This window comes from Micropterus salmoides, unplaced genomic scaffold (assembly GCF_014851395.1).
Source record: "Micropterus salmoides isolate LMB-PRFRI ecotype aquatic unplaced genomic scaffold, ASM1485139v1 Ms_hic_scaffold_13, whole genome shotgun sequence".
Taxonomy (NCBI): domain Eukaryota; kingdom Metazoa; phylum Chordata; class Actinopteri; order Centrarchiformes; family Centrarchidae; genus Micropterus; species Micropterus salmoides.
This window is the reverse complement of record NW_024040374.1, coordinates 29575233-29863590: the sequence shown is the minus strand read 5'-3', so window position 1 is coordinate 29863590 and position 288358 is coordinate 29575233. Positions and strand designations below refer to the sequence as shown.

Sequence of the window (288358 nt, the reverse complement as noted above, 5' to 3'; positions counted from 1 at the left end):
ATGGTCAACAACATACTACGAGCACCGGACTCTCTCGCACCTCATCTGTACTGAACTGCTTACTGTAACCTTAATGTAATTTTTTAATGCCAAAGTACACAAGATTCACCAGCATCTTCCTACTAATACCTCTCACAGTTTGTCTTTTTTAGGTCTCCCGAAACCTCTTTCTCATTCATTTTTGAGTTTTCACTTCCCTCTTTTGCTGAAATATTGGACATTATTAGAAATTTGAAACCAACTACTTGTCAGCTTGACCCTCTTCCTACCATCTTGGTAAAAGCCTGCTCACCCTTCTCTCTCTTCCCAAATAACTATTGTAATCCTCTTCTCTTTGGTCTTCCTCTTAAATTCATACATAAACTTCAACTAGTTCAGAACTCTGCTGCCCGTATCATCACCAGGACCCCTTCTATTAATCATATTACTCCTGTCCTTCAGCAGCTTCATTGGCTCCAAGTTAAATACCACACTGAGTCTGCTCCTGACCTTAAAGGCCATTCACAACCTCGCTCCTCTGTAACTCCTTCATATTAACACACCCACTCGTACTCTTGGGTCTCCTTCTTCCATTCACCTCACTGTACCGGGGTTCAGAGCCTTCAGCCACTCTGTCCCTCGTCTCAGGAACTCTCTTCCACTGGACATCCGCAACATTGAATCCCTTTCCATTTTTAAATCCTGCCTGAAAACACATTTTTTGAAACTGGCATATCCCACGTGATTACTATTTATCAGGTCACAGCAAACTTTGTTTCCAATTGTTATGTACCCTGATTTTATGCACTGTAATTATAGTGGTTAATTGTATTGATTTATTGCTTTACTGTTTTAATATTTTGTGAGGTGACCTGAAAGGCGCCTATAAAGAAAATGTATTATTATTACATTATTATTATTATTGTTTGCTGCTGTTTGTTTGGCTTTAAACCTTCATAAAACAAGACCCAAACAAAGAAGCGCTGAACACAAAAAAGGTTAATAACCTGAGGTTAGTGAAAACATGTTTAGCTCAGCATTGGCCATTTAACATTAACTTGCTTCTTGCTTTAGCAGCGACCTACGAGAGGTTAACTCCGACTGTCATTCATTATAAGTATAGTTATAACGTTGCACTGGGTTTGAGAGTCTTGGGGGGTTGACTTACAGTAGCTAATAGACTGTAATTAATTGCATTGCACATTACAAGGTTGTGCTCAGTAAGTGAAAAACAGGATACAGTTACAGAATCCCTTATAGCTAGGCAGTGTTATAAACACCCTGGATGGAACACAATAGTTGATACAACATTCATTATAATCACGAGTGACTTGAGACTTGACTTGACTCAACCTCAAAGACTTGTGAGCATCTCTGATATAAAGTAGTTCAATCGATTCGATGCTTCGATCTCAATCTCACAGCTGAAGCTTCGCAGCGAAACAAGGATCGTGCCATTTTGGCGATATGGGGGTGCTCAACATCTGATTTTACATAGAACCAGTTTTCTCCCAATAAGTTAATATACAGCCTATTACAATATACGTAAATATAAATAAACATTTCAAAAGCTTCAAAAAGCTTGTGTGTGAATAAATCCTAAATTGTAACCCTAACCCTTAAGGAGGGGGGCGACAGTGCGCATGTGTGTGTAATGGCAGAAGAGGAACACTTGTATCTTGCTGAGAGAGAGAGCCCCAGCTTCACCAGTGTTGTGCCAACTTGTCCGCCCCCGGTGGGACGTTCAGATCATTTATCACCATTGATGAACAACACAAAGAATATTATATCGTTTTTAAATAGTACTTGAAATAGACCCGCAAGGAACTGCGACGTGCAACATTTTAAGTTACACTGACTAAAAAGGCAAGACTTGACAATTCTGATTCTACTATGTAAATCCTTAGTTGGGGACAGGCCTAGTAACTACACAACACTGTCATACATGCTTCTGAGGTATAGGCTCTGCCATGCTGCTGTTGCAAAGATTGCTCCCCCTTCAGCTCTGGCAAACTAATCATTGCTGGTTCTCACAAAAACACATCACTACTGGTCAATTTTTTCGCTTAAAAATGGTTGTCTGTCAAACAAACCACATGAAACCTATATGCCATAAAATGTCCCCCACTTAAAAATCTTAGAAAATTCAAAATTTGCATAAGGTATTTTTCCCCTCGTGTCATCATATGGGTTTGAGAACAATTCAGATCAAACAGACCTTGGTTATGCCTATGGTAAAACACGTAATATTAGGACAAAGTTAAAATATAGAACAAAAACTAACAGTTATAACAGAAAACTGGGATCATAAAAGGCAAAATCACAATGGGATGAATGAACAGAAAACAGATGTTGCACTGATCTGGTTTGCAAAAAAGGGCCCAAAATGCACTGTCCATTCACTCAATCAAAAAAGGGGGCCGAGACATATTTGATTCCAATGGAAAAAAATATTTGCGGCCTGAAGTAAGAGAGTTTTTAATAGAAGTTCCAGATAAAAGTGCTATAGATATTTTTATTTAATAATCAATAATCTGTTGTTGTTATTGTCTGTATCCTTAGTCAATTGCTGATTATAAAAAACAATTACGACGAATTTTGCCAAACTGACAGGTTTACAGGTGTGAATCACTCTTTTGGGGAGGCTGTGGTTTAAAGGTAGCGTGGGTCATGAACTAATCAGAAGATCAGAAATCAGTTCGATCCCCAGGTCCTCCCAGTCTGCATGTCGAACTGTCCTTTGGTGAGATACTAAACCCCAAATTGCTCCTGAAGGCTGTGCCATTGGTGTACATGGCACATGTAGTGTAAAGCGCTTTGAGTGGTCAAGTACTAGCCAATTACAGTTTAAGAGGTTCTGCATACCTGGTTTCACAAAAAGAGAAAAATTAGCTAAACAAATGCTATATAATGGTCATTGCTGTTCTTTTAAATAATTTTAATTATTTGAGAATGATTTATTTGAAAATTAAGCGTTTTATAGCTGTGGAAAATTATTCTCTTAGTTCATTTTCTTTTGCCACTATATAGCATCAGTGTTTCCCATTGTTTTCTTCTCTTTCTCCCTATGTTTCTCACTCTCTCTCTCTCCCTCTCTCACACACGCACACACACACACACACCCTTGCTCTCTATGGAATGGTGTATGTGCATTGTTAGTGTTGTAGCTCAGGGACTGTGCCTATGCTCTGCGTCCCTGTGCTCATTTGTCAAGTGCGGTTTTGGATACAGCTCGGTTGGGAGGGTTCAGGGTGGCAGGTGGCAGGTGGCAACAGCAGGCATCTCTCTCTCTCTCTCTCTCTCTTTCTCTTTTTCTCACTCCCCTCTTGTCTCCCTAGCTCCCTTGGCTTCTCTAACTGTCTCTTAGTGGGCAGTGTTCTCTGTGTAGCTAATTTTTTAAGCATGACTTGTGTATGAGTTGGCTTTCCCAGACTTGGCAAGGCAAGGTTGGCATTGATCAAGCCAGCAGACAATGGATGTTGCTGGCATGCTCCTTATATCAGTCCCTGCTACACACTGCTGGGTATAACGTGATGCTTGGGAAGGATTTGAGTGTGTATATATTTAAATATATGTGTGGAACATGGGCATCATGCCTGAGGATAAAGTACCTTGCAAATGAAGATGATGACACGCCCCCAGCTCCCCATATGTTTGTCACGTTAAAAGATAATTTTGAAAATTAAGAAAGTTGCAGTTTGCCGTAAAGTAAGTATAAGTCTGTAAATATATGTTATTAGAAAGACTACACACCCAGAACTTGCATAAGTGTTGATGCTACAATGTCTGTGTGTTTTGTACCAGGATATAGTCACATGAACAATGGGTCTTGGTTAATGGATAAAACACATCAGGTAGGATAACGTTACAAGGGATGACCATGTTGGTGTTGGTGACATATATTATGCGAGACAAGAGATGTAGTTAACTGAGCAGTTTCACACAAAACTTAATTGGTCTATGTCAAACCTACAACAATGTGAGATTCAGGGCACAATTCAAACAGGATCAAAATTTATATTTCTCTTTCTTCCAAAATAAGGTCCCGCGGCGGACAGCAGAAGAGGAGGGATGTCGCCCCTATATGACCTGCTTTGTCATTTAGGTTGGACTAATTTGTTTCTGGCATGCAATGCATACACAAAAGAATTAGATTTTTGAGTTCAACATGCTGCAGGACTTTTCATTCCCTCACAAACTCATAAAGATGTAGACACACAGCACAGGGTACAGGATTAAATATCAATAACCAAACTTTAAAGAATTGAACAAACAAATATAGCCTGGGGCAAAACTCCTGCTGTCATTGAGAGACCCGTTAAATTGCACAAATGGGAATAACACCATACACTTGCGGGCAGGCTCTCCTCAAAGGCATTTATGATGTTGCACTCGACTGCGCACATAAAGAGCGACAGAAATAGTTGTGTGAAGAATGAAAAAAGAAAGCTTGAGAGGGATGTTTCTCACCTCTGCACACCTGGCCAATCGCTGCATGAAATGGACATGCTTTGTGGATTGTTGGTTCAGAAATGAACAGGGATCAGATATATTTTCGACTTGAATGGTGTGTAGGGAGGGTTTCAGGTGCTGTTTGATGATGTGACAATTTGAACAATAATGAGACCTTGACCATAATGGTGGCTACAGTTTTCCCTCTTTTGGCCATTACCTGAGTGATCAACTACATGCTAAGCCATGGTCAGTCAGATCCTTAATGATGGTCGATACTTTCAAAACAAACATTTTGCCACCAGAACATGTGAGCAGACCATCAGTGCTGAGGAACAGAACAAAAAACCTAACTTAAAGACTTCCACAGGACATTGATTTTTAACAGGTATTTCCTCATCCCTAGATATTCGGACTATGTTTAAGTGTCAAGTATCATTGAAACTGATTTCATTTCCTTTGAGGGTAAACACAAAGAGAAATGTAGAGGGAGATTAAAGGTAAGAAAACAGACAGGGAGAGAGGAAGGGTACATGGTAACAGAGCAAACGCACTCAGAAATGGACACAAGAACAGAGGGAGACTGACAAAGTAGCATATAATCCTGTATAGATGAAGGTGATGGTGATAAAGACTAAATGCCCCAGATCCCTCCCAGAGAGAAATTGATCGGTGTAAACAGTGGAAGAGAGTAATGGAGGAATGGATGATTTAACCAAGGGAAAGGCAAATAAATAAGTATTAAGAGACAGATATAGGAAGAAAAAACTGTAGAGGCTGTAAAGAATAAACTGAGCAGAAAGTGACAAAGAAACAAAGATAACAGGAAGAAGACAATAGTGAGAGAAGCATATGCTGAGGAGGGTATTTAGCACATTTTATCTTCAGGTTTTTGTCTTCTTTATTGTGTAGCAGACCTAAAAATTTTAGTTATGCATTTTAATAAATTTATGAGAATTGATACCCAATTATGAATTAATATTCATAAAATCAAAATTTCCTCGTTAAGGGCACCACCGGAGTTGTTATAATCCTAGAGTCTCCGGACCTCTAGGTAGTTTGAATAATTATACAACTATTACTAGTGATCAGTTAGTTAATAATCGCTCAATTATCTTAAATCAGTCAGTCAGTCTCATATCTAAAGGGTCAATTCTCTTGGCAGGAACTATAAATAGGCAACACACACAGCTCTTGATTATATTACAGTGAATTTATTCTCTAACTAAGGTGATAAAAAGATGGTTGGATACAGGGAACATAAACATTTGCTGAACAATGAGCCTGGAGGTTCGATTGTGGGAAGCATTTGACTCATACGGCATAGAAGAGCTAATGAAAGTAAACTAACGCTATATTTAGGAGTTAAAATGGACATCTGATCACAGACGTGTGTTAAGTCTTACTGCTTGTCGACAGCCTGCTTTTGGCCTGTTGCACGGGTCCCACTCTAGCTGCCGATCCTGGCTTTTTGCTAGGGATTCTCCAGGGTTCTCCGTGTCTGATTGAAACGCCTCCTCCGTCTGGCATTTCGGCTGTTTTCAGGTTTCCTTCGTTGTAGCTGGCGAGACCACGTGGCTTGGTCTGACTTCGGTGAAGTTGGCTCGACGAAAAAGGCTTAAAATGGAACTTGGTCGTTCCTGAATTAGTCCAGTGTAACTTAACGGACTGATAACTTTAACAAACAAAAGAAAGAAAGAAATTAAAACAAACTGAAGGCAGATCGATGTCGCGGCACTTCAGGTGTGTAGCTTCAAGCGAACAAAAGGGCCTGTTTGTTTCGCTGGCCGAGTCTGGGTGTTGCCTGGCGAGGCACGCTACGCGTGCCGAAGCGTCCAGAGGGCGAGCAGAGCGGAAGAGCCAACAGCGAAGAGAAGAGAGAGCGAAGCGAGGTCGCGTGTCGCTCTTTTGTTGTCTGGGGCGTGTTTCCCCAGGGGGCGTCTCAGGTTTCCCAAGGGACTGCCTTTCTAAACTTAATGTCTAAAAGAAATCTATTTGCACGTATTATAATCAAATATTTTCCACAATCGAACCTCAATGGTCAACGGTTGTACTGTTCTAAGGCATTTGGTAACAGGAAACAATTGTCACATTATTGGTCAGGATATTTATACATTTAACGGCATATCCGATGAGGGCATGTAATACTTATTTCGTCCACTTGGGGGAGCTCAGGTTACATGAGGACAGCTTGGATTAAATCAAAGATCGTCTCTCCTTAGGAACCGGGGAATTTGTTGATTCATCCTTAAATTCAAGCTGGCGATTAAGAGTATAGTAAAACATTTCTTTGTCATCATTTCTAAAGAAATTTTGTAGGAAAGTATTATGAACAAGCATTGATTACATTAGATGAAGGAGTGTCTTGCTGAAAATAAAAACATTGCACAAGTAACTTCTTTTCAGCACTAATAACAACAGATAGCAACAACAGTTAACATAACTACTCAAATAGAGGCAAACGTATTCAGGCAACTAAAGATTTAATTAACTCAATTAAATGCTTTGAGTCTTTGGAGACTGCAGTCCTTTGTCATCCAAAGTTCAGTGTCTGGACCATGTCACACTTGGGTGAGACAGGGGTTTTCCTTTTTGATGTGGTAATAAAACAAAGAATAAGGTCAGTTCCCACGGAAACATGTGTGGGGGGGCCAGTTTTGATAGGCTGTTCAGGGAGATGCCAATGGCTGGTTCGTGTCCCTTTGTCAGTTTAACAGTCAGGCCCCACGTTATCAGCTTCGGAATCAAAAAGGTGCCAGTTTTATGGTCGGGATAGCACTTAGAGAAAGCAACTTTGACCCCTCCCCTTCTTCTCTGGGGAGGAGAAAGGAATTTAGGGTAGCTCCAAATTTATTCAATCTAAAATGCACAAATCCACACCGTTGTTCACTACAATTGAGTTCTGTGAATCCTTCAGTTAACCTCCCTTTCTCATTCCCATCAGTCGGCCTACTACTGTCTGTCAATTATGCAACATTGAAACAATGATGCTTTTAATGCTAATCTTACTATTGTAATACCTTTAGTCCTTTGTACTTTTGTAGGCATGACCCAGAACATAGTCACTCCTTTAACAAAAAATATCTGTAATCTGACTACTGTGCTCCACAAAGAAAGATGGGTTTTATTTTGTGAGGCCGATTTGTGTAATGCAATTGCTTCCCAGGCTTGCCCACTGCCTTCTCAATAAATACTCAAGAAGAGAGGATCATAAAAGCAGCCATAAAATGGAGATTATAGCAGAGCGAAAAGAAGGAGGGAAAACAGAGGCTTTTCCATCCACTAAGATCAAAGCCTGGACTCGTGTTTTGATAGATTGGACTTACATCTGTGCTTGTAAGGCCTAAGGAGCTTTTTGGAAATAATATTTGCCCTCCTTAGACACCCCTCAGACTTCTTCAAGGGGTCAACAGTGAACAAACATTTTAGAGGGTCAACATCTATAAATGTATTTCAAGCAGAAAACCCATGGCTCCTACAGAGTCAGTCTTAGTTGTCACTGTGTCAGCTGCTTGACCAGCCAGTTATTGGGATTTAACAATGACCATTCAGTATATTCTGTATAAGATAACAGTGGAGTTATACCGTTCATAAAGCACCATTCTTGAATCTGTCACATCTTTAATTTTTTGCACACTGTACTGTGCTATTATCACTGCTCCAACAACACATTACATCTTTGGGTGAAACAAGTATAATCCATAAGTCCCCTGCTTTATAAAACCATTTAACTTTATTGTATGTCCATTAATCCTCTCATTTGCATTCTGAGCAGCATAAATTATAATTGGCAGGCTAGGGTAAACAGCAGTTTCACACACAAACTACGAGGTCGGGGGGAAAAAAACATGTTAATGTGTGTGTCTGTGTCATAAGAAATTTCAGTGTTTTGGGACCGTATAACTTTCACAATCACACAGACCACCTTCATCAGTCAGAAGGAGCGATTGCCAACCGTCTCCAACCAAAAGACGTTCTCTACAGAACACTCAGTCACTGAGTGTCATAGTCACCTATAGCACAGGTTTTGATATATGTATAGTATGTATAGATGGATACAATGTATGCGTTCCGGCTTAGATTATATCCAGTACCTGATGGCTTACTTTATTTCACTTTATGACATGGGTGACAGTGGGAAGTTTCGCCTTGTATCTGAATAAGAAGCTGTTCCTCTCTAATTGTCATGTTCGTGCTGTTTTAGTAACTATGAGAGAGAACACCAATTTTGAATAAATAGAGTAAAGCTTTAATGTCCCCGAGGGGCAATTTGGCTTACTAGGTGGTAGACAAAGGCCACGAAAAGAAAATAATGATCCCCAATGAGGAAGGATTTTTAAAGTTGTGAAGATAATTTTATTCTTAATCAGATTCTGTTTGCTGCCACTCAAAGGAATTTTGAGTATTATCCAAAATCATAGTCTAAAATTTGTTAAATTTGCAGGAATATTTTGTATACTGATATCATCCCACAACAGAGACTGACTGAAGCACTAAAGCCTTATACTTGTTGTACTTTTAAGATATGACAGTAAGCCTACTTACCGCTTTGAAATATGTTTATATATTTATTTAGTCCGTTTCATACAGCCTGTCGCAGCTGTTAAAATAAATGGTTTTATTTTTATGTTCGGCTAAATATTTTGAGCATATAATTTGTTTTTCAAATTAAGTTTTATATGACCTTGTTCATTATAAGTTTCATTTGTTTCTCAAATACATTGTGGAACGGAAGCCGTGGTTGAGATACAGTTTTTCTATCACTATTTAAGCACTTTTTGTCATGAATGGGTTTTTCATTTTGGTGCTTTATGAAGTTAATTTAAAACAATGTTTAGAACATTTCTGAATATGTTAAACAAATGAAAAGTATTTTTAAAGTCACAACAAGTTCCTAAAAGTGAGCTGGAATGAGCACTAATTTGGTGCCTGAAGTGTCGAAACTCCAACACAAAGCCGCTGCACTGAAAGAATAAGGCTAAAATTGTCATACACACAATAAAAATGCATCTCAGCAACACATTTAAAGGTTCAGTACCAGAACAGAACCTGTAGTACTGTACCATAGATTTACCACACAGTGCATACCCTATAGTCTATACCATAGATTTACTACACATTACAAGTACTGTACTATACTAATTAACGTTAGCTAAAAAGTAACATAACGTTATACCAGTGACTGAAACCTTTGCCAGGCAGTCATCAAAAGTTAATATTTCAAGTCAGGCAGCAACCTCTAAAGCCAAGCTCTGAAGCCATCCAGGAAAGTGCTAAAAACGGCAATTCATCTAATGGCCACTTGAGGCTGGCTGCAAAAGGGAGTCAATCCCCATAGACCACCATGTTAAAATGCTCAAATTTACAGCATAAAAGAACATGTTTAAAGCCTTTTTCAAAAAATTGTTTTAGTGTATAAAGCTAATTTTGCCTTACATGCTTAAAGGTTCGGTGTGTAATATTTAGGAGGATAATTTTCCGTGGCGTATAAAGACCTTACAAAATGAAGTGTTGTGAAGTGTTGTGAAGAATGAGCCATTTCTATCTACATGCGGCATGGGTCCTCTGACATGGAAGTCGCCATGTTGCACCACCATGTTTGTACGGACAAACTGCTTCTGTTTCGTTACTACGTTAAATGCATACAAGAATAAGTAGTAGTAGTAGTACTCCATAGTTTCTCCTCCGTGCCTGCAAAAGGAGGGGTGAGTGGTGATTGATGGTGCATTGACGGCCGGCTCCCCCACTTCAGAACAGCTCTTCAGGAATCTACATGTGACGTAAAGGACACTATGTCCATTTTTTTATGTCTGGTGCTGCTATCTGTTGTCAGGTGCATTAATGTTAACGTTAACAGAAAAGCTGACGGTAATTAAAGCTGGCTAACACACTGAGGTACTGTGAGGAACTGCTCTAAGACAGTCAAGCTTTGCATTCAAGTATGCGTATAAGCTGTTGTTGAAAGCAGATTGTTTTAGGTAAGATCTAAGGTTCCTCAAAAAGTCGAAACATTCATGATGAGAAGCCTAGTTTCACTGGAAGGAAAAAACAAGACATTTTCTTTAGTTTGGGAGCTTTTCAAGTCAGTCAGTCAGTCTTAAGGTCAGTTAGAACTTTGTAACTATGTTTGTATTACAAGTACTTAAGATATTTAAATTTATATCAGTTGTGATAGATCTGTCCTCATAGACTCGAGTGGATCTGATAACTGTTGCAGCCTGTTGCAGTAGCTGTGTGTGAGTTCAAACTTAGTGTAGTTCAACGTGTTCTCATCTCAGTGCGTTATAGACCATTTCTGATGGTTATGGTAAGGGTAGGGAGCTTCGGGGGGCCTCAACACCTTTAACACGAACGTAGCTAGCTAGCTAGCTAGCTAAGCACTCTCCCACAGTCACTAAAGGGTACCTTTAGTGTCAAATAACTACGCTTTGTCACTCTTTCTGAAAGCATCAGCACTGGATGCCCTGAGATGAGAACGGGCTCCGTAGTTATAATGTAAAGTATTACTAAGTTGTTTATGTATGTATGTATTATTATTTATATACAGTATACATATACATACTGTATTTATATACAGAAGTATAGGCTGGTACCACCAGACTACGGAGCAGCTTCTTTCCTCAGGTGTTGAGACTCCTATACAATTGCAGAAGCATTATCTAGAATTAGCTTTATTTTCACTTAGCTTGCTAGCTAGCTACAACACATGAAACGTCAACAAAACGTGGGTCTGCCACTTATGTCCCAGAGTTTTTTTTACTGGAGTTTGTAGCGTGGACAATCTGGATTTACATTGACGACTGTATCTAAAGAAGAGCTAGAGTCCCCTTAGGGTTAGAGTCGCTAAGTAACTAAAGGGAGGATAGAGTGGGAGATGGGGAATCAAAGTAGTAAAATAAGCAAAGGTGGGAGACCTGCCTGTTTTTATTTGCTGTTTAACTTTTAAACTTTTTTATATTTCCCTGTTGTTTTTATGTTTTATGTAAAGCACTTTGAATTACCTTGTTGTTGAAATGTGCTATACAAATAAACTTGCCTTGCCTTGCCACCTGTTATGGGGTCACAATTCACTTTAGGATGATCATACATGCATAATACAAACCTCACAATCCATCTCCCTAGTCTCTTTCATCTTTTCTGTCTATATTTTTTCTTCTCTGTCCTCCCCTTTCCTGTGTCTACCCTCTGTTGCCATTATCACATTATGCACAATGCCTATATTAATGTTAACACTGTCAGGCAGTGTACCCCTATACAAAATTAACTACACATACATCTGTGTACATACATGCATATGCAGAACATTAAACATATGAAAATAGTGTTCAGTATTCATGGACAGTGAGCACTGATCACAACCATACTGTCGGACTTCCACTTCAAGCTCAAAGCACCTGAACTAAATGTGTGGAGAATGGGAAGGGCATGTAATTAAACTTGCCCACTCCATCGAGCCAAGTTATTTTGGGCCTGGTTTGGGGACAGTTTAGTTAAGATGTCTTGAAAAATTCAGTGCTTCTGAGTCATTTACCTTCGTTCATCAATTCCACCTTAAAATTCAAAGAAATGCCTCATCGTAGACTCTCAGCTTTTCCACAACACTCAGGTCGTTAGTGCTTTAACCAGCAGAAGGTTGTAGTTTAGAAACAATAAAAAAAATTTACACTGCATAAAACCTTTGTTATTATTAGTTTATTTTCAAATTTTCTCATAACAATCAGACAATAAAAATAGAAAACAGCAATCAATAAAGAAGAATAGAAACAGACAAAAAAGAAAACAAACAGATGGAGGGCTATGGAGAGTAAGACTGCAAGATCAAAGTTTGCTCAGATTAAGGGCAAGCAATATCAAAAATTGTTTCCATACCTTCAAGAAGTAGTTTTGAGAGTTCCCTTTGTTAAAATGAATCTGTTCCATCTTAGTCATAGAAAGCATTTCATTGATCCACTTCCTGAAACATGATGACAGTGGGGACTTCCACTTAATATTATTTAGCTGCAACCATACCTTCTCTAATAGTCTGCTTCTGATGGGAAGGAAGGGCCCTTATATTGTCAGAACAACCAAAAATAGCCAAATTACAATCCGGCTGAATATTCATTCGACTTTGTTTGGAAAGAGTTAAATATGTTACTCCAGAAATTGCTTAATACTGGACAGTGCCAGAATAAGTGTGATAGTGATCCTTCTTCAATATAACATCTGTCACACAGAGAGGACACCGATTCAAATATCTTATTAAGTTTGATTTTGGAGTAATGCAGTCTGTGTAAGCCTTTAAATTGAATTAATCTGTATTTAGAATTTATGGATCAGCTCTGTATATCAGACAAACATTCCTCCCATAGTTCATCAGACACTGGAGCCCCAATTCAGCGGCCCAGGCTCCCCTGAGATGATTATCTTTTACTGGTGTCGTAAAAGCAGTAACAAAGCGGGAGATCAACTGCTTAGACTCAGGCAGCAAGAGAAGTACCCTAAATCATAAAAGACATGACTCTTAGGTTTGATTGTGAATTCTGGGATATGCTCCTGTACAAAATGCCTGACTTAAATGTAACGATAAAAATGTTGTTGAGGGAGGTGATACTTCGTTTAGAGTTGAAGAAATGAAGCAAATTTGTTGTCTATGTAATGATCAGCAATACAACACAGCCCCCTCTCCCTGCAGTCCATCAGTGCAAATTATTGAAAGGAGAAGCAGCTTCTAGTTTCTAATGTTAATTTGTCTATAATGTCTAAGAAATACAGTTTAAATAAAAGAAAGGCTCATATTATTCCTCAGGGACTTGAACTCACTCTCATCCCAGTTTGTGGTATATCCTGACAGTTTATTAAATGATTTAATGTTGTTCCAGAGGTTGGGGACTGATACTACCTGGTCAGATAAACAAAGTAATAAATCATCTGCATATAGATTTACGAGGCTTTCAACCTTACCAAATTTTATGCCATGGATACCTGAGTGACCCCTGATTCCCATTGCAAGAGGTTCTAAAGCAATTTCAAACAGCAACTGAAAAAGTGGATCACACTTTGCTAAATGATAGTCTACCCGGTATAAATCCAGTCTGGTCAGGATGTACAATTGTTGAGATATGCTTACCCAATTTTGTGGCCCGAACCTTAGATATTGCCTTCTGATCACAGTTCAGAAGAGCGTTTGGTCTGTAACTTCCATGGTTGGTCTCTACTTTCACTTTTTTTGGGAGCAAACAAATATTAGCCTCATAGAGTGAGCTGGGGAGCCTCTTATGTTCACTGAATTATTCAGCATTCTAAACATGAGAGGAACTATTTGTGATGAGGTGTTGTGATGTGGAGCAGGCTGAGCACCAAAACGCAGGACACCAGAGCACAGCAGGTTCAGTTCAATGATTTAATTAAAGCAAAGCGAGCACACTTACAGGCAGTGTCTGAGTCCAAAACAAAATCCAAGTGAGCATGGTGAAATAGAGATCTAAAACACAGGTATGAAGGGTTACAAGCAGATACACAGGGCAGGAATAAACAACACAAGAGTCAGAGCTTCTAAAGCTACAATAATTCGAAACAGACTGAATAGAACACCGGCATTAAGTACTGGGGCAAATAAACTGGATGGGAATATAAAACAGGTGAATCATATCAAGGTAAACAGAGCAGGAAGAAAAACTAGACACAGACAGCCAACAAAGACTACTTCAGAATAAAACAGGAAGCAAGCCAAGACATTGAAACATTGATTGAACAGAGAAGGCACACATAGAGTACATAAATAAAAATACTTAAAAGACAAGTGATATTAAAAATATGATTAGAACAATGCCCTCTGTTCTTGTCTTGCGGGCCAAAAATAAAAAATAAATAAATCTTGAGACAGCTGTCACCAAATGCGCGAAAATAAACGATATATTCGGTACTGCGGATGCAGTAGTTTTAACATCGGCTGCAGAACCCGACACTGTGCAGTCACGGGGTACCTGAAGGAGTAGACCTAAAGGATAGCAGAGGGACAGAGTCACCGTAACTTGGCCGAGGGACAAGAGAGAGCAGGAGGAGAATGGAAGTGAAGCAACCTGTAGGGAGGGAGCAGTGAGGTAGGGTCATACAGTAGGTGTCATTTACTCTGGGGATACTGGGGACATGCCCTCACCACTTTTTGAGAGCATTTGTTAAAAAGTATCTGAAAAATACCTTGCAACAAGACATCTTAAATAACAAATGGAAATACTATGAGAAAGGTTTATTTGCACTATAAGAAAGCATGCACTGCAATGTAAAGATAGATGAAACCTGCGTTGTCCAAAAAAGTAACTTTAAATGGGAAGCTACTGATTACTGCATTATATTCTACCATGTTTTTATATTCTGATTTGTCACCAACCACCTGAATTTTGTTTTCCTTTGAGTAAATAAAAGACATTTCCACCATAAAATGCCTTTGGAGAGGGTTCACGGGCAACAGCTCTGGTGGACATTCAGCAGTCAGCATGGCAATTGGATGCTCCCTCAAAACTTGCAACATCTAATTATAATAATAATAACAATGCATTTTTATTTATAGGCGCCTTTCTGAACACTCAAGGTCACCTCATAAAACATAATAAAACAGTACAGCAATAATCGATAAAATTAACAACTATAATTACAGTGCATAAAATCAGGGTACATCTGTGGCATTGTGCTGTATAATGCATGAACTGCACATTCTCAAGTGGCCTTTTATTGCGGCCAGCCTAAGGCACACCTGTGCAGTACCCATGCTGTCTGATCAGCATCTTCATATAGATTATCTCAATGCTCACTAACACAGATTTTGATAGATTTGTGAACAAGATTTGAGAGAAATAGGCCATTTGTGTACGTAGAGAAAGTCTTAGATTTGAATTCAGCTTATGGTGAATTTGGGCAAAAATAAAAGTGTTACGTTTATAATTTTGTTCAGTGTATTATGTCTTTTGTTCTCACCCACCATCATATTGATTAAAATTGCGCCAATGTAAACTTATTTGCAGACCCTTGCTGTTTATTATTTCTTCTTCTTCTTCTTCTTCAAACATAAGTATTTAATGTAGTGCCGAGCACCTACACTGCCAGAATTCTACTAGAAGAAGAACGTAGTGCCGACACTCTGTAGAGCAGTTTGTGTGTTTTGGGCTATTGCAGAAACATGGTGGCATAACGTGGCGACGTCCATGGCAGGGGCCAGGTCTTTATACACCACTTAAAACATAGTTATGGATATTATGTTGCATTTTTGTCAATAGATCCTCAGAAATATTACACACTGGACCTTTAAAATAATATTAAGTAATTAGACCAAGTTCTTAATTTATTTTCTTTGCAACACAAGCTGTGCTTCAAAAGTAAACAAATATTTGAAGAAACATATTTGGCAGTCATTTGGCATTTAATTTGGTGAATTTCGACATCTCTTGCCTAGCTAAAACAGCATTTTCTACATTTAGAAACTTCTTTCTTGTTTTCTGTCTACTTCTCCATCTTCAAAGAACTAGTTCACTTCCTTTAAACAGACAAACATCAACTAACCTGTACCACATCAACTACACACAGGTGTGCCTTAGGCTGGCCACAATAAAAGGCCACTTGAAAATGTGCAGTTCATGCATTATACAGCACAATGCCACAGATGTACCCTGATTTTATGCACTCTCCAGTTCTCTTTAACTCTCATAAATCAGAAAACACAGATGGCTACATGCCAATGGGCTACTAATGATGACTGCACTTCTTTCATTGGGGAATAGAAGGCCGGTTCATATGAAATGAGGGCAAAAGGGCCTCAAACAGTGATGTAAATGCTCCGTATTTGTATAGCGCCTTTCTAGTCTTTTCGACCACTCAAAGCGCTTTTACACTACATCTGCATTCACCATTCATTTATACACTGAGCCTAAGAAACTAACATTCACACACATTCATACACTGGCGGAACAGCCACCAGGGGCAATTCGGTTCAGTATCTTGCCCAAGGACACTTCGACATGCAGCCTGGGGGATCCGGGTATTGAACCACCTACCAATCAACCCGCTCTACCTCCTGAGCTACAGCCGCCCCTGCAAAGTCAAGGAGGCATGAGCATTAGTTTTTATGGATTCATGTGAGAGAAAATGGATGGACAACATTAGCATGCAAAGGAGGACTTTCATCATCAATAATGCATGTATGGGATTGGCTGTTACTGACAGCACAGGCGTGCTCTGCTAGTTTGGAGGATTTATTGTGGCAAAAAAATTAAAATTCTTCCTTTTTCTGTGCTAGACTATTGAACGGGTTACAGTGAACTAGTGGAACATTGTGGAAACCTATATCTGGAGCAATTATTTTTCTCGGCTCTGATGCCACAGGTTTATGGTAACTCGAATCCCACTAGTTACTGTAATTCTGCAGTAATTCTGGCCCAAGTGGCAGATGTCCATCAGACACAAACTTCCAAATTATCTTACCTCTAAAGTTAATTCAAACAGCTCTAACCATATGCGATCACAGGATTGGATAGTTCTTGAGGTTCCGCCAGCTCATTCAAGATAGGAACATCATTTAACATCTGTGCCACTCAACGTTGGAATAATCTACAGAATGACCTTAGATGGAAATATACTGTGTCTATAGCACATTTTAAGACGTCTGATTGAACATTTTATGGTGAATTGTACTTGCCTATTTTAAATGTGTTTTATCTTCTTTTAAAAAGGTTATTTTAGTCTAGTTTTAAGTGTATTCTTTTTTGCACTAATAATACAAGGTACCCCTTTAAAGAGGTGTTATTATGCTTTTTGGCTTTTCCCCTCTCCTTTATTGAGTTATCTTTCTTTTTTGTGCATGTAACAGGTTTGCAAAGTGAAAAAGCCCAAAGGGAGTTTCCCATCTCCCACAGAAAGCTCTGCTCTGAACTGCCTAAAAACAGCTCGTTTGTAGTCCAGCCCTTCACTTCCATTACTTGTGATGTCACAATGAAAACGCGTCATAAAGCTTGCCAAGCGGCTAGCGGGGTCAGGCACGCCCTCAAACCAAGCTAGTCTGAGCGGAAGCCCGGCGGGAGGAGCGTGTGAGGCCGGCCAGCCGCCCGCTCACAGAGCCCTCTGCTCCCGCCGTCACACAGACCGCTGCAGCAACAACGGCAGAGGAAAACACAGCTGGAAGGTTTTCATACCGCTTATCTGTCTTTACATTCTGACGATGGTTGAAACGTTTTAACTTAAAAAAGAGAAAGCTGTGTGGATCGCTGGTGTGTGTGTCGCATTGAACATTACGTCGCGGCAGTTGTGTGTGGCATCGCTATGACGACAAGCTACGTACTATCTCTGGGTACTATCTGCAATGGAAAACGGAGCAAGCCGACGGAAGCAATGGAAAACGGAGCAAGCCGACGGAAGCATTTTTCAGCAAGGCAGCATAGATCGTCAGTTCAACGTTTAGTCCTAATAGTAAGATGTGGAACAATGATGTTGTGTGGTTGTCGACTGGTAATAACTTCTACCATCTGCTAGGTTACGGTCGCAGTCTGAAGCGGCTTTGATTTGGATCACACTACCTTGTTTCTTACGACCCGCCCTTCTCTGCTTCTGATTGGCTAGTAGTCCTTACATGGGAACTGCGCATGTGCAACTCCCAAAAATGATTTTGTAAGTAAGATGCATCACTCTGTAGCTCAAGAGCAGAGTGTACAACACATGAAAAGAGGAGCTGCAGCAATGTGCAGTATGAGAAAAATATGGTGTTTTTTGTAAATTAAACCATGTAAACCTGTTCTGGTACAACCCCTAATTAAGATTTTGAACCTGAAAATGAGCATAATACCACCTCTTTAATCGAGACCTCAGTCTCAGAGGGTTTTTCCCTGTATAAATAAAGAAAAAAAGAAGACACACGAACCGAACTTCTCACCTGTGGCTCACACATGCCTGAAATTCACACATGGGTAATATTTTAGTATGTGCAAGCTGGAGCTGTTTCAATGAGTTTTAATGTTGTAAGGTTGTAAAAACCAAGTAGAATGGAGAAGGATAGATATTTTGTCAATGTTGGACTGTAAATGAGTTGTAGTATTTCCAGGAAACATTATGTGCCAGTGCAGACCCAGTACACACTGAACTCAAAAAAGACACAGTTGAAGGTACATGTTTATTTTGTGCCAGCAGTAGAGAACACACAGGAGTGCTTGCACCAGGCTAGCAGCTACAGCTTTTAGGTGCCTCCAAATACTTGATTAAAAACTTAATATTTATATTGTAAGTTATTGTATTCAGTATAATTATTACTAAGATTAAGTATAGTTACGTTTTGGAGAGAGATGCACAACAACACAACAAAACCTAACCCTAACAACATTATTGTGAGAGGTTAACATATATTTGGAAGGTTATTTATGTTTACTATTTTTGTGTTTGGTACCCAACTGTTTGATATTGTTTATACAGAACTGCCCTGTTTTTGTATAATTCAATTAATTTCAGCTAACAGGTCCATTTGCAAGTGCATACTTATTTCTTTATATGGAGGCAATGTTTATATTCCAAAGGCACTAGTGTGATATGTTTTTTTAAGCTGCAGTGTTCATAATTTAGTACTTTATGCAGTATTGATGTTTGTGAATGTGCTGTGTGGCTTCCAGTAGTCATAAGGTAGTAGTTTTTCAGCAGCAGAGGACTATAGAGAGCGATCACATGCCCCTTTGTTTTTTATGTAAAGTACAAAAATAAAATCACTGCAAGTTAAACCATATCCTAGTAAGACATAGTAAGTGTAAACATGTTGTCACTATTGTTTAACATTATGTTCTGCTAATCCATAAGCAGAAATTGTCATTGAGAGCACAAATCAAATATATTGAATGCATAACTGCAATTCAAAAGCACATATTAATTTGTGCAGACAAAGTTGTTGTTTTCTTTTCTTTCCTCATGTGACTTACTGTCCAGGCTACATAAAAACCAGTGTACCAGCCCGTCCGCACCAGAAAAAACGGTCGATTATGCAGCAGCTTATTACAACCCATATATACTTTTATGTTCCTCTAGTGGCCATATCACGGTAGCAAAGGAAGTCAAGTGACGTAGTTTAAACAACGCGTAGGGAGGCAGTATGGGTGGATAGATGTGCCCATAGGCGGAAATCGCAGGGGGGTCAGGACCTACCCCATCTTAGGGTTGTCCCCACCCTAAAAAACTTATTAATTAATGCAATGAAACATAGTTAAAATAACTAATAAGTAGCAAAACAATACAAAGGCAAACAGGGCAAAAAAATGCATTTTCAGTTGAGAAACATTTTGAAGCCCCCTCCCTTGCATCATAAGGGTTTGGTCCACTGCCTGCTTCCTCCCTAATATTGTAGATCTGCCATTGTTTTGGGTCTTGCTCAATATGATGTTAAGTGGCAGGTCAGTGGGCTTGCTGCAGTTTAATATTAAAGTAAGCTAAGAGATGTCCCAGATGAAACCTAAAATACTATTTGGAAGACTTAAAATAATTTAATAATTATAATATGACCATTATATATTTCCTGTACACAAATTTTTTGTTTATTGTCCCCAACAACTGTTAGCCTAGATGGAATGCACACCCATGGATGTGTCAAGTAAACTCAGGAGACTGAGATTCATGTCCTGCGTAAAAGTTGACTAATTTAAAATTTAAAGTGAGATAACGTTTCATAGGTGACTTACATGACATGGCTTATGTTACTCACATCACGTAACCTACTCAAACCACAATCTTTTCTTAAACCAGACCAAGTAGTTTTGTTGCCTAAACCAAACTGCGCTTACCACGTGTTAAACGTCATGTGACTACGATTGCGTGACATACGTGACTAAAGTACTTAAGGTTCCGGTACACCTGTAGCTGGACTGTTACTTGCCAATGCTTGTATGTGTCATTTTGGGGAATGGTCTTACATGTCATTGTACTTTCCAACGGTCATATATGTCCCGGGGTGTTGTTAGGATCTAGAAACAAGACCCCCCCCCCGACAAGACCGCTTTTGGTAACTTGTGTCTAATTGAATCATCACCTTGTCTTTTACACCTTCCATTTTACTACATTTAATTAATTAAACATCATAAATAAAGGGGCATTGTATCTAGTGTCCATTCCTCAGGGGGCAGGGAAAGCCGGGGTTTTTGGGGAAGGCTAAGTGTCACTGTGTCCAGCATCCATTCCTTGAAGTGTGTGTGTGTGTGTGTGTGTGTGTGTGTGTGTGTGTGTGTGTGTGTGTGTGTGTTGGGGACACTTATATTTTTTCTGGGAAGGAAGCATCAGAGTGTGGCATCTTGATTTCTGTTGGGCGAATGTGTCAATGACTTTGTTGTCATCAAGTCCTCCAATAAAGTCTCGCTCAACTGACAGCACTGCCAGATCATTGAGCCTCTCCTGGCCCATGGTCGGCAAAGAGCACTAATCCATCTCAGTGTTTCCCCTAGGATGCAGTTGTAACAGCAGAGGTGAAGCGAAAAAAATTTGTGCATGTATGTCCACATTACAATAGCTTAAAATTTCAGTGTTTTCCCATAGTTTTATGTGAGCTTAGATGAATGTTTTTGTGATAGTCATCATCAGAGGGGTAGAGGTGTTTGCGACAAAATTTTACATTTTCCAATGAAAAATATGTAATTTCACATCACAATATCTCTGAACAAATAGATGAAAAAGATAATAAATAAACAACGCCCAAAGATCAGCCTACTAGGGAGGAACTACAACATTTAGATTTGGGAGTAAGTAATTTGGTTGGTTCTGATGCTCTCCACAGTGATTTTACATTTACACACCCTAAAACCCTGTTAATATAACCTCAGAATCATTATGCAGTAGGTAGGATTGTTCATGTTGGCCTTTTGTGTCTACATTTTACAGCTTTTGACATTTATTTGTAGACATAAATGTAAAAAATAGGCAACACGAGAAACCACCTCCCTGCTGAGGTGCATTTTATTTGCACATTAGACTCCAAAAAGAAACGTGTCATCATTAGCTTAAAAGGACTAGTTTGTGTCACTAATTTGTAACTTTTTCAGACTCATCTGAAAACTGAAATATAATTTAGGATGTACCTGTCTGTAGGCTACAGGACAGAGCTGTAGGCTACACCAGTTTAGTCATTTGACTAGTAGGTAGTGATAAAATACAGCTACCAGTTAGTTTCTATAAATTGAGCTAATGTTAAGTTACATAGCAGCTAAAACACGCAGGCTACTGTATAAGCTTTCCTGGTCAGCTGCGCAGTCTGTAGGGGAGGGAAGATGTTAGCTAGTGCAAAATTTCACTTTTCCAGCTGGGGAAACAACAGACAGACTTTTCTTGGTCTTGAGAAGCTAACATACACAGCAGGCTACATTTACTGCCTCTGCTCACGTTGTTATGCGCAGCTCGTGGAAGAACATAACAAAGAGAGAAGGTCCACGCAGAAAACAGTTTGAATGAAGCATACGGTTTTCTTTAAGTTTCCTTAACTTATAATTAACACAAGTAAACTCAAACTCATCATACTCAGAACAAACAACGAAAAGAAAAGGAGCTGGAAGAAAAGGACCTCAGGTCACGAGGAAGAGAGAGGTGGCTGCAATCACTGATGAGGTGGGCATGTCTGACCAAATAGGAAGAAAGACCTGAAAAGAAAAGCAGGGAGAACAGGCCAACACCCCAGGCTCCACGCCGTCACAGCGTTCACCGTCACTTTCTGCCGCTCGGACAAACAAACACTCGCTACGTACTTCCCGATTCAGAGTGATGGTTGCTGCTATAACAGCACCTGTCACTTAGATGTCCTTTGATGAGTAAGGGGAGGAAGGCAGCCAAGTGATGAGTGTTACCGTGCTCGCACAGTGTGTGAGTGAAACTTAGTAGCGCATTGATGTAATAATGTGCGGGAAATTTTAGTTTTAGTAGCGGCGATCACGATTCAGCAGCGGTGCACCATCTTGCTTTGTAGCGTTCAATTTAAATTTATTAGAACCGATGTTCAGGTACACAACTTCTTCAACAATTTGAGTCTATGAAACTTCAGCTTACCAACCATTTTACGTTATCATCCAATAAAGTTTAGCCATGTTGACAGTGCTGAGCCTCTCTGGTTAAAGATACACAATGCCGATGTATCATGTCAGTCAAATGCAGTCAATGTAGCGGTATCAGCATGGACGAGCATGGATTACTTCTATAGCAAACCTAGATTTGTTATGCATTTTAATAAATTTATGAGAATTAATACCCAATTATGAATTTTAATATTCATAAAATCTAATTTTATTCCTTGTTTAAGGGCACCACCGGAGTTGTTATTATCCTAGAGTCTCCAGACCTCTAGGTAGTTTTTAATAATTATACAATTATTACTAGTGATCAGTTAGTTAATAATCGCTCAATTATCTTAAATCAGTCAGTCAGTCTCATATCTAAAGGGTCAATTCTCTTGGCAGGGCCGTAGACACACACCGTTCTTGATTATATTACAGTGAATTTATTTATTCTCTAACTAATGTGATATAAAAGGATGGTTGGATACCGGGAAAATAAACAATTTCTGAACAATGAGAAATGGAGGTTCGATTGTGGGAAGCATTTGACTCATACGGCAGAGGAGAACTAATGAAAGTAAGCTAACGCTATGAGTTTAGGAGTTAAAAGGAAATCTCTGACAGAAATGCTAATCGCTGGTTCGTGTCCCTTTGTCAGTTTAACAGTCAGGCCCGCGTTATCAGCTTCGACATCAAAAAGGTGCCAGTCTTACGATCAACTGGCCAGGCATAGCACTTAAAGAAAGCAACTTTGACCCCCCCTTCTTCTCTGGGAGAGGAGAGAGGAATTTGGAGTAGCTCCAAATTTATTCCATATAAAATGCACAAATCCACACCGTTGTTCACTACACTTTAATGACAAGCTGTTTAAAATGTTACTGTAATGCTGCAGTGGGAGAATTCCTAAGTTTCCTGCATTTTGTGTGACGCTGTCTCTTGATATGTCTCTGTTTTGAGTGCTCGTTCAAGAGTTCGAGGTGGCACAGAAGCACACGCTTGGAAACGTAGTGGTTGCACCGCTACAAACCTGCTAGAAGCCACTGAAAACTACACATGGCCCCTGTAAATTCAAGATAATAAAAGATGTTGTTTCTTCTGTGGTTGTGTGTTTACATAGGCCACTCGTGATTTTTGTTTGTGTGTAGTTGTTATTATGTAACTGGAAGTTCCTCCAGTGTGCATCTCTAAGTGTGCAGTGGTTCCCAACCTGGGGTCCGCGCCTCCATTAGGGGGGCGCCAGAGATCACAGGGGGTGCCCAAAGCTTTATCTGTTTTGAGGTTGTCAAAAAAACTTTGGTTTGCACATATTTTTTAAATCGTGATAACACAGTAAATAGTAGGCAGACTACTTAGTAGTAGGGCTGTAATGGTTTTGAAACAGAGACCAAAATCGCGATACAAAAGTCCACGATCTGGTGTTGCTGATCCGAGAGACAGAACCACGACACACCCGCTCAGTGGACTGTTGAGCTCTCATTAAGACAGAGCAACTGTGCTGCCGGTGGCAGCGGTAACCGGTGGAGGGTGGAGGGTGGAGGGGCTCGGTAGCGGTGTATATTGTAGGCTATTTGTATTAACAGTAGGTTATTGTAGGTAATTTTCCACCTTAGATTAGTTTTCATTTACTTGAATCTGCTCCTCTGCTCTTCTCCCCACACTCGCACACCACTAGTTGCATCTGGTCTCTCACGGAAAACTTGCCGGCTTGCTCCACCTCTTTCAGTCTCTCTCTCCCTGTATGTGTCTCTGTTGACTTTCTCCATCAGCAGTACGTTTCATAAAGTCACTGTGGTTAATAAACTCACCTGTGATTCAGTTTTAATGTGCGCTGCATGTGGATCGAAACTGAAACTTAACGTTAGTGAGTGACATCTGCAGTGGTGCGTTCACTGTCGCTCCGTAATGTAATTTCCTGCGTGTCCGTTGACATACTACCAGATAACCTCTCCCTCACCGTTTCTCTGCAAAATGCTAAAGTGGGTTGCCAAATATACTTTGGCAGGTGCAGCGCCCCAATGACAAAAGGTTGGGAACCACTTTCCTAAGGCACGATACCCCAACCCCAAATTGCTCCTGAAGGCTATGCCATCAGTGTATGGATGTGTGTGAATGATTAGTTCCTTTTCTGATGTACAGTTGGTAACTTCCATCGCACCACTGCCATCAGTGTTTGAATGTGGTGAATGTGACATGTAGTGTAAAGTGCTTTGAGTGGCCGAACAGCCAGAAAGTCTATTTACCATTTACCGTTATTTAGTCCCATTACTGGGGATACGTAATGTTAACCGCTGTTTATTCACATAAAATAATTCACAAGAAAGGTCAAATATAACATTCTGAATATAATATTAATACAAACATTACAATTTTTTTTATATTGTTTTGATTTACACTTACATCTACAGTTTATAGAGACACAGACTGGAGGAAAGAATTGTTATATCAGTCAGCCAATCAACTAGTGAGTTGGCTAGTGAAAAAGTGCTTGAATCAGTCAGTCAGCCAACCAGCCACACATTCACTCCTAACCGCCCAGTTTACAAAAGCCTGCTATAAAACATGAGCTGCTGACAGCTACAGTCACTTCTGTCTGACACACCGTGGAGTTGCTATGACATTACTACAGCAGCAGTCTGCATCGCTGCGATGACAAGCTCCTTTATCACCTCTTAACAGGAGGTAGACTTTGTGTGCGTGCATGCACGTGCACTTTTGAGAAATCAGTGAAGCAAGTACAGGCCGTATGTATGCGTTGGTTTGGTGTGTGAGGTTTTGTCCATAGGTGGTTGTGTGTGTGTGTGTGTGCAACAGAGACGGGCATGAGTGTGTATGAGAGCCGACAGAGGCATCCAGGTTGACAGCCTTTGTAATGGAGGAGAAGGTAATTTGTTAGACGGATCCTCCTCTGTGGCCGCCTGCATGTCTCCCTCCGTTCATAGTTCTTTCCATCGCTCTCCCTCCATCGCGTCTCCTGTAAATCTCTCTCAACCACTCTTTCTTTCCCACTTACCCTCCATCTTTCACCATCCCTCTTGTCTAATGCTCCTCCTTCTCCTCCATCCCGTTCTTCCTCCTCCCTTGCCCAGCTCGAGCCGTCATCCATCAGGCCTAATGATTAAGCTGCTGCCCTGCTCATCTGAGGTCCTGCTTCATATTTCCCAGAGCTGAAAACTGGCTTTACTGAAGCAGCAGTAGAGCATGCTTCAGCAGCTGAGCAAACTGAGGTGTATCCTTTATACAAGTAAAAGTACTCTAAAGAGTATTGGCTTAAATGAAGCTCTTTGTTAAAAGTGTATGTATAAAATCAGGGGTTAACCAAATATGGCACCACATTGAGAAATTTCTTAATATAAAGTTTTTGTAAAAGCTTGTTGTGTGTTTTGCTCAACAACTGTAGGATTTCTTCTTCTGACCCATATCAGTATTGATCTTTGTGGTTTGTGGTGGCAGGTATCAAATATTTTGCATCAAAACATAAAATCCTCAAAAGTGGCCATTAAATATCAATATGTGCCACAATAGCTGACCGCCACGATCATTCGGGAAACTATAAAAAACTAAACTAAAACAAAAAAATGTGGCCAGGCCAGTATTGATGAGGCCAAATACACAATCATTTTTATGGGTTTTTATTCCCTGACAGGACTCAAATGAGAACAGCATTAATAATGTAAACTCGAGGATTTTGAGGCAGTTGGAGGTTATACAAAACACAGGAGTTATTTTCTTACTTGTCCTTGTACTTATTTGCATCTGATCTCAACTATTTTATTTAACAGTATACTATAGTACCCCTTAACCATACCACAATATGTAAACAGTCATAACCTAGTTTACACTCACTCTGGCAGACTTCAACAACAAAGTCTAGACAACAGAGAAAGTAAAAAAATAAAAATTTATACATTCACTTAGCCACACAATGAACAAGTTCATAAACTCAAGGTAATATATTTATTTTTTAAAGTATTGTCAAGGATACGGCAAGTGTAAGAAGGTTTTGGGCCCACACGCAAGGCATTAACATGGCTGGAATCTGTTCTCTTGATTTTTTATTTATTTAAACAAAAAAAACAACAAATGGTAAATTTTCAGTATTTGTATAGCTCCTTTCTAGTCTTTGCAACCACTCAAAGTGCTTTACACTACTTCACATTCACCCATTCACACACATTCATAAATTGATGGCAGAGGCCAAGGTGCTAATTGCACATCAGAACAGAAATTACATTCATTCACATTCACACACTGATGGCACAGCTACCAGGAGCAATTTGGTGTTCCAAACAGAAAATTCTTCGACAGAAACAAAAAACAAATGTCCCAGGGTGGACAGAGGGAGGTCTGGAAAGAGGCAAGCGGATAGAGGCAGGAACACAGGCACAGAGTTCTTAGGTCCATGGCCAGACTCTGGAGGAACCAGGGATAACTGCTGCAGTTTAGTAACAGGGGCTGCGGTTTATTGCCACTCAGTATAGTCAGGGTGTTGTTGCAGTAGTTCAGCAGGAACAGTAGGTTGCGGCATCAAAACTGAGTCAGAAGGCTGCTATAGCCCAGACTGGGGAACGCTGCAGTTCCGGCACCAAGATCTGCTGTTGGTTGCACAGGTGCAAAGTCAATAGTAGCACTAGAAAAAAAGTTGTTGCATTTCAGGAGGTGCCAGAAATAAGCACCGCTCAGGGAAACCAAAGTTCTCTGCCTTTTGGCAGAGTCCGGGGTTTGTTGCTGTATTTATTGCTCATACAGTATAACAGTTGCAACACAGGAACTAACTCTGACTGGACAACATAGTCTGGGCTGCTAACCAGCATTATCTTAAGGGTGCAAATTAGACATAGTTTCAGGAGCACCGATCAGCTGTCTCTTGAATGCTCAGTAGAACTGGGGAACAAAGTCTCTGGGTTACTGAACAGCTGAGTAGCAGTTTAGCTGCTCAGCAAAATTTCAGGAACTCTGACCAGCTTGATCTTTGGGGCACTCACTGGCTGAGTCTTTGGATTACTGAGCTGCTACGTCTATGTGACACAGGGCAACACGGTCTCTGCAATGGTGGGCAGCTTCATCTCCGCGAATGCTGGGCAGTGAGACCTTCGCAGCACTGGACAGTGGTGAAGACAAGGAGTTGGGCAGTGATGAGGATGATGAATGCCTTTATAACAAGAGAATGGAGGATGAGGGCTGCATTGTGGAGCTGGTCTGTTGTTCCGAGCTTGTAATAACCTGAAACTGCTTCAGCTAAGGTAATGCTCGAACTGTAGACGAGGTAGGCCTATAGCTCAACACAACCAGGGAGTGGAGAAGACAAGTGCGTGAGAGATGTCATATTCTCCTTGCAAATGTCAAGTTCTTACTGCGGTAGTCTGGATTGGAACACCTTTACCGCCCAATAGCAATCCTGATGTGCTGCTATCTTCTGCCGGCTGTCAAAGCAGTCTGCTGTCTTCTCTGCCCTCTCATGGGTTTGGTACTCAGTGTTGAAGGTGTCCCTACATAACAGATATTGGCAGGCTGTGTAAAATGTAAATACAAACAAAATGTGACATGATGTGCAAAACTTTGATACACCATATTTAATTAAACATAGCACAAAGACAACATAATAAATGTTGGAGCTTGAAAATGTTATTGTTTTTTGAAAAAGTTAAGCCCAGTTTGAATTTGATGTCAGCAACACCTTTCAAAAAAAGTTGGAACAATGACAACATAAGACTGGAAAAGTTAACCTGCACATCTGTGAAGGCACCATTAATGCTGAACGATGTATACAGATGTTGGAACATCATATACTGCCAAGTAGAAGCTGTCTTTTTCAGGGACAGCCTTGCTTATTTCAGCAGGACAATGCCAAACCACATTCTGCACATATTCCAACATCATGTAGAAAAAGAGTTCGGGTGCCAAACTGGCCTGCCTGCAATCCTGACTTGTCACCCATTGAAAATGTTTGCCGCATTATGAAATATAAAATACGGCAAGGAGACCCCAAACTGTTTAGCAGCTGAAATCCTAAATCAGACAAGAATGGAAAACATTCCCTTTCCACGTTACAGTAGTTGGTCTCCTCAGTTCAAAGATGCTTACAGAGTGTTGTTAAAAGACGAGGTGATGTAACGGAGTGGTACATGACCCTGTCCCAACTTTTCTGAAAAGTGTTGCTGGCAATAGGCAGTATTGAAATAGGCATATACTTTTCCTAAACAATAACATACTATATATTACAATACAACAATGATGATTCGTTATTTACGTCTTCTACATGGATCATGGTAAGGATGCTGACTTCCCAGGGACATGCAGCTTTAGCCTCAGTCTTATAGCATCATGCATTTGCACATTTCAGACCCTTTATTAAAAGGGTCAGTTGTAACCCCTGCTGTGAGGGAAGGTGGGTAGATCAACAGACATACACTAATGCAAAAGCAGAAGTAAATCCCACCTGCTTCATCACGAAGTTCAATATTTTAAATGTGAAACCATAATGAGAAACGTTAATGACAGCCATTAACTTCATCAAGAACTGTTTCTAAGGTGTATCAGGGAAATGAGAACCAGCTTGGTCTCTTATCCACTTTTGATGACCAGTTTTAAAAGAATTGTTGAGTGAAAAGTCAGTGTTGTCTGTATCCCAGTACAGAATTATGGCTAACCCCAAACATAAGCTAAATAAAACTTCCAGTGGAATTGTTCATTATGAATACCATCAAACTCCAGGTCTTTTAGCACCTCAACAAGGAGGTTTCAGAATGTCATTGTCATGGTTCAATCATTTTCATGCCTCTCTGCTTCATCACTCCTGTAGACAGCAGCCAAAAACACTGAACCGAGAGGGGAAAGGAGTTCAGTGAAGTATGACTCCAAATAGGTGTTTGTCTTTGAACCAAGTAGATTGACTGTTTCACAGTCATCATTGTACAAGATAACTTCAATTCAGTTTTATTTGTATAGCGCCAATTTAAAATAAGTTATCTCACTGCACTTTTCATATAGCACAGGTTACACTGTACTCTTTGTAATATACGTGCCAAGCTCTTGGAGAAATTGTCTTTTGACCTATATCTCCATTCCTGAATTCCTGCAGTCCATAAGTCCTACTGATAGTATTTGCTACTCAAATATCTCTTGTAAAGTACCAGGACTTCTAAGAATTGGTGATAACAGGGGCGAAACTGGTTCTGGAAAAGTTGCTAACAGGTATGTGTTTCACTGTCAGTCACAGTGTCTATGTATACATATAAAAGAAATGTCCTTGAAATGGCAGACTTCTCAAATGAGTTAGCTAAAGCTTTAAATTCCACAGCTTCTCTCTCTGAAAAGCTGGCATTTATTCAAACTTTCTTTTACATCTAAATCAATTGTATCCCATATTTGCTTCAACTTCTGATACTTCAGTCTGGTGCCAATTATGCAATGGTGGATGGTCTAAATGTTTTAAACCTTCTTCATCTTATTCTTCTTCTGTAATACAGTATTCCATTATAGTGTGTATTGAAATAGTATTCTCTATTCCCTTTTACACATATAACATAAAACAACCTGTTACCTTTAGCAATCATAGCTGTATTGCACATCCTTAACATTGTGTAATTGGCAGATGCTGAAATGAGAATGAAGTTGGTTTTAGGTGACTGACCAGACAAAGCTGTTGAGAAAAAGTCAAATAAAAGATAGAGCTGCAGTTATTTACTGATATGCTCATATAGTGAAATAAAAATTCATGTTATATGATGATATTATAGAAAACAAATATGTTATATTATTATTATTATAATATAATTCTAAAATATATTCATTGTCATGTCATACAAGATGTTAAAAGTGATAAGAAATTGTTCCTCCTCTATGATTTTGACATGGTTTTGTTTGGAAAAAGTTGGATGTCAAGCAGAAGACAATCTGCAAAATGAAATTATCTGCAGACTATACAGGCTGGCAGCTGTTGCCACAGGGGGCAATACTAGAAAAGTTTTTTAATCAGATCAGAATGAAACATGTCCACAAGCGTCTAAATGTTCTCTGACACTCTGACAGAACTCGTGTTGGACATGTAGGGCTGTCTGATTCCGTTTTCATCATCCACATTTTCTGAGCATGCTCGGAAACGGGCACTCGTTTTTGCTAGTGACAATGGCTTTATTGACAGCTTACACAACCGGTTTACATGCAGTTGAGTTGCACTGATGCTTGCACTTTTATTAATTTTACAATTATAAGCCAATATATACAGCCAAAAAGCCAAATCACTATCATGGGGCATCTGTTAGTTTGCCATCACATGACATTTTAAACACTGGCCAACAATGCAGCACAAAGGTGTTAATCAATCAATACAACATCCAGTTGAAGGAATTAATGTCTAGGAAGTTAAATGTTAACTTTATTATTAAGTTATTAAGTTAACGCAGCCATACTACATGTAGTAGCTAATTTTAGCGTGAACCTAGCTCATGTCTTTAACGTTAAAGACACCTGGACAAACATTACCAAGCTGTACAAGTATTGCATCATTCATTCAATTCGATTCAACTTTATTTATTCAGTGCCAATTCACAACAACAGTTATCTCATAGCACTTTTCATATAGAACAGGTCTAGGCCGAAATCTTTGTGACCTTATTTACAGAGAACCAACAATTCCCACCATGAGCAAGCACTTGGCGTCACAGGCAAGGAAAAACTTTCTTTTAAGAATGGGAAACCTCGAGCTGAACCATGGCTCAGGGTGGGCGGCCATCTGCCTCGACTGGTTGGGGTTGATAGAGAGCGACAGAGAGATCATGAAAGAGGGAGAGAGAACTATGTGGGTAGAGGGAAGCAACCAAAATACTTTCCGCACAGAAGTACAGACAGAAAAGCTAATAGTGGTACAGACTGAAAATGAATAATGGTACAGATATTTATAGTAATGTTCATTGTAATTATTATAACAATAGGACTAGTAATTGTAAAAAGTGTAGCAGGAACACGGGGGCAGCAGGAACACGGGGGCAGCAGGTGACCCGCAACCACAGATCCAGACTCCAAAGCTCCAGAGCCAGAAACACCTGCAGGAAGTGACAGGAGGAGAGAGGAGAGGGATGAGAAAGCACAAGACTACCAGAAAGGGGAGAAGTTGTGTTAGTAACATGCAATAATGGGATGAGGTTGCATACAGAGGGAGAGAAAGTAGAGGAGAGAGGAGCTCAGTGCATCATGGGAAATCCCCCGGCAGTCTAGGCCTATAGCAGCATAACTAAGGGATGGTTCAGGACTCACCTGAGCCAGCCCTAACTATAAGCTTTATCAAAGAGGAAAGTCTTAAGCCTACTCTTAAATGTGGAGATGGTGTCTGCCTCCTGAACCCAAACTGGAACCTGGTTCCACAGGAGAGGAGCTTGATAGCTGAATGCTCTGGCTCCTAATCTACTTTTGGAGACTCTAGGAACCACAAGTAACCCTGCATTCTGGGAGCGCAGTGCTCTGGTGGGGTAGTAAGGTACTATGAGTTCTTTAAGATAAGATGGTGCCTGACCATTAAGAGCTTTGTAGGTAAGAAGAATGATTTTAAATTCTGGATTTTACAGGAAGCCAATGCAGAGATACTAAGACAGGAGAAATGTGATCTCTTTTTCTGGTTCCTGTCAAAACACGTGCTGCAGCATTCTGAATCAGCTGAAGAGTGTTAATGGACTTATTCGAGCAGCCTGATAATAAGGAACTGCAGTAATCCAGAATATTATGAATTCAATTCAACACATGCAAATAGAAAACACAAGCAAAAATAAGAAAAAATCTTTCAAACTCCTATTTGACTTCACATGCCCAGCATTTAGAAAACACAACCAAATACAGAAACACTACAAGTTTCAGTTTAACAACAGTTTAATTTACTTAGTGGGGGGGAAATGATGCAACACCAGACATATGTGCACTGTTAATGACAGGTCTCGTGTTCTCTTTTGAGAAAAAACAAAATGGAGGAATTAATATTCATGGTCGCGGGGTTTGAACACATCCTGCGATTACTACAGCTGCATGAACCCAAAGTAAACATTTTGCAATAAACGGATCAAACTGATGCCGAAATAACTAAAACATGATGCAGATGTATTAAACATATGAATTCGTGCTTTGTCAGGTCTGTTAGCAGGACGACTTTCACTTGGGTTTTTTTAACACAGTTCAGATTGATCAGGGCTATACCATGCTAACTTGTTCACAAGTACGACGATAGTTGCAATAAAGTAACAGACACATATTTTCTGAACTCACCAGGTAGTTCAACTTCTTCGCTTTCTTTCCTCCAAGCAATGTCCAGTTTTGTCCGGTTTTCTTTTAATTATGTTTAATTAAGTAGTATCACAGAGCTCCGGGTGCCCACCGACGCCAACAACAACAGTGAAACTGGAAACACGGTGCCGAGAAGCGCGAGTGAAGATAAATCAACATTTTAATCCCAAAAATTAAAGTAAAAGGTTAATTTTTAAAAAGCAGTTAACTAACCAGCCCTCAGTTCGCGTTTGGTCTGAAAGCACACCTGTCACTTGGCGTGAAGTACTGCAGTGCACGCATGCATGCATGCTAGACAACATAGTGCAAAGCTTATTTTTAGCCAGGGTGTAGTTACTTTTTAAGATTCAATGGGGATTAAAACTATAGGCTGTACTTCATTGCAGCCTGTATTGCATTTGAAGCTCTTGAAAGTCTCACAGCTGAACTGACCGACTGCTTGTCTCCATTTCCCCTGGATTTACTGATAGCTTCAAAGATTGACTAAGTCCTCTCTCCATTTTGCTTGTGTTAATTATTTTACAGAGTAGAGAGCTGGGCTGCTTTGATGCCAGAAGATGTCTTTCTTTTCCTGTCTTTGCATTAATACTCAAGTGAGCCCTTTCTTCTCTTACTCCCACTCTGCTCTCTCTCTATTAGTCACTGGCGCAACCACCAAATCACCCTGCAGTGGTGTTACAAGTCCCACTAAAGCCAATTAAAGGGGCTAGAAACAAATTCGTAATTTGGCAAAATGGCACTTAAATTGAAATTGTTTAAAGATATATGCGAATCTAAACCCTGCTGATGGGTTCTCGCTCCTCTCCTTCTCCTCACGGGGATGGAGACGAGCATATGCCTACTCATCCCCAAATCGATGTGCACAAACACAAGGAAATAGAGGGAACTCATTCAGGCACACAAAAATCACAAATCTACATGATGGACGTGTGGCTGCGTGTGCAACTTTTAACACCAGAACACACAAACTCGCGTTATAGGCTGAGCTGGCAGGTATAGCGCTCTAACTTTTAAACCCCATGTCTGATGAATTATTAAACCAAAACATAATTCAACTCTACACCAGTGGTGCAAAGAAACACCGCTGGATGAACACGTAGAAAAACAGCCCAAGGCCTCTTTACTGCAATAACACGAGTGTACTTCAACTCTTTTATTGTTATTACCTGCTTGTTTTTCATTGTCTTCATGCTTTCTTTTCTAATTTCCTGACCATTTCTTCCCTCATTTCTTTCTTTTCATTATAGTGGCTACTGTATCCCTGTCTTCTCTAACACACTCGTTCACAACAGTGCTGAAGATGCAGTGGATAAAAAATTGATTGGCATTATGATTTAATCAATAGACGGACATGAAAATGTGATGCGGCTGCTCCCGGGGTGCCGTTGATGGAAAGGAGTTAGATGTTTGAGCTAGAAGGGAAACGCCTCGGAGACCCAAAGATACAGGCCGTCACACACATAGAGAGGCCTGGCTATAAGCTCTACGGGGAGAGTCGGTGTGTGTGCTGTCATTTAAAATAAAGTATTTCTACTGGGAGTCAAAAAGAGGAGTTATCAGGCCCGGATGATTGGCAGGCAGGGGAGAGGTGAGGTTTTCATTGTGTTTGCTGGGGATTAAAGATGAATGTGAGAGGAATCTCTCTCCCCGGAGACCCGATCTGTGTGCATGGATTATGTGTGTGTATGGGCGCGTGTCCTCTTACTGCCTCCATTGCTGTCACATCCAATCACAGCCCATCAAACCGACTGAAAGCTGAGCTGACAGAACTGTTTAATAAACACAGACACACCCCCTGGCACACACACACACACAAAGGTAGAAAACTTTAAAGAGACGATGGTTACAGACAACCTCTGCCAGACCGAAGAGGAATATATGGATATATAGATTACAAGATGCCATAGATCTACCTGTAAGGACTGCTGTGGAGTTTTGGGTGTTTTTTTATACACTGAATATGCTAAAACTAGACAACCCATTCTCACTCTCTGACTTGTCACATGTGGACGCACGGTCAAGACCCATCGGCGTCAGTTTGTAACGCACTGGGGATCCCTAGGTATATGATATTAAACAGAAAAGACTGAGCAAGGAGGTGGTTGGGGTGGATGGAGGACCAGAACCCGGACTTTGAACCAGCGGTGTTCGTGTTCCGTGTGAAAGAAAGTCGACATTAAATATTTTTCTTTAAGTTAGGCGAGTTACATAAATTGCGTAAGTTAACTTACGTGTTAACTGACGTACATAGTTATTTTAACCCAAACCATGATCTTTTCTTAACCATAACCAAGTACTTTTTGTGCCTTTCACTTGTGCCGTTTCACTAACTTTAATAACATGCCATTTCAAAATGGCGATGTTTCGAAACACTAGTGTTTTATTTTGAAAGTCTAACCGGATCTTGCATATTTATTGTTGCCTATAGGGTCTATGATTGTTTGCTGATGTGTTTGAAATGTGTTGTTTGTGGTGACGAACCCACTCTAGTATCATTTGGCTGTGCAGTTCCCTTTAGCTCTACGGAGCATTTTTGTGCATGTTTCAGCTCGTTGTTTTAGTTTTATGGCCCGCAGCATTAATGTTCATCACTCTCATCACTCTTGTGTACATGTAACCTATATAGAGTGTGCTGGACTTTCATTAATCATGGTGTCAGAAACCTGAAGCGATGTCAATAAAGCACGCTCTGTATATGCCCACACAGTCCTGAGAGTCCTAGTTGTTGCATGTGCTTAACTTGTACTTATCTTTTGTGGTGTAACACATTTTATTTTAGTAGTGCGTTCGTTGTGCATTGGTTGCCACTTATGGTACAACAAGCTGGTAGCAGGAGCAGTCAGTACATGTGTTAGCACTGACAAGTGTTAATGCCAAGCGTTATGTAGAGCAAATGATCCACCAGGGACACGAGGATGATTTTGTTGTCTGTGTTCTCATCACTTCAAATCTGGGACAGTCTCCCGAAACCTGCTGTATTCTTCACTTCCTTTTTCAATGCACACTTCAATTGACTCTGCATCGCTCTTTGAGTTAGCGGGAGCGCCATATGTTTCCTGGGAGCACAAAGAACATTTGATTCTTTTAATGGAACTCTCCACTCTTTCCTTTCTCTGATGTTTTTCCTCCTCTGATCTTTTGCCTCTTTCTCCACCTTTTTCTCTCTCTCAGTTATCATGACCTCACCCTTCCCTTGCATCCTACCTTATTTCTTCTCCTCATCTCTCCCTCCCTCTTCCTCTGCTTTTCTCCTTCATCTTTTTTTTACTTTTATCCCCATATCCTGTCCTCTTCTTTCTTATCTTTGTCTTTTCTTCCCTCCTCTTCACCTCCTCCCTCCATGTCTCTTCTCTCATCAATTTTCTATGCCTTTTCCTTATTTCCTACACTGCCCACCCTCCTTAACTCCTCCTCCTTCATCTCTCTTTTGAGGTCAGGTGATTCCTGACCTCTCTATATTACGGAAACCCTCCCTGACACACTTTATAGTGGCGGCAGATATATGGGCCATGAATATTCATACTGTGCTGTGTGTGTTGTACACACTATGCACTCTGTCCAGGACTTTTCCCCTGTTCCTGTTGATTTTTGTGATGTCTGTATAAAAAACAGGAGTAGGTGTTTGGATGCTGTACCTTGAAGGTGTGCAAGTATTCTTGCGTAGGTTAATTTATTCAGAAAGACCTGCTATTGTTTTGCTGACACACACATCCAAACCCCGGTGAGACAAGCTTTTATACAAACACAGCAATATGGAACCACTTGGCCTGGAAGCTGTGTAGGGAGAATCAAGGTTGGGTGACTTACTGAAGGGCACGGCAGCAATTCAGCACCTGGTTGAAAACTCTGAAGTTCCAGTTTGTACAAAGTACAGACAAAAAACACGACACAAGAGAAATGTCGTCTGTGCGTGCGTGAGTGCGTGCGTTTAATTAAAGGTCAAATTTAAATTTTACAAGAGAAAACATATCGCAACCAAATGTTTTATCTTTGTTGAAGGTCTATAAAATGAAGCACGTGACTTGTGTAGACATTTTCCTCTGTAGATGTCAAATTTCATATAATTGGAAAATAAATAACGTTGAATTTCTTTTAAGCTATATATATGTATAAATAATGTAGAAGCTGGGTTCATCAAATGCAGGCCCTCCACCAGCACTTCTGCATTTTGCACGCAGACCTTCAGACGGAACATTTTCAAATGCAAAAGTGTCCCTTGCAGCGTGCTTGCGCTTTGTAAATTCAGTGGAAAGGGCCCTCAACCACACTTATCTTTGCATTAATAACAGGAAAAGCACTCTTCCTTTAAATGGATATGGACAAAGGAAAATGGTACACTTCACAGCTGGCATGTAAAGTGCACTTTAAGTGGAAAACTGTGCTTTCTGCTTCTTTGATAACACACATATGTAAACGGTAAATCTTACCCTCAGAGGAAGCTGTCTCTCGCTGCACTGACACACACACACACACAGCCATACGCATACAGTGCATGCCCCTATGCTCTGTAATAAACACAAACTATGCTGTACAGATATACTGTACAACAATCTGTCAGTCTGCTGCTGTCTGTTTTATCTATATTGGTTTTTGACCCCTCATGATGCACGCACACACACACACACACACACACACAGCTCCGACCATCTGCTGCTGTAATGAGCATGGCTGAGTGCCGCCATTTGCAGTATCAATCTTTCAGGCTACATATGTAATGCAATGCCATGCAGAGACAGCAGGTGCGGGGGCGAGCCTTTATGGTCGCCAAAGTGTGAATTAATTAGCACCATGTCTGAGGGTTCTCGTTCACTTCTCCTCAATATGTCACGCTCTATGATCTAACAAGGCCTTGAGCAGATAAAAAGCACAAGCTGAAGCAAAGTCACTCTCTGGCACATCCTTAAATCGTCCTCCAGCACATGAGCCGAATCTGAATAGAGGAAATTAATTTCTTTTCTGAATTGTTTTTTGTTTTGTTTTTAATCTCTTGGTAATGTGTCTTTATGGCATGAAGATAACAACATATACTACCCCAGATCTTTTTAGTTTCTGCTTATGGTTTTTTGTTTTGACGTTATAATTATCTGAAGATGATAATGATTATAAAATCAAATCAAAAACCAGTCTGACAGGTTAAATGTTGTCAGATCCATCTGTATTTTGCCTCCACTGTTGTCACACTCAGTCGTGGGTAATGGAGGTTTAACTCTGTGTTTATCTAATTAAAGCTTTGCCAATTATGTATGTCCATAATTGCTTGTCTCTGGGAGAAAGAATTTTTCTTTGATTTTGTTCCGTGTCAGTGAAATCAAGACACTCACACAAATGCAGTGTGTTTGGAGAGAAGTACTGCCGTTGGGACCATCTGTTATTAAAGCTCAGGCTCGTTAAAGCAGGGAAAAGATGTCTTCCAGAAACCAGATCATTGCATGTCTCTGTGTCTGTAAATATTGGTCCTGGCATTGGCTATGGTGCTGGTTATGTATGAGTTCTTGCATGAACAGCAGGGTGTATGAGGTTTCTTTGTATAAATGAGTAGAGAGGCTTTGCATTTGTGTCAGAAATCAGCATAATCACAGCAACCATATCTGGGAACATAATGAATACAAGTGATGAACTGGCTGTGCACAAATTATATCTAAAAAGCCAAGGTTTACATACCTGTTTGGTCTCATTTAGATAATTAGTAATTCATTTAGAATGAATGGAACTCAAGGTCTTTTTTTCTTAACTGACCAACTCAAAATACAGAGCACGTTCAACAGGATTTCAGTATAGAGAAAATGTATGTTGGAAATGGGGGAGAAGTACAAAATGGTCTAGCAAGACAGCAAATAACCCATGCAGGGGTTCTTACTTCTCCATTTTCAGACACTTTCACTCCTAAAGCTCTGTAATGTTATGATGTGGGGCATTAATGTTATCCACAGCACACCATAATAAGAGGGAGAAGGATAACAAGATCCCCAGATTTCCTCGCCGTTCAGTGAATCACAAGTTGAGGGTTGCTACTGGAATTCTTTCCTTCCTTGTTACCTTCCACTGAGATTCAGGTACATTTTCTACCCTGCCTATTTTTCTCCGATAAATCTAATTACCCATTTTGCTATTTTGCTACAAACATACTTGAACCTTGATCTGTAAGTGTTGAGGAAAGCGCTTCTCTGGCACAGGAGTGTGGTTTGCTCTTGGCCCAGAGGCAGCAGCCGGCTCATTGTCACAACAGCAGCGTAGCCGCTAGCTGAACCCCAGTTCAACTCCAGCCCACAGCTTTTTTTTATTCCCTATGCCCAAAGACCCTGTGCTGACTTCAGCTCTGCTACGATCACTATCTCACTGAATAGTGTTTTAGAGTGGGAGAAAAAAGCAGATGTCTTTGTCCCTTATGCACTAGCTGGTGTAGACCCAGCAGAGAATGGGGGGGGAGCCTCTGGAACCACAATATCATAGAATCTAATGCTGAAAAAGTAAAAACTGCATACAAAAATGTAGAAAATAATGTTGGCATATGCCTTCTCATGTTTTCATGCCAGCCCTGAGTGGCTGGCAGTCATGTTTACGTCAGGGTCCTCCGCCTTTATATCTGACTCACACAGCATCTTGTGTCATTCACCACCTGCTGCACCCACCCACTGCCCTCACTGCAGGGGCCTCTGCCGAAGACTGGCCCAGCAGGCCAGCCTACCAAATAGGGACCCCATTCTTACCAACTCCTCTCCCGAGGAGCCCCCACTCAGCCTGATCAGGGAAAATAGATGTCAATGCTGGGAGCTTGACGCTAGACGCCCTTTTGGATTACAATGAGGAGGAAGAGTTAACGGGTTAGGAGTTTCTGGTGTCAGATGAGGATGATGAGGATGATTCTTCCTTTGTTCCCCCTTCACAGACTCTCAGCTCTCCATGTCTGGCTGCTGCTAAGTGCGAGAGGCTGAAAATCCCTTGGGCCACTATTGCGGTGGCAAGCCCCTCGTTCCCACTATGAAAGAAATTATCCCAACTCCTCCCGGCTAAACTCTTTTACACTGAGTTTTCTTCTATTCACATTCACAACAACATAAACACGGTGGGTAGCCTACATGAGACACATATTCATAAAGGCAAAGGCATGGGAGGAACTGGGAGACCACTTTAGCAAAGGCATGGTCAAATAGGGAAAGGGACATTAGATTATCACAGGAATTTCCTACTATTGGATGGATTGCCATGAATACGGATAGTCCCCAGAGGATGTAGACTTCTGACTTTACCTCTAGCACTACCATGACGTTGACATTTATGGTGAAATGTTCCACTACTGGATGGACGGCCATGAAATGTGGTGCAGACATTCAAGTCTGGAGATGCCTTAAAGTCCCATCTACCGCAATCATCATGTCAAAATTTTAGTTTGTCCTAAACTTTGGCTAGTGCTAGTTAGCAAATGTTAGCATGCTAACAGGCTAAACTCCGATGGTTAATATGGTAAACAACATACCTGCTAAACATCAACGTGTTGGCATTGCCATTGTGAGCATGTTAGCGTGCAGATATTAGCATTTAGTTCAAAGCACAGCTCTGCCTAAGTACAGCCTCACACAGCCGCTAACGAGGCTATCAACTCTCCGTCCTGTTAAATTTTGTGTCCAGCTTTGGTGCTAAGCATTCACTGGTGCAGTGATTTAGCATATTTTTATGTTTTTGTTTTGTTTGAGTTCATGTAAGTGTAGCTATGGTAGCTGTCCATGCAAACCACTCAGATGGTGCACACATTCACACAAATTGGATTGCTTTTTTACCAGACAATTTCACCTAGTGAGGACATGTTTTTATAAAACACTGTGTATTTAAAATGGGGGATGTAATATGGTCATTAATAGCAGCAGAGCAGACGTTTAACTATGTGAAAAGATTTTGGAGTGCCACTTTAAAAGCTACGCATGTATACTGCAATCTTTGTTTATGCACTCGAGCATAACTTAAAAAGAGAAACTGAACGCCACCCCTCCCACTCCTACTGTACTTTACCATGCTGCATCTATTCATGTGCTGTTGTTACATAACTTAACTACATAGTTTATGGTTTATTCATGAGGCCTATTTTGGCCCAGAGAACTGGGCGTCCTGAATCAGAGGAGAATCTCTCCATCTCTCCACCGGCCTCGGGGAAAACAGGCAGGCGATGAGATCCCAGACTCGGACAGAATTACCACTTCATTGAGAGAAAAAGGGGAAATGATCTTCCTCACCTGCTCTACGTCTTCCATCCACCCATCTGACCATCGTCATTTCATCACTCTCGCCTGCTTCATCTGTGTACATGCGCCTGTGGGGATGTGTGTTGATGAGTATGTTTAGGTGCTGTACTGCTCTGAATGTAATGCTGCCACTCCAGATCTCTACATGCATGTATTCATGGAGACCGACACTGCAAATGATGCTACCAATCTGAAGAGGACAGGAGTTGGCTGAGAGGCTGTGTCAGTTGTGTGTCAGTGAGACTACACTATAGCTTCTCTGTGTGTATGAGAGAGAGAGAGGGGGCGGGGGGGGGGAAAGGTAGTTAACATGTCACAGGAGAGCCCTCTGCTGTTTGAAATGCCAACCACTGAACATGTCATCTATTCTATTTTTCCAGGGTTTTTTCTCAGCTGTATGGTTAAGTCTGTCAATCACAACCAGTTTCATTTTCAGAATTCAAGAATCTGAATTTTCTAAATATCACTGACACTGAAGATGATATTTGAGTAGTTATTTGCACTAGAAAAGAAGCAATAGTCAGTAAACGGGCTTTTTTCATATTTTTTCAGGTTTTCACATTTTTCTCACACATAGAATATTATCTCAGTATCAGGTAAAACTGTTCCACTTCACTTTCATTCTGTCACCTCTTAGATACACAATTTCAGAAACTTGTCAACTTCCTGGCATTCTCAGTCTCCTTTCCCCCTCTGCATGTTCCTTTACAATATCTATTTAGACATTAAAGTTATGCAACTGTATAATAACATCTTTAATGATCAAAAATACTTATACTAATACTAACAGAAGTCAATAAAATTTACATTTAATATTTGGTTTATCTGACTTATCTGTAGCAACAAAATTGACTTAAACATAGATGGGCAGTTTAAATAGTTATTTGACATGCTTTTTTCTAAATTATTTAATTTGCTTCTATATTGTATATTCAAACAAAATGCGATGCTTGTCTTCCAGACTATTTTCGTTACAATATTACAAACCTGATCTTATGTATTCCTATCCAGACCCTTATATCAACCAGTAACCTTGGAGATTCTCAGAAATTAAAAATATCCTCTCTGACATTTCTGTTTTCATGCAGTGAAATCCTTTTTTAACTTCAGCATAAAGATCCCAGGCTGGTCTACACTTGACTTCTAATCCAACTCTGAAGCTAGTATGAGATAATTCTCCCAAAGTAAATTCCGTTCCTAATTTTTATATAAATGCAATAAAGTACCAAGTCATCCCTGATCCAGACCAAAGCAAAAAGTTTTCTCACGCAGTTGATTTAACCTCGGTCTAAATGAACCACAGGAGATCACAGCAATCACACTCAAATCCAACACAAGCAGACCTTGTTGACAGAATGTAATAACAAGGAAATAGAATAAGATATGCAGCATGAAGAGAAAAATAAACTATACATGGATGGAAAGAGCATCATAAAGTGGACAGGGAGGAAGTGGCACCAGCAGCACATATTGAAACACAAAGATCATTCGGGCAAATGTCAACTGACTGGGTGATTTTTTTTTTTTATAATAATGTCAACATATTAAAAATGTATGTAACAACATGCTCCAGTCCAAATGTTAAAGTGACATTTTAGATGTGTATCCTGTGTTTCTTTTTTTAGAGTATACCCCAGCTGATATTGACTCACAGACCAACACTCAGGATTTTAGACTTGTGCATGTTATTGGCTGGATTTATGTTTTTTATTGGTAAGCTGACAAAGACAACAAAGCTTTAGCAGTAAGCTTCATTCAGTTTTTCGATTTCATCCTGTATGTCTTTTGTGTGATGATAATTATGTTTACCATAGCTCAACAGTTCAGTTCAGTTAAGTCCCTCTCAATGAAAGAAAGAAGTAAGGATATGAAAGTAGGAACATGGTTTTGGGGCACCAAGGCCTGTTCTATCCTCAGCACAGAGGTTTTTTTAAACAGTGTTCCTAGAGATTACAATTACTTTCGTTAAGACTTAGTGACCCAAAATGCAATTTGCTAAATTTAAGGCTCGGCTACACCTGCGTTTAAAATGGCAAACATCAGAAACGGAGAAAGACACTGTTGCTTAGGGGCCATATCTATGTTCCCAGGGTCCTAAGTTCCCATGGCCCTGTTTCCCAGATCAGTAATCTGCTAACACACATTAACCCTCCTATTGTGTTCAGGTCAACCTGTAGACCTGTTGAGTTAAAATATTTCATACATATTATCCAATTGTTTTTAGCATATCTATATAAAATCAACTAAATCTATGGTTATCATTTGGGTCATATGGGTCTCTAAAAACGTCTCTGGTGAGTCTGGGTGGTTCTATGGATCCCATTTTATTCAAACTTGACTCAGACTCGTTGTGTCCCTGAGCAAGACACTTAACCCCTGGTTGCTCCAGAGGCGTGCCACCTCTGACATACTTTTAATGCAATTATTAAATTATAAAGTCGCATTGGATAAAAGCGTCAGCTAAATGAATTAATGTAAATGTAAGTTATGACCTTTGGTCATTCCATGACTCCAAACATTTGATAACGTCCCTCAAGTGTAGGCCTAGGGGCCCTGGGAGAGCATGCATGCAGAACTGTGGAAAATAGGAATGACCCCATTGCTTATTTGCTGTGTTGCACAAGCCACTTTGATTTAACCTTCTCTGTCAGAATATAAACTGTTAAACAAAAGAGGAATGATATGCTATTTTACAAAGGTGGATGGTACAAATATGTCTTTTGAATAAATGAATGAATTTATTATCCCATAAGCAACAGAACTAAAGATTTTGCTAATTTATACCCTTTTTATTCTTTCACAAGTTCATAAAAATCAAACTTTACACAATAAAATACCCCAAATAAATCAATAAAAGACTGTTTTTCTACCCGTACAAGCAGGCAGTTGCATGATATGGACCAATATAATCATAGAGATAGTTGTCCGAGGGTCAGCCAGTGTGGTTCTGACAGTTGAACCAGATGAATATATATAATATAAATAATTCTTCTCCTGTCCTTCCTCTATGCTAGATGGATTCACAAAGATTGTGATAACAGTTGAAGGGTGTTTCATCCCTGAAATGTAACTTAGACAGATGGTGCTGATTTCATCATAATCTAAAATGTCAGGTCAGGAGAGGAGATGAGGGGATGCAAGGTTAAGGAGAGAAGGAGAAGAAAAGAGGAAACATGACAAGAGATGCTCATGCTAGTTTGTTCTACCTTCCACTCCACTCCAACTGTCATCTTTCTTTAGTCTGGATTGTCTTTTTCTTTCTGTTATGTCACAGCCTCTTTTCTGCCTTTCTTCCTCCATCATTATCTCTCGCCATCTCTCTTTTACACTGCCTCTTTCTCTCTCTCCTCTGCCTTGGAAAGAGACGATCCAGAAATAAGGCCATAAATAAGAAATCAACGGCCTTTTCTGTCCCACCACATTACAGGCTTTTGATGTACGCTTTCTGCAGTATTATTACTCACCAGCCTCAAACCAATGCTCTAATCTTTCCCGCTGCCAGATTGATTTCGGTGGCAGTGACAACAGCGCAAAGAGGCGCTGAACAGATCTGTACACTGTAAGCATTTTCCCAAATACTAGCGAAGTAGTGTTTTATAGGGACAGCTTCTTTGGTAGATTAAGTAAGATGCCAGATATGATATCACATTGGCACAGAGGTGTGAAAGTGTGATATACACGATATCCAACGTTGGTGTATTTTAAATTCTGATAAAGGTTCCAAAGTTTGTGTTTTAAACCATCTGAAAAAATGTTTTTGAGGCCACTAGCGGGAAACTCAATACAAACCAATGCATTAGGTTTAGGTGATCTTCTGGCTCATTATCATTGGAGGAGGCAAACTCAACCCTTAGGTTGCACGAGTGCCCAGAGAAGTGGTCTGTTAGGCCAGTTATACAATCATTTAGTGCTTGATCTCATGAAAGTATGGCCTAACTGTCCAGTAAATTTCATTTAGATCAGTTTCGAATAGGAACAAATATATACACACCTTGGTGAAGGTACAAATAGGATGATTTCTTTGTGCTCTACATTACATTTTTCACTTTGTGCCTTGGTTGGTTTTGGGGACATATCTGTTACTTTTTACTGCACATAAGGAGATTCATTCATTACAAAATAACTGGAAAATGGCCGCTTTCTTTCATAGGAAAGGGTCTGGCTATAGCATGAGTCAAGACCAGCTAGAAAAAAAACACTTATAATGCGTTTGTCCTCTTCATGAAAGAGAAAAATACGTTCAATCACACAGCAGACATGAGGGCTGCTGGTGCAAGGTAGAGGCCCTCTGTCATCTTCACCATGGCTTCAATTTTTCACAGTAATTACACCAAGGTATTACAAATGTATCCGGAGAGTATATATTGATGATTAGAAGCTACATCTAGCGTCTGTGGCCTGAGTGAGTGCTGTGGTTGTTTGCTCACCTGACCCTGTAGTGAGGTTGCTGCCTTTCTCAGTCCACTCTCTGACCTCCAACACATTCAACCTGTGAGGGCCTGGAGAGAGAGAGTGTGTGTGTGTGTGTGTGTGTGTGTGTGTGTGTGTGTGTGTGTGTGTGTGTGTGTGTGTGTGTGTGTGTGTGTGTGATGTGTGCCACTGAGTGAATGAACTGGGTACAGAGATTCGCATCCAAGAGTTTGCTCAACTGGAGACAGACTTGAGGCTTGCCAGCCAAGAATCAAGCAGGTCAGCTGGAACACACACAGACACACAGATAGCAGTATTGCATAGTCCATTCTTCAGCTATGGAGCAAAAAGCCCTAGTGTGTTTATACACAGGGGGAATTCAAAATTCCATACATAATGCATTAACTAAAATATATAAAATATATATTGCATAGACCTCTGTCTCTCTCTCTCTCCGTATTTCCTGTGTGCCTCTCCACTATCATCTGTCCACTAAGAGTAAAAATGTAAAAAAATAAATAAATAAAATAACATAAAATAACAATAATAATTTGATAAAAACATGAAACTACAAATTATTATGAGAGTTATCAGAATGAGTGCAAGATTGGAAATGGTCTGTTTGCCTATTAACTACTTTTTCTACAGAGAATGGAAGTGCAAAAGAAGCTCTGTACCTTATGGGATCCAGAATCTTGTGTAAATGAATGTAGCTCAGCATAAATCATATATGTGATGTCCTTGGCTGATGAAGGTGATTCCAGTTATAGTGTGGCACAGAGAAATACAATTTTCTTGCACTAGGCGAGGGATGTATTTCCTGAGAGAATGATACAGAAAGTGTGGAATAAGATGATCGATACATCGATGATCCCAGCTGTGATTTTATACAGAGTAGTAAGTTAGAAGAGTTAGCCGCGGTGATGTTATAATCCAATAAAAAGCAAAGCCATGCCAAGTCCTCTACCTGCTGAGAGAGTGGCCAAATCAGTGGTGCTGTTTGCATTAAGACGACAGACACTTCACGGTGAGAGCAAAGCCAGACAGACACTCTCCGTGATTTGGACGGTGCTTCTCCGTATGGGGTGGCAGCAAAAGCAGGGATCTCCATAAATGTTTGCTCACACTGCAGCCAAAGGTGTCCCAGTTATTTATTTTTCCCCCCACATGACAGCTGTTGTCTAATCAGTATGAAAAGCAAAATGTTGCATGGTGTCTCAGATTTTCAATTTACAATCTGGACCACAAACCTGTGTGGTGCATAATCAGATCTGATGCCTGCGGCGGCATGGAGGACAGGACACAACATGAATTGACTGATTGAATTGCTGCATCTTCCTAAGTGCCAATCAAAATCCCAAGGTACATAACTGAAAGGTGTTGAAAACATGCAGGAAAAGCGTAGGCTTATAAATGGACATGATGTTTTTTGTTATACACATGGACACATTTATTATAGAAATTGCTGTCAATGTACTGCTGCTGAATATGGGTTACATCCTTGAAGGACAAGAGCCACTGAAGAAGAAGGAAAAAAATCTGAGTAGCAATTCAAATTGTGTCTTCACAATTGTGATTTCAACACAACAATGCACCAGAACCAACCCATAAAGAAGTGTGCTGAACAATTATGAAAAATGTTGATAGTAATAATAAATCTATTATTGTATTGTTAAAAAGTCACTGTTATATTATGCAGAAGCAAATGACAGAATACTTTTCTAACTGATTTGCAAAAATGTGACCATTTCATATTACCTTAGCATAAATACTTTTTAAGTATAATTCATATGTTGTTTTGTTCTGACTTATGTGAATGAAAACACACAAATTCACCAATTTTCTCATTGGAAATAGGTACATTTCACTGTCATGGTCACAAAAGCAAAGTCTGTGGGAATAATATTTTCTATACTTTTGAGGCATAAGCAATTCACTTACCCAGGAACAAAAAAAAATGACATGATGTAATTGATACCCCAATACCCACACTCCTATACAACATACAAAAGTTGATGAACATGATGAACTGTGCATGAATACAATCAAGTTAGTGACTACATGACATCTTTTCATGGACTACCTTTGAAAAATAACATTTGTGGTACTTTTACAGCTGTGTTTATCCATATCAGTTATAAAAATATGCACTACACATTATATTAGCTGAGCTGTGAAATACAATAATTCTGCTGAGTTTAAATAACAAAATATAGAAATGACTAATTCAAAGGAATTCAAAATATAAATCTGGCAGTAAACTTTCTATGGGAATGTTTTTAAGTCAACCACTGTGCTCTCCGTCTTGGAAAAACATCAACAAATATATTTTTTTAGTCACATAAAAACATTTACATGCGCCAAAATAGCACAGAGTATATTGATAATGTCATAATTATAGGGGCAATATCTTATATGTTATATTATTTTTGCATCCCTCAATATATTGAAGCAGGCAAGTGTTTGATAATGGATAGTTTAAATAATGACAAGGTGTACATGAAGCTTAAATGCATCCATCACATTGTCACCTTTGGAAGAAGAGCACTGTGGATAGACATTATTAGTCACTTAAGAATAATACTTAAACTTTGCCAAAAGTTACCTTTAGCTTCTTTATACAAAACTTCAAGTCCTTATTTTCACTAACAATGTTTTAAGTTAAAAACAGCCAATAAAGACCATTTCTTTCAAGTTTTATACATACCTCCCGTGGCCCACTCACTAGCCTTTTTCTGGAGCTTCTTCATCATCTGAGTTGTCAGTTGTCATTACAGACAGCTGAAGAAAAAGGCTGGTAAGTAGACCTTGAGTCAAGATTATGTAATTTCAAAGGTCAAGAATCAACTTTCATACTCAACTCTGAACTTTTAGTTTGTCAGCCTGGTTATAGAGATTATGGGGCTGCTGTTGTGAAAAGATTTTACATGCATGCACTTGGTCAGTTAAATGTCAAACATCATCTACAGAGGCTAACTATCTTGAGACATGAGTTGCTAATCAAAAAATCTTGTAAACTCATAAAGCACTTAATACTGTGACTGTTTGCCGTGCATTCTTAATCAGATTTTCTTTTCTGTGCTTACGTTGGAATTGAATGACACATGAATGCAGTAGTGGAGAAAATGAAATAGAATCTAACTCCATTCATATGTCTTTTGGCTGTGTTTCTACAGATGACAGCAGAGGCCATTCTCCGCCTGGTCAATGATCCTGTGCTGCCATTCTACCCTCTGGACATTGCCCTGGATGTTCAAAACAAACTCAAAGGTAACGCTGATGATAATATAATAGTGGTGATGGTGGCGATAACGTGCAGTGTCATCGACTTTATTTAATCAGGTAGTCTTGTTATGATTGAAATCTGAGAACAAGAGAACATTCAGACATTCAAAAGTACAAATAAGGCCAAACAACAAGATCAATGAAGAGCTAGTGAAAACAATTACAAGACTCGAAAATTAATCAGATCATAAAGAATTTAGATTGAGGGCAGTTTGCTAGAAACATATGCTGCTAGCATAGGATGTAAGCCAAGTCAGGGTCGGTTTTGACCCGTGTTTTTGCTTGATATCAACTTTTTTGTTGTTTATTTATCCTTACGTGGAGTTTGTGTTAGAGTCTATGTTGTGCTGGGAGTCATTTTTTGGTGTTAGCGGAATCCATTTCGTTAGCTGTGGTGTTGTTGCTGTTTAATGAAGTATCAGTAGGCAAGAGGCTTGGGAGCGCGCATGAACGTCACAGTCTACGTAAGCTAATGGATTTTGTGAAAATCCGACCCGATTTCTTCACATAGGAAGCAGCGTAGAGGTTCATTTTATGTGAGGTTACAACCTGTTCACAAATAAACATTAAATAAGTTATTCATTTCATTAAAAAACTACATATAGCCCCACTAAATGTGACTTATAAATAAGTTTGGATTGGATTGTAGTGCTCAGATCTTGGAAGAGACCTTATTCAGCGGCAGACATTTTGACTTGTCATAGCAGGAAAAGCTCAGGTGAGTTACATTTGGTTCAGTTCCAGAGTAAGCCATGATAGTGAGTAAGCATGCACAATACCAGGACCTTGGAGCTAGCTCAGCTAAATGGAATGCAGTCGTTTTAAATGTTATCATTTACACCTGTGCTTTTCCTGTCATGACAGGTCAAAATGTCTGCTGTGAAAAAGGTCTATAATCTTGGCAAGTATGACCAATACAACCCAAGGCCAGCGCTAAGAATAATAAACACCCGAGTTGTGAATACACTGCAGTTATACTTTAAGATAAAATATATTCCAAAATGGAGGGAGCTATCATTTTAGCTAATGCTCTTTACTTTCTAGTAAAAAGTTAAAAACCCTGGAGTTTACTTTGCAGCCATGATAACAAGTAGAAAGATGACACATTGTTTAACAGTGATATATGAATAACAAACAACAACAGTCTAATTCTAAGGAGAACACAGCAATGTGCAGAGGGTGCTGTGTGTGTGTGTGTGTGTGTGTGTGTGTGTGTGTGTTCAGTGACTGCTGTTTTGGCCCTTCATGCCGAAATATAAGTCATCTCCACTGTCCAGCCAGCCAGCTTGAGAATCGATCCGTAAAACCCTCTCCAGCAGGCACTGACATTCACACAGAAAGCAAAATGACATGATGTGCACGCACACAAGAGGAACCCACAAGTGTGCACATACCTCTCTGACACGCAAAAAATACATTCCTAGAATGTTTTTACATTCACACACACATGCATGCAAAGCATTTTCTCTAGATGTTCTCTTCTTTAAGAATGATTATTATTGATTATTGAATGATTATTTAGTGTTCAGGTGTTAAGCTGAACATATCCATCTCTCATCTCATGCTTCTATACCACAGTGACCTTGATGCCTTTGTTCAACATCCTACCTCTCCCTCCTGTAACTTTAGACCTTGCGAGCAGTGAAGTCGGTATTGCCTTCACTTCACCAATCCCAGCCTTCACTGGGTAATATGCGGGGTACACCCTAGGTTGCTCGTTAATCACAGGGCTGACACACATCTACGGGCAATTTGGAATCACCAATTCACCTACCCTAACTTGAGAAAACCCACATAGAAAGGTGGGTTTAAACCCAGGACCTTGTTGCTGTGAGGTAAAAGTGACAACTGCTGAGCCACCATGCTGCCCAGAGGTAGAGCTGAAATCATTTAATCATTTACTGTTCATCTGGACAGTGGAGCGGGGCTAAGGGTCGAGGTTCGAGGTTTGAGCTAGCTGGCGTGACTGGCTGAGACAGACTGGGATCCCAGGTTTGGGTGTACCAGGACTCCTGGCAGGCTAGTAGCGGCCCAGGTCCAGAGGAGTATGCTGGGGAAGAGAGAAAAGAGTTCCTTCCTAAGGCTTGAGGGCAGGTAAGCTGGTACAGTATGTAGGCAAGACACACAGGTATGACTTAACGATCCAGCGAGGACTGGATCTCTGGCCTCTTCTTAAGTAATAGGCTTGAGTACTGATCAGCAACAGGTCTGGAATCGGCTGCAGGTGAGGATTGGCGCTCCACCCAGAGATCAATCACACCCCCCAGCCCCCTGCAGGGAAGGATGAGAGCAGGTCACAGCAGGTGTCACGGCAGGGGGGTCGTGACACAGTCAGTAGGAATGGCAGAAGCAAAGGCATTGGAGGTCAGGGAGAGCGACATGGAAGAAACTCAGACCTCAGGTTCCAGCTCCTGCATAGAATCCAGGTTGGGCAGAGGCTACAGATGTGAGACCTAGCCGCAGCACAGACTCCAGGGGGAGGCCAGACGGTACAGATGTCAGACGAAGCTGCAGCACAGGGTCAGGGAGGAAGATATGACAGCATTTCTGAGGACTTCAGATGTCAGTAATGATTTTACAAAGCCATATGAGCCACACCCTAAATCCATTAAGCCACATCGCTGGTAAAACAAGGATATATCGTTCGGATAAAGATGGTTTTGAGATTTTTCACTGTTGCATTACAGTTCATCAGTCAATGGGGCCTTGTGCTTTTATTGCAGCAAAGCCTCTTCTGGCAACAGGTCATCTCTTGCACATCACTCTAATCCTGTCAGTGCCCCGTTACCCAGCTCCTGGGGAAAACAACAGGAGGAGGCGGCAAGGCATTGCTTAGTGAAATGACCAGCTCAGTGCAGTAGCTTGCAAGACAGGGCCAAACCTTAAGAGACTACCCAGGTGAATCTGGACGTCTGTACCAGCTATTGAAGCTTAGATCACAAGAGGATGGCCCTGTGCTGACAAAAGTGGCTGACACAGTGTATAATATATAGTGGAAAATACTGTCATTCAAAATACAGCAAACACAATCGTGTCTCCCTTCCCATTCTGCAGTTTTCTGTAACGGTAGACAGTGCAGATGTATCTGGTGCAGAGCAGGAGTCTGTCTGCCTGCGTTATGTCAATCATGACCTAGTACCGCATGGAGAATTCGCTGGGCGGGTGTCTGTGACAACAGGGAATTGTGAATGCTGATACATATTTGAGAAGATTACCACGTCAGAAAATCAGGAAATGACCACCCTGAAACCTTTTTGTCTGATGGACTGTCTGGGATTCAGCCATTTGGGCTGTGCTTGGTCAATATGACAGTGTACTAATGTGAATAGCAAATGTGATAAGGTAATTGAAAAAATAATTTTGCTATTAGTGCATTTGCTAGTTAATATGATGAGAAGTACTGTGTGTGTGTGTGTGTGTGTGTGTGTGTGTGTGTACTACATACTTTATTGTGTGTGGTTACTTTTTTTTATGAATATTTTGTTTTGTTGGGTCATTAACTTGTGTTGGACTAATTTATTGTGCTCTTAGAACTGTACTGATTTCAAGTTTTATGTTTATGATAAAGGTAGGAGAAAAATGTCCATGTTTGTGGTCCACTCCACAGTTTTAATGAGATCTGCACCTTTGAGTAGTCTATACTGAAGGCCTTTTCTTTACTTTAGTGCCACCTTAAGCAGCAGTTATCTGTTCCATCTGCAGTCTCTAACTGGAGCGATGATGCACACTGTCAAGCCTCAATTACTCACAGCAGATTTGCTGGTTAGATTTTGTGCAACCAGATTCTGTGTGGTTGTAAAATAACCACATGAACCTCTGTGCTTGTGTGCACATCAAACTTGTCGTTTTGAGTAATTATTCTACACAGTTTCAGTTGGAGAGGGACTCATTAAAAACAGTTCAAATAGTTCCATGAAAAACTGTGGATCCCTTAAAACTTCCCTCTCCACTAATAACTCCCACAGGACCGTCTGTTTCTGCCAGTTTTCTCCCAATGTCTCCATCCAAAACACCTGGTAAGTTAACCTGGGTAACATCTTTTTAACAAGTCTGACCAAAGTCTCCCCTGGCGCTCAGCAGTTTTAACTATAATACAGGTAAACAGTGATGAGCAAAATGATGACTGTAATAATGGAATAATGGAAACACAATTTCTGTGCTACAACTTAATGTAGACAAAGTCTTAACTACACAGATGTAAATGTTTTCTAAAAATATCAATCACTGTAATCTGCCCTTGAAAGCATATTTGGGGCAGTATTTAATAAATTTGGGATGCTGTAAGCTATGTTAGTTTTTTAGTTACAGTAGGCCTACTGTGAAATTTGGGGAACTGTACATGGGAAGGGGCACCACCTTGGCTAGAGCCAGCATGGTAATAAGCTAAATTAGACATAGATTACAGGTACGTGTTCAATTTAGGAAAGTGGTCCTCAGTGTGTGATTTGCATAAAGTGATTTACATATTTATCACCCAAAGTTTGCAACTTGCATAGTAAGAAGAACGCAGCACTTTAGTCAAGGTCTGAATTGAACTCTGTGTAAATTTACATTACATTCAGCTGTTAGCATGCTGCACAACCTCAGGCCTTCTGAACCAAAATCAGCTTATTCAGTCACAGTCTCAGAGCGTGCAAAGACTCTGTCCTTGAATATTAAGATGACCTTTGAAAGAGGATGCACAACAGAGGCCTTGACACATTTGCCTGCTCACTGTCTTCACTTGCAAACTCAGAATAAACAAAATGTTTAATGTTACTTTTGTTATGCGGAGAGTGGGGTTTTTTCATAGTCAGCACTGTATTTGAGTTGCTCTGTATCGCACAAGTTGTTGATTTACAATAAGAAAATGCATGCTGTACAGAATTAATTAATTCACGGTCGAGATCAAATGAATATATACCTATCTATCATCATTTACACACTAAGATCGGGGATAGAAAGAGATGGAAATGGAGAGATGCCCTCCGTCACATGTACCGTAGCTCCAACTTCAAATCTCATTCATTGTACCACTAAGGCAATTGCTCAGTGGCTCAGGTTCACTGGCTCTGTCTAAGCATGTAAGCACCATCCCATTAAGGCCTAGATTGAGTGGTTATGCTTCCCTGTCTGAGACTAATGGACAGCTTATGACCAGAGAGGGAGAGATGACTGATTATTATACCTGTCTGTAGCCTCTGTTTTTTCATCACTTTGTCCCTCATTGTACCCCTATTTCTGCTCCCCACTTTCTCCCCTCTATTAATTCAATTCAAAGGCACTTTATTGGCATGAAAGATACACCTTCTTGGCAAATTTGCACATCAGTGGCAAGATGAAGAATAGTGCTACAAGTGAGCATCATTTCATCAAGACTGAAAGGCCTCATCATCCAGACAATCCACACAAATGACAATGAGCAGAATTACACAACTAATTGGTTTTATAATATAATTCAACTGCTGTGATCATCTAGATTATTTTTTTATTATCATTTTACCAGGCAAGTTCATTTAGAACAGATTCTTATTTACTTTAACGGCCTGGCAGGAGACAAAGGCCTCCTGTAGGGAATGGGTGCTTGGTTTAAATAAAATAACAAACAACAGACAGAAGATACAGGACAACAACACAGTCCCAACTACAACACTTAAAAAACAGGCACAAAGATGTAACTTTAATGTCGGGAGCTGTATGCAGCTGACATTAGCTAAGCTTTATGTAACTAAACTTACACATTAGCTACATAGCTTTATATGTGGCATTAAAAAATCCTAGCCTGTGCACCAAGCTAGGTGGCAAATAGCTGGCAAGCAACTGAAACTAGTGCCCAGAAACCTACAGTATGCATACACTATAGTGCCAAAAGTTTGGAGTTGCCTGCCTTGACATGCACATGAAGGTTAATGACATCCTATCCGCAGGGTTTAATATGGAGTTGGCCCACCATTTGCAGCTATAAAATCTTCAGCTCTTCTGGGAAATCTGTCCACAAGGTTTAGGAGTGTGTTCACGCGTAGTTGTGACCATTTTTTTTAGTAGCGCATTTGTGAAGTCAGGCACAGATGTTGGACGAGAAGGCCTGGCTCTGTGATTTTATGTGGCCTACCACTTCATGACTGAGTGTCCGTTCTTTTGCAGATTCTTTATGGTTTGGGTACCCAAATCTTATTAAAAAGATCCACAGAAACAGTCACATCTTCTCCAGTCTCCTGCATTCACTTTCTTGGATTGCATTTGATGGTGGGCAGAGAAGGTGACTGCTATTAACAGTAACAAAAATAACATTATTGTTTGCATTTGATTCACTAAGTTTTACATCCAATCATCAAATAAATTGAATAACGCACAGGCAATCGTTTGTTCCCACAATTAAAGTGAAATAAAATCTACTCGGTCTTGTCACTGCCTCAAACATAGAGGACTCAGGATTTTATGTCAAGACCTATCTCGACTTCTGCAACGCTAGGAATAGGAAGATGAAAATTTTAATCCTAGCTACTTTGATTGGGCGACTGTTTCTCCAGCTGATGGGGACAGCTGGTAATGGGCGGACCACCAGACTGGTTTGGATCTCAGGACAAATCAGAGATGTGGGATGCAATTCAAAGGTCTGGAACCAGGCAACCACTCCATTGGTCCATTCCAAGGAAATAATAAAGTTGGGCCATTTTATGCAGTAATTATCAAATATCTTTACATCTACATGTTTACATTTAGTCTACAGAGTTGGAATACAAGGTAACTACGATTAAACAAATATACTAAATTGTAGTGGGTAGTATACTTTCACCAAAAAGTGTGAGTGTGACTGGAGTAGTGTTACCTCTCATTTTGGGGCTTGTGTTACGAAATGAGGTTGCTATGGAACAGGCATTGTTATTGCGCTTTCTAATACACAATTGGACATCACATCCCTATACTTCATCTCCAAGTGTCATTTTCCTTATGCTTACATTTAGTTTTACTATTTTCATCAACTGTGTGTAATCAAAAAGAGGCTGCTCGGGACAGATTTTGGGCTCTTTATTGTGGTTATTAAATTTATATTAAATGTAATTCCAGGTGGCATTATAAACGTCTTAAAGTTATAAATCTGACTTTGTGAAAACATGCGGATACTCTCATTGCTTTGTACCAAGCAGCTCCTGTTCAACCAGAAAACAGGTGGCAGAGAGCTTTTATCTCCGCTAGTTAAAAATACAGAGGCACCAGATGGACAGAAAGAAGAGGAGGAGGAATAGGACAGTGAAATAAATACTATTTGATGTGTGTGTGTGTGTGTATGTGTGTGTGTGTGTGTGTGTGGTAACAGTTAGTGAGGCCTGATAAATAATTCTCGGTGTGAGTTAGGATGGCGTGTGGGTTGGTAAATGGCAGTGTTTGCTGGGTTAAAGCTGGCATGTAGAAAGCTTGTAATTTTAAGCAAGATAAAAGGACAAAACACTGAGAAAATGTAGGATAGGCCACAGATTCTGGAATTTTTCAGCACTACAAATTACCATTTCAAAGTTCACTTTTAATAATACCTTCAGTACTTGTCAACATAGAAACATAAGAGTATTAGGCCACTGGGTAATTTAACAACAGATTGGGTTTAAAGCTGCAAGAATATTTTTAACTGTGATTCTTACTGCTGAATCATTAATAGCTGCAAGCATGTAGGCCTGGGGCTGACTGTGAAAGTATCAGGCATGTTTGTCTTATTATATTATTATCATATGCTACAATTACGCTTCACACAACAGCTGCAACCTTGCGACCTGACCTATCTTTTCTCCGCGAGAGGAAACAATTTAGAAAGTTGCATGGCGCTGCGGGGAGCCCCAGCTGCAGAAGTAGGCCTACATGGATCATGCTTAATATTCATCCAGCCAGAGGGAACGATCACGAACTGTTCACAGCGCGTTGGTCTTACTAGCGACACCTCCCGTCCCCGGAAAGGGAGTGGGGCGGACCAGGGACAGGAGATCGTGGAGCAACTGGCCCGCTGCGGATGGTCGATTATTGTTCCCTCTGGCTGGATGAAGTCTGACGCTCCATGATGATAGAGAAATATAGAAATTCATGGCATTCATTAAGCATGCTGTCAATATTTTAGACCCCCCAAAATATCACATATCATTCTTTTGGGTCCCTAAAGCTCCCCCTGGCTCCCTGTAGTTCGCACCCATTGGTATGGAGAAGAGGGGGAAAATTCTAACTCATCATTGTAGTAATCAAGAAAAAAGCATGACATCATCCAAATTCATCCAAATCTGACTCCAAAAAAATTATACTGCTGAATGTTGTATCTGTTTTCAACAAAATGCAATCTGTATCTTAAGCTGTCCATTAGTGGAACAGGCAACAGAATAATAAGCTCAGCCATTTTTCTTACCAGAATGCTCATTAGGACTCATTGCCTTACGATTGTATGTAAACAGGCTCGCATCTGTGACTTTTCTAACTCAGTTGATTATCTTTTGCACTAATGATTCAACTGGGACAGTTTTATGCATATTCATGTTTTGGAAGTGCTCCATCAATGCTGAAGCAAGGCTGTAGATAAGACCACTGAAGTCAAGCCTGTCAAAGTCCAAGCAGTTTTGAGATTGATTCAAGTAAATTCAGCAACTCTGGTGTTATTTCCAACTGCAATGACAAAGCATTTGAATTCGCTACAACCTTAATTTGCGCCTCTTACTGCCTTCTATTCCATAGCAACGGTGGCCAATGCTCATGGGTATTGTAGTTCTTAGTCTAAAACAGCTGCAAATTGTCAAAGCCTCGTGGAAGGTGTAGAATTGCCAAATGACATGGTGCTAACATTTCAGTTTTGTGGAAAGTCTGATTAAACAACCCCGTATGAGATGAACCATTGTGTTAAAGAAACTAACCGAACAGAGGCTAACAAGAAGAGGGAGCTTTACATTGACTTTAGCTTTAGGCACCAAACATACTTTGTTAGCTTTAGGAAAACATCATGGTTTGGGACAAAAATAACTACATTATGTGACTTAACTTATGTAAGTTAAGTAATGCTCCTTACCTAACGTATGTTTCACACGGGAAACGAACACTGGTCTCCGGTCAAAAGTCTGGGGCTTCCCCCAGTGCATTGAACTATGACTCTAAGGGGCTTCCTGGAGCATTACAAAATATGCCAAGGGGACTTGACCATGTGTCCATACGTGACGACTTGGGAGTGAGAACAGGTTGGCTGGTACAGCATACTGAATGTAGATGGGGGTAAGTAAAGTTTGTATGTTGTGCGTGTGTGTGCATGCATCTTTGGGGCCTATAAGTTTAGTGTGAGTATATTTTTGGGGATGTGAAATGGCTGTGAGTGAGTGTATGAGTAGAAATGCTTGTGTGAGTGTGTGTGTGTGTGTGTGTGTGTGCGTGTGTGTGAGTGTGTGTGTGTGGTTTCTGGGTGTTTTAGCAGCCCCCTGCAGCATAGGACCAGTGATATTTAATGGATTCTTCACAGCCAGTGTGGAGCACTGCAGTATTCGTGACTGGCAGTCATGGAGGGGACTCGGATCAAACAACCGGAGCTAATTGAAACCTCCAAAAACCTTTTGTTCAACTTTTTTAATCACTGGCCTTCTTTATTTTTTCTTTTCATATAAAACTGCCTTTGGTCCTGTCTGATCTGACATAAATCTCCATTAATTTACTGTAGTGATGGTGCTCAGTAGCAGTGCTGCCTTTGGTCCTCAACTGCAGTACCAAAGAAGGTAGAACAGCCTATTGTCAGTGCTGTAAATCACTAGAATACAGTGAGGAAATCAAAGTAAATATGTGTGCCCACATTAATGGAAGTCACTCAAAACCAGTGGTGTACATTTTCAAGTTTTACAGTAATTAGGAATATCTCAGTGGCAAAGCAAAAGAACCACATTTTGCTGTGTAATTAGACTGTCCAGAGGTAGGGGTAGGACAGTCGGTGACCAATTTCATAGCCCAGCATTGTGACTTCAGACTATAAAAAACTACAGATGGGTGAGATTATTTCTCCTCTCTACTAGAGCGATGGACAGCATAATTCCAAAAGATACTCCCTCATTTGGCGTAGCATTGTCTAAAGGCCCTAAAGGCTTGTTGGTACTGAGTAGTGTATTTTGTAAACATATGCTCTATAACTAATTAATAACACAAGATGTGTCTAACATTTCAGAATGAGAACTGGATGGTAATTTCATTTCATTTGCAATGTAGTGGAACAGAGTGAAGTGAATAAAAGCTGTGAGAAACAGACTTTGTGCTCATGAACTTAAAAGGCGATGTTGTGTATATTTTACATTTACATTTTGACTAGAGTGCCTTTCAAGCTCGCCAGTTAGTGAATCTAAAACTGTTAAAAGGATCTTTGTCATTATTTTTCCCAAGTTAAAATTCAGTTTGTAATGCATTCCCTACTGTGTCTGCATTAGCAAAATGCATGTGCAGGTATATGATTAGATAAGTACTAGAGGCATGTTTCAGAATTTCTCAAAAACATGGTTTGACCTTGACTTCAGTGACATTTTGCTTTGAACACATTTACAAGTACTTGCATGAAGATAAAGCAGCGAAACACTCAGTTCCCTGCTTGTAATCAGTGAAGTAGTGTTAAATAAAAAGATTATAACTGTCCAATCAGTGATATCCAAGGACGTAATAACTGCCAATATGAACAAAAGAAAAAAGTGAATTCACCGTTTTCTTTCATTAAAAGATCTGTATTCTCAAACAACCTACGCAATCTTTTGAGTATTTACTAATGTTACTCTTTGTGCCATCAGTTCTACATACAAAAAAACGATAAGAAAATATTATTGTCCATTAAATTTACGTAAAATGGAAATTTCTGGTGATAAAGATGAGAGTGTGAAGTAATAAGATAAGATGAAGTAATATGATATTGTGCTCCTTGAGGAGCATAATCTCTGTCCTTGTCCTGTTGGTCCCATGTGTCTTCAATCCCCCTTGCTGATGGATAATATATGCTTATTATTATTTTTCTCCGTTTTCAACAAATTGATTGTGAAGAGATCGTTTTACATGTTCACAATTAAGCATTTGTGCCTCCCAGCGATTTGTCCACAACAATCTATGGATGCCTTTTTTCATTTCCTCAGTATCTCCAGGCAGAGGAAATTCCTACATTTCTCATTCAGGGGAATTTTCAGAGATATGACATGAAAGCCAGAGACTGTTTTTAAAAGTAAAAGCTCTCAATTAAACATGACATAAAGTACTGCTGCAAATATGAGTAACTTTTGTTGTAAGACTTGAGAGTTACAGCACCAGCCGCTTTATTATATATTTTTTTGCCACTGTCAAAGTTATCTGGCCACCAGTGGCGTGGGGTAAATTTTTAGGGAAGCCTAGTGAGAGGGGATGTCCTTTTTGGAGGACAATTATCTAATGCATTGTGCTATTACAGTGCAGGGTATAATTTTACACAAAATTTAATCATAATTTAAAGATGCGCACTATCTGTTATCAGTACACACGCTGAAAGTTGCATTGACCGACACATACTCTCTCACTCACTCTCTCTCACCCCAAATAGCATACATAGCCCGCTGCCTATAGTGCACAGTACAAATAGGCTACGGTTATGAATAAAAGAAGCATTCACAAGCTCAACCAGAAGACGTTAGAAGTTTACATTTGCATGGTAGCAGTGGTGCATGTATCAAATAGGCATTCATACTTCTTAGTTAATGCTTGGCCAAATGTTCATAACACAACATCACTCAAGATTAACAACCGAGTACCAGACCAACAGAGTATAAACAAACCTGGCCCCATGCCCTGTAGCAGGTGCTGTCCGGAGCTCATTATCTATGCGTACACAACTGCAGTAAAAACAATAAGGTTACTTCAGCGGACTGTTCATTCGCAGCTAAATCCAGGCAGGCAAAGCAAAACAATAAAACCACATCAAAAATCGCACACATAGCTGCAGTTCAGTTAAGTTCAGCAAGAGAAGGAGGTGACATTTCACTCACCCTATTTGAAAAGGAAGGCCATTTTTCTGTCTTTCATGGTGACGAAGTGGTCAATAACCACGTTATAGAATTTCCCAGGAAATCCCTTTTTCCTCTCCAGGCGCAGCTCCAGTTTTGGCGTTGGTCTGCCGTCAGATTTAATCTTAAGTTGCTGCTGTAGTGGTATTTAATAAAATGGCTTGCGGGGTAGCTTTATATTCTTAGTTCACCTACGTTACACCATTAGCATAAAATCATAACAAACTTCATATTAGTGTAAAAGATATGTTGACAGGTCTTTTAATGAAAAGGAAAAGATTTTTCTTCTGGAGTATTTCTCTTTCCTAGACCTACAGAGATTCACTCTGCAGTGTTCAAATAAGGATATTCTTTATCTGAAGATGATTTAGGATATTGGTTCAAAACATGACACTATGCTTACCTTAGTAAGCCGAAGTCACACTGTGTGTCATTAAGTCCCATATAACACTTTCTAAAGAGAGCCAGTCTGTCAGTCTGAAACTAAATAAAGCTAATCTTGACCTTGGGTTGCCTAGGAGATGGACCACAGGGTTCGGTCAGCCAGACAGAGATTGACTTATTGTTTTGGAGGGTCACAGGCTGTCACCTTTGGCAATCTCCAATCATTTTGAATCAGTTTAATCAATCAGTCTCATATCAAAGTCTTGAATCCTCCATCCAGTGACCTGGATTTAAACAGTACACACACACAGTTCCTGTGATTAAGGTGAAATTCATTTACTAACTTAAGTGGATACAAAGTGAGGTTAAATATATCAAAGTCATAAAAACAATCATTCCAAACAGGAATTAAACAAACAGGAGGGCAATCAATGAGAATAATGTGAATTTTGTTGGTCTATTGTGGGAAAGAATTTGATTCTAAGGGAAAATAATGAACGCAAGTTATGTGATCATAACTAAGTTAAATTTGGCTATCACCTTGACACAGAATGTAGTTTGTTTGTCTTACTGCTTGTTGGTTTCTCTGCAGGTTTGTCCTGGAGGTCCGTCCTAGTCGGCTTGCGGTTGAAGGAAACTTGTGATAGGCCGTTAGCCTGGCTCGGTTCGTCGGTTGATGTCCTCAATGTTACTGCTAGTGTAACTAACCCTGAACTTTTCTGAACTTTGGTGGGAGCGGCGAAAGTTAATTCGACTGAAATAAAGCTTAAAAGGGAACTCAGTTGTTCCTGAATTCAAAGTTGCGTGGCTTAAACGGTCTGATAACTCTTAACAAACAAAGTTATAAGAACATGGCATCAGATTCCAAACAATAAAATACAGAGTAATAAATTAAACAGAAGGAGAGGCATTAACAATGACATGTAATACCTAATTCATCCTCTGGGGGGGAGAAACTGGTTCCTGATTATTTAACATAATATTTCTGTATCATATAATTTCTAAGAAAGTATATAAAGGTGTTGGGAACAAAGCATTAGTTGCAACATAAATTAAATGCAGAAAGGACTACCCCCCACTTTGAGGAACTTCAGCTGTCTGTTGAGGGTTGATATCTTACCCCCCGCCCCCTCTTGTCAGGGAGAGACAAAGAGAGATTCTGGATTCTTCCTTTTTGGTATAAAATAATTAAACCAACACTGGCTGGTTCACCACACTTTAGCTCAGCAAATGATCCTAATGTGACCTGGGGAAACCCTGTGTGGTATTACCTTTAAAGAAGGGAAATTCCTTCCTACACATAATGCTCTAGAGGGAGTTTAGTGAGATATGGTAATGTGGAAATGGAAATATAAAGTGAGAGACTGGATCTAATTTGCAGCATTATATTTTTGAAGTTTTTAGTCACTTTCATTCTGTGTTAGTTTGTGCAGTCTGTATACCAAGGAATTCACAGAATGAATGCACAGTTTTATTATTTATTTTCATTCAGCTTTTTTTGCATCTTCTTTTTTTTGCATACTTTCCCTGTGTCCATCCCCTCATGTGACCCTTTATTATTAAGTACTTAGTGGTGTGCATTACTTTCCCAACATTTGATGTTGAAAAAAAGCATTACCCTAAAGCTCTTTTGTTTTTGCCTCTCTTCTCTCTGCCAGTGTTATCGCAGGAGGCCAAATCCCAACCGCATACCCAAATAGAAATACACTCACACACGTCCCTGTGTGTCAAAAGATGTGATGGATTACAACAATCAAACAATATTTCATGAGTCCCAGCTGGCTGCGAGGAGCCAGAGCCATTTAAATTTGTAGGAGAGAACCGTTCTCTTTGTCTATTTCTGTCCCTGCTGTCTTCCCCTCTCCTGTCCAATGAGTCACACACTGTTCCCAACCTACTGTGACACACTCTGATCCAAAGAATCACAAACACACACCAAGGTCTGTTGATTAAGAAAGAAACCCATTCATCCATTAGCTATAGCTACTTATCCTTAGAGGCTCGCAGGAGGCTGGAGCCAATCTCAGATGACACTGGGTAAGAGGCGGATTTACCCTGGACAGGCTGCTAGTCTGTGTGCTATCACTTCCACATAAACAACATGTGGATCAGCTGAAAAAAATCATTAATCTCCACTTTATTGTTCAAAAAAAGGTGATAGAGTGCTGTTGCCTCGCAGTAAGAAGGGAGTGGAGAGTACCTGGGTAGTACTGTGATGAACTGATGCTCTGTCTAAGATATTTCCTTGCATGCACTCTGACTCAGCACATGCTGAGAAATGCACCTGTGTTATATATACTCACCTCACTTTAACCAATTAGCAAAAAATCTTAGCACACCAAACTAGTGGTCGACCAGTATGGTTTTTTATTTTTATTTAAGAAGGGACGATGCACATTAATTAACATGAGCACCTGGGTCCATGATGTTAAGTGCCAGAGTTAGCCATACGGGCTCATTTTCATCTGCAGCCAATAGTTATACATTCCACTGTTTTCATTTTTATTTGCTGTGTTTTTTTTACCTGCTATCCTGCTTGTGTTGTCCTTGTGCTTGGAAAGTGTTTAGCTGCTCGGATATCTTGTTCATTTTGTACACATTACACACTGGCTACTTAAATAAATAAATATATATATATATATATATATATTTTTTTTTTTTACATCTGTCTTTTTTACAGGCTTCATTATATGTAAATATAAAAGATCCAGTGTCACAGCAATGCAGTTAAAGACTTTGACTCAGATTGTATGCAATGCTTGGATCACATTATCACCATGGGACATTTTCAAGTTAAAAGCATGTAAGCAGCTTATGAGACAATTTCTTGACCTGCAGAATTGCAAAGAGTAGCGTTATTGTGATCACGTACTCTAAAAGCATCCATTTCTGGCTAATTGAATGTAAAACATTCACAGAACACCTGAGCACGAACCTCATATAGACAGTAACACAACAGATTTCAGCCTTTCCAACACAGGCCCATTGGATCCAGCCAGATATCATTTAATAGAGCCAAGAATACAGGCCAGTTAACTATACAGTAAATGCAAGGTAATTGATTTGCTGTGCCAAATGTACTGTAAAACAAGCCAGCTTTGTGTTGACAGGCTAATGAGGATGGCATTGCGTAAGTAACTGGGTGTGTGTGTGTGTGTGTGTGTGTGTGTGTGTGTGGAGTAGAGTAAATTGATCAGTAATTAGAGGTGAGAAAGGAGGAGAGGACCTGTTTAATTTAGCGTATTGAGTGCTTTCTTGGTATGGTGGTTGACAATGGAGGAACGCTTTAACTTACATGCTTCTGCTTGTGTTAATGTGTTAATCTTAATCATCTTTCGTTTGATGTTTGATCGTGGAAAAGGAGTTTGAATTCATCCTGGGCTCATAAAACCACCACCTTTTGCTTAGTATGTTTATGTTTAGGGGCAAACTGGAAATATTTTTGTGCCAAACTTTATGTAGAAACAGTTCCAAAAATACATTGACCGATTCATGATTACAGGTGTAAAGGTGAAAAAAATATCCTCCATATTTAAAGAACCCTGCCTCCCCCCAAACAGTAATTCATCTAGATGAAGGGGAAAAGTCTGAAAGATTCATCAGACCACATTCATATTGTCCTTGCTCAAAGGCCCACGTTTTATCACCCTGACGTCATCTTGAGAAGGGCCATCTAATGCCCTTAAAGCCATAAAAAGCCCATTGGACAGGTTTTGTTGAGAATGTCTCACAGAGATTTGGATAACATTTTAAATGTCCATAATGATTTCAACTTGAAACCACCGCCTCTTCCTTGCAATTTGATTGTGTTTGTCATCCGTAGCTCTTTCACCCAATGCTTGTATATTTAAGTCAGCTACTATTTCTGGACAGTTAGATGCCTTAAAGTAAAGGTACATTTTTTCACGTGTTGTTTCTGTTGCTTTGTCTTCTCCCTGTATTCTCTATGTGTACAGACAAGAGCATGGTATCTCAGCCCCTGCTGTCCTCAGCCTCCTCTCTGAGGGACCGTGCAGCCTTCTTCCAGTCAGAAACTATGCGGCCGGCAAATGACCCTAAAGAGCGTGATCCCTCCCACGTGCGAATGCTGAATGATGTACTCCGTGACCTGGAGAAGAGCTTCATCATCCCACAGACACCGCCTGGAGTGTACAGGTGGGAGCCAAGTTAGTGTCTCAGAGTTGCAGCAGTAGTTATAGTGTGATGGAACACACCCATACACACACTCCGTTTGGAAAATCTTGAAACGTGTGAAATTATGTTACATGAACTCGAGACCTCAAAATCTTATAAATCTATGTAGTTGAATGTAGTGTTTGACATCTTAACGTCCCTTCTAGCGATGTGTTTCTTGGTGTTCTGTTTTCTTGATGAAAAATTATACAGGTCATGCAGGCTGTGTTTTTACAGGTCAGCAGTTCCTTTCTGTATCTTTTTCCAGGGATGAAATTGCTCTTATTTTCCATTCCAGTTGGCATAAAAAGGTCTTAATTCTGTTTTGACTGAAATTGCAGGCAACCTGAACAACAACAAGCTCAGGAAGTTTTTCCACCTTTGGCACGCTAATCGCTGTTAGCTCAGTTAGTGCTCAGTTGGTCCTCCTTCCTTTTTATTAACTTGGTTCTGTTATCTGTGCAGTCTCACATACCATCGGAGCTGTTGAGCCTTTGTATCTGTCGACATTACGTGACATTTATTAAAGCCTTATATACCTTGTGCATTTGTCTTGTAAACAAAAACTGTAACGTCCAGTGTGTCAGATGCATTTCCTTCGTCACAACAATTGCAAAGCTGACTTTTTGAATGTTTTGAAATCTAAATTGTTTACCCCCATTTTTGCTTGGTGTCAGTCTTTTTTTTCTTCCCTGCCTTTGCCCGCGGGTTTCTTGGTGCCTTACTGCCACCAACTGTACATCGGTGGAATAACATGAATCAATTGACAGGCATGTGCGTTGGTGATGGCCTGCCTGCTCGTAAGCTGCATACAACATACGAAATCATGTCTAAAAACATTGTTCTATGGTGTCATTAGTGGTCAAAAACAAAGTTTGCTGTTTTTGTTTCTTAACATCTTAACATCAACATTGATATGTGGATGGAAAATATAGACTCATGAGTGTTGTTTTCTTAATAGTAGGATTGTAATGTCATCTGTGAATACATTGCAGGCATACAAAAAGTATTTAGGGCCTTTACAAGAGTATTGCGTACAAGTGTATTCAGGTTGTTGGTGCCTCAGTAGTTCATCCTCTCTCTCCCATGCCTTTCCTGTCTCTCTCTACTGTCACTGTCAAGAAAAAATGACCTTGACAAACAGATTTTTGGCCACAACTCAGGAAGTGATGCAATTATTATTACAGTACTAATGACAAACAAACGATGAAGACATTTTTTACCCAAAAGGTCAAAGGTCAATTTCATTCTGACATCGTAATGTCCTGGAAAAACCCTTTTAGGCCATTATTCAACACCATAACTCAGGAACAGAAGGGAAGATTGTTTTGCAAGATATTTCACAGTAGGTCAAACACTGAATAGATAACACATTTGACACAAAGGTCAAAAGGTCATTGTGACCTCAAAATAGGTTTTTAGCCATCATTTTAAAATAAATTGGGCGATTCCAGATTTCACAATAAGGGACAACATAATGAATAACTGGGACAGTACGGACTTTCCTCCATCTTGTCCATTCTGCCTATCAGTTCCTGCCTCATTCTGACGTGATTGCCAACAAATCTATTGGAGCATGCCTAGCTAATTGTGATCCTGTGAGTGGGTTGCACCTACAGCTAATGTTTTGCATCTAAAAATGCAATGCATCTTCTTGTATAGCTGTACTCTGTAAGAATCCGTAAAGATGGATTAAAGTACAGCAATAAAGTACATGTGTTGGCAGAGGCATACAAGTCATCAGTCATCAGTCAAGTCATCAAGTCTCACAAACACACACCAACTCTGGAACACTAGACAATCATCAGCCTGAAAAGAGCACAGAGGACACTCGTATGAGCAAACCTCACGGAAAAAAGGAGGAGAGGTTTTGGATAACAATATGAAAAAATATTCTTGCATGAGGCCCAATGAGTGCTGCCGTACACAGCATATATTGGTGTGATATGCAAGCTAATGTACTGTAACAGTTTCTAAAGGGTCTGTCTTGTATGTTCTGTCACAATGTTGAGGGTGAGTTTTACCTCTCTCCCCACCAAAAAAAAAAAAGATATTTTAAATTCAAGCCGGAGCCCAAAAGTAAGAGCTATTGCACTTACTCATATTTAACATGTCTGAGTTGCCATCTTATCATCAGATGAAGCTTAAATCGAAACTTTGTTGAAAACTTTTTCAGAGAAGTAGTAGCAGGGTTACACACTTAACAGAATATAGTTAATTTAATGGAGGTCAGGCAGTATCCTGATTAGAAGTGATTGCTGGAACATGATGATGAAAAATGGCAAAAGCAAGTCGGGTCAAGAAAAAGTCATTTTTAAAGTGATTTGAATTTATGCACATGGCATGCCACTGGTGACATGATTTGAACTTGAAGGCAGATGGCTTTATGGTGGTGAATGGTTTCAGCAGAATGAACAAAGAACTAAGTCTGCTGTGCATCTTGAAGGTTCTACACTGAGCATGATTTCACTGTATTGTTTGGTCATTTATTGATGCCTAAATCAGGGTGAGTTGAGTGCTCACTGTTTTTTATCTTCATAACATTTCAAAACATATTTTTAAAGCTGATCTGCTTCCATGAAAAGAATGATTAATTTATTATTGGTTGACAATTTAGTGTCAAAAACCCCTTAGATGAGTAGCACTATGATTTTGATGTTGGCCCACTGATGCTGAATGAATGTAGTGGAAACTTGGATTCTTTAGAACAAGCTGGCAGAAAAGGGTGGTAGGTTACACCTGTTTGAACACAATGGCCTGTGGCCTGCATAGCCATGATGACTCATTCAAACAGTTTCCGCTCTGCCTGTGAAACATCTGAAACGCGCCAGTAGTCATTTTGGGACAGCAATTCCTGAGGCCAAATTCAGGAATTCATATTTGCAGATCACATTAAGAGTTACAGGAAGGGACTGTATGAAAGTTTATGGGGTGGGGAGGGCAGATCTGATATTTCATTTTATAACAAAGCACCACCCTCCATCTAAAAATCAAATAAAAAAGTATATAAATATATAGTTTATAACTTTAGGTCTTGGCTCATAACGACAAGGGGTCTCATTTCTAAAAGTTATAAGTAGAATCCTCACTAAAAGTAAAAGCCAAAAATGGAGTACACCAAAAAATATTCAGACTTAAACCCATGCAAGCAAGTTCCCTTTATAAATCACAATCAACTTGAAATGTGGCCCATGTGAGGGAGCGCCATGTCCGACCCTTCAAACACCCATAGTTGCCTATAAATGGTCAGATAAATGCCCCTCATTGATATTAATATGTACTGACTGCAGGAAGAAAAGGAGGCAACTTCTACAAAACGAAATTTAACACTGACGTTCCTTTTGGTGATGCTGGAGTTGTTTGGTGGGTAAAAAAAACGCACTTTCACGCAAAGCTTGTGCACCGGAGGAAAGGGAGCACCAGAGCTCCACCACTTTATACCCGATCTGCAGGAAGGGGCGTTCCTCTTGAGTAGTGACCTCACTGTATGGAGGGGGACACACACACGCAAGACAGGATGACTCAGGTAGTAATTTGGATTCCCCCGTTTGAAATAACAAACAATCACAAACCCTCCACTCACTTAATGAGGCTGCCGATGAGTTAAAAGAAATATGACTTGTCTTATGTGACACACAACTGAAAGATTGATTTAATAAAATAGTGTAAACGCATTTTACAAGCAGCGCATCGCATCCACACGCTGGCACATACATTTGATAACAATATATGAAACTGGTATTTGCTCAACTGACACATTGAAAACGGCATCAATTTAAATGGAATATGTCCTCCTGTTCACCTTATTTATGAGAATAAATTGCACTGCATGCAAGTTTTAATTAAATGATTCCGGATTACACTGTACAACATATTTGAGGCGTTCTTTTGCAGAAACAGATATCTCAGTTTGTGTTTATTATCCTAAATCTGGATCTTTTTGTGTGCGCTGCAAATTATGTTTTTTTTGGCCCACTTCAAGGAAAGTCAATCAAGGCAAAAAAGGCTTTAAGCCTAAAATACTCAGAGGTAATATTTCGATTTAATTTACACAATAGTAGGCCTATTTATTTCAAACCGTTTTATGCCATGTGAATCTCAGTTTCTCATTTCTCCAGTTTATGTGTGTAGGCATGGTTCAGAGTTTACTTACAGGACCACACATTTTCCCTTCAAGTTTGTTTTTTATAGATACATATGCACCATTTATGAATGAGATCCCAGATTCTGACTTTCTCTTCAGTATTAAAATAATCTATAGGTGGTTGTTGTCTATAGTGCTTGCAAATTTAGACTCAAAGCAGCACAATGGAAAAAAAAACCTGCATAAGCCTCCCTCTTTTCGGACCCCTCTCTCCCTGCCCTAATCATTTTTGCACAGTCCTTAAATCACATGCAGTCCTATATTGTGGCAGTCATGATTTAAATTCCCTGTCAGCCCTCTATCTTGCATTGGGTGCATCCACTTCTTTTTCAACTTGTTCTACATATGGAGCAGAACAGCAATAATGTAACATAAAACTTGAGCTTCACAGGGAACACATATTTATTCCTTCTGACAGAAAAGGGAGAAGTGAAATAATTTACACACAACAGTGTTTCCAAGCCGCAGCTTTTCAGGGCAGAGCAGCAGTAATTCATAGGCTCTGCACAGTGCATATACAGAGCGCCAGATTAGCTGGTGGAGTTATTTTAGTCAAACTGTCCAGCTAAAGAATATCTCATCAAACACAATAAACACACAATAACACAATAAATCATCAAATCACGTTATTTGGAGAACAGCTGACCTTGGCTGATACTGGGGACTTTTTTTTCTCAGCGACTATATTTCTGTCTCATAACAGTCACACCTCTGTTCTGTTTGATTTTAGCATCCTCGCTGTGTCTGGTACACACTTTGTCTTCCCCCACAGCTCTTTGTCTGTCTACTTTTCAACTAGATTCTAACGGAATAAATGGCCTCTGCTGTTCAGTGTTATTCACAGTTTATGGCAGTAATAGACATGTTAATTGTCCTAGACTGCCATTAGCATCCAAGCTAAAATTAGTTGCTCCATCATGCTCGGAAAGCATTAAGGCTTAATAGCACTCATTTATAAAGGAAGTTACCACTCCCCCACAGGACTGACACAATTAGTCCAAGAGCACCGAACAGTCTTTAAAATGTTTACCTTGACGGTTAATATATATTATTTTAAGCAACAAAATCAAGGCACACTTTTAAGCAACAAAAAAACATAATTGTGCTATTTTTGGTGTACAGCAGTGCAGTACCGCAAAGTCATAGTGATGCCTATGATATGAAATTTCGTGGTCGTGAGCACCAGACGGTAACCTCTCATTGACCAGAATTTTCCCTTTAGGTATCAACAAAGCTTTATCTTATTAAATTGCACACTGAGCCTGTGCGTCTGACTGCTATAAGGTATTGTAAGGCGTTTGTGGTCTAGCTGTTAATTTTTCAATTCAAAGATGCACATGCTGCTGACACCGGAATAAGATTCAGCATAATAAGTATTCTCGGTCACCAACAGGGCCAGCGGGTGGTCCTGCTGTGTGCCCTGAGGGGTTTGAACTTTTTTTCCACAGTTAAACTACTGTAGAGCTAAACAACTCCATTCTTGCTCAACTTTGGAATGGATATACTACACTACAGAATATTACAGTGTAAATTACACTGTTATGTAGAAGAATATATTTAGAATATGTGTTAGGTCACAGGTCACTGAAGGCAGACCAATCTGACCTTACACCAAATCCAGCGCAGTCCGTCTTTTTTGCCTTCTGGCTTCCTTTGGAAAGACTTAAACATTGTATTGCTTTGATACCTAAAACTAAGGATACACTTGAAAGGTCTCTCATAGTATACTTATATTATATTTAACAAATGTGATATCCTTGTAATGTTGTAAATCCACTTTACATTCGACAAATCAAACGCTCCCTCTTGTTGGACATTAACGATAATATCTTAGGTTGGAGGAATGCTCAAGCCAAATCATTTACATTATTACATCACATTACAAACTTTGTTATTACACTTGCTTAGTACCTTGCTTGATATATGAGCATTAGGAGAAAGGTGTTGAATTATGGGCATGGCAACTTGTCCAGTTGTCTCAGCTGCATCAACAATGGTAGTGGGGAAACATTAATCAAGTCCAGCCACTCTTTTTTTTTTATTCCTGTTACATTTATACAGGTTAAGTGTTTGGCTCAAGAAGACTTTATCTAGGGCAATACATGCAAAACCGGGGAATGTGACTTCCAAAATCAATATGCTGACTTCCAAAACTGATATGCAAACTCCCAAAATCAATATGTAACATCTACCTTGCTCCACAGAGGTTCTGTTTCTAGTCTCCCAAAATCCATATCCAGTCCAGCTGCCGACTGCACTGGGAAATTCCATATTCAATCTGGGGGCGATCTTGGTTTCGGAAGTCAGCATACTAGATATGAAGTGTGACTTCCAAAACCAACACGCCAGCTTTCACATGTGCAAAGAGAGGTTACATAGAAAAACATAGCATCCAAAACCAAAATGTTCAGCCTGAGCTTTTTGCTTTCAGGGATTACTTTTACATATATTTACCTCATTATTTGAAACTGTCCATGTTTAGTATGAACATCCGACATTGTAACATTACTTATATATCAGAAAATAAGAAAAAGGTCCCCTTAAAACACAGACAAGTAAGGGATTTTTTATCCTAACCTCCTAAACCCCATTCCTAATCTTTAAATTTCCTGTTGCAAAAGGAAGGATAAGCCGAAATCTTTGAAACTAAACCTTAAAATGGTTCTCACAGAGGTACGTACCGACACACCATGCAGCTGTCTGCGTTGGATGGATGCTGCTGCTCCTTCATGAGTGACACCTGGGACCAGTAGATATAGTTTAAACCCAATTTGTTGTGTTACAGAGCAGGAGACGGCCTCCATTAAAGTGGATGTCAGGCTGCCGAGGGCCACACCGATCGATAGCAGATGTCTTTGTGTACACTCTGAGGTGCTTCAAAAGGACTTCTTTCATAACTGGATGACAGTCTGTTGTTTAGGGGACATGTATAGACAAGATTACGTTGGCTCTGACGCACTTTGTTTGTTTTCATCATTGCAGTTTCCAATAACTTTTAATATGTCCGTTTTTAGTTTGTAAGAGATCATACCTGAACAGTTGTGCATTCCATGGTTTGCAAAGTGGAGGCAAAACACCTCCACTAGCTTCTACATCCTCCATTACAATAATGGAACATATTACTTACTATGGCCACTTTCCAACAGAATACCAGATGTAATGAAATTACAAATATCAGTTATAGTGGTATTACTATTAGTTTGCTTTATGTGTCTTCCAGAAGATTGTTCTTGGAGAACATTGAAAGCTACTAAAAAACAAACAAACATTAGCTCTCTTTCCCTCTGACACTTTTAAGTATGACTTCTCCAAACCTCTTTCTCTTCTGAGCGGCTTTGACCAGCTTCACTGTAGATGACGGCTATATATCTATTTGATTTTATTGGTAACACATAGCTCTAAGCGCTTTAGCTGAACCTCGATGAGCCTCACTACTGCTGTCTTTACAGTTTAATACTGCCCCTAATAACTAAGAACAAATACTTGTTTTATAGGTGTTCATTTATACTGTCATGTTACTTAAATTTAAACCACACCTACCAGCCAATCAGAATAGAGAGTTCTTAGGGCCCATGGCACAATACTTTGTCTTGCTTATTTTGTTTGGGAATGCATCAGGCTGTTTGCCTTGTACTAACAACATAAAATACATCTGGGTAGTAATTTGATCACCACTGTTCTCCAGCAGTGTAACCACTCTCTCATCTACAGTGGATAGAAAAAGTCTACACACCCCTGTTAAAATGCCAGGTTCTTATCATGTAAAATAATGAGACAAAGATAAATCATGTCAGAACTTTTTCCACCTTTAATGTGACCTATAATGTGAACAATTCAATAGAAGAACAAATTGAAATCTTTGAGGGGGAAAAATGAAAAATAAAAACTTTACAATAACCTGGTTGCATAAGTGTGCACACCCTCTTATAACTTGGGATGTAGCTGTGTTCACAATTAACCAATCACATTCAAACTCAGGTTAACTAGAAGTCATTACACACCTGCCATCATTTACTCTGATTAATCACAAATAAAGCTCAGCTGTTCTAGTAGGATTTTCCTGATATTTTCTTAGTTGCATCTCTGAGCAAAAGCCATGGTCTGCAGAGAGCTTTCAAAGCATCAGAGAGATCTCATTGTTGAAGGATATCAGTACAAAAGAATTTCCAAAGCATTAGATATACCATGGAACACAGTGAAGACAGTCATCATCAAGTGGAGAAAATTAAAGGAACTGCAGGAAGTACTGGCTGTGTGGTACATTTGACAACTATCTCCCGTATTCTTCATATGAATGGGCTATGGGGTAGGGTGGCAAGACGGAAGCCTTTTCTTACAAACATCAAGTCCCCCAAAAGCATGTGGGAAAATGTGTTATGATCTGATGAAACCAAGGTAGAACTTTTAGGCCATAATTCCAAAAGGTATGTTTGGCGCAAAAACAACACTGCACATCACCCAAGGAACAGCACACCCACAGTGAAGCATGGTGGTGGCAGCATCATGCTTTGGGGCTGTTATTCTTCAGCTGGAACCGGGGCCTTAGTCAGGGTGGAGGGAATTACGAACAGCTCCAAATACCAGGCAGTTTTGGCACAAAACTTTCAGGCGTCGGTTAGAAAGCTGAAGAGGAAGTTCACCTTTCAGCCCGACAACGACAACGAAGTACACATCCAAATCCACAACAACATGACTTCACCAGAAGAAGATTAATGTTTTGGAATGGCCCAGCCAGAGCCCAGACCTGAATCCAATTGAACATCTGTGGGGTTATCTTTTTTTGTTGGGCTTCTGTAAATAACATCATAGAGTATGGTCTAGACCTGCTCTTTTATGAAAAGCGCTGTGAGATAACTGTTGTCAAGATGTGCCATGCTAATAGACTCCTACCCGAAAAGACTGACTGCTGTAATAAAATCAAAAGGTGCTTCAACAAAGTATTAGTCTAAGGGTGTGCACACTTATGCAACCAGGTTATTTGAGGGGTTTTCATTTTTCCCCCTCAAAGGTTTCAATTTGTTTTTCAATTGAATTGTTCACATTATAGGTCACATTAAAGGTGGAAAAAGTGATGACATGATTTATCTTTGTCTCATAATTTTACATCATAAGAACCTGGCATTTTAACAGGGGTGTGTAGACATTTTCTATCCACTGTACCAGCAGGCAGATAAAGCATTGCAGCTCTATCTGTAACAGTCCTGTTGTGTTAGAATAGATACATTTATGTATCACATGGCTATGTTTGAAACAGATAAATGAAGCCAGCAATGTTACAGATTCCGTTACAGCCCCACTTTACACAGGGCTTATGCCAGCCCTATGTAAAACGGTGTACATGTCCAGGATGGATCCTTCCTCTTGCCCAATGTGTGCTCTGATAATCCCAGCCTGGGGCCATCAACGGGATAAGCTGGTACAGACAAGGGATGGATGATGGTCTCAATGTAGAAAACACCACGCTTTGTATCTCACCTGCCAATGAGCAGTGGGCAAATTGTTGCTTTCTATATAGACTTGTTCCCCCAACAAATGCATAAAACCATACTCAAGATTTATCTGTTGTTTGGCACATGGGGTTACAGCTTTTTACAGGAAGTGAACACAATCCTGACTGATAACACAAAAACTTCACTTCCTACGGGCAAGCTCATTAAATCAAGGCATTCATTCTATGCTTGTCGGTGTCTTTCCTTCTTTAGAAATCAAATGATTTTGCTGACTCTATAGTTGGAATGTTCCCAAATATGAATGTAATATCCAGTATCACATAAGCTCCAAAGCTTACAATGTGGTGCAGATTGTGACATGCAGTTTTTTTTTTTTCCTCATCCCAGGATCCAAAAGGTATTGCATCCATATTGGATGATTTAGCATGTCACGATTTCCATCAAGTGCTTCTACGGTGAGGAACTGTGCCCTTTATGGAGAGAGGCAGAACGTTAGGGTGTGGTGGTCTGGGTGGCGGATGAGTGTGTAGCATCTTAGGCTTTCATGCCTAGCCCTTAAAGCTGCAGTAATAAATATTTTTATCCTAACAATGGGTCACATGACTATATGTAATTCAAAAGGCATCGCTGGAAATGTTGGAGCCAAACAGTATCATCACCCAACTCTGCAGTTCCCCTCAGCTCTATGGAGTGTTTGAGCGTTTTTCAGCTCATTGTTTTGGTTTTACAGCTCACAGCTTTACTTTTGTAACTCAATCTCCACTTGGTGGAGACAGAATAGAGCTAAACGGAAAGATATTATTGTACTTGAATTACTGAGGGGGCTAGAAACACAACTCAAAATTTCGGATGGATGCATACATTGGCAACTGTTGTAACATTAACAACTTCTGTTGCCTAAAGTAGCAAAAGAAATCTGTGTTTCAGTGACCTAACCCAAACTATACCTTAACAATTCTCCCTAGGCTTAACCATATCAAAAATTGCCATGCACAGATGTTGTAGACAACTTGATCATTAAACAGAATCTAGGGTTTTGCGGAACCTTGTGGTGAATATTTACAGCTGCTTGCATTTAACAATCCACTTTTTCTATTGCTTTATTTCATTAATAATGTCCACTGTCACTTTTGTCAACCAAAGGTTACAGTTTATTCCAGTAGATAAATAATAAAGCCTCGGTAGCTCACAGGACTACCCTTACTGGTTTCATTTAATGGTGTCATGTGGTAGAGCAGAATCTTCACATGCCTCTGACTTTGAGTCTAAATTGTGTGCTGAAGGTCAGTATTGCTTCACACCCTACAGCTCACGACCTGTGTCTTAACAGATGAAGAATCACTCCATTTACTCTCAATGACTGTCCGTTCAGCCACTTTAAGAGAAATCAATGTACTTCAGCCCTGAGGAGAGCAACACTGTGAAGTCTCTACCATTCTGACCTACAAATGACTACTCTGCTATCCCCAAAGGCTTGTCTGTGTTGATGTATGTGCGTTGCTGTATGTGTGTGCATGCTGGTGGGTTCTACAGTGTGAAAGGAAAACAAAGAACAAGAGATAGTGGGGTCTTTAAAGGACTCAGGATTCATATGGTACAGCAGTTTGTGACTCGTTAACTATTTAAGCAGAGGTCCAAATAGCAAAAAAAATAACATGTCCTTGTTTCTGTTGTGATTGTCTTCCCTTGAGTCTAGGAATGTCAAACCAAATCAACTCAAAGCAGTTTAGCCTCAGTTTGCCAGTAAAAGATATGTTGGCTGCATGCCAGCTGACACAAAACTTTTTGCTGCCAAAATCCAAAATGCTAACATTCAGCATCGTTTCAAGCATTTGAATCAGGATTGAGACATTGCATACTGTATCGGGTCACGGCACGGTCATTGAATACCTTTATGAATAACTGTTCTAGACCACAAACATAAATAACGAAGGTTACGATATGGTAACCCTAGTTCTATAAGCACAGGCAGAGCCCTCTAATGGACTCTATGGGTACTACTTCCTCCAATCACACGCACACACTTGCCTACTGAAATTTTATCATGCACGTAGCCGACCAATAGGACGTCGCTACCGATACGTGCGTGACGTATAAATAGCAGTGTCCCTACAGCCTCAGCATCCGACTGCCTCTTCAGCAGACGGCCTCAGAGCGGCAGGGCTCATCGGTAGAGGGCTCCGTCTGTGCTTATAGAACTAGGGTTACCATATCATAACCTTCGTTCTATCTCACACAGGCTCCGCCCTCTACTGGACTCTATGGGTACAGTGGGTGGAATCCGATGACTGTCCGCCCTAGCCATGACAAGCCAAAGTCCACCACGCCAACCCGGTCGGCCACAGGCCAGCCAAAGCCCGACCACCACATCACTTAGTGACAGAATGGTGGGACACCCCTGAGAAGGTCGCTGGACCGATATGGGCTTGGCCTGACCATTAACACCTGGACTGCCCTGACTTCTTACTGGAACGTCAGGCACTGCCAGTGTATGTTCCCCCTCTACACCCAGTAGTCAACAGATCCTCACTTTTCAGATCCTAGGTCGCACTTGCGAAATCATTAAAGGGACTTTTGTAGAACCTTTAGGGAACCAACCTAGAATGTTCTTTTTTGGTCCTATGTGGGTCCTTCCCTTACGTTTCCAGAACCTTTAGTAACATTACAGGAGCATTTTCAGTTCCATTAGGGGACCTAAAAATAGTTTTTTTAAAATACCATCAAAACATGTTTACACCATAAAACATTCCATTTCAGTTCTTAGAAATAATTTTATTGAACATTATGTTGAATGTTGTAGAAGATGATAGCAAAATCTGACTTGATTGACAATGTAAATAAATATAGTATTTCTGTTTATACTGTTGAAAACATCCCTAAAGAATGTTGAAGGTAACCTGGGGCCTGTACACGAAGCAGGATTTTAGCTTATCTAGATAACTCCGGGGTTAACCCTGGGTTTTCAGTACCACAACGGTGGTTCAATTCTTACGAGGGTAGATTGCCATGGTAACTTATGTTCAACAGTTAACCTGCTCCGGAGTAGGTCATGTTCCAGACAGAAAATCAACTAAAAACGCCACTTCCTGACCAATCAGCTCTTTTGGGAAATGACATTACCATCTGAATGAAATCCCACAGACTGGTTTATAGGCTGTTTTTTAATTATAGTTATGCTGCGGTGATTCGGAGAAACTTTTGAATATCGATATCCTCCTACAGAGATTGATTGATTTGCGATGGGGGCCCAGGTGGGGTAGTTTTCAGTTGCCAAAATGTTGAGATTCAGTCTTTCGACCACTATTTGAGCACATTTGTGGCATGAATGGAGTTTTTGTTTTGTTGCTTTATGAACTTAATTTAGAACGTTTTGAACACTGACTGCGTTAAATAAATTAATCTAATTTTTGGAGTGACGAGAAGTTCTTAAAAGTGAGGTGGAACTTATTCAGGTTGCCCAGGCTTTTGATGTGGAGATGTCAACACACAGCCAAGATGAAAGAATAAGGCTAATATTTTCATAGACACCATAAGAATACATAAAATCAACACATTATTATAGACTATGCCTGTTCATTTAGGCATTCACACTGTATGCAACTTTCTGTCCTCCTGCATCTGTCAGCTGCAGCCGTGTTATTAAGACTTTGTCTATTTGTCCAATAATACAGTTTGCTCTTCGTTTGTATACTGATGATGCTCTGCTGCCAGTAGACTTCTTCATGTTTGTGATTGATCACCTGCTGCAAACTCTGCCTCTTTCATTTGAACACGCTCATGTTTGGATTGGGAAACCTGGGTTGACTTACCGAGTTGATAACCAGCTTCGTGTCACCGCTTATCCCGATCCCAGTTGAGGGTTGGTGAAGCCAGATAATAAAAAGATATCCTGGGTGTGTTGAATTTGCTTTGTGGTACATGTCCCAGATCCACTAAATGAAGATAATCCAGACCACAGCAAAAATACAAAGTTCATCAATAAAAAGTAATCCAAAAGGGCGGAACAAAACAGGCAGACAAGCAGATGTTCACAGCATGATGGACAATGGACCAGCAAGGACGGAACTGAAATAACAAACATTTAAACACAGGCGAACGAGAAGGGCGGGAGCAGAACAGGTGAAACCATGGGGCAAACTGGCACACATACACAAGCAGGTGACAGTCACGCAGACAGACAACATCGCAACCAAACCCAAAACACACCAATACAAAACCAGACAGAGGGAACAGACAGAAAAAAGGATCAAAAACACCGAACGAAAGACCGAAAGAGGACATTTTAAGAAGGTCCCCGATGTTCTGTAAAGGTTCGGGATCTTCATCACCTTTAGAGAACTTAGGGAACATTACACAAGGTCGCGAGAACGTGCAACGTTCAATTCTTAGTGGAGAGCTCTGAGTGCCACATGTGGTGGAAATCCAGTATCTGTGGTAGTCATCCAGAATTCATAGAACAAGGATTACATACATAACTGTCGTTTGGGGTTGTAATACAAAAAAATGGTCAGACCAGAGGGTGCTGTGGATTTAAATGCATTTTTTTATATGTGATGGGGATTTGCTCAAGTTAAAACAGCATTTTAAGTCATCCTTTAAATACAATTGATTTACGCAAAATGGCATAAGAAAACAACAATTTGACTTCTACTGTCAGAGTTTTCAGGCAGAGAGGACCCAAACGCAGATCAGAGTTTAGACAGTTTATTCAGGGGAGAGTACGCGGGAGGACGGAGGTTCAGGACAGATGCTCCCTCCCAGGTCCGTGGGTAGGAGGGAAATCCGGGAGCGGGGAGCGTGCAATGCAAGACTGATTCAACGATTGGCTGGGGCTGGATGTCTGAGCCTCCTATTTAGGCAGTGGCTGATTGTGGGACACAGAGCAGGTGTTCTGATTGCGGATGGGTTTCAGGTGAGTGCAGAGCCCGCAGCAGACACACCCCCAGCTCCCAGAGCAAGCTCACAGCCGGGGCCTCGTGACATCTACAAGCTGTATCAAGGGCAGACATCCTTATGTCAATGGATGATATTGACTTATTGCTATCTGATATCATCAGCTCGACAGACTGTTGTAAACCAAGCTCAGCTTGACAGACAGAAATGCCATAGTTCTCAAGTCAAATTCCGCTAGTAAGAACTAATTAATGTTCTCCTCTCTGTCTCCATAGGAACCTGTTATACAGCCTTCCAGGGAAGACTCCTCAGTTTTCCATTCTCAGGTTCTCACAGGAAGCTGTCCTGCACTGCAACGTCACCAGCAAATCAGTCAGACACAACTCTGCAGATAAGGAAGTACTTTGCCACAGCACCACGAATCAGTCTCTGTCTCTCATCCTTAGGGCCATCCGGTCGGCTGAGAGGCTCGTGTGTTTTGGCTTGGACTTGTTTGAAAATTACCCGAATGACACAATATGATCTTGGCTGACACAGCCGCACCAGTGAGCTTGGATGCGCTCGAGAGCAAAAACTGCCACTGATCAAGTCAATAAAGTTTAAACACACTGCAAATATTAAAACACAACTGACCGTCTGACTGCCCTCTTCCAAATTCAATCAAAAGCTGAGAATAAGAAGTAATTCCTACATTGACACTGCTCCACAGAACTACACTACAAAGTGTTTTATTTTTTAATTCATTGAGCGATGCATTTATTTATTTATTTATTTCCATTATTCCACGCTTGATCAATAACCAATATTGAATCAATTGCAATAATATGTTGTCCAGAATATCGTGAGAAGACTTTATCTGTAATGATCTTCCCAGCAAAGGTTGTAATAAGTCTGTTTTCTGATTGATGAATGTAGCTCTCATATATGCAAATAGTATTGACACAATGGGGTCGTTTAAATTGCACTGTACAGTCTTCCTATGAAAGCAGACCCGTAAAGTAAAAAGCATATAGTCATTTTTAGATAATTACTTTCCCCTTTAGCTGGCACTTAATCTGTTGTTTAGAAAACTTTTTTCCATCTGTTCCTGGACCAATCACAGCATAGGAGGTTTTGAGAAAACTAAAGGATCAATTTAGTGAGGAAGAAAAATTAAATTGAAATGTGTGATAATAAGGAAAATGTAAAGCTATTTGAGTTTTGTCTCCACAGGTGTAACCGTGTTAGAGAAAGAAAGTGTTTACATGTGGTTCAGGGATACACCGAAAAGAAAAAAAACTTGGGCATGTCCAGGTTTGGTCAGTGTCACTTTGTGACAGTATCTGTTTTTATAGTTTTGTTTGCCCGTACTGTTTTATAAAACAGTATTTTATAACTTGGTCTTATTCTCGTATCTGTGGGCATTCTGACTAATGGGTCATCCAAACTTTGCACCTACCACCAACATTGCAGATATACAGGAAACACAATTCCGGCAAAACAAGGTATATCTGGGCAAGCAGCTCCAAAAAACGTTCCAAATAATACTTTCTTTGGTCCAGCTGAACCTAATGCTAACAAGCAGCTAGCTTGAGTAGCCAGCAAAGTGCCCTTAGATCCCTATCCTACAATTGCTCATCCGAGGGGCCACTTTCTGTGATTCTTTTGGACTAAATACAATTGTTTTAAATGATTTGTGTAAAATCTAACTTTTTTTAGAATCCTTTAGGAGGCTCCCGTAGTTCAGCCCCCAAATAATGTTTCCTGAATCTCTACAACTAAGGCGGGAAGTACAAAGTTGACATCAGAATGGTCAATTTTATGAGACCAAGACCCAGGTTAAAAATAAAAAATTTTAATACCTGTTTATCCATAAGGGCTGTGTTAAGTAATTAGCCATTCTAGTGTCAGCCTAACCAACAACACCCTTTGGCAGTTCTAAAATCACGGTAAGCCATGTCATCCTATGGCTCATTGCTTTTGTAAAAGAACAATACGTTACATTTAAAAAAGAGAATTTCAGTTTCCCAGCCTTCAAGGAAACAAATGCTTTAAGTAATAAAAATGTAACTTTATCATTTCATCCTGCAGTGTAGTCAATGAACAGCATCTAAAAGTAAAATACTTCAAATAACTGTTTTAGGTGTGTTTATGGATCACTGTAACGAGGGTGTCATAGCAGGACGCACTGCAGGGGCCTGAGTTCAATGCTTCTGGCTTGGCCTGGTGCCCCAAACAACAACCACCTATTCTTGTTGCTATCAGGTGAAATGAAGCAAGTCGTGACTCCTTGCCCTTTGTAGGGGGCACATGGTACTTACTCTATAGTATACCTGCAGCAGGTCAAGAAAGGGAGGTAGAGGGGTGGCAGTGACAAAGGTCAACATCTAAATATGGGAGACAATGGGGGATGATGCTAAAGCAAAAGAATGACAAATAGACAAAAATTTTAAACATCTGTTATAATTTTTTTTTTAAGTATTTATTTGAGACAAAAAAGACTCTTCTAATCTTAATCTGACTCAGCCAAATGTTGCCATAATACTTGGCTACCCAGAAACCCAGTCCTGCGTAGCATTCATAACAATCTTTAAGAGTAGGTGAGCACTGAACACTGAAACACTCAAATGCTTTAGAATACAAACAAGTGAAATTAAATAGCAGTAATTCCAGCTGGATGCATTTACAACCATTATGCAATGTGTGGCAATTGCTATCTCCACTTGTCATTCTCTCCCATTTTCCCCAACGACTGTGCTACACCTTGCAAACTCTTAAGTTTTAAGTGACAACACTCGGTCCTATCTCTCTGCCTCCTCTTTCTCTTTATTCTGCTCGCATTATCTCCCTAATTAATGCCACCATCCAGTGATCGCTGTCATTGTGTAGCAGATTGCTCTGCTCATGACAAGAGATGTAGGAGTCTAAGGCTGATGTGGTGGCTTTAATAGCCTAAATGGAGACCTGAGCAATAAATCATGTTTTTTTTCTTAAAGGTTCCGTGTGTAATATTTCTGAGGATCTATCGATAGAAATGCAATATAAGAGCTATACCGGTAATTATGTTTTCAGTGGTGAGTAAAGACCTTGCATAATCAACTATTATGTTTTTATTACCTTAGAATGAGCCATTTATATCTACATAACCACGGACCATGGACATCACCAAGTTGCATCGTCATGTTTCTACAGTAGCTGAAAATGGAAAATTGCGCTACAGAGTTCTTCTTGTTCTACTTCTGGTAGAACTTCAGGCAGTGTAGATGCTCATCACTATGTTGATTAAGTACATTAGAAGACGAAGTAGTAATATACTGCAGGGGTCAGCAAATTGGTTTTGCATCGGAGCAATATTTTCAATCATTAGATGGTCAATGAGAATATAAGCCATAATATTGACTTGCATTGTCATGTTGTTTGGTTAGCACAGTTGGTAAGGTGCAGGATCCTTCAAGGGTTGAGTGTTTGATTCCACCTGGGGACATTTTTTTTTCTCTCTTCAACAAATGTATTCTGCAGCGAATGTTTTTCAGATCACGGCATGTGCTGCACTGTTTTTGTTTTGGTGTTTGATCCACATCCATCAACCTAGGGACGCTTTAGCATTTTCCCAGGTAGAGGACTTTTAGGGGAATCACGTTTTCTGACGGCTTATTCAGAGGTGTGTCAAGCAGGCTACAGACTCTTTTAATGTCGTTCAGAATATTTCAAAGTAAAAGCTCAGTTCAACTCCAAATACAGCATTGCAGATCATTACGCTCTTTGAAAGGTTAGGGGGCAGTGGTAGACTGGGAGGATGGTTGCAATTCACAACCCTCACCACTAGATGCCACCAAATCTTACACACAGAACTTTTAATGTTTAATTAACAACATTAATAACATTAAATCTTAAAACATTACTATTGCTAAGAAGAGCAATAGTGTTTGTTGGATTATGGTTCTCAAGCTGTTACCAAATAGCTCTACATATCCAACCAAAGGCCGCAAACCACAGATCAGCAGCTTTAGCAATCCTTTGAAATTGCAGGAAGATCCAACATGTATATAAAACCTTCAGGTTTTTTGTAGCTAGGCATGATGTTTGCTAGAATAGTTTTTGTGTGAACAGAAATGAGTAGAGCACTATTTTACAATATGAAAAAAAAGCATTTCATACGCTCTTTGTAATATTATAATTGTATTTGTAATCATTTGAATGTGATTGACTTTTCTAGCATGGTGGAAGGGTTGGAGGGCATGGGATGGTCTTAGATTTTGCAGTTTGTAATTTCTTATTAAATCTGAATTTTGTAGAGTTTACAAAAACATGTTTTTTTTTAAAACGTGGGAAAATGGTTTAGCATCCGGAAAGATACCGACAGCATTGCCCAGATAATATGTTAATTGTAGTATTTAGTGTTTCCACAGTCAGTTATTTGTTGCATTAAAATAAGTACAATTTTGGTCTGAAAAATATGGTATTTTTTATCAATCACATTTCAATTTGCAGCAAAGATTTGATACACAAAATTTTGTAAGGCAAATTGATAATTTGTATTTAATTGTCCAGTTTGTAAATAAGCAGACTTGCAATACTGATTTTAGAAAATGAAAACGTTTCAGGGATCAAAAATACAAACGTTCATTGCTTTAAATCATGTGCCTTTTATCAGAAAAAATATGCTTTAATTTACAAGTATAATGTCAAATTGTATACTAACATAGTGATTAACTTCCAGATTTTCATTGATGTAATGCTTTGTTAGAGGTCCTCATCTCTGAACACATTGTCAGCTGTACAATCTGATCAATTACCCACCACTCTGTTGTCATTGTAGGCATGTGGTTTTCACCATAACTAGTATGAGCATCAAATAGCAGTCAGGCCACATGCAAACTGAATATTAGTGGTGGCACAGATGTATACTAAATCAATACAAAGATTTAAACCAAAACAAAATAGAAAGATAACACACACTGTCCATGTGTGTTGTTATCTAGTTATAGCTAACCTGGCTACAGTTTGTGCATTGGCTGCAGAAACAACCTAACTTTAACCCAACGCATGGTAAAAATATTTGTCCAATCTGAAAATAAACATCAGTGAACTACAAACTTATTAACTCACCATTTCCAGGAATGAAAAAGTTAATGATATGCCTTCAAATCACCATCTTGAATTTTCAAAATCGGTTTCCCTTTGGAGAGAAAAGCTGCAAAGATGTACAATTTATAAAATGTATGTACAATCATGTACATGAATTTTATAAAATATCTATAAAATTCATGTACAATGTGTAGTGTCTAATAAGGAGACCTTCTAGTATATTGAGGCTGTCACTGTGGCACAAACTTAACATACTGTAAGTCCTTAACAGGCATCCGGTATCCTGTGTGAATGTCATGGAACGTGTAACTGACATGCTGTCAATCACCAATTGCTGTATTTTATCATTCATCATTCAACCACGTAAGGCTTTGCTGCACACTATGTAGCACAGATATAAATGTGTGACACAGCGCATTACTTGATTACACCATAATAATACATTTTAACATGTTGAAAAGTGATTTGGATTCCAGATGGCCTGGTGTGTTACAGTATGACAAGTCTGTCTCACAACAGGAATCTTCTGCATCTGCTTTGACTATTTGTTTTATACTTGCATGATATTACACCCATGCAGAATTTCATTATTATTCACTCATTATTGTGCTATGACTTCCTGCTTATGTAACACTGTTGTACATAAATATCTAAAGGGGTTCTCAACCTTTTTGCTCATATTTTTTCTTTTTCTTTTGGATTGGCTTATTTATTGATTAGATGTAACAGGGTACAGGATTTCACCATTTTAATGTCAGTTAAACATGAATGTAATGATTTGCAGTACAAAATTGCATTGCCAGGAGGCCACTACTCACATGTTGAAAAAAACTTGACTTGGTTGAACTATGAGTTGTTTACTGTGTACAGTATTTATTGAAAAATTTGGACAGTTAGATTGATCTAATATGCAATGTTACATATTTTATATAATATAATTAGACAATACTGGAAACTGCTGTATTGTGGAATTTGCACAAAATTCTGAATGTTATCTGTGATGTTACTGTTACATAAATGAATTCTCCAAACCTTTGTACCATCAAACTAATGCTCACACTGTACTCATTTATTACTGTTACTATTTACTATTATTAGCTTTCTGAATTGTACTTTTAAAAAATTAATCAATTAAAAGATGTTTTGTTTGAAATTGTTTGATGAAAAGTTTTAAAATGGAACTTTTAAATAAGCTAAATTGAACACTGCTATTGTTATTTAACATCTGATGATTGCATGACATAATGATTTCAGTAGTTTAAGCAGGGATCTTTCTGGCATGTTTTTTTTGTCCTTTAAACTGTTCAAGTCTTGTTGAATTTTTAATGTAATAAAGGAAACTGTTCAGCATCTGCCCTTGTGCCTGCTAGTGTCCCCGACTGGAAACTGGAACGACAATAAAAGGTCATAGAATTGTATCATTAGGGAGGAGCACAAAGTTTCATTATACGCTGATGATTTATTACTGCAAATCCTTCAACATCAATTCCCAATATAATGTCAATGTTAGACAGTTTTGGCAAGGTATCAGGGTATAAGGCCAACATCTCAAAGTATTTTAATTTTCATTAAAGCCCAAAAATGAACATTTAGCTCTCGCGGGTTTCAAGTTTCAAGTATTAAAGTTAATTTTGGAGGGTCACCATTGTAGCATGGCTAAAACTTAGCTATGAATTTTAATAAATTTATGAGAATTAATACACAATTATGAATTTTAATATTCATAAAAGCTCTCGCACCACCGCAGTTGTTATTATCCTAGAGTCTCCGGACCTCTAGGTAGCTTTTAATAATTATTACTAGTGATCAGTTAGTTAATAATCGCTAAATTATCTTAAATCAATCAGTCAGTCTCATATCTAAAAGGGTCAATTCTCTTGGCAGGGACGTAGAGATAGTCAACACACACAGTTCTTGATTACAGTGAATTTATTAACTAACTAATGTGATATAAAAGGGTGGTTAAATACAGGTAAAATAAACAATGGCTAAACAATGAGAAATGGAGGTTCGATTGTGGGAAGCATTTGACTTATACGGCAGAGGAGAACTAGTGAAAGTAAGCTATGAGTTTAGGAGTTAAAAGAAAATATTAACATTATGGGACATCCCTGACCACAGAATGTTTGTTAGGCGTCCAGAGAGCGGAGCGGAAGACCAGAGCACGAGGGGAAGAGCAGAGCAGAGAGAGCAAACAACGTCGCGTGTCTCTCTTTTGTTGTCTGGGGCGTGGTTCCCCCAGGGGGCATTTCAGGTTTCCCGAGGGACTGCCTTTCTAAGCTTTAATGTCTAAAAGAAAAGAAATCTATTTATAATCAAATATTTTCCACAATCGAACCTCAATGGTTAAACAGTTGTACTGTTCTAAGTTAAGCATTTGGTAACAGGAAAACAATTGTCACATTATTGGTCAGGATAAGTGGGTGACATTTATACATTAACGGCATTTCCGACGATGGTGTGTAATACTTATTTCGTCCACTTGGGGGAGCTCAGGTTACATGAGGAAAGCTTAGATTAACCCAAAACAATCTTTCCTGAGAAACTGGGGAATTCAGCCTTAAATTCAAGCTGGATAATTAATAGAGTATAGTATGACATTTCTTTATCATCATTTCTAAAGGAATTGTGTGAGAAAGTATTGTGAACAAGCATTGGTTACACGTGAGATGATGTGTCCTTAATCTTGCTGAAAATAAAAACTCTGCAAAAGTAACTTATTTAGATTCTTTTCAGCACTAATATCAACAACAGATAGCAACAACATGGTAACATAACTACTCAAATAGAGGCAAACGTTATCAAGTAAAAGATTTGAAGAGTTAAGGCTTTGGGAGACTGCAGTCTTTGTTTATTTAAAGTTCGGCTGTCCTTGGTTATGTCACACTTAAGCGTTAAAGGGGGTATCCCTTTGATGGGGTAATGAAACACAGAGCAAGGTCAGTTGCCATGGTTACATGTGTGTGTGTGTGTGTGTGTGTGTGTGTGTGTGTGTGTCTGGGGGGGTTGTAATTTCCCTTTTGTTAGTTTAACAGTTAGTCACCGTGTTATCAACTTCGGAATCAAAAAGGTGCCAGTTTTATGACAGGCTGCTCAGGAATAGCACTTAGAGAAAGCAACTTCTCCACCCCCCTTCCGTTGGGGTCTCTTTAGCAGTCTGTTGAAGTTAATCTTTAACCCCCCTGCTCCTCTCTGGGAGAAGAAAAGAGGAATTTGGAGTAGCTCCAAATGTATTTAATATAAAATGCACAAATCCACACCGTTGTCCCACTACATCATCACCAAAACATTGTCTGATTTACTTTACAAAACTTTTTGAATGACTGGCGACCTGTCCAGGGCGTAACTCGCCTTTCGCCCGATGCCAGCTTGGATTGGCTCCAGCCCCCCGCGACCCTGTACGCAGGATAAGTGGTTGACGATGGATGGATGGAACTTTTTGAACGTACAGAACAAGATTTGCAGTGGTCATATCTCCCCATATCACTACCTGACTGAGTTAATGGAATTAAAATTAAATTAAATTAAATTAAAACACCCATAAGTTTTTCAGTGTATCCTAACTTTTACACTTTCTTTAAGAACCTAGATAATCTCTAGCCTTATTTGAAATAAGAACCCCCCCCCAATAAGAAAAGAACCAGTTCAAAGGTGTTGAATTGAAATTGACAATGGGACTACCACATTTCAAACTCTACTATTGGGCGTGTAATCATCGGGTACTCATTTTTTGGCTCCAAGATCAGATGCCTGTCGGGCTCAACTCTGATTTCTGGTTGCCCACCACATGCTGTATTCTACAAACAATTCATTAGTCTCACACTCACTTAAAATTTGGCCTTCAAGAAGAAAACCTTTTGGGTGGCATTCTGGCTCTCTTCTGCCTCCTTTGGTTGCAAATCATTAATTTACTCCTCTCTCTGATTCAGTTTTGGCAGAAAGGAAATTTATTCCTTCAAAGATCTCTTTATTGATGCTATCTCTTCGTCATTCAAATAGCTCCAAACTAAATCTGATCTGCAGATCAGCAGATTGGTGTTCTTAAACTGAAAGCAAACACAGGCCCCAACCGATTCTGCTCTTATGAAAGATGTTATGCAGCATGACTGTTTGGGAAAAGATTAATTCTCATTGAGGGGGTGTGAAGACAAATTCTACCAAACCCTTTAAAGACCACTTCAGTAACAGTGCGCTTACTCTTCCGGCAAAGAAGCTTTACTTTAAACGCGAGTCACAAAAACACAGTAGACCTATTTGACATCCGGTAAATCTTTTCATCACTTTCTTTATTATTTTTATTTTCCTCTTGCACTTATATTATTTTGGTTTTTTCCTAATAAATCTTCTCTTAATACATTTTCATGTGGTCTACATTTGAACTGAATTTGCAATAAACTGAAGTATTGCAAACATGTGTGTAACCCACATTTTGTTCCTGTTTTCACATCTAGTTTGTATATTTATTTTTATGTATTTATTTTTTTAGTTTGCACAATCCTATATTCAACTATTTGTTTAACTTTGATTATAAAAAAAAAACAGCACCTGAAAAGACTTACAACCAGAGAGAGCATCGCTGGAGTTATGTTAAAGGGTGAACTATACCAGCCTTGGATTGACAAATTATTCACCAAATGACTGAACAGTGGTAATAATTGGATGAGTATGATAAAAGGTTGCAAATTTTGTGCATTTTCCTTAATCAATAGTTTGACACTTAATCAATCAATAATCAATTAACCATAATTAATAAGAATCATTTTATACTGTAGTATCCAATACTTGTGCATTTGACTCATAACAGTTCAAAATAGCACTGTAGCAGCAGGACAGAGGGTCAGTGACCCCCTACGGGGAGAGCAGTGATTGGTGGTTATGTAGGGACTGAACCCTTCTATAGAATTTGACCTCTAACCCCTTGTTTTGTTACTTCAAAATTGTACTGTACCCTTCTATGGGTTTGACCTTTTATTTTGCAGAGTCAAACCCTGCTATGGTACCTAACAGATACCTAAACATGTCCTATATAAGCTATGTTTGATGTACAGAGAGACAGACTGGCCATCGGGCTGGGTCACTCTCCAAGCTGCTGCAGAGCTTGTAATTGATGCTGAATAAACTTTTATGATCAAGAACAGTGTGAAGCAGGTTTCCTCTAAACACATGTTTCCTCTAAACACATCATCGCAGCATTATTGTTCAGACACCACAGTACTTTTAAACCTTTCTCAGAGCCCTGACTGCATTTGCAGTCCAAGCTATGATAGCACCTTCAGCATGCAACCCTTGATGGTATTGCCAAATATCGCATGATTTCATCACTGTTTTCGAGCACAGCAAGTAAATTTCTGAAGCGGGACTGTTTTTCGAATTACAAGTTGTGTCTCTCGTTTCATGTGTCACAGTAAGGATTAATCTACACTTTTACAAAAGTAGCACATGTTACTTTTGTCCCGCCACAGTGACCACAAGTGTTTCTTTTGTCCCGCTGCTAATGTGTTGACTTTTCTGTGTGTTGCAGCATTTATTAAAACATGTTTATGTCATATTATACTAACAGAATATGCCAATAGCGTGGGTCAGAAAGACAGAGGTCTGATTCAAGCAGATATTTGAGAAGGCATTTCTGGACATCTCTGTTAGAAACATTAGTCTCAGGTCAGCTGATAAAGTCTCATGGCATATGCCCTGCTCTTTGTTCAGATAATGCAGGAGGAGGGCAGAGATAATGGGGAGAAGACTAGACCACAGGTACAGATCACATTATGAAGTCTCCTCCTTGGACTAGGAGAGGAAGCTGCATGCTTATATTAAGAAAGCAGCTGATCTTTATTTTGGCCTGTCTCCTCAGGAGATCAGTAAAGTAGGTGTCAGTAAAAAGCACTCAAAATGCAGATCACTCATACTGTTCTTACCAAAACAATTTTAAATTAATTTCAAAATGTGAAATTTGTATAGGCCGATTCTATAAATAGCTTTTTAATTTTATCTTAATTTTATTGTTTATTTTCATTTTTGTCCTATCTTTCTAAATTATGTTTAATTTTTTCACTGTTTCTGAAACTGCTGCAACATGCAAATATTCCCAGTGCTGGATCAGTAAAGTCTTATTTTATTTTAATCATGTCAGGTTCATAAACAATCTCCATCTTATAATTTCCCCCCTGTTTCCCCCTGCACACATTTGCATATTTATATTATATATTTATAATATATCCTTAATATAATATGAAATATTCTAAACAATTCATGTTTGGGCTGTCAGGTTACTATTGAAACTGAATATATAAAATAAAACTGTAATAAAAAAAAATTTTTAAGATAAAAGACAAAAGATGTTTGCAGTTACACATTAACAAGGTCACAGTCATGTTTATTTATTAAATAAAAGGGAGGTAACACAAAAAATCTAGCTTGTATTGTTGTGTTACGTTTGACCCACCTGTGTGTTACTTTTGACACACCTGAGTGTTACTTTTGACACACCTGAGTGTTACTTTTGACCCAGCTGACGGGGTGGAAAGTAACAATGTGCCACTTATGTTTAAAGTGAAATTATACGGAAGTCATTCTACATTTGTACAAAATACCACCTGATAGTGATAGACCACACCTTTGAGTTAGTGACCACAGCAAAAATATATCTCTGTCTGAAACATTATCTTTTACGATCATGTTTTTCCCAGCCCCCTCTGCCTGTCCTCTCAGCAGAGGATCACAGATCTCAGAACTGTCAAACCTAGAGTTCACCAGCATGTTCACACCAGAAGAACAAGTACACTGGACTATGTTTACTTGAATATTCCTGGCAGCTACAAAGCCCTCCCCGATCCCCATTTTGGTCTATTAGACCATATTTCTTTGCTTCTTCTGCCCACTTACACCCAGCTGATTAAAAGGGTCAAACCAACAATTCAACAACAAAGTATGAACTCTCTACAGCAGCTCTACAGGACTGTTTTGACTGGCCCTCCCGTTCAGCAGCACCTACTGGACACCTTCGATTCCGCCGGTAAGAGGGGTTTGCCTCAATGTGCTTGTTGTGGGTTGTTGGATAGGCTATATTTTACAAGAAAGACGCAAAGAGAGCATGCACAGTAGTTGCGTATATTGCCATGTGTCGCCTTTAGAAGTAACGTTAGCTGCCGGCTGACACCAGCTAACCTTAATTCTACACACAGATAATCAAAAGTGCTCCGTTCACTTCGTTCTTGCTGTTTGAGGGAGAGAAGTTTCACTCTCATCGAAAGGTCTGATCTTTTTATGTAATTTGACTAAAAACTTTTCACTTGAAGTAGAATTTTATTACAGTAACTTAATTACAGCCTTGTGCCTTAACATAATTATAACATGATAATAATATATCAAGACCGTTGAGTGTTTGGGAAAAGCTAGAGCTGGGTATGCCTTGTGTTTCTTTTTCAAAACTGCACCACAGCAGTTGCTGATGTATCAATACATATCAGCAAGGAATACATAACGATATATATCTGTCTCGATATTTTGAGAACAGCCTTAATTAAATCCGTGTTCCATGTGCCCTTTTTATTCTTTGAGCACCTGCCCTTCCAAAGGTCTTTGCACGGCCCTGCCTACACAGAGCCCAGAGGATACTAAAAGACAGTACCCAAACAGCCCCAACCTGTTCACCCTGCTGCCTTCTGGCAGGAGATACAGAAGTTTCTGATGTTACACTGCCAGACTGCAGAGCAGCGTTTCCCCATGGCTGAGACTTTTAAACTCTAACTCAAATTCATCCTCAGCACTGCTCAATGGAATATAGTTTATAATTTGCTTCTGTTTACCATTCTATCATTGTTTTTGTATATATTTTCAAGGAGGCAAGGCAAGTTTATTTGTATAGCACATTTCAACAACAAGGTAATTCAAAGTGCTTTACATAAAACATAAAAGCAACAGGGAAATATAAAAAAAAGTTTAAAAACAACATAGGGAAATTGAAAAAATACACATTGAAACAGGGTAAAACAGGACAGTAAAAGTTACAGTGCAGTGTACAATCAGGGTTAAAAGAGTTAAAGAAGGGAGTCGCAGACCAAATTTTACAACCCTGTTGTATTATGACCATTAAACCTACCTTATACCTTGTAACTTGTACCTTGTGAAGTGCAAGTAGGCTGCATCAAGATTGTATCAAAGTACATTGCTTGACTAAATTGAGGTGAGTATTTACTTTTCACCATGGGAGAAGGAGCACAGCAGCCAGTCAGACCAGGTGAGCGTAATTTTTCCAGACACAGAAAATAAATAAATGTAGAAATGTATTAAGTGAACATATAAATAAATGAAAATGATTAAAGTTTAAATAAGTAAATTTATCGCAAAATGAGTATATAACTAAACATAATTTTAGTATGACATGTTTTTACGAAATACGTTGTTAGTCTGACATGTTTTCACGAAATACGTTTTTATGTAAATTGAGAAAATTTCTTGGTTTTCAGCAAGATAAAATGATATGTTGCTTACGTTGCACATTAATGTGCAATAGTTTGGTATATGGTAATAATAAATATGTTTTTATAGCATGAAACATATCTTGTTAAAATGAGAAACTGTTAATGCTACAACAAGAAACGTCTCAGGGTACGTATGTACGTATTGCATTTTGCATTAATATGTGTCCCTATTTTTATTTATTAAATAAATAATACTTATTTTGTTTCCTCATTTATGTGTTTTCCAGTGTATGTTTTCCCTACAGCAGCATATTGCTACCACCTTGACAAAAATGCTCATTTCCCCTTCGAGGGAACTCGAACTGTGTCGGTGACGACACTATGGGAACGCCTCTGGGCGTGGCAGGGCTGAACTATGAATGAAACTACTCCAATCCTATTGGTGTTGCTAGAACGGTAGCGTGTGACAGCGTAACCGGAGGGGTATATAAGCACGCTGGCACACAGGACACATTAACCCTTTTCTATGAAGCAAGGCACTCCAGGCGGGGTGAGGTGTGGCAGACCGACGCAGTGTCTCGTTCCCCTTCTCGGGGAACAAGGGTTACATACGTAACCCGAGACGTTCCCCTTCAGAGGGAACTTGAACTGCGTCGGTGACAACACTATGGGAACGAGATACCCACTCAGGCTGCGCCGAACCCCCGCCTGCCCCCAGCGTGCAGAACCTGACGGCACAACTAGGAGGAGAGCGCACGGGTGCCGGGTGCAGAAGGAAGGTCCAGACTGTAAACCGGATGCCAGCCAGCTGCGTCACACAAATCCTGGAGTGATGCCCCTGCGAGGAGAGCCCAAGAAGCCGCCATGCCACGAGTACAGTGCGCCCTTACGTCCATAGGTGAAGGCAATACCGCAGACCTGATAGGCCAGGGAAATAGTCTGACAGGGCAGAGCAGATGAAGTCTCCTGTCCTCTGCCGTCACATGAGGTGGGGGATGAAACGCCTGCAGCACCGTGGACCCTGCCAGTCTGTCCGGAACCTTAGGGACATAACCTGGACAAGGGTGCAGGATGGCCCTGACCCTCCCCGGGGCAAACTCCAGGCATCGGGGAGAAATCGAGAGAGAGAGGTGATAGCAAGGAGAAAGGTCATCTTAAGGGTCAGGTTCTTGGCCTCAGCTGACTCCAGGGGTTCGAAGGGGGCCTCAGCCAGCGCTTCGAGAACCACTGCCAGGTCCCAGTTGGGAACTCTGGAACGAGTCACGGGTCTCATCCTCCTGGCTCCACGGAGGAAGCGCACGACCAGTGGAAGCCTCCCCAAGGGCCCATCACTCAGAGGGGCGTAGAATGCTGCAATGGCAGCCACATACACTTTGAGCGTGGAACACGCTCTTCTTCGCGTTGAGCATCTCGATGCCGAACCGCTAACTCTCGAGACTGGGCCAGGACGAGCCAGTCGTCGATGTAGGTCAGTATGCCCTGGAGCCTCAGCGGGTCCAGAGCTGCATTCATGCATTTGGTGAACGTGCGGGGAGAGAGTGCTAGGCCGAATGGAAGAACCCGATACTGGTAAGCCGCTCTTCTTTCCTCTTCCTCGAAGGCAAACCTCAGGAACTTCCTGTGAGAGGGACGGATGGAGACTGGAAATAAGTGTCTTTGCAGATCTATCGTGACCCAATCCTTGGAACTGATGATGGCGGGGATGGTGAGCATCCTGAACCTGAATCTCCTCAGAGATTGGTTCAGGGACCGCAGATCCAAAATCGGACGCAACCCATCCATCGTTCTTGGGAACTATGAAGTACCGGCTGTAGAACCCGGACTCCCTGACTGGCGGGAAAATAAGCTCTCTGGCCCGTTTTCCAGCAGAGAGAGAACTTCTTCTTGTCCCAACACCTGGCTCTGCCCCGCGTGCACCGCAGTCCAGACCACCCCGTTGAACTCCTGCGGGGGGTGGAGCCAGAACTGCAGCCTGTAGCCATCCACTACGGTGCGCAGGACCCACGGGGAAATGTTTGCAAGGCTCTGCCTTGCTTCTACAAAATCCGCTAAGGGAACCAACCCTCAGGGCTGGTGGCCAGTGTTATGCGTAGGTCCCTGATGGCCCTGAAGCGAAGAACCGCCAGGGAAACTCACCAGCGACCCACGGTGTGTGAGCCCGATCGTTTTCCAGCTGCAACCCCTCGAGGCGGGCAGACTGGTGAGAGCTCGCTGGCGGCTAACGTGTCCCGAGTGCCAAGACGGCGGGAAGCCTGTTGCCTGAGCCGCCACGAGGGATGGGGACCTCGGTCAGTCTCTCTCGGGGGGGTGGTGGTGGTGGGCCCCCCTACTCGAAACCTCAGGACCTCTTCCCCCGAGCCCACCAAGACTGAATGACGGTCCTCAGGCCCGTCTTCTCGGGGGGCTTCTGGCTCCGGCGGTAGGAGCTAGCCGAGGGCTGAGCTCGTCTTTCTTCAGCCGTCGCCGTCCTGGACGCAGACCGGTGGGGGAGAAATTGCTCAAACGCCTCTCCCTGCACCATGATTTACACAACTCATTGTGTAAATCACAACTCATTGTGTAAATAATGGAACAGGAGGAAAAACAATCAGATAAGAATGGCGAGGATCGATGCGGGGGTGGCACTCGGGCTGCAGAAAGCTCATTGAGGTTACTGCCTGTCCTCGGCTCCTGCCCCGCCTCTCATAGCTGGCCGCGGACTGATGACGTCGGCCCGGCTCCCGGAAGTCATCCTCCATGATGCTGAGCACGTCTAGCTCCTCAGAGCCAGACTGTGCAAGCCTCTTTAAACTCATACCTCGGGCAGAAGAAGCCGAGAAACGGGCTCCGAACGGGGAAGAGAGGGGGCGGAGTCAACAGACGAGGACCGGAAAAAGGCCTCAGCCGTCCCAACACCCTCGGAGATATCATGCTGTGATCCCCATGAACGTAGCCACCTCAACGCTTCAGCAACCGCGGGGCCTGAGCCACGCGGAGAGTGCATCCGACCGTCTTCCGAAAGAGAGCCGCACGAGACCTCAGCACCCTCAGGGACCGGGCCTCGCCATGGCCGCAGGCAGCCCCCTCGAGAGCTGCCTGGGCATGCGACATCCCCAGACAGGAACACACATCTCATGAATCTCCCAAGCCGTGATGTAGCGTGGGCATGGAAAAACACATTGTCGGAACTGATTACCAGACATGGTCTATACTGCTTCGTCAGGATTTCCAGGTAAGACAACAACTTTCTCGATAGTGGAGCTTCCAAACATACTCAGAGTGCCTGCTGAATAAAAAAAAGGCTAATGTGTCCTGTGTGCCGGCGTGCTTATATACCCCTCCGGTTACGCAGTCACACACTACCGTTCTAGCAACACCAATAGGATTGGAGTAGTTTCATTCATAGTTCAGCCCTGCCACGCCCAGAGGCGTTCCCATAGTGTCGTCACCGATGCAGTTCGAGTTCCCTCGAAGGGCAACTGAGCATTTTTGTCAAGGTGGTAGGAATATGCTGCTGTAGGGAAAACATACACTGGAAAACACATAAATGAGGAAACAAAATAAGTATTATTTATTTAATAAATAAAAATAGGGACACATATTAATACAAAATGCAACTGGCAGAAAAACAAATATCATACTGATTTATTTCCTATGTGTCTTATGAGCCTGAATACTGTAGTTCCCTGTCAAGTGTTTTATGAAAGGCTGTGGGACCATTACAAGTCACGTTTATTTACACCTCATCAGCTATCATATTTGTATTTATGTCTGTTTACTATTAGCCTTAGAGCTTTCTGGTTTTGATGTCTCTATGGTTTATGCACACATAAGTTGCCTGTATATTTTGTAGCTGTGGATGCTGCTGCATGTGGCCCAGGAGACTGTTCCCTGTATATATGCTAAATTCATTATTCCCATCACCTATTTTGAGCTAAGTTTCATGTGAACTTGCCGAAGCCGTATGGTGGTGCGCTCATCCTCAAACACAGAGAGAGCACATAAAACATCATCGGGAGCGCGCAGCATCCGGAGGGCCGTGCGCGTTCGCGCGTCGTGAGAAAGAGAGAGGGCGGGAGAAGAGGAGTGAGGGGGGTGGGAGAGACAGGGTGCTGAAAACGATGGCGACCGATACAGAGGAGATAAGAAACCAAACAAGCTCCTGTCCCATCCCCGACAACAGTCTAAGTACTCTGTCCATCAAAATTACCCGGAAAAACCAGGATAGACACTGGAAGTTGCGGTTTATTTACCTGCAGTGCTGTGAGTACCGACACACATCACGACGTTAGACTCAAACACCCATACAGGCCACACAATCCCGGTCAGAAAGCAATGAAGAATGTGCCGCCAAGCTATAACGTTACTGATAGACATTTGGTTTCTAACACCAGGATAAATATACTTATCGTAACACGCTTCCACACCTCCATCTAACGTCTTCTGGAGAGGGGTGAGGGAGAGAGAGAGAGGGGGGGGTTAGGGATGGAACAGAAATAATAATCTGCAATAAAGATAACGTTAGTCTACCTAGCAAAACATTGTCATTTGTACAGTTTGCCATTTAATTCGGCATGCATTTAATGAAAACATTAACGTTAGTGCTGAACTTACACCAAATGTAAACTTTTCAAATATCCCCCTAATTACAATTGTTTACGTGTATGTGGGCTGTTTGTTAAAACCAATGTTCTCATTATTCACACTATATAACGTTAATATGGCTAAGGTTAAACAAGAAACGTTAGTCTATAGGTTAGTGAAATGATAGTGAAAGTTTGAGTCTGTGAGGTGACTGAAACTACTGAGGTGAAAATAATCAAGTGAATGATTAAAGTTCCCTCCTATCTCAGCTGCTATTGAGGTGCCCTTGAGCAACTTGGATTCTATTTGCTCCAGTGATGCTGCAGTGACCCAGAGTAGGCAGTGTGTTAAATGTTAGGTCTTCTTCCCAGAGGAAAACTAGCTTACTTTGTGTTTTAGCAGTAGCTTGATGTTCACCTGCACAATGATGCATGTGATTGGCCTTTTAAGAGATTAAGACAGCATTCTGACAAGTCACAGTAGGAAAAGCACAGGTTTACAGTTTAGTTGCTTCAGTCCTGCTTTTGTTCATGCTCTGTCACGGCTTGCTGGGACACTTGAGTAGAACATAGCCATCGATATTTTTATTAGTAATACATGTGCCTCCATGAGCTTAATGGTGAATGTCCACTTGAAGTGAACAAAGTGACACTGCCCTCGCCACTCCTCGCTTTTCTCTGTGGTAATGAACTGCTACAGGAGCACAGGCCAAAAAAAAAAGAGCTCCTGGGTCCGTATTAATTCTTTCCATAATTTGTGCAAGTTTGCCTATATTTGTGGGCATTTCACACTAGCATTAGCTAGCATGTTAGTTATATAATGCTGATAGACAATCTAGCTAGCTAGCCAACTAGCTTAGCAAGCTTTCATACCACAAAGAGAGTTATCGTTCACTTGTGGAGAGCAGCTACCAGACTCCACGTTGTGGTTGGCTTGATCTCCCCCTGTTCTGTCTCACTCTTGAGCTGGGGCTTACTTTGAATCTTGTGTTTACAGACAGCAACCTACTCATCCAGGCCTGGAATGAAGTCATTTTTAGGATAAGGCTAGTTTGGCCTTTGATAAATACAAATTTTGGGGGGCAAAAATGCAGGGCACCAAGGCCAAAAATTTTTATGTTAATTCCTTAACATAAAAAGTCTAACACATTTAATCCTATAAATCACTTCATTGAAACTGAAGATTTTGTTGAAGGATTATTTTGTTATTTTTATGGTGATGATAGACAGACATTCGAAGCTTCATTCGAAAACCTCAGTAGATGCTTTGAATGTAAATAAATGAAATGAAATGAGACTCTGTTGCTGACATAAATATGTAAGGCTGTGTAGTCAGACTTTTGCTCGTGAGTAAAAAGTTACAGACTGTAGCATGCTCAAAGTCAGTGGTCAAATGGCTGAGATGTCAAAATCGAAATTCCGTTAAGTGTCTATTAAGGTCACTTTGTCCATGTTCCTGTCTCACTCTTATTATTCTGTCTCTGTCTCTAACACAAGTTATTGAGTCATTATATTACATGCCTCGGCAACTGTGAGAACACAGACAAGATGAAAAAGATTATGATGACATGTCTAATTACTGACGCCATATGTCCTTCAGCCATCTTTAGAGGGGTGGTGCGAGAGCACAGAAGAGGGTTGATAAGAGATTCATGAAAAACGATCAGGCTGATTTAAAATGACAGCTTATTTCTAGTAATGATGGGAGGTCCGGAGAGTGTAAGTGATGGATTTGAATCCCACAGAAAAGTGACCCGCCTCGTCAATACGACCATCAACATGTGGTGACAGAGAAGCTGGTTGATGGTGTTTCTTGTCGTCACAATAAAGGGTCTCATAGCCGCCGTACAGTGTGTAGGAATGGACTTTTTTTTATTGATCCAGTACAGATGAATTTAAAATAATAAACAACACTGCAATTCAAAAGTGATTTGAATCTGCAGCGAGTATGATTTCATATTTTTAATAACAAAAGTGTGACCAAAATCAATCAATTATATTTCATCTTCTTTCATCAAAATACTGAATCAGTAATGCTGTATTAGGACATCCCGCCCCGTAAATAAGTACACTCCTTAAAGATCACCACAGTCACACAAACCACGCCTTTAGTTAGTTTAGTTTATTCTTCCTGAGGGGTGAATAGCAGCCACAAGTTGGTTTGAGAACATTAGAAAGCATGGAAACATCATACACAAACATTATACAGTTGTGAAAGACCCAGCAGCAACATCATACAGTGAAAACTGTACAAAATCACAGACTGCTATGCAGTTTGCATAACATTGTTCCAGTTGTATTAGTTGTAATGATAGGGTGCTGAGGGTGTGTATGGCAGATGTTAATAACCTTTTCTCAGTGTATGTTAATATCTGCAGCTGGAGAAGAGTAGTTTTTAGGTAGGCGAGGTAGAGGGAAGTCAGGGTGATTTGCTACAACGTTGGCTTTGAATCTCAGAGCGATAGCAGTGAGGCAGGACAAGTTGGTCGTGTGGCTATGAAAGATCTCAGAGATGATGTGTGCAGTTTTGAGAAATGTTTTATTTTTTTTTACCGTGAGTGAATTGAAAAAGCAGATGGAGCAGTAGAGTGGGACCGCTAACAGTGAAAGTGCAGTATCATGGCTGGAGTTTAGTCGAGTTTGTGCTGCCTGTTGGTCATGTGGGTTTCTTTTTTCAATACAGTAGACTTTCCACTGCTCCACTACAAATATTTTAAGTGCCAAGTACTTTGTCACAAATAAAAGATTTTACCAATTTTAAATAGTAAAAAAGAAAATCAGTATGTGGTGGTCAGTGTCGATATTCTGGCGGGCCGCATTTCAGCCTTTTTGTAGAGAAACACAGAGAGAGATGTTATCTAGTATTCAGGGTTTTTCCTGGCTCAGAATGGGCTTTTGGGGGTTGACTTCGCATGACAGTAAGCATGACCGGTACGTGTACAGTAAAGGCAATGAGTTACCTAATAAAATCTATGCATGCATTTTTTGTTATTTCAGACCATTTGATAAAAAAATATAACCACAACCTGGAGTAGGCTAACAAGTATAAATTAGTGTATTCATAGATATTAATTCCAATTGGACAAAACAGCAGTTTCATTTCTATGGGTTGTTTTCAGTCATTAAATTATTGTGCAAGATGAAAATGCTCCACATGGTGGTTAGTCTCTCATTTGTTCATGCAAAGTATGTATCACAAACTTATCAATAATAAACACCGTGCATGCAGAACAACAAGTTTAACATTTTTAAAGTTTGCTGTAGCGTGTCAACCTTTTCCAATGTCCCACCCGGCAATATGTTGGGCTCAACTGAGCGGTATGCGGTATTATCGCATTTTTCCATCAATGAAGTTATTTGGTGCCATGTAGCAGAGTAAGAGTGTCTGTATCTGTCACCTCACTGCACAGCGAGCCGCTAACAGCAGCTTTATGGTCGGAGCAAGCCAGCTGCTGCGTGCTAGTCAACAACCTTGCCAAGCAAACTCCTTTTTGTAGTTTGACTGTGTGTTTTTCACACGTAGCTATATCATTACCAGTATGCTAACGCCAAGTTAGCTAACCTTTAAAATAAATGTTGGTTTCGATCCACATGTGGCGCACTTGAAAGCGGAATCGTGGGTGGGTTTATTAAATGCGGCGACTTTATGAGACGTTCTGCTGATGGAGAAAGTCAGCAGAACAGAGACTCATACAGAGAGAGAGAGAGAGAGACTGAAAGATGCGGGGCCAGAGGATGTGTTTGCAGTGAGAGACCTGAGGTGTGTAAATGTAAAAGCTCCGTATCTGTATAGCACCTTTCTACTCTCTGCGACCACTCAAAGCACTTTTACATTACATCCCATTCACTATTCACACACATTCATTCACTGAGCCTAAGTGCTCAAACAGAAACGAACATTCACACACATTCATACAGTGGTGGAACAGCCACCAGGAGCAATTCGGGGTTCAGTATCAAGAACACTTCGAAATGCAGTTTGGGGGAGAAGAGAAGGGAAGAGAAAGGGAACAGATTCAAGTAGTGAATAAAATACTAAATAAACTAAAATAAGGTGGAAAATTACCTAACCTACTGTCAATACAAATACATTACACGTTGCTACCGGCCACTGCCGCCACTGTTACACTGTCTTTATGAGAGCTCAACTGTCCAGGGAGCGGATGTGATTCAGTTCTGTCCCTCAGAACCACGACACGAGCTTGTGGACTTCCAGCCCTAATAAATTGTGATGAAAGTTGCGATTTTTTGCTATTAAATTGGGGGAATAAGGGAAAACTGCAAAGGTAGATGTGAATCAATAAAAATGTAAAGGAACTTGTTAGTTACATATAGTAACACAAACACATATGCACACTAGAGCCCAACCGATATGGGTTTTTGGGGGCTGATGTTGATATTGAATTGAAAAAGAGCCGATTTATGAGCCGATATTTTGATTTTAAGAATGATTTGGATAGCAGACCCCTTTACTGTATAAACTACACTACAGAACGATATTGAAAGCTGGTATGTATGTGGGCTATAAAACCTTTTCCTAAATGGATTATGTTAATAAAATAGATTACAGTCTCAAAAAGTGAACATGTAAACAATTGCACATCAATAAATATTTGCTGCTGGAAGGTACAACTTTTTCAGCCACCTGTAAACAGAGAGAGTGCGAGAGAATATAGCATGTGTATTTCACTTTACACATTATCTGCCATGATTTCAATGTAGCATCTTCACATCCAGTTCATCCCTTTACCAGCACTCTTTAATTCTAACCAGAGCTGCGAGAAACCATTTCTCATCATCTGTCTTAGTCATGCCGTCTATGATACAGTGAGCTGCTGTTGAATGCATCTAATACAGGAATGTCTACAACTGGTTTAATCATTTCAGACACGCCGACTAACCGCAGACAGGCAGCTGGCAGATATATTTAGAATACACCAGAAACTATAGTTTAATGGCTCATTACGACGTTAGCTGCTGTAACGTTATGTGATTTTAGGGAATATTTATAAGTGATGAACTAGGGACAAATGTGGACTGTTCAATAGAACTGCCACACAGTTTCAGAATAAATCTACAGTTACATCTTTAACTGTGACTGGGTCTGTTTTTATTATAATAAAAATAAAGTCATGTAATTAACGTGACTGTAATTACGTGTTTGGTACATGCTGCAGTAAGCTCAGGTCAGCTGATTGTTTTCTTCTGTGGTTTTTGTGGTGAGGCAGTGATGATAACAGGGGAGCTGCAGCTGGTCGCCCTCTGGTGGGCAAACTATGCAACACCCATGACATGAGTGAAGGATCTGACTTTTTGTTTCTTTTTTAATTATCATATATCTGCCTTTATATACAGCCGATACCGATTAAATGCAATTAGCTCATATCGGCCAATAAATCAGTCGGGCTCTAACACACACACACACACAGTTCAGTGTCATGCAAACAAGACAGTAGGCTGTGGCTGTCCCTCTGAAAAACTAATAGACTGTTGGATAAACTACATTAACGTTCATGTTTAAACCAGCTTGATTCTTTCAGCGCTTAACTGACCGGGATGCAGCAGCCTGTGTTCAGTTATTTTTCTCGTCTGACGTCCTCCATGCGTTTCTGCCATTCTCCACGTATGTTTTGCGGCGGCAAAGTGTTAAGATGTGTCAGTACACGATTTCCTTTTATGTTCGATCACATTATTGCACATTTCGCAAAAGAGTTTACCCACGCTTTCATAAAGAAGACCTAGATCTCGGTCCGCTGTCGGTATCACAATGTCTCCTGCGTCTTCTAAACAAAACAAGGAAGTGAGTTTGCTGACGTATGACTGTGTTTTGTTGGAAACGGTGACGACAGGTCAAATTTGTGGAAAAGTTGCGGTGATTGGTCAAAACTTCAAGTTGCACTGAATTTATGATGCACTTTGAATTTGTGTTAATAGTTCGTGAAATCCTGGAGGGGCTGACGTGAGACCGTACTGATGTTTACCAGATTTCAGAAGTATAAAGTCACATGACATGGAGTAAAGAAGCTTTGTGACGACATGACACCATTTTCCCACGCAGCTATTTGTGGTATCAAGTTGGTCCTAATCAAGTTCTGTGTGTCTTTCTAGATTTCTTGACCATTGCAACAATATTGGGAACTGGAATCTTAGGTAAGTACTATTTTTTTTTTTTCTTAAGCAGAAATCACAAATGTGAGACACATTACATTTCATTTAGAAATCATGCTCTTCTCAAGAACAGCATTCCAGATAAGACAATAAAAACTGCAACCTCACATACCACCATTATACAGGAGTGTATGGGCACGTTTGCCTCAACTAATATGATAAAAACTTTGGTGAGCTATATTTGTTCTTTCTACTAGACTTCCTTCTTATAACATCAGTTCATTTGGAACATAATTAAGGCTCTGTCCATCTCCCGCCTCTCATTGGCAGAGTAAATCTAACTGTGGTTTATGAAGTGTAGTTAACATCAGAGAGATTTTTGTAGAAGTGGAAATTACACGGGACATTACATTTAACTGCTTTGTTTTTAGCAGGGTCTTCATGTAGTTCCACAAAGGTGGAGCCCTTCCAACTTAATACTTGTTCAATCACCTAAATCATCGTCTCATATTGAAATCAGCACTATCCATTTAATTTTATTGTAAGTTTGAGCCAGAGCAGAAAGGAGTGTCTGTGAGAGAGAAAGACGAGACAGTGATAGGCACAATCAAATTCAGAAACGGTTCTACATTATTTCAATTTCTAGGTCTCCCAGTAACGATTGCCCATGCTGGACTGGTGCCTTTCCTCGTCTCTTTTCTCATTGGCTTCTTTGTCCAGGTAAGTAATACATGGCCTCAACGAACTCTTATTTTGTTAAAAGACGGGCATGGTCTGAGATTTATCTCATTTGTGTCCTACATTACTCTTTTCCTTTGAGGTAGAGGAAATGGCAAGGAGAGGGATACATGTCTGCAGTTTCTTTCAACCAGCCTTTTTATTTACATAGGATCACCGGCGATTGATGCACAATGCATGCTGGTTAGGTTTATGTCCAAATGATCCCGACTTGCTCTGACGTCATGCAAACAAAAGCCAAGATAACATCCCGGGAACAAAGCTGCTGAAGCATTCGGAGCCGGGCGGCACAGTTGCTGTCCACCAACAGCAAAGCTTCATGGCACGATGTTTCCGCTGAGCTGATTGGTTTATTTTCCATCCTCTGTAATGCAGGCCTTGCTCATCTACCTCTTTGTGGAACTTCTTCAGAAATGTCAGGTGGTGCAGCTGGAATCTCTAAAGGTAAGCAGCTGAACAAACATGCATTTGACTTTTTAAGCTCCATTGGTAACACGGAGAGCAGACTTTATCACCCAGCTTCACTGACAAAAGTAGAAGCTATTGGAATACATTGAGGAGTACTGTGTACACAGCTGGAGCTCATTTGCGGAAAGGTTAAGTGAATGAAATGTTGAAAGATGGTATAGAAGGGAAGTATGTTTGCTAAATTCAAATAAAACGGTAATAAACCTTTTTCACAGCAGTTGTTTTGACTTGTCATAGTAGGAAAATCACAGTTGAAACAAGTTTCATTAGCTCAGTTCTATAAAGTGTCCCAGGAAGCCATGACAATGACTAACAAAACCAGGAACAAAGTCTCCTAAATGGAATTCAGTCATGTTTAATGTCAGTGACAGTGGTGTAGTGGATCGCAGTTGATGTGTGATCTGTACAGACAGCGGATTCAAGTTTAACCATCATAGTGTGACAAACTTTTTAAAGTGATAAATCAGTAAATTGCGATGTTGCAGTGAAAAGACAGATGCATGCTATGTTTAAATCTGAAGCGCAGTGACTGGATTAGGGGAGCCGTACTAATTTAAAAGACGTTGCTTTTGTCTCCATTGCGGCTCTGTACTGGGACACTGGGCTTACTTGTCATCATAGAAACAGATTTATTGTCGCTTCAGTAAAATCAGCTGCCTTCCCTTCAGGGCTCCAGACTAACTTTTTTCACCTCCGTCCCCGAACTGTTCCGAAAAACAATTAGAACCGTCCTGAAGTTAATTTAAAGCGTCCCAAAATCAAAATGTTGTTTCTTTACTTTATTATTCTCTATAGTTGGCATAGTAAATGATTATAAGTTGATCAAATAAATCATATTCATTTTGCTTGACAGAAAGATTTATAAACAAAACTGAAAAGTTATTTGTTGGGGCATCTTTTTACCTCGATGATAAATTATTTAATTTCAATTCAGTTATAAACTCCTGGACTTTGTTTCAGCAGGTTTTCTGCTCATGTTTAAAACTTTCTGCACAATCAGAATCTCACATCTCTTTGTTCTCTTATATGTCCAGAAGAAAATCGTAATATATTATAATATTATAATTCATAATATTTTTTAAAATTCTACCTGACCTATACTCTGCTGTGCTCCCCTTCAGACTGTACTGAATGAAACAAGTGCACTGCACTTCGTCAGAGGTAGAAACTGAAACCAACACTGCCAATCACGCAGACATCTCAGCGCAAATCCTCATGTTAACTTCTGCAGCTCCGATCAAGTGCAGCTCACAGTCCCAAACAGAGCCAGACTGTGCTTCAGGTTTTAGATGTTTATAATGCTAAACTCTATCAGCGAGTCTGCTGGTAGAGCCTCACCGCCCGCGGGTTTCATTTATGATCACGGCGTATGCCGAGTTGCATTAGCTGGGTGGAGATGATTCTCAGCGCTAGTCGACGTTATCACAATATAGATTTGTTTTTCACTGCGTGAGAAGATTGATGTGTGGCGCTCAACGCTAGCCTACACAGCGCGATTGAAAGGTCAGCAAGCCGTTTGTGACTGAGAGGATAGATGGACCTGTACCAACACATTTTCTATCGTCCCCAGGACGACAGGATGCCGTTAGTCTTGAGCCCTGCCTCCCTTCGACACAGATCCACTCACTTAGCAGAGCAGCTCCACTATCTTGAGGCCATGACATACTATCTTGAGGCCATGAGATAGTATCAGACATACTTTCTTTAGGCCACCAGATAGTATCTTGAGGCCACGACATACTATCCGACATAGTATCTTGAGGCCATGACATAGTATCTTGAGGCCATGACATACTATCCGACATACTATCTTGAGGCCACGACATACTATCCGACATACTATCTTGAGGCCACGACATACTATCCGACATACTATCTTGAGGCCACGAGATAGTATCGTGAGGCCACGAGCTAATTAGAAATAATTTTTGTTCACTAAGTGGGATCAAGGGGCTCTGTAGATCTGTGAGTTTTGTGATCCGTTGCACCCTAATCACGCCTGTGTTTTTCATGCCAAAATGCTGGTTAAAAGGCTGATTTCAGTAGCATACAGTTTTACCCTACATGTCACGGAATTTTCTCTTGTGATTTAGTAAAATTGATGAATATTAGTAATAAGTGTTCTTAGAAAACAGGGGGAAATGTTTCATTTATAACTTGGATTCATCTTTCTATGTTGATCATAGACAGGTGTCGCAGAGTGTATTGTGATGGACCAGGTGGGCGTGGAGGTATCAGCCCCCACAGAGGAAGAGGATGATGAGGATGAGGGTGAAAATGCTCAAGCAGGTGGGAAACCTTTTTCTTGAGCAACTTTAAGTTAAACTATCTTAGAGTTAAAACAGTTAAATGTCTTCACACCAGTAACCTCTGCTGTAAGAACTTGAACCATTTGAAAATGATGGTAGCTGTGGTGCTGATCCAAATAGCCAACAGCGTCATATGCCCTTATTATATATTGAAAAGATTAGAGATTACACAGTGGATCGGTTTATGCTTCTGGTAAAATGTCTAATAGAGGGATTTTAGAAATGAGGAAGCACTTCAAAATTGATTGTTCAGAACACTTTTCTCGAGGTAGATGAAGTACCTCTACATCTAGCATGTATTTCTTTCAAGCAGTTTCAAATCTATAAGATAAGTCAGTGCAATACACTGTACTGAATTGCATCATATTGCACCATAACCTGCTGCATCAGGACAGTGCTGATTTGAATTATATTGATCTGTTAACTAGATGTTTCAGATCACTGGTTGCATAGTGAGATATTAATCAAAAAGGTCTCTGTTGATATACACACCTCTTAAAGCCTAATTTGTAAAAGTCTAATATATAAGCCTTTTGAAACATGAACTGGGAGAGAATATTGAGGGTAATGGCAAGTTGCAAGTTATTCCTTATTTTGTTAATTGCCTGTATATTATCATAATATAGTAAGAAACCTAGTATTTTTTTTTTATTTTATGTAGATGCTGTAACGCAAATTCCTGTAACGTACTTCCTTAACCTCCACGTTGTTGTCTTGAAAGATTTTGAAAAACATTTCCACAGCACTAAGTCAGTACAACAATCGATCACATTCCTCCCCTCCTCCTGCCTGGAATAAAATCTCTGATAATGGCTGTACAGAAGTCACTTGAGTATTATGATAATCACTGAACGCATTTATAAGTCATGAAATGCCTTGAGCGTCCACCTCTGCCCTGCCTTAATTCTGTGACTGACCTCTCCAAGTACTGCATGTGTGGAGAGCATCAGTCTTAGACAGGAGGTAAATGCTGTAGACTTTGTTCAAACTCTAGAAATAAAAAGTCAGAAAAATATAGACTGTTATGACACTCATAATAAAGCAGGTTAACTTAATCAAGGGTCACCTACTGTATCTTTGAAGCATTTTATGCAGTCAATTGTTTATTCACAAATAAATCTATATAGAATCACTGGAAAGAGAGTGGACTAATACATGTATGTCTGATAATACCTGCTGCTTATTTTCTAAACTTTCTTCTTCCTTTTGCTGTGAGAGGATAATTGGCGAGTGTTTGAAAAAAATGTTTAAACATGACCAGTTTGCTCAAGCGTATCTTAAAAGGAAATTATAAATTAATGCTGAAAGGGTTTAAACCATGATGTAAGAACTGATTTACAATTATTTGGGCCAGTAGCTTCTTAGGCCTGCACTTCTAAGCTGCTTGGGCTATCCCACTGACAGGAGAAATTATAGTGTATAATGGCTAATTTGTTGTCTATGTAACTTGTCATGTCTCATTTACAATGATTGGCTTTAAGTTCATGTGCTCATTTTATTTGAACTTGTTCCGTTGTGCAGAGTACTGGGGGCCAGCAGCGGCCACTGTGACCAGAGATTGTAATTACAGAATACTAAACACAAATACTATAGATACTAGATTTTTTTTTGTTTGCTTCAGAGCCTGTCAAAGTGAGTGCAATGGGGCCATGATTTTGAAACCAATAGGCTGTCAGTGAATATGACTGTGTCCCCATTCAATGATGACGTGAATTGTAAACCCACCATAATTCACTTTCTTTAGCTCATGAGTCTATAAACATACACTGCCATAACTGCATGTTGATGAGCCCACAAGAGGCAACCTCCAGGTCTGAAAATTGAAGCCAGTGCGGAAGTATTATTTCACCAAGATTTATATTGAAAACCACACATAAAATTAGCAGCACTGTGCACTTTTTGTTTGTGTTTAAATAATAACAGCCAGTATCTTATGTAAACTAACGAAAACCGTATAAGTATATGCAATGACCCCATGCACAATTTACATAAATACAAAAGAGTCTCAAGAACACAGTGATAGTAATTAAAATGAGCCCAACAATTAACATACAGAGGAGTCTTCAGCTGGAGTCTACAGCGTTGCCCCTGTTGAAACACTTTCACAACCAATTCAATGGATCTTATATGAACAAAATATGTTGGTTGGGTGACTAAAATACATAATTTGTTATGTGGGCATATAGAGTCTGCAGACACATGAAACCTGGCTTGAGATGCTCAGGCCCTAATTTAATTTACAAAAATGTTTGGAGCATTATTTTGTTAGTTAAATGAATGTTTTTGGTTTTTAAAGAGATGACCAAGCGGCCAGCAGCTGACAGTGAGTTAACGACCAATTAAGCCTCTCAACACTTTACTTACCTATAATAAAATCCATTGAGATAAAACACGTCAAGCATATCACAATGTTTGTTTAATCGTTCATTATCACTAGTAAAAAGGCATTTTCGACCAGCCAAGACAGGCTGCTGCTCGGTTATACTCTACAATCTCAACAAATAATAATAAAAAACATGCAGGTTCTTTTACCATACACCGAGGCTATGCATCAAAAATCAAGGCTTTACCACAGAATGTAGCCAATCCCAAACAAAAAATGAGACAGCCTCCTAACGCTGCAGCCAGAAGAAGTCTGTGTGTGCAAACTACTCGAGTTGCCGACAGCTATGCTCGTTACTGTGAGTACGTGCAATTAAACCTTTGCGAGTAAAAAGACGACACTTTATCAATACACCTGTGTGAAGGGTAAGCATGTAGAACGGGTTGTGTTGTAGTATAACATGAAATAGATGTACTTTATACTTTACCTTATGACCCCCTCCCCAAGAAAATTCTGTGTTACAAGAACATTTATGGAGGTAAAAAGAAAAAGTACTGGATATTTTGTGTTTAGGCTGAGCTAGTGAACCCAAGTGTGAGACACAGAGAGACAACTGACCAGAGTTGTAATGGAAAAATGACTTTATTACTTAGGGGTAATGGAAATGGATAGACACTGAGCTGAGCAGAGAAGAAGCCTGGAAGCGTGGAGGACCGGGCAGGTGGAAGCCGAGGCTGGGTACGGCCAGAGGACAGTCCAGAGTGTAGCAAAGCCAAACGGGGCTCCAGAGCAGAGAGGCAGGGCCAGGAGACAGGAACTGGAGTAGAGCAGACAGAACTACAGGGAGAACACAAACACGATTAGGCAGGAGCCAACAAGCAGTAAGCAAAGATCAATCAGTGTGGCTGGAACCACAGACTGACTGAGCAGATACTCCGATTTGGCAAGGTGAGTGTGGCTGAGCTGAGATCTTGTAGGAGACTTGATTGCAGAATGAGAAGCAGCTGGTGAGGCTCTGCCCTGGCTCCCGCACACCTGTCTCCTCTATCACAGACACAGAGAGAGGGAGAGTGGAGGGCAGGACAATTTGCACTTCTTCAGGTCTCTAAAATCCCTCTAATAAAACAGTCTAAGAAGAAAAAACAGTAAGACCATGGCCTGTAATGAGTTTAGGAGGCACTGCTCTAATCTGATATTTTGGTGACTTAAATCTAATAATTCATGTCATTGACCAAATACTCATTTGTTGGCAGTCATTGCTCTACTTTAAATGAGGTCAGATGGTATGGTACAGGGTAAGGGACAAAATTAAGACTACTGAGAAGCTATTGCTGCATTCTAGTCACAGTTGGAGGTTGGATACTGTCACCGGATTATCATTGGCCATATCAGTAGCTGGCTTCAGCAAGGATATAGCCTCCGCCAACTTCACAGTAGTCTCAGTAGCACTTTCCCTACACCACAAGAATGGCAGTCATTAGTTGCATGGAATTTGCAGTAGTTTGGGTTGAGTGAATTGACCGCCTTGTCCATCTGTCTGTGTCTTTCAGATACAGGTTTACTACAGCCAGACGCCGTAGCTTTGCACAATCAAGCTGAGAGCCTGCAGCCCAACCTTCATATGCTTGGCCACCTCTTCCTATCCCGGCCCATGAGTCACGCCTTCAACTTTATCCTCCTCTTCCAGTTGTAAGTTACCATAGGGATGACAGAGCCAATTATTTTTCAGGGTCTTAAGGTGGCAACATTTACAAATCATACAAGAATAACACTGAATGTAAGAGAGAGTATGCCTCAGTTTGCTGTTTTTACAAAGAAGCAGCTCCCATGGTCATCACAGTGGTCTCTCAACAATATGTTTAAACCTTTTCACCCATCATGTTCACATCACCACCAAACATTTAAATTGTGATTTTTAGTCCTTAAAGTGCTGTGTGGAGACCTTAAGAGGTCCTTGAGGGGTTTAGTTCAAGTTTAAAAATGTATGATGATGATATCATCATAATGCCTTTATTCAGAAACCAGTACAAAATATGGTTAATATGAAAGCAGGCCTGAGTGTTTGGAAGCCTATTTCTGACACTTATGATTAAAAATCTACGCTTGTTTTGTTTTTTTTACTCTCATTATGACTTGTTACGTCAAAACAATCAGAAGTTTTTCATACTTTTGTTAGTATGTTCAGGGTTCCCACGTGTCCTGGAAAACTTGGACCAATTTTCCAGTCATGGAAAACAACTGGAAAATGAGAGAAAAGGTAAAATGTCCTGGAAAATCTTAATTTGTCCTGGAAAAGAACTTTAACATTATGTGGCGTAGTGTTGTCACGATACTGGAATTTCTAACTTCAATACAATACCTTGAAAAATATCGATATTCGATACCATTTTTGATACCACGGGGGAAAATTGACACAACAATGATTAAATTACTGAATATAATTACTGAATTATCTTAGTCAGTAAAGTTAATAGTACTGTGTGTTAAGCAGAACAGCATCAGTTAATTTACCTCTGACCTTCTGACCAGTCAAAGTATTTTCTCTGCTGTCTGAGATTCCTCAGGTCTGACAGCTCTGAGGGGGATTAGCTTAGTTTTGAGAACTATAAATTTATGTTAGGCAAACAACAGGACAACTATCTAATCGACAGAAGTTTACTGGGCCATCTTGTTTAATACTTTATTGATGTTGAAACCTCTCCAGGTCCTTTATAGAGGATGATGTGTCGGTACTGCAGGTGCTTTGCTCTTTCGTTAGCACCGCTCTGTACCGTGACTTTCATATGGGCTAGCTTGTATGCTTTGCCAGCATTCAATCACAAGTGACAAGTAGTAGCCAATCACGGCACAGTATGGCAGAACGTGTCGAAACAGGGGCAAAAACACGATTCAAACAGAGCGAATGAGACGAGAAGAAAGCGCTGTAAGACAGGAGGCGGGGCTGTGTGGGCACTGCAGTGCTATGTATCAGCTCGCTGTTGGGGAGAAGACAAGCGCATTTTCCGGATCGATACTTAAATATTAAAGCCGTTTGAAATATTCAGTATTGATATTTATCAAAAAATCAATACTTTTGACAATGTGGTGGTTGCTCTGTAATATTGCAGTGTTGTGAACACCCCCATGATTCACATCACGTGGTAGCACAGGTTGGATGACAGTATTTCAAGTGACAGAAACTCTGAACATTGTAAGTGGCATTATCCTCCAAAAGTAAATAATAGTCTGCCTGGGAACTGTGGTAGTTTTTATTTTACACCCCTCACATTTTTGTAAATATTTGATTATATCTGTTCATGTGACAACACGAACTGAAATGACACTTTTCTACAATGTAAAGCAGTGAGTGTACAGCTTGTATACATTATAGTATAAATTTGTTGTCCCCTCAAAATAACACATCACACAGCCATTAATGTCTAAACCGCTGGCAACAAAAGTGAGTACACCCCAAGTGAAAATGTCCAAATTGGGCCCAAAGTGTCAATATTTTGTGTGGCCACTATTTTCCAGCACTGCCTTAACTCTCTTGGGCATGGAGTTCACCAGAGCTTCACAGGTTGCCACTGTTGCAACTCCTCCATGACGACATCACGGAGCTGGTGGATGTTAGGCTACGTTCAGACTGCAGGCCAAAGTGACCCAAATCCGATTTTTTTGCTCATACGTGACTCAGATCTGATATTTTTATAACAGTGGGAGGGTTAGCAAGTATAAGCTAACTGGAGCTAACCTCTGTGGCTCCTTGTTTACTTCTGTACAATTGCGTGCTGCTGTGTCTGACGTCGTACTATTCTTCTGTGCATGCGGGTCACTTTCAGGCCGCCAGTCTGATATAGGCCACATTTAAAGGTTCAGTGTGTAAGTTCTAGTGACATCTAGTGGTGAGGGTTGCAAATTGCACCCCCCCCCTCTCCTACCCAAGCGAGCATTATAGCTACGGTGTCTGAGACAGGACAAAGATGTCATCTATGAGATAAAGGAGATTGTCAGACAATAAATGAGGTTTCTTTTAGATATATTAAGAGATTATATAAATTATGTAAAACCAAATATGTATGTAAACAAATATATTATGTAAAACCAAATGTTTTTTTGAATATTATTGTTACTTTTTCATTAATAAACAACAGCCACATGAAAGAAATGAAGTGCTACATGATGTCTCATACTCCTGTGATACATTATTTTACAACTTGGGAGGGTTGGCTAATCTGGACTAACATACCAAAGTAAATGAAGAAATTCTCAAACACTATCACATCTAGTGCATCCAGTATGACCACTGACAGATACCAGGACAATGTAAGCCTCACTGTTTCTGCACCACAGTCTGTTATAAACCACATAATACATGAAGTTTACAAAGGCATTGTCAGGTGAGGATCAAGGCTCCTCTCGCTTTGTTTAGTTAGATAAGCAATCTGCAAATATTCCCAAAATGTCTTGAATTTTTTGAAATACAACAGAAACACAAAGTAGTACTCACAGCCATAATTTCAGCTTGTGGTAAAACGGTGCAACGTTTTACTGGGCATTTAGCATGTGAAAGTACAAATTACATATATTTGTGTGCACAGTGGGACACAATATCCATTTTTTTAATGCAAATTTGGAAAGTATTTATTATTGGTCACTTGATAGGCACATGGTCTTTTCATATATCATCATTAGCAGTAAAAAGAAAATCATGTTTTCCACAAGGGCAGTAAAATGTGAAGTTTAGCTGCTGATCTGAGCTTCTCTACTGTTTTCATTTGCATCGCTAAAGTCTGACAAACAAAGTTAATTACCTGTCCAGCAGAAAACAGACAACTTCAGCACCGCTTTGAAAACATCAGTCCCACATTAACGTTATAACATTTCATCTGGGAAAATCCACAAAATCTGTGATTTCTGCTGTCAGCTGTCTGTCCCGACTCCGTCTGGCTGTCTGCTCTCGTGCTAAATAACACGTGTGCTCCTTCAGTTCCCCCAAATGTCACTTCTCTTCTTACTTCTAATAAAGCAGAAGAATACTCAGAGACTGATTATTACAATTATTATTAGTCTCTCTTCTTCATCTTTGTACGTATTCAATGTAGTGACGGGCGTCTACACTACCGGAATTACACAAGCAGAAGAAGAACGGCGTGATGACGATAAATAATAAAAAAATAACGGTTCATTATGTAAGGTCTTTACACACCACTGAAAACATAGTTATGGATCTTATGTTGCATTTTTTGTCAGTAGAACCTCAGAAATATTACACACTGAACCTTTAAGCAATAATGTGAGAAAAAAACAGAAAATCGGATCTGGGAAAAAAAAATTGGAACTGAGCATTAATCAAATCAAAATCAAACGGAGTTTGCTGATGAACAGATAGCTTTACTTGTTGCTAAAGTAACAGCTAACTGCTATTAGCTGCTGTTAATTAGCTCAGTTAGCTGTCATATTAGCTGCCTGGACTGGGAGCTCAGAGCACTGGGGGAGTGTTAATGTTTAACGTTACACTTCTAATATTACTCAAACCATGGAGGTTTTCAGGCCAGGGGGCTTGTAAAGTCTTTGTTCAGGGGCGGGGGACCCAGCAGGGAGTGATGGCAGGTAGTGTTAGCGGCTCTGGAATGGCCTCCGGAGCAATAAAACCACGTTCAGCAGCCTCCCAGTGAACACAGCCTGAACAGGACTAAACAGAGCGTCAAAGGCCAACAGGGAATACAGTACCAAAGTGATTTACAGAGCTTTGGGATGGACAGATAGCTTTACTTTTGATAAACCGTTAAATGCTGCTAACTGTATCTGTAGCTAGTTAGCTCGGTTAACATTAGCCAGGCTGCTAGCGGTTTCATTAGCGGACCCCGAGTTCCAAGAGCCAAACCCAGCAAGAAAACCACTTCGGTACTGTATTCCCTCTCATCAAACTGGCCTCTGCGGGTCTCGGAGAATGTTTGGTTTGGTCCTGGCTGCCGTGTTCACTTGGTGGGAGCTGGAACCAGTCTGCACAGAGTCTGTCTGACAGGGTGCCTAATTTCTTGAATGGCAATCTCCTTTATCTCATAGATGGCGTCTTTGTCCTGTCAATCACTGTAGCTATAGCGGGCGTAACGCACATTCAGCGCTATTGGCTACTGCAAATGTCAATCAATATTTGCGACAAGTCCCTCCCTAGCTTTGTGTTTCAACAGGAAACACCTGAATATTCGGAAGCAAATAGCACTTCGGTTTCCGTTTCATGAGAACTTTAAGGCCTGCAGTCTAAATGTAGCCTGTAGGAGACAGGTTGGGAGGTATCTACCGTCAGACCTCCCAACCTTATGGTGAAGTGGAGCATTTAGCAGCTGAAGAGATAGACATTTCCCACAAGATTTGGTGGACAACAAAACAGACCTGTTTTTTGCATCATATCAGCTTTATAGATAATACAATGTTGCGTTTACAGCTTGTTGTGCTGCTCCCGAGTGACCATAAAATCAATTAATGCAGTATTAGTTTTGTTTATGTTTGATTAACTTTATTATCCTAGATGGAAACTGATTGGGTGCAGTGTGGGTACCAACAGTAAACAGTACACAATACTACATGGTATAAACCATCTTATAGCCAGTACTGCTCCCTATTTTTTTTCTGTCCGTAGGCTCCCATGACTTATTTTCAGCAGCATGTGTACTAAGATCAATACAGACTTGAGCTAAAATATTGGCTCCTGACCTCTATGACATTGTTTGAATTATAACCCAAGTCTACTATCAAATCATAGCATGCAGGTTCACTGTCTTCTGCTTGGCCATTGTTACTGGAATAGGGTGCAATATCCTAACATGTTTAATATTAACAATGAGAGAAACCTGCCTAGTCATTCCTGTTTCAGTGTTCTGGACCAACACAACTACTCTCAACTGAGCCAGGGCTGCAGACTTGTGTCCTTGAGGTTCAGACTTAATATCATTTGCTGCACAGTCTTGAGATATTGAGATTTACAGGTCTGAGCCAAGTAAAATATAAAATATGATTATTGCTGCAGCGTCTGCAGTCTGCTGATTTTTTTAAGGTGTCCAACCTGTTTTCAGTCACTGTTCTGTCATACATTTAAATTTGACAGCTAGTAAAGTAATCTTTGCAATGAAATTCTGAATCAAGAGACCACTGTGGCTGGTTACAGAAGAAATGTAGCATACTTTATTTTAATTTACAAACGTTGAACGGTGTAAAGAAACTCCCACAATGCTGTAAAAGCAAATTGTTGTTTGATTTCCCTAATGGAGAACTGCATTCTCTTTCTGTTTTTATTTTATTTTTATTTTTTTTTATCAATTTCTCCAATGGCTCCAAACAAATGGTCTGTCTGTGTCACCCAGTAAAAGTAATGGTCTGGAAAAGTCATTGTATAGGCTGATACTGCTGATACACCAAAAAAACACAGCTTCAATTAGGATTAGCACCAACTGGCTACTCTGGACTTTCACTTGTCCGTTAAATAAAGCATAATAATTTGTTGTTGTTGTTGTTTTTTTACAATGGTACACTAGTATAGCTTAAAGGACAGGGCTGTGTGTTGACGTGTGTGTCCTTATGGGCAGAGAGGAGGGGGAGGGGGCTTTTAGCATCGCTGGTGGAAGGTCTTGTTATCAGTGTGCGAGCAGCTCTGTAACACCTGGCCAATCGATAGTTCCCTCTTTGTGTTCAAGGAGGCTTAGTGGTCGATCAATGCCGAGGCTTGACCCCGCAAACACACACAGATGCGCGCACACAGCACACAAAACATAGCCTGCATCTTTTACCCTTGGCGCCCCTTGGTCTTTATGTACTGCCCTACACGGTGGAGCTGTTGTACGACACACACAATGACACACTAATACTGTGCACAGCAGAGAGAGACATGCAAATATACACATGCATGTATACGCACAATACAATGAATGCACATAATTCACAGTGAACGTGTATTTTTAATACATTGGAAATACCAATACAAAATGTTTGCTGATCAAGAAAATGAATAATTCATATAATAATAATTGATAATAGACCTGTGTATATATTGTGTATGTACATGCTTTACTGTAAAATATCTTTGTATTTTTGTATAATTTAGAACATTTGAATTTGGAGGATTGAACCCTAAAACTATTATACTTTATTCTGCCTCACTGAGCCAGCTAAACACATACCCACACATGCAGACAGGTGACAAATTAAAGGGAAAACTCTCACTAAATGAGTGGGTAATGTAGCAGAAAATAACAGAAATACATCCATAAAGGCAAAATGTGAAAACATTTCTTCCTTATTGAACTTTTGCCAAAGCTTCCTTTTAATTTTCATGTACAATATGAAAGTTAAAGCAGAATCCTCATTGCTGCTTAGATTCTTTGAGAGCTACCTCAAAGAGCAGAGCCTTTTTTGACCAATTCCAACTGTGTAACTGCTCACTATAAATAGTCAATTCTTGATGAAATTTTCTCTCACAGAACTTGAGAATCTGTGCCAAGGAGCACTGAAGTTGTTTTGGAGGTTCGTGGTGGACTAACACCAATCTTCCTTTCATTTGTCACCCATCTGTACGTATTGTGTTTGGATGGATAATTTGGATTTCATTCCAAAGCCGCTGTTTACAGTCTTGCCCAGGCATGCAGGTGACGCATGTTCACAAGCCCTGCAGCTGCCATTGATTTGGCTACAAAAAGTCCTGTCAGTGCAGTAGATTTGTCGTGCCTTGTATACAGAATGCATCAATGTACATCTTTCTCTTACGTCTTTCACACATTTTAGATTTAGTGTTCATTCTTATATCGCACATATTACGTTTGGATTTTTTGGCCTATGGTAGTATGTGTTGTTGACCAACAGTATGTGTGAACATGAGCTCAGAAGTCCTACAGCATACTGCTGCTTCATTTTAGGTGTCATGACATGTTACACTAGAGATATAAAGAGGCATTCAAGGACCTGTTGTTGATGGCTAAATGTTGTGCGTGTTGTTGATATGTTTGCAGCTCATTTTTGTGGGGAAATGTTCCATATGTTTGGGAGAGTATGACAGGAAGTTAGAGTTCTATTTAAAGTAACATAAAATGCCCTTCATCCCTGATGATTTTATTTACTTTTAAATAGCTGTGGTTAATATCTCGAGTTTGAATCATCTTTTCTTTGACATCACATGCTCTCTGTTCTTTCCTGTGCAGCTTTGGTAAGTTGTTCTTGTTCAAAAGTACGGCTTAGACTGCTGTAGATGAGAGGACTTAGCCCGCATGAAACATTTTTTGGAATTTCCTCTTAAGATTTGAAAGAGAGGACATTTGAAAGAGTGGGTGTAACTCAGCTCTCCAAAGTAACACTCAGCTGTCTGGAGAAAATGGCTAATGGATTTGCACTCTCAACAGCCAACTGTTGAGAGATTACAGAGGCTTAAGGTTATAAGGAGCAGAACATATGTTGAGCTACAAAAACCTGTCTTGTCGTTCACTTTGGATAGAAGCCTACAGTAAAAACACTCATTTCTAATGTTCAGCAAAATCCATCTCCTTTCTGAAGGCACATAGATTTCTGGCTTTGTGTGTGTGTTATGCTCAGAGTACATATGAAATGTACAACCAAGGCATTTGCTTTAAGTGGCCTCCAAAGGCAACTTTTGGTTTGAGCAAATATAAAATCGAAAAGTTGTGGAGGATCAAGGCTCTGCTTTGCAAACATTAAAAAAATGAAATCTCTTAGCTGTTCAAAGCCTCAGGCGCTATGATGAGGCAACATCTTAATGTTATTCAATGGAGGAGCGCTAACCATGATAGTAGATGATGACCAATTACTGCCTAATACCTAACAACGTTTCTCTCCTTTTTCTTCCCCCTTTTTCGTTTGCCTGTCTCTTTTCTCCTCTTTCCTTTCTCTTCTCTTATTCTATCTCTCTCCAGTATTTCTATTGGAATTAGTTATGTCTTAGCTGGCAGTGAGGCCTACGCAGCTCTTCTTAATGTCAGGTAAGTCTTCCACATACACAAATAATCTGTAGAAGAAGTACAAACTTGCCCGAAGTGAAGTGTATTACTGCTATTGACTTTATTATTATCTGGAGTAAATTACTGAAAGGTGACATGGGTTGGAGTTTAGTAGCCCTTTGTGGAATCTGAATCCAATGTGAAATATGCTCACTTTAAAACTGAATCATTTGAAATTTCTAATCCTATCCATTTAGATTCAGCTTCAGTACTAAAGTATCTCACTGGTGTATCTAATCAAAGCCCAAGACTAAACCTAACCAAACTGCAACTGTTTCACATTGTGGTCACACAAGAAGCAAACCCCAATCTGCCATGTGAAAGACACGTAGCTAACCCATTCATCCATTGCACCTGCTCCCTTTATGGACTCATTGTACTATCTCACCTGACTTCCTAAAACCTTTCTGGCAGAAAGATTTAAGAAAGCGGTGACACGATGGAGTCGCCCCTCTGAGTTGAGGCAATGTTAGCCATGTTGATCTTGAAAGTGACCGCTGCCTCATGTGGGGTCAGAATAATTGGGGGGGGGGATCTGCAAAATTTTAACAGAAACGGCTATCAACATGCTTTTTAAATGCTCTGAGCAGTAAAATACAACACATCTTTTTTATAGCGTCCATGTTGTTTTCACATTACAACACCACTGGAAATGGGACCATCCAAGGAGGATGTGAATGCACCAGGTTATGAATGACAAAAATATGTTAGTGCAAGCTCCCTGGAACCCATGGAGATTGCATTGGAGTTGGAAAAAAACTGCCGTGGCAGGAAAGTCTATCAGACCGTTCTTCATCAAGACTGAAATTGCCTGAAAGGATCGGTACTCCACAGATCACGACTTTACAGGCAGAGGCAGGACAAACTGTCTTGAAAATGTGTTACATTGAATAAATTATTAAAAAAATAATACTAATAATAATTTATTTTTATTTTGTAGGAGGGTGGTGCCCTATTACCCTCTATTGGCTAGCTGCCCCTGTTCAGCTTTCCACATTTGTGAATTAACATAAATTGATATCTCTCTAATAAGGATGGGAATCTGTGTGTGTGTTTGTGTGTTTGGTGCAATGTGAACAAGCAACATGTTCAGAATTAATAAATACAGAAGAGAACAGCGCTGAGCTGAGCTCTGCAGCAGCGACAGCAGGGAGCGCTTGCAGAGGCACAGCGAGGCTGCTCGAGTGGGTGGAGATTAAGTTGCACAGCTCTGCAACAATGAGAGCGAGATACAGTTGTGGGGGCAGGGCTTATGTGCTCCGATCTGGTTGTGAATTGTTGAAATGGAGTAATCGTCATCACGCAGGTTTGATAAAGGGTGTTGAAACAGAGTCGTAAGAGTTTTATGTTTAGTTCAAGTGCTGAATATCAAGCAGTATCTCCGCCATTGTCATGTTGTTTTGGTGTTATTAATGACGTGTTATTAATGACGTGTTATTAATGCTGTAGGTTGGGTTAGCAGATAAGTTTGATTTTCAAAACAATTGTCGGGTTCCTGGTTAGCTCAGTCAGTAGTGCACAGGCTTTACAATCGGAGGGTTGTGTTCCCCCTTGCCCGTATACATTTTTTCTCTTCAACAAATTACCTAAGAGACTGTTTCACATGCTATTAAAGTAATTATTTATTTATTTGATCAGCGGCCCGCCTCTTGCCGAAAAGCGCATGGAGGCGTCACATCGGCCCCTGTGAACAGGCACTGCACTAGTAATATGAATTCATGTTTAACTGGGGCATTCCAACTCAAGGCCCTGACATGATCAGCTAGATTATTTCACTGTAGAAGACTCACCACTATGTTAGTCTTATTGAACTACAACAACACACTGTCCACTTTGTGCCTCACTAATGATCTTTGAGAACAGACACCAGGTTACAGAGAGCACTTAAACCAGACAAGCCAAAGATTTCATTTTGGCCTTTTGGTAAATAACTATGACATTAGTGTTAAGTAGTTACATACAGTATCTCCACCAGTAATACAGTCCCCTCCAAAAGTATTGGAACGGTAAGGCAAATTCCTTTGTTTCATTGTTCACTGAAGACATTTGGATTTAAGATCAAAAGATGAGTCTGAGACAAGAGTTCAGAATTTCAGTTTTTATTTCCTGGTATTCACATCTAGAGGGTTTTTTTGGAGGGGACTGTATTTGTCATTTAAACCAAAAGGCATCGTCCATCGCAGGCTAAAAAAGAGAAGTCTGAATGAAGATATTTGTTGGCCTAGGAGCATGTAGTATCCTGCTATTTTATCAACTTGGAACCTGGTCCAAAACAGAGCTGGCTCGTGGTAACCCTCTACATATTAATATTCCTAAAGCTTACACTGTATTGGACGATAATTAAAACTTATGGCCCCAGTTTTTCCTAAGGACATTAATAGATATTTATGTGATAGATACAGCATTTCAAATGGTTTTAGTGTGTGCTTGGGATAAATCCCACTCTTTTTAGTTACATATGGATGTGGGCTGGAATCAGGCCCCTCAGTCTTTTTTAAAATGAATTAATGTTTTAAGTCACCTCACGTTTGCTTATTCGCCGTGTGTGAAGAGTAGGCATTTTGTTACTATATTACTATTATTTCTATTTTCCCATATGCCAATACCATATGTCTTGATTTTAGTTTAAGTTTTAATTTACGACTTTGGTTGGAGTCCAGGGTTAGTGTAATTTGTAAAATCCACAGTGTAACATCTACCGAGAGGGGCTTAGATTGTCTCTTTTGTAACATCTGAGTTTTCCATCTACATATAAATCACTGTGATACTTTTTAGGGTTAGCAGTGTGTGATTCAGAGTGACTCATTCAGACAGTTCAGAAACAGAAACTCTTTAAATAAAGAATAAACACTTTACTGTGCAGTGAAAAACATTTAAATAAAATAAATAATATGCAAAGAATACCAAATGTCAGGTTTTAAGATATCAGAGGCTGAAACACTGATTGTTAAGAAAAACCTTCTGTTGCTCTCCCACATCAGTCTGACTCTTCATCAGTTCCACTTTCATTTCTCACAAAGCAAACATTTGAAAGTGAATTGTCAGTTCAGGGAAGTGTTGCTTAAGGCTACGTGATCTTACAATATAATATATTTCATGAAATTGAATTTTTTTAATAGCTGATGCAACCCTGAGAGATGATAGCTGCCCACTAGAGTGGGAGGCTCTGAAAGCATTGCATGAACTTACAGCATCCTTTTAAACAAACATACACACACAGCAGAGATGTTTCCTGAGGCAAAAATACTCCATTATCAGATGGTGAGGATTTATTTATTTATTTTTAATGTCTGTGTTAGATGACTAACCCCAGTCTGAAATCTCTACTAATAAATACTAAATGAACAGATACCTGTAAAACTTTTCATCTGTCACTCACTTCACTTAAAGGTTCAGTGTGTAATAATTCTGAGAATCTACGCAATATAATGCAAAATAAGATCCATAATTATGTTTTCAGTGGTGTATAAAGACCTTACATAATGAACCATTACGTTTTTATTACCTTAGAATGAGCTATTTCTGTCTAAATACAGTGCGGGTCCTAACTGTTGGGCAACATTTTGTTTACAGATACCTACATGTTGTCACGCTTTAAGTCAGAAAGTTGTTACTAAAATGTAAGGAACTCATCATATATTGTGAATGTTATATCTTATTCTGGAAAATATCTAGCTGCACAAATTTCTTCTGAAATGTTATTGAGACTACTTCAAAAGACTAGTACAAATACAACCAATTATTTGTTGAGTGCTTGGATAAAAAAGACGCTGAGAAAATGTTGATAACAAATAGTATGACGTCTGAGATATATACAAAACAACATGATTACACCTTTGCTGCATGGTCTTACTAAAGCTCTTAGTAATATGTACCCAACTGAAGTGCAACTTGTGATTTTCTACAGAATTGAAACATCACAGTTACAGTCACATTTCTTTTATTTATTTCACAAATATGATAATATGCAGAAGGAAGTGAAAAGACAAGTTTCACAATCCCTCCTGTGCTGTGGCCAACCAAATAAAATAACTGACTAGCAAGCATCTCTGAGTCTCTGAGCAGCAGTCTGAGTTTGTCAGAAACAAGCGCTTATTGTGGACAGAATTTGGACGGGCACACTTGCCCCTAAGCAACACGTTGCTGCCACTGCAGCAGGTTTGTGGCTGCCGGCTAAAGCATCTACTGCACAGATTCAGAAACATTTTGTACCTACTAGACATTTCAGCACCAAAGTATGTGAAAATAGGGTCCAGGTTTTAAAATACTGAAATAATCCGTTAGTGTGTATGTCTCAACTCTGAGCAGGTTGTTGAAAAAGGATATCATTAAGCTGTTAGACAGTTTTGGGGTGTATTCATTTACATCATTGTGTTGAGGAAGCCCTCTGAAGCGTGAAAAACCATGATTCACTTTGAAAAGTCCTCCATAAACAAGAGACATGACAATTTTTCTGCCACGCAATTCCTGGAAGGAAGCCACCTGAAAAGTTCTGGTTCGAATAAGCCTGGGGATTGTTTAGCTAGAGATTAGAGAGTTAAGTACAACACATTGTATCAGGTTTACTTAATTTACTTTCTCTCACATAAGAAATAATAGTTAGAAATAATATTGAGTTTGAAAACACAAAATGTCTAATGTCTGAAAATAAAACAATATACAGATACAGATTTGTATACAAAGGCTGTCTTCCGTACATACACGTAAACACCCAGAACATTCTGCAGTGCATTTTTTTAATTTGCGTCTGGGGAGAATGTGTGTCCCGGCTCTCTTTCCTCTCCCGCCATGGTGCCTGGTCCGGTTGATCTGGGTGCTGGTCTTTGAGACGATCTACCACCCAGATCTGAGTCTTTCTTTTCCAGTGACTGTGTTTCAGCAATAAAGCTGGAAAAAATAGATATAGAAGTATAGCGAAGTCAAAGCTTCAGCATTTGCTGCGGTTTGCCATAGAGATTATAAGGATGAGCCCCACGTAAGTCATTTTAGAGCAGTCATAAGGATAATACTGTCTATATATAGAATAAAAGCTGAAATGCTGCTGTGTTTAAACTGAAGTTGTTGAAACTGAATAGTGTGTTATCATACTGGTGGCGTTGACTAACTCCTACTGCACTCTCAAGTCACTGAAGCAGGAATCAATGCAGCTCTGTGAGCCGTCTCTTCAACTGATCGTTGTTGCCCACCTCACTCCTCCCCTTTCCCTCTCCCAAGCCTATAATTACCTTTATCAGTTAACAGGACTAATTTATTTTGTCATGCCCCAGTAAATACTTCACCCAAATAATAATATTATTAAACTCTGTGCGTCGGTTGCACCGCTTCATTGGCACGCCGGGGTGCTTCATTATCTGCTTGCTCAGCGCCTGGGGAGATGCTGCGATGCGTTGTGGGAGTGGGATGGCAGGGTTACTGGAGTGAGAAAACCTTGGGCAGCCTCCTTTGGATAAACCACCTTATTCCCCCTCCCCGGGGGCAGCAATCAATAGGTTACTGCAGGTCTCTGCACAAAAACTCTCCTCTCAGTCCCACTGCTGTAAGATGCTGGGTGTCCTGGAGACAAAGCAAACAGAGCTCTGCGAGATTTGAAGCAATACTTAGATTCACTCTCAACACAGGGACCAGATTATTGTCCCTTAATATTCCTTTAACAGAGTTTTAGCTCGTTTTCTGTGTAGCTTAAAATATTAGAGAAGTAAAACAATATCTTAAACCATTAAGTTAACTCTCATGTGATTAATTAAAATGTGATTAATTAAAAAAAACATCCTTGTTTCTACATCTAGTGATGTTAAATCTTATAATCTTACTCCTGCTAATTAATACAGTTGGCATAACGAGCTAACAGTTGACTGTAAAGTTGAATGTTTTCACTACGTATTTTTAATATTATAATTTATGTACAAATACACATTTGTAACAGTTATTACTCTTGATAGTTTAAAACCAAGTTAGGGAGTTGTTCCTTGTCGAAACTAATCATTTAATGGCTGTGAATGACAGTAACGTTGAGCACATAGCATGCAATTGTTTGTTTTTTAATAACATTTTGTGATTACATTATAATTTTAGTGTTTTAATAAAAATGTAGTTTATATTTGAAAAACAAGCCACAATAAAACGGAAGTGGATTTCTGTTATAGTTATTATGACATTATTATTAAATCAGTTTTCTACATTCTTTCTCAACCAAACAAAACATTCAGTGTATCTTTTCTCACTGGTAAAACTTAATGGATTAAAAAAAAAAAGCTTTTTAATTATATTCATTGAAAAAGAACATAGAAAGAGAAGGCACACAGAATATGTGGCTTCATCTGTTTGGCCAAATGCTACATCAGAAATTTGTCTTTATAATGATAAAGGTCAAAAAAAGTCAGCTTTTCGTATTGTTGCCTGCGGGATTGATAGATCATCATGGGTAGAACTTACTGCCGCTCTCCCTCATTCACCACGTTCAAGACCATCACGAAGTGAACACAGTAGAGCATAAATAGGAGATTTCTAGAAGAAGGAGCGGGTTTATATCATGCTGTTTTCAGGAGTTTCATCTCTATGTGGATACTTTGTCTCTGTAATCGTCTTGCATCAAATAGATGGGCTGAGGTTGCAGAACCCTATATTATACAAGTGTGAAAATAGCCAAAAGCACATATACAATATACAGTCACACATATCATGCAGGTCATATACAAAAGCACATCCTTGATAATGTGCAGTATATTAATAGAGCCTTTCCAACTCTAAGCTGTTTTATGTTGACCCTGGGTGCACTTTATGCCCACAGTGCATGGCAGACCTTGAGCCTTGATTCATGGAGTTAGGCCACTTGAAATTCAATTATAACCATTTTAGAAAAGCAAACAGTCAAGAGTCAAAAAGAGCATATAAAAACATAAATACACAAATAAATGAATAATAAGTTAAAATAAATGCTAATCCAGTGCGTGGCCTCTAAACTGGTTTGCTCAGTGGAGGAAGAAGTTGTTACACAAGTAAAACTACAGAAGTATTATCAGCGAATCGTACTTAAAGAATCAAAAGTAAAAGAAAGAACAATATTGTTCACATTATGTGTTTTATTTCATTTGATCATTTCTGGTGATGCATTAATGTGTAAGCAGCATTTTAATGCTGTAGCTAGTTGTAACAATTTTTCTATTTCTATCTATTCAGTGTTGGAAAGTCTCTACTCAAGCATTTGCTTCTTATGTAAAGTAATTAGTAGCTCAAAAAATAGTACAGCACTTGAATAAATGTAGACTCTGTGACTGAATATTTGTTGAATGGTTGTTTTATGTGCGAATAATTGTATGCGCAGATGCAAGACGTTACAGAACTGTCGACTTAGTCAAAGACATAACGTCGGATGGCTTTTTACCTGCAGGTGTTTTGATGTGTTTTCAAGCCTTGCAGCTGACACACCAGATGTTGGTGTTGCTAATGAGATTAGCAGACAAGTGTTTGTTTTTGGAAGGTAGCTGAATTTTGGACCACAGTTTGGCGGAGGTATTCGTCACCAAGGTTACAAAGAAGCAGTCTTTCTTTTTCTCACATCTTGCATATTAAAGCTCACTGCTTGTGTTTATTGTTAGCAGTCAGGTAATGTTCCTAGTTCGCTGATGAGGAGTGTCTTTATACCTTAGACTTCAGTTTCATCTCAGGTACCTGCCACCTTCAAAAGTTTTCCGATGACTCATCCATTGTTGGAAGCATCAACAAAGTACATGGCGCAACAACAATTACAACCAGAGAAACTGGAGCCTCCCTGTCGCCGTTATACAGGGAGAAGAAGTGGAGTGGGTGGACTCATCCAAGTACTTTTGGGGTCCAGATCAATTAAAAACTGGACTGAAACTGACAACTTTGACACCTCTTAAGGAAGGGACAGAGCAGACTGTCCTACCGGAGGAGGTCCAGTTGTCAATGCTCTGTTTGCTGTGGTGTTCTAGGGTGGTGGCATCAAAGCTGGCAAGGCTCACCCAACCCACATGTAAAGTGTTACATTGGTGCCCAGCAGTGGAGACCACACACTGTGACATCATGTCATAGTGGTGTGATGCTGGCTCGTCACACCACTGTCACGTTTGCCTTGTAATTTAGTTTTTAATTGCTGTTTTAGAGATTCTATTTTTGCTTCTTATTATTTAATTTTTTACTCACTCTTTTTAATCTGTATTTATTTCCTTGTGCTGCTGCCACATCAGAATTTCCCCTCTGGGGATCAATAAAGGCTTATCTTATCTCAGTCACCACATTTGGAGAAGGCTCTGCTACTTGCACCTGTAGGTGTGTCAGTGTATCATGACAGAGCAGGGGTCCAGGCAGGAACATTTGTGTCATTCAGTTGTTCTGTTTACTTAATGTCAGCATAAATAAAAGCTTTCAAATGCATGATTGCTTGTGTGTTTCCTCCACAGGCACGTCTATGTGATCCCGGCTTTCACCTGGACTCTAACTCTGGCTATCTTACTAGCCCACACAGTCATCCAGCCAATCACTTCGCTGCTTACCCTGCTGAAAGGAATCATGCTCATTGTCACGGTAACCCAATACTCGATTTTATCCAATTTTCCATGGTTATTATTTGTCATCCCCAATAATGAAACAAATTCCTTTCAGTTGGGAAGAACTGTGGCATATCATAGTAATAAGAATACAAGAATAGAGAAGAATGTTAGGAATAACAATAATAATGTGATCAGTATTATATGAAGTAGTGAGTTTACACTTGATATTAGACATAGAATACTCATTGTTCCTGTGTTTTGTCTGACTTTTCTGGTGTAGTAGGGGTGTTTCCTGGTGTGTCCAGCGATGCTAACATGAAGAGAAATGAATCTCTGGTTGCTTGGTAGTTCTGCTGCAGATTATACTGATTCCATACAGTTGGGCGTGTGTCACCATTTATCATTGCTCAATAGTTCATCTTACTTTAAACACATGGTAGTTGTTGCATTCAACAGTATCTTATGTTGAGTTGACTGTAGTTGTGTTGTGCCCATTTCATCAAATGTGTACAAATCCTATACTCAACTTGTCTCTGTTGTATACATTTCAGTACCTTGTTTGGAGATCTGTAGGAAGATAAATGGGACGTGGTGCTAGCCTCCGACTGATACTGATTTATGTGACTATGCAATACACACAGATTTACTGAAGTGGCATACAGTATATACTGAGATATATATTTTTTACAGGCAGTGAGGTAGAGGGGGAAAAAAGGCATTGCTTAGAAGAAAATGATGGGAAAAGACGAGAGGAGTAAGAGAGATGCAGTAGAGCTCAAACCTTTATTGCAGTTGCAAACTTTTAATAATAATAAAACCTAATATTACATTTTTTCTTTCATGTTTGTCCTCTTCACAGTAAAACAATTTTGACCCATCCAACTCTTTGGGCTCTATCTTATACCTGGCACAATGCGGCTTGCAGCCAAAGTGTTATTGCTAGTTTCCAATCGACGCAGTTGTCATTTTCACTCCCAGCAACCGCGCTGTGTAAGTAGGTAGGCTTTCAAAGGGAGTGGGAGATTACACTATGATTGGTTTAATTCATGTTACGCCCAAAAAAACGAACCTATGATTAATTAAGAAACTGAATACATCCCCATTGCCCTTGTGCTTTACTTTGTGCCCAGATTATGTGCCGTTTAACTAGCAAAAGTGGAGTTGGACACACCCAAATGCCCTTGTGTCATGCACAGTAATTTAAATAGGGCCCTTTGTTTGCGTACTTTGCTTTTGAATGTTTTGTCCATTACTCTGTCAGATACCATTCTGCTATCCGTCTACGCACAGGGTACCCGTGGGGTCTTAAAAGTATTAAAGTCTTAAATTTCATATTCCAAAAATAAGGCCTTCAAAGTATTAAATTTCGTTTAACAAGGTCTTAAATTTGTTCTTGTCCTTTCATAGGATTAAATAAATGCAGTAACGTCATAAATAAACACTTTTTATGTGTGTGACTATATAATTTACTCCGTTTGGTGTGACTCTGATGTTACATGGCAGTACAGGTAACGTTCCTACTTATGTCAGCGTGTCAACTCTGGCGCGTATCATACAGTTAGGAAAGAAAACAAAACGTCTCTGACGGGCTACTAACAAGCTAACGCTAGCTCGTCAAATGGGAAAGTGTCTGAAATTATGCAGTGATATTGATGCAGAAAATGTCTCCAGAATGCAGAAAATTAAGTGTTTAGTGCTCAAAATGTTCTAAGGGACCACCAGACCTCCATGTATATATTTCAGCATTGAATATTTCATCAAAATAGTGTTAAAATATCTTCTTGTCTTGTTCTCGAGAACCCAATATTGTAAATCGTGCATGTAAGCTAAGTGTATCGCCACACCCCTAATCTGAACCCTTGTGTCCCCACCACTTTTCAACACAAAGTGACGTCCTTGATTCATATCAAAGTACAAACACACCCCAAAAAGCTATAGTGTGTTAAATATTAATGTATTATAATAAAATGTTTTATTAAATTCATGTAACTTTGTAAATAATTTCCTCTGGCTTAAAATTAATACAGATTTTTCATTACACGGCAGTAAAGCTGGTATTAAATTTAATCCTAGGTGGTGTTAATAAGGTCTTAAAAAGTTTTAAATTGAACTTTGAGAATCCTGTGGGTATCCTGTATGCAGGTGGAGACCTTATTTCGATACAGCCTATCAAATGAACATTGCGGTTGTTGCGGTGCTTTGCATCCTCCACGATAGGCTTGACCAATAGCACGGTATCTAAATTTTTGCGGTTATCACGACATCTAAAATGTATAGCACTACTACAGGCCTATAAAGGCCACGAGTGGTCAGACATTAGTAAGGTTTTTAGGATTTCAGCCAATATTCTTGAACTGATCGAACATTTCTGTTTCTGTACAGCCCTGCCACGCTCAACGTTAGAAACACAGAACTTTGTGACATTTACCCATGACTGTGCTGCCAGCCATGTACATTTGACATTGTGTCATGAATGAAGGTTTGAAAAACTTCCACTGAAAAACATTTAGGGGCACTTTCCTTTTTTGTTTTCCTAGTGGTGAGTAGGATATTCACAATGCCATATAATCAAATGCACTAGCTTTGAAACTGTGGCCAGCGGTTCCAATATTAAACTGCCTAAATGTGAGTTATGTTATTGCTTGGTATCTTAGTCTCAGAAGCCTAGCAGTTCACATTACAATATACTTCCCTATCCTTTTAAATATTACCTTCCATAAAGAATTAAATTGGAAATGTGAAAATATAATTAAGACTTCTTCTAAAATGTTGTAATATATGATTTATTGTGTAGTGTTTTACTCTCTGTCTGTTATTTGACAAAAGAAAAGTCTTCTCTCACCTTCACGCTTCACATTTTATGGGCTTTTCAGTTTTGTCTTTATTCACTCCCTAAAAGTGTATATCCTCCGGACCTTTCTGATGGATGTCATGTCGCCATGACTGCTGTCTGCGTTCGAGGTCATGCCGGCAAAATGGATGGGAGTGGCATTATACACTGGTCACCTCATGCAGAAGCTGTGGTGCTTATTGAGCTCCCAATATGTGTGTGTGAGAGATTTGGGCTTTTCAGGTCATTGCTTGTCAACATCAGGGAGTGTCAGCAGCTCAGCATGAGCTCTTGAAAGAAGTCTTTAGGCCTGGGCCAGGGTACATTTAACACCATCACAAAGCTCAAGGTTACAGTGCCTCAAAAGTATTGCACCACTAACTGCTACATCTGCTGTGTTAGGTGTGGTCGCAACACTTTGACTGACACACGCTTTCTGACACTATTTACACAATTTGACGTTAAAATAATGAATTAAAGGATATGTTTTAGGTCTATCGTAATATAATACTCACATATCAATGTTGTATGTAGTTTGAGAGAATAATACTGTGTGTTTTGACCTCCATCTCTTACATTGGAATCGCATTAGGACATGGTCACTTCACAGCCAGTATGGACAGGAGAAATAATTACAGTAACCAAACAAATATTTCACAATATTTTCACTTTTCTCAGGGGGTGCCCAAAACATATGAATGTGTATAATTATATTATTTATTATATAGAGCCAACAAACTGTGCAAAGATCACATCACATTATCACATTATATTAGTTCACTCAGTTAAAACAATCTCCGCATAACAGTGATAAGATGATTGAATGGGTAATACAGCAACCACCAACCCAGTGAAATCAATACCAAAGAAAATAATCAGCACAAAACATCAAGATTGACTGGGTTTCACTAAACATACACACAGGCAGGCTACACACACACACACACACACAATCGCCTCACTCACATTCCCATCACATACACACACGCTTCCAGTGGTACATTTGAAACAATTTAAATAGTAATACAGTGCAAGCAGAACTGATCCAGACGCTCTAATGTGGTTTTAATTAAGTGTCAATTAGCATTGCTGGTGTGACCTAACTGCTCACTGGTGTGCCACCCAATGTCATCTGGGAAAGGCTCCTGCCCCCGTCAGCCCAGCAAAGGATAAGCAGGTATATAATGGATGTATGGATTTATAACTATTATCTTAATTGGACAGCAATACAGTGCGGTCACCTCACAGTATGATTGCCCTATGGGTACTCACAATTGCATGTAGTCAGAGCCTGTATTTTGGACCTTAAGGCCCAGCTCTGCCTATGATTATGTAATGCAAGTAATTCTGATAGAACATTTGGATATAAATATATTCTCAGGGACTTTTAGTTAGTTAAGAAAGCCATGTCTGTATTGTAGGTGCTGAAGATAAGATCTAACACATCTCAATGTGAAGTAGGAAATCTCCAGTGCCTTTTTATGGTCAAATACATGATAACTCAAAATTGTAGCCAGTCACTGATAGGAACCTAAATGTGTTATGTGCTATTTGTTAGTCTGAGAACTCTGCCACTTCATGTAACAGTAACTCTCTCCATCTTCCTAAAACATGACATCCTAATTTAAAAAAAATGGTCTCACTCACTAGAAGAAATGCTTACGCAGCTTTCCATTGTTTTTCCACTGGGCTCGCCTCTCTGAGCATTTGTGTTGCTGAAGACAGTTTGTCACAATTCTTCCTTTACATAGAATCTCCCCAAGGACAGAGGTTTTACTTTTCTCTCCCTATGTTGCTCTGCACTCTTTGAACCACTTCAGTTCAGCTTAATCACTGACATATTGGCAGACGAGCTGTTGCAGGATTAGTCACTGTCAGTGTTATTTAGTCATATTCCACTGGCACTTTTCTACTGTTACCCAAGACAATCGTATGGCACTTTATGGTCTTTTGGCAGGAACATCTGAAATGTCCATATAAAAAAAACCAATAACTTTCACAGTGAACCAACTCTTTGTGTATTCTTCTTGAAAGGATAGACTCACTGTTTTTTTTTCTTTTTTAAATTAACAAAACTTCACTGATAGCCTTAGAACTGGGAAACGTGCCGCTCTGCTGCAGCTTGTCTCACAGCGCATGTTCTGCTGCGACGTCACCGTCTTGTTTTCTGGCTCTGAACAAATCAACAAACAAATCTCCCTCTGGGGAAATAAAGTCTGAATCTAATCTTATTAAAACAAAGTTCAATCTGGCAAATATTTTGCCGCCACAAACCAGGATAAAAATTCTAAAATATGAACAATATTGATGTTGTTCTGTAATTTGTTGGGGGGGGTGTGTGTGTGTGTGCGTGTGTGCGCATATGAGTCCTCATTAACTCATATATACACACACACACAACAGCAAACTACAGAACATCAATTGTAAGTGATGTCTGAAGTTTTTAGTTGACTGTGTCACTCCTGGTGTTGGCCTCTCATCAGAGATATCAGTTTTGGGCTTGGGAGATATTTAGAAATCTCATTTAATGTTACTTCATATAAATGTAGCTAACATTGCATAGCATTATTACATCATTACAGCGTTAATACTGACCTCTGCTGCTGCTATTTTTATTTCTGCCGCTGCTGTTATTTGTATAGAGTCAGATGGGGGTTGAACTACGCACTTTACAATGCTCCAGCCAAACCACGTTCACTCCACCTTAATATATTTGTTCCTTTTTTTTGTCTCATCTAGTGTAGTTACATGTTTGTTTCTTGTCTTGTAAGTTGATTATTGTAATCTTGTATTGAGCACCATGGGCCTTTAGAAACGGCATTTGGTTCATTATGTACTCGATATGTGGATGAATGACAACAAATGCTTATTAAACCGCTACCGTGCTGCACCAGTGTGCGGGTTAAAATCATTAACGTTAGTTGCGCATTGATTTTATTGATCATGTGTAAAGTTTAGAAGCAGCAGTCACTCAATCAACAGCTGTCTGTCTGTGCCGAACAGGGAGAACCACATGTCTCCGTTGTTTGGACTGCACAGACGATCTTCCATTTCTTTTTTTCTCTCTCTAGAACAGTTTTACAGTACAGCTTTACTATTGTAATTGATGATTGTCAGTGTTACCACATGACAACATCTTACCACCACATTGAGTGGTCGACAAATATACAAATAGGGAGCATTTACATTTAGGATAGAGATCACACTAAGTAAACTTACAGTTTATGTTTAGCACCACCTAACCACTCCTACTGGTGATAGGTGGCCCTCCCCCAGCATGCAACAATGAGATAGACCCCATCCAATCCTACTTCCATCCCCAGTAGTGGCAGCAACATCTTATAAATCAATGGACCTCATGCAAGAAGCACTCGTATGAACAGATTTTTTCTTAGGTGGCTTTTGCACAAGTGGTTTTGGAGAACTTACCAATTTTCTTGTATTTTTAAGTTTGTTTTAGGCGTGAACTACCTGTCGTAGGAGTATGTGCAGTTAGTCTGCCGTTTTCCCAGCCAAAGTTTTCACTGCTTTGAAGCATTGAAGTTTGAAAATCCCATATAAATTACGATTAACGAAGACGAACAAAATAACGAAAACTAGATGTGAAAAAACACTGTCGTTAACTGGAAAAAAAGAGAGGCTTTAAAAAAAAGATAACTACCTAAAAATGTGTTGTAGGTTTGCAAAACTAACTAAAATGAAAGAGTGAATGTCTTTTGTTTCTTTATTTATTTATTTTATAGGCCCTAAATAAGCCTACATTTCTAGTGGATATGAAGCCGAGGCAATTGATTTTGCAGGGCAGTTGGTCTGGCCGGACCGGTGATTAGCCAAGAGCCACCTGTTGGTGAGCATGTTGGTATGTTATGCTTTTCTCCTGCGTGTGAAGAGCTGGCACGCTGCGTGCCTTGTGGCTGTCCTGCCAGATTGCCGTCAAGAGAGCCCTGGGTCAGGGTGGCGTCTGGCTGCAGTGTAGCAGGTGGTGACCGCCGTTACAAAGAGCCCCATGTAACGTTGGGGGAGGCTAACTTAGCTGGGGAGATCCAGGTAGGGATCGGCTGCGTAGTTGTTGGGATTTGAACATGTTTCTATTATCTTTTATACATATGTACATGTGTACACAATAATATGAGTGCAACAACTGTAGAGTTGTGTTTAGTTTGAGTTGCAGGTAGTGAGTCTCTGTCTTGGTGGTTTACTTTTCCTTGTTTTGTTCTGTTCTGATGGTCTGGCTTAGAGCTCATCCTGCGTGTGGGATAAACTTGCCCATTGACTGTGAGCTCCCCTGGCGCTGGGTTAATGTGTCTGCTGGTCATTATATTAACTACGTGTCAGCAAGTGTGTGTTTTATGGGCTTATTGATATCTCAGCCAATCTGTCTCTTTGTGCTTCACATTGTTTTAATACCTCTTTTTTGATTAATAAAGGTTTAGAATATAAAGGTTTAATATAACTGCTTTCCAGTCAGTCAGGGTGCTTTTTGCTCCAAGGGGGCATACACTATCTTCCAATTTCTTAGCTGTCCATCAATTGTATTTCACCTATTTAACCAAGAATGACAGAGCTAAAGACTAATGAATTTCTTGGGACCCCTGGGTAGTAGGATTAGGGTATTTGGCTCCTAGGGTTTTCTGTATGTAGGTTAGAAATTATGCTGTAGATTGCATGTGCTTCAGTTATTTGTAGTATTTATTTAGACAATGTGTTAGTACTTCAATATATATAAACTAAATTAGACTGAACCAAACTGAACTGAACTTGGCATCCTGCAGCGACAAAGATACTAATAACTTTTTGATTAGTTATTGGCAAGCTAAAATTAAGCATTTTCAAAAAATAAAAACTAAGCTGAACTAGCAGACCTATGCTAAAACCTAATTAAAACTGAACTGAAATTGTTGAGTGAAATTGAGTGACAGCGTGCTGATAAATTGGCAGAGACATTTGAGTGGTTGTTGCCGTGGTTTAGATACCCACGGGCTGTGCTTCTGCAAATGTGAAACATAATAGAGCTGCAACTCTGCAGACAGACATACCCATTCAACCCTATTCCCTTAATTCCTTTGCTGACACTGTTAAAAATGATAGACTTTCCTTTATGGAGCTCTGAAAGCAGGACTCAATCTCTGAACTTGTAAAGTTCTTGTTACTCTTCAATGCTTCCTGACATATGGGACAGGACACGTAGCGTTATATGGTATTATTGGGGTGTTAAGGTCTCATCAATGTGTGCTCAGATACGCACAGAAGGCATTCATCAGGTTGAGCGTTTGCTCAAACTGACGTGGCACATTTTAAAAGCCCACCATACGAAAAAAAGTAATAAAATGTTAAGACAAGAATACAAAAGCGTTCTTGCAAGAGGCCCAATGTCTTATAAATCAAAGTCTTATTTCAGTCAAATTTAAACTTTTGGAGCTATAGATCCATCTTTCCCCTTTCGACAATTCAATTCAATATTTTAACGTGGGGGCATTCCTGAGCCGGGGCTTGTGAGAACAGATTATTGGCCCTAATTATCCTGTAATGTGAGGGATTTACAGACATAACCTTACGGTCGCCGACTGGATCCGAGGTGTATATGTTTGAATATTAACAAATCGGGAGGTTCCAATCAGAAACCCACCGCTGCCAATGACAACCAGCTGACCAGGAAGCGTCACCAACGTGTTGTGTATTTGCAGTCTCCGGGACTGCCACTTTGAAATCGCCCTGCGTCTCGACTGAATCGTCTGTTGTGTGCGTTTTTAAGATTAAATATAAGCTCAACTGAGATTTGAAAATCCTCTAATGTGCAATAGACAATTATTGAATGGGGGTGCACTATTAAACATACCTTCACACACACAGGTGTATGATTTATGGTTAATTAAACTTGTCCTTGGGGAGTTGTTGGTTTGTGCCCACCAGCTTCCTAGGTTGCCACTGTGCTTCAGAGGTTAGAACAGCTGTTTCCCATTCAAAAGGTATGGGGTTTAAAATTCACTCATGGTTCACTTATTTACTTTTTTACTTCATCAAAAATGAAGACAATTTGTATCCTAGACTCTAGACATGAGGGTGCACAGACTACACAAATATTCCACTTGGAGAAACCCAAGACTGGATTAAATTACAAGAACATTACATGTCAGGTCAACGTGGGGTAGACTGTGGCAGTCTTCCCCTGACATACAGTGTGTGGTGTATGTATCAAACAAAGGAAGGTGTGAAAATAGCACAGAATGGACATGCACAAGCCATAAGGAAGGAAGTGGTGAAGAAAATAAACGCGAATTAATTTGCTGGAATATCAGTGACATCAGACATTAATGAACATGCCACACAATTGACCCTTCGCTAAGCCACGCCCCGAATACGCAGCTGGCCAATCACAGTGCAGTATAGGACTCACTCTAACTGAGGTCCGACACTTTCATGGCCGCGCTCCATTGACTCTAATGCAAATAGAGTCGTTTTCTAGCTTTTTTTATTTGCTTTATTTTTCCAAGATATGGTCAAAAGCTGTTCCTGGGACACTTGTAATAGTTACAGTCGCTACCCAGAGAGCCAGAAGTAGCCTACGATTTATTCCCAAAACCTAAAACAAATCCAGAATAATGTAGACTGTGGATTGTTCCTAATGTAATGTTAGTTAGCTAACGCTAGCTAACTTAGGCTTGTACTGAATGTACAGGAACCGTGTTAATCCTTAATATTGATTTCCTTTGTCTCAATAGTCAGGCGATGCAGTAGTTCACTTTTACTCTGTGATCGGTAGCTTTAGCTTCTCTCTTTGTTTGTTTCACGTCAGTTTGACAGCCTGAATACAACCTTCAAGTGTATAATGCAAACCTTTCAGTCTCATTTCTGAGATCACTTTTTCCAAAAAATTTGACAATATTTCTCCAGAGAGTGCAGTTATAGACAGTAGCATCGGCGTGATAAAAACCGACAGGTCCGACAGTTTGTCGGACTTAGCAACAGTAACTACGGGGGGCGTGGATTGGCAAAGGGTCAATTATCTAGAGACCAACATAGTTGTATAACAAACTAAAATAACTAAATTAATAAACAAACAAACCAATTCTTAGAAATATTATAGAGCAAGAATAAAATAAATGTTCAAATTAATTAAAATGTTTTTAAAAACCTGCCTGCAAAGTTCTATTCAAAATTCATTCAAAGGGAGTTTTACAATAGAATAGTAATAGTAAATATGTATTTATTTCACTTGATACTCCTTGGACATATCATTCACTTCATTATCTCCTTATTTATTCAATTTATATTTTCATTTAAGATGTAATTATCTTATCTTGTCATTGCCCTTAATCAGTACTGTGGTCTAACATTTGGAGCTTGCTGATATCAGACTTTTATGTCTCTATAATATGCATTAAAACACTACCTTTTAATGTAAGTGATCATAATCACATTTTGTCTATTTTACTCAAAGCCAGTGCATACAATGTATGCTGTGAGAGCAACCAGTAATTGTTCATAAGTGTAGCATCAGCACACTTGGGAATGCATTTAGCACTAGATGAGCATTTGTAACTGGATAATATTGGAACATGGGATTAAACATTGTGAACTCACACACAGAATGCATGTAGTGGTGGCTGATCATCAGAGTTTCTTTTTGTATTCTTGGTTTCAACATCATTTATTGGCAGGTAACATTCTCTGTTACCTGCCAATCTCTGCTGGCTCGGTAACAAAGGCAAACAGTTGCTGAAGCGTCGTCAAGTGTTGAAGATCAGGCAATGTCACACACATACTGTGTTCCTTCCCACTGGCTCTTCAAGACATCTTGCTTTGAACAAATTGGCTTTGATTTTCACCTTTTGGTGTCAGTGGAAAGGATGCATGGAGTATTTTCTATCATATAGAAAATACCATATACATAAAATGTACTTTGAGGCCAGCGGCTTGTGCCAAAGTAGCGGGGATGAATGAATAGATGTTGAGGCTGTAGGAGAACAGCTATCCATACACTAACATCAGATCAATGACTTCATCCCTCCAGGGCAGGAGGCAGCCAGTGGAACCTTTATGACTCCCTAAAGGATCTTCTGTCCTTGAAGAACAATGGAGGAACTGAAGAGATTGATTTTAGATTGTATTGAAAGCACACACACCCCCTCAAAAACACTCTAAATGCTTTCATGCACAAACACAAGCACACACTCACTCGATTGTCTAACCACAACAGAGTCTGTGTCACAGAGGCGTTGGTTCAATTCTGTAGTTATTCCTAAAACCACGTTTTAGAGGGAGGTAGACAAAATAATCCCAGCACCTCAAAAAATACTTGCCAACTGCTGTCGTTTTGGGAAGATTGTTGTTTCACCTACGCCCTGTAGATGGAGACATTCACACAGAAACCCACTCACATGGATCCGCATGCACACACACATACACAAACATAATATGGGAGAAGTGTGTCGTAGAACTAAGTCCCAAACAGGGGGGAGGCGTTAAGATTTAGAGGTTCAGTTCTGGAGCAGGGCACAGAGAGCCATTTCCTGTACTCTGCATCAATATGAGAGAGACCAGGCAGGCAAGGCCGACTGCACCAGAATAAAACATTCTATCGTCAAGCACCAGCCATTTATGGCCCAGCAAATGTGATTTTTCTCTTTATAGCTGAAATATTAATGTTTCTATTTTGGTATACTTAGAAAGAAAACAGCAGTTTCCAGGCCCTGAGCTGCCAAGATAGAGGGGCCACAGTGAGAGAGAGACAGGGGAATTTAATAAGTGATATCACGGCAAATAAAAAGGGGTGGGCAAAGTATGACCTTCAGTCAGCAACTACTCAAAGCATCAAAGGCAATGCAACAGACATAAAATGTTTTTTAAGATGATTTCAGAGCAGAGCAGCCTGGCTAATCGTTGGTCAGATGTTATCCCATTTATTTCACAGATTTTGTGAGGGCAGTAATAGCAGATGTCATTGCTACCAGTTTCTCATTACTTTCCATTTTCCACGTTTTTAAGTCTGGACAGTATAGCTGCTGTTACTCTGATAGTTTTCAGAGCTCTGAGCTGTTGTTGGCATCAGATTCTCTAATTCTACACTGCTGTCTTTGTCGGCTGCTTTACCGAAAAGCTGCTGTGATTTATTTAATAATACCACATACTACTTGGAGAGGAATGCAGGTTATAACACAATGAGGATAGACTAACTGCATAGATCCTAAATGACTACGGCATACATTTGTGTTTATACTTTAGAACTCTTTATGTCAGGAACATACTGTAGGACTAGTACTATGTGTTACTGTATATACTGTATTGTAAAGTAAGGGCTTTTTAAGTTCCCTCATTGTTCCCTTCTTATTCCTTAACTCCCCTTCCCTTGTGCCTACATGTCTGTATTCGTACTGAACTGGTACAAACAATTACATTCAAGAGACTTATGCTTTACGTTGCCTGCCATAACCTAAAGTGTTACTGATTTATTTTACAGTGTTGACTTTTTTATTATTTCACTTGTTGTTAAAGTACAACAGAGGCTTAAAATGAATACCTTGTTTTATTTATTTTCTTTTTCCACATTAAAAGCCAAAAATGTATTGAAATGGCCTTTATAGCATTTACCAGGATTTCAAAACATTCTCAAAACAAAATCAATGCTGTCATCTCTTTGATTGCCTCCCTTCACACAAGTATAATCCTAAATAAAGCAGTCCGTAATTTATTCCAGTCTCCAAACACTGGCCTCAGGGAGATGTAACTCTTCTGAAAAAACACTTTTAGAAAGCCAAAGTTAGATTTGTGCTTCTAGCCCCTTTTAAGTCAACTTTATGAAAAGTGAATGTGAAACCTTGGCAGTAAACAACTTATGAAGTTGGCTGATGTTTTGAGTAGGATCTAAATAAGAGTTTATTGAAGGTCTGCAGAGAGGCAAAGTGGGGAGACATGTAAGCAGCTGCCAGGACAGCTTTGTTGATTGGGATTGATTCCCGGGAGAAACTGGCCAGTGTAAGCAACCTGATGGGTTTCAGACAGACGCATCAGCAGTTTGTTTGCCCTGCTAAAACTCATCCTGCGTAGGGCACGCTCTCACCAGCGAGAGCCTCGCCAAAACCCCGGTCCTTCTGCGACTTGTCTTCTCAAAGACGCCCCTCCGATGCTTCGGGGCCCCTGAGCAGAGCGCCGCAGGCTTCAAAAAGCTGCTGCGACAATGTCTAACAGCGGGATGAGAGGCTAGTACACCACTGTCCCCTCTAAAAAGTTATTCCCCACTGTTTGTCAATATGCCATTTGTCGATATGGGCGCCATGGCATCAAACATAATGAGCCTGAAGCTCTGTGTGGAGCCGGACATGTTTTTGACTTTACACTGTTGTTGGCAAAGGAGAGACGGGCAGTTCTTTCATTGCTGCTGGTTGTTTCTCAGACATTGTGTTTGCAAAACTTCTGAAGTCGCGCACTGCAGATACTGAGCATGACTGAGTGCATGCTCTCACTGAGTGACACTGCGTTAAGAGACTGCTCTGTCTGATTGGTTGGTAGACTCGAGCGGTGGATTCTTGCAAATGGCATTAGGAGCAGTAGGAGAAGCCAGAGAAACCTGATTTTTTTTCACTCTTTCACTCTCTAGTTTGCTCATTCACTATTCAGCATTTAAACTCAATAATTTTGTCAGTATGAGCAGTAATTTGAGATTGGTTATGAACACTTCCTAAACATTATTTAGCATCAATAGTTCTACATCTTGGGAAATGTATTGGCCTTCATGAGGAGAGTTTGATTAGATGAGTGATATCAATCTCATGTCTGTCCGTTAAGTATGGAGCTGGAACCAAGGAGATGATTAGCATAGCTTAGCATAAAAACTGAAACAACCGCCCTGTCCAAAGTTAAAAAAAAAAACATGCCTACCAAACCTTATAAAGCTCATAAATTCACATTTTGTATCTATCTCTTTCTTACATCTGTATTTCATTTTAACAGAGAAAGGTTAGCTTTGTCCCTGTGCTCCCAGTGTTTCTGCTAAGCTAAGTTACTATAATTGCCTCCTGGCTCTAGAGAAGTTTATTTCTCACAATTTCAGTAAAGAAAAAAGTCACACCTGCTTCTCCAGTATGGGACCTCTCACTTCTTGTGAAAATTAATTTTCTTCTCTTCTCATCTCCATCCTCCAAATCAGTGTGCTGCTCCGGCAGCTCCTTGTGGCCTGCCAGCTGACTGATTGCTTCACACAAAAAACGTGCAGCCAAATAACAACAGTGAAGCCCAAATTAAGTTGATACACCTTGATAAGACCTCTATTCAGTCATTATGAAATGGGCCTGAATGAACCTTACGTCAACCACATGCAGAAATGTGGATGAGAACAGTTTTACAGACGCACACAAACACACATACACACACTTTTTAAATGAATCTCATGCACCGAGCTGTGGAATTGTGTTGGAAGGTAGATTATTCACGGGGAATCGACTACAATTTCACGGCTTTCTGGAAATAATTAGCGTGACATTTATTCAGGCTTTATAATTGGTTAAGACTCTAGACCCTCACCTCTAATAAAGTTGTCATTGAACCTTTAATACTGCTGGCTTCCATGACAGCAGGGGATATTGCAGCCTGGTGCAGGGCGGTCAAATCATTTGGAAGAGGATAATGCAGTCAGGTTTATGGTGCGTGTGTGTGTGTGTGTGTGTGTGTGTGTGTGTGTGTGTGTGTGTGTGTGTGTAGTGAGTAGTTAGGTAAAATGCGATTCATTCTCCGTCCAAGCCCTAATGAAACCTGCCCATCGTGAGATGATGAGATGAATTTTTCAAAGATTTTTAAACATCCGTTGACATACAGGACTTTTACTTCATCATTAGAACCACTTATCCTGTCCTCTTCCTCAACACTTCTCTCCACCTTTCCACTTTTTTCATTCTCCTTCATCAGTTTAGTTCAATTTTGTGGCCTGCTTCCTCGTCTTCACTGCTTTCCGCTCCTCTCCTTGCTTTCTTTATCGTCATTTTCCTTCCTAATTTCACGTCGTCTTCTGTGTCATTTGTTTATTCTACCCCACTCTTCTCTCGTATTTACTTCCTTCCTTCCTCCATTTCTTGCCTGTGGCTGTGAAATGGTTTGCAGTCTTCGTCTCTAGAGTTTTCACATCTCTCTTTGTCCATTAGGAAATAGACCACAGTGTGATTTTGTTGCACTAAAACACAAACTCTGTTTCCTGGGCACTCTTTTTCTGACCACACTGCACTCACGGATCTCCCTAAATACTGTTACTGCTTTCACCAAAGCTTCCGGTGTGGATTTTATGTCAGTATGTACCCTCACTCCTATCCCAGCCAGTTGACACTTTGCTTATAGAAGAACCAGGACAGAAACTGTCAAATCCTCAGATTAACACATCAAGTGATAGGAAATATGAAATGACGTAATAAGTGAAAGAAATCAGGAGCCAACTCACAACCTCTGTTCTCTCAAATCTACTATCTGCTTTTAAATGACAAAAAAACAATATGTCCCAGTTCACATTGCGGATATCTGCAACTGAATTTTGACTTGTTGTAATTCCAGTTTCAGATATCTTTAATTCCCCTCAGTTCAAGATATCTCCATTGTCCTTTTGAGATATCTTAAATTAAGTTTAACTGGTCAGAATGCCATAGAGATTTATTACATTTTTTTTAAATTTTGCATTGTAGATATATTTTACCAAATTATAGATATCTGGAAATTATTTTTGATTATTGATATCTCAAATCGGGAGATAACTTTCATTCTGCTTAGTCAAATGTAATTACATGTTTTGAGTATGTTGCAGACATCAGTAGTTATGTTTTTTTTTTTTTTTTGTCTGATGCTGATGATGGAAGTAGCTAACAAGTGCCTTTTTCTCATCTTTGCTAAGAGTTGCAAATATCTACACAGTGAACAAAGCTATCGTTCGCCACAAATTGATAAGCTCTTTCTTATTTCATCTTATTTTCAGAATATTCACAACAGCAACACCCATTGCTTCTGCTAAGGTTCCAGTGCTTTGCTTGGCCAAATTTTCAGTATTGACAAAGATTGAAAAATGCTTTTGTATCTCCAGCTGTCACAATGCTCAGTTCACTATTTGTTTTAGAACAAAAAACTAAATGTTTCTTTGCTATTACTGTCTTGTGTTGCTTATTGTAGAGTTTAATTACCTGCCAACACCTTTATGTTTATGTACTTTCATGTCTATTGCCTGTGTTGATACAAAATGATTATGTTTGTGTGTGTCTCAGGTGGCGGTCACATTTGCAGTGGGGTCAGAGGTCGGCCTTCAAAGCAGCAGTGATTTCAGTCAGATGGGGAAACCTTTCCTAATGGGCACAGTGGCTCTGGGTGAGAATCAGCTTTGTACACTATAGCTCACTGTTTTTTGTGTCTCATTATTTTCATATTTCTGGCCCTCTGAATGCCACTACATGCTCCCTCTTCTACCATTCTATATTTTTCCAGGCCAAGAGTTCTGTAAGCCCATGTGTTCCAGCTAGATTTCCAACTAGATTTGGAAAACTAACTTGTAGCAGGTTCTCAGCAAAGTGGCCAAAACTTACTGCTCCATTAGAAAATATGAAGACACAGTACCACGTTCACTCAAGGTCAATGATCGACTTTGTCGTATCATCAGATCTGCAGCCGTATGTCGTGGACATTAGGGTGAAGCCATCTGATCCAACTCACCACCAGGGGACCTGCTTAATCCAAACGTGTAATGAGTGTGATCTGGGAACATCTGGCTGAAGCCAATGTCTACCAGAACTCCCACCTACAGAAGAATTTCTGATGCATCCTGTGGGATGTTGGGGGCATGGAATCCGACTGGGCCATGTTGAACAACTCCATTGAAACTGGAGGTAACTCCTCAGATGGGACAGAAGGTATTTTGTGCCTGTTGTGAGAACCCATGTTTGGAGGTTTTATCCAACTTGTAGGACATACCGGGGTAGACCCAGAATATCCTGGATAATATATCTAATCTGGCTTGGGAACACCTCAGGATCCCCTGGAGGAGCTGGACAACGCTGCTGGGGAGAGGAATGGTTGGAAAACCTTGCGTAACCATCAAGACCTAGCCCGGAATAAGTGGCAGAAAATGGATGGATGGATGAAGCATTAGCAAGTACTTTGGCTTCCTGAAGTCACTGCAGCACATCAGCTCTGGCAGCATAAGGGGATATCGCTCTGTGTCATTAGCGTTTCTGTGACAGCTCTGATTGTACTTCCTACCAGCTTCCATTACTTCAGAAGGCCACTTGAACATGCAAACTGCCTGCTATGACAACTGCTTTCCGGTTTAGAATTGCTAGTTGTGTGAAACAGTATACAGAACAACTTTAAATCATTTTCTTGCTCCTGCTCAGGATTTTAAAGCCTCTCGAACAACATTCTAGCTATGATGGGACTTTATTCACTGCAACCCAGATAAATACAATGCCTTTAGGTTGGTTTGCAGCTCTTTAATGATGAGTAAAAAGCCAGAAAGCAACACATTGAATCTTTGAATATTTCACTTGGTCCAATTGGAACAATATTACTTCCTATAATTTGTGTTATTTACATTGATAACAATAAATGAACAACCTTTATTACCATTATATTTTCTCTATTTTCTCACAGCTTAGATGATTGATGCTGGTTTGACCATTGGTTGTTGTAGTTAATTAAGTAGTTTGAATAGTATTAAGGTAAGAGATTCATAATACAATTAGTTTATTCTCTAGCTGAATTCACACACACTCAGTGATGAAACAGTGGTGTGAACATACAGAGTGAAATAAAGATGTGGGACATTACAAGAAGCCCACAGATAGTCTGTGAGACTGACCTGCTTTTTTGTTTTCATGTCAACAGGAGGGATTGTAAACGTGATGCCTCTGCTCTTCTCACAGATCTCACACAACAAAACACAGGTGAACCTAGTGCTCTATTCACTGCACTCCCTGCTGATCTGTAGACTTAATGTTCTGAATTCAGACATGTCTTATGAACAGGTTTGTATAGCAATGGTGTTACCAAGGTTGAAAGTTTTTTGTCGCACAGGCCTGAAAATTGTAGCACAAGTATAAAACATCTGTTACTATCTCGAAAGACATTTAAACAAAAACACATATATTAAAGTAAAATAGAGACGCAGTTTTTGCTCAGCATGTAGCACATACAGCGCTAAGTTGCTATGGAACACAGTGGTAGTTGCAGAGAGATTTGCTGAAGTTAGCATGCTATAGTATAGCTCTGCTATTGTTATTCTTCTAATCTAGAACAGTGAGAAAGAGAGTATGTAATGTGGCGATCTGTGAAAGGTAGGGGTGCGACTAGATCTTTTTCTCGACATGTCAGAGAACACAGATATGTAGGAGGGATTCTGAATGTGCAGAAAGTTTGAACGTGAGCAGAACACCTGCCTCAATTTATCATTGAGGTCAAAAGGTGCCACATGCACATTTAAAGAGGTTACTTCCCCAAACAAAGACACAAAGAGGAGGGAAGACTAAATCACGATACATTTCATGAGAAAAGTTGATCTACAGGAGAAACAGATCTGAAAGCAGCACAGAATGACTGAGAGCTGCACTGCATTATTTTCTGGTAGAGTTAGGCTATTATAGTTTAAATTGTCACCTGCCACTTGAATTTGGTGTTTCTATTGACATAAATAAAAACATTTTCACCATAAACTGGTGCAGAAAAATCATCAGAATGTAGGAAATAAAATGTTTAATGCTCAAATTTTTCATATAATTCAGCATTAAAGATTTCTTAAAAATAGTGCTAAAATCTGGTCTCGTCTTGTGGGTTAATAGTGGTTGACCAACATCAGTTCATCAACGGAGGATATTTAGAGAGCAGGGTGGCCGATGGCAATATCAAAAAAAGAAAAGTTGTGAATAATTCCATTATTTCATGCAGAGTACAGTCTAATACACATGGTTATCTTAGCCAGTAACGTGTTGTTTTAGATGTAATTTTATTAATTAATGAAATAGAAAAACACATTGGGATATGCTGTAGATTTTAGAACGTGACTGGTGTTTAAGGGAATGTGGCGTAAAATTTGTCAAAACAGTCGTCATTCAGCTGCATTATTCTCTACAGTATAAAATTATACATTCAACTCTAGCCAGTAATGGTTTTAGATTAGATCTGCTGCCATTTAGGATTGAAAAAACGTGTTAACATTTAGAAAAGACGATGAGGGGTTCAAAACTAACTTTTTCACCACCTTCCTAAAACTCACAAAGAGGAGCGCTAACATTGTTCCACAGCAGCCACACTGACGAGGGTTGCCTGCAGACGTTTGTTGGATATCAATTATCTCACATTGCCAGATATAACCCTATCACCATAATACAGATCTTAGGTAATGGACACTGATATGGTGCCTTGAATTCAGTGCTTGCTATCAAATTTAAGTACCACGTGCTTTTTAATACCCCAGTTAGTCAGCAAACTAAATCTCATAGTTTGTCTCACCTCTCCTGCCAGGCGACTAACCCTGCCTGCTAGATGGGTCAGTCTTTATTGGTCAGGTCAGAAGTGGTGCTGTTTAGGGCATAGCTCTTTCCTAGGCACGTGGTTTAGTTATAATTTGGACAGGCTCTATCTGCTGCTGTTATTGAAATATAGGTTTAGTACATCAAGATACTGTAAAGAGTTGGTAGCACTTATTGGTGCCACTAAACCATTGCAAAAGATAAGTAAGCAATATGATGATTTTAAAAAATTAATCGGCAATCAAACCTCTAACAATGGAAAACCTTGTGGAAACCATGATGAAAATGTGGCCTTTTCTTTATTGTTGTTAAATTATTAAAATGTTTTAATGTATTCATTTGAGGAAGGTTAGTCTCCTCATCCCTGTACACAGATCTGATCATCATCTCTTCAGTGGAGGGAAGCTTGAACGACAATTAACTCAGAAGCTTCATGAACGCCGTGATTTAGTCTGTTTCCATTGCACCGTGTCGAATTTATTTGATATCGATTCATTTGATACACCTAAGCCAATGGTAAACGGTTTTCTCCACATCAGAGTGTTTTATGCGCAAGTTCAAAATGCACTCAAAGACAGGTGGATGGAAACGCACTTGCTGCTTCAAAGCAAACGAGTACCCTGTATTCCTCACTGTTAGTGACTGCAAGCCTGCCTTTTTGCTGCCGCAATATCTCAATGTCTCTGTCAGAATAGCATACTGTCCTTCATATAGATAACCACCTATATCTGACTTGGCTAAAACACTTCAAAATGTATCATCAGCCCTGGCATGATTTGTATGTTTTGAGGTCATTGTCTCCACAGTGTCTTTGAAGATGGATCTTTTGCATAAAACATACAAAGACAAGGTCAGACCCACCATGGGTAGTGACAGTGGGTGGTGATGGCTCAGTGGATAAGACACATGCCATTGGTGTGGGAGACTCGACTTTGATTCCCACTGCGACACATCCTCCTGTTGTGTCCCTGAGCAAGACACTTAACCTCTAGCTGCTCCAGAGACGTGAGATTTTGACATGAATAGCAATTGTAAGTCGCTTTGGATAAAAGCGTCAGCTAAATGAATAAATATAAATGTAGTGGCTGAAAGCAAGTATGTCATTATTGCTGACGTGCTTTAAAGAGTTCTCTTCAGAATTATTCAGGTGTGTAAGTGCACAGATGACTGGATGTGAATGGATTGCATTTTTTTTAACTTCTGATTCAATATTATTGTTTATTGACTTTTACTGTATTGCAATGATATCCTCATACCGTGTTACAAAACTGCGCTAGAGCAGGATGTTGTGTCACCATGTACTGTATTTTCTTTATGTCCAGATCCTGTGGTTTCGGAGAGCAGTGCTTGGAGGTCTGACAACCTGTACTGTGCTCAACATCCTCTGGTAAGCACATTTATCTCCTACTATGCTGTTTTTTTAACTTCTTTATTTTAAAGAAACCTCCTGATAAGAAATGCTTATTAACTTATAGACCTATTCAGGTATAATTATGCTTTAAAGTCATACTTTTCAGCCACATACTGTCAAAATGAAAAAAACATATCACAGTATAACAAAGATAATTTAGGCCAAAACTTGAAAGAATACATTCTTTTACATAAAATAAAATTGACCAGTTTTCAGAATCTACCCCTGTACTATGGCAGAGACTTTTTTCTCCCCAGGAGAGCATCTGATTTATTATATCCCAGGGGAGAACACCTCAGGACACTTTGCTATTTCTGTGAATGCCACAACCTCTCCACAGAGGGTAAGGTAATTATGGAGGCAGGGAATTCAGGGGGAGGGGGCTTTGTTTTAAGCACAGTAATCATTAGATTTAAGCTACTGTCTGTTTCAGCCATCATAAGGTCTTGGTTGTATAATGTGTTGAAATCCTTGCAAGGAAAATAATTGTTGTAGTTTTGGGAACAGCAATATTTAGTTTTTATTGAGATACGGTTTTAGTGGATGATTCTGTAAGTGGTACGGCTCTTGTTCACACTGTGCAATGCAAAAACAATAGAGTTGTGCGTGGAAAATGTCCATATGAGTTTAAAGTGGCAGGATGCTTTGTGGATAGCAAATGTGAAACTGTTTGGTAGGCATGAAGGCTGAAGGCTGTTATGCCTGGAAAGTGTGAGAGGGTTCAAAAAGTCCCATTTAAGCCAGATGTAGATTCAGAAAATTCAGCTTTTATAGACTGATAAGTGATATATCATGACTAACATAAAGCTCTGTGGTCAGAGGATCACATGTGACCACCTGACCGTCTGGGAGACGGCGACGGTCAACATTGGCTGAAGAGGCAGGAGCCTCTGAGACCTTCAGCAGACCTTTTTTCCAGCTGAAGAGTCTAAGACATTTAATCTGCTATCTCTTGCCCTTACATTTAAAGAAGCATTCAGACCCCAAGCCTTTCACTAAATAATGTTAGAATTTTGTTAACAGTTATATAACTTCATAACATATATATATATCATCATATAACATCTGCTGTTGCTCTGGAGAAGCTTTGCCAAGCTTGAGAGAATTAATCATGTGACATCACCCAGGAATCTTGGCTTGGAAACTTAACGGAGAGCCTGCATTACTCACTTTGGGTTTGGAGTAAAAAAGAATTCCCCATTTACCAGGCAGATAAGGTATATAGAAAATATGCTGTCTAGTTGCATTATGGGAAGTGTAGGTTACATGTTACATAGTTTTTTTTAAGTTTGACTCCACCTAGGCACTACTATAAAAGTCAGGATATTGCAGCCTCTGTTAATTTGCTTGATTATGACTATTCTTTTTAAAATCTGTCTCTTGCATGGTTCCCAGCTTTATGGTAGGTGGATTTATTGTGTTGCAGTATAACAGGTTATAGAGTGAAATTGAGTTTGTAACTCCCTTCTGCTTCGTAGCAGACAATATACGTTAATATAGAATCAATTATATAATGATAAACAGAAATAAAGTATATTCAATGGAGCAGTGCTGAGGATGAATTTGAGTTTAAGAGTCTGATAGCTTGGGGGGGCCACTTTGTGATGTTTCTAGTCTCTAGTGCATGGTTCCCATCTTTATAGTAGGTAGATTACAAGAGCTTGGCGTGTGAATTTGGCCTTCTTAAGCTTCCTCAAGTAATACAGTTGTTTCTGAGCTTTCTTCACCAGCCTGGAGATGTGAGATGACCATGTCAGGTTCTCTGTGATGCTGATTCCCAGGAACCTGAAACTGTTCACCTGCTTCACCTCAGCTCCACTGATGTAGACAAGGGTGTGTGTATTTCCTTTTTCCTGAAATCAACAATCTGCTCCTTAGTTTTGCTGACTTTGAGCAGTAGGTTGTTCACTGAGCACCACTCTATCAGTTATGAATTGTTTGTGAGGAAGTCTAATATCCAATTGCAAAGTGTTGCATTTAAACCCAGAGTGCTGAGTTTGCTGATCAGTTTCATGGGGAGATTGTGCTGAATGCTGAGCTGAAATCCACAAACAGCATTCTGATGTGTAGGTGTCGTTTTTCTCAAGTTGTGTGAGTGCTGAGTGGAGGGCAGTGGAGATGGCGTCCTCTGTGGACCTGTTGGTTCTGAAACAAACTGGTGAGGGTCCAGGCCGGCTGCGATGTTGTTGTTGTTATGTGCTGAAGAACCAGTTTCTCAAAGTACCTCATCAGAATGGGCTTGAGAGCCACAGGGTGGTGGTCGGTAGACTAGAAACTGCAGACTTTTTAGTTACAGGAACGATAGTTGCGTTCTTGAAGCAGGTGGAAGTAAATATGGAAAACTAAATCATTGGATTATTCCTATGGAACCCTTTGCCAAAACAAGGTACAAGGTTGTTTATTTGTCATTATACAACTTAAGGTTGTATAACAAAAAGAAAGCTTATAGTCCCCTCATACTACACACAGAACTTAACATTAAAATATGGTTACATTTAAAATAAATAAAATAAAACAATACATACAGTTACAGGGCTTGACAATAACGGTGGCCTGATAGCCCGGGGCCAGTAAAAAGTCAGCTGGAACTCACTGGCCCGATCATCGAACATCCTGCAGTTGTTTTTGAGCATGGGTATTGCACAGGTGTGCCTTAGGCTGGCCACAATAAAAGGCCACTCGAAATTCCATCACACAGCACAATGCCACAGATGTTGCAAGTTTTGAGGGAGCATGCAATTGGCATGCTGACTGGAATGTCCACCAGAGGTGTGTCCCGTGAATAGAATGTTCATTTCTCTACCATAAGCCATCTCCAAAGGTGTTTCAGAGAATTTGGCAGCACATCCAACCGGTCTCACAACCGCAGACCACAGCCCAGGACCTCCACATCCAGCATCCGCACCTCCAAGATCGTCTGAGACCAGCCACCCGGACAGCTGCTGCAACAATTGGTTTGCATAACCAAAGAATTTCTGCACAAACTGTCAGGAACCGTCTCAGGGAAGCTCGTCTGCATGCTTGTCGTCCTCATCGGGGTCTCAACCTGACTGCACAGCCATTGAAGAGGAGTGGACCAACATTCCACAGGCCACAGTCAACAACCTGATCAACTCTGTGCGAAGGAGATGTGTTACACTGCGTGAGGCAAATGGTGGGACCCCCCCCAATACAGTGAAAATGCACAATTTCGAATGGCCTTTTATTGTGGCCAGCCTAAGGCACACCTGTGCAATATTCATGCTGTCTGACCAGCATCTTGATATGCCACACCTGTGAGGTGGATAGATTATCTCAGGAAAGGAGAAGTGCTGAATGTCACAGGTTTTGACAGATTTGTGAACAATATTTGAGAGAAATAGGCCTTTTGTGTAAATAGAGAAAGTCTTGATGAATGGGGGCAAAAACAAAAGTGTTGCGTTCATAATTTTGTTCAGTGTAAGTACTCTTCTGATTTGGTTCCTCAGGCTCATGTCTGTCCTCTGCCCTGTGTTACATTGCTTGATCATATGATCACATTTTTAAAAACATTCTCTACCACCACTATATTGATAACACGTATTGATACTTTTAAGTGCATATCCTATATATTAGCCCCAGCCTACGCAACATTGACTCAACACGTCCAATCTACGGAGATCCCACGACACAAACAGCTTCCATGTGGACCAACATTTTAATCCAAATGCCACAGGTGTATATGATGCAAATCCATTAAATCCATTACTTCTGTCTTCAGATATTTGTACCCTCCGAAATCATGCTGTGCACCTTCTCAGATTTCTAAATATAAATTTAGAGATGGTTAAAATGTTATAACGTAAAATAAACAGGCAAGAACAAATTTAAACACAGGAAAATGCTCTGTTGCACTGCTGCGTGATAGTCCTTGCACACCCATGACAAATTTCACTGAGCTATACCCAACAATTGCTGTATCTGACCTTTGGTGTACTTTACTGATCAGCTTCTGGCAAAACAACTTACAGCAGCTCCACACAATAAGTCTCTCTCCTCTGGGATACCTCTCTGAGATTTATGAGCTTCAGGCTGCACTTTTTTGTTTTGTGTGTCCAACCTACACACCAGATTCTGAAAGCAGTGTTCCATGTGAAAGCAATGTTCTATAATGGCAGGTTTTTTTTCACAAGGGAGCTCCAGTTATCGATTCATGATAACATTCAGAGTAATTTCAATGTGCTGTAAACAGGCTGCATTTTCTCTCATATTCTCTCTTACAAAAACCCAAACTGACCTTTCACTTGTAGTTCAGTAAATGCATGGTTAGATGAGCCTGCAGCTAAGTGTTCTATTTAGCTGCACTACCTGACAAAGTAGTCCTTCCTTTACCAAGCTTCCAGCACCAACTATATCATAAAAACATGAAAATGAATGGCACCACTGTCTGGTGAGGCTGGTGGGAGTCTATGAGTGACCTTAGTCTGGATGACTGTCCCTGAATACCTCCACGATAGAGAATAAAACTGATCTTATGTGTAGTGGAGCTGTGCACTGTAACAATTTCTAGGGCTGTTGCCACAACAATGGAAAGAGTCACAACTCTAGTTCAGAAAGGTGTTAGGGGGAGCTCCTTTCTCTGTACGTCTTTGTCGGACGCCTCTGAGACATTTAATGAGCTGAAAGAATGAGCAAAGCTGCAGCTTCCGCTGGCCACAAACCTACCTGTTAGTAACCCATCCCTGACCAGCTGTTGCGGTCCAATCTGCCGACTCTTGCAACAAGAGACTCCCATTACTACTGTACCTTATGGTTCATTTGTCTTATGTACCGACCCATTCAAATGATCCATGCCTGCCCTGGCTGTGTGTAACAGCTGTGAATATGTTTTATAATTTTGTTTCTATGAACATCCATTACCCTGCCTCTTCATAAGGCACTAAACTTCAGTGGATGCAGTAAGTAATGTACACCCCCTTTTATGGGGCTTATATTTACAGACTTGTATTGGGTTGGTTGGCAAAGTGTGCATTAAGGGGTCTTTATCCTTAAAATTAAGTACTTGTTGGATCACCTAACGTGTGTGTTAGGTGATCAAGCAAACCTGTGGCTGCATCCAACAATTTTTGTATTTTTCCAAAATCTGACAGGAATCCCAGCTTCATGTAGCAGATATGCAAAGTTAAGGAAGTAAACAGGATTGGAAGTACTTACTCATGCTCCTCTTTTTTACATTCTTCATACTACTTCCATCACTTTTTGTGTATACAAACAATTGGCTGTGAGGACTTTCTTCTTAAAGGAGAGACTGTCCTGAAGTGTGTGCCTCTTTCCCCATTGTAACAATTATAGCGTACCTCTCGCGTGGAAATTTGTAACAGCTATAAACATTTTTGCCTTAAGGCACTGTCATACAACATGGTCTACAGACTAGTTATCCTCAAACACACGCTGGTCTTGTACATCTTCAGTGTGTGAATTTGTAAGTATTAGGTGTTCAATCTTGAGTTGTTTTACCGGTATGATATTTAAACAAGAATGATAGTACGTAATCAGTGTTACTACCCACTTCAGAACATTGTGCAGACTAGCACAGGAGGCAGGCGTCCATATCATGCATGTCTGTATTTTAATCAACAACTCATGTTTCACCCGCACTATCCACCCTGCTCGAAGCGCATTATTATGCTTCTTGTCTAACTGATGTGATTGTGTGTTGGGCTCTGAGTGCTGCTAAAACATGGGTGACCTACACTCACACTGTGGCTGAACGCATCCTGTGCAGACACAGATGAGCACTGAAGCCACTCTGCTAATGTGCTGCTCACGCTACACCTCCTGTGTAGACACTGCGCAAGGAAACAAACTAAGTATTTTTGCATAATCCGGCCCTTTTCCACTTCATTTCACAGACATCATTGAGATGTGGTACATTCTAGCCACAAACCTCAAGGAATATTATGTTTTCAAGAGTGTAAGGGTGTAGAACCCATTTAAAACTAATACAAAGAAAGCATTCAGTTAGTCACTGGAAGGACTTCTGTCACGCATCTTTCCACTAACTCTCTTTTTGTAGACTGCCAGAGATCATAAACACTCCACACTTGACAACATATAAAATAGCTCAAAACTATGTTGGAATAAATGAACTCAAAGGTTTATGTAATGCATTTGAATTGACATTATTTGTTCTTCAAAAGGCTTGAAGTCTAGCACAGTTTGTCACTATAAGTTGACTGAAATCATCATAGCTTACACTGCACAGATGCAAATCCTCTCTCTCGCCTTCCTTTCTCTAACCTCTCTCTCTCTCTTATCACACTACTACTACTTTTTGAGGTCCCTTTCCTGCTTGACGCCCTGGTAAGCAATTTCCTCTGCCTCTATTTTTTAGACCATAATTTTGATTGATAATTATCGTCGGGGACATAATTCTGTTGAGCCACCCAGCAGAGTGAAAGACTAGTAGAATAAAATAGAAATGGTGTGTTGTTGGGTGCATTCGAGCGTAGCCACAACAAATGAATGGATAAATCTCTCAGAGCTGCACTCTGCACTGCCAATTCAAAGAGACCAGCAGCCAATGCCGCAGAGAGAGGAGAAAACTTACTTGTCCATGACTTGCTTTCTCTCTCTCCCTGAAGCCTAACTTTACGGCCTTTGGTTTCAAACATAGAACTTGTGATTCATCCTCTGTTACCCAGTCTCCTGCTTTTGTTTTTAGAAAACCTAGCTGTACCCTAAAGGATTATCAGGCTGGTCTGAGCTGCTAATAAGCACATGTGACAGTATAGTCTGAGTTAAAGCCCCTTGAGGCAAATTGTGATTTGTGATATTGGGCAACATAAATAAAATTAACCTGACTTGACTCAGTTATATTGTTGTAATGTGGGATACTCCTTTGTGTAATCCAGTATGAACTTCTTCAAATAAGACACCATAAGTCAAGAGGCATTGTATCAAGTCCGTGATGTAATGTAAATCTAGATGAGATTCATTCTTCCTCAGCAGATGAAGTTTGCCCTGTTTTTAGTGAAAGACACAATTTCTATTCTTCTTCTGACTTTTCATCTACGCTGGCCTAAAAGTTGTGACAGAGTTTGTCCCCATGTGGACGTTAAGTAGTTGTTTCGGAGCCTTTGATCATATCCCAGGATTGGGGCAGTATCTCAAAGGAAGAAAAAGGTAACAATGTGCCTTTTTAGTGCTTATTTCAGGACAGATCATCTACCTGTTCTGGCAGATATGTTGACATATGTCCTATGCTTACTGCATTCTTGCATAGCAGATATCTTGAATGTTGATTCATGAATCTGTCTTTGCAGTGTCTGCTGAGGCGAACTAACACCACTTACTTTTTTCTGACTGGTGGCACATTTGACTTTCAAATGATAGCGCCAAAACAATATGGTACATTTAACAGTTTGCTGGATCATCTTTTGGACACTGGAAAAAGATCAGAGACAGCAAAAGGACTCACCTACACAAATTAGTTTCTTGAGCAAAGACGTGAAATTGAAATGCGCTACAACAGGGACCCCGACATGGTAAAATTCCTTTAAACACACCAAAACATGTTTTTATATTCAACATTTACATCAGCAATAGTGGTAATAATTCATTATACTCTTGCTTCAGAAGAGCAGCTCAACATTTTGAAGTCAAATTGCCAATTAAACACAAACTTCAAAAACACAGTTGTTTTGAGATCGACACCTACTTAAAATGTTACCAGATATAAATGGTTGCCTTGGGCAAAGGGGAAAATTGATACATCTGTAAAAGCGTGAATGTTTCCTTGCCTGCAACATTGATTTTACTATAAAAAAATGGCTTGTTAGCACACATCTAACATGGGAAACCTGCTAAGCTCAAAAGACAACATATACCATACACTACTGTGTATTAAAACATTTCAGCAGAGGACAATCCTGTGAAATGTTTGATTTTTGATACTGAATTATTTGAAACGTTTTCATAGAGGAAACTTCAGGTTGTGTAAAATTCTTTTGATGATTTACTGGAGGTCATAACTACATAATAATACAAACATTATATAACTGAGGCTCAGAGGTATTTACTGCAGTAAATCTAGCAATACATATTAGATGTTATGAATATTAACAAACATCTTTGACACAGCTCCTTAACAATATGTTTTACATGAAGGGCCCTGTTTTCATGGTGGCGAAACACTCAGCACAAGCATCACTCCAACAGTTCTTTCCCGACCTTGCTCATCTATGTGGTACTTTGTTGCCCAGAGCTGAGTGCACAGTACACAGGGGGGGATGAGAAGGCACTTCGTTTCAAATGCTTCACTGTGTTCACCTGCTAGCCGCGAACTTTGTCTGTTTGGTGCTGAGCAGGTTGTGTAAAGTGGGTCTATCAGAGCCTTTTCTCTGAAAACAGCCGCCTGCTGCATTGGGAAACGAGGCTGAAGACAGTGGTGAGAATCAATCAAAACAGTAAAGCTCTGCAACATAAAACCAGAACAATAAGCTGAAATACGCTAAAACAACCAGACCTGAAGGGAACTGCCGAGGTGGATGATAATTCTGTTTGGGTTCATCACATTACACATAGTTGTTTGATCCATTGTTCACATAGAAATATTGATGAGTGAAGTGTCTTTCTTTAAATCTGAGGACATGGTGTAGCCTTGGGACAGAACGGGGCAACTTCCTCCTAAAAGGAACTGAAGCCTGTCCTGTCTGTTATATAGAAATGTACCCATTGTTTTTAATGAAAATGATTTAATGATACTTCTTACACTATAGATTTTGCTAAAATGACATATGACATCTTTGGAAATTTTGGGATGGCTTATGGTTACATTTTTTAAGTGAGCACAGAACAGCTATCAATGCTGTAGTCACTTGTGTTGGGTGGTCATAAAATTCCTCTGCACTGTGTTTGGACATCAAACAGCAGCTTTCTGAAACATGCATTGATAAATAAGTTGTTTCATAGAATCCCAGAAAGCTAAGTTGCTACCATGCCACAGGAAACAATTATTTTCCAATCTGTGTTCCAGTTTTGGCACTCTTAACCAAGTAAGTAACCAGTAACCATTAAGACCTCCATGTTGGCTTAGCTTCATAGTGAACTCTATATCAATCAGTTTTTTTCATGTTCCAGCTGTAGGACACCAGTAGTGGCTGTAGAATAAGAAAAATATAAAACTAAAATTGTGTAAATAGTGTTTTTAATAATCCACTTTGCTATAGTCAGGTACAGTAGGTACAAGTGTTGGGAATTTGATCAAAGTCTGCCCTGTCTTATTTCAGCTATTATGATGAAAATGAGCATGGGGAGGACATTCATTTGCTATAAAAATGAGTTGGAGCTGGCATGTTGACAATGGCGTAACATGAGTGGAGGTATATGTATGTTTGTATTGCATGGAATACCACAGAAGAAGGTACTTATGTACTTTACACAATATATTTGTAGATTTATAACCCCTGCTCCTTTTATTTTATTTCAGTCTTTATTATTATTTATTTCATTTTATGTATTCTTTATATTTTCATTGCTATGTTTTTATTCCCATGGTAAGTTCTCCGCTCTGTACTCATACTGTTTGTCGGTATCTTGTATTGAAGCAATAAAGTTTATGAACTGAAAAAAAAAATAAAAATCTTGATTTCTTGCAACCAGGCACTGGACGTGACCATATATGAACAAAACGGTGGCACTAGCTAGCTTGGTTAGCAAGGTGCATCCGTAATTCATGTTAACTGTGATATTAACTGGGATGCTAATTTTGGTTAGTGAAATACAGGCTTAAAACAAAATGTGCTTACAGGAAGAATGAACATCTTAACTCCGACTCCTTTTTCAACAGCGCTGATGAAATTTACACCATGCATCTATGTATCCAATAGAATCAGACTTCTTTTTGCAACCACAGAACTCGCCCCCTGCTGGCCGTTAGAAAGAATGCAAGAAAAAGGCCCTTTGCATTGGCTTCACTTTTAAGACCCGGAGGTTCCCGATTGAGTGATTGTAATTCTCATCTGCCTTTAGTAACTTTATTGTGTGTTTCAGGTGCTGGGCAGTGCTGGAAATTGTCCCCCAGACGTCATTACCAGAGAGGTGGATGGTAGCTGAGACAACAAAGCCCAACACCAGCAGCTTGTCTGGTCCTCATTCCTCCATCTCCCCTCTGCTGTACTCCAACATCTCACTAGAAGAGTGAGTCTTTACTCTGAATGCTCTCTTGTCCTGTTTTGTGCATTTCATCTTAACCAACAATCATTTGGCCTCCGACCTACAGTACTTCATGCAAGTTATTGTTGCTTAAACATATTTTTTGTAAGGCGAAGCACTTCTTTGTCCGTCCTGCAGTGGACATTTTATTCCAGCTGATTCAATTACGTTTCTAGAGATATTAGATGAACCAAGGTTTTCACTTACTGTGTAAGTTTGAGTTTTGGTTGCCTCTACTTTAGAGGTTAGACATACAAAAGGTCTGATTCCAGTCCATTTTACTTTAGCTGAACATGACGGACCTGTCTGTCATCTTTGCTGCAATATAGATTCATTATATAATTATTTAATTAAAAATTGCTAAATGTTCCTTGTTAGAAGATGTTGATATGAAAATGAGCATCAGTCCAGAGTACAGTTTGCTGTCTGTCATCTTCAGGTTAAATAACTGCTTTATCCCTCTCCTTGTGTGCATAAACAGGGATTTCCTCCTGTAGTCAGTTTGGATTACATTTTTACTTTCTGTAATGAACCCCACCACACTGGGCTGACATTAGCAAAACTCCTTAGTTGAAACTCATTGTAAAGCTATTAAACAGCTGGTTTAAAATGGAAGTTGACAGTTCATACCTTGTAAAAAGCAGTTGACCGACGGTCTCAATTTAACTTCCACTTACTCGCTTGTTCTGGAGCTTTAAATCATATTACATGATTCTCAATCAGCAGATGTAGTTTGCTTAGTTGTTGTTGATCTGTAGATTTATCAAATGTCCTTGATTCTGAGATCCGGGCCATAAGTTTGATTCATTTCATTCTCGACCTTGGAAACAGCATTTGAAGGTTGAGTTTAAAACTGTTGTGACAGATCAACATCCAGACTCACGAAAGCACTGCAGGTATGGATAATGATGTTCTTTAGGGCCACATCTCAAAAAAAGAATAAAAAAAAGAAAAACAGAACAAAAACCTATCAAAGCTGTCCTCAAGTGTCTGAGGTAGAATGACATATTGTCAGATGACATCCATTGACATCAGCTCAGTCCTTAAATAATTTGGCAGGCATGATGCTCTTTTTACTCCATTACATTGTCCCATCCCATTCTGACATCATAAAACAGCACCAGATTGTCATTTCTAATACTAAGTTAGCTTTTTGTCATTGGAATTGTACAGTATGCTATTCTGTTGATGCCCAAAGGTGACAGTGATGATACATCAGCAGAGAATTGCGTGAATGCGCACAATTAACAGCTCTTGTACTGAATATGTAATTATTTCAAAGCATGTTTCAATTGTAATAGCTCCCTGGCTCAGGCCATCCCTTTCCATTAAATCCTCCTTCATTCCACTGATTTGCAGAACAACCGTTTTTCATTCTGATTGCTTGGCATGAATTTTTATTTCTGTGTTATTCCCCCCACCCCCCCCACCCCCCCTTTACCCATCACTGTTCATTGTTCATCTCTTTAAAAAAGCAGAGCTCCTGTGACCCACATGGCTAAGACAACCTCAGTGACGGTCTCCTCTCCCTGCCTAGCAGAGCTGTGGCTTATATAGACCAACATTGCCCTCTAGTGGAATTTTATACATTTTTGAAGTGTATCCTCCCAACCATTTCCCCCTAATCTGTTGAGTCTTTCAGAGCAGCTTTGCGCATTTAAAGCCATGTTGAAGGGGGTAATAACAGATAAAAGAGTCTCATGTGTTCTGTCAGGGATCAGACACAACAGTTTGCTTTTAGACACTTTGTAGTTTTGGGATGAGTGATACTCCTCAGGTAATGCTGATTGTGGAGTAGTTTGTAAAAGTTTGGGAGATGTGCAAATTGTAGGAAAAAGAATATCTTGATAATTTTGTCCATATGTTGCAGAGTCCAAGTATGCATGTGCTGTGTTGGGCTGTTGTCAAGACTGCCTTAGTCAAAAACAGGGGGCTGAGTTTATCAAAGCCTGCATAGAACAAGTTCTAAATGTATGCAAAGTAGGGCTGCAGCTAACAATGATTTTAGTACTCGAAGCTTCTATAGATGATTTCATCGATTCATCGTTGTGTCGTTTAAGAAGTACTTTTGCTTGGCCGCAGCACCCCCCACCCGGGTAACGGGATCAGCTGTGTACGTTGATAGATGATAGATATGTATTGGTCCTTTCGGAAATTCATAGTGTGTCATACAGCAAACATCAGACCAGCAACCAGACAGCTGCTTTACCAACACAAACATCCCCCGAGTGCTATACAAGTTATACTAAGGTGCAGCTCCCCGACACCCTGTTAACTCATGAGTGTGATGTTACAACCCAAACTCACGGTCCAACCAGGAGAACAACAGTGCATTTGTTGTTCTCCTGGTGTGCACACTTTCAGCTGAGGTCTGCGGCTTACTTTGGCTAGCCTTCAACTCAACAATCAATCATGATTTCAGTTAAATGCTAGTTGCTGTTATGTTGCCTGCGGTCTGCTGGCAGAACACCAGGGCTTTCTGATCAGGTGCCGTCGTGCGGTTGCAGAGGCGACATAAGTTTCGTTTTACGGTGGACAGTTGTTGTTTTCTTTTAGCTTGAAATAATCCCATACTTTGGACACTATCTTCTTCGTCCCTTGCTATTTTCTCTCTTCCTCCTCTTTGCAAACAGCGGCATCATAATCACGTTGCGTCCACACAGCGTAATCGCGATGTGCGACAGTAATAAATGTCACCTGTTCTACATCCATCTGAATGCTTTATATGGTCAACACATCCCTTTAAAGGTCCTGGTGGCCTTGTGGTAGAGTGCCTTGTTGTGAACAAATGTGGCAAGCAAAAAAGATGAACATTGAAAGACATCACAGACGTTAAGATACTGTGGCGTCCTGTGATAAGTCATGTGGAAAAGCTTCCCAGTGTGCACTGGTGCTGCAGACTTATGGACACATTTATGTGACAGTGAATGTGTATTCCTGCATAGTTGCTGGGGTTGTTGTATTTACATACCGTTATTTACACGTTCATTTGTTGTCAAACAATCTGCGCTCATGGAGTTAGACCACAGCTGATGTGTTGTGTACAGATGGTCTCGCTACCTTGAAGAAATGTGGGCAATAATGCCATTCCTGATCCCCATCAAAGATACTGTTTAATACTATCAACATTTTGAAATCGAGAGCCCAAGATCACCACTGTACAAGGTTCAGCTAAACCAAACTGAGGTATTGTACACTTTCACAAGCGGTTTGTACCAAAATGAATAAAGACAAAGCACAAAAAAAAGGATTCACTTTATGTAAATAGCACTTCAGTGTAATTCAAAGATAAGACATTTATTTTAATTAGCTTTTTAATTGTTGATCATTTAACAGTTTGAGCATTACAGAACATATACCTGGCTAAATAACAGCTCATTATTAATGCAGCTTGACAATTAAATGTCATTAACATATTTTTTAGATGGAGCCACATGTGCTCAGTGATGCAGTACTGAGAAATGGTAAAATATAATTTAATGCTGAAAGAAGGTATTGCTGTTTTCCTAGTAAAAATGGGGACGATAGTTGGCAATCTAGCATTAGTGACTTCAACTTACTATGAGCAGCGACAGGGCACAAGTGGAGAGTAATGAAAAGTGGAGCGACATGAGCTGTCTTTGGCTGATTGAAGTCATGCAGCCATGAGTTTTCACTGTGCATGCTGGCAGCTGTGCAAAAAGGGCCTTACAGTGGTCAAGGCAAGAGATGATCAGTGCCTGTACAAGGTATTGAGTGGCATACTGTCAGGTGGTACCTGAATTTTCTGATGTTGTTTAGTGCAAACATGAACGAGTTAGTTGGTGATTAATCACGATGCCGAAAAACCAGATTAAGCAATCGGTGGGTGGTCTGTGCTGTCAGCACAAGACTCCAGCAGGATGAGAGGAGGTGGACTCAAACATAGTGAAGATGAGAAGATTCTCTGCCAAATGTCAAACCTTTTAATTTCCTCCTTGCGGTACCCCAGTGAAAGAAAATGATGCTTGAGATTGGTTTTACCATTTTTACATTTGTGTATCGCTAGAGATTTGTTAGGGTCAGGCCAGGTTTACAAGCAGAATTAGTGAAGTTGACATCCATACCAAGCAGTGGTATGGTTGAGACGTGTAAATATTGATGATGTAAATCTCTCTGCTGTTAAACTGTTAAAAAAAAAACCCCACAAATATTGAAAATGTTTTCATAGGTAGAAAAAGCCAAGTCAACATCTTATAATATCCAAGATTAAGAAGGTCAACACAAGTCATCAATGTGGTATAGAGATGATAAGACTTAAGCATTTTAGTCCTGAACAGAAATTTCTGCTTTTTGTTTTGTTCTGAAAGATGTGGGGCGGGCGGTGGTGCAGTGGTTAGCCCCAGCCTTTCTGTGTGGAGTTTGCATGTTCCCCCCGTGTCCGCGTTAATTGGTGTCTCTAAATTGTCCTTGGTGTGGATGTGACTGTGAGTGGTTGTTTGTCTATGTGTGGCCCTGCGATGGACTGGCTGACTGATTAATCTTGCAATACTGCAGAGCTGCAGTCTCTGTTCATTCGGCTTACACTGTAAATTTCCAGCTAAACTGAGGCTTTTTGAAGACCCTTTTCTCTCTCTCTCCTGTCACCGGTCTTGTGCAGAGTTTTGCGTGCATTCCTATTCGGGGTCAGCCCTAAATCTTTTATTTGTTTAATTTTACAGATAGAAATATGAAATAGTAAATATATCTCTCAGAGGTTAGTGACAACTCCACTGGCAGAAATGATAGCCCCCAAACATTTCTTGCTTCCAGTCTTGCTTTGGTAATCATTCCTAACTCTGAGTACTGGGAAGGGGATTTCAGTCATCTTGTTTCTTTAATTAGTTTCTGTCGAAGCTTTGCAAACCTTAAATAAAGTGAAATACAGTGGCTGACTATAACTTAGTCTCTCTAAACAACTCCATGTTGGAAAATGAGAAATACATCTACTTTGTACATTGTAATTGACATGAAACATTTGTTTTGTTGTGTTGCCTGGGAAACTGACAAAGGCAAAGAATGTGAACATTCAAACATGACAAGAGACATCATTGAATCTACTATGATGAGTGGATCAAGGCTGAGGCAGATGAAAGGAAATACTTAAATAACTTCACGAAAATTGTCTGCAATATCTCAGTTCACTTTTATGAATGAAGTACAGACCCGATGAAGAAGGGACAGTTTAATATTATGATTAAGACTTAAGCTTCAAAAAATACTTTATGTGGATGGATAGACTGCAAACAGAATTTTATCAATACTGTAATAATACTTCAATAATAATCACCAAACAAATGGAAAAGTTTAGCCAGGTTTGAAAGAGCTACCGGCTGCTGCGTCTACATGTGTATTGTATTTATCTCATGATTCTTGTGTCTGAACAATTACAGACAAGTTTGAAAAAAATCTCACACGTGTTAGTGCTTGTGGAAGTTACAATTTGAGGCTATACTGCTAGCATGACCTTAGCTCTAAACCGTTGGATGACACATGTTTGTGAAAATGGCAGCGATGGGGTAATTTGATGCAAATGACCTGGGGGAAATTAAGCCCGTGGCTCCACTCGCCTCCACATATGATCATTTTTTAAGTATTTTTTACTGTAATTCTACACTGCATTCTTACATTTTATCATTGAAATGATGTGACATTCTGATTTTTAGACCTGAAAGCGGTCTAAAAATGGTCTTTCTCCCCTCTGGAACTGAAACCATTTTCTGATGCCCCCAAAATAATGTATATATTTAAATAATGCCGTGAATATCATAAACGTGCATTGACTAGTCGACTAATTGCTTAAACTAACGACTACTAGTCAACTAGGAAAATCTTTAGTTGGGGGCAGCCCTGGAGCCCTAGCCCTACACAGATCCTGGATGGTATATTTAGCTGCTCTGTGCTGTTCTCAATCCTCAAATCCTTTCCCTGTGTAAAAGTTTGAAAATACTAACAATAAAAGATACATCTAAACTTTATGTTGCTTGTCCAAGTATCATATGCATTGTATAGTAAACATTTTTACTTTTATTACATTTTTTCTTACAATACTGGACCATACTAAGCTTGACTGACTCCACACTACAATACAAGAACAATGCTGTTTCTTAATTTCCATGTCTTCTACATGGATCATAAACTGATTTAGGCTCAGATCTTGTTTGTGTCATTGCAAATCCCTGATTGCATATCCATATTTAAGACCCTTTTACAGTGTTCTTGTTTTCACTCGAATCAACCGGAGTCTGTGACAGTCACAACAAACTCCGTTAATGTTAGTTAGCTACAGCTCTGTCGGCTACATTTGTCATTTCAGTCTGCAAGCATTCTTTTGTGTTCTTCTGTCTGAAATTGAGTTTAACAGTAACTGAGGCAGGGTTTAGTGAAGGGTCAGTTGTTGCTATCTGCAACATGTCATTTAGGGGAGGATGTACTGTAGTTTCACTGGCAGCAGCCTCAGTGGAGAAAACAAGTGATACAAATGCTGACAGAGGAATCTCCTTAACCAGTGTGATAAACCCACTCAGCTTCTCATTATCACAGCTGTTATGGAAGTTTTTATTAGTTACTTAGTTTTTTTTAATTGGACTTTATTACAAAGTACAAGGTACATTTATTCATCATTTTACAACAGGGTTGAAATGTGAGATGCAGTTTGTAGTTCCCATTATGCTACAAAAAGCAAATAAAATATACAAAAATGATAAGATATGATGCACAGAAATAAACTTTTATGTGGATGCGGTGAGGATGAATTATAGAGTCTCACAGCCTAAGGGAAAATCTGCTCTGCATTCTGGTGGTGCGGCAGCTGAAACTTCGATATCTCTTCCCAGAAGGCATCAGGGTGAACAGGCTGTGGCTGGATGGGTAGTGTCCTGGGTACAGTATCCTTTGGGCCCTCCGGTGCCGGGCCGTGCACATCCCTTGCCTGTTTGTGATGTTTCCAGTCAGGATGCTTTCTATTGCTCCTCTGTAAAAGCTGACAAGTACTTTTCGTGGGAATTTGGCCTTCTTAAGCTATTATCAGCTCCTCGGTTTTGCTGACGTTGAGCAGTAAGTTATTTTCTGTGCACCACTGTTCTGATATGAAGTCTCATAGTTGTTTGATACCAGGGTGAGAGCCACAGGACGGTAGTTGTTCAGACTAGACAGATGGGAAGGTGGAGTAGACTTTACAGCTGAGATTAAAGTAAGCATAAACAGCGTTCATCAGGTAATGTGGCCTCACACATGAAGGGGAGCTCCTGCTTTTGTAGCCTGTGATTTTTTTTGACCACCTGCCACATATCTTTGGTGTTGTTCTCTCTCCACTCTCTGCTGATGTCACTGCTTTGCCTCCTTCATGCCAACATTCAGTCTCACTCTGGCGGTATTGTGTTCTGGTTGGGGAATACTTTTATTGTCTTAGTGATCACCACATCATCAATAGTTACATCAATAACCTACAGAGTACAATCCACAAATGTGTACCATGATCCACAAATATTTCCAGATCCACAAACGTATATATTTAATTTGTGTTTTATAAAGTCACATTCCCAAAAATACAGAAAGATTTGCAAACATGCATAATGTAATGTAAATAAATAAATATGCAGTAAGTATTTGAGTTGTAATTTATTGTAAGTGTATTTGTTTATACCAAAGAGTGAACATAAAGTACATTATTTTTAAGACTTTAATCATTTTATACTGTAGTATGATTTAAGTTTATGACATGGCCCTTTAACGCTATAGCACACCAGGATCTAATTATTGTTCAAGACTATCAGAGAGTGAATACACTTTTTACAGAACATTTGTGTTACAAGCTTAGAGGTGTAGCAGACGTTACTGCCGTCCCTGCCGCCACTCAACTTGTGGGGAATCCCTCACTTAACACAGCCCAGGCTTGACTTCTCCTCGATTAGTGCATCTGAAAGGACCACCACCATACAGCATTCGCAGCAACTCAAAGTAGCAGTGTATCACTTGCTTACTGGTTGGCAGGCAGCGGAAAATAACGTCTTTTTTGCTCTCCGAGGGAGCGTCTTCCTTGGAATGTGACGTCACGTGAAAATTATGAATTTGATCCTGTGTTTCCGGAGCTTAACCAATACTAGTGACTCAAATTCAGGATATCTTTACCCCTTCTCCTTTGTTCCGCCTGTCTTTCACAAGTCCCCCCAACTTTATTGAATTGTGATTTTGAATCAGTGGAGTACTTTTAACTTTAAAATAGCTTTTACATGAGGTTGAACCATATTATTGGAAATCTACACTGACACACTGATCATTCTAGAAGCATAAGTGTGATGACTGCTTCTAGAGTTCCCCTGTCTGGTATCATTACTTAAACAAAACCCCACACAAAAGACAGACTCAAACAAACCAACCTGTGTGTACTCACACAGAAAAGAAAACATGCTGCCAAGACAACAAATTCAACTCCAGAATGAAATCGAGATTGTTAAGAGTATTAGGAAACTGACCCTAGAGGAGAGAAGGAAAGAGCTCAGAAGAGAGATGTTTAGAGAGCTGAAGGAAATGGATATGGAGCGCAGAACAAGAGCTGATCTGGAAGTGCTTCAGGGATGCAGAAGAGAAAAAGAGGATAGAGAGAAAAAAACTGAAGGGTTGAAAAGGCAGAATGAGGAAATTGATGAGGAGACGAGGAGGCAGGGGGCCAAACAGAGGGAGGAGGAAGTGAACAGGGCACATGAGCAAAAGGCCCTGGAGAAACAAAAACAAGACCAACTGAAGAAAGAGAGGCTTCGGTGGAAGAAGGTGATGATGGTGGTGGAGGAGGAGCCGATCTCAAGGCCCAGTTTCGCTCTGAGTGATCTGGAAAAGGAGCAGCAGAGGAGGTGCGAGGAGGCGGAGCTTTGCCTAACCTCTGAGCTGAAGGGCCAGGAGCAGAGAAATAGAAAAACTCTGTTCAACAACTGGGTTGGAGAGCAGGGAACAGAGAGTGAGACTGACGAAGAGAAGCTCCACTCACATGGCTACACCCACCCCCCCTCCACTGAGAAAGCAAGCCCTATATCTGAAAGTGTGTATCTCATTTGTATCCTTTTCTTTCAAATAGCAATGTAGTTATTCAATGCTACACTTTGTCTATGCCAATCATTTTTCTTATGATAAAACCAGCAAGACCAAAGTCCTCTGAGGAGAAACTGAGGTTTGGACTTGAAAAGTAATGGGATCGGATGGAGAGGAAGAAGAATGCTCGCAGGATCACAGCAGATAAGTGCTATGCAAGGTGGGCTGCCTTCAAGGAGAGCTGCCAGAGCAATTTGTTTGAGCAGTTAAACGGCTACACTGAAGGTTTCACCATGTCCAGAAACAGCATCCTCAAAAAATCCATCCTCTGAATGTCTCTGTAGAGGAGTTATTGACTATGTTTCTGAATTAGTCCAATAAATATGTGCTGTATCGAAAACATTTGAGTTGCACTTATTAAGTAGTTACGATAAGCAGTATTTACGATCTGTTGACAGAAATGTTATATAATATACATCAGTATGTTTTACATAATGAGCCGATATGTTTGGATGACCTTACAATGAGCCATTTCTATCTACATACACCGCATAAACTGTGTTTGCACCCCTTACGTGGTGCTGCCATGTTTCTACAGTAGCCCAAAAGGACAGAATCTCTACAGAGTGTGTTTCATCACTACGATGAAAACGTACAAAAAAGAAGACGAAGAAGAAGTAGTAGTAGTACTAGTAGTAGTATTAGTCTGGTCTGGACCACACGTATTATTTAGCACAAGAGCCGGCAGAGTGTGTCAACCACCGTAGTTTCTCCTGTGCGTTTGGAAAGGGAGGGGTGAGCAGCGACTAGGCCGTTGGTTGCAATTTGCAATCCTCCCCACTAGATGCCACTAAAACCCTACCTTACCAGTCTGTGGTGGCCAGCGTCCTGTTTTATGCTGTAGTTTGCTGGGGAGGAAGCAGCAAGAAGAGAGACGGCGGTCGACTGGACAGACTGGTGAGGTGAGCTGGCTCAGTGGTGGGCTCAGAGCTGGACTCTCTGATGACAGTGGCAGAAAGAAGGACCCTGGACAAACTGCTGACCATACTGGACGACACCCACCACCCTCTGCACAACACCTTCATCGGGCAGAGGAGTGTGTTCAGTGGCAGACTGCTGTCCCAGCCCAGCTCCACCAACAGACTTAAAAACTCTTTCGTCCCCCTGGCCATCAGACTGTACAACAGCTCCTAGTCATGGCTATCTATCTATCTATCTATCATCTATCTATCTATCTATCTATCTATCTATCTATCTATCTATCTATCTATCTATCTATCTATCTATCTATCTATCTATCTATCTATCTATCTATCTATCTATCTATCTATCTATCTATCTATCTATCTATCTATCTATCTATCTATCTATCTATCTATCTATCTATCTATCTATCTATCTATCTACATACTGAACTTTTAAAGCAACCACAAGAAGCTTTCATTTTGTGTTGATTTTGGCGGCCCCTGTGGACAAAAGTTGTGTTGTTTCCACCGCCTTGCGTCATAAAGATCTTGATCTGGCAAGGGCTTAACCTCAAGGCTGTGCTATCGGTGTGTGAAAGATTAGTTTTTCAGCTGATGAGCAGTTAACACCTTGCATGGTAACATCTGCCACCTGTGTGTGAATGGGACATGTAGTGGAACGCACCTTGTGTGATTAATAACTGTAATATAACGATAGTGAAACAAAGTGAACTTTGTGTTACTGTCTACCACTGTGCGTTTTAGCCTTCTTTGTTCTTCGGTAAATTCTTTTCTTTTTCTCCTGCCCCAGAATCAGCCATAACCACTAAATAAAATGTCTGCTTCTAATTATTTTTTAACTGACTAACATGCTACTCACTGTCCAACTGTGCCGTAAGCTCTTTCAGTCTGCATGCCTTAAATTGTAGCCACTGATCTTGCTAATGGACTCTATTGCTTATGTAGGTCATATAAAGGCATCAGTATTAAATTGAGACAGTTTCATAACCTGTTAAAAACTCCTTGTATTTACTTTAAGATGTGTTTAAATACACAAAGGTGATGCGCAGGTGTTAAGCACTTCAAGAAAATTCAGATAGTTAATTTGCTAGTCACAGGTAAGCATCAGGTCCTAACTATGAAATGACAGGTCCAAAATCACCCTTCACCAAATTTAAGGCTATATGAATTTTTTATGCCATACTAACATACATACTGACTCTCATTAACACACACGCCTCAGAATGAATTATAATAACCTTGCTGATTTTATGAGTTTTCGTCATCAGGTCAAAAGTTCAGTTTGTCCAATACTTCAATGTACGAAATAACCTGAAAATATTAGCATGCTAACACACTAGTCTAAGATGTTGAGCATAGACGGTAAACATTTTATCAGCATGTTAGCATTGTCAAACAACATTATGGCTGACAGCCTTACAGAGCTGTGGACTGTAAGTCTGGTTCAAACAGTAAATTAGAAAAGTACATTTGCAGAAATAATGATATATGAAAAAATTTAAAGTCAGATCAAGTGTGCCTTGATATGTATTCCTATGACACAACATATACAGTCATTTGTCATCTCTAGTCTAAATGTTTTGCACGTTGCCGTCTGTTTTTTGTTGACCACAGCAGTCTTTACATATGAATGTGATCATCTAAAGCAGGGGTTTTCAAAGTGTGAGGCGGGAAGTGAAACAATATTACATTACTTATTGTCTTAGTTATCAAAAGGAGATCACAGAGAATAGCCTACATGTGTGAGAGTTCAGAGAGGCTATTCTGGCTCACATGTTGAGTGTCTATGGGATCAAATAATATAATCATTATCCCAGAGGGACCCAGGAATAGAGCGAAACTTACCAAGTAAACTAAATGTGCGGGTGGGTCGTTTCCCAAGCTCTGCCTGAGGGGAGGCCTGCAGTCTTAGACTTTGAAAACCCCTGATCTAAAGTATCATTTGTTGCCTGCTGGTCTACTTTGAAATACACAACTTTCCCTTATGCTTGAACAGTGTTACTGGCTGCTGTGAAATTGGTATCCGTTTTTAAGGAAATTAATAAGGAAAATTAATTGAGGAAATTAATAGAGATGCTTCACTGTTTTTGCAATGTCAATGTCTTTGTTTTGTCCAAGTGAAGTCACAAGTCATTGATGTTAAAGTCAAAACTGAGCTGCAAGTCTAAAGTCTTATTACTTGAGTGGCCAAATCATGTGACACTTCTTGTCACATGACGCAGAAATAGACAGCTGTACTGAAATAACGTCTCGGGTTACGTATGTAACCCTTGTTCCCCGAGAAGGGGAACGAGACACTGCGTCGGTGACGACACTATGGGAACGCCTCTGGGCGTGGCAGGGCTGAACTATGAATGAAACTACTCCACCGGCACACAGGACACATTAGCCCTTTCTATGAAGCAAGGCACTCCAGGCGGGGTGAGGTGTCACAGACGCAGTTCAAGTTCCCTCAAAGGGGAACAGAATCACAATCCTTGCATCTCCACTGATACAAATTCTTTACGACTCAGTTTCTAGGAATAATTAATTTCTACGTACCAAATTCTACTCCAGTCTGGCCAGAAGTTATTGAGAGACCTTGCTTTGGACTTAAGTGTCTGATGGACAGATGGACTTTGTGCGTGTAAAAAAAATTTTGACAAGCCCTGCTGATTTGAATTTGAATTATACTGTGCGACCACTGTGTTCATGCAGGACACACAGTGGCTGTTTAACAGATGTTGTGCACACATTGTGCAGCTGGGCTGTCTGTACCATAAGCTTGTGTTTTCTAAATGTCTTAAGTCTTTCATTTGTTCAATTTCCACTTTCCCACCTCCAGCCTTTAGAGTGAAGTTCTCAGTTGTGTTAGTTGGGCAGCAAGCAGAGGGAACCAAACGAATGAAACCTACAGCACTTTACAGCAGCAGTAGACAAATGGCCAAAATTAGAGTTTAAAATGGAAACACTGATTCATAGGTTCAGCCCGGACCTGCCATATGTTTTACTACCATTTGTGCCTCATTTAATATTTAGGACAATATTTTCCCCTACTGTAGTATTCTTGTATCTCCCCAGGAGATACCTGTGCATGCTGGGAGGTGGCCAGCTACCAGGAGAAAGGGACTCTTAATGAAGATTAATTAATGTGTGTGAAGGAACAGACGAACTTAGTGTGAAATGAAAGTTTTGCTTTTTGATGCATGATGTTGAGCACGCAGGACGTGTCGGCACAAACTGCTGGCAAACGTTTGGTCTGTGCTATTTCTGTGGCTTCACTAGTTAAAGACAAAATCACATTCACTTCATTGTTAAAGGGTATTTTGTGTGTTGTCAGACTTAAACACTGTGAAATAGTGACACCTGATGAATTTACCACCATCATTTTTTCACATGAAGCTGATATGTTGTTTCACACATGTTAACTGTGTTAAATGACAGAAACAAAGTGAATGTACAACCTGGTGAAAAACATGATTTAGTTGTTCTGTTTGTTGTTTGCTCTATTCTTCATTACTATTTGTAATGACACAATGACTTCGGACTGTAGACTGTATATAAAAACGGATGACCCGCCTCCACTTCCTCCCACTGTACAAATGGACAGTAGATTGGGTTTGGAGCTGCAGTATCGAGGTCCCGCACATACACACGGCTGACTCGGCGAGCTGGACACAACTGTCAATCATGACGTGGAGGCCCCTTTTTATAGCATCAAATAAGTAATAAACACAGGGGGCGGGGTTTATTGCCTATACTGCTGCTGGATCAAGATTGCTCCATGACACAGCAGCAAAAAATGGCTGAAGGAGGAGAGGCCGCTTAACTGCATTCAACTGACCTATGTTACAAAACACCTTTTTCTTCTGTTTGTTTTCTCTTCAGGTCTGAGAAAGCAGGAGAGATTGCAACCATTCCACTGACTAGGGTAAGCCTCCTTATGTGTGTTTGTATTGGCGACGTATAGGCCAGAAGGCATGGACATTCTGAAGTACTCTGACGTCGCGAGCATTTAAATCACATGACTGATCAGCTGTCTTCATCTTTGGACAGCATAAAACTTGGCCAATACTAGCTGACATGAAGGAACAATTACAACTTGCCCAATTGAAACATATTCCTGAGGACCTCTCTCCATGTTCCTCCATTCCTCCATTTGTATTCGGTTTGCAAACTCTACTTGATTACAACCATGCTTTTAAAAAAATAAAAAAATAAAACTGTCCTGCCCAGCAGCCTGGTATAGAGTATGATGAGCTGGATACCATGTTGTGCCAGACAGATTTTACTTTAACAAGAGAGTATTAATGGGGATGGGGGGCACAAACAGACAGCACAGAGAAAGGACAACACCTGCAAGAGAGCGGGGATGGGGGGTGGGAACAACAGGAAATAGCAGAGGGAAACACCAATTGCAGAAAGCATCAAAACCCGCAAGAGAACGGGGAGGGGGGCTTGGAGCGGAGAAAAACATACAACAAACAAACAAACACAAATATTATTACAACCATACTTAACGTCAACTTCTGACAAAACTGCCTAGTTTATTTGCTTTAACCCAGTTGATGGAACTACGCCTAATTCACATTTTCTTTTCTTTTCTTTCTTTTGTTTAAAGTTTGCTTGACAGTTAGATGGAGGCTATAGATGTACAGACATTGAGTTTGAGTCGTAAAGCTTAGTTCAAAAAGAGAACTGCAATTATGAACTTCATGAGCTGTTTGATCCGCTTCAACAGACAGATGATGCATCATGTTTCACGGGTGCTTCATTGGCGGGATGTTTGATGTCAGACATATGGTTCAGTCTTTAGACTCCTGCCTGACTCATTCACTCAGTAGTCCAGCTGTTTTTACATGTTGGTGTCCAGGAGCTCATTGGGGCATAATCTGTCCATACCTCTTCAAAATATGTACATTACATAACAACATTTCAGTAAATTAAATTAAGCCTAGTATCTCACTTTTGAATGTTATTATGTGTCTACAGCTCAGTTGAGATGAAGTATCTTGTTTGGTTCAATCATAGTGTTTTCTCATTTTAGCAAATCCATCAGTCCAAACAGTTTCCTTCCTGAACTTTTCCTGGAACCTACTTCAAAATTATATTTATCCATTGAATTGCTGATGTGAGTCAGCCCGGTAAAGAATTGTTAGCAAATTGGAGTACTTAGCACCTCAGGAGCTGACCTGCACAGAGGACAGCTGGTTCTGAGGGCGGTGATGCAGGAAGAGAGGTTGGAGTCAGTGTGGATTGACTGTTTACACAACTTTGACGTCTTGTCTGTTGTAAAATGTTGGGTTAGTTTCAGAGTTCATCAGATGAAGTCCTGCTGAAATATATTGAATCATTTTAAGGGGTTGTACTGAAAATTTACAAAATCGAAGCATTCCTTATAATTAACGCACTGTTTTGTGATGATGATTCAGCCACTAGCAGAGTGCTTATCAGGAGGGTCTTTAATAACCTTTCAATGGTGATTACTGTTGGCCGACTGACAGCAATGCCACACTGTCTCCACACACAGACACTAATAACAACCACATCTACAGTAATGGAACAAGATGAGCAAAAAGGGAAATGCATGAAAAATATAGGTTAAAAAGAACAGGATGCTCCCAAATGCTCTGAAGTCAGCAGGCTCACACTGCTGTATGTTCGGTGTTAACACGGTGTTATGTAAGCAGTGATAACGTCACCTGAGTTTATTTAAGCTAAACGAGTATCTTCGAAAGTATTGGCTAGTAAAACTAGAGCATCTTGTTAAATTGTTTTAAAATTATGAGGTGCTCTAATATTTAGGTCCAGTACAGCTATCCGTATCACTTGTAATCTGTGAACAAGCACATGGCATTTATTATTTGTTGACAGATTGATTGATTTCAGATAATGTAAACCTGCTGATTCAGAGAATCTGGAAGATTAAAATGCAAAAAAGTCATAAATGAATGATTATACGGTGTGTTCAATAAAAACATAAAAACATATCATTTGTGTGGTATTAGTTTAAGCACTTCTCTGGTCTATTGATCCAGTAATTCCGCACATCACATACTTTGTCCTGCGGCCGGCTTACATAAAGTAATATCCATGCAGGTTGTTTGATTACACCGTTTTCTCAAACACCTTAAAACATATAACAGCATCAGAACCTATTATACATTAATAGTACTTAGTGGTCTTAATCCACTGGATCTTTGTTGTCTGTCTGTCTTTGTGGTCATTTTGCACGTAGTACCTCTGTAATAATGTAATTAGTGTACTTAAATAATAAATAATAAAATAATAAAAAAAGTATATGAATAAAAATCTATAATGCAGAATGGTAGAAACAGGCTTCTCCACACATCTTCAAGCAATACGCAGCTGAATCAGGTGCTTCTCAGTTAAAGGCCAGCAAACTTCCAACGGGAAAACGGCGCACTGATTGATTTGCAGCCTTTAATTGTGCAAACAGACAAACGTTTCCACACTTCTGTGTCTTCATCACAGTCGGAATGGATAAAGACTTGAGGCAATTTATAGTCAACCTAGAACAGGTGTACTGTTGTGGTTGAACAGGATTTCTAATCTATTGGATAGTGAATCCCAGGGTGGGATAGTCAGTGCCCAAGTACCACACAACATATGTTTACACCACGTCAGAGACAAAAGAACACAGACACACCGAAATGACAAAGTAGAGGTGGTGCATCCATCCAGTGCAGTGATTCAATTCAGTTACACAGGAGCCCCGCTTACAACTTCCTGGGTTACTAATAGAAACACGCAGCAGTGAGTTGTAGTGGCTGGGCCTGGCTGACAAACTAATTGGCAGTCTGCAATCGCACAATGGAGCCGGCCCGACTTGACCTCTTTAACGGGGGGATAAAACTGGACTGGGCAAGATGTTCATGTTAAAATCCTATTAGCCTAACTCACAAAGAGGGGCTTGGGAAACTAATCGTGTCTTTCATGAAATTAAACTTTATACAAATGGGGAGCCAATCTGCAGGTTTTCCTTCCAACCAAAGTGCTTTGATTTCACTGATGAGCCCAAACTTCAACGAGGGAGCTAAGAAAGATAACTTGATCAGAGAGTGATGAAAGTAAGTCCCCCAGATAAAATGACATATAGAGCTATTTTAACACGTGCATGCTTTAAAATGCATTTCAGCAGATTCAGTTATCAGCAGCAACAGTTACAATGTTTTACCAATAACATGTACAAAACTTTCCATTTTTAAGTGTGCAGTTTATTTCAAAACTTAAACTAGAAGATGTGTACAAAAACATGCCTCTCTCCTTCCTTGTCGTGTTGTCATTTTCAACATCCACGAACATCCATCACCCCCCCCCCCCCCCCCCCACCAACCCATGTAGATTATTAATGAACGTTACAGGGCGTACTCCTGGGTGGCTCAGCTGATCCAGGTGTTTATAGCCATCAGTGTGACTGTGTCCTTCCTGGTGATGGGGTCCGCCATGAAACACACCAGTAAGTTTACTAATGCTTGAATGTCAGTCAGTAATTCACTCTGTCACCGTGTACACTTGATGGCGTAGAGCTGACATAGAGACAAAGATATTAGTGTTATTTTGACTGTACAACAGTATTAGTTGAATCTCTCTCATAGTCTGTAGGATAAATCTGAAGCTACATCCAGGAGAAGGTTAGCTTAGCTTAGCATAAAGACTGGAGGCAGGGGGAAACTAGCCTGGCTATTTTAAGCAAGCATTTATAGCTCTGGACGTTCCAAACATGGTTCGTCATAGAAGAAACTGCGCCCTAAACGTGAAGACATTTATCTCGGCCACTCAGCCCACGTATGTCCACACAAGAATATGTATAAGTATGTCCAGCTGCGGCCATGCAGAGCCTCCAAACCATGTGCATTACCATGATTTGGTAGTGGGAAGGAAGTAAAGCAGCTGCAGATCGGAGCAGATCAAAAATAAACTGAAAATGTTTTTAAAAATAGTAATTTTCTATTTTTCTATTCTATATCTATTAAGCAAAGTAAGAAGGATCCACAACAATATGCAGTATGACTTTCCCTGCAGATAATGTGGTCTAATCAATGAGTGAATGAATGCAAACAAAAGGTGGCTTAAGAAAACAAAATATTTTAAATAAATAAAAATAAACTGCTAAACATGTATTTTTACATAAAATTTGACATTTATGAACTTCAGATAATTAAAAATAATATAATTAATAAATAGCTGAAGCAGTAAGACAGAAGAAAACTGGGACAAGATAAGGAAGGTTTGGGTTTGGCTCGCTGGCCGTTTAACGTTAGCTGTATCTGTGCCTTTTGTTGTTCAACATGTTGAGTGTCACATTCAGTTCCTCCTCCAGGTTGCAAATAGAGACTCTGCATCAGACAGATGTACACTGCCAGTGTGCCAGTATTTGCTGTTCTGTTTCTGTAGAGCAACACGCTCCCCTTGTTCTGTTTTACATCTGTTTGACTTGTTATTGTTATAAACATTGTTTATTGTATAACTTTGTTGAAGTTGAGAAATACACATTTCAAAAATTCCCCTTTTTACAATAATATAATTTAATTTAATTTAAGGAGGAAATAAAGAATCAGATTTTTCCCGACACCACATGACATCACTCACCTCTCTCTGTGTTTTGTATTGACTGTCTGGTTGTGTTTCTTTCAGTCGATGGTCTGGTGAGCTCTGTGTGGAGCAGCAGACTGGAGTGGCTGTCTAAAGCCTGGGAGCAAAACCTGCCGAACAAGCAGCACATCTGCTCAGCGAGAAGGTGAGCACTCACGGCGTGCGTGGAGGTGTTTAGTTTGCCAGCTCATCTTTGTGATAGCTTGTCACAGCAGAAGTTCATGCTCGCACCCCTACAAGAAATAGTTCTGATGGCATGGGGTGAAGGTTTGGTGTGCCGGGTCCACCGACATCAGCTGTTGCATAAAAGTTTGTGTACAGTATTATTAACAGTAGCTAATAATTTCACCTCTCGAATGATAAACGTAGCTTTGTACAGTATACAGCTTTACATACAGTTACCATGGTTGTGGTAACATGCAACAGGAGGCGACGCTCACACAGGTATTCAGTGATTCTGGATGGCTTGAGTTGAAGTTGGTCGGAGTTCTGCTTGCATTTAACTGATGTGAAATTTGCTTGAAGGAAAGAACAATCACCTCTTACTTAACAAGTTGCAATAATAATTCAAATTTCAGCCATTACAATAGAGTTTTCTCACAGCAGACGTTTTACTGTCACTGCAGTAAAAACACAGGTGTAGTAGTAACAAGTAATAACATTGATGATGGCTTCCTTCAATTAAAGTGCACCAGCAGTAAGTCATGTCAGAGAGCCAGCGTGCACGCTAGCAGAGCAATGCGACTGACCTAAAAGGAATGCAGCCATTATTGTGTTATTAGTTGCACCTGTGGTTTTGCTGCCACGGCACATTGAAATGTCATCCATGAAACATGCCTGCAGAGTGGAACAGACAGACCTGCAAAAGCAATATGCTAAGCAGTGTAGTGTGGGCTGATGAATAGAAGAACACCAGAGTGTTGAATCAGCTTATTTACATCTGGCACACTCAGTAGTAGCTGCCATCTTCTCTAGCCAGACTCTGTTGCTCTCTATACACGGCGTCTCAGCTAGTATTTGCTTTATGACAGCATTAGTGGTATAAAGGTAGTAGACATATAAATGATAGAACACAACAAGCAGTTTAAAGGCTCCACACCTGCGCAGACCTCAGGTTGCTTTAAAGAGGTGGTATTCTGCTTTTTGGCTTGTTCCCTCTCCTTTATCGAGTTATATTCCTTTTTTTGTGCATGTAACAGGTTTGGAAAGTGACGTCACAGGGGTGAAAGCAAATGCGCCTCATATAACGCTCGGCTATTCTGACACGCCCTCAGAAACACCGGTGGAAAAGCACTGAGCTGCAGCACACAGCTCTCCTCTACCTTCCAAACACTAGCTACCCTCCAGGCAGTCAGTGGACATAAAGTTGTTCCTGTGATGTAGAGGCAGAGCTCAGTTAAAACTTTGTGGATGAAAGATACTTTTGTTACAGATTAATAACTCACCACTCTGAAACTCTTGCTCCAGTCAACAGCTGAATCTAAGCTGTTTACCGGCTTCTCGGTGACCCGCCCTTCTCTGCTTCTGATTGGCTAGTAGTCCTTAACTAGGAGCTGCACATGTGCAACTCCCAACAAAGATCATTTAGAGACAAGATGTATCACTCCATAGCTAAAACAAAGCGTTCAATACACAGCGTGAAAAGAGGAGCTGCAGCAATGTGCAGTATGACAAAAAATATGGTGTTTTTTTGAAAATGAAACCATGTAAAGGTGTTCTGGTACAACCCCTGAATAATATTTTGAACCTCAAAATGAGCAGAATACCACCTCTTTAATGACCTCTCCCTCACTCTGTTACTGAGCTTAACGCAGCCCACCCTTTTGTTTGTTTGATAAATTCCCGGTTTTGTAAATGTAAATGCTCCGTATCTGTATAGCGCCTTTCTAGTCTTTTCGACCACTCAAAGTGCTTTTACACTACATCTGCATTCACCATTCACTCACATTTACACACTGAGCCTAAGTGCTCAAACAGAAACTAACATTCATACACTGGCGGAACAGCCACCAGGGGCAATTCGGAAAAACAGGAAAAGGCGTCTGCAGCAATTTCAACACATACAATCACACAGGCGTCATAACATGCTGTAGTGGCGTTTGATCAGTGTGGGTGATCTGTGCACTGGTGAGGGAGTGGCATGAATGAAAGCCAGTGCAGTCCATGGATATGTGTTAGCTAGCTAGCTAACCTGTTGTTGTAAATAAACAGCATAAGTGCTCAATGTTCTTCTTCTTCCTCTGGTGTCTTTGTAGTAGTTACCAAACAGCATCAGAGACATTTCCACCACCCTCTGGCCTGGCCTAAGGCTGACCCTAATTAGCATGTAGCCTGAAAAAAACAAGACAAATTGCAATTCAGATCTTACCTGGATATCAGACACTTGGTGTAAATGGCCTATTTTTCTTCTCCCACTGGCCACATAAATGCGTACTTAACATAACAGTAATATTTAGTATTAGCAAAATCTTTTACTCTGCAGTGCTCGTCAGTTTGGAGTTGAGGCCAGACTGTACACGTCACTACCATTCTGTGAAACTATAGTCGTAAAAAAATCTGGCACATGGTGTTCCCAAGACATCTGTAGCTTTTAAGTGGGAAATAAAACAGACAACCCAAAAAAGCCTGTGTCAAATGAAAAAGGTTTGAACTAGAACACCCCAACTTCTGATAGTCACTGTACAATTCATGTCATGCAGCAGCCAACGTTATTAGTGTCTGAAGAGAACATAAAATCTGTACTACTCTGTTGAGGAACTTTCCTTCAGGCACACGACTTTCAAAGTTTCACTGCTCTTACACCATATTTCCCCACAAAGCCAGTCATGTTTATACTGTGGCGGGTTCAGTCTTTGTCCCTGCCTACAGCTCTCTTTATTATTTATTATTATTGAACCTGCAGTATTTTTCTGGCTCCCTTCACATAAATGAAGATGAAGAGGCGTGCGTGTTTACTTTGGCTAATTAATTTGTTTTCATGCTCCCCTCCTCCGTCTCTCCTCCAGCGTGGCTAAAGGATTCATGTCACTGCTTGGATTTGGTGTCATCTTTACCGTGTCAGTGTGTGATCCCAGGGTAAATGAGACACACACACACACACACACTAATAGTGATGATGATGTATTCTCCTGGAATTCTGCCAGTCACCAGTGTTTGCTCTCTCTCGCTCGCTCGCTCGCTCTCTTCAGGGTTTTGTTGTCATGTTGGACAAAGTTGTGTCGTTCTCCCTCAACACTGAAGTCGGACTGTTTGTCTTCATCATGATGAGAGAATCCAGAGAAGAGAGATTCCAGTGAGTACCTCTGTTTCTCCTTCACACATCTGTCATGTTAGAGCTATTTGATGAATGATTTTGTGTTTTGACTGAAAGTGAAGCCAGTAAGCAGACATTCAGTGCATTTAATGAATTGAAATTAGAATTGTTTTTATTTGCACAAAACAGATATCTATATTTCTTATGTTTATTACGGTAATTGCTACTATAACTGGTACTGTTACTCCTGTGATGACCGCTGCTGTTCCCATCTCCATGAATAAGAGTGCAGGTGCAGATGTTGCCTATAGTAACCTCACTTTGACCTGACTTTTTGAAAAAACAAAAACATGAATAACACCAGTTAGTCAGTACCCAGAGAATAACTGCAGACCTCTCTCTCTTTGTCCTATCAGAAACCTTGCGGTCCCTCTGCCAGTAGGCGACTCAGTCTTCAGCCTCAGTTGGCTGCTCCCCACCTACTTCCTGTTTGCAGTAACCTATGACATCCTGCAGACCCTGGCTGATGTGGCTCATTACCTGCTTTTCTACAGCCACAGCGAGGAACCACACAACCTCAATCTAACTGGCAGTTTAGCAGCAGCCAATCTCTCCACCCCGCTCTGATCCTCACGCAGCCAGAGGAGAGACGGACCAGTAAGAGTTGAAATTGCCAAAAATCAGAAGCTTTGCAAGTGCTTTGATATTTTATTCACACCTCCATAGCTCGTCATACAATGCAAAATATGTATTGTTTTTCATTATTCCCATTTAACTGGAACATTTCTTTTGTGCCAGAGGATTTTCCCATCAGACACCTGGGGCCAGATGTATATCAACAAGGCCTACACGCACAAAACATTCATACGCCACACAAAAACTTATTTATTTTAGAATTTATACATATCTGTGAGAGATATTTTAAGGTGGAGGTCTACACAACGAACTGTAGAATGGCGATCAAAGTTAAAGGGAAACTACAGTTTATTACAACTAGGGTTTGATTGTCTTGGAACCAGATGTACACACAGCTTTATGAATCTAATGAAATGTAGAGTTTTAGCCCTGAATTAAATGCATCTGGTGCTGTTGAACTGTAAATATTCAAGTTTAAATTAAATATTACATCATAGGCTGGAGTTGAGTCACTGTCACCGCGCCATGCAGAGTATAAAAATGAAATTCATCTAAATGAAAATGTATATTTATGTTCACTTGAGCTCTATCTAAGTAGTCAATTTAACAACTGTGTTTGAGAAGATTATCATGTGGTCCCCAAGAGGGCTCACAGCCTCATCTTCTTAACCATCATTTGTCACCAAAACCAAACCATGAGTACTCTAGTGCAGGGGTTCCCACTCTTTTTTACACCATGCAGTATGAATGAGCCTGGCTTCTTCCCACCACCCAAAGACATGCAGGTTATTTGGTGACTAAATTGCCTTTAGGTGTGAATGTGTACGGTTGTTTGTGTCAGACCTGTGATGAACTGGCAACTTGTACAGGGTGGACTCCGCCTCTCGCACAACGTCAGCTGGGATTGGCTCCAGCCTGCATGGAGAAGCAGTTATAAATGATGGATGGATGGATATATTGTTTCAGTGCCAGTACAGGGCCCTGTTTCAGAAAGTGGGTTTGGTGAAAACCCACAGTATGTTAAGCCCAAGACGAGGGAAACTCCGGGTCAGAGACTGTGATCAGATAAACTCTAGGTCTGTAACCCCAATTTACGCTGTGAACCTAACCTCCTCGGGAGGAGGTTTACGTCAACAAGCGCTGAGTTTCTTTCTGACTCCTCTCTCCTGCATACTGCCCATATCAAAACACATAATGTTATTAGAAACACTGATATCACGGTTAGATAGGCAATTAGTTTTTTTACCCAAACATGACACTTTTAAGATCAATCTGTCATTGATGTATGGACAAAGAGTTATCTTTGGACATTGTGGATTTATCCTCTGCACAGAATAAAATCTATAAGCTACACTGTACACAGTGGACAAGGTAGCTGTCAGGTTGGCTACAGTGCTGCAGTTTAAACTAATCTGTATAAAACTGATCAATAAACCGTAACCTTTCATATTGTAGTCGCACAGATTGAACATTTCTATCGTAGTTATCAGCTGGATATGATGTGAATGTTTCTGAGTGAGGATGACTGTGATGCAGCTGAAACAAATGTAGTTTAAAAGTGAGTTTTTCATTATCTGCTGATAAAAAGTCTGAATGTGTGTTGACAGCATTTCATAAAATACGAAATGAGCAAGATTTTATTAATGTAACATAGACGTCTAACATAGACGTCTAAAACTTCACAGTCAGTTTGAACCTAGACACATTTTACATTGCAAAAAAAATATATTAATAGGCTAACATACTGGGTGGGACTATGACTTTACAGTCCATGAGTAAAGTGTGTCTTATATTTGATACATATTTTCATCTTCAGGTAGCTACAATTGCCACCGGCATTTTGTCCCGTCAGCTTACAGCTGAATAAATAGGCCTAAAGCCTTTTTAATAATCAAATGTAGCCTATAGAGAGAACACCAGCACTTCATTCATTAAGGAAATTCCATTCTGGTACATGATGAACGAGCAACGCTGTATAAAATGTAATATTGTTAACGCATCGATCCTCCACTCCTGCGTTTTAACATAAATAGCACATATATCATATTTCGTGTTGACATGCATTCATATTTCTAGCTCCACCTGATTGAAATGAAGGCTCTGCCTTTATTTACCCGTTGCCATGGTGAATCGTATTATCGGAGATCCATTGATGATGTTTTTTTTCATCCCCATGCACGCGCTTCCATCAGGTTTAACATAGTCAAAGTTGACTGAACTTATTCTAATCGGCCTTTCTGAAACCGAAAACTGGAAACTTGAAGTTTCACATGTCAGGCTCAGTCAACTCAGAGCTCAGGGTTAACCTCAGAGTTTGTTAAACCGGCTTTCTGAAACAGGGCCCGGGTCCGCAGCCCAGGGTTTGGGAACCTCTGTGCTGGTGCTCCTCTCGGATCAGATGGATTTTCACCAACATTTGATTTTTGTTTTCATCTGAAGTAGGATTGAATCCTATGCATAAAAGTAAATGATTTAAGCTGTGCCTCCAGATGGATGCAACTTCCCTTTACGAAAAGTGAAGCGCCAAAAAAAACAAAAAAAAACAAAACAAACTACACCGAGATGAAGCATGCCACTTTAGACCAGCACGCGGACATTAACATAAAGGAGGTTCAAGCTCTTTAAAAGTCAATGTTTTAGCAGTTTATTAAAGCCATTGTTTTTTGTGTATTGACATGAATAAAAGTAGTTCATGATTCATGATGTGAGTTGCGGTGTTGGGTCAGCACCAACACTACACAGCATTTCTAGAAACACACACAAATAAAAACTCAAAACTCTTATCAAAATATATTTTATTCTGGACTTTTGTTTCACTGATCTGACTTAAATGATAACAGATCGATGTGATGCGAGTTGCAGAAAGAAAGACAAAAACAAAGGCTTGGAGACCCCCTGGGAGAGATGCTGCTGGGCTGACATGGTGCTCTGTTGTGGCGGCACGGAAAGGCTGACTCCCCAACTTTGGCCACGTTTAACCAGACACACTGTGCGGCACAGACCCAAGGATGGCGTGAACACAGAGGAATTTCCCAGTATGACGTATTTTCAGAACTGTTGGCTCAAGTGCTTTAAATACAGGGAGGAAAAAACAATGAAATTGTACACAGATTCTAAATAGGAACACGTCCATTATTAGAAATCTCCCATTTTATTACAGGGCACACAGGAGAAAATAAAGCTTGTTTGTAGTTGTACAAACATTTCACAGAAGCAGAGGTGCTCTGGAGGCAGATGTAATGTGTTTGGTTTCATTAAACCTCTGAGTGAAGCCAAACTACAGCTCTTTGGCTCTGGCCACTGAGTATGGAATTATATTTGTGTCTCAATAATTAGTGCGTGTTGTTAGCGCAGAAAAAGATATTTCATACATAAATTATATTTTAATGAGTGCTTCCCTACTCCCTTAGGGACTGGCCAACTAATGATCGGACTGAAGACAAAACAGCCAATTACAAATGACGTACTTCAGTTATCCAGTTGGCTGAAATAGAAGCACAGTCAGGCTGAACGAGCACACAGGCAAACCTGAAGATGCACAGCGCAGACATGCCGTCAACTCAGCAGGGAATTTGAATGAATGTGGATAAGGGCAACCACACAAACACGTGTACTGAGCAGACAACAGATTTTTGGCTATTCAAATCAAACTCTTTGGGTGATAAAAGGTTTTCGCTGTAAAAAGAAAATTGATATCTAAAAACTATTTTTCTGTGCTCAAAATCTGAATCTCAAACAATTTAGACACTCCATCTTCAACCAATGCAATTCTATCTGCTTCCAGAGGACGTTTCTCCACAAAACATCTGTGTGTGTCTCCCAACTGTGGCTGAAAAAAGGGGAACAAATTCCCTCGAGTCTCGGCTTGATTGAAAAATTACCATTTTATTCAATTTAAAGACTTTTTTTTAAACTGTCTTTTGTGGAAGCCAATAGGAGTTTCAGGAGAAAGTAATTTTCTGGGATAAAGGTTCCCAAAAAGATTCAAGCAAAAGAAAAAGTAAAACATTTCTTTATTACAACATAGACAAAATTTAGTGGTAATTTGAAAAACTCCTGGAAAACTCTTTCCAGGCAAGGTGCCTTCAGAATGACAGCTCAGCTCAATAAGCCTCACATGACAGGGTCTACCTTTTTTTTGTTGTTGCAAGATTTGCAATAGCATCAAAGTAACAAAAGAAAACCTTTCAAATTTATGGAACATGGAAATTAACACTGCCAATAAATCATCAATTCACATTTTTCAAATCTACAAAGAAATTACAAAAATGTAACTTTAAATTTGTCTTTAAAAGAGTACAAAAAATATCTCGTCAGTAAGGAACCTAAGCAGAATTTTGGACGTGGAGAACCAAGGATGAAGGTGAGAAGACAGCCAAAAAGTCACACTGAAGCCCCCCTCCCCCCCTCCATGCCAGAGAAAATTGGGTGGTTGAATTAAACAGTAAGAAAAAAAATTACATCAGATTAAAATGTCTGTAGTTCTCGGAGGCAGAGCAGCTGTGCAATAATTAAGTTATTGTTTGAATTAAACCTTCAACAGAGCAGAGCCACAGAACAAACAGTTAGCAAACTGGCTAATTTGAATGTTGAAGACCGAACTTTGGCCAAAATACTACTTAAAAGATAACAAGGCAATTCATTCATGACATAGCAATTAAGACATTGCCTAAAATAAACAGGCAACTTCACTACAGCTAGCAAACATGGCTATTTTGAAGACGTAGTTTTAGCTAAGCCAGCTAGCTTAATACAGGCAGGCAGAGGCTGTGTCCAAAATCACTCGCTATGTGTACTCACCAACATTTTATTTGAGTATCTTAATTCTGAGTGGGAAACGTGGGCTCTATATAGTGCTCTAAAAATTCTTAAATATAAAAAGTTATTTTCTGCTAACAATCCCACAAGGAGTCACGTTTGATAGGTACATAAATTACAGTCGTGCGACATCACACCTGTCACCGAGACAGAATCTTAATGTAATGTCACTATGGAGTCTGTTACTTAGAATAAAGAATGATTTCAGACACAGCATGACTGTCGCTCAGACTATTAGATAATCATGATCAGCCAAGTGGGCAAAGCTCTTAATGTCGGCCTCCTACTTGTAATCGTATACCTCCCACAGAAGTGTCAAACTGCTTTCTAAAGGGCAGCAAAGCCACCAATGCCGGCAGCCACATGTAAATAACCCCTCTAACAAAGTTGATTCAGCTATTTAAAACGTATCTACAAACCGTGTGTATTTCACTTGTTAATAAACCACTACAAATACATACAAAAAGTTACTTTCTGCTGTTGGAATAATGCCTGAATGCTTTCAAATAATGAATAATAGAAAAACCATTCTTGCACAAATACACCAACAGAGCTGAGCTCTAGAGTTTGTAATATTAGCAAGCTCGTCTTTTACTCTGGATTTTTCTTTGGCTCTGCCCTCTGTGGTTTAAGTCACTGAGATCGTTTCTGCCTCCAGAGCATCTGCCTCCGAGAATGTCCAATCTGCAAAAAACTAAAACCATTAAAACACATTAGATCGGGTGATTTGCTGCTGGTGGCTTTCACCACCACCCTTCAGTTGTCTGATGTGTTTGATGATTTGAGGCCCTTGAGGTTTAAAACGTTGAAATGTTTGAAGTTTTACAAATGATGAGTAAACTCTCTAAAGCCTTTCAAAGCAATGTAAAGGAGGACACTATTCATAGTGCACCGCAGAGTTCTTTATGTAAATGTGTTTTGTAAAGGTAAAAACAACTGCTGGAATGCTTCTGGGCTGAGTACAGTATGTAATCTGAGATGGGACCTGACTTACCGTTGCATTACCTAAAACTCAGAACAGCCTTGAACATTCAAACAAGTGGAGGTCGGCTTCTTGCCAATTGGAACAATTTTCTTTTCTTGTTTTTATCCAATGAGTAACTGCTAAGAGTCCAGAGGGGAGAACTGTGGATAAAACCATCTAGATCAAATAGTGCACAGAGGAGCTGTTTTTAAAGCATCTAGATGTACATCATGGCCAGGTAAATGTACCAGGGGAGTTCAGAGTTTGTGCTCTGGAGAACACAACACATGAATTACTGCATTTTGAGGTTAACCGTATGACCGATCGCTGCTGCGGAAACCACTGCTGAAATGCATGATAAGAAGCCTTTATGTTTGCCACATAGGTTTGAAATCATGACGACACAGCTTTTGAGAACTGTTTGGTGCGCTTGTCTGAATGACTTTGTATCTTTGTACTTCTCCAATTAACAAAACTCGGACATGACCGGCTCCTGCCCCCTCCCCCAAAGATAAAAAATATATAAACATTGAAACAAGATATCTGAAATTTAAAAAAACTAAGTGCCATCCTATTTTATGGTGGAGAAGTTGATATGTCTGCACAATGAGATCCAACTAGTAACAAAGATCAACACTTTTTTCATTGTTTTTCATATTGATGACGATGAGCATGGTTTAAAGATCAAAAACGAAAAAAATAGCTTCCAAATTTTGGTACATATACGGATCTGTAACTTTTTTTTGTCTATCAGTTTTTTCTTTTTTTCCACTGCGTCCCTTCTGCATCTCTGGAAGAGTCTGCACAGATAGAGAGGGGCACTTCCATCCGCCCATTTATCCATCCGTCTGTCCGTCTGTCCATCTGCTCATTCCCGTCTCTGGACCTCCTGTGTCGAGTGCTTGCTTCCTGTTCCTGTTTCCTGCTTCCGGTCTGTCAGTGGGCGGGGCCATGGTCGTAAGCGTGAGCAGTACGCAGGGCAGGCAGGGACAGTCATTTGGCTATGTACACATTCATGGTCGGTCCATGTCTTCCAACAAACAGCAGCACTATTTCCGAAGGTCTAGTACACACACCTGGGACAGAAGAGGAAAGATCAATCTGCAGCACTGATCACAAACCATCACAAGCAAAGCTAGACACCAGCAGATATTCATCTAAGTCGCGTGGAGACTTACAGATCCGTCTGATGCGCTGGCTCCCACTTTGTCCCCTGCTGCATTCCAGCAAACCTCAAAGATTCCCCCCGTCCCTCTGTAACTGTGGACTAAAGCGCCCGTCTGCAGCACAGGAGATAGAAGCAGAGTGAAGGAGAGAGATATAAAGACTATTCTATTTTTTCCTTCTGTTTGCACAAATGGGTACATAAGCAAGCAAAGAACCTTTCACAACAGAACACGGCAGGAGCCCTTAAACTGCAAGCAACTGATTTCTGATTTGGCCACTAAGGGGGCAGCACTTGTGTCTGTCCACCTGATGCAAGTCAAACATTCAAGATTTCTTTCAGCTCTGCCTCATATCTGCTCCCATATGTTTACCACCTGGGCACTAACTTTATCTGGTGCGGTGCTGGGAAGCTGGCGTACAGTCAGTTTATGGAAGCTTTTTCGTGGCTGCAAACACGGTGCTAGCTCAGTAACAGACTCAGAAGCGGTGAAGGTCACTGTGAGCAACCCTTTACAGCCATTATTATAAAGAAATGGAGTGGTTTTAATCCTTACCCAGTGGTTACAAAAAAAAATTATATATAAACTATTTAAAAAAAATGGAAAAAAGGCATTAGTCAAATGACGTGTCATCACATTGTCACATGACTTTATTGAGCTCGTCTTGATGACCTGCCTCATCCTGCCTTTTAGCAGCTGCAAACTCGCCTGAAAGAGCTCCATTACTATGGCAGGTTAACAGAGTATTCACAATGTTTTGAGGTGTACACACTGTCCTTCCCACTGTCTTCCTACCTGCGTGTTCCAGATGTGCACGCATTTGTCAAAGGAGCCGCTGGCCAGATGCCGACCGTCGGGGCTGAAAGCCACGCTGTAGACCGGCTCCTGGTGTTTAGTCAGCGTATGGATACAGATGCCTCTCTCCACGTCCCAAAGGCGAACTGTGGAGTCAAACGATGCGCTGTGGAAGTAGGAGACGGGGACAAACAGGCTTATAGAGGTGCTGCTGTGGACACTTCAGCATGTCTCTTACTACAAGAGAAATGTTTCACAAATGTACCTATTGTAAATATTAGTGGACAAATACAGGTTTTGTATTACCTTTAAATTACTGGGATAAGGTAAGACATTTTGCTTCTCTGCTGTGCTCTATTTAAAACGTGAAGGCAGAAATAGCCAGACTGTATGACAACTACAACCTGAACTGCCCCAACCAACCGACTTCAAATACACTACGTACAGTACGTATAACCATTTACCACACACTTTACTTGAAACAACGTTTTGGAGGCTTTCATTAAAGCATATGGACAGCAGGAAAACAGAGTACGGTTAGCATTTATTTGAAATTGTAATGTGTGTTTAATGGATGTTTTAAATGTGTGCAACTCTCTGATACTTTTAATTTTGTCACTTGAATGTCACATAATGAATTGTTACACAGCCGGTGTGCAAGTTGACTTGCAGTTACAAACTGCTGCACGCTCTGGACGGTACACATTCAGCGTGCACAGCAAGCCAAAAGACCAGAGTGTACTTTCTTGGGTATCTAATTAGCGTACCATTACTAATGCTGTGTTGTTTGTAACACACACACACACACCTGGCTAGCATGAGGTTAGCGCTGGGATTGTTGGTTCCGGGGCCAGTGGGGCTCCATTTGATGGTGTAGATTTCTTTACTGTGGGCCTGCAGGTCATGGACACACAAGTCCTGCTTCATACTCCAAATCTGAAAAGAAGCAAAACAGAAATCAAAAACTTTGTCCTTCATTTTAATTGCTCATTAAATCCCAGGTGTGCCAACGAGCGGCCTACAGCAGACTAAGGCTGTTACATATCGTGATAATGGAAATATTCTGACTTGTTGATGTCATACACGCTGCAATAACAAGCACGGCTGAAAGTGAAAGTAACACGGTGGAGAGTTTACTTCCCAGCAGTGCGGAAGTGGTTTGGTTACAAAAGATCAGATGTACAACAAACCACGGTAATACGTAAGAAGTGCAATAATGTAACAACAAAAAAAGGCACTACAACAAATGTGTATCACCACCTCAAGCAGAGGCACATGGTTGAGTACGAGGACAACAATATCATTATCTCAGAAATGAAATGAAACATTTTTGGGTCATATCACCCACCCCTGCAGCACACACAGCAAATACAATTTGACGTCTGTCACCGTCAGTTTTTGTTGTTGTAACCTGAGAAACACCATATTTGTAATTTCCTGCCTCCGACCTAAACTGATTCAAGCAACACAGAAGTGAACAAAACAGGCAAAAGAAAAACATTTGGCTGACTTTTTCCAGAGAAACAAAACAATTTGAATGTTTCTTTGAAGCATGTGAAAAGGAAAACAAATGTATATTTATTGTAATTTAGTTAGCATGACAGATCATTGTGAAACATCTAATCTGAACCTCCATGTTTCAAATCTTTCAAATCAAAGTGTTCTCTCTCTTCAGAGAAAACGTAAGTTTAAGAGCCAGTGAGACGGACTTTCCCTCTTCAGAATCCCCAGTCATCACGAACACATCATTCATTTTAGCACTTTCAGGCCAATGGTAGCAGTGATGATTATATTAATGAGATAAGAAGTCGAGCATTTGTCGCAGGTTTAGCTCTCAGCTCACCTTCAACGTCATATCGTCTGAGCAGGAGGCTAGCAGGTTCCCTGTGGGATCCCACTTGATTGCATTTACTTCATTCTGGAGAGAGAAAGGAGAGGGGTGAGGGGGTGTAGACGCACCTTTTTTACTGTTGTGTGTTTGTGCCGTCCAGAGGAACTGAACGCAAAAAATGAAGGTTCTTCCTAAGCAGTTTAGACTGTCACATGAATCATCAAACATTAAATCTGCATTGGGTGCTTTGGACCCTTAATCATGACCACACACACACACACACACACACAGCACTTACTGTGTGTCCCTGGAATGTTTTAATGGGTCTGTCCTGTCCCAGTTTACAGACGTGGATGCACATGTCTGTACTACAGGAGGCGAATGTATTGTTGCTCTGCCAATCTACGTCTAGTGCTGGAGCTGTCATGGAAAGATGGATGTTAGCAACATTACAATTGAACTGCAGGACATACAGCCAAGAAAATGGCAAATGAAAAGGCAAAACTTCTCAGTCAGACGAAGAGATGCTTCTGTACCTGAATGGAAGGGAAACTGTTGTTTGGCTTCTCCTGTATGGGCATCCCATATGATTGTTGTCTGGCAGAACACATGTACATGTATAGTTAGAGCTAACAATGGCTACACAGTGCATTAGTTTGATCAGTTTATCAAAAAGGATGCAAAATCATTCTAGAAGTTATGTCATATGTTGTCCTCTGAGCAAAATGAGCAAATTTAGAGAACAGAACCTGGTTTACCTTGTCTACTCCTGCACTGAGGATAAAATTGCCTTTTTTGTTCCACTTAAGGGCAAATATGGGACCTTTGTGTTGGCCAAGTGTACTGGCCAGGTTTCCTGTGAGGCAAAACACACAGAAAGGGAATCGTTAAGTATCACATTTGGACCAACAAAAACAACAAGCCGTTAAGGATCTAAATGACACAAAATGTGTCAACACCTGACAGAAAACACACTGCAGGCCAGACAAACCAATGGCAGTATGCAAACCTGCCTCTAGGTGGCAGCATTGTTCAAAGATAAACTAAGGCATCTAACATGGAACATACAGGCTGTAGCAGTGGATAAGCAAAAGAAAAAACAAAGACATCAAGAAATACCACATCTGTACAGAAATTCACTATGATACGGCAGGGTTTCCTAAGAGCAGAGAATAAATTTAAGTATTCTCACCGTCCTTCGTCCATATTCTGGCAAAACCGTCGTAGGAGCCTGTTGCTAACAGCGTGCCCTCGCTCTGTCGGAGAGAAGAAGAAGGTGTGTGCCTGTCAGACAAATGCGTATGACAAGGCCAGTTTGGACACATTTACAGACACACTCTTAGGCAGTAACAGAATTTGCCAGAGTCCAGGCGGACTGAATATTAGCTGTGATTCAGCTGCTATTGTGAGAGAGGCCTGTGTTTTCCATCAGCCACATTTCCAGGAAATGTTTGCCTCTGCCCTTGGCTCAGGTTTACAATCCACTGGCTGAAGTAAAGGAACATTCCACTCTCTGATACTCTTCCACTGTTAGACATCATCAGCTGCTATGTTCACAGGGCTCTGGGAGTTCCTAGTACACAGCATGTTTAGTGTGTTATGTTGTTGTTTTTGCCTTCCGAGCACGTCTGTTGTGTTCAAATGTTTCCAACAATAAGCATTTGCATACAAAGGATTTTTCTTAACATTGGAAATCTCAATCAGGAAAAAAATGATAAAACCATTAAACACAACCATACTTTCAGAAATACTTCTACCATTCCCACAGGCTTGACCTGGTCCCGTATTTTGAATGAATGCACCCGTGCATCACATGTTACGTCGTGTGTGTGTGCGTTAGCGTGCTTACATTCCAGTCTAGCGAGGTGACATCTTTGTTGCTGGGGACATCCTGCCCTCCCTCTCGTATGCAGTGCCTCAGGACCAGCTGCGTGGAGCTGCTCGTACTGTTCTCACTCAGGTTCCAGATACGAGCCGTCGAATCACCGGACCTGAGACAGACATTTCTGATCGTCACACGGGGCCCTCTAGCTGCTCTAAACTATGACAACACAGATGCCACGTAAACCGTGTTTCCATAGGAAACAGGTTTCTTGTTATTTCTTGTTAAGTTATTTGGACAACTGTCATTTGATACAACATATTAAGTTGTAGCAGGGCGGTCTTCTTCATTATTTGATTTTATTTGAACTGTTGTTTTGAGTGACGTTGCCATTTTTGAGCCTGATCACACTGTAGCCATGTCATGTACCTTCAGTGTAATCCAAATGTGCGCCAAACTTTACGATACCCACTTTGATTAGTTTTTAATTACGATGAGCTTGAAATCATTAATTTATACAACTGATATATGTAAAAAGACAACACAATATGACCTTATTATCACAATAGCATGACACTGAAAGTCAATACATTGATTGTATATCAAAGAACTGCAATTCATTGCTTAAATATCCCAAAGACTTCTCAGATGTGAGAATGATGTTTGGCTATAGGGCTGTAGTTTGGACACAACATGGCTTAGGGTTAAGACGTCGAGAGACCAGTGTCAGGGGAGAATGGTAGGAAAGAGAAGGTGACTAACCCCGATGCCAGCAGATCGCTGACTGGGTTCCAGGCACAGATGAAGACTTCTGACTCGTGGCCCCTCAGGACCATCGCCTTGTTCTGAGGGATCTCCACGTCTCCGTCTACCTCCATCAGGTCTGCGTGGTTGTCTAAGCACAGAGTTTGATGGTCAAGGTCTTTCATCTAATAAAAATGCTCCTCATATAGCGAAAAGAAGTTTAATGGTTGCAGGTAGCTAACCATCATCGCACGTCCTCCTCTCTTTGTAAACATATTTACTCACTAGCTAAGGCATGGGCTCCGTTCTCCTCCCCGTTGGCAGTATTCTCTCCATTCTTGGCGTTGCCGGCGATGCTGCCTCCAGTGGCCACTGCCGGTGCTGAAGCGGCTGCCTGCTGCTGGGCCATTTTGTCGCGGTAGGCCTGCTGCCTCGTCTGAACGACGTCCGGCATCACCGCATCGATCAGGGACAGAGACTCAATGGGCCGCCCATCGAATAACGTGCCGTCCTGTACAGAGAGCGGGAGAAAGAACAAGTTAGAGAGAAAACACAGGAGAGAGGAGAGTTTCTGTCATCTATTTTGTGTCGCACCTCATTGATGCTGACTTCAGCCTCGACGTACTGCAGGCCCTTCTGGATGATGCTGATGAGGGCAGCAGGGGGAACCAGAGCACCATTGATGTTGGACTGGCTGATGTGACTCTCTATACCAAATGTGAACGCTGAGTGGGAGAACCCTGGAGAGGAGGAGAGATGGAGAAAGAGGGCAGGAGAGGAGAAGATATTTTAAGCACTGGAAGACATAATGTTTATATACCTTTCTCTCACAGGAAATAATATTTCCCTCATATACTCAACACTACATGATTTATTAAAAGAAACAATTTATGTTTTCTCCTCTGCCATAAAGCCATCTTTTTTCTTATACACTACTGCTGATATATAAAAATATCATGAGGTAATGTTGTAAATTAACTCAGTAACAGTAACTCATGATATTTTATTGAATTTACAAACAACGCTCTGTCTCGGGATATATATTGTTATTGGGATATGAAATCAGGCAAAGATTGGCAAAGGGCAAAAAAGCAGAAAAATATACTGAGAAGTTTTCCAAAATAATTTTTAATGAGTAAGAGACAGCAGCAAAGGTTTGTTGTCCTGTTTAAAACCTGGTGGCCTAACTGTTAAAGAAACAGTTGTATTATAGCTATATTCTTCGGGAAACTCAGATCAAACAGCCACATCAGTCAAACTGGGGGGGAAAGTTTGGCATTTCAACTCTGGCAGCGGGCGGGCGTGTGCTTGAGACGAGAAGGACCGCGACAGTTTCTCGGGATCGCACCAGTTACAGAAAAGCCGTTGCCATGGTTACCTCGCAGAGTGTTTGTCTGCCTGTCTGTTGATGAGGAGCGCAGAGTGACCCCACGGATCAAAGCCCTATGAAAAGACCTTATAACATAAGACTTTAAAAGCAACCATTCGTACAGAAAAGTGTAGCCTATATAGGCCATATAACAACGTCAAAGAGCAAGTTACTCAGAAAATAATAGGCCTATAGTTATTACCTACCAAGTTACATATAGCCTACTCCTTAAAAAAGTAATATTAGCGACTCTACTTATAGAGTGATAGCCTATAATGCCACTCTCTCCCGATCACTGGCAGTAGCGGCCGGAGTTTCACATTGCTGTGCTGCCTTAGCTGACGCTTTAATTAAGTAGCCTATAGCCTAGCTTTGTTCGCGGTTCAAAACTTTTTGCTGGCCGCACAAAGTTTACAACGGACGACAAAGTTCTTTACATCTTAGACTGTGTCACAGTAATGGCAATAACGTTACTTACAGCTGTCGAAAATACCTCTCTCTGTTCTCCAGTCTTCCTTTCGCATTTTGGCTAACAACTGACTTTAACAACAAAAACATTACTCTTTACTGGGAAAAGTAATATTACAGTAGGCTATTAATTCCTAACACGTTACCACTGATGCTGTGGTACACACTATACGCAGGTATGGAAAACGTTATACATGTCAGCCTGTAGATGTCATCAAACCCTCTCTATTTCACTCGGCCAGCTCCTGTACCCCCCACTACTTTTTTTTTTTTTTCTTTTTTTTTTAGATCTGCATGATTCATGTGGGTCCGATATTCAGGTCGGAAAACACAGAATTCCGGATTAATCCGGAAAATCACATCCCTGATGAAGTGACCTTTATCGGGATATGACTTTTTTGTTGTATCACACAGCCCTATAATGGTGTGTTTGTATCAGTTAAGTTCATGGTGATTTTAATCAGTAAATGGGACATGACCTTATGGAAATTTCCTTTTTCAACCCAGCCTAGACTGGACACACGTTTGTTTCACTCACAAAAACGATTCAATATATAATACATAATAATAATATAATCACATAATAAAGTCATGCTCAGCTCGTCACTGCACAAATTCACCAGCAGCGGTTGGGCACATGGCTGGGCCATACCCCCGGCCTGTAATCCACAGCAAATAAATGATTTCATTCACAAATCTCTCAATCTTTGAATGAAAGACGGACCAATAATATAACCATGACAGGATTTTTCAATATACATGAGCCATCTGAGCCTCACTAAATATATTATGTAATGAATATTATATGAAGCACAGGAAGTTAGAGACAGTACAAGTTAAAGATAAAGGTGCAATATAAATTTAGTCTATTTAGCACATAATAACTAGTGGATGACAGCCCCTCGCTCTATCCCACTGTATGGTGCTGTTTATCTGCCTGTTCCATACAATTGTGTGCATGGTATTGTGTATACACAGTGGACGTCCAATAATTTAAATGTGTGGCTGCTTCCATAGAAAACCGACTCGTAATGGTTAAGCGTTCCCTGCAACACTGGCAGTGCTGGTCCACATGCTTTAAATGTGGAAATAGTGAAAAACCGAAAGATTTTGGATGTTAAAATCTGGTAGGAAAGCAAACCACTAAAAAAAAGTTAAAATGCAGACATGATGAATATAAGAACTTGAGGATACCTGACTCCTGTAGGTATCTGTAGACCAGGAAGTTGACCTCATCACTGCTAATGCTCATCTTTACTCCTGTTACACCATGAGGTCAGCACGCACACACCTAGCCTAGAAAACAGAGAGAGAGAGATTCATTAGTGAAGGGAAGCACTCATCATTATCACTCAGTGCACATGTGACTGCAGTTCACTACGTGGGTAGGATGTCCTAGTAAAATATACAAGGCGGGAAAAAAATCACCAGGAGTGTAACACCTCCTGTGGTATAACTTCTTCAGTTGGTGCATCCAAGCACAACAAGCGGGTCATGACTGCACATTGCTTTTGTCTGTGGTTTTGTGAACTAGAAAGGTTGGGAACCACAACGTTGAAAGCTAACTGAGGGCCAGAGAGCTGATTCCAAATAAGGACCAGCTCAAAGCCCAGTTCCCCTGAGAATAATCAGCCATGTAAAGCCTGGAGCTCAGTGTCTGCAGCCCCCTCTCCCAGGAGAAGGAGACTTTCTGTGCATTTAATGGCATTTAAGTGGATGAAACACCCCCCTGGGTACTCTGAGTACTAGGTTACATTTCATTTCCCAGGATGTTAGATTTTGGTCGACTGGCAAAGGCAAAAACCTTTAGCCTGACCTGTGGCCTTAACATCGCAGCATGTTAAACTCAGGGGAGCAGGAAGTAGTCAGGATCAGACTGCGTTAACATTTACAAACATTTCTTGTGCTTCTGATAAAGACGATCAGCAAACTATAAAGTTAACACAGAGAATCATCTTATACACTTTCCACAGGTCATTAGAAGAGAAGAGAAGATGAATCTTTAATGACAACCTGAGGAGAAACTGGCCACAGAACACAGCAAACAGAATACAATTAGCAGTAAGAGCGGGCCAGTGGGCCAATATTTGCTAATCCTCTGTAGTCAAGCTACAACAACAACAACAGCCTCCGCACTAGAGACAGAGGCAGCAGACTCAAAGCCAGTTGCATCACCTTCACGAGAGAAACAACTTCTCTGGCTGAGCTGTTTGGGGATCAGTCCAAGACCCAGGAGACGGGCAGCAACTCTGTGGCCAAGACAGCAGACAAAGGAGTGATGTTGTTCTCAGCATGTTGGCTCAGCGATACTTATCTGTGCCTGGGTCGCCTGTCTCTACTGAGAGAGGCTTGTATTTTCCATAGAGACGACTGTCAGCAAGCAGACTGTTCTGAGGATCACATATACAGCAAGCACACACAATAATGCAAAGCACCTCAGATGAGCTTTCAGCTCAGAAGTATCTTAATCCCAATAACAAACACTGCAACAATAAAAGTTTAGTGCTAAGTGGCAACATTTTGTGATTTTGAAGTGAGTCGTTACTACCTCCCCATTAAACTAAATTAGGCCTATTATTAAATCATATGCAACTGTCAGTCTGCTTTCACCTCTATTGTACTAACAGTTCATACTGCTAACATTTCAGCTGCCTACTAACTTTAAAATAAGCCCCACCCCTGCACTTTGTGGTTAGTGTGTGTTTATGACAGCCACTGTTGAAAATACCACAGCAGGGGGAAGAGCTTAGTATTTGTTCAGTCCCAGTTAATAAAAAAAAAAAAAGTCTTGATTGGCTCTCATCCTGAGCTTCCTGATAACATCTAGACATCTCTAGTTACACGTCTACTGAAATAAATATACTGAGGGAGCAGAAACAAACACCTGCAAACTGCGAGGGAATGCGGTGAAAGTTAAATGTTGTTGAACACTGAAACAATAAACGACATATTATTAAATGACTCTAGATATAATTTTCTGTGACACCGCATTTATTTCGTGGTTGTGGGTACAGAGTACATTTAGGCTGTAGAGCATGCAGGAATGTTATTTGAACCAAACACAACAGCAGCTAATTTGATCAATACACTTAAAACAAGAGTGAGAGGCAGAGTAAAGAGCAAACTAAAAATCACCTGCTGTTGTGTTTGGTAGAAATAAAAAGCTGCAGATTGTTGAGTCACAGATCACTGTGACCCTCTGCACAAATCCCATCTGACAGCAGCACTGCCTGGGGAGGACCGCAGGTTTGTAAACTGAAAGCTGGAGTTCCCGCCGCCACCATCCCACTGCAGTGGCGCTGTGGAGCCGCCATCTGCAGCCAGGATGGTCTGTGTTGACAGTGTGGGAGAACAGAGGGGGATGGGAGAGCAGAAGGGAATCTCTGTCTCTGCATCCCCCCCCCCCCCAACTCTCTTTCTCCCTTTGTGACTGCTGCCAGTGGCAAACTGGCCTGTACAGTAGATCTTAAATCAAGTTGCAGGAAGGGAAAGAGAGAAAAGACATTCAACACCAAAAGAAAATCAGGAGATGGCAATTAAATACATGCCGTTATATAACCAGTTTCCTTACCATGACGCGAGAAAGCAAGATTGAATTCATATCGAGTGAGGGAGGTTCTGTCCCTCACAATATAAAATCAATATCACTAGTAAATCATATTTACCTTGGCATCCATCATTCTTTCACTCAAACACAGGCTAACGAAATATCCAATCAGTATTAAGCGCACTCAAAGAGGTGTGATAAAAATAGAACACCTTATTAATATGCGGATTTGCACACATTCCACACACACACACACACACACACACACACAGGAATTATATCAATCAAGTGTAGTTCTTTTCATTTTTTTCTGTTGGCAAGAAAACAGAAGTGATAACATGATGTATCTGCAGATATGCAGACATTAAAGCCCAGCTGGACACTTTTTCTTTGAAGGGTAGTGGGTGAGGGGTGCTTGTTTTTACTGCCTGTAAAATATGCATTACATTCACTACAGGTCACTAAATCAACCTGTGCACATAAAGAATGAGCCAAATCCCTGTAAGTATGAAGTCATGTATGTGTGCGCTTATACCATGCAGCCAGCTACAGGCTTATAGGGCTACACACACACACACACACACACACACAACACACACTACTCGTGCCATTTGAAGCCTCTGCAAAATATTACACTACACATTTTTCTGCTGAGCCTTCTAAACGGACAAATAAACTGCATGAACAGGCGTGTAGTGACACTGTACGAACCACCCAGCCATTTACTTTTTCAAAAACACATTACACACTGGACTACCACTAATCAATTTTAAGAGTCATGACTCTATGAGAGCACCTGGAAGTCAGAGGCTTTACAGGAGCCCGCCTTGGAGATATTACCAACCAATATTAACTTACTAATATTGATAAATGATATATTTGTAATAGCATATATTTTGGCAGATATGAAGTGCAGAAATGCTGATGTAGAATAGTGTCAGCATTGCATAGTTTACCCACCACTGACAAGTTTATTTTTCCTCTGTAAAATGCCCCCCTCAATGTCAGTCTCAGCCTCAAACAGCCAATCACAGAAACACAGGATCCCTATTTTTCACATCTACAGCCTGACCGATACTGGATTTTTGTGGCTGGGATGGATATTCAGGAGCAGTTATCAGCTGACATATACACCGATACAATATATTTGCAATCAGCTTATATTGGCCAATATATCAACCTGACCTACTGGTATATTAAAAGAAACTCTTTACAGCTTATCCTCCCTTCTGTCATATCATGTAAAACGTTTATTTGGAGCCTACACCACGGCATTCAGAGACTGTATGGCACAATTTTTTTATTTACTCAATGAACTATTTCTCTGTATTTGTGGTAGTATGTGAATGTCCACTATATTTTAAAATAAAGCTTATGTTAAAAAATCAAGCTGTTGCCTTTACTGGAACAGTGTGAGCATGTTATGTTAATGGTACCGGCTGCGTGTATGAAAGGGCCTCTTTTAAATGGCAGGTGCATGCCCTGAAACTCTAGCTGAGGAAACTTACTAACTGCCAACCCACACTGAAGTGTCTCACTGCATCATGTGTGTTCTTTTGTCCTCGCAGTCCGTGATAATATCCACCATGTAGGTTTCATGTTCTTTGAACACTCTGCTGCATCAGTACATAAAGGAGACCCGAGCTGTGCTAGTCTTCTCTGCAGGTGGAAATGGGGCTTGTTCCTATTTAAAGGCTCTGTTCTGACGGTTTGGGTCTATTTTAGGAAAGTAGCAGAAAGAAATTCAGGCAGCTGGAGGTGGCATGATTTAGGACTGATATTTTTCATTCTCTCACTCTAAAATGCATCCAATTCTCCGGTCCCCAGTTAGAGTCAAATATCAAAAATGGATTCTCCATCATGCTATCGCCACAACCAGGTAAAATACGCTGTAAACAAAAGGGGTGGTTTCCTGACAGCCTGCAGGAATCCATGACTATAATCCTGACAATAGAACTGCAAATGTGCACAACGTGGAACTGTACTACGAAAACATCCCTGTTGTAACACCAATCTTCTTACTAATTTAAGAAGGCAGCATAGCTGATGATGTTTCCGTTCAAGTAGAACTCCGCTTTTTCAACAACATGAGATCTTGGGGAATACTGCTGCATAGGTGAAAGACGTTTAAAGCCTTCCAGAGGGAGATGCGGGAAATCTGCCTAAAGTGACATCACTTAAGTCGAGTCAGAGCTGAAGACTACAAGTTTGAAAATTGTAGCCCGATCTTAATCTCTGCTTGAGGCTAACGGTTTCAAATTAGCCACCACTAGCATAACACACCCGACTCTGACTGAACTGTTGATGGTCTACATTTATTGTGTGTAATGCCAGATATTTTTCCAACAGTGCAATGCTAAATCCGTAGGGTACTCTTAACATCAGGAACAGTCAACAATGTTACATAAGTAAGAACAATGCTAGCATTAGCAGCTACTTTAGAACAATATTTGTCTCATTTAGCATTGTTAAAAATGACTGAAACAGATGACACTGACCCTGGAACTGAGGTACCAAAAAAGCTACTGAGAAACACTCCCTCCTTTGGAATGCCCACTACTTTGTTCTATGTATCTGCTCTGTGTATGTACTGCTCATTGTGTACTGTTGTTGGTGTAAGAGAAACATTATAAAGTATAGAACAGTATTCAAACATTCTAAATCACAGATTTAAGCTTTAAAAAGGTCCCATATTCTCATTTTCAGGTCCATACTTTTATTTTGGGTGTCTACTAGAAAGAGTTTACATTCTTAAATTTAAAAAAACACATTATTTTTCCTCATACTGTCCACTGCTTCAGCACATCTATTCACCCTCTGTCTTAACACTCTATTTCAGCTCCTGTCTCTTTAGGGCCCCCTTCCTAAAAGCCTCTTTTCTACTGATTGGCCAAATTCTGAAGGCCTGCCAAGAAGGAAGAAGAAGCAGGAACTAACTGGCACAGCACTGCCAGCTTTTCAGTGATCATATTTTATGGAGTTAATATTTCTGGATTTCCGCCTGATGCCCTCCGGCTGCACAGATAGCTGTACTTGTTGTTAGCGGTTACTTTAGCAGCAAACTACTGCTAACAGTAGCTGCTGCTAGCTAGTTAGCACAGTTAGCCATCCTGTTAGCTGACTCTGCCCAGACTGGAAGCTTGGTGTTCCAGGGGGTGTGTGTTGGTGTTTTCACTTCTAACCTTAGCACATTAGCTTTGGGAGCACCCAATTCGGGTAGAGTAAGCTGATAGCAGCACCTGCAGTTAGCGGAGCTAGCGGTTACTGGAGCATTAGCAACAAGTAAAGCTATCTGTCCCTCAGGAAACTCCATAAATTACAGAGTTGAGGCAGAGCAGCCTGAGAAAGGCCCTGAAGCCTGAACTGATCCCCCGGTGCTGCATTATGGCTTAATTAGGATGCGTTAAATGCAGACAAAAAATTCCAAATGCACTGTATAAACTTTATGTGGCCAATAAAGTTGATAATAATTATCATTAGACACAGGGGGAATAAATATTTATGTTGAAAAGACATGAAAAAGTGCATTTTGCATAACATTAAACCTTTTATAATATGACAGCACTGTAAACCCCAGTAAAGGCTTTTTATAATTCCACTGTACAGTTGTGTAAGGTGCAATGACAACAGAAATGAACTCCAATCTGCATGTGGCTCTCCCCTCCCTCTCTCCAGGGTTACTGGTCTATTGGAGTGACAGATTGCATTGGCAAGCGTAGCTCTGCCTCACATGGCCTATGTGAGGTCAGCGAGGCTAGCTGTCTGTCGATGACAGATGGTAGCATGTAGGCCTTGTCAGCTAGCCCCACTTGACGGGCAGTTAAACCTGCTCTAGGCAGCTCGTGTCCATCCGAATGCAGCAGGTCAGTGAGGGCCACTGAATCCGTGGTGGTTATCTTACTTCGAGCTTCCGTGATGACTTTGATTAGACCTCGCCTAAATCAGAATCCCAATCACTTTTGACCTCCTAAAGAGATTCTTTATGTGTTGCACATATCAGGAATAGGTCATTGTTGCTTTGCTATTATCATAGTGGGACAACAGGTGCAAGTAGACATGCACTACAAAGTAAATTATAGGCTATGCACTACACAGTGAAACCATAATGGTGCAGAATGGAAGGGGTACACCAGTTAACATCAAGGGTGAGATATCCTTCTATGGTCTCACACACTCCAATTGTTGAGATAAAAAGACCCAAAAGATGAACATAACTACAAATACAACCTACAGAACAAGAAACTACAGCAAGAATTACAGCTCATCAGCAACTCGGAAGCATTAGCTGACAAAACTCTGAACTGCAGCTGAAGATACAAATGACCACCATGCTGTAAATCATGACATAATGACGATCACCAAAAGCAATGACAGAATGAAGGACAGTGTCATTATACTTTCTGACACTAGTCTTAATGTGTTAAATTTCATGTTTTTGGTGCTTCTTGATTGACATCTCATCATATCCAGTGGATGATAAGTTTCTACAGGCTTTATGCTGATGACATCCCGGATTAAAGCTGTGTTTTCAGTTGTTTAGAGAGGTTTTATCGTAGTAAGCTGTTAATCCACATACCCTTACATAAGAACCAGGCAAGCATCTATTTCCAGTAACAGACTGAGGAAGCGGAGGTAGTGCAACAGACAAACAGGATGAGCCAATTTATTGACAGCTGGGGGTATTAGGCAACCATAGGCAGCTGTATGTGAGGCTGGAGTCTTGGGTTAGAATAAAATGTGTTAAACTCCATTACCTGTGTAAGCACCCAATGACCTGCCAGCGCAGCACACTACTTTTTATACAGAGGAAAATAAATATAGCTTACTTTAAGCATTGTCATAAAATGACTTATGTGCAGCATGTGCAAGCTCTGTAAACTGGATAGTCAGTTGACAATTTACAAAACAAGATAGTTATGAAGAATCTAGCATGTGTGCAAGCTCCTTGTATGTGTAGAGGCTGGGTGGGAGGCATGCACAAATACTAAATTCCGACTGATGAATCATTTTCTTATCTTCATCTTAAGCGTTTATCATTACAGTCCACTGCAAATTTTTAAATACCTCCAGAAAATACTGATAACAACTCAGTCAGACTCCTTCCTGCCCATCAAAGTTTTTTATTGTCTTATTTTATTAAATTTTTTCAAAGCTGAATGAACTGGATATAATATTGGTTCCTACAGCCTCTTATTGTCTGTCACTCTTTTAGAAAAATAGCACTCCTTGGAACATGTCATCCACGTGACGTTTATAAAATAAAGAAAAAGAGGCAAAATGAAGGAAATTAGAAAACACTAAATAGCAACTACATGAAGAATGAATAGTGAATTATTAAATCACAGGGACAATATTCCTCCAAAATTTTACTCCACTTTTTGGGATTTGTGGTCAGTTTGAAAAATGTTGCTTTTGAAAAGATGTAAATTTAGCTCCATTATGCCTATTACCTAAACCTGGTAAAGACTCTACATAGCAATTATGAACCCCTCTGCAGATCGCATCTTGGCATCCCATCTTGATCCTTGTATGACCAAACTGGTTTCCTGTGATCACACAGGTTTTATTAAATCACGATTGGTCTCCAAGTGCTTTTGTTAGCCTGGATGTGGAAAAAGCATCTGACAGGCTTGAATGGGAATATCTGTGGGAAGTAGTAAAATGATTTGGATCGGGGTGTAAATTAGGGCTGAACATTTAATCGTTTTCAAATCAAATTTGCAATTTGAATGAACTCGATTAGCTAATCGTGAAGACGGCGATTCAAATGTAGGTTAATTATACAGCACATCTGACCCGTTTTAAACAGTCCTGCAGTTCCGGTGTTGTCCTTTTGTGACAGATCTGCTCACCAATCAAAGCGGGCACAGGGCGTGTATATTTTACAACAAACGGAAACTAGAGGAAAACATGGGAAAATGGACCTAGCCGAGCCAACGCAGCTGTGCCGCGGTTTTGTCCAGTGTCACCTCACACTGCAGTGTTTCAGCAGCGGAGAGTTTAGCCTACACGTTGTTAGTGTATTGTTAATTTGTCATTTTATGTGCTTCAACTACGGATTAACAGCTCTCTGTGAGTGCGTTCCATTGCGCTCTGTGCAGTCTAACATTATATATCCACATGGAGCATTTCAGAATAAGAGCGTTTTGCCCGTCTGATTTCGCCGACTTGTTCAGATTTTGCATATTTGTTCAGTTGTCCTTGATTTTTGTGCTTCTACTAAGTAGGCTACTTACCTAAATTGTTTCTTTTTTTTGTCTGTTTGTTGTCTGTTTTAACTGTGTATTGTTTATTTTATCTTCCTGCCACTCAACAATGCCTGCAGCCATTTCGGACAAACAATACCAGGCTCCTATATGAATGAATGAGGAGAGAGCCAGAACTGCACTTTTACTGGTCACCGGGACATAAAATCTACATGAATGGAATCAGCAGTAAAATCTAATAAAAATCATTGAAAAAGTTTGATGATTTTGCCCCAAAATAAGGTTTAAAACGTTTTTCGGGATTGGTTATACTTCTGGTACGCATGCATCACTACTACCAGGGCATGCGCAGTCAAAGTAACACAGACCCTTGCGTCAGTGGAACCACACGATTGGCTAAAATATGTTTCCCGCTTTGGCTGTGAAAGCAGACGATTGGCTTTAACCGCCATCTTTACCATTACGGGCTTTCCCCATAGAGTTGTATTGAGGATGCAACTGAGTGGCGTGACTCTTCTATAAAACATCTCTGGTAAAGCTCGGCGGCAACAACAGCCTGGTACACGTGCTTCAGGTCTTGGCCAATCAGAAGACTGTGGGCTTTGAGAGGGGGGGCCTAAAAGACACCGGAGCATCTACAGCTTGTTCTGACAGAGGCTGAAATGAAGGCCTACACAAAGAGCCAGTATAAGATAGAAAATAATATATATATATATTTTTTTACCTTTGAATGATGTAAAGCTGCCACACAGGAGTCACAGAACTACAGTATGGGACTGGTCGCCAGAAAGTGGCACTCTGAAATTAATCGCACATCATAATGAAATATGTGGTGCTACAAGGTGACACAGTAAGTACTCACAGGGTTAGTTGATAAACTACTGAAGCTGGCGAGCTAACCGCTAATAATAACCGCTAAGGGCTGGATATCCCTCAAAAATGTTAGATACCAATATGGTTTCCGCTGTGACACCTTGGCTTTGACCATTTCCTGAACAATACTTTTTCCGATAACGAATACTGTAAAATCCATTTTCACAAAAGAAAATTACATTACGGTACACTTACTCACTTCAAAGGTGCCAGCTGTTCATAGACCAAGGAGCAGTTAAATGAACAACTTTTACTTTGCGCACTCAACCTGGACTAAAATGAAGACACTGACGGAATATCTGCACAGTAGCAGACAACTTAGGTCTGACAACCATCTACCGAGTGAACTTCACCACGTCTGCCGTCAGAAATGCTCTCTCCCTCGACCCTAGGTTATGTCTGTGCGGTGGCGAGGAGACAATGCGCTAGGGCTTTCATACCTGTGGACAATGTGGTGAACGGGCTCACTGATGAGAAGATACAGGTTAGCTGCACTGGCTCAATATTGACAACCAGCCCAATACAGCGCGCTAACCTCGACAACCCAGCTGTACTCCAACGTTAATATAGCTCGTGTCATTAGGTAGGCTCCTTACATGCTTGCTAATAACTTTATTTAAGGTGGGTCTCCGACATTGATAGCTTTGTTTTGGACAGGTTTGTGCAGCTGTGTTTGTGAGAGACAGAGAGAGAGGGGGGGGGGCGATTGAGAGGAGGTGCTGCATGAATAAATGTGGCGCTCTTATCGAATATGATTTCAAATATGCCTAGTAAAAAAAGAACAGAAAATCAATATGTGGCGGTCAGCGTTGATATTGTGCCGGGCCGCCACAAATAAATCAATGTATGGAAAACACTGAACGTATTCGTACCAACAAATCCTCTCATTGCTGTCTGCAAACCATGCCTCTTTTGTGAAACTGTTTACACACTGACAGAGGAGCGATAAATCAAAATTAATGGAGTAACACAGCTAATAAACTACGATAGCGTCCTCTGTTTTGGAATCTCTGGCTCTCTCTTCCTGTCAGTGCTGTCAAGGCAGCTTGCTATTGGTCAACAGCGCAGATTCACAATTAATGAAATTTTCTCTTAATCTTAATTTAAAGCAAAACATGTGCACAGTTTTACTTTGCCCCAAAGAACAAGTCCTCTGACAATTCTGTCAGGAAAGTTGGAAAGTATTGATTTCTCCATGAAATGTCATTGTTTTAAAGAGGTGTTATTATGCTTTTTGGCTTTTTCCCTCTCCTTTATTGAGTTATCTATCTTTTTTGTGCATGTAACAGGTTTGCAAAGTGAAAAAGCCCAAAGTCCAGCCCAAAGGGAGTTCCCATCTCCCACAGAAAGCTCTGCTCTGAACCGCTTGAAAACAGCTCATTTGTAGTGCAGTCCTTCACTTCCTTTACTTGTCACTTCACAGTGAGGCCGGCCAGCCGTCCGCTCACAGAGCCCTCTGCTCCCGCCGTCACACAGACCGCTGCAGCAACAACGGCAGAGGAAAACACAGCTGGAAGGTTTTCATACCGCTTATCTGTCTTTACATTCTGAGGAATGTTGAAACGTTTTAACTTAAAAAGAGAAAGCTGTGTGGATCGCTGGTGTGTGGCGTCGCTATGACAACAAGCTACGTACTATCTGTGGATACAGTCTATGGTACTATCAGCAGGGCAGAGTAGAGTCGAGTCTATCGCCTAATCACAACCATTAACAAGAAAGTGGAGAAGCAGAATGCTAAAGATGTATTTGAGGTAGCTAATGTAGACACTGGCCATGGCTTGCAATGGTTGGCAATGGTTATTAAAGCAGCCAGTTACTCAGCAAAATCAAATATGACAGTTCATTTATTTAAATAGTTTTAATTTAATTAACATTCCAATATAAATGATCAAATTCATACTAGAGCCTGACCCTCAGTGTTGAGGCATATTTTTTCTGTGGTAGCCAGAAATTTTTTTTTTTGTTTTTGCATGGCTCTTACAAAGCTACAGGATGTATAATTGTGCATCTCTACCAGTGCTGTGGACAAATACAACCAGAGCAGTGGCAAGCCTATTCTCACGCTCTATCAACCAGGCCTTATCTGTATTTAACAATCGCGCTTTCTGTCTCTTCATACTTCTCTGATTCTTCCATCCTGTCGGAGTAAAAGGGTTTTCAGCGTCAAGAGTTAACATGGAACAAGCCCTTTGAAAGAGTTGTGGGATTTTTCTCTACCTTTAGGCCACACTACGAAGAAGAGAAGCGTCTGAAATATTTGTGGTGTATTTTGATAATGGGGCGCACTCTGGAAGAGGCGTAGCATACAAGCTCATTTCTAGGCAAACTTCTGCACTGAATCAATACTGTGGGCTGAATCATTTTTAAACAAAGACCTCTTTCTTCTCTCGTTCCAACAGCCTTCTGGGAGCAACACAGTTTTCCACACAACTGCATCAATAAAAATACAATACAACACCTAATATCAGAAACTATGTTTTTCTATTCACTTTAGGCAATCCAGTGCAAACCTGACACCCTGCCAACATTCTCCTAAAACCTGTAGCAGGAAGAACAAAACTCTGTAATGGTGTTCTCTCGTGAAAATGTTGTTACATGTACACTCACCTAAAGGATTATTAGGAACACCTGTTCAATTTCTCATTAATGCAATTATCTAATCAACCAATCACATGGCAGTTGCTTCAATGCATTTAGGGGTGTGGTCCTGGTCAAGACAATCTCCTGAACTCCAAACTGAATGTCAGAATGGGAAAGAAAGGTGATTTAAGCAATTTTGAGCGTGGCATGGTTGTTGGTGCCAGACGGGCCGGTCTGAGTATTTCACAATCTGCTCAGTTACTGGGATTTTCACGCACAACCATTTCTAGGGTTTACAAAGAATGGTGTGAAAAGGGAAAAACATCCAGTATGCGGCAGTCCTGTGGGCGAAAATGCCTTGTTGATGCTAGAGGTCAGAGGAGAATGGGCCGACTGATTCAAGCTGATAGAAGAGCAACTTTGACTGAAATAACCACTTGTTACAACCGAGGTATGCAGCAAAGCATTTGTGAAGCCACAACACGCACAACCTTGAGGCGGATGGGCTACAACAGCAGAAGACCCCACCGGGTACCACTCATCTCCACTACAAATAGGAAAAAGAGGCTACAATCTGCAAGAGCTCACCAAAACTGGACAGTTGAAGACTGGAAAAATGTTGCCTGGTCTGATGAGTCTCGATTTCTGTTGAGACATTCAGATGGTAGAGTCAGAATTTGGCGTAAACAGAATGAGAACATGGATCCATCGTGCCTTGTTACCACTGTGCAGGCTGGTGGTGGTGGTGTAATGGTGTGGGGGATGTTTTCTTGGCACACTTTAGGCCCCTTAGTGCCAATTGGGCATCGTTTAAATGCCACGGCCTACCTGAGCATTGTTTCTGACCATGTCCATCCCTTTATGGCCACCATGTACCCATCCTCTGATGGCTACTTCCAGCAGGATAATGCACCATGTCACAAAGCTCCAATCATTTCAAATTGGTTTCTTGAACATGACAATGAGTTCACTGTACTAAAATGGCCCCCACAGTCACCAGATCTCAACCCAATAGAGCATCTTTGGGATGTGGTGGAACGGGAGCTTCGTGCCTTGAAATGTGCATCCCACAAATCTCCATCAACTGCAAGATGCTATCCATCAATATGGGCCAACATTTCTAAAGAATGCTTTCAGCACCTTGTTGAATCAATGCCACGTAGAATTAAGGCAGTTCTGAAGGCGAAAGGGGGTCAAACACAGTATTAGTATGGTGTTCCTAATAAGCCTTTTGGTGAGTATATGAAACAATACTAGAAATCTGTGTGAAATAAAGACAAATTTGGTGACGGAAGGTTTCTACAGGACACAAACAAACCAATTCAAAGCCAGCAATTGCTCAGTATTGAGTAGAAAGCAAAACACCACACCAAGATGAGCTACACACTGTCCTCGGCACAAATACTTGAGGATAACATGCCAAAACGCAGACATTTATGAGAGACCAATATTCTTCTGCGATCACCATTCCTTTTACCTGAGTGAGTTTATCCTGTCTGTTATACACTGATATCACAACAGAAAATGATTTCCCGGGCTGTATGCAAAATGACTTGGTTCTTTGTTTGAGGGCTGACTGGTATGAAAATGAAAACCGTGCACGAGTGTTTATAGGCTATTTATGTAAATAACTCACAAACACAGGATGACAAAAGAATCAGAGTGCTGAGCATCATGAATGAAAGGAACAAGCTGAGGGCTCTGTCATGAGGGAAAACAAGGCCTTCCAATAAGGCTGACCTGACATTAACACAGCTAGCTGCCAAAATGGGTGGCATCAGTAGGATAGCTTTCGCAGCAAAGCGCCTTGGTTGAACCACAGAACCAAAAGAACAATGTCAGTAAGTCAGGCAGAAAGTCTTTGGGTACCCAAGCGTAAACAAACATAACCATCACCATGCAGACTGATAGCTTCCATTGGTCCTATGCAGCATTGTAAATTGCTGGGTAGAGTTCACAGGAAATCTGCTGGATTCTTTAACAGTTCATAACAGGAAGAGTGCACTGTTCTTCCAATGGAAATCAAACTAAAGCCTTCAAACCTTCTGGCAATTACAGATGATTACAGTGGCACAATTAAACTCAATTCCATCATGTTTGTTCTCCTCAGTAAAAGGGACACACAGGAGGCAACAGGGTTTATAGGAAATGTGGTCCGAATGAGGGGAGGAAGAGGCACCAACTACACAAAACTGGTGTAACAGGGACCACCAATCAAGTTTGGGCATTTTCAAACTTACTTTTAGCCAATTTGCCCGTCGGCGAGCTCGGTGACCATCGGGCTGTGATCAGGTGTAAATCAGTGCTCGATCGGCGGCCGGCAGTTGTTATGTGGGAACTACTCAATGACGCGTCAAAACGGCTCCCCGACATATTGTGGAGACCAGCGTCGGGTAACAAGAGTCGATGTCAGCCCACGTAGTATGTGACCGCCTGTCAGCGATCAGTCACGTAGTGTGAGCGCCACAACGTCGAGTTGTGTAGTCTGAACAGTACAGCCATAGGTCGACGTAAGTCGTGTAGTCTGCACAAGCCTAAACATGAGAGGACGAGACGGTCCCAGAGCAGCACAGCAGCTCCAGACAGCGACACACAGCTCTCCTGCTTCTACAGCTAACATCGCAACAAAAGCATGTCTTGGTGAACTATAAAGTAAGCCGTTTGTCCGTGGGCAAGTCATTCAACGTCGCCTGACTGACAGGCACATCATGGCTGGAACTGCTGGATAGTGTTGTGTGGCTCATCATTATTTTTGGACATTCAAATACATGTCAAATTCCAATGTAAAGCTAACTTCATCGCGATGCAAAGCGCCGTTCCCTCACCAAAATATTACAGTAAAGTGTGGAATTTGCGACAATAAAATAAACGATACACCATAATTGTAAACGATAGACGTTTTGCTAGATTCAAACAATAGATATCGTCAAATCGCACAGCCCTTTTTGGTATGGACCAAAGCAATCATGCCAAGACCATTAGAGGAAGTCATACCGGTCCGGACCCAATCTAATTTTAATAACAGGTGTGGGAATGTGATCAAAACTTCATCTGACCCAACTACAATGTGTACTCTACAGATCTGAGCTAAACAGCTTACGAAGCCAGGTGCACTTTGCACGCTACGATGCGGATGAGCAAAATCCCAACTGGCAGCTAGACACAGAATGGATCGAGGTCTGGACCGGCAACTCAGTGTGTTGCTTTTACTTAATATTTGGGCAGATGGGCCCTTCTTCCTTTCTCCGTCCTGCTGCAGACACATCCAACCAACGAGTTGCATGAACATTCTCCTGTGGCTTTGCATTTTGGACTGCTTGAATTTATTTCTGTGTCCTGGTAACCAAATAATTAAGGCACAAATGTGACGTCCCAGATTTTAGTCCAGCCGAGGGCAAGACTGTACAGGTCATGTCATGTACAGGTTTTCTATTGGTCTATACAAGATATAGTCCAATAGAAAACCTATAATTTGTAAGCCAGCCGTTACTGGCCGGTTAAAGAGGAGTGACGATTCAGCAGTCAGTGGCGGTATAAAATAATCAAAATGTGAATCACTGCAACCAGAGGTCCTTGACCATACAGTCATAAGTGTGGACAAAACAATATATGGCTGATGGGTCCAATAGTATTCGAGATTAGCTGCAGACAGATACACACACAATGAAACACATGATCCCCTCCTGGCTTGCCTGCAGTAAAAAAAATCAAGCAACAAGAACCAACATCAGTAATGACTGGAAGGTTATTCAAAAGTCATTATTGTGAAAGGAAAAGCTACAAAATCCAAGTTGATCTGAGAGTTACAGATATTTCACATTTTCATGGCTAGGCTCAGAAAACAAATCCAGCCATAGATCACTTACCACAGTAATAAGTCTGTATGCACCACCAGTATGTTCAGTCAGGGCCGTGTACCATGGGCTTAGAACCTGCAACAACAAGAGGTAGGAGACGCCGTTAGAGACTTTTGAATTAGATTAGAGAAGAGAAAAGCATACTATTTTGGCTGTGGAAATCGGAGGTACTGTTGCTTCCAATGTCAAAGGTCACAATCATGTAATAAATAAGAACAGTTATCATGTACTCAGATTTTAGTTTTAAGTTTCACAGAGTTATACAGTGTCTGTACAGGACTGTAAAGAGATCATTTAACACATAAACCTTTTCTCACAGAACTCCAAAAAGGAAGAGGAAGGTCTACTTATAGTACTAAGTAGCAGCAGGGAGAAAGAAAAACAAACACAGCCAGACATAACAAAAGGACATGTAGCATCAGAGACCGTCACAGACATCACTTAAAAGATCTGAAGATGAAAGTTCCATTTGGTCTCATGGAGATTGTGGTGGAGAGCATTGATTTACACGTTACTCCAAAATCTTCCATAGGTGTGAAACTAGGTTGAGATTAGAGCCTGACCGATAAATCAGCATGCAGATATTATCAGCCGATATGAGCATATTGCATATAAATCTGTACTGGTGTTTATGACAGATGATAATTGACGGATCCTTCAATCACGTTATGAGTGTTGTCGTTTAGTTTGTCCACACAGAGGACGCTCTGCAACTCCCCTGTTGGCATGTTTGGAACCACAAATCCACCACAAAACAGCAATCAGCTGACACAATCAGCTACACTTTTGTTCAGTCAATTACCATTTATAAAAATTTTAAACTGTGTATTTTTAAACTTCATTATGTCATGTTATCTAGGCGAGGTCTCATAACTACACGTAACAAATGTTAGGCATAATCTTGACTTTGTTATGCGTTTCAGAAAAAAAGAAATTTAAATTTTAGAAAGATTTTAAAATCAAATTAAATAAATATCAAAATTGTTATCGGTCTTAAAACTTCCATACAGGTCGGGTTTTTGTTCTAGACTAGATCTGGTGACTGTAAAGGTTGCAGCACTTTATTCAAATAATTTTCAAACTCACCAAAGCATTTCGTGAGCCCTGGTCCACAATACTGCGTTTTCGTTTTAAAACTGAGAACTTTTGCTACGTTTGCACCTCCCGTCCCGACTAAAATGGCGAAAACAAAGACCTAAAAAGCAGAAGTTTGAAACCGCTGCCGGCCTCGTTTTTCGTTTTGAAACTCGGGAGGGCATTTTAGTGCAGCCGGGCAAAAACGGAGGACTTTAGAAACAATGACGCAGACGCTCACTCTCGGCTCTCTGATTGGGTCTCATAATTCATGAAAAGCAGAAACACAATGCTACTGACAGTGTTTTTGACTTGGTATTTTTATCAAAATATTTGTACCGTGCACCTAACATTTATAACATGTACACATGTACTGTGCATGTCGCCGTTAACTTTGCGATGACTCCCAGTCTGTTTTCTGCCGCCACAGCCACTTTTAACTCCCGTTTTACATTCAGTGACAGTCCCCACTCGTTATTGCTCCACGCTAGATAAAATCTGGTGCGGTTCTTCGTCTGTATTTACTTTATTCTTGTGTAACTACGGAAGAGAGAGACCCTCTGCTTCATGTTTACATGCCTCGTGTACATTAAAGGTAACTAAATGTGCGTTTTCAGTCATTTTTCTGTAGACACAGACCAACTCTAAAATGCAGCTAAAACGCTGGTGTGGATGGGTAAAAAAAATAAATAAATAAAAATACTTAGTGTGGACGGGGGCCTCAGTGAGCCCTGGTCCACAGAAGCATATCCATTTGATTGTTTTTCCTACTCTTTTATTCAGGTTTTTCCTACAATTTGTCCCTTGTCTACTTGGAAGGATCTTTGACCACATTTCTTTTATAAAATGAAAACTGCACAAGATATCAGACAGTCTGGATCTTTTCTCAAATTTGGTATATTTGTCTTCACCAGCCTGCTAATGCTCTCAGACCTCAATACTTTTCTACTGTTCCATTTATTGACAGTTGGTGGTGGGTAACGTGGCAATAAACGTGGCAATATCTCAAAGGGAAGAAGAGGGCTGCAATCTAGCAATCAGATATTAACAACCCTGGTTATAACGCTTTAACAAAAGCTTTGCAAATGAGGAAGAACACCAATTTGCCAGTGTAACGAGACATGTTCACGGTCTGTTCCCACATTGGTAAAAATGTAAAATAATCCCTGACAAATGCCATCAACTGAAAGTAAAACGTTCAAAGCATTAACCAGCAATACACAGGGACTGAATGGTCGGACCATGTGACTGACACTCATTCAGAAGCCTGAACAAAGGTTCACCTCTTCAGTCTGAGTACAGAGGGAGACAACAAGACACCTTTAGCGCATGTTCACCGCCAACATTTACGGGCCCTCGTAAAAGCAACACCTGTGTAATGTAAAGCAACTCATTGCAAAGAGCCTGTAATCAACACTGCCTTTGTGAATCCTACAGTGGTGATGCTGTGATCCAATTCTGTGATAATTATTAAGGCTGCAGACTGAGGTGGAGTGTTGCTGATTGTATATTACTGGAAACTGCACTGGAAATTAACAGTAAGATTTCTTTTTTCAGGCTCTTTCTCCTGGCTCACTGCTTCCTTCCCGATTTCCCCTGACCTTGATTCCTTCAGTGCCTCTTACCGTTTAGTCTCTGCTGCCTCCCTCTACAGTGTTGGTGAGGCTGTGGCAGAGGCTGCACAGCAAAGGGAGAGATAATGTTACCACAAAGAAAGCAGGAATAGCTGGGTGTGGCCAGAGAAACACTTAAGTGTTGAAGGTTGCAGAGGGTTTGCTAGAGGACATGGCCCTGGTATGGCAGGAATGAGGTTTGTAAGTAGTACGCTGGTATCAAGATGGTTATCTCTCTGATCAAACATGAAATACTATCTCTGCCTGCATCAGTAGTAGCTGAGGGTAGGCTTGCCACAGTAATATTTTAACAAATAACGCAGAATTAGTTCATTTTAATATAGGCCAATATAAACAACCTATCCCCCTAACCCAACCAGTGCTGCTGCAAGATAAAAGTTCAAAAGAAAAACACTGATGCACTGCAGTTTTTTTTAGATGTGCACAGTACTGGTAGATTTAAGAGGACACCAGAAGTTAATAAAATATGATTTTTACCCCAGAAAAAATGCACCAGTTCAAGTGAGCAGGCAAGACACCTAAGCTTAGCACAGTTGGCACTTTACTTTGACTTATTGAGATTAGGGAACTGGAAGACCAGCCAGATTTCTTTTCACCCAGCACAGCTCATTTAAGTATCAACATATGAGTACATGTCAGTTTTTAGCTAGTTTGTTTATCAGGCCATGAGGACAGGTAGGTGGGGAGAACCGAGAGTGTGTGTGTAACAAGTTAACATTGAGCACAAGCTCTGTATCAGTATTCTTAAAAGCTGTCATACCCAGAAAACACCTAATAGGGCTTCACTATTTGGAGAAAAAGTCATATTGCGATTATTGTAGACAATAATGGTATGAGTACTTACTTGATTATCAAGTAGGGATTCAGCGATTACCGGATTTCACTATTAACCGCACTTTAAAACGTCACGGTTAATTCCACTTAAAGGCTCCGCTACACCGAGTGGTTCTGTTGCACGGAACCAAACTGTGGCAACTTGCATAAAACAAAAACAAAGTTACAGTAGCGGTGCACCAGCGTAAGTGTCGTGCTTATCAGAGTCTACTGTGCACTGGCTAAAATACGGCAGAGGGGCCAAACTGTGAAGCTTTATTTCCACCAAAGAAACGGATGAAGTCGGCAGTGTTTTTAGGGGCCTATAATGAGCAGAGCACACAGAGAGAAGAGCGTCATAAACACGGCAACTGCGATCAATCCCAGATCCTGACCGTAGAGAGACAACCCTATCTTTACCCTGTGAAACATGACACCATTCCATCAACACTCAAAAGGCATACACTGAGATTGATTAACTCGATACACAGATTATGTAGGTAAAATGGCATCCTGTCTCCTCTATTATTGTCTGTACTTCACACATTTTTACAAATGCACACGTTTTTCAAGGCCTCTGACATGAACATACTCCATTTGGCACAGAAATGTTGAGTGTAAGCCCTCAGGTTTGAGCAAGCTGCATCAACAGGTGTGGTGACGCTCAGACTAGCCTATCTAGCTGGCAACAATTTACTCATTATTTATTTCATTACAATGACCACTGTAATTTTCATAGGGCACTATGAACACAGCACAAAGTCCTGTATTTTATAGCTTGCCGCAGGGCTGTGGATTTCTACTGGTCAAACAGAGGCAGAAGAACCAATCCACCAGAAACCATGCCGTGTTGTGTTGTGAGGCAATTTGGGCATAGTTACCACAACACTGCAGGACCAAGTGACCCACACTGTTTCGAAAAATACTTTTCCCCCAAAAACAATCACAAAAGGAATGGCTGTAAAATGATTAATACCATTTCTCAGAGTCAAAACACCCCAAATGTACTCATTTTATAAAAATCAGGACCAATAACATTTAAAAAGTCTCAAAGAACCATATCAGTTAATTATTTCATCATTCATGTGTGCAATGAGCCAATGGGAAGTCAGCTGACTTGGCTAGAGGAAGTCATATGTCCTTAACAATCTAGAATGGAGAAGGACTCTAGTACGCTCTGTGGGCCCCAAAATGCAAAGACACCGGCCGATACCTGAAAAACATATTTGGAGTACGCGCCCAGTGGATAACTTTCCTTGGAATGAATTAGGGCTGCAGCTGACAATGATTTTAGTATTCGAAGATTCTATAGATTATTTCAACAATTCATCGATGCGTCGTTTAAGAAGTACTTTTGCTTGGCAGCTAGGCACCGCTGCCTCCCCCACATCAGACCAACAACCAGACAGCTGCTTTACAAACACAAACATCACCCGAGTACAAGGTATACTAAAGGCTCGTGCAGACGACACGACTTTCAGCATCGGCCGCAGCGTTCACACAACACAACCTGCCATCTTGTGACGGGAGTCTTGAAGTCGTCATGGCGTTCACACTACGGCTGACTGATCGGTGAAAGGGGATCACACACACTACATGAGCTGACGGCGGCTGTGTCACCTGACTCAGGTCTTCAAACCACGTTTTATCAAGAAAACTCTTGACTGTGAGGTTACAACTCGCGGCCCAAAAAGGAGAACAACAAACGGAAGTCTGTACATTTTCAGCTGAGGTCTGCGGCTTACTTTGGCTAGCCTTCAACTCAACAATCAATCATGATTTCAGTTAAATGCTAAAGTTGCTGTTACTGTTACGTTGTCTGTGGTCCGCTGGCAGAACACCAGGGCTTTCTGATCAGGTGCCGTCGTGCTGTTGCCGAGGCGACATAAGTTTCGTTTTACGGTGGACAGACGGTAACATTACAGAGCTGTTGTGTTCTGTAGCTTGAAATCATCCCATACTTTGGGCACTTTCTTCTTTGTCCCTCGTTATTTTCTCTCTCTTCCTCCACTTTGCAAATAGCGCCTATAAATCCCGTCTATGCATTTTATTAAATCGATTTAAATCGATGAGTCGTTTCAGCCAAAGAATGAATAGGCCACCGCCTTGGAACACATTACCTGTTTTTTTCCTAAGACCAGTCTATGAGACAGACAGCTTTCTATTTAGCTTGTTTGCCAAGCTAACGTTGATTATACAGGGTACCCCCAGGATTCTTTTCAAGACCTTTTTAATACCACCTAGGGTGAAATTTAAGCCCGAGAAAATTCTTACAAAGTTGACATGAATTTAATAAAATATTTTATTAGAATACATTAACACTCCACAGTCCGGAGCGTAAAGCTAAACACTGACGTAAACAGTAACGTTACATTATAACATCAGTCACACCAAACGGAGTAAATTATAAAGTCACACACATAAAAAGTGTTTATTTATGACGTTAGAGCATTTATTTAATCCTACTGAAGGACAAGAACAAATTTAAGACCTCAGTAGATGAAATTTAATACTTAAGGCCTTATTTTTGGAATATGAAATTTAAGACTTTTTTAAATACTTTTAAGGCCCCGCGGGTACCCTTTTGTATAAAACATACAGGATGACAGACTGAGGACGGAACAGATTAAATTAACCCTTTCTACATGTTTTGTATTCATAAACTGTCTTTTTACTTTAAGGTTTTATTGCACGTACTTAAGAGTAATGAGAGAACTCTAAATTTCCGATGACTGACTTTTCTCCTTCACATAACCTTTAAAGAGAATCACAATGCATCCAGAACAATTTTCATATTATTAACATAACCAAGCCACAGCTGTAACATCACATGTTCCTAAAGACATGAAATCTCTGCTCCCGGGTGAGGAGCTTATGGACCACAGACCTTTCACTCAACAACAATGCCACATCATAAACATGGGTCATATCACTAAGTACATGTTAACACTACAAATCCATGATGAGATCAGTCTTCTTTTAATGCTGGCCGATCCAAAGCCATACGAGACAAGCCCAACCAAAGCATAGATCCATCAGATTTAACCCTGCATTACAGATAAACACATCAACGTCTAAAGCAGCACTGAGCCCTGCCTATCCCTGATAATAATGCAATACAATACATCAGAGCGCTGCAAGGATCCCATGACATTTAGCTGGAGTTAAATACACCTCTACTCTCTCTCACATGAGACTACATAAGTGACACCCAATCTGAGGGGAGAAACCCTGCCAAGTAAAATACTAAATCAAAGTCACAGAGAGCTTTTTAGAGGCTGAGATAGGATGTGGGACATTTTGGGCTCTTAGCAATGTTTTATTTACAAGATTTATATTGCAGTAAAGCTGAACTATATAACACAGCATGCTCATGATCTGGTACTACTTTGGATATCATTGACATCGGCTCTGCAAATTCCATGTAGTTTATACCATCAGGTTGATAGAAAAGGAAAGAATCAATAATCAATAAAATTAGAAAAACAGACAGAAGCTAAAATTTCACTGTCTGTTTAGCCTTTCCAAAACCCAAAACACATGAGCAAAAGTGTAAAAAATGGATTAAAGCTTTGATGTAAGCGTTAGCATTAGTGGTGTAACGGGTCATTGGTTGGTCCATGATATTATCTGAACCGAGGCTTTTGTGATCCCGTTGCACCCCTAGTTAGCATGCATGCCCAAAAAAACATTGTTACACATTCCATAATCATAAAGAGTTACTGATTACAGTGTTTCCCCTAGGATGGAGTTATAGCAGCGGAGGTGAAGCAAAATTTTTGCCTGAAACCCCAACACAGCATGTCTCAGCAGTATTGCTCGTCTGTCCGTGAGCATGCGATGCACATCAGAATAGTTTAAAACTTCAGTGTTTTCCCAGCGGGTCCTCCCCCAAGAAGATTTTACATTTTCCAATAACAAATATGTAATTTCACATCACACTGGGCCATTATTTTCACTTTATGTCTGAACAAAGAGTTGGAAAAGCTAGAGCAGATAATAAATAACCAAGAGCCAAAGATCAGTCTACTGGGGAGGAACTACAGATTTGGGGAAAGTTATTTGGTTGGTTCTGATGCTCTCCACTGTGATTTAACATTTATTGCACAGCATGTTTTGGACATCACCCCCTAAAACCCTGTTAATGACCTCAGAACAGTTGTTCATGTTTGCCTTTTGTGCGCAACACGAGAAACCTACTTCCCTTCTGACGTGCATTTTATTTGTACATTAAAATCCAAAAAGAAACGTCTCCTCATTAACTTCAAAGGACTAGTTTGCATCACTAATTAGCTTTACTAACCTCAGCTCCTCCAGTCACCTCCGTCCTTTCTTTTCCAAAACCACTTTTTCATCTGAAAAATAATTGAATCAGTCTGTACAGGACAGAGCTGCAGGCTACGTCAGTTTACTTTCAGATTGTAACTGATGTTCTCAACATTGGACAAGTAGGCAGTAATAAAAAACAGCTACCAGTTACTTTCTATTGAGCTAATGTTAAGTTACATAGCAGCCAAAAGAGGCAGCCTGCTGTTGAAGCGTCCCTGCTCAGCTCAGTCTGAAGGGGAGGAGGGATGTTAGCTAACTTAGCGCTAAAAGGCTTCACTTTTTCAGCAGGTGGGGAAACAACAGACTTTTCTTGGTCTTGAGAAGCCGACGCACGGTAACCAACACCGTACATTTACTGCCAGAATATTTTCCTCCGCTCGCGTTCACTGTCACTTTCTACCGCTCGGACAATCAAACACTCGCTACGCACCTCCCGATTCCTTATAGGAGTTACGCTGCTCTTATAACACCATCTGTCACGTAGATGTTTTGTACAGAACGATGAGGGGTGGTGCGCCACTGCTGAATGCATATAGGGGAAACGCTGGATTACGTACGATTAAAAAGCCAATTTAGGACTGCCCCAACCATTGTGTGGAGGCTGGTCCTGGATGCTACCATATCAGAGTTAAGGCTGCTGTGCTGCTCTGAAACTCATTATCCAAGACAGTGTTAGGTTTGACAAAGTCATTCATTTGTCCTCATAACCTTTCCTTTTTTATATTATCGAAACCTACAGCTGATAAAATCTGGTAGCAACAGTAATCATGTCAACCAGCAAGATCGAAGGTTGGTGTCTAGAAACACCTAACTTAGTTTACTTGTGAAATCAAAAACCTGTTGTTAAACAATTTCTGCACATTTTGAGCGTAAATCTGCCACCATTATTACTGTAAACTACTACTATGACCCACACTAGATTAGGAAGCTTGCCCTGCTTAGCAGTACAAGAAATTGTACAAGAAAGTGAAGTTACTCACTAAAGCAGAAAAAGCAGCAGATAAGGAAACAACACATTGAGCAGGAACAAAGGTAGCAGGCGTGCACAGATAACAGCAGGCCAGCTGTCATGGCTTCAGATATCAGAGGACACTCTTCCACTGCACAGGCAGAATCACTAATCTGAGCACACGGCCCCTTTTAGAAGCACGGGCACCAATTTTACAGGACTAGCGGTTCTGACGTCAATTTGACAAAGCTTGTGGTGAAACTACTTCAGTTACAAATTTCCAACCCTACAACAAATGTGTTTATATTCTGAGCAAAAGCAGTGCCTCTTCTTGATTTTGCCTTGTGATAAAGTTGGAGGTTGAATTTTAAATAACTCTGTGTGGTCTGGTTTGAAAGAGAAAGCAGCAGAACAGAAACTGGCCGAAAACGATTTTTTAAAAGTCTGACCTGATGACTCAACAAAAAAAAAAAAAAAGGTGCTCCAGTTCAGAGCTTTTCTGTATAAACAAAACCCAACTGAAAATGAATTGCAATATAACATGGTTCAGTGTTCCCACAGAATTACCCAGTCTCTTGCCGTTTCTCTCTCCCTGTATGTGGCTGCTCTGTTGACCTTCTTCATCAGCAGTATCTTTTAGAAAGTTGTCCAAAAACTAAAACAAATTTTTTCACCCACAATTGTGTTTTCACAGCAGCTGTGTGGAGGAGGCTTGTTGTTAATGTCATAGCATGTCGAAACGGTCAAGAGAAACATGGTACTGAATGGTATGGAAATAGGGCTGGGCGATATGGCCAATATCACGAGAAACAAATCATATCAGTCAATATCATTATTCTCGCAATATGTCAAATCATTATTTCTTTTAAGTTTAATGGCAGATTTTTACTCCTGAGTGAAAGTTGAAGTTAATGACAAAGCTCTTCAGCAGACTGTGCTGACAAAATCAGATTTTAACCGTCTTTTTAACTTTTTAAAGAAGTGTGGAAAGTCCGTTTTTTATCTCTGGTCCCATTCCCACAGTTGGTCGCGGTGCTGCCCGCTTCAGTAGACTCCTTGGCCTCCTTTAACTTTAATCTTTTCTGGCAAAGAATGTCTCTTTTTAAGACAGACGGACTTCACCCAAACAAACGGGGTTCAGAAATGTTAGCTGCTCACATACAGCATGTGGTGCGGTCCTCTCCCCTCAGGACTTACGTGAATGACTAATCATTCATGCAGCACACCTGGACACACCACCGCTCACTGAACATAACTCTGGCTCACTGCCACGAACAACTGTCTCCACCTGCTGGCATGTAAAGCCGTCTGCTCCCAGCGCTGTTCCAAAGACTTCTATTCCTGTCATCATCACGCATAGACCAGTAAACCGAAATGTGCACATCCCACACAGAAATATTAGTAATCTTATAAGGATTAGGACAACTGCACCAACTCCAGCACCCAGAACAAACTGATTTAAAATGTCTCTCTTCAATGTGAGATCACTTTCAAGTAAGACTTTTATCTTAAATGATTTTATCTTGTCTGCAAATCTAGATTTTATGTTTTTTACTGAATCCTGGTTGCAAATGAATGACTATAGCCAGCTAGCTGAACTGTGTCCGCCTCAATATGATTGTTTTAGTCAACCGAGAGTCAGTGGTCGTGGTGGTGGGCTAGTGAGCGTGTATAGGAAAAATTTTAAATGTCATCAAGTACGCTGTGATGAATTTAACTCCTTTGAAGTTCTCACTCTTAAACTTGGAGGGCTGCAACCTGTCATATTTGGAATAATTTATTGCCCCCCAAAACCCCTGGAGGATTTTTATCAGAACTTCCAGAATTTTTATCTACTCTGGTTTTAAATTATGACAGAATTGTTCTTTGTGGCGATTTTAATATTCATGTTGATGACCCCACCAATGTTAATGCAACTGACTTTTTAAATATGGCCACTTCTTTTAACTTCAAACAACATGTCAAAGGGCAAACACATAACCGTGGTCATACACTGGACTTGGATTTTACCCTGGGTGTCAGCATTTCCTCTGTGGAATTAGTGGACATGACCATATCTGACCACAGATGTATTGTTTTTAGCTGCGATTTGCCTGTTACTCATTCCGCCTCACCAAGCTCTGTGTGTTCTCGTATCTTTAATGAACAAAGTGTTTCAAAGTTTTGCGCATTCTTTCAGAGCCAAAGCCAACACCTGTCTGAACAGCAACAATCTGGTCGATCACTTCAATCATATCTGCTTGTCGTCACTAAATATTACTGCTCCTCTAAAGGTTAGGCCTACGTCTAAAGCTAGTAAGCAACCCTGGATAAATGACAGCATTCGTAGCCTAAAAAGGGAATGCAGGAAAGCAGAGCGCAGATGGAAAAAATCCAGTCTCCAAGTCCATTACCTCAGTCTGAAGGATTTATTAATTAACTACAATAACATGGTTAAGGATGCGAGAACACACTATTTTTCTGAACTCATTACTACACATAAACACAATCCCAGGTTTCTGTTTAAGACTGTGGATCAGCTGGTAAACCCAACCCCTCCTTGTGCCTCAGCTGGAAGAAATGATGACTGTGAATTGTTTTTATCTTATTTTACCAATAAGGTGGTGTCAGTCAGAGCCTCTATTACCCCCGTGGCCTCTTACTCAGAGGTTCCTCACCAGCAACAAGAGAGTTTTAACCAGTTTTATCCCATCGACTTGTCTGAGCTTTTAAAAACAGTATCACAAATGAGAGTGTCCTCCAGCCCACTTGATGTAATACCTACAAAGTTTTTACTGAAAGTAATAGATTCTGTTGGGCCCCATTTGATCTCTGTTTTCAACAGCTCCCTATCTACTGGTTGTGTCCCTGATTATTTTAAAACAGCTTGCGTGAACCCGCTTTTAAAGAAACCTGGTTTCCTCCCTCCCACAAAATTTTAGACCAATTTCAAAACTGCCTTTTATTGCAAAGATTCTAGAAAGAATTGTGTCCAAACAGCTGCTCACTGTACTGGAAAATAACAAATTATTTGAAAAGTTTCAGTCTGGTTTTAGGAAGTACCACAGCACTGAGACTGCCCTGCTTAAAGTCACCAATGACCTTTTAATGTCTGCTGATGAAGGCATGTGCTCAGTCCTACTCCTGGACCTTAGTGCTGCTTTTGACACCATTGATCACAACATCATGTTAGACAGACTGAGGCACTGGGTGGGGATCTCTGGTACTGCCTTTCATCCTACCTGTCAAATAGAAAGTTTTGCGTGTCTGTAAACATCTATGTCTCTTCGTTCTGTCCAGTTAAATATGGTGTGCCTCAGGGGTCGGTCTTAGGACCCATTTTGTTTTCCTTGTATCTGCTTCCCCTTGGACATATTATCCATAAACATGGCATTTCTTTTCATATTTATGCTGATGACACACAAATGTACTTGCCCGTCAGATCCACAGACCCTGGAATGCTGAGTTCACTTAACAACTGCCTTTGTGAAGTTAAAAAAATGGATGTCAAATAATTTCCTCCAGCTGAACTCAAAACAAAACAGAAATCCTGGTCATTGGGTCCCAGCAGATGGCATCTGCTGGTTCCCTAGTAAATCACATTAAGCCTGTTGCACAGAACCTTGGTGTCAGGTTTGATAGTAATTTAAATTTCGAGCAGCACACCACAAACTTGACTTTAAAATTTTATTGATCACTGTTAAAGCTCTTCATGGCCTCTCGCCTTGTTATATTTCTGACCTTTTAGTCCCTTACGCACCAGCACGTACCTTGAGATCCTCGGGCAGAGGTCTGTTGTCTGTTCCAGAGTCTCGACTGAAAACTAAAGGGGACAGAGAGTTTGCTGTCAGGGCCCCGAGGCTCTGGAACAGCCTGCCCGAGGAAATCAGGTCGGCTGGGTCAGTGAACTCTTAAGTCCCTTCTTAAAACATACTTTTATAGGAGAGCCTTTCCCGATCTTATCTGGCTTTATTTTATTCTATTTTACTTATTTTATATTTATCTTAAACCTTCAATCTTTTCAATGTTTTCTTGCTTGTATTGTTGTCTTTTGGGTATTGTGTTGTTGTCTTTGCACTTGTTGAAGCACTTTGTAACTTGTTTTTGAAAAGTGCTCTACAAATAAAGATTATTATTATTAAATTATTCTTTATGGTCAGAACATGATACAGACACTTGCCAAACTGTGGATCACTTTAAAAATGTTTTCAATGCCCGAAAGCTCCAGAAATCGCAGACAGAACTGCAGATGCTGACAATAAAAATGCACTAAACTGTAAAACGCGGAATATCATGTAATCTCCCAAAAGGTTGATGCAATTTTCTTTTTAAAAAAATCAGGAGTTTCCCAGCATTCTAAGCATTTTTTCCCCCACACCCACGAAGTTGAACAAACACAAAAACTATGTTTTGGTATTTTCAGTTGCTACTTCTGTCCTCTCTGCATCAGTGTTTCATTGAAACACCCCTCTCTTATCTGTCAATCTCCCATTTTTCCCATGATTCTCCCGTATTTTAATGTTGTCTCTCGGCATCATTCCGTTTCCAGTAAATATCCCGCATTTTTAACCTTTCTAAAAATTTACAATAAACCACTGGGTTTATTTGAAATGCTTGACGATGTGAAAGTAAAGACAACAACCTACAGTAATTCTTCTGAATAAAAGGTTATAATTATTGACCAGTTAGTACTTAGCATTAATAAATTATGAGACCAAGAAGGATGTAGAATGTTTATTGAATGAAAACCCACAGCAGTGTTTCCCCTATATTCAGAGGACCCCCCCACCCCACCCCCAAACACCAACCATCCGCATCCAAGGCTACGGGACACAAACACTGAAATTTTAAGCAATTCTCATGTGAATCGCTTGCTCATGGACACAACAGCACTGCTGCTGAGACATGTTGTTTTGGGGTTTTCCAGCATGCGCACTATAATAGTGGTAAACTAAGAAATTATAACGAATATAGTAACTATAAGTAATATATTTACATTATACTAAAAGTACACTATGGAATTAACATTGTACTTTTATTTAATGGGGGCGGGTTTGCCTGAAAATATCCCTCATATTCAAATACCAATATTGACGGGTATGACTCCTCTCTCTACCCCCTGAAAGCCCAGCGACAGTACCTACTCTACTACTAAGAAAAAAATCCAATTAAGAATGAGCCTTAGAGAAAAGAACATTTTACTTGCTTCCAGTATTTTTCTTAGATGAGCAACAACACTTATTAGTGCTTCAATCACACAGTACATAAAAAATGGGTTTTAAATAACAGTGACTTTTTATAAAAGTATACCTGTACTGCTGTTTGCTGCACTGAAAGTTTATTAAAATTGTAACATCATTGAATGTATCAAATTGAAATGTAAATTCTACTTTCAAAAGTCTACTATACTCCAATTGGCTAGGACCAGTATCACTTCAGTCACACTGAACATCCACAGTGACACTCTACTGACTAAATCAAATGTGTTTGACCAAAACAGACAGAGTCAGCAGCAGGGATGGAAATTAATGCCAGCCACCCGCCAAATGCGGGTGGGTTTTCCGTTTGGCGGCCTAATGTTGAAAGGCTACCCGCCTTAAATATATTCAGTATATAATTTCTATTTGATGGTAATTGGCAGCAGAGCGGCGTTCTTGTTGGTGGTGTGGTGAACTTAAATTTGTCCCCGATGTACCAAGGTATCTAAAATCGTGTAACACACGGATTAGGGGCATTCATTGGTTGTTTATGTTCTTTTCATGTTACTTGTGTTTGATTGGCGTAGATTTGTAAGGGCTGGGCGTTAGGGGAGAGGCAACAGGAGTGAGTGTAGCCGCTTTCATACGCAGATCAGCGCGGAAAGAATATCTGCATATGTCGCATTCGCTTATTCATACAGAACAAAAGTTTGCAGCTTTATCCCGCAACCATCTGTGCTTACACATAGCGGTCCGGCTTTACAGAAACCAGTGGCGTGTTGCGGCGTGTCGGCTGTGGTTTTCACAAACACATCGTTCCGTCTATCGGTCTCGTGGCTGTCACTAACTTTCCCCACTCAGAGGCGGATTAAATCTGCTCCATACCTTTCATCAAGTGCAGCAAGCCGGCAGATTGGCACAATACCCCCTTGACATAATTCCTTATTATCTCAATTAGGACGGCCTACCATCATGGCAGGTGAGCTAAAAAGTTAATTTCCACCCCTGGTCAGCAGTCCACAGTTCAGCACTTCACGCTACAGCATCAAATCTGTACCCACAGTGCAGCTGTGGTGTGGCGTTCCTGTGTCGGCGGGTCAACCCAGTCATGGCAGCTGCGGAATGCCTACCACCACTTTGTCTTTCTTTCTGGCAACACGGGCTGTATTGGGGCATTACCACCAGCCAATAAGTAAAGTGAGCAATAACATCACACTTTTCTATCAAACGCAATGCTCGGGGTTCAGTCACACTTGCGACAAAAAGCTGACAATTTATAGCAAATTATTCTACATTTAGATTAAGCAGAAAAGGCCCTACTCTTTGAGGGAGAGCTCAAAGAATCTGAGCAGTGACAACGATTGTGTTGTGAAAACTTCTCCATTATTAAACACATATGAATATTAAATATTACTTAAATGAAAAATATTAAAATAAAGCACAAAAAGGGGAGGGTGGGGTGGGATGGAGGGGGCTGCAGCAAACAGCAATTGCATAAGTGCTTCACTGGAGTAGTGAGAAGTATAGCCTACATATCTGACTGGCCAGCGCCAGGTGAAGTTGGACTACACTGCGGCATAAAGTGAGCTGATGCCTTTCTTTTTAATATCTGCAGCAGCACCCTTACTGTACTAACACAGTAGTCTCATTAAAACGAATGAGGAGGCTGCGTTATTTTGAACCAGTGCTATTCATAGTTTTCAGTCACGTGACATGCGCGGTGACCTGGAGGGCAAAACAGACCAACACTGCCACTCCCCCGTAGAGACGCCGCAAAAGCAGTCAAATTTTAGTTGGATCACCTTTCAATTTAAGAAAAAAAGATATGAACACAAACTGCAAGTTTTGGGCATTTCCGATCCATACAACGTTACAGCATCCGCAGCCGCATTTCTACTGTTACAAACTGCCAGGTGCCTGCCGCCGCGTGACTGCAGTAATGTTTACTTTTACCTTCTGGGGAATCCCTCACCTAATACAGCCCAGGCTTGTCTCCTCCTCCATTAGTAAATCCGAAAGCACAACCACCATCCAGCATTATGGCAACGTAAAAAGTAAAAACTCAAAGTAACAGTGAATCACTTGCATATTAGTTGGCAGGCAGCGGAAAATAACGTCTTTTTTACCCTCCAAGGGACTGTTTGCCTTGGAATGTGACATCACATGAAAACTATGAATTGTTGGTATAAATACGGCCAAAATGTGAAAAAATCCAAGCCTGACCTCATCTGTAGCCAGTAGGTAACAACAGGCTCTCTGCTTGCTGGTCCACACAGCAAACAAAATCACACAGCTCAAATTCAAGGGCTGCCGATCTTCCTTGGGCAAGCTAATGAACTCCAAAGTGTGTGTGTGCATGATTAGTTTCTTTCAACTGATGAGCAGCTGACACCTAGCATGGCAGCCTCTGCCATCAGTGTATGGCTGTGTGTGAATGGAGTGAATGTCCCATGGAGAGTAAAGAGTGGCTGTAAGACTAGAAAGGCGCTATGCAAGTACAGTCCATTTACAATTACCATTCAAACACAAAATGGAACTGCCCCAATCTCAACAGTGTAGTTGACTTTTTGCAGAAGTTTTGTGTTTCCTGAATAATCTTTAACCAAGTTGGATCCATCACTATTAACTGAGCAGTAATTCACTGTTCATTTTGGGTTATCATCAGTCCCTGTATGAGGTGATACATTCTACTGGAATATCTCAGATGATCCAGTACCTCTAATTTATATGGTCAACTAAACTGTGATTTGGGAGTTTCCCTGAGTTTGAGGCAGAAGCTGCAGGGTACGAATAACCTTTGGTCTCTCTGCAGCAGAGGGGAAGAGGGGCCGCAGGCCTGTAAACTTGAAAGCCTTGTGGGTAAAGAGGGGGAGGGCCACCGGGAGCACAGGCACATTCTTCACAATGTTGAACTTGACCCTTCGGGTTGACACACACACACACACCACGTGACTGCTGTCAACTGTGTGTGTGCGCATGCAAGCAGCCCAGAGTGTGTATGCAGTATGTGTGTGTGAGATTCTAATATTATCTTTAAACCTGTTTGAGCATTTAAATCTTCATAAATCATTAATCAACAATCAACTGTTCGGCATTTTCTTGGAATAAATACACTGAAAAGGACATACTATTTCCTCTGGGAAGTTTGACTGAGAGGAAGCCTCTCTTGTGCAGGAATGTGCTGATCATATTCACAGTTACACACATTCACACCTGGAAGCTACCCAGTACAGCCACAGTCTGATCTGCTGGCCACTGAGCAGCAGACATGACGACTTGTAAAGTGCAATTTATACTTCTGTGTCAAACCGACAGCATAGGTGACGGCATAGGCTACCGGGCTACGCAGAGGCTACGCCGTCGCCTGACGTGCACCTCCTCAAAATTTTTACTACAAGTCGAGTCGACGCGGACCGTAAGCTCTGTGATACAATTTACAATTTTACACCCATTCACGTTAGCAGAACACTAAACCGGAAGTTAGCCTGCTCGCCGGCAAAAGTCAACACAGTGGATGCTGTAGCGCTACTGCCAACTAGCGTCTGGGGGTGTAATTGCAGAATGACGGACACACAAAGTATAAATGCATGGCTGCATGGTAGACCCTACGCAGGAGTATAAATGGGCCTTTACACACAGCATATTATTTCTCCTTTTCTTGTAACAATATCACGACTGAGTTGACTGTTTATGCGTGGTTATCAATACTACATGTATTTGGACATATCCATGATATCAACAAGAGAGTGAAAAGCAATATAGAGTCAAGCAGAAAAGAGTAAGATGCAGCTACACTCTTGGCAACGTCATCTACACGCCCACCTGCTAGCTGGGAATTCTCTGGACAACAACCTGCTCTATTCACACACGGACTCGACCGGACATTACGGGGACTTTGTACTAGGGAGCTTGTACAGATTCTGACACTTGCGTTCTCACATACAGCTCCTCCGAGTAAAGTCTAGATAAGTTCAGGGGTGCAGTGCAAGTGTGAAAGGGACTTTTGTTAATAATGTAGGTTATTAGCTTTGGTGGTTTGAAAATGATTCTCAGAATCCTTTTGCTCTAGCAGAAACAGGCTGGTCTGGACTCTTGATGTGTTTTTTTATATGAATGCTGATTTATGTGAAGACCTCTCCTGACCACACAACATCAGCTCATGAGACAGGAGGTTATGACTTCATTCTGTGATCATTTTTGAGGTTGTACTTTTTGGTATTATTGTACTGCATTGGATTGAACAGTTATGTGCTAATTTTATCATACCTCTTCCCTCAAACACCACCATTACAATAAACAGAAATAGTATTATTATTCGATTTCAAGCATTCAAACGATCAGAATCACCAACATTATGCACACAGAATCACAATGGTGGAGGGGCTCATTTATATAAAAAAATATAATTGTAGCACGTCTGCACATGTGCAGGATCCATGGCTGTTCCATATTTGTGTGTCTCTCCAACTCATGTCAGGCCTAAGGAAGACATTTTCACTCACCACACTTCGTTGTCCATTTTCTCTTTCCCTTTTCAAATCACAACACTGACGAGCACTGGTTACATAACTGTACTACTCCACCACTCTTCCTCTGTGATTTAATAAGGCCAACTAATCAATGTGTCCTGAGAAGATAACATGACTCAGCTGCCTGGCTCTGTAACCAGCCATATTTTTGTGTCCTTTGCTCAATGTTTGCTCTGGGAAAGCAACACCAAGGACAAAGCAAATCCTATACTAACAGCGTCCACATTAAACTTCCAAGACCTTCTGGTCACAGCTTAGCTTCACTACAGAACATTTAAATGCAGGCCAACACGTCTGGCTTTCTTCTCATTCTAAATTACCAAATGAAGCTGCGAAGGAAACGAGTGACCGTATATAGACAGAGACGCCACAGATTTCTCTCCCAGCCCCATTCCAAACTCTGATACAGTATGGGCATTAATAGAAACCTTGCTTGCAGGGTTGGGAAAATCCCATTGAGAAAATGGGCCAATGTGAGGTTGGTTAACAAGCTGGTTGCGTACGAAAAGGTGGCCAGGCCATCAGCTGTCAAATACCATTTCAGATTTCCATTCATATTTGCTTCCATTACTACTATTCTACTGTGCAGGTCAGGAAACCGTAAAAAGTAAAAGACGTTAATTATAACCATTCAAGCTTTTCTACTATTCCAGTTTATCTATAAAATAATAAAAACACTGCTTATAAATTGATGAATCCATAATTGAAAAATAAGCACTTCATTCATTTTCCTAAACGTTTCACCACTTAGCTTATTTAGTGTGCAGGGGGGGTACAACTGCTATTTGGATGTGGTGCACTTGGGGATGGACAAAATGTTAGAAATCCCTTATGGCTCAATCCAACATAATCCAGCTGCACCACAAACTACAGCCTCCAAGATGACCATACCTCGTTTTTCATGTTGCTTTTTGTGGATCTTCAGCTATACTACACTGCAGCTGTTCACGTTGTACGGAAGCCCTTTCTGCACTGGTGTGTGTGTGTGTGTGTGTGTGTGTGTGTGTGTGCGCACGTACGCCCACTGATACTGTATGAAATGTACTTGATAGACATGCCCTAAAGGTAATGATATAACTACATGTGAAAAAGACATGTTCCAACTGCAGAAATTTATTTGCTTGGCAACGTTGTGTAATTTTGACTAGCACCCAGCAGCTATCCTACATGGAATGTGAGTTGAGCTAAAGGACTGCTTCAATAGCAAAGCAAGCAATAAGAACTTTTCCTCCCAGGTGTTCAATTCTTGTATGATAACCAAAAGTTCATGAAAATACTAGTGTAGTAACCAGTAATAAATCAGTACTTAAAATATAATAATCCTGGTACATTCCAACAACCATATCAGACCAATAACCTAATATGAAAAGGAAAAGAAGTGAAGGCTGTGAAAATGGCAGCACAAACACAGGGAAAGTTATCCCCTCCAGTCTCAATAAATTTAATTTTTGTTTCCAATAAAGTGACTTACAAATATAGAGTTAAAGTCACACTTCAGTATAGGTTGACCGGACGTCCTGAATTACGAGCAGCTGTCCCGACTCCTGTCTGTTTTTTCCCAAAAATTAGATTATAGCCTAATTAAACATTAAATATTGATCATTGTGTGGTTCTCAGGCTCCATCGGGGGTTGCAGGTTATCTGTACATTGTGTCAACAGCGTTGTTATATCCACAAACTAGGCTAACACTCTTGCTTTTTGTTTTCTTGTGGTTAGTGGAAGTTACAGTACACAAACCACAAATCCACTGGATGTGGATGTCGAGTCGGCCGACTCCTCCAGATATTTGGCCTGCTAGATATCTGGCATCGGCGACATGTCAGCGATGCATCGGGGAGTCGTTTAAACTAGGCTTAAGCAAACTTCTTTTATAAGCTGCAACTTCAATACACCACAAAGGCTGGCTGCTGTCATGCACATATGTTGTGCACCTGTGTGAGAGGAAATAATTAGACAGTAGTCAGTGATCCTAATCCAAAAGAAATAATTCAATAGTCTCGTCACAGACATGCAAGTATATTAAACATACTCAACCAGCTAGGATAATAAGGGTCAACTAAAGTCAATGATGGCTGACCGCAGTAACTATAGGCAACCGCTGACCACAGATGTTATGTTGTGTTTATGTATAAAAACACAAATATACTGCCATCTGATATAAATACAAAATAGCAATACTCATATGAGCTTCAGAAATATAGTTTTGTTCAGGTTCTACTACAAACAATCAATAAAAAAAATACATATAGTCTTGTGCCCCGCGACCCTGTACGTAGGATAAGCGGTTGACGATGGATGGATGGATGGATGGATATAGCCTTGTGTTCATTTTGTTAAGGGGCCAGGGTTTAAGTGTGATAATGCACTCCAAGGGTTTCCAATATTTTAAATATTGAATCTAGCACCTCTGACTCATCAGGACACCTTCTCATCCGTTATTATTTACATAACCTATACCAAATATTAGCTGCAATAATTGATCTGAACAAAACAACACAGGCAAAAACTCACATGGACAGCAGAGCACTAGAAAATATGCAATACAAATTAGAAGAAGTTGCTGGTGTTTAAAAACAAATTTTGATTTCAATTTAAATTCACACCTTAAAGTACTTTAAGCCAATAAGGCTAGAAACCTGACTCTTGCCAGAGTCTGTATTTCCAGCCTTTTCCTTCCTAACACAGATACTGAAGGCTTATCTGGGACTGGTACATTGTGTCATTGAGTTGAGCTTCACAAGGTTGGCGAGTGGCCCCTCTTGGGTGGGTGTGTGGGGGGTGTGTGTGTTTTCACCCCTCCCCCCACACCGGCAATGGCTTTGGAGTAACCAGCTGAAAAGCACTAGAAAGCTTAGAATTGACACCAGGGAAATAATGGGCTAGAACATATATATTCAATGAACTCTGGCACGTTTATGGATCTACAGTATGTTGTAGACCACCAAAGTTAGACAGCAACATTATCTAGTAACGCAATAAGTGGTACTAACTATGGGCCTGTAAAGCACAATAACGTTACCTCAAACTGGTACAACTATGGGACAGAATGCAAACATTGCTCAAACTACAGTTTCTGTTTTGTTTTATAACTGCTGCTTTCTTTCATAATAATAACTAATTTTAACTCTTAAGTATTTATCAAAAGAGATAAAAAGTACATTCTAAAGGCAAAGTAATCAAAGTGAGATAAAATCATGAATCCAAAATTGAAAGAGTATCTTAATTAACAAAATAAAAAAATAAAAAAAGGATGAGTAAAGTTAGATTGTTGAGTTAAACAAATACATTTTCAGTGCTGATTTTTTTTTTTTTTAAAGAATAAAATTTATGTTATACATGATATCTTCATGGTTGAGATTAAAAATCACTGATGTGTTTTTAATTCAAAACTAGCAGTAGTTGCAGGAAGGAAGGGCGCGCTCACAAACACAAACCGACCGCGAGAACAGCCTTAGAGCACATGCACAGTGCGCGCGCGCCTACTCACGCGCTGACGCTGCCCATCCCCCACACCAAGGGGAAAATATGAAAATAAACGTTCAAAACAGCGCCATAACCCGCCCAAACCTTGCATTTACATCAACGTGTGCTCAATGTACACAGGGGTATAATTTATAACATCAATAATAACGTAAAATGACGATAAACACTCACCTAAAGCTCCCAACTCACACAAGGGGGGTGCCTTCTCCTCTGTGCTCCTAATATGGAATCTCCTCCTCCACCACCGTTGTTTTCTAGCTCTAATTAAACCTCGAAAAAGCGTTATAACGGCCTTCAGACCCGGCCAACCGGTGCTAGGAGTCCCCAGTGGCCGATGTGTTTTGGATACACGGGCACATATGATGATAAATCCCCTTAAAAATGAGCTGGATGAACAGTTGGGTCTAGATTGTAGGTTTGCTCGCTAGTAGAGAAAAGAGCCAAACGGTTCAGTAGCAGCCAACGGCTTCAGACTGAAACACAGAGCAGCTGACCTGCCAGGCGAAAATGAGGTAGGCCTGAGCAGCTCCTCGCTGCAGGAAGCACACTCCAGTCACATAAACATCAAAATGGGTGTCGCAGTATGGAAAAGGATGGTGTAGTCGGGCTGGGGTTGGCGGGAACTCGTCAAAAACAACTTACAAATATAAGTAAAATTACATTTTGGACAAATATGATTTGTAAGCCCTAATATTATGATTAATATAGAGATATTTTTGGATTGTGTAGTCATGCTAGTTTTTGCAGTTGTGAGTGAAAGATACTGGAAAAGGAAGGCATATACAACATTTTAAGTCTTATACCAAAATTATGAAATAGTTGTTTCATAAAAAAGTTTCATATTTTATCTACCTAATTGTCTAAAAAATAGTAATAGCAGTGAACGAAAATACTTTTATATTACATTCAATAGCTACCAACATTGTCATATAATAAAAAAGTCAAATCTTTTCAACTTAGTTTTATATGTTTTTGCAGATGCCTCAACTTAAAAGCCTAGTGCACACTATGCGATTTTAAGCCCGATTTGCCAGTCGGTGAGCTTTGCGACCGTCATTCTGTGATCGGGGTTAAATCAGCGAACGATAGGAGTCGTTTTTGTGTCAACTGAGCCAGATATCTAGCATGCCAAATATCTGGTGGAGTTATCCAGCTAATGAGAGCAGGCAGCTGGCAGAGCAGGCAGCTACTATTTCTCTGCAAAACACTTTTTACTCACCTCCAGCTCTCTGTAGCTCAGACGACCTCTGCTACCTGCGTGTGCTAATCCATTCTTTCACCTATATTCTTTGTAATTGCTATCTTTATAATGACAAAAAACAGCTGTTTCATGTGTAGGTTCATGTCATCTCCCGTTTCACATTTCACATGTGTACATTCTTGACAAAACGTGGTTTGGAGACCAGCCGTCGGGTGAGTCAGCTCGTGTAGTGTGTGACCCCCTGTCTACTATCAGTCAGGTAGTGTGAACGCCACAGTGACTTCCGGACTCCCGTCACAAGACGGCAAGCTGTGTAGCCTGAACAGCACGGCGATGGGCCGACGCTGTTTCATCTTCTGATCTACCTGCTGATAGTCTGCTGATTTATCAGTATGTTTAGGCAAACCCCAAACCTCGGTTCCAACATTCATGTGAATAACGTGAAATTCAACACAAAACATTGTCAAATGCACAGGTTTAACAGCTTTTATGGCTTTTGTCACGAGCTACAACTGAATAATCATTTGATTTGGAAATCTGGAATATTTCAGCCTAGTTAGAAAGAACTCAAATGTAATATTGTTTTTAGTTAAGACAATGCACTGTATATGTCAATCAAGTTGTAATTGGCGGAGAAAATGTAGTGCCAATGGAAAGGGCTTCTAACAGCAAGGTAAGCCAGTGAAAATATTCTAAATATAGAGAGCCTAAGTTACTCACTTCCGCTTCCGGGCCATGGGACCTTATTTCGGAAAAAATATTTATGTGACCGTAGCAAACAAGGCTTAAGTAAACTTCAACGCAGACTGGTACTGGGGAGGAAACTGGTTGGAGGTGGTGTGGTGGTAGAGGTGTCTTGTCAGTGTAAACCACATCATACAAGGAGAGACTGGAGGGCGACTGCTGGAGAGATGCATAAGACACATACAGATGCATTTTCTGCAGACATAAACAATAGATAGAAAATAGATACTCATGCACGTGCATAACTGACAGCATATACTTATCAACATGTGCACGCACACACACACACACTACAGAAAAGGTGAGACAGACACACGTAGACAGAAACCACTGCGGTGACTGTAACAGGAGAGTGGATGATGGGTAATGACTTTTATATGAAGAATGGTCGGGGGAGGGGGAGGGGTACTTTCACATGCCTGCAGGTTTACATTACATGAGGGCCCCTACACTTTGGATGGTGACAATCATTTCAAATTGTTCTCATTTTAATACTTGTGCTTGTTTTGGAATGGAATGTAGCCATCCAGCAGTGGTAAGCACTTTCGAGGCATTTGTAGACGATTGCTGCTGAATGAATGAAGAGAAAAACAGTGACGTGGGAACAGCTTCAGTGTGGCAAATTGTGAAGTGAAGCACCTCAGGGCAGAGTAGACCTCTGTCAGGGTAATGACTTTCTGGAAAACCACAACACACTATCTATAGGCAGCATGCATCCTCAGTGTTTTCTTCCTCTCTGTGCATGCAGGTTCACATTTACGCTGTTATAGCTTATTGGACCAGTTGTACTCCATTTACCCAAGTGGCATTAATGTGCAATCTGTATCTGGATTCTAAATCTGGATAAGATTGTTAACACACGCAGAACTCATTGTGATCTGAATCAGATAGACCTGGATGTGGAATCCGTACTGTGTGACCACAATTTTTAGAAAAAACTCCACCAAGAAAGTTGAAAGGTCACCTAACTCTGCATCTCCCTGCTAGCTTATTAAGTTAAGTTTGGTCATTTTCAACCTGGAACTATTTTCTACGGGTTTGAATTCTAAATAGAAATTCTTCAATGCTGGCAAAAGCATTGAAGTAGTAGCAGTTGCTAGGCAAGTGCTGCCTCGCAAAAAGTTATTTCAGAATGAATAACATATATGTAGTTGTGTCTGGAGAGAGGCTTTTTTTGGCAACTATTTTGCAATATTAAATTTACATTTATTCATTTAGCTGACGCTTTTGTCCAAAGCGACTTACGATTGCTATACATGTCAGAGATCGCACGCCTCTGGAGCAACAAGCTCAGGGAAACAATGGTGGATGGAACCCAGGTCTCTCAAACCAATGGCAGGCATCTTATCCATTGCGCCATCACCACCCGGAAATATATTAGGAAATATGATTGATTGGTTTTTGTGATGAAAAGTTTGTAAAGTCTTTGAAAACCAAAGAGAGACAAGGTACAGAGAGTATTTGTACCAGTGTATTTGAAATGTACATATTTCCACAAGTAAAACTTGAAATCCTTTGAATACAATGTTGGAGGTGATTATAATAAAATAAATGTAATAACCAACCAGCAGGAATATGCCTGAGAGTTGATTTGTTAAGAGTACTCAAGTTTTGTATTTGTTTGCACATGCACATTCATTTGAGCGTGATTTGCGGTCATGAATGAAAGGAATGTAACAAAACTAGTTACCAAGGAATGACACTGTGCCATTTCATCTTTCTGTCATCTGTCCCGACACACAACATAGGAATCCTGTCATCTGATTCAGCCAGGAGGTTTCTTCCACACGTGTTTACCTTGAGTGGAACAGCAGGTGTTACAAACCGACATTGGAAATCTCAACTGGAAAACATACCGATGAATTTCCCTTCTGTCATGTGAAGCTCTATTTGCGTAGCTCGTTATGCACACAAGGGAAAGTTGTGAAACCTGCCATGAAAAATCAGGTAAACAGGAGACCTTGAATATCTTGCTAAAACTGGTCAAATGGAATCACAGTTTGGGATTTTACTGTTTGGGATTGCATTTGTTTGTAAGGTGGTCTTTGACCAAGTGTTGCATAGATGTATGTGAGCAGTAATGATCAGAAAGGATAAGTAAGTAAAACAATATTTTTGACCATGGTTGCACAGCAAGGTTAGAGTTAATAGAACTCTATATACTTTATAATACTATGAATACACACTCACAAATAGAGATACAGGAAGAGGAGCGGGTACAGTTTTATTAATTATTTTGTATGTAACAGACACATTCTTGAGACCATATTTCTAATTTTGGATCCCTAGTAAAGAATTAAAGACATTTGGGATAAAAGCTCTCTCTCCTCACCGTGGAGATGCAGGTTCAGTCAAGAGTTTTTAGTCTGTGATGGAAGATGTGTAGAATTTTATTATCCTGAGCCAATATAGCAAACACTTGTGATGTTGTTGAGCAGTAGCTGGGCCGCCCTGATAGTTAGGGAGTAGCAAGCTGATTGGCAGTGGCCACAAAATTACCAGCTATTGTTTTTGTTTGAGCCTCGAAAGAACCACAGAATGCCCGTAACTCACTTGGTGTCATCTGAGGGATCCATTACAGATATTCTATATTGGGTCCTTTTGAACTGCTAAACGCTCCTCTGTATTCACCAGCTAGTTACTAAGTTTGCCATTTGGTGCCAGACAGGTGTAGTGAGTTTATCAGAACCTTACTGTTGAAAAGCCTGCTGCTGCTGGAGACGATGAGGGCGGTGAGACTTACCAAAACAAGTCATATTGATCGTAAAAACAAAACAATGAGCTAAATAATTCTAAAATGCTCCATAGAGCTAAGAGGACCTGCACACCATTCACAGTACGAGCAGCTTCCTTCATCTTTCATGTAGTAATTTTATTAAAAAATTGATTAGTGCAGCTTTAAGCTAAAATTATACTAAAACATTTTGACATTGACAGTGATTGAGACTAAGGGCTTACCATAACTTTAAGTAATTCACATGCAACCCTATCAATAACCAATTGTAGGCCACCTGCAGTAGACACCTTGTCCAGTTGGTGGCGAGTGTACACAGTATCAATTAGCTGTTGTCTAGAAGTCTTGTCTTTGATCTCACATGCATGACCTTGTTGTCGAGCTGGCTTTAGCCATCGCATTGGTAGGCTTTATCACTATTGCAAAATGTCACTGCAAAGAGTCCAAAATTTTCTTTAGAAAGCCAAAATAATTGTGATGTGTCTGACAAACAAGGTGAAAATGGGATTGATGCGATGGAGGTTGAAGGACAAGCAAGTCATTTTGATAATGTTTGTCACCCAGCGGCAGCTAATGCTGTGGGGGAAACAAGTTGCATCAAGGAAGTAGAAATCACTCATCTGCTTTGTGTGGTGACATGAAAAGTGTCTCTGTTCATCATAATCTGTAAATTCTGTATTTTAAATGTTATTGTGATCGAATTGTTTTTGAAAATGACGGGTTATATACCAGAATGTATACCACACTGTCTATCAAAACGACAGACAACAAAAAAGTCTACTGCAACCTCTGACCCATACATTCAAACACACACACACTTCCTTTGGCCACACTTTTCAGTCACTGCACATCCAACAATAACAGCCTCGGCCTTAAAACACCCATACCAGCATTATACTATATCCACTTCAAAGGGCATGTAATCCTTCACTCCACCTCTGGCATATTTAGTGCTTTGACAATGACAAGGTCTCAACAAAGCATGGCTCCATAATATGTCTTCATAAGGCCTTACAGTAATGGCTGTTCTCTACCTACGGAGCTATAATTTACCCTCCATAGTGGAGACCAGAATAGCGTGGTTGGCTGTTGCTGTTAAGTGATTAAATTATTTAGCGTGGCAGAGATGGAGACAGTGTGTGGGTTTTTTTATGTGGGTGCGCGAGGGGGGAGAAGAAAAACGGAGAGAAATGACTTGTGTCTTTTATGTATGCAATTGTGTGTGTGTGTGTGTGTGTGTGTGTACAAATGAGAAAGAGCGAGCGTCTTTGGTGTGTTCTGCCTCATCAGGCTGATAAGACAAAGAGAGGTTGGTCGGTCTAATATCCTCATCGATCCCCATTCACCTTGTTACGCATTAACATTTACAACTAGGAAATCCAACTCAGACAGTTAAAAGACTCTCCTGAGAGAATGGGAGATGAAAAGACAGAGAAGTGATCTTAGTGGGAGGAGTGCAAAACAGCAATAATAAATCACAGAGTGTGCAAACAAACTTGAGTTATAAAATCTACCCCGTGACAGTGCTGGTGAATTTGACTGTTTAAAATGAGAAGTTGTCTTCACTGAAACACCAATAATTCTCAGTAACAGAGGATAAAATCATGGAGATTTGCTCACTGAAGGTTGTGGTATATAAATACTATGAAGCAAGGAACTGTGGCAATTGTTAAGCCATGCTAGCACTGTAGCTCTTAGGTTGGGGGGGGCGGGGGGGGGGGGTTGCATGAATTATGAATATGATTCATGTGTGACATAAACAAACAAAAGTGCTCTGATCCTAGCAAGGCTATTTTGCTAACCTGAATCTTATTTTTTTTTATTGCCTGCATTGTTAATGATGGCTAAAAACTAAATCCACTTGGGGTGGGTGGGTGTAACGGTAGCCAGCTAAGCTGCGCAGTGTGTAAACCTCACTCCCCGCCGCCTTAAGAAACGCGCTAGCGACCGACGCTAGTGCCCATGGGTTTTAGCCTCCTCGTTAGCGCCTCCGCTTCCCATAGGCGAGGTCGCAGGTTGGACTCTGGACTGCACGGTTCATTCACAGGGCCAGTTACAGGAGCTTGAACTTTTTTTGGCTTCTGGAGGGGGGCGTACAGAAGATGTTTAAGAACTAAGCAAAACTGAAATGCTGTACTGATAACCAGATGTTTTCTAACACAGGTGTTCACCTTGTCTTTTGATGAGGAGTTCATGCAGATCCAAGCTGTAGAAGCCCTCCAACTGTGACTCACCTCACATTGTCAATGGCCCACTTCACAACTCTATGCTTTAGCCATTAAAATTAGGGCAACTAACGTTTATTCTCTTTATTCATTCATCAGTTAAATATTTTGCTAATTGATAACCCATCACTTTCCAGGGCACAGTGTGACATTACAATATAAAACATGGTTAAAATCAAATGGTCACATTTGATAACCTGGGTACTGTTTTAACACATCCAAGTGACATCGTATGATTGACTTCCAGAAATAGGGCTGCTCTGTGGAGGACTCTAACAAAATGGAAAGAGAGGCTGTGTGTTATAGCTCTCACAGGAAGACATTATGTGGTCCCATTCCACTTGCATGCATGCGTTTTAAGTGTAAAGCAGACTGCAAAATCCGCACTGTGTTGTGCTGCCCATTGCATATGCACATTAATGTTTCTCCAGCAAATTCATACACCAAAAAGTAATAATAAACCTTGTTTGCAGTTCAAGGTAGCCTGTTTTAGAGATATCTCTTTTTTTAATGGTAAGCTATGGGGGAAATGCTTATTGGGCCACAGGGGACTTTTTCATTGTATTACTGCGAGCAGCCACTGGGACAGTGTCGGCTCCTTATCCAGCTCTCTCAATACATCAGTGGTAGGTCATCTGAAAGCAAATGGTTCAGGACAAATTAGGATATTCAATGTGCTATTATTTTACAATTTCTTCATGTGACTGCAGTTGCAGCTGCTCTGCAAAAGTCTGCAATTTCATATATAAAATATACAGTATATTCACACATAAGAATATAACTTCAGTATATCATTAGTTTTTTATATACTCAGACAGTTCCCTTAAGAGTAATCGTCAAGGGTAGCCTCCATAATGCTGCTATGCAAACAATCCAAACATAGCTGTCATCCAATAATGACTCAAACAAACAGCAAAAGACAACAGCACATTTGTTGGCAATATAATTTGGTAGAAAGTACCTACAGGGGGAAAAAAAGGTCATAAAAAGCTCACTGCTATACTATACTTTGCATTCCTTAAGAATTTTCTTTAGGGATATATTATTTTGATGGCTAACTGGTCAAATGTAAATCGTGTTGTGTGGCATCATGATATTTCAAGGTATATTGAGTATATTTTATATCCAATTGTATAGTGAGTAATGAATTTAATTCTGAAACTCTTACATCCCAAGGGTAATATTTGTACAAGGACAACCTAAACAAAACAGAACTGAAGGTGCTCTTTGTGTAAAGGCAATGCCTCAGCTGAAAGACATTAAGAGTGAAAAGACCTTAGACAGAAGAGCACACAGAAAGGTTTCTGAGGCAGGGACGACATGACCAAGAAGCTTAGGGTGAATATCAAATAGTGTGTGGGAGTTTTTCCAGATGTGTGAATCTCAATCCTTCCGGCTAAAGCCGAGTCGCCATTTGAATTCAGTGCCGACATCATCAGTGGTACCAAAATATTCTTGCCTCCTGGAAAATGACAATAGGTGGCGCTGTCATTGCAGAAAAATAAATTAAAGAATTAAAGTTTCTTCTTTATGGTAATTACAATTTTGGCCAATACGTACACCAGAATATACAGATTTCTTCATTAAAAAACTTAACTTTAAAAGATAATACTAGTGCGTTTTGCTAATTATAACTGTTTAAGTACAAAGGGTGTAGTTTATTTTGCTGTCCATTATTCAAATGCGTGCTTCACAGTTGTAGATTTTTTATAGATTTATTCCATTCATATTCTTACAAAACTACTAGACTCTTGAAACTTGCTTGGGTTGTGTAATCTATCACAGTTAACATCAAGCCGACATTCATTTTTATTACATTATTATTATGATGTAATGCTGCATTATCACACAGCAATAATGTAACTTTGACAAAAATGACTGCAGATGTTCACAGATTACACAAAATAAGATGAACATAAGAATCAAGAACATTTTTTATGGTTTAAAAACAATTTCCTGAAATGGAATAGAACAAATACACTGAAAGGAAAAGTAAAATAAAAAAGATTAGTACGGTTTGACAGTAACTGTTATGTGAAGTACTGGTTATATGCTGTAAATAGACTAAACATACAAAACCACTGTTATGGCCCTTTAAACTAAATTAAATCAGGCGAAGATTTGCTGTGCCCTATAGTATTTCTTACTGCTTTTTAAGAAATAGATACAGATAGAGCACCTTAGAAATGCCCTAGGTCATTTCGCCAAAAGTCGCATTTAAGGTCACTTTATTATTGTTGATCTTTTTTGTTTTACTCCTTTTGTCTTACTGCCCATTATGTGCATCTCGCTGCCTTACTACTCAGATGGAATCATCCATCTCTACACAAGAGAGAGAGCGAGAGAGAGAGAGAGAGGGAGAGCGAGAGAAAGAAAGAGAGAGAGAAGTGGGGGGAGGGGTAGAGAGAGAGGGAGAGAGAGCGCTTATTGTAAACTGTAAGAGGTGTGCAGCAACTGGGACAGATTATGTCTGCGGAAACGAGGACTGCAGGATCCCACCCATCCCCCACACCACATACACACACACATACACACACATACACACACACTAGAGCTCATTTGTGCCTGGCTGGTCACCTCACTGCAATAGATAGATTCCACCCCACCCCCTATCCTCTGCTCAGTCATTCAGACCTGGGAGAGTCAATAACAAGCTGACATCATCATTGGTTTTGTACTTGTAGGATACAGTGCTGCCTTTATTCTAGCAGCCTTATGAGAGAGAGAGGGTAGCATCTTCTGTGCCACTGATGAGTGCAGGGCAGAGTGACTGAATGCAGGTCAAAAAGCCGAGGTAGAGACAGGTGGACAGAGAGAGAGAGAGAGAGAGAGAGAGAGAGATGACAGGATGGGGGAGGGGAAGATTGGTTGGCCTTTTTTTGTCTGGCTCCATCAGTGACACTGACCAAGATGCATATCACACACACAAATACCTACACACACATGCAGCTATATACTGTAATGCTGCCATATACAGACAAAATCTGTGAAAGTTGTTTACATTTTGGGAATATGTTTATTTGCTGAGATCAGAAGGTTGATATCGATCTCATGTTTTTGTGTTAAGTATGGAACTGGAGTCAGGACTTAGGTTTAGCTAGCTTAGCATAGGCGGAAGCGCGGGGAAATGGGGAAACCGCAAGCCTGGCTAGCATCCCAAAGTCGTGTCTGTACAAAGGCCTGTACTAAAAACCTCTGCTTACAGACAGTAATTGCCTAAAAAGTCTATGGGTTAAACAAACAAGATACATTATTTACATAGTCAGCTTTAGACATGCTAGTAGGTATTTTGTTTGAAAAATTGGAGAGAACTTGACTAACTACTTCCCTCTGCCTCTGTTTTTTATGCTAAACTAGGATAAACACCTTTTAACTCCAGCTCCATACTGTATTTTGAAGTGATGAAGAGTTTTTGACTAGCACTAAGGAGCAATGCTTAGCGAATTTGCTTAGAGAGTCCCGATTTTGCTTGCATCGTGCACACAAGGGCACACATGCAGATGCATTTACATGTGTGCAAGCGTGCAGGCGGTACAAGTTGTGAAGTGAGGGTATCTATTTTGGATGCCCCTGGTTCTGGAAGTCCCACATACTGGTGCATGAGGGTTACAGGTGACATGCTACATATTTCTACTAATAGTTTTACACTAACGTGCTAAGTAATGTGCAATGTGCCAACAAAGACAATGAAGATCGCATGCTACCAATCATAGCCGTGTCTAGATAACCCTAGATTTGTGAAACTCTCGCAAATGCGCATTTGATTCAGCACAGTAGAACTTCACAATACTAGCAATGGCAGATGTACCAGGAGCTGCTTCAAAAGATAAAACGCTGGTGTGGACGGAGATCGTATTCGTTTTAATTCTCCGTTTGTAAACTAAAAGCAGTGTGGATGGGGCCTTATTGTATATTGTTGCTGTATTGTAATAAAGTCTGAATTACTTTAAAGTTCTAGACGTAGTATAAAGAGCAACCCGGGAAACCTCCTGCTTCATGCCCTGTGTAAAACCAAAAGTCAGTGCTAACTATGTTTAGATTTAGTTGACTAATTCTTTTCTTTTTTTCAGTTTTCAGTTGCAGTTTGGTTAGGTTTAGGAAAAGGTCATGGCTTGGGTTAAATTAATAAGTTAATGTTGACTTTTGGTTTCACATGGGACACAAACAACAGTCTTCTTAGTGAAAGTCCAGTGTTTGTGAAAGGCTTTCTGGCAGAAAGCCCTGGCAAACTTCTCCCATGTGCACAACGCACACAATGAAGAAACGTGTAAAAATCTTTAAAGAGTTTTGCAAATATAGGGTTACCATCTAGACACGACCACTAAGCATGGGTGTAAAAAATGCAGGATTTAAAATATTACAAACATTGTAAGTAAGTAAATGCATTCAGCACATTGACCTCAAGGACGATATCTGATGTGTTTTGGTGAGAAACACTCAAAGTAAACATACTGTAACTTTTGTTTGTTTGTAACAAAACTTCATTGGGCTTAACTGTGGCCTGTGGATTGTTCGTTTATTGGGACTCGGCGTCTGGAGGCCTTGCAGTCTGAAAGAATAAGGGTTACTGCCAATTGGTGTGCACAGAAACTTTTAATAGTTTTGAGGTACAAGTGACCAAAGTTGGTCAGCTAAAGCTGCTTTACTAAGTTTATCCTCTGGTCCAGCAGGATAGTTTTCTTCTATTATTAAGCTGGACAATGTGTTACTAGTTGGTGATTTTAGCCTGCACATCAATGACAACAAATTATCTAGCCAATGAATTTATTAATATTACTGAATCATTTAACTTTAAGCAACATGTTTCAGGGGCCACTCACGTGGGTGGTCATACTTTGGACCTCGTCTTCTCTCTGGGGCAAGATACTGATAATATCTGTTGTGAGGACCTACTGATGATCAGATATTATATTTGTATTTTCTTTGATCCCTCTGTGAATCGTGTCCCCGCATCATTACCAAGAGTAATGCTGATCAGTTCTGAACACATTTTTGTTAATTTTGTTAATTTTAATATAAATAAAATTATATTAAAATTAAAATATAAATAATTACAGAATTTGTGATAGGAAGGCAAGAAGACAGACAGGAAATGTGAGAGAGAGAGATAGGGGAAGACATGCAGCCGCTGCAGCAAGGAATTACAGCCTTTGTATATGGTGTGTGTGTTCTACTAGGTGAGCTAACTGACGCCCCACTAATGCAGTCTCTCAAGGAGCATGGACGAAGTGACACCTCTAAAGGTTCGTAATAGGCCAATCTGCAACACTTCTCCATGGATGACAGACGCTGTCGGCTGCCTGAGTCAGCAGTGTCACAGAACTGAGTGGCTTTGGAAAGCCACTGGGCTAGAAATGCATAAGCGCAAAGATCTACCAGGATCCTAAAATATTATTCGACACCACTCTCTACCCATGCTTGTATCATGTTCCTTCTTTGTTGAGCAGGTTACGGCTATTAGATACAGTATTCATCCTTGAACTTGCCAGTCAAACTCTCATCCCTCCCTAACTACTACTGCTCCAGACACTTTCAAACCTATTAGCCTAGAAGATTTGATGGACTTGATTAGGAAGATGAAGCTATCTTTTAACCTTCTATATATAAGATCATCATCCCTATTTTTTAAGTTTTGCAAGTCGCTGGCCCCGCTGTTTTCATCATCAACTGTTCCTGGTCTACAGGATGTGTCACTTCCCATTATAAGCATGCTAAAGAAAACCAACCTAAATAATGCTTTGTGTACAAACTATAGGCCCTAAACTCCCACTTCTATCTAAAATTTTAGAGAAGGCTCTGGCCAACCAACTCACTGCAGTGTTAGAGAAGCACAATGTCTTTGATAAATTTCAGTTAGGGTTTTGGAAACAGCAATCTACTGAAACTGTTGTTCTGAGGCTCTTCCTGTTGTTAGAGACCCAGTCCTCTGATCGGGTTGAGTGCTCTGTGCTAGTACTTCTTGACCTCAGCTCTGACAGGCTTACATCATATCTCTCTGACAGAAGTTTCACTGCCTCCATTGGAGTCTTTGTGTCTGATTCCTCTCCACTGTCATGTCCCCCAGGTCTCAGTTCTGGGGCCCCTGTTATTCTCTGCAAATGAGAAAGATCATAGACTTAATAGACATAGATTTAATGTTGCATATAATTTATTTGCGGATGACATCCAACTCTATTTTTCTTTCAAATCCCGTGAGGCTTTTAGATTCTCCAGGTTCCTAGACTGTCTCTACGCTAATAGGCACCAGAGAGCAGAACATTTTTTACAGCTCAGTGCTGATAAGACAGAGGTTCTGGTTGTTGCAATTGGGCCACTATCCTCTGCGGCCCACTCCAACCTCTGAAATGTAGGCAAATTATTTATTCAATCTGAATTATTTGACACCCATGTTAAGCACATAATTAGATCTTGTTTTTTCCAAATAAGAATTATCAGCAGACTAAGATATTTAGTCTCAGCTGCTGAACTGGAGAATATAGTTTCCGAGTCTGCAAGTCCACGAGGGTCCACAAGGGTCCGTGTGACGGAAAAATCGCCATCAAAGCGGGTGTGCGGCACGCCGACTATGCTACTAGGGCACCAACCGATCAACTGCGCATGTATGGAACTAGTCCACCAAATTGTCTCCAGAAAGTAGTAAAAGCAGAAGCAGTCCGCGTCCGTGGGGTCCGTAGCTGTCCGTGTGTGCGTCCACTCCAAAGTATATTCAAGGCTTTTGCATGTCTACCCATGTCTGCAGGTAATTCAGAATGCTACAGCAAGGCTACTCTCTAGGGCAAGTCGACGGTCTCACATCACCCGTACACTGAGATCTCTTCACTGGCTAACTGTCACATTTAGGATCCAGTTCAAAGTTCTCACTATTACTTAAAGAGCACTACACGGTCAGGCTCCTGCACATGTGGCTGAACTACTACGCCCCTTACTCATCAAGCCATTCTCTTAGGTCTAATAAACAAAGCTGTCTGTCCCACGCATTCGCCTGACAGACCCATTTTGATCGAGCTTTTGAGGCCGTTGCACCCAAACTTTGGAACGCTCTGCCTGCACACTGACAGTCTGCTGATTCTGCGGATTCTTTCAAAAGGCAGCTAAAGACACCCCTGTTTAGACGGGCGTTTGGGTAACCTGTGGTACTACCAGTATTGTGTAATTTAACCGTGTACTGTGTCCTTATCTTGTATTTTATTATGTACTGTGTAATTACTATGTATTATATATTTTTAATTACATGCTGTGTTTTGAGCTCACTTCCTTTTCATGAGGCTTGCGTTGTCATTTTATGTTCTGTGTTTCGTGTTTTTGCAAACACTTTTGACTTTGTCAGTGAAGAACACTATCCAAATAAAGTTTACTAACTTAGTATGGGGCGGAAGCTAAGGCATGATTAGCATTGCTTAGCATAAAGACTGGAAACAGATTATTCATGTCATGGTTAAACAAAAAAAGATACATTTATACAAATTAGGCTGTTTCAGATGTGGAGGTGTATTTTTGAACTTCAGTTTCCAGTCTTTATGCTAAATAAACCTAACCACATCTTCCGTACACAATGTAGTCATGAGATTAAAATCTATCTTCTTCTCTCACTCTCGTAAAGAAAGCAATAAAGCCTATTTCCCAATATGATGAGCTGTTCCTTTAAACGTAAACACACACAAACACACACACACACACACACTGTATCTGTATCTCAGCCTTGCCCTACCCCCATTACACACAGCCTACGCAACATTCCAATCAATTCTCCACACTCGGGTTCAGCATTCCAGACTGGTGTTGCTTTCGTCTCACTGCACACAGGAAGCCCTGTGTGTTTGTGTGTGTGTGTGTGTGTGTGTGTACGTGTGTATGTGTGTGTGTGTGTGTGTGTAAAAAGAGCTTTATATGTTGCTATAGCAGAGGGCCCCTGTGAAAGGCTTTCTCTGTCAGATCAGCAGCCCTGAGCTCAACTACTAATCCGTGGCTGCAGTACTCTTCTCTCCCTTCCCCAAACTGCATAGTCTGTTTGCTATAACTTGACCAACAGGAGGCATTAGCCACATCTGGTGACCGTATAAATAAGGCTCATTGTTTTAGGTTTATAATAATTTTAACGTAACATTTTTCCTGTAATAGGACCCTAACCACACTACAATACAGCTAAAAAGGCCCTTTTGCAAAGAGCACGGCTCTAAAACGCTAATAAGCAGCAGATAATGCCCCACAATCCTAGAAAACAAGAACAACAAGACATGTAGAAAAATGTTGAGAGTTGGCATCATAGGATATGCAGGAATAGACAAAAGTAAGCTCCCACAAACTGTCAACACTCTTGGTTTAAGGCTATGTTTTGGTAGTTGCTGGTGTGGCCGACACATAACCCTAACTAAATGCACCAGAAGTCTTGACACTTTGTCCAACTGCATTTAATAGAAATGCCTCAACATTCCTGACTTCTGGTCTCCCCTCAGGACAGACAGACAGACTAATCCATGGTGAGATTTCAAACCTGTCCTCTAAAACTTACTTACATAACCAAGCTCCATATGACTTCTGTACAGAACACAAACAGCATTTTGGAATAACAACCTTTACCAACATTACAGCATTGGACATACATGTGGGAGAGCTAAAACTTAACAGAGCCCAGTATGCTGGAATTGAAGTGTTAGCTTTCCAGTTAATCCAGTTGTGATGATGGCCAATTACTCAGACTGTCAAAACTCACAACAGCAGATAGTGCTTGACTGTCAACTCTGTGCGTTTCCCCATGATTCAAGTAACAACACATATTAACATACGGAGTCATGGATAAACATTGAAAGCGCTCAAATCATCAGCAACTAAGCAACAGCTAACAACAACATTACTTACTCACTCATGCTGCATCTCATTTGTGCCCTTCCGTGCTCACACTTGCTATTTTGAGTGCATGCTTGCTTTCACACTGATAAGTATGGCAAAATGCAGTGCACTATGAGTACTTGGATGTTGCACTCATAGGGCCTGATTTACTAAAGGTTCGTGTGAGTAAAAACGTGTGCAAACTTGATATATTACCAGTAAATTAACACACAAGCTGATGGTGTGCACGCAAAATGACGTCTTCCAAAGGTGCAAAATAGCACCTGTTGTTGAATTACTACTTTTGATATTAATAATCAGTTTCAATTTTATTGTGCAAAGTAGTGGGAGGGTAATGTGCAAATACATTCATTTACCACACGCAATGTGATCTTCCAAGCCTAAAGGAGTGCAACAGCATCTGTTTTTAATACAGTGTTGTACAATGAAAGAAGAGGTAGAGAAATTAAAAATATTAGATAATATCATTCTATGTCCAATATATAGACATTTTTATTTATTTATAAGTTTAATTTATTCAATGTACTATTTGAATTCAATTGTTTTTATTATTTTTCTTGAGCTTTGGCAATACTGTTGTTTTAACATTCATGCCAGTAAAGCAAATTCCGTTTCAACCTGACTTCTTTTCTCCGTGAGATCGAAGAATTTAGAAGGTTGCGTGGCGCTGCGGAGAGCCCCCAGCTGCAGTATAGTGCATGGATCACGCTTAAATTCATCCAACCAGAGGGAACAATCACCAATTGTTCACAGCACTACAACCCATTGTAGATATCGTAGAGGGAATGGGGTGACCGGGCACGGTGCAGATGGTCGGTGATTATTCCCTCTGGCTGGATGAAGCACGATCTGCTGTCATTTCCTCGCGTCGGGAACATTCCAGCATACTGTAGCTGTTTCTGCTGGGGTTTCCCAAAGCAGTTTTTCAGGTGTCTGTCCCAAGTACTTAGTGCAATCTCAGACAGGATGGGCAGGTACATATGATTTCCACATACTCGGGACGCACTGAACGAAAAAACCCTCATTTAAATACTGCCACCTCCACTGTGTTTGCTCCTGTTGTCATCTACGTAATAATTTTTAGTTGATCACACGTAACATGTACTACAATTATGCAATTTAGTACTTTTTATTCAGAATGTTAATAAATCTGGCCCAATATGGTCAAAAAGATGAGTGTGGAACACTTCTCACCCTCAACAGTCAACATCATGGCTGAGTAGCTGAAGCAGAGCGACCACCAATGTATTTTCAAACTTGTGAAAATGCAATGGTTGTGATCACAAAAGTAGAACTTTTGTTTTCATTCATTTTATTAAATAATTAAACAAATTTAATTGAAGTTAAGTGAGCAAACAAGCTGGCAGATATTTGGCAAATGATGGCGATAGTGATGCCACCGCCCGATTACAAGAAGCGGTCAAATGTTGCAATCTTCATTTCCGGTAAATGCACAACATCCGTAGTGGATTTGTGACAACACTACCCTGTCTAAATGTTGTGAACATGTAAGTGTACTCACAGTTTCACTCACAGGATCACAATTAGGTTAGCTAGGCTTGCTCCAATGCGTTGTTTGCAGTCACGTATAACCGAATGAGACAGGAACTGATAGGGGGTGTCTACACCCCCTGAGACAGCATTTTTACCCATTTCTAACACAGCCATTGTGTTGTCTCAGTCAACATGTGTGTGAATGTGTGTGTCTTAAATTATGGCTAAAAAACTATTTTGAGGTCACAATTATTAGTAGTTTTTTCAGGACATTATGACGTCACAGTGGAGAGCACCTTTGGGGTAAAAACAACATAGTATGTAAAGAGGAATGCATGAGGGTTTAAAAAGTCAAAAACACTCGAACAATCCCAGACACACTCCCACGAACCTCTAGCATGACTGCAAACCCACATATAAAGTGAAGTACTTGTAAAAGAATAAAAAGCAAAGGAAGAAAAGGATAAAGGGAAATAGTTACAGTAAGTGTGTGTTCAGCTGTGGCTGGGAACATAATGATGTGTCTGTGCCTCTTTGTGTGCGTGCTGTGGGCTGCACAGTGGACAAAATTAAGGTAATTTCACGGCCTAGTGAGGCTGCCTTGTAGTTTGCTTTCCTTGCTGTTGCAGTACGGCCAGTGAAATGTACATGTTGGTATAAATGCTGCTGTGAATGGCAGATACCACTCCAAAACCCACAACATCAAAACTAGTAAACAGCGTGTAGCAGATATGAAGGTCCAATACTAATATTTAATTTTAGAAGATGCTCACAGATGATAAATTTATAAATATTATGCCAAATATTTTTTAGATCGAATTGGGCTGTTCATGTCATTCAGCCACATAACAGGTTTTCACCAGCATTTGGTCTTGTCAGCAGGAACACACTAAAACCTTTGAATAAGATAAAAATGATAATGACAACGTTAAAGAATTTGATTTGCAGACACATCAGACAGAGTCAGCTTATGTAAAAGGTTTTTCGCAGTGTCACTTATGCCATAAAAACAATCAATCCAGCTGCACAATATCTTGTCAGAAGTGGAGGACACAGACTGGACAGATGGGATGTAATCTTTAAAAGGAGGCCAGCCCATTAAATCAGTATAACCCTAGGAGAAACACCTTGTGAGAGCACACATTTTTGATTGTGGTGATGTTCACCTCTTTAAGCTGCCTCACGTTTTAGAGTCTTTGCTGTTATCTCACAGCTGTGAAATGACAATCTCTCCAACGGTCACACTATCAAAGAACATAGAAACCCTTTCTGGCTTCAGCTCCTTACGTGGTGTGTGTGGTGATTACACCAACCAACAGTAGAAAATGTGGTAAATAAAGTAATTTCCATTACTACATTAAATTTATTGATTTAGCTGATGCTTTTATCCAAAGCGACTGTGTATATGCAGTCAGAACTGCTAACTAAAACAAACTTCAGGGTTTCAAAGGTTTTTATTTCTTATGAGTGAGCAAGCTTAAAGTCTATTGTCCAATTTTGTTGTTGTTGCAGCCACACCTTGCCATAGGCAAATCTGTCAGCCATTGTTCAATCATTGCATTAAACGTAACTGGGCCCATGTTAGATAAATAGTTCTGATTGGTTGAGGTTGGCTGGAAATCTGTCTGAATACGAGGGGAACCGGACACATCTGCGACTGCAACTAAAACATGAGCTTGCAGATCTGTCTGGTTCCAAGGCTAACAATGGCCCACGTAGACCCAGAAAGGCCAACTGGAAGAAATGAACGGGATGTGTGTGTGCCAAAGGAAAAAAGGGAGCACATTTATACACATTTATGAGAGAATCCAAACTGAGTATTTCCAAAACAATTTATTCCCCTGAGTCAAGTGTTGTTTCAGTGACCAATTTAGCATGAAAAAGAGTGTTAAAAAAATGTAGGAATTATAATGATGCACTGAAACACCATCAGCCCACTAAGTACTGACTGAGGGATAAAGTATTTTAGGCACATTATGACACTCTTACCAAAGACAATGGTCCTCATTTACATTAATTTCATGAAAATTTGATTTTAAAAAAAGAAGCTTAATTTTTCATGGTAGCATTAACTGGCCCTTTGCTTTGTGACACACAAACATCAAAACCCTTAGGTTCCTATTCCACCACAGATCACAACATGTCGTTGCTATTACCAGGTTTTGCCTTTCTTGCTTTCCTTTCCAGACTGATGACGAGCTCCGCCTCAGCTCTCACCACTTACCCCTCAACTCTTCGGTTGTCTAATCAGCCCCCACTCAAAAAAAAAAGAGACACTCAGATCCTTCTTCCAGAATGGGCTGATTTTCTACTGACTTCATTTCCACACCAAATTACACCAGCGCTAGCATCGTCCTACATGAAATTGGGACGGATGCACAGACAATTGTTATGGATTCAAACACTGACTGGACGTCAGCTCCTTTTAATGATCAGAAATGTCACAACTGGTCTTTTCAACGTATGAAAGTTGTTTGCAGGAGGCTTCACAACAGGTCTGTGTCAGCAGAATAAATATGGAATCCTGTTTTTATTTTATACCTACACCATGGTTTTAAATGAGCTTCACAATACCAGCCCCAGAGTTTAACCTCTCTCACTGTGCTCTAGTAAATCCAGTCTGCTTCAGACAGATGTTATTTCAAGGAAGATTCACAGTTCTCTCATTAGACAAGCACACCAGTCAGTTTCAGATTTTCGAACTGAGAAAAAGAAGGCGTAGTTGATGCACTCGAAATGACTAATGTCTCTGAAACTATACACCAAACTCATTTTCAGAATAAATATGAGGCACAAAATAAGCCATTGGCTGAGCTCACATGATTGTAGGTAGGTGTTTTCCAGACTTTATTCTCATAAGTTCCTAATATGTCATTCTTGAAATTGGAAATAGTAGTCTGACATTTTAAATCAAGGTCTTCCTGTCAGATTAGGTAATTTCCTGACCTAAATATGGACTGTAAAGGATAATCTTTTAGTGTCGGATATCATGTGACTGAAGTTTCATAATTAGGTTACGTGATGCTAACTAATCCATCTCTGATAAAAACTCAAAGCAAAACAAACAGATGTGTACTGACTGTATGACACACTTGGAAAGTGTATGACACACTTGGAAAGTGATTGAGTGCAAGAGGCCTGATTTTTAAGTCCTGCAGGCTCTCGCCCTACAGAGTGGAGGAGAGGTAAATGTCAATATATATTTGTAATTAATCAATACACTATTGTTGGTCAGAACAGCATCATTAAGCAAAAACTAAAATAAAGAGTTGAATAAACGAAGTGTGTAATAAGATGATTTCTTTCCTCTGACTTCATGTGTTCTATGCACCATCTTAAGTCAAGAAAATTCTAACAATTTTAACATCAGCATCAGGTGACATCAGGTGTCGATGCTTGTTTGTTTACTGTTTTCTTCTTCTTCTCTTGTAATGCGGATTTGCTCAGATTTTTCTCTCGCTTCAGGGCTTCCCCTGGTAACCCCCCGTGGTTCACGTCATACCGCTAGGGTCTAAAACGGGCTCAAAATGTCCGCGAGAGAGCCCTCGCGCACTTGACGATTTGACAGTGGGATAGCCCTAAGCCCTCACGGAGTTCCCGTAAATGCGCCTCAAAGTCTGTGAATCTGTGAGGGTGGACATCAGGATTGGGCCCCTCTCTATCTTTTCTGTCTGTCTGTGTGTGCTTAATTGCAGGAGTGGGATCAGGTGTGCTGGAGATTGGAGATGCCCGTAATCATCATCAGACTCCACTTAACATGCTGGGCTTCCACTTCACCACACTGCCAGATCGTCGATTCCTACAACAAGTAATCGCCTTGCAGGCAACTATTTTAGGTTATCCTTTATTATAGAGACTGGTCATGTACACTCACCTAAAGGATTATTAGGAACACCTGTTCAATTTCTCATTAATGCAATTATCTAATCAACCAATCACATGGCAGTTGCTTCAATGCATTTAGGGGTGTGGTCCTGGTCAAGACAATCTCCTGAACTCCAAACTGAATGTCAGAATGGGAAAGAAAGGTGATTTAATCAATTTTGAGCGTGGCATGGTTGTTGGTGCCAAGGCGGGCCGGTCTGAGTATTTCACAATCTGCTCAGTTACTGGGATTTTCACGCACAACCATTTCTAGGGTTTACAAAGAATGGTGTGAAAAGGGAAAAACATCCAGTATGCGGCAGTCCTGTGGGCGAAAATGCCTTGTTGATGCTAGAGGTCAGAGGAGAATGGGCCGACTGATTCAAGCTGATAGAAGAGCAACTTTGACTGAAATAACCACTTGTTACAACCGAGGTATGCAGCAAAGCATTTGTGAAGCCACAACACGCACAACCTTGAGGCGGATGGGCTACAACAGCAGAAGACCCCACCGGGTACATCTCCACTACAAATAGGAAAAAGAGGCTACAATCTGCAAGAGCTCACCAAAACTGGACAGTTGAAGACTGGAAAAATGTTGCCTGGTCTGATGAGTCTCGATTTCTGTTGAGACATTCAGATGGTAGAGTCAGAATTTGGCGTAAACAGAATGAGAACATGGATCCATCGTGCCTTGTTACCACTGTGCAGGCTGGTGGTGGTGGTGTAATGGTGTGGGGGGATGTTTTCTTGGCACACTTTAGGCCCCTTAGTGCCAATTGGGCATGGTTTAAATGCCACGGCCTACCTGAGCATTGTTTCTGACCATGTCCATCCCTTTATGGCCACCATGTACCCATCCTCTGATGGCTACTTCCAGCAGGATAATGCACCATGTCACAAAGCTCCAATCATTTCAAATTGGTTTCTTGAACATGACAATGAGTTCACTGTACTAAAATGGCCCCCACAGTCACCAGATCTCAAGCCAATAGAGCATCTTTGGGATGTGGTGGAACGGGAGCTTCGGGCCCTGGATGTGCATCCCACAAATCTCCATCAACTGCAAGATGCTATCCATCAATATGGGCCAACATTTCTAAAGAATGCTTTCAGCACCTTGTTGAATCAATGCCATGTAGAATTAAGGCAGTTCTGAAGGCGAAAGGGGGTCAAACACAGTATTAGTATGGTGTTCCTAATAATTCCTAATAAGGTGAGTGTAGTGCCCCACCATTTGCGATGTGGCGAAGGTAATGTGGGTTAGTTTTCAGTAGCCTAAATGTTGAGGTACAGTCTGTCGACCACAATTTGAGCACCTTTTTTGGCATGAATGGATTTTTTGTTTCGTTGCTTTATGAAGTTAATTTAGAACAATGTTTGGAACATTTTTGAGTGCATTAATTACATTTATCTGATGTTTTAAGTGACAAGAAGTTGTTAAAAGTTAAGAGGAACGGCCACTGCCAAGCTGAAAGACTAAGGCTAAAACTGTCATACACGCCATAAGAACACATTAAATAAATGCATTCATATTAGTTGCCTGTACGTTTAGCCTATGCATTCACACTGTCTGCGATTTTCTGTCCTACTGCATCTGTGTTACTCAGGCTTGGTCCATTTGTCTAATATTACCCTTTGCTCTTTGTTTGTAAAATATGGCGCTCTGCTGATAGTAGACTTCTTCATGTTTGCGATTGGTCATGATGCTAACACCGCCTCTTCTATGTGAACGCACGTCATGGCTGGATTGGGAAACTCTGGGTTGACTTACCGAGTTGATAACCAGCTTCGTGTGACCGCATGTCCCGACCGGGATTGTTAGGGTTAGTGAACCCAGATAACGAAAAGATATCCTGGGTATGCTGAACTTGCTTTGTGGTTAATAGGTAGCTACAGTTCAATGCCACTATAGCAAAAAAAAAAACCCAAAACAATCTATTCCTGTTCCATTTATAAATAAAAAATGATGCATTTTTTACTTGGGGTCTAGGAGATTACACTAGCATAATAATAACATAATAGCTCACACAGCTAAGTGGCATGTTAGCTGGCAGTAAACACGCTAGTGGTAGAGTGTAGGCCTGCTGTTAGTGTCAGCTCAGCGACCGAGCTTGGTTGCTACATAGTAGTCCCTTGAGAGTCAATGTCACCTTTGCTAAATAAGCTTGTTATTACTCTGTCAGACATGTTTGTATACTATGAAGATAAACAGATTAATATTCCCTTACCATACATAGTGGTGACTTCTTTGTTGGTATACCTACATTTACCCATGGTGTTCCAGTAAATCTTGGCCCACACACAGAGAAAGGGAAGATGTTAATTTGGTTGGTACCCTTCCAGTAGTCCCAGGAAGATATTTAGATATTAAGATATTTAAAGATATTTTGATGAAAAAAGCAAAACCAATTGGAAACATGTAGAGACAGAGGCTACCGGCTGGGGAAATGCTTTTGCTGGAAATCATGGAGGCAGGAATGTTTGGCAGAACACATCCCAGCATAAAACCCTTTCAATGAAAAAGGAAAAAACTCACTCTGTTATCCAAGCCTCACATTCTTTTGTCACAGATGGTTCTGCTTAGCGAGCACCTCGGACTGAATGTGGATTGGATGGAATTTGAAGAGAACCCACGTTTTAAAAAGAACTGGCTCATTTGGGGGAAACAAACGTCAGCTGCTTCTCTTCAGGCATTATGATTTGTGGTTCTTGTGGGCCGCTGCACATGGAAATTGTTCTTTTCAACTTGACTTCTTCCAGCAGACAACGTGAGCGCTGTTTCTGATTTGTCGTAACTGGGAAGAGAGTAGCGGCTTACTTAACCAGTACACATAGCACTGCTATTTGGGTCCACCTCAACTAGGCTGTGTCCCAGTTCAAGCTTACAGGGACAATCTGAGAGTACAACAAGCCACACCTACTGTTTGTTTTCTTTGCTCGGGTGGAAAAAATATAATTTAATTTAGATAGCCTCACAATTTCCAATTACATTTAAACCAAACACCCTTGTAAACACAAATCACAGGGACTAACAAGTGTGGGTTTTTGCATCCCCGCCAGGTCGTTTTAGTCAAAACATATCTGACTCCAGTCATCTGAACTTGGAATGACAGTCTTGCTTGCTTTCCCCTTCCTTTTATTCTTAAAAAGTAAGAAGATATGAAGAAATAGCTGATAATTTTCATCAGTCCAGCCTGTGATCTGCCCTCAGTTTGTTTTGATATGCCAGGCTTTCCAAGCATGAACAAACTATTGACTATCAGATGTCAACATCTGTCTCCTTATATCTATAAACCCTTGTATGTTGGTCTAACTTCATCCAAACTCCTTCTAACACATTTAACAAACCACACTGCAGTTGTCTGACAGTGAACAGAGACAGACATTCTCAGTCTTACAGTTTTTGGTGCCACCGAAGTTCAACTGGCACGGGTCCCGCTTGGCCAAGCAAACAAAAGTTATGAAACAAAGTCTCCAGAGTACATAGACTCTGCTCCAACATGCTTGGTGTGAACACACCCTCAGTCAAAAGGCTCGGTCTGAAAATCAGTACTGGGGAAGAATGTGAGATCCGGAATGCCAAGGCATGTCTGGAAAAGAGCATGTTAGCTGATTGACTACTGTCTTTGAAAGTGAGTGAACAGCAGCAAGTTCCTTCCTGAAACACAAACTCCAGTAAACTGAAAGCAACAAAAGCCTGCTTCCCTCAGTGGATACATGTACATTGCTCAAAAAAGGTTATGTGATTAATTAGATCAGGGTCACAGTTCTATTAAAATATTTACATGGTTCAAAATGGTGCACTATTCTGCCTACTAACCCAGCTTTATATAACTCAGTCTACCAGCCATCTGACAGACAAAATGGTCTGTCAGTGGACACATGTGCATTGCTCAAACAGATTATGTGATTAATTAGATCAGGGTCCACTGGACCACTTTGTCATTTGGTGGTGGCATTTTGCGTTTACACTGGTGCATTTCACAAGCATAAAGCAAAGCTTGGAAGAATAGACTGTCTATCTTTTTGGGGTGGGAAGACATCCACAGGCATCGATGGAGATCTTTGTTGTCCTGCTTGATCCCTGTGATGAGCTTTACACTTGGGATGTTTCCAAAATAATTTCTGCCACACTGGAACAACATCTGGCGCAGCTCTTCCCCCAAGGCACTGATGAAAAAAACAAAAACCAACATCCCCTTTCTATGAAACCTGTGCTAGTGTATAATTAAATTTAACATATATGTTATTTTAATTATTTCTATTAAATTTTACCAGGCTGTAACGTGCTTTATGAGTGTATAATGGATTAGGGCTGTCCCCGACTAAGGATTTACATAGTTGAATCAGAATTGTCAAGTCCTGCCTGTAGTCGACTGATAGTCAAATTGTGTGTTTTTGTGTGTGGCGATTGCGTGGGGGGGTGTTGCATACGGTAGCTCTGCTTTAATCTTGCAATGCTGTAGAGCTGCAGTCTCTATTCATTCAACTTACACTGTAAATTTACAGCTAAACTGAGGCTTTTTGACCCTTAAGACCCTTTTCTCTCTCTCTCCTGCTATTCACTGGTCTTTCATTACGTGCTGCCGATAGCTGCATGGGCGTCGCGGTTCCTCGCGGGTCTATTTCAAGTAGCCGGCTATTTAAAAACGATAAAATATTCCTTGAGTGGTTCATCAACGGTGATAAATTATCTGAAAGTCCCGTGTGCGAACAACTCGGCACAACACCAGTGAAGCTGGAGCTCCATCTCTTCAGCAAGTGTTCCTCTACTGCCACTACACACATACACACTACGCCTACACATACGCACTGACAACCCAGGGTTAGGGTTACAATTTTGGATTAATTCATGCATTTCAAAAACATTTATTGAAAGTTTTATTCTTTTTAAATGTTTATTTACAGCATTAAATGTTGAAATGTATATTGTAATAAGCCGTATATTAACTTATTGGGAGAAAACTGGTAGTTCTATGTAAAATCAGACGTTGAGCACCCCCATTTAAAAAATGGCGTGATCCTTGTTTCGCTGTGAAGCTGTGAGACTGACAGTCGAATCAGGCTCCGCCCATCGAAGCATCGAATCTTCGACTATTCTGGGTCAGCCCTATAATGGATGCAACTTAATGTTAAAAACTTGAGTTTGTTTATACCACTCTCAAATGAAAGATCTTGTGCTGAAATCACAATAGGTAAGATTTGATTTCCATGATATTTCTTTATCTAAAATGAGGATAACATAAATTTAACAATGACTGACTTGTGCATTTAAATATAGTGACTCTACATGAGAAAAGCAGAGCTGTGTTGCATTGTTAACTACCATTTGCTAATAATAATATTACATGCAAGGGGTAACCTAACTAAAGCATAGACTAAATGAGCTAAAGATAGATGATTTGATTTGTTTTGGTTATATTTTTAGTCTAAATGTATATTTAAGTCGAAATGGAGAAATTTAGAAATATACTATAATTAGAAATATATTTTTTAATATAATATATAATATTTTAAAAATCTACACGGCACTACTGAACTGTCCTTACCAATACTATTAACAATCAGAAATGAATGATAGGATTTTTACATAAGAAAAAGTATAAAAGCAAGGTGTTTAAATGCCCATAAAACCTAGATTTAGAAGATCTCTGCCTACAGTTTTGGCTATTTCACTTGAGAATTTTTCTGTAATTGTGTTTTCTGTTTGTATGGGCAGGTGATGTCATGTAGTTCCATGGACCATTCATGATTTAGCCGTATTTGAATCAAAACCTGAGGACAGTAAGCCTGTGACGCAGTTGGAAATAATAAATTGAATGACGGCTTAATTTTATTTAGCTACTTCAGGGTCCTAGTGTTCAATTAATAAATAAATACTTTAGAACTTGATTTGAATCCTAGTTTTAAGTGGCTGTATGTCTCAAAAGTGTTAAATTATTACTAAAGAAAAGCTTTTGTACAGTATTATATACACTGTTGGATTGTTCATTGTGTAACAACTGATAATGTTCCACAAAATTCATCTGTTTCATATTTAAAATGTTTACCTGCAAAGTAACCAAGTCAATAAATACGTGTATATGCTAATACGTTTGTTTGACAACCCTGACATCAGTCAATTTTGTCATATTTTAATTTTAGAATGTGTGTTTAGGACATCTGGTCCTTTGTCAAGAAGAGTCAAATGTAAGCGAGAACTTTTCTGACATGATAAGAATATTTTATCATAATTAATGATGAGTGACCCTGACCTCTGACCTCCCTTTTGGCTCTACATTTAGCAAAACTAGTCATTGCTGACTTGCCATACTTCATTTGCAGTCATATATTTTCATTCATCAACTTCTCCTGCACTGTCATTATGAATGTCACATTTATTTTGGCACTACCCACCAATTCTTCCCCAACCCCCTCTCTTTGTACTGTATCTCTGTTGCACCACCCGTTCCTCTCTCTAAAGAGGCTGCCATGACAGGCTGCCTGTTTTCAGAAGTCTGGCAGAGAAGAGCTTAACTCTAGGGAGCTCTGGAGATCAAAGTGTTTACGCACACACACACACACAGACACACACACAAATGTTCTTGCTCTCAGTAATCACAAATACATCCAAATACATCCTCACATACACACACAGATGGAGGAATGGGATATATCAGCATCAAAATGGAAGTGACAGGGTCTTACCCATGGCACTTTCTGCTGCCTCTTTGTGAACACACACACGTGCGCACGCACACACACACACACACACGTGGAAAAAATTTGAAATCTGTGAGGGCAGATTAGGAGAAATCTCTGTGGGTGTTTCAGAAACTCCTTCTCTTTGACAAGAGTATCCCTTGTGTATGCACTGCGCTGACAGCTTTTTAGTACTGTGTGTGTGTGTGTGTGAGAAAGTTCATTAGGTATGACTGACAATGATGCCCCACATTCCCTGCGCGCCTGATTTTGCTTTAACCAAAAACATTTTCCTCCATTCCATCCACCCTGCCGTCTTTCACCCTTTCATGTTTCTCTTCCTCTTTCTCTTTGTGTCTCCCACAATCCCCTCACCCCTCTGCAGCATCCTAACATAATGCGAGGGGGCGAGATTATCCAGGCAAAGCTACTGTGGTTTCAAGACAAACCCCAGGATCTCCAGAGAGCTCCAGATTCTTTTACATAACAGCTCATCATTTACCAAACACTGGGGAGATCAGGACGCAATTTCAGATCTGTCTCTGAAGGCGAATAATAAAGAGAGCCTTGGGTTTTCATTTGGCACTTGAATGGGATTGTCTGTGATGCTTCAAGCCCAGAATGGGCAGTTCAGGATTCCTATGTATGCAAACAAATCTTTTTCTTCATTCAGCCTAATTGTGTGTTCAGAGACAGACCACTGTAGGACAGAGTAGAGTAGTCTTGAAGGCCCTGACTTGGCATATGTGTCCTTGGCATATGAGACAAATAAAATGGGGACCCACTCAAAATGCTCTGCAGTACTTCTGCAGGTCAGAAACGCCTCCTTTTTAACCCTTTGTATTGTGAATGTCATGAATACATACAATTTTGTAAAACGTCCCAGAGCTCACAAAAGCCATTTTAATGTGCGCAAAGTCAAACCAAAGTAAAACCTATGGGCCAAGCAGGCGAGGCCAAGGACAAAGAAACTGATGTGCATGTACAGTGGGACGCACAACAGGAAGGAGACTGAAGCAAACAAAGAAGAGAGAAAAACCATTCTGGCTCAAGTACTGGATGAGCAACAACAGCCCAACTCCAGGGCTGGGTCCAAAATCACTCTCTTAATCCCTAGTACCTATATAATAGAAACTCAATAGTTCATTATATGGTGAGCAGTAATGTAAGATTTCAGATGCTTGTTATGTCATTTTCAGTCACCACTGACTGGTGTCACATCACACAGCTGTCATCTCTGCTTATCGAATCCATTGCATTGTGGTATTGCCAGCAAGATGCTTCTTTGTTCCATTATGTGAATTTTGGAGGGCAGTGTATTTTGGATCCATTATACAATCTCAAATAAAATGGCAGACAGTAAATATAGTGCATTATACAGTAATAGTGTTATTGTTTTGGACACTGACCAGTTCTCATAAAACATCCATTGACCACATGCAGGAAACAATAATGCCTCCTGGCGAGGAACTAACCAATGCCACGTTTATCAGTCACATGTTTACTTGTGTCGTGTCTTAAGCAGAAATTGTGACAGACACAGGTGGAGAAATCCAGATGAAAGCGACACACTCTGTCCCAGAAAACAGGCAGAAATAAGGAGAGAGTTTTATTTGTTTTCATTAGGTGATTATGGGCCATTCAACAGGAGAAGAGGCAGCACAATACTCCTCTCTTATGAATTAGCTTGGCTTGTTCCATGTGCCTTTAAACAAAACACTGAAGGGTGTGCCAATAAGAAGATAATTAGAAATCAAACTCAACTAATCGCGCTGTTTCTTCAGATCTTTCTCCAAGGTAACTATATATCTTGGTAGAGGTGTCCTCGGGCATAACATTGACAAACAGCTGATGTGAAGCTGGGGCCAACAGAAAGACGATTACCCTCATTAGTTCTACAGTATCGCTATGAGATTTTGCACTCTAAATGACTGACTAACTCTGGAAAAAGGAAACAAGAATGAAATCATAAAATTGAGAGGTATGGTGCATTGAGCAGAATGGCACAAGAGCTAGAATGTAATGTTATCTAATGAATATACACAATAGAGGAAAGAAAAGCAGGGGTCTGATGTCTGTTTCCACTGTTCACTCAGTTTGTTTGGCCTTTGCTCTAAAAGGACAAATGTCATCTCTCCCAGGATCGACCAGTAGATTTTTTTAACCCCCTTCTGCTTTTGCTCTGAAGGTAAAGCAAACTCTCCCTGTTCGTGGTCTGCCTGACTTTTGTTTTGTGTCATAGGTTGCTATGATGATGTCATCCACAGCAGTACACAGTGGGCGCAAACGCAAATAAAGCACAAAACCAATATTACGTTAAGCTACTAACGGGTACAAAATTCAAAAACGTGTGCCAAAACAGTACAATTAAAACGGCAAACAAATCAGTGAAGCTAGGATCTATCAAGAAACAAGTATTCAGAATGGACTTTTGTCTTGTTAGCCACACTTGGCTCTGGGGATGCAATACTGGTTGGTCCAACACTTTTGTCCACACAGAGAATCTCAGCAACTAACTGGTTGACTGTTGTACATGTTGTTTTGGAAAATGTTCATATACACTCACCAGCCACATTATTAGGTACACCTGTTCAATTGCTGTTCAATTTGCAGCACAAATAGCTAATCAAAAAGCAAAGGGGTGTCTGACTCGGTACTAGCAAGGTGTAGCTAGTAAAGTGTAGCCGTTACTATCCGGTAGACACATATGTTGTTTTGGGACACTTGTCAATCAAACTATTTTTGTACTATTTAGGAATGAAGTTCAAAGTCAAAGTCAAAGTCAACTTTATTGTCAATTTCTCCACATGCATCATCAGACATAATAAATAAACAAACAAAATGCACAAACAACAAGTGACTTAATTAAGAACAAAAACAAAGTACTTAAAACCAAACCGTGAAGAACATGTGTCGCGTTTTATAACATCATCATGTTCTTTGGTTGACTTAGGCCAACTTGATTATAAATCTACCTTGACCTTGACCATAACTGTAAAGGTTATGATTAATCAATACGCCAGTAATTTATACATTTTATAGAAATAGTTAAAAGAACCTAGGGTGTGCAGTGTGTAGCTTAACAACACTGACTGGCAATGGTGACCAAGCAGGAATTAGTATGTAAAACAAAAGATAAACTAATATATCCATACTGTACTTGACTCCCTGACAAAGGCCTGATGCAGAAACATGAGGTTGTTTGGAGGTTTAACGTGACCATGCCATGACAATAAAGGCATTTTAATTGTTAAAAAGAGAGTGCAAACTAGGTTTTTTTTGGCGCTCATTTATATGGATTGCCATTTCTCTGAAGTCTTTAGTGCTTGCTCTTAAATGTATACAATAACAGTTAGTCACAGATTGACAATATTATTCATAAAATAAACTTGAACAATGTTACCTGGTTGAGTTTTACCTGGAAATCATGCAAGATGACTGATGATTATTCAACTGAAAATCTTCTTAGTGGTTGCTGGTGGTGCTGAAGGTAGTCCATGTTGAGATTTGGCCGTAGTGATCATTCCAACATCATAATTTCCTCGTTTGCATAATGTGCTACGGCAAATAGCTTACTGTTGACTGCCTTGCCTCACAGATTTTGTTCTAATCTGCTAAGAAGAAACACTTCCTGTAACCAATACGGACATAAATCCAACATCCGGCACACTTTCATTTAGGCACCACCACAGAGCAAGAGTGCTTTTATTTACAGATCAGCAGTCTGTCTGTTTTACTGTACTGGCTCACTAAAACAGTTTTTCCTCTTTTTGCCTCTTGTTGTAGAAAAATCTCTCCTCTCCAGGGTTATGATATCGAACATTCATATTCCCATGTATATTTGTGCATGTTAGGCCTTTAACATGACTCTCACTTCAATACACTCCAATTTTATTCACCACATTCTTTAGCCATAATATGCTGAGATGAATAGACTCTCACCTGTTTCTGTCGCTGTAAATCACTGCTTTTGTTTTGCTCCAGAGAGACCAGTCTGATTCAGGCAAACCTGAGTCAGGCATTTTTAATTCTGAAAGCCTGAATATGAATTATACATATCACATATGCTCAGAGATGGGCACAAATACATTAAACAGTATCTTGTCACAAATTGCAAATAGTTGCTCCTGAAATGTATCAAAATAAAATGCAAAATACTGGTGTGAGAAATTGTATTCAACTAAAATACAAGTTGTTTGTAATTTGAAAATATAAAAATAAAACGGATAATGTCACATTTTAGGGATTTAGTAGCCTCAATATTTCTACATTGAAAAGAGGCGCTCTGCTAATTTCCCACATAGTACTGTAGATCTGAAGTGGCCAATCAGGATATCTTGGAGATGGAAGGCTGTGAACTGCAGGAGTGCATGCTGGGTGGTTTCTAGCTGTGAGTATATTTGCCAGTTCAGGAGCACACGTGTTTTCTAATTGTTATATTTTAGTGTTAGCCTATTCAGTAAGCTTGCCTTAGCAGGCTTCTAATCATATTTTGATTACATACATTTATCTTAGGGGAGATTTACACCAAACACCAAGCAGCTTCTTTCCTCAACCTGCCTACTGGTCACGATAAACACAAATGAAACATGGTATTTCATTTTTTTAGCCAAAGAATGTGGTTAATTTTTGCACACTTTTTCCCCCTGCAGTTTAAACCTGGTGACAGAAATGTGTGACATATTATGTATTTTAAGTTATTCAAATACACAAACACAAGCCCCTAAAGTATTTTGTTTCAAACTACATCTCAATTTTGTTGCCCAACAAGTAATTAAATACATATTTTAAAAACATTTAATTGAGAGCTACTGCCATCTCAGCATACTGTAAAGTGAAAATGGAAAAACAAGGTTTGTTTTCATAGTTTGCTATTGTGTTAAAAATCTATTGAATCTGTGAAACCACAAGAACAAATTGAATTGACCTGTGAATTGTGAAGTTAATCAATCTGCTACACTCTCTGAGAGTACGCACAGTGTTTGTGTAACAGGGAGAGCGTTATAATGTTTCTGTGTGTGTGTGTGTCTATGGTAATAAAGGCTGCCTGGATACAACTGAGCCAATAACAGACATATCCCGAGTTTCCTTGGTAACACTATAGCAACCTTTACTGTGAATGAGGCTGCTACTTCTAGGAGAATCAAAAGGATGAAAAACATGTGTACAGTGTATGTACAGTTCAGAGCTTTTCTTTCTTTTACCACATCTGCTCCAGGGTCATTTAAAAAAATGATTGCATGAACAGCACTGATACATTGCACTTGAAACCTTGAAACTTATATGAATATGAATTTTTTTTTTTTTTTCAAGGTTTGACATTGAAACTGGTGTGCATGGAGAGCAAGTACAGAATCATAGTTTGAATCTCCTTTATTGGCCAATTAATGCAACATGCAGTCACACTACGGACGATGATAAGGACCACATGTGAAAAATGTATTTGAGTTGTGAGATTAAACTCACTGACTTTAGGGGCGCCATCTAGCTCAATCAGTAGAGCACACCCCTTATGTACAAGGTTGACACCATATCACAGCGACCCCGGGCTGACTACGGCCCGCGCCCCTTTGCTGCGTGTCACCCCCCTCTTTCTCCCTAACTTCCTGTCTCACTCTATCCTATCTGGAATAAAGGCAAAAATACCTATGAAATACCTACAAAAGTCAGAATTCTTAGAATAAATTCAAATACATTTTTCAAGTCAGAAGTCACAATTCTGGCTTTATTCTCAGTTTTCACATGTGGCCCTAATCCTCTTCCATACCTGTTCACAGCTTTAATCAACTTGAAAACAGACGCCCCCTGTACCGGGGGCAACGGGGCTCAGGGCGAAACCTCTGATTACATTTTTTAATCATTGTCGATTTTCTGGCCGACCCGTTAGAGATACATAGACAAGCAGGGTATCAAATGAAAGGTCTGCTCAAGACGGATCGATTGTGGAATGTTCCGTTCTCAATCTACAGGCCTGTAAAGCATGGGTGTGGTTTTGGTGACAGGAATATTGATGAATATTCACTGTTTTTATCAATATTTCAATGTTATGTTATTTGGAACTTGGTTGTATGGACAGAAATAGGGTTTTAAAGATATCTCCCAATAAATGTCAACATTTAAACAGTAAATATTGCCAAAATATGGACATTCCTGGTATATTTTAAAAATGTTGTATGATAACTGTTGTATTTTAGTTTATTTTCATGAAATTTACAGTTACAATTGCATTCTAGGTGTATTAGAAGATTAGAAGATATAGCTTTTTTTTATCTCCATGTAGTCTGTAATGGTAAAATAAATATGTTAATGTACAATGGATTTATATTCCTTAGCTTCTGACCTTTCAAAGGAGACCAGAATTATGCATCTAGGCCAAATGGTTGAGGAGTTATTACTGATTCATTTTGGGTATGTTATTTTAGGTGTTTTCCTGGAAAAGGCTGTCTGTTTTCAACGGGTGGACCTCTTATCTATGTGGCAGATTGCATATAGACATTTCTGGATTGTTTGAATTTCCAAATTTATTATGAATATGTAATGTCAGAACATTTAGCACAAAGTATTTCACAGTGACAGTTATTGCCAAACCTTTCCATCATGAGGTTGTAGCTCGTTGGCTTGACCTCCCTTTTCTGTTGTTTCTTATTTAGCAGAAAGCAGGGGAAAGAGGAAGGAAGCAGGATGCAACTGTCAGCCAATGACGCTCCTATCACAGGGCTCCACATCTGTTAAGTAATCTACGTAGTACGAACTGCAAGTCACAGCAAGAATTCACATACAGCAGCCATCCAGCAAAAATATCTTGTGGTAACATCAGCACAGTCATTTTAACCACCATCAGTGGCAAGTATTGATTATTGTAAAGATATTTATGGTGCCCAGAGGATGAATCCTACTGACTTTGGTGAACCCCTGACTTTTCCTTCAGCGCCACCATGAGGTTGATATTTGTGGTTTTCAGTGAAATGTCTAGGCAACTCTTGGAAGGACTGTGATCAGTTGGCTTAGACTGCATTGCTCTTGTTAAGCTAATAGTTATCTGTTAGAAACAAGCTAAAACAAAAGCTGTCTGTATGTAGCCTTAAAATTTGGCAAAATCCCGTAAACTCAGTTACTGCTGGGACAAACCAGCCCCTCCTCTCTCTACCATTGGTACCTGCAGGCAGTGAATCACAACAGCAGCAGAAGGAGGAGGAGGAGGAGGAAAACAGGAGGAAGGACTGATACTAACTGATGTCGTCACTCACTCACTAGGCTATTTATTTTACTGCCATTTTAGATGTTTCCAGTGAGATTACAACAATATTTAGTTTAGTTAGTGGTTCTTTAAATATAAATAAATTCTAATACTGTTTTGAAATTATTCTTTAAAAGAAATGATAATGAAAAAACCCCCAATTCTTTAGAAATGAAAAATAACCGGTAAGAGTTTTGATAAAGAGTATGGTAAGATGCAATCCTAACCATACAGTCCTTTTTTCTTGTCTAAATGTAACGTGGAATACTACAACCTGTTTAAAAAAAAAAAAAAAATTATTATGAAAGTTGCCTAAAATTAAATGGCAAAATGAAAAGGGGATATTTTTTAGTTCTGCCCCACTTCTGGTGAAAACCCGGCGTCACGAGGGCAACCATCTGTTCTTAGAATATCACAAATCACAAAATATAAAAAATAGCTTTGTAGAGGAACCAGGCAAGTAATCTAAATTAGCAAGCATAAAATAATCATGAAACCCCGGTTGCCCCGGCCTTTCTGTGTGGAGTTTGCACATTCTCCCCGTGTCCGCGTGGGTTCTCTCCGGGTGCTCCGGCTTCCTCCCACCATCCAAAGACATGCAGGCTAGGTTGATTGGTTACCCTAAATTGTCCTTAGGTGTGAGTGTGACTGGTTGTTTGTCTATGTGTGGCCCTGCGATGGACTGGCGACCTGTCCAGGGTGTATCCCGCCTTTCGCCCTATGTCAGCTGGGATTGGCTCCAGCCCCCCCACGACCCTGTACACAGGATAAGCGGTTGACGATGGATGGATGGAAAATAATCATGGTCATGGTTTTGTTTCCTACTTCCCACTTTTTTTTCTCCATTGTGCCCATTGAAAATTAAATATCAAGCATTAAGTACTATAAAAGGCAGGCTAATATATTATTATATGTAGATGCAGACAAGGCATAGCCTACAAAATCAAACCAAAGATGTGCTTAAAATGTGCACTTGAATGCAACATTTATAATTATTTTACTACCTACAGTACAGGTGTGTGTGTTAAAGGGTCCAATATGTCCAAAGCCTGAAGCCAACGGACAGACTGACTGAATACAACAACATGATGGTTTCAGTAGAGTTTGCTTCTTAACTGCTTATTTCTGACTGAAGTGTTAAAATTTATAAAACAAAATATTCTTCTGTGTAAAATAGCGTTATTCAGCATTCTAGGCAGGGTTTTAAATGATGTGTCTTCCTGTTTGTTACATTTATGCTATAGGATTTACAAATTGATTGTAATGATTAAATCTACCACCTCTATTACTGCTGTGCTGATTACTTCCAACTATTTCTGCTACTATTGCCACTAGTATTTCTATTAATGCTACTACTTTTACAACTAAAATGAATTTGCATGCATGAAGAATTGAGTGCTTTACTTGGTAATGTGATAGTCTTTATAGTCTTCAGTTTGTGCAATGTGCTCTCATTAGTATGTTGATAAGATACCAGTTGCATATTTGCAACACAAAAGATTAAGTGTGAGTAATAAAATATATGAGTTGGAAGCTACTTCAAGCAGTCACGCAATATTCTGAGTTGCTGACAGGAAGCTTTAGCTGGAACAAATAATTGTGTGTGTGTGTGTGTGTGTGTGTGTGTGTGTGTGTGTGTATGAAAGAGGGCAGGAGAGATATGGAGGATGGCCAAATCAGCATGGTCTAATTTCAGTCCCAGCCAACCCCGAGGTGCCCTAATGAAGACATCAGCTGCCCTGCTGGAAGACAGAAAGAACGAATGATTATATTTACTGCAGATTGCACCATCCTACTTCGTTATTATGTACAGGACATGAAACTTGACAACCTGTTTAGCCACATGTAACATCTCTCAGCTTTTAGATGGTTGCTTATGTTAGGCTTTCCCCCTCTCCTTTATTGAGTTATATATCTTTTTTTGTGCATGTAACAGGTTTGCAAAGAGAAAAAGCCCAAAGTCCAGCCCACAGGGAGTTCCCATCTCCCACAGAAAGCTCTGCTCTTAACTGCCAGAAAGCAGCTCGTTTGTAGTCCAGCCGTTTCCTTGAAATGCTAAAGCTAAATGCGCGTCATATAACACTCTGAAACGATTCATCGACTAATTCGATAAAATCGATTAATAAAATGCTTCGACACAAATTCTTTGCATTGATGCTTTGTTTAACCCAAAGTGGAGGAAGAGAGAGAAAATAGCGAGGGACAAAGAAGGAAGTGTCCAAAGTATGGGATTATTTCAAGCTAAAGAAAACAACAACTCTGTAATGTTACCGTCCGTCCACCGTAAAACAAAATTTATGTCGCCTCGACAACAGCACGACGGCACCTGATCAGAAAACCCCGGTGTTCTGCCAGCGGACACATTCAAGGTAACAGAAACTTTAGCATTTAACTGAAATCATGATTGATTATTGTGTTGAAGGCTAGCCAAAGTAAGCCGCAGTCCTCAGCTGAAAATGTACACGTGCGTTCACTGGGTGACTGTGAGCTGCACCTTTTAACTCCCCTGCAGTTCTCTCTGTAGCTCAGACATAAACCCAAATAAACCTTTCTCATGGCATTTGTATTTGTTAATTAGTATTTCTTGTTGCAGGCTGTTTTTCAGAACATTTTTGAACAAATGCTTTCAAAAAGTGGTGGCTACATGTCCCCAGCGTCCCACAGTGTAAATGAGCCTCCCTCCCTACAGGCTGAGCAACTCCATGCTTACCGCTTCACCTCCACTCTCCTCCTGCTCTCTCTCTCCCTCGGCCCTGTCACTTTGTCACTCTGCTCTGCCAACACAGCCTCCTTCTCTGCCTGGCAGGGGCCACCACAGCTCTGTTACTCCTTCAAGTGCCTCTGCCTGCTCTATGCAGGGTACTGCAGCTGACGTTGAAGCTACTGTAGCCCCGGCAGCAAACACATCGGTTGTTTTCGCGCATTTGGCGGCCTCCGTCTGAAGAATGTTTGTTTTTTGGGGCCTGCAACACCAAAAACAGAGAGCAGAAGGGGTGGGGGCCAGTAAGAGATCTGATTGGGCCAGCCCAATGTCAGTATAGAAAATTACCCAATGGGTCGCTGTCCATGCTTTATGGGCCGGTCGTTGGCCCGTTTATAAACAGTTATATAATTAAATAATTTACGTCACACCCTGTATGCCAGATTACCAGTCCAGCCCTGCCAGAGGAGAAATCATACTGTTGTTGATGAGACAGATATGTTTCACTTCCATTAGTAGCAGTAGAGATAACAGTGTCTGCGAGCACACTCATGCTCCTCAGAGGATGAACCCTTTTCATTTCTAGTACCACACTAAGGTCAAAATATCAAACTTTCACACAAAATATCTCATAATCCAAAAGGCAGTTTGTGAAATTTGCTGAGCACATTCATGTTCTAGAGGGGTTGATCCCTTTTGAATATCATGACCTTTTCTCTAACAGACACTCTCAATACAAGCTTGAAATATTTTCCCTCTGCTGGTATAGCTCTACGCATAGCAAAATTGACAGTATGTTGACACATTTGTTTGTGAAATGTATTGTATTGTTGGATATAAAAATGTTTTTGTAAGAGCCTTTCAGTTCAATTTGTTTTTCTGTGTTACATTTTTTTTCTTTGCAACTTGAAAACAATGCTTCCTCTCTGGTCAAGAGTGTTTTAATCAATAAAATGATCTGATGTAATGTTTTGTTCCTTTGTGTTAAAGGATAACAGATTCCTTGTGAGAACCAATGGTATATAGTTCACTGGATCTAATTTACTGTAGTTATCTGTACTCCAAATAGAGAAAGAGAAAGGCTAAGTAACTACACAGGCTTGTGCATACTGAACTGCGCAGCAACACACCAGAGAATGGGCTCTCTGTGGTGGAAATTACACACTGACTTTCATCATTCCAAAAAAAGAAAGGAGAGCACAAAGAACCCGCACAGAATCCAATTAGCAGAGAGCAAGAGGCTCTGCAGTGAAACCTTCAAATCCTATAAAAATTAGATGGTGCATTATGGTCACACGAGTAAACATTATCAGTGAAAAAGAAGATGGCACTGTTTGGACAAGGACATGTTGTTATTATACATTAAGTTTGGCTTTTTTTTCTAGTGCTCAAGGCTGCAACAGACTAATGAGTGTCAGATGCTGTGTGACATGGACTTGTATGGACTTGTATTTATACAGTGCTTTTCTGGTCTATTGACCACTCAGAGCACTTTAAACACTTCACCCATTCACTCACACACTCTCATACACTGATGGCAGAGGCTGCCATGCAAGTTGCCAATTGCTCATGAGGAGTGATACAGCGCGTCCTATCCAATGGGCTCACGATGATGCTATGATGATAGAAGATGATAAGTTCAACCACACACACACACACACACACACACCAAGGGCACAGCCATCAGGAGCCATTTGGGGTTCTGGATCTTGCCCAAGTCAATCGAAACCAGCAACCCTTTCGATTACTAGATGACCCTGGTGTGGCTCGTATTACTCTGCAGTTCCCCTCAGCTCTGCAGTGCTTTATCGCATCTTTCAGCTCACCGTTTTGGTTTATGACCCACAACTTTATTGTTTTTCTTCATTCACACCATTCTCATAGTGTTGGTTTTAACAGCAGGCAGCTGGTTTTAGTGAAAAAAGATCTGATAAACCCACTGGATGCTACCTGCCCCCCCCAAAAATGGACAAAGATCTAGCTAGTGAAGCCTGTTTCAGAAAGCGGGTTTAGTGAAAACTCTGAGTAAGTTGAGCCCGAGATGAGGGTTTGTAACCCCGGGAACTTACGCTGTGAACCTAACCTGCTTGAGAGGAGGTTTACTTCAACAAATGTAGAGTTTCTTTCTGATTCCTCCCCTCCTGTGGAGCTTGAAGCGGTCTTCTGCATTTCCTCATTCAGACTGTCGATATGTTGGAACACAGTTACAACATGACGCTTTTAAGATCAATCTGTCATTGATGTATGGACAAAGAGTTATCTTTGGACATTGTGGATTTATCCTCAGCACAGAATAAAATCTATAAGCTACACTGTCCTTTATAACACAGTGACTCTGTGGACATTAAGGTAGCTGTCAGGTTGGCAACAGTGCTGCAGTTTAAACTAATCTGTATAAAACTGATCAATAAACCGTAACCTTTCATATTGTAGTCGCACAGATTGAACATTCTTATCATAGTTATCAACATTTCTATCGTAGTTATCAGCTGGATATGATGTGAATATTTCTGAGTGAGGATGACTGTGATGCAGCTGAAACAAATGTAGTTTAAAAGTGAGTTTTTCATTATCTGCTGATAAAAAGTCTGAATGTGTGTTGACAGCATTTCATAAAATACGAAATGAGCAAGATTTTATTAATGTAACATAGACGTCTAAAACTTCACAGTCAGTTTGAACCTAGACACATTTTACATTGCAAAAAAATCATTAATAGCCATAGGCCTACTGAGTCGGACTGTGGCTTTACAATCACAGGTCCATGAGGAGTCTAAACTATGTCTAATCTGTTCGATTAATATTTTCATCTTCAGTTATTGCCACCAGCATTTAGTCCCGTCAGGTTACAGTTGAATAAACAGGCCTGTAGCTGTTTAAAATGAATAACAGGCTGTAGGAGAATCCCAGCACTTTATCATTCATTAAGGAAATTCCAGTCTGGTAAATGATGAATTAGCAACACTGTATAAAATGTAATATTGTTAACGTATCGATCCTCCACTCCTGCGTTTTAGAGCCAATCATGGTCCGCGTTGACATGCATTCATATTTCTAGCTCCACCCGATTAAAATGGAGGCTCTGCCTTTATTTACCCGTTGCCATGGTGAATCGTAGTATCGGAGGTCCATTGATGATGTTTTTTTTCATCCCCACGCACGCACTTCCATCAGGTTTAACATAGTCAGAGTTGACTGAACTTATTCTGATCGGCCTTTCTGAAACTGAAAACTCTGAGTTTGACTGCTCAGAGTTCGTCAACCCAGAGTTCAGGTTTACACTCAGAGTTTGTTGAACCTGCTTTCTGAAACGCGGCTCAGAGCTAAAAGGAGAGTAAATACTGGACTTACATTTGCCAGGTGTCAACAAACAAGACTCCAAATTCCTGAGAATGTTGATCCGTATCTACTCGATATACAAAGCAACTGTTTGCTAACAAGTTCACTGTATCAACTTAAAAGGTGACAAAACATAAAATGCCATCTTCAAGTGAAAATTAAATTTTTTGTTGTAATTGAAGGTTGATGTTTTTCATTCAGATTTTCTACTGTAATACGCAATTATCATATAAACACTTGTATAAAAATGTAACAAATGCGTTGTCACACTGACTGCTGCGAAATCTGTTTTAAAGAAATGTAGATTCATTATTAATAATTACTCATTATTATTAAATTCAAACATCTGAGTTAGAATGGCTGCAAGTCATACTGAAATAAAACTTGTTACACATGTTCAGCTCTCCATACAAATGGCGTTTGGCATGATTAAACCTCTATATTTAGGGTCATATTTTCTAACTTCAAAAAGTCCATTATTGCAACATCACTCGTCTGACTCTTATTAAACTTGATGATAGAGAGATGATGGATCCTAGTGCTTATTTCCAAATAGGTTCCAAAGGCAAAGACAACTTGTTTACTGTGTTGGGTTAAAACTGTTATAGTAGACTGTAATGGTTTTCCATTTATCATTTTTATACCAATTACATTGATAGCATTTATATTGAAAGAGTTTAGTCTTCCCCTAGATATCATTTTTGGCAAAGAAAACATTGGCTCCATATGTGAGTGTTTCTATTCTAGATAGCGCATCAGTCATGTTGTACAGTGGCATTAAGCTATTACCATTTTGCATAAAACAGCCAGTGGTACAGCCCTTTGCAGCTTCTCTCCTTTCACTTCATCTCGTCTCCTCCTACAGCATTTTCTCCACCTCTCTCTCTCTCTCAGCTCCTGCTTTCTTTTACTCGTCTTGTATCTATTTTAGAGAGAGGGAGAGCTCAAGGAGATAAAGAAAGACAAGGGTAAAGGAGAAAAGATAGAGGGAGAATGTAAATGTAGACAGATGGGAAATACGTCCCTCCTGTAGGGAGCCATGTCAGACTGCAGAGCCCTGCTGCACTCTGCATGACAAGACCAGGCAGGCAGACTCTGTGTGTGAGTGTGTGTGTGTGTGTGTGTGTGTGTGTGTGTGTGTGTGTGTGTGTGTGTGTAGCTAGGCAGGCAGGCAGATTCTCAGTGAATGTAGGTGAAAGGGCTCTGCCGTCAGAGCGAGGCAATGCAGAGTCGAGCAGAGCAGGGATAAGCTATAATCTACACTCCCCCGCCATCTTTCCCAAGGGGCTGGGGTAGAGAGGCGGATCGATGTGGGAGGAGGAGCATGAGGGCAGTAAGACAGAAAGATATTTAAACCATTGGATCAACTTTTCGAGCAAACGCTAGTGATGGGCAGTTTACAGAATCAGTACATTAGAAATATTGTTTCGAAAGATTTTTTCAGCTGTGTGGTCTCACTCACTAAACTGAAACACGGCCGTTCATGAAGCATAAGCCACTGAGAATTTAGTTGAATAAATAGACCATTTTCCAACTGAAAGCTGCTATAACAAAATCCTACGCTATTATGTATGGCATGTATATTTTTGCAACACTTAATTATTAAATAAAATATTATTCTACTTTAATATTACTTCATCCGTTTTATTTCATTTTACAGGTTTCACCATGCATTGTAAACTATGAAAGGTAGTGAGATTTAAAAAAAGAGGTAATTTAAAATTTATTTTACAATGTTTTGTGGCAAGGACAATTATCCTCCCACTTCCTCTCCACAGGGGTGCCCCAAGGCTCGGTGCTAGGGCCCCTTCTCTTCTCAATTTACACCACCTCACTGGGGCCCATCGTTTGCTTGCATGGCTTCTCTTTCCACCGCTACGCAGACAATATGCAACTCTACCTATCCTTCCCGCCAGACGACCCCACCATCTCGGCGCGGCTCACGGACTGTCTCACGGACATATCTGCATGGATGGAGGCTCGCCACCTTCAACTAAACCTCTCTAAGACTGAACTCTTGGTCATTCCAGCCAAGCAATCTATCCACCATAACATCAAACTACAAACTGACTCCTCAACCATCACTCCAACCAGGGTGGTGAGAAACTTCGGTGTCATGATGACCAGCTGTCCTTTTCAGACCATGTTGCCGCTGTCTCTTGGTCGTGCCGCTTTGCTCTATACAACATCAGAAAAATCAGACCCTACCTCACTCAATATGCCATCCAGCATCTGGTACAGGCCATGTTTTTTTCTCGCATCGACTATTGCAATGCCCTCCTAGCGGGCCTTCCAGCTTGAGTGGTGAAACCACTACAAATGGTTCAGAACACAGCAGCGCGTCTGGTTTTTGATCAGCCCCAAAGGACTCATGTCACACTGACTCCCCTTGGCCTCCCGAATCAGAAAGTCATTAATGCTTGCATACAGAGTGACTACTGGGTCTGCACCCATCTACATAAACTCCATAATATAAATACATTCCTTTTCAACTACTGCGCTCCTCCAACGAACGCCACCTGGCTCTGCCATCCGTACACACAAAACAATCTCAGTCTGCTGTTCTCATCTGTGACACCACGATGGTGGAATGAGCTACCACATGCAATCAGAGCAGGGGCGTCCCTCTCTAATCTCAAGAAGCTCTTGAAAACTCATCTCTTCCAAGAACACTTTCTCATAACACCTCTAACTCCTAACGCTTTGGGAAAAGTTTTGTACCCTGTGCTATAAGAGTGTTGAACTCAAATTAACACAAGTTAATGATGTCACTCCTGTGTTACATATGTGTACATTGTTTGTATATGTGTAGTATGGGTCGTTTGTGTGTAGTATTCATGTTGAAGGTTCTCTTTGTACAGACTGTGAAAACAAATTTCCTCTGAATCTGATGTGTATTTGCTGTTTTGAACAACTCATCCCTGTTTTGAACAACTCACCCCTCATTTTTGGCACGCCGACACTCGCTCCGGGGACACTGCGTTGAGCAAAAACCTAGCTGAAGTCCTTCAGGATCAAATACTTCCAGTCAAATACTGAAGAGTCTAATTAGCAATTTGCCTTGTGTGTAATTGTTCAATAACTGCATGTGTTTGATGTATAGAACACCCATGTTCTGTACATGTCATGTCTGTTGTTAATTTTGTTAATTTCCAGCCCTATATTGTAGTTCTGTGACTCCTCTATGGCAGCTTTGCATGATTCAAAATTCAAATAAATAATTTTCTTCATGCAGGGCCTCATTTCAGTCTCTGTCTGAAACGAGCTGTAGATGCTGCGGAAGACCGAGCCGTTAGTAGATAAAAAAGTTTAAAACAGAGCATTCAGAACAGGGAGATATCTGAGGTTTTAGCTCACAGGGATGATTAAAAAATACTTTGACCTCATTATGATATTATTATTTGAAGCTTTGGCCATGTTTAACATGAACATCTGACATTGTAATGTTATAGAAATGCCAGAAAATATGAAAAAACATAATAGGTCCCCTTCAAACCAAAACAAGAAGCCAAGGATGTCGTTTATGCCCACTTATTCTGGATTTTTTTTATTGAAGCCATTTGCTCTCTCCATCCATTAAAATAAAAAAGATATTTAAATAAATGAGCCAAATGAGCACAATATATATCCCAATACTTACATTTTTGCTAGACCTTTGAGCGGGTCAGTCATAAATTAAGAAAATCTATTGCTACTTGGCTGACTGACTCCCCATTTTTAAAACCCACATGCACAAGATGAGACGTACAAGCTTTCTCATTTCAGTCAGGAAACTTGCGTCACATTTTATCCAATTATTGCAACAATGCGCATTAAAAGCTCTGGGACAAATCTGAACAAGACTGACTGTCAAAGCTCAAAAACCAGGCATAGCGTAAGACACACAACATTTGGGGAACATAAACACTTATTAAAGAAACATTCAACATTCATGACAAACTAAATGCTAAACAGCTGGGCCACCAACAACAGGGACTTACATTTCTGAGAGCAGGCAGCAGTATAGCAGTGATGATGCAGAGCTGGTGGTCAGAAGTGTGCTTTGTTGCACCTGTAGCCACACCTCAGTGGCTTGTGGGATACACCGGTACATCACTGCAGCAATGTTAGAAGTTAAACCACTGCCGGTGATCAAAAACAAAAATTTCACAGGTGTGAAGTTACTCTTAAAACCTTTAACTCTGCTGTAGCTCTTTCTAATTTCTCTTCTATTTCTAGGTTTAGTGCCCTGGGATTGGCTAGACAAGACCAAAGACTATCAATGAATTTGGAGTAGCTAATCGTTCCATATGTATTTTCCAGTGTTTACACCCAGTCTGTTTATTGATAGTAACAGATACCAGTCAGCATGTGTGCTCTCTCTCTCACTCTCTTAAAAACACCCGATTTTACAGACCCTACACTCTTTGCATGTGCTGGCTCAACTCAGCTACCTAGTCCTGTTTTATTGGATGATGGGTTTTTCACACATGCAGGGGTGGCGTTTATTTCATCTGCTGGACTGGACTGCTGCTTTAGTCCAGCAGATGAGAATACATCTTGTACTTTTGGGCTTGTTATAAATAAACACCGTCAGACCAAAACCAAAAGCTTCCTCTTGTGTGGTTTCATAACTGTCTCGCAAAGAAATCTAAAAGCACAAATAACCATAACATTAACATTTCTGTATTTCATCTTTAGAGAACATCAATAATACGAAGTGGAGTTTAAACGAACTGTTCATACTTTTGTGGCATACTTCTAAGTCCCTTGTTATATAAGTTATATAACACAGAAGTTTTGGCTGCAGGAGATACTTACTGTTCATGGGGGAGAAATCTGCTTTCACTGCCTAACAAGACAGAGCTATAAAAAGATAAAGATTCAGTGTGTGGGCGCCTACGTGAGCTCGCTGCAGGCATAGACTGGAAAGGACAATCAACAATTACAGGCAGGCAGGCAGGCAGGCAGGCAGGCAGGCATGGGGATGAAGGAGGTGGTGGGGGAGGTTTTGCAGAGAGAGGGAGGGAGAAAAATGAGTCAGGGCTCATGTGCTTGGTTAGGTCAGATAATGAATTGCTGACTGCGGGGGGGGGGGGGGGCTGAGGTCACTTTAGGTGAACTTGGCATAGGCAGATGAAAACAGCATAAGCCACACATAGAAACTGAAATACTAACAAACATCTAGTCATCGAAGCTATCGAAGCTATTTAGTGAGCTGCCACTGCCTCACTTAAAGGTGTCCAATTGCAGGAGGACACTCATGCACGCTATTCATTTCACTGAATGACAGTTGGTGGAGGTAACATGCAAAGAAGCATTACAATGTGCCAAAAAAATACAGGGAGGATGACTGCTAGCCAATAAACACGGACATGCAAAGATTTCAGGATTTAAGAAATCTACTTAACAAATGTTTTATGAGGAAGGAAGTGCATTAAACATGTTTGTGAGACCTCTAGGAATACCCAGGAATGCTACTCAGTGTATGGATAGTGATGTGTGTGGCCGTCAGTGTTGGGCAAGTTACTCAGAAATTACTAGTTACTTATTACTACTTAAAAAAGTAATAATATTACTTTACTTATTACTAGGTAATAAAACTAACCAGTCTGTGATGTGGAGAGCCAAGCCATCCTGAGGATTGAGAACTCCAAAGTAAATCCTGACACTGACATCTGATTGAGGTGTACAGTACAGTATTGTTTGTTTTTGAGTTTTTGAGTTTTCTTTTCTGTTATCTTTTTTTCCTTTCTTTGATTTACTACCATTTAGGACCTGCCTATAGCTACCTTAACATGTTTAACTACATGCATCCCAACCTTCCCAACTATCCCGCTGATTCTGTTGGCAGCCGTTTATATTGACCATTAACTATTAGTGCTGGTTGCGTCAACATAATCTGATTCTAAGTCTAAAAATAGCCAGTGTATCCCCACATGAGTATATTTTAAAGATAAGAATCACAGTGGTGCTACTGTTGACTTCACAAAACAGCCCTGTGCAGGCCTCTACAGTGCACAAAGACGCTGCTGTAGCTACCATTGAGGTCCCTGAGGTCTGGACCACAATAATGTTTACAAGAGGCTACTGTTTTGGTTTTTCGGTTGTTTTTGTAACTGAAAGCAATTTTTTTAGTCCATTCTTTTAAGTTCCCCTGTGGCTATCAAGTTATGGGACAGCTATATGAAACAGGCAAATAAAAAATTGAGTGAAATCTAGTGAAGGAGCACACCTGCCTGGCTGCTGTGAGTGTACAGGAGGGTGACGTCAATATGATTGAGTAAAGTCTTTCATGTAGTACAGTACTTGTGTAAGCCTGCATAGTGTTCATAAATACGTTACATAACAGTAATTTCCTCAAATGTAATTTCTGCTCGCAGTAATTAGTAGTCAGGGCAATGTACAAAATGTGTTGGTGAACACAGTGACTCATATCTGCTGCAGTGTAGAGTATTAGGTCATGTTATTTCACAGATGAAAACAGCTGGTTGTGCTGGTTTTCACTGTTAAACTCAAAACTCTCCTTTTAAAAAAATACATTCATGCATACACTTAAACGGGCTATATGTAGTTTTCTTAATGAAATAAATGCTTTTTTAACCTGTGTGTAAAGGAATATAACCTCACATTAAAAACGATCCACTTGCCAGGTTTTTCTGTTACCTCTGACGGCCAGTCAGGTGAAAACAGTAAACATTAGAAAAGCTTGAATCATGGAGAGGCCTCCGCTTTGTTTTGGAACTGATAAACCGTTGCAGAGTTGGCTTTCCTCCTATTGGACAGGTAGACTATCAAGTTAGATAACGTTAGCTCGCCGGCTATTGCTGAGCAGCTGCTTACTTATCTGGTGCAAAATACTACAGTTGTATGGCTTTCCACATTACTTCATCAGCTGACATAGTCCATATTACTATCCTGTGTACCACCGGTATTAAGTCAAAGAGTTGATTTTGGCCTGCAAGAAATGATGTAGCGGTAACCACTCCAAATGTGGAGTGGTTTGTTTATACTAGCCTTGATGCAAGGCAAGGGCAGCCAGCTATGTTAGTTCATTAGTTTGAGCACGCGTACAAGCATGCACTTGGTAGCAATCTAAAAACCACACTGCTAGTGGCCACTGAAAACTACATACAGCCCCTTTCAGTTTGGGATTTATACATTAACCCTCTTAAACATGATGTCCTAACCTGTTGTCCTCCAGGAGCTTTTTCTATAAAGCATGTGTGTGTCTGAGATGTGGGTGGTGGTGGTAGCACTCGGGGGGGCACAAATGGTCTAAGAAAGTGATTCCCTTAAGTGCATGTCCTAATAAAACAGGAGGAGTGTGTAAGAGAGAGGGAGAGAAGGCAGAAGAGTACTGAATAAATGCAGAGGATTATAAGGAGAGATGGAGCAGTGAGGTGGGGAAGAGAAGGGGGAACGAGGCAAACAAATCATAGAAGTATGATAGAAGGAAAAGGGGCTGGATGAAGACAAGAGAGAAGAGGTGAAAGACAAACAGAAGGGGAGGAGTGACGGGGAGTGAAGATAGATAGATAGATTGGATTAAACTTAATGAATGTTTTATTTGCAGGAGCAAAATGGCAACTGAAAGCATAGAGATGTGACTACACATAAAAACAAATGAGGACCATGGGAACATATAATGCAAGTGATAATACAAACAAGACTCAGAATTATTGAAATTAAATGCTGCTCATGAATAAATTACATGGAAAAGCAGTCCAGCATTTACAGGATATATAATAACGGAACCTGCTACAAAAGAGAGAAACAGTAACATTTGTCACTATGAAATAGAAATGCCAGTGTAAGAAGAAGAAATATCATGCAAGTCTAAACAAGGTATATGTGTGTACAAATTTTAGGGATGTATCAAAGTACAGAAAGGTGTCAGTATGCTTGAAAGAAACTAGTTTGTACTACAAGTTGGCTGAAACTAGGCAAAAGTGTTTATAGCTGTGCAAAACTGCCACACTCACACTTTTGGACAATCTCTCCTCAAAGGCATTCATAGTGTGAAAATTGAACTAAACTAGAAAGAGAAGTTAAAACCCTGAGTACTTCCTCACCTTCGCACTCCTTACCTATTATACTGCATGAAGTGGGCCAGACGCAGCCCCAAATTCCTATGATGAAAAGGTCAAATGCTGGTAAAGCATCAGACAAGCACTTTGGTTGAAGCATAGCAACATCTTAGGAGTTTTTTCCCCTTTGGAGAAGTACATTACCCACAGTGCAACTGGACTGGCGACTGTGCAGTCTGAGATTTGGTATGTTATGCTAGCAGTGGCTAGTGTAACGTTGCGGCGCTAGCTTCGAGCAGAGATGAGGAGCAGGCTACTGAGTTCTGAACTCCTCCACCTCATTTTCAAACTGCAGTCCTTCAGCCCAAACCTTTAACTTTAACCGTTATATATCTTTTTTTCACATATGCAGCAGAAGGCTACTCCAAGACCTGTAAACAGACTTTGATAAGTAAAATTGGTGGATTTACCCTTTCAATTAGTGAAATCAACAACATAACTTAAATGCAATACTCGCACTACATGTAGTCTAATTATCATCTAAACTGTGGTAGTCAGCTCCAACCTCTCAGCAGTTATCAAGCAATAGCATCCACCGGCTATTAAGCACTGAGCCTGTCTAACCCTTATACATGAATGAAATTGGCGAGCCCAAACGCCCCCAGGCGGGATATCTTTATTCTTTGATAGATGCGTAGCAGTTTGGAAGGAAGTCTCAAGGGAAGCGAGTGTGTAAGGGCCAGGTCGAGTTGAGCATACAATAATCAACAATCTCGGTAGTGAGCACAAACAGCTACGGTAACCCCTGAGGGGAGAATGTGTCAGCCACTACCCGCTTAAAACAAGCTACTTGGTTCACTCAGTACTGAGTGAGTCTGTAACACTGTTTGAGGGTTTAATTCTTCTATTTCCATCACCAGCAGTTAGTGGGCGGGAGAAGGTGACAGCTTTTGTCAATGTTGGACTCATAGGGTGAGACTGTGGCAGTTTCTTGGAAGTAGTACTTTTCAGTGCAGATCCAGTACACAGTGAATACAAAAAAGTATCAGTATAGATTTGTTGGTTCATTTTTTACCCTGGACCACAAACTACTTCCACCTAGACATGACTGGCACTCATCATTCATCTCATGGGAGCGTTAATATAATTGTTACTGCTATGTATGGCAAGAAAGAACTTAAGGGGGCTTGGCTGATTGTAAATTTTTATTATACAATTTACAATAAAGAATTTGCACATTGATTTTGAGATATTAGTACAGTGAGAGAAAACAAACTGGATTTTTGCCAAGATTGTGCGACAGGGTGCGGTTAGTGCTAAATCAACACAAAACTGACATGTGGAAGTGAAAAAAGAAGTAGTTTGATTTAAAATTAGAAACCAGAAAACATGTGCCAGCTGTCAGGTGTAGTATTGAGGCCAAACAGAGCAGTTTTCAGACTGAGATGAATGAAGATAGTGGCTTAAAGAGAAGCTGTATTCTCATGCAGTCTGAAGTGTAGCGGCACAGCGAGCTGCTAGCACTTTGCATATCATGAATCAAGGTCAGGTAAGGAGCAATTCATATTAGAACTTAGCTGTACTTTGTAATTAGTGCTACTGTAATTATGCAAATGTTAGCAAATGTTTGCAGGCTAACACGCTAAACTAAAATTGTGACCATGGGAAGTAAGTTGTCATTGTGAGCAATGTAACACACTGACGTTAGCATTTACTTCAACATTTACAAAACTACTTTTAGGTCAGGTGAGTTAATCATTCAAAACAACCTCCTCATCACCAAATGGGATAAGACAAGAATGGGATAAGCAAATGACATCCACTCAGGTGAAATCAATATCAGAGCAAACAGATTCCAGCAAGCGCTCGTTTCTCTACTGTGGGGTCTACAACTGCAGTACAGCCACGCTGGCTGTCATCAGTCACTGCTGCCACTTCAATCCATCCCTGTGTGTGAAATAAGTGACTGGCTGGGTTGACAGTTAATGAGGAAGAGAGAGGGCAACACGAGGAGGGGTGGAGAAGAAGCTAAATGAATTTAGAAGGTGGGTGGAAAGTATCACAGTGGGTAGAGAGAGGGATACTGTGGAATCTAACATGGAGAGAAATTAGAGAGTTAGAGAAGGAAATGAGGGGACGCATATTAAGGAAACTGAGATCAAATGAGAGGGTGGAGGAGAGAGAAAGAGAGAAAGAGTGGGGAAGGAGGGCTGAGGAGTCAGAGAAAATGAAAGTAGATAGTAGAGAATAGGAGAGGGAACATGGGGGAAGTGTGTAGGTGTGTGTGTGCGAGCTGCAGAGAACAGGCAGTGTGATGGCAGGCTGTGTTGCGTGATCAGCACTGCTATTTATAGATCTGTGGAAACAGGCAAAGAAAGAGAAGACCAGAGGCATTGCAGACCTGTGCTATTATCAGCCTTAACACAGTCTCACATTATGCCCGGTCGGGTGTGAATGTGATATTTGTTTCATCATGAGAACCAAAGACAAGCATGTTAACATGTGGAAAGTGTATAATATCAGTCGTCATTGCTAGTTTAGGGTCAGGGTTCTTTCAATTTCTGTGCAGTTCTCTTGCTCATACAGTGATCCTCATATGTAATGCCGTAAAAAAGTATTAAGGCATTCTTCAAAGAAAGTGCGTGTCGGCTTGTCTAGAGTCGAGAGTTTTTCATTATTTGAATCACATAAAAAAAGTGGAATTAAGAGTTGGGAGATGACAGGAAAGAGAAAATTGGATGGAGGATGACATGGAACAAAGGTGCCCTGGCCGGAGGTGAACTGGGGACATGGCAGTTTATTGTCGCCACTGTAAAGCCCTAGTCAACAAGGGTATATCTTTTTACCCCAAGTTTGAGTGTGGCCATTGACAAAAGGTATAAAAACCTGCCTTCGATAATGGTAACATATGACAACATAAAACCCAAGTTGTAATAAACTTGGAAATTTCTCTTTACAGTGTTGAATCTCAACTTAAATTAGATTATCTCATTAGACAAAAAGTGTAGACATAGTAGCCTTTTGTTGAAGACTGTTCGATTCAAGTGTCCCAGTAGGCCATGACAGTGAGCCAGCATGAACAATACCACGGCCCTGAAAGCAAAGCAGCTAACCTGTGCTTTTGCTTCTATGTAGTGTTACTTTTGTCAGACGAAGCTAAATGAACTATATTTGTCAACAACCTTTTTTTCCCTGACGAAAACAAGAAGAAAACGAGACAGCAGTTGACAAAAAATGACCAGACTAAAATGTAATTCATAAAATAAAAACGTTAATAAAATCTCTCTTTCTATTTGTCAGCATAACGAGGAGACAAAATATTACAGGCCCTATTTTCTCCCTCTAAATTCACTTGAACAGGTAGTTTTTTTCTTCCTGTGCTTTGAATGCTGGCCGACCGGGGCGACACCTGGCGCGGGAGGAAAACCTTAATGTGGAGGATGCAAACTCTGGTGATGAACACAACATGCTGGGTAGAAAGAGGAGCCTAGATATCATCTCCCTTAAAAACATGATTTGTGATATTTTGGGGGTCTAAAATATTGACAGCTTGAGTGTCAGACTTCATCCAGCCAGAGGGAACAATAATCGACCGTCTGCAGCAGACTTGTTGCTCCACGATCTCCTGTCCCTGGTCTGCCCCACTCCCTCTCTGGTCACTAGTACGACCGACATGCTGTGAACGGTTCATGATTGTTCCCTCTGGCTGGATGAATATTACACATTATCCATGTAAGCCTTCTACTGCAGCTGGGGGCTCCCCGCAGCGGCGCACAACTTTCTAAATTCTCCCCACTCACGGAGAAAAGAAAGGTCAGGTCGCAAACACAGCCACAGCTGTTGTGTGAAGCGTAATTGTAGCAAAATGGCTACATATGATAATGAAAATTATTATTATTATTATAATAAGACAAACATGCCTGATACTTTCACAGTCAGCCCCAAGCTTACATGCTTGCAGCTAATAATGATTCAGCAGTAAGAATCACAGTTGGTCCCCCTCCTCCCCATCACAGGAAAAAAAACTGAGCTCCCCTGAAAGCTATGTAGAGTTCGGACACTGATGTGATTATAAGATTTTTGGAAAAAACACAGCAAACTTGAAGCGGCATAACAAGGCACCTGGGAATTGAGGTAAGTTAATGTCTCCGAGACCAAAGCTAACATTCAAATCATATCTCTATTTTGGTTCGAGCAGATCGGTCAAAATGCTAATCAAAAGTATACTAATGAGTTAGAAAAGACTAAAATGATGGTTAATGACTAAAATACCCAGACTTTAAGTCGAAAAATAGTATACAGTGGACTAAAAATGACAAAAACTAACAAGGACATTTGACACAAGACAAAATTTTAAAATGGCTGACAAAATTAACACTAGTTTACATTACACTTTTTAAATCAATCTATAATAAAAAGCATTCATTCATTTTTTGCATCAGAAAGTTAAGGCTTCTGTCATTCCTGTCACTGCGTTGTACGCTTCCAATGAGCAACTAAGAAGGTCAGAGCAGGAATGTCACAGAGAGATTGAGAGAAACACTAAGATTCAGTGGTGTAGCATAGTTTAGTATATAGTTTAGTTCATATAAACATAAAAGTCCTAGGTCTAACATACTTTAGTAGTAGCAGTAGTTGATAGGAACTGCCATGATGACTACATCAAGTGAACATACAGCACTTTCACAAAATAAACACCTTT

At 40.3% G+C, this 288358-nt stretch overlaps 4 protein-coding genes across 5 annotated transcripts in view; 3 read left to right on the top strand and 1 right to left on the bottom strand.

Moving 5' to 3' along the window:
- Positions 1-80338, top strand: part of LOC119901248 (inactive N-acetylated-alpha-linked acidic dipeptidase-like protein 2) — a 755283-nt gene extending 674945 nt beyond the window's left edge. The window contains exons 15-17 of the mRNA XM_038716832.1: positions 48541-48634; positions 64974-65172; positions 79953-80338. Coding sequence (XP_038572760.1) covers positions 48541-48634; positions 64974-65172; positions 79953-80199 — 540 coding nt within the window. The 3' untranslated portion in view covers positions 80200-80338. The remainder of the gene's footprint in view (positions 1-48540; positions 48635-64973; positions 65173-79952) is intronic.
- A 16896-nt stretch (positions 80339-97234) lies between these two features.
- si:ch211-51h4.2 lies at positions 97235-182082 on the top strand. 2 transcript variants are annotated; one of them, XM_038716829.1, is made up of 18 exons: positions 97235-97406; positions 103835-103876; positions 104481-104554; positions 104948-105016; positions 107227-107329; positions 111223-111361; positions 119569-119634; positions 128073-128196; positions 144222-144321; positions 145834-145892; positions 148796-148860; positions 158896-159042; positions 172932-172974; positions 176409-176523; positions 177702-177804; positions 180665-180734; positions 180848-180951; positions 181329-182082. In XM_038716829.1, the coding sequence occupies exons 1-18, from the start codon at positions 97265-97267 to the stop codon at positions 181537-181539; spliced, it is 1776 nt and encodes a 591-aa protein (XP_038572757.1). In that variant the 5' UTR covers positions 97235-97264; the 3' UTR covers positions 181540-182082. The 2 variants fall into 2 exon arrangements, with proteins under 2 accessions (XP_038572757.1, XP_038572758.1); XM_038716830.1 differs by lacking the exon at positions 119569-119634.
- On the top strand, positions 167420-168427 carry LOC119901247 (trichohyalin-like). Its single transcript, XM_038716831.1, has 2 exons — positions 167420-168103; positions 168187-168427. Exons 1-2 carry the CDS (start codon positions 167461-167463, stop codon positions 168234-168236), a joined length of 693 nt encoding a protein of 230 aa, XP_038572759.1. The 5' UTR covers positions 167420-167460; the 3' UTR covers positions 168237-168427.
- A 2244-nt stretch (positions 182083-184326) lies between the features above and the next one.
- tbl1xr1a (tbl1x receptor 1a) lies at positions 184327-235045 on the bottom strand. Its single transcript, XM_038716828.1, has 16 exons — positions 234749-235045; positions 212598-212663; positions 196720-196821; positions 194283-194428; positions 193974-194199; positions 193707-193839; positions 192972-193113; positions 192315-192378; positions 191881-191978; positions 191659-191719; positions 191421-191542; positions 191135-191209; positions 190100-190227; positions 189292-189457; positions 188509-188610; positions 184327-188406 (listed from the first exon to the last, which is right to left on the bottom strand). Exons 3-16 carry the CDS (start codon positions 196775-196777, stop codon positions 188380-188382), a joined length of 1548 nt encoding a protein of 515 aa, XP_038572756.1. The 5' UTR covers positions 196778-196821; positions 212598-212663; positions 234749-235045; the 3' UTR covers positions 184327-188379.
- Positions 235046-288358: the final 53313 nt, after the last annotated feature.

Excerpts from the sequence above, each read along its gene's own strand:
- tbl1xr1a (XM_038716828.1), bottom strand. The coding sequence starts at position 196,777 with ATGAGCATTAGCAGTGATGAGGTCAACTTCCTGGTCTACAGATACCTA. Across the intron at positions 194,200-194,282 it reads CTGAAGTCAGCATCAATGAG|GACGGCACGTTATTCGATGG; the intron begins GTGCGACACAAA and ends CTCTCTGTACAG. Across the intron at positions 192,379-192,971 it reads TCACCTCGCTAGACTGGAAT|AGCGAGGGCACGCTGTTAGC; the intron begins GTAAGCACGCTA and ends TCTCTCCGACAG.
- LOC119901247 (XM_038716831.1), top strand. The coding sequence starts at position 167,461 with ATGCTGCCAAGACAACAAATTCAACTCCAGAATGAAATCGAGATTGTT. Across the intron at positions 168,104-168,186 it reads TGAAAGTGTGTATCTCATTT|CAAGACCAAAGTCCTCTGAG; the intron begins GTATCCTTTTCT and ends TGATAAAACCAG.
- si:ch211-51h4.2 (XM_038716829.1), top strand. The coding sequence starts at position 97,265 with ATGGCGACCGATACAGAGGAGATAAGAAACCAAACAAGCTCCTGTCCC. Across the intron at positions 177,805-180,664 it reads CACATCTGCTCAGCGAGAAG|CGTGGCTAAAGGATTCATGT; the intron begins GTGAGCACTCAC and ends TCTCTCCTCCAG. Across the intron at positions 180,735-180,847 it reads TGTCAGTGTGTGATCCCAGG|GGTTTTGTTGTCATGTTGGA; the intron begins GTAAATGAGACA and ends CGCTCTCTTCAG.